Source organism: Mustela erminea, chromosome 12, assembly GCF_009829155.1.
Source record: "Mustela erminea isolate mMusErm1 chromosome 12, mMusErm1.Pri, whole genome shotgun sequence".
Classification (NCBI taxonomy): domain Eukaryota; kingdom Metazoa; phylum Chordata; class Mammalia; order Carnivora; family Mustelidae; genus Mustela; species Mustela erminea.
Window position 1 is genome coordinate 20,962,993 of NC_045625.1, and position 243,054 is coordinate 21,206,046.

The 243,054-nt window shown below is 43.6% G+C and overlaps 1 protein-coding gene and 1 long non-coding RNA gene across 6 annotated transcripts; both read left to right on the plus strand.

Annotated features, from left to right (window-relative positions):
• The first annotated feature begins 3,866 nt into the window (after positions 1–3,866).
• Positions 3,867–142,141, plus strand: SUSD1 (sushi domain containing 1). 5 transcript variants are annotated; one of them, XM_032308466.1, is made up of 17 exons: positions 3,867–4,039; positions 23,859–23,966; positions 26,867–27,022; positions 37,439–37,591; positions 38,305–38,484; positions 52,105–52,284; positions 61,819–61,916; positions 62,505–62,691; positions 77,316–77,425; positions 82,313–82,505; positions 108,520–108,611; positions 109,793–109,979; positions 121,872–121,968; positions 125,320–125,578; positions 131,576–131,615; positions 140,987–141,106; positions 141,430–142,141. In XM_032308466.1, exons 2-17 carry the CDS (start codon positions 23,909–23,911, stop codon positions 141,690–141,692), a joined length of 2,373 nt encoding a protein of 790 aa, XP_032164357.1. In that variant the 5' UTR covers positions 3,867–4,039; positions 23,859–23,908; the 3' UTR covers positions 141,693–142,141. The 5 variants fall into 5 exon arrangements, with proteins under 5 accessions (XP_032164357.1, XP_032164355.1, XP_032164358.1 ...); XM_032308464.1 differs by lacking the exon at positions 3,867–4,039 and adding an exon at positions 10,413–10,869; XM_032308467.1 differs by lacking the exon at positions 3,867–4,039 and adding an exon at positions 10,918–11,190 and having other exon boundaries at positions 140,987–141,080; positions 141,430–141,522.
• Positions 90,954–91,205, plus strand: LOC116570879. The gene is made up of 2 exons (XR_004277588.1): positions 90,954–90,985; positions 91,083–91,205. It is a non-coding gene; the product is annotated as an uncharacterized LOC116570879 (long non-coding RNA).
• Positions 142,142–243,054: the final 100,913 nt, after the last annotated feature.

The following is a 243,054-nucleotide window of genomic DNA, read 5'->3' on the forward strand; positions in this document are numbered from 1 at the left end:
AATTGTCAGGGGGAAACCTGAGGCAGGAGCAAGCAGAGCCAAGAGGAAGAAGCTGGATTCCTGGGGCGCCATTTGTGTTTGGCGAAGTCCCACTTTCTGTCAGATCTGTCCAATGACTCTTTTAGGTTATGGGAGCCAATAAACTCCAGTTCTGCTTTCAACATGGTGGATCATTTTAAGTCACTTGAACCCGAAGTCTCCTAGACAGTACAGAGCAGGGCTAGGAAGGAGCTGGTGAGCCAGCCTGTCTGGGCAAGCACAGTGGGTACGATTTCGATGATGTGTGCCCACCTCACATGACATGCGAGCATCTGAGATTTCTGGTCTGTCAGCCCAACACTGTGGCTGTTATTGGCAAATCGAGTTTCAGAAGTAGCTTCCATAATGAGAAAGATTAATTAGATTTAAAAAGTACCTGTGAGTGCATAGGGTTGATTCCAAAACCTCCCAGGGAAAATCAAAGCGTAAGAAATCTTTTGAACTGGCTAATACATGCTTTCTTTTCCATTACCCGCTTTGGCACAGATTCAAAGTTTCTTGCTCAGATCCATTTTAAAAACGACTTTATGAGCCAGTCAGTAGAATGCAAGGTGGCATCAGAGTCCCAGAGACAGTTTGGGAGACAGTCACCTGGGGATAGATCATCCAGAACCACGGAGCCCTTGAATGAACAGGAAATTAGACATGTCGGGAGATGAGTAATCTGCAGCGTTTCCATATTGCCTTGCTCCAAGGATGCGCAGCTGAGTCGAATATTAACACCCACTGACAACCTCAGACTGACAGTGACTGACTCCACTCCTTTCCTTCACGTAGAACACTTATGAAGTACCAGGAGGTTGCCAGTACAGGACAGCTGGTTGGAATGCCACTTGCCATGCCCTTCAGCGACTTAAAGTCTAGTGGGAAAGGGGCGCCTGGGTGGCTCAGTGGGTTAAAGCCTCTGCCTTCGGCTCGGGTCATGGTCCCAGGGTCCTGGGATCGAGCCCCGCATCGGGCTGTCCGCTCGCGGGGAGCCTGCTTCCTCCTCTCTCTCTCTCTGCCTGCCTCTCTGCCTACTTGTGATCTCTGTCTGTCAAATAAATAAATAAAATCTTAAAAAAAAAAAGTCTAGTGGGAAAGACATACAAGTAAGTGGTAAAAGGAACTTACAGCGAGACTTTAGAAGTAGAAATGCAAACTTAATATTTGTGTATTTTGCTGAATGTAAATTAGACCTCAGTTTTTTTAAGTAATGGGGAAGAAAGGAATCATTTGAAAATACTGAAAATCCCAGCAGGGAATTATCAGAGCACCAACACAGAGATGATCTCTGGAAGATATAAAGCAAATGTGATCAGATTAATAAAAACAGGAAGGAGCCAATGCACCTGCAACTCCCTGAACGCAGAAAGAGAGGATCTCCCAAAAAAGTGAACTTTCTAATTAGAACTCCAGAAAAACTCCAAATACAGAGACAGCAGGGACAGGGAGGACCGGTATGATGGTGAGGTGGTAGTTAATTCATAAACCGCAAACATCTGCACCCATTTTTAGCTTTAGAAGTGGCTGGTTTTGAATATTCTCCTCAGGTGAAAATTTGAAGTAAAGCTTATTGAGTGATGATCCAAGAGGCTCCCAGAGAAGGCACTGGAGCCAGAGGAAGTTTCCCCCTCACAGCCCCCCAAGACCATCAAGAGCTAAGACCATTGTAACCAAACCTCACTCCTGAGAAAGCAGAGTCCCAGATGCCTGCCTGGCTCAGTTGGGAGAGCCTGTGACTCTTGCTCTTGGATTGTGAGTTCAAGCCCCATGTTGGGCATGGAGCCCACTTTAAAAAATAGCTCTTTCGGGGTGGCTCAGTGGGTTAAGCCGCTGCCTTCGGCTCGGGTCATGATCTCAGGGTCCTGGGATCGAGTCCCGCATCAGGCTCTCTGCTCAGCAGGGAGCCTGCTTCCCTCTCTCTCTCTGTCTGCCTCTCCATCTACTTGTGATTTCTCTCTGTCAAATAAATACATAAAATCTTTAAAAAAAAAATAGCTCTTTCTTTCCTTTTTTTTTTTTTTTTTCCCAAGATTTATTTATTTATTTTAGAGAGCAAGAGAGCCCTATCCAGGGCAGGTGGTGCCGGGGGATGGAGGCAGAGGGAGAGAATCTCAAGCCAACTCCTGGCTGAGCGTGAAGCCCAACAAGGGGCTCCATCCAATGACCCTGAGATCATGACCTGAGTGGAAATCAAGAATCGGCACTCAACGGACTGAGCCACCCAGGGCCCCCCACCAAAATAAAACTTAAGAAGAAAGAAAGAAAGATAGAAAGAAGGAAAGCAAGCTAGCAGAGATTCTCACCTGGGCATCAGAAATCTATCCAGATTTCTAAACAGACAAGACTTTCATGGGAAAAATAACAGTCAAAAATCATGAAACAGGGGCACCGCGGTGGTTAAGCCTCTGACTCTTGGTTTTGGCTCAGGTCGTGATCTCACGCAGTGCCGAATCTGCTTAAGATTCTCTCCCTCTCCTTTTGTCCTGCTCCCCCACCCCCCTCACGGACCTGCTTCCTCTCTCTCAAATACATAAATAAAATCCTTAAAAAAAAAACAACAACAAAAAACCATGAAACAACTGAGGAATCCAGCAGAAGAGTTATCAAACTACAAGTAAATGAACAACCTGCTGATGAAAAAGAGTTAATCAGGAAAGAAAAGAATTTTAAAATACAATAGTTGGTATCCTTGGGGGGAATTAAAGAAGTTATCACATCTAAAGAGATAAAAACCATTCTATAAAAAGAAACAGAGTTCTTAGAAATCAGAAGCATGTTGGCTGAAATAAAAAAATGTTTCAACAGGGATGCATGGCTGGGTTAGTCGGTGGAGTGTTTGACTCTTGATTTCAGTGGTTGTGAGTTCGAGTCCCACACTGGGTGAGAAGCCTACTTAAAAAACTTCACAGATGGACTGAGGTGCAGAATAGGTATGGATGAAGGTCAAATTAGTGAACAGGGTGAATTTGGGTAGTCTCAGGTGGAACTGGTAAATTAGGGTAGTTTCCGGTGGAACTGGTGAATGAGGGTGGTCTCCCACAGTCAGCGGATAAAGCTGAAGAAGAGGGAGGGAAGATAAATGCTGCGTCACGGAGGCGGGAGGCACACTTTTAGAAATTGCCTACGATAAATCCCAGAGGGATATGTATAAAAAAAAACCTAAGAGAATGAAATAATTAAAAAACCAAAAGGGGGGAAAAAAAAGTCTCTGCTGAAGAAAGGCTCAAATCTACAAATTGAGAGGGTCCAATGAGTGCTGGGCAAGAAGAGCGGGAAACTACATCCTCATGAAATGTCTGAATTTCAAGGGGGAAGAGAAAATCCCCGAAGCTTGCTGTGGGGATCAGGGAGACAAAGCACGTGGAAGGAGCTGATAACCAAATTAGCCTGGGGTTCTCCTGCAACGCTATCGGGAGAAGGTTAAATTTTGAGGGAAAATTCCAGACCCCATTAAACTATCTTCTAATTATTTTGAATTCAGAATTCTGTACCCAGTTGATCTGTAATTAAATTATGAAAGCACAATCAGGACATACTTAGACACGCAAAGATTCAGAATGTTTACCACCCAGGAAAACTTTCTGAAAGAGATGTTCAACCATCTATCAGAAGAAGTTTGAGCAGGGGGTGGGAGGGGGAAAGAGGAAGACCTCGGCCCCAAAACTAAAATCAAAACCAAAAACAACCCTAGCCGTAAGCAAAGAAACCAGCAGAACTTGTAGCTAAGTCCATTGCAAAATACTCGAATTAAGCGTTTCTGAAGGTTGCACAATTTGCCAGGGTCAGTGATCCGGGGCTCACTGTCAGCTGGTCCTTATCACACACCGTCCGTTGTGGGCTTCCTCAGCAATTGTGGCTGTCACTGCTGGGTGTGCCCCACTTCTCCTTAGGGCTCTGGGTGGCTGCCTAGGGTCCTAGGGCTGATCCTGGGTCCGGAAATGGGTCGTCAGCAGGCTTCCTTTCAGGGTTTGTGGAACAAACAGACCCACAGCTGAGACTTCCTCAAGTGGGGCAGGTGACTGTGTGTGTCTGTGCACGTGTGTGTGTGTGTGTGTGTTTGCCAGACTGGGTGACAGAGCTCCCGTGTCACCTGGTGCTGCCCCACCTCTTGAGGTCCGGGGGAGGATGGGCGCACACTGTGCCGGCTGGACCCACAACGTCCATCTGTCAGGTGTCTGGAGTTTGTTCCTGAATCCACGCCTGCTCCTCCAGCGTCTGCTGGTGGGATCACGGGGTGTCTGAGTCCCATCAGAGAGCGCGTGCCAGGGGGAGGTGGGGAGGAAGGGGATCGCCAGGCTGGGGGGTCTTCCTTGCTCTACTGGGTCATGCTTCCAACCCTTGTTTGTTTTGCTTGTCTGAGGACAACGGGTTCGAGCACAGCCCTGTCATTCCACAAACTAGCTTCAGGACGGGTATATGGTTTCTGTGCTTGTTCGGTGGGAGGCAGAGATGTGTTAGATGTGTTAGAGAAGCAGAACAATCCTACTATTTCTCACAAGGCGACAAGGGGTTCTGAGCATCACCGAGCATCCGAGAATGAGGAGTCTACCTTTGCTTGACTTACTGGCCGTCATCAGCAAGGGACTTTTCCAGAGACAGGTCCCTGTTAGCAGTCGGGACAAATCTGCTTGAGATGACGTCTCTGTTCGGGGAGGGTCAATGTGGCTCCTTCCAGGGGGCCCTGGGGTGTTCTCTGATGTCATGTCAGCTGGGGAGGGGTGGATGTGTGTAAACATACAGTGTGGTGTTAGAAAGGGACCCGCTTTTATCTGTTAGAGACACAAGTTTTCAATCAGCATCACTGGAAATGTTAAACGAAATTCAACCAAGTAAATCTGAAGATTTCATTGGCTTTATTAAACGATTCATGAATTGGGCAGCATTCCATCTAGCTGAGAAGAACTCTGAGGAGTTGTGCAAGATGGAAGGATTTTATGGGAAGGAGGATGGGGCACGAAAGTTATTAGTGGCCAAACAGGATTGTTCCAGGCAAGGTCGAGTTCCCTTAGGGGGAAGAGCCAGGGGTCTTATCCTGCAGATTATCTCATCTTCCTTTGGGCATAGAGAAGGCTCAGGTGACTGACTCTGGCTCTTCTGGGAAAATTCCTGACTGACCGGTTAAGATACATTTCTGGGAGAGGTTGAACCTGCCATTAGATTAGGTATTAAGCCCCCATTTGGGAATTTGGCGTAAGAGGCACCATCTTAGGCGTGTGGTTTTCTTTTTAACTAAGTCTTCAGACATTAGAATCATTTCTTTTAATGCAAACTTCAAGGAATAATTTTAACAGCAGAGTATATCAAACTCATTACAATGAGACAGTCAAACCATTCCTGAAATACCACATATAAGCCATTAACATTTGCAAACCTGCTAGTGGCATTCCCAAGCCAGACCCTGGGGAAAAACAGTACTGCATTTCTGGTCAGGAGCGTCATGATCAAGGAAGGGTTTTTTTTTTTCGGAAGAGTTCCAGAATATTAGGTACCCAGCCTCCTTGCCCCCTTCTCCTTCTGGCCTTGCACCCGGATGGGCACCCACTGGGCAAATTCCAAACTTGACACTGGAAGAAGACACAGCGAAGGGCAGCCTGAGGAAAAACCCCAGAGACAGCGATGGGTCTTCGCCTTCTACTCGCCTGTGTCTTCCTCCTTCCCACACTCCTGGCGGCCCTAGAGTCCACTCAGGGCTCTCTTGGGATCTCAGGTATTGGGGGAATGGGGCTTTCCAAGGGACCTTTCTTATAATTCTGATCCCATATAGAGTCACCAGGATCCAAAATTGGAAAATCCTATGTGTTAATGCTTGTCTGGTAAAATAAAACTAAAAATTGGCACCTCAAAATTTTGTCATTGACTTTTTAAAGAAATTATTTTAACCATTTTCAAATGTAGTGTAGTGTTCAGTGGCATTAAGTCCACTCACACGATTGGACAGCCATCACCACCCTCTGTCCACAGAACTTTTTTCACCTTGTAAACCCAAAACTCTCTACCCCTGAAACACTAACATCCCCTTCCCCTTTACCCCCAACCCTTTTACTTATGGCCTCTATGAATCTGGCTGCTCTAAGTACATCATATGAATGAAATCATACAATATTTATTCTTTTAAAAGTGGCCTATTGGGATGCCTGGATGGCTCAGTCAGTCAACCGTCTGCCTTTGGCTCGGGTCATGATCCCGGGGTCCTGGGATCGAGCCCTGCATCAGGCTCCCTGCTCAGCAGGAAGCCTGCTTCTCCTCTGCCTGCTGCTCCCCCTGCTTGTGCTCGCATGTGTACATGCTCTCTCTCTCTAACAAAGAAATAAACAAAACAAAACAAAACAAAACAGGGGCTCCTGGGTGGCTCAGTCCTTAAGCATCTGCCTTCAGCTCAGTTCATAATCCCAGGGTCCTGGGATCAAGTCCTGCATTGGGCTCCCTGTTCAGCGGGAAGCCTGCTTCTTCCTCTTCCACTCCCCCTGACTGTGTTCCCTCTCTTGCTGTGTCTCTTTCAAATAAATAAATAAAATCTTAGAAAAAAAACAAAAACAAAAAACTATCCTATATCATTTAGCATAATGCCGTCAAGGTTCATCCACATTGAGGCATAAGTCAGAATTGTCTTCCTTTTAAAGGCTGAACAATATTCCATTGTATGAATATACCACATTTTGTTTCTCCATTTATGCAATCATGGTTATTTGGATTGTCTCAACCCTTTGGCTATTGTCAATAATAATGGCAAGAGTATACAAGTTGTCAAGTATACAAGTTGTCAAGTGTACAAGTTGTCCTTGAATGTTTCAACTGGACAGCAAGATACATTAAGATAGACTTCAATATTTCTTAATTCTGATGAAGGAGGCAAGAACAAATCAATCCTAGATCTATCAGAAACTTCTTTCCTGTGCTTACAAAGGGTAGAATACTTCTGCTGTGGGTCACTTTGAGAAGCTCTCTTCATCTTGTACACCTGTTTGAGGTCCCTTAAGAGCTCTTCAGATATCCGTCAGTAATTTCAATATTTTAGTTATGATTTAAACATTTTGTCTAACTATATGAAGGCCCTCTCATGAGTAAAGTACTATAAAAAGCTTTTAAAAATATTTATTTTGAGAGAGAGAGAGTACGCACACATGTGAGCAAGCAGTGGGGGGTGGGGCAGAGGGAGAGAGAGAATCTCAAGCAGCCTCCATGCCCAGTGTGGAGTTCAACTCAGGGCTTCATCTCAGGATCCTGAGATCATGACATGAGCTGAAATCAACAGTCAGATGCTAAACGGACTAAGCCATCCAGACGTCCCTACAAAAAATGTTTTAAAATGTGAAGTTTAAAATTATTTTTTTCAGGGACACCTGGCTAGTTCAGTAAGTGGAGTGTGTGACTCTTGATTTCAGGGTTGGGAGTTCGAGCCCCACACTGGGTATCGAGAGTACCTAAAAATAAAATTTTTAGAAAATAAAAAATAAAATGGCTCTTTAAGAATTTTATTTTATTATTTATTTATTTATTTTTAGAGAGAGCACAAGCCAGGGTTGCGGCAGAGGGAGAGAGAGAGAGAGAGAATCTTAAGCAAGCTCCATGCCCAGCAGGGAGTCCCACACAGGGCTCAATCTCATGACCCAGAGATCACGACCTAAGCCAAAATCAAGCATTGGTTGCTTAGCTGACTGAGCCACCCAAGGCATCCTCTAAAACGATATTTTTTAAAGTGTAGAAATTGACAGGCTGTTTTGGAGAGCCAGGAAACTGGTATTTGGGTAGCCTGAAGCCTGAAGAAGAAGCTGATGGTAATGAACAAGATGTCCACAGATGAGCAAAATAAAATGCTTTGACTAGGTAGGAAGTGTACTTCTCATTTTTTTCAACAATTCTTCCATAATCGTTCTGAATTAAATTTTAAAACATTATAATATCTGCACATTATATTAATATGTACAAATAATAACTCCAAACATGCATATAATTTAAAAAATTTTTAATTGCATGGGTTTTTTTTTTCTTCTTCACTCCACTTCCTGTCTCTTTTGGTGCATGTTTTTGCGGCGGATGTGTGCCGAATGCAACCTAATACATTCCTCAAAGCTATCTGGTTCATTGATGTCATCTTTTCTTGTTTGAAAGCACTGTTGCATATTTAATTTTGTCTCTCTGTGTGTGTATCTTAGGCTACTTTACTGAAAGAGAACTTTCAGGGGTACAATGCCATCTTGAAACCAAAAGTTGAAAGTTTTTGGTGAAATCTAGATATGGACACAAAAAGAGCTCTCTCCTTAAATTCTCCTTAAGAAGATGGTGTATTGGCCATGCTCTCTTAAAAGAAAAACATTTTTCTTAAGCTAAAGATTTTGTCAGCAATAATCCCACTGTTGCAAATTGAATACTGGTTAAATATTCTGTTTTAATTCTGGTGACAAATACTGACCAGGAGATAATTTTTCATTCTGTGATTCCATGAACTCACTATTGGGTAAGAAGTAATTCTTTTTACCATAAATAAATAAGTAAATAAAAATTAAAATTAAAATTAAAGAAAGCAACAGAATGAGTCAATTAAAAGAACTCATGAGAGTCACACAATCAATGTAGAATATGGATTGGGCTAGTACAAAATTGTCAAAATATTAAAAAGGTGATTCATGCAAATATAAAAAGAAAACCTAAAATTTTATTCAACTAATTAATTCATGAGGGCCTCAGCAAGATGTTGACTTCAAAGGAGTACTAGTAAGGTATCAAGTTTCCAAGGAAAATTTAAAGAATATACAATACATACACATATATTTATCTGTTAGGTGTGATAAGATGAATTTGCTAAATGTGAAACTGGCTGACATCATATAAGACAAAATCTTACTGTTAGATGTATCATATTTTTACCTGGCAGGAATCACTTCCATTTCTACTGGAAAAATTAATTTGCATTTTTATGGACAAGAATCTTTTGCACTTCAATTTTCTGCAAGTGATCTTTTTTTTAAGATCTTACTTATTTATTTGACAGAGAGAGATCACAAATAGGCAGAGAGGCAGGCAGAGAGAGAGAGGGGGAAGCAGGCTCCGGACGAGCAGAGAGCCCAATGCGGGGCTGGATCTCAGGGCCCTGGGATCATGACCTGAGCCGAAGGCAGAGGCTTAACACACTGAGCCACCTAGGCGCCCCTGCAAGTGATCTTCTATCTCTATCTACAGAGTTGTAAAAGAGCCTCGTTAATAAAAAGTCCATCAAAGGTACGCAACCGTATAGAATTAGATAATCCCCAGAAGGGTTACAACACCCACCACCCTGCTGAAAATACCCAGTAAACTTGGCCATTTCAAGGTTTGGGGCTATTTTTCCCGATATCACCAATTAAAAAACTATGTGTACACACACACACACACACACACACACACATATTTAAATTTACTGATTTACTCTGCAGGAGACATGCCAGAGAAGGAGAAGGCCAGCTTAACAGTATCCTAAAGAAATCTATTTTTGTGGAAACAATGACATGGTTTCAAAGTTCACAAAGAGTTGAGCTTAACAAAAACTTTGTCTAAATTAGAGAGGATAGCCCCCACTCCCCAAAGGGGCTCTTATCTTTGCTGAACAAAAAATAATTAGCAAGAAAGCCTGCTGCAAAAGAGCTGAGGCAGTTTATTTTTAACTACTTCTTTTTAAGGTTGCACAACAAGTTTGGCCCTTATATGGGTGTGTTCATGGGTGGTTAGGTTTAGGGCAGGCTTATGGTAGAAAGAGAAAGCAAGTGAGGATATGGGTGAAGTAGTAGGGGCCCTGCTCTTGGACAGACCTGCCAAGCTCTAAGCCTTTGAACTGGAACTTATTCCCACCCCACCGCAGCCTCTCCCTACCCCAATTTGCAAATAGTCTCTTTGGGTCTCTACCTCAGTGACTTCCACCACCCATCATCCACCCAGCGGCCCACACCAGAAATTTCGGTGACATCTGTAATTTCTCTTTCCTTCTCCTCCACATTCTACTGATTATAAAATCCAGTGGATTCCACCCAATACCACTCTGGTTTGACACTTTTCATTGCCAATGCTCTGCTCCTGGACGTGTCCTCTCTCCCCTGGATTCCTGCAGCAGCCCCAGGCTGGTCTTCCGGCCTTCCTAGCTCCAGTCTAGATCCCACAGAGCAGACACAGGAGCCTTCCCTGATGAGGTCACTCTCTGCTTAAAACCCTATTACAGCTCCTGAGCAACCTCCTTTCCTTGGTTTATGAGGTCGTCCTTATCTCTGAAGCTTAATGCCTCTCTCCAACCATCTGTTCCCACTCTAAGGAGATCTCCTCATTTCTAGACTAAGCTCTCGGGTTCCTATCTCTCTGTATAAGCCCTTCTCACCGCTTAGATTCCCCTCCCACGTCTTTTTCATCCTCTGGGTCTTAGCTTCCTTCCGCTAGAAGCCTTCCCGACGCCCCAGGCACAAGGTCCTCCGTGCAGCTGGAAGGCTTGTCTGCTCCTCTCCCACCACAGCTCTGTCGTCCGATGCAATCCTGCAACCTGGTCGCCTGCAGCCCTTGGGTGGACTGGACCGTTGGCTTCTTGCCCTCACCGTGTCCTTGGAGCACCAGCCACTTCACCCACTTCTCTTTCCCCTCCTCAAAGATTCCCGCTCCTTCTGCCCCTCGCCCCTCTTTCTCTGCCACCGGGGTGCCTCCCTGAGACCCAAGAAGCCTCGGATCTCCCGTTCGTCTCTTTTGCTTGAAGCACGTTTCGTCCTGGCACGGTCCGGGACTCTAGGGTCAGCTCTGTCACTATGTGCTGGGTGTCTGTCCCTACTTGCAGAACGTCCGCGCCGAGGATGCCGGACCCTGTCGCTCGGCCCGCCGTGACCCCCGGCGGAGCAGGTGCGCGAGCGAGTGAGGGGCGCGGAGCGAACGAGCGTCTTGCGGGCGCGCGGGCCAAGCGGGGAGGAAGGGCCCGCGCTCCGCCACCTCCTCGGGACCCCGCGGCGCCGGAAGCGCCCGGGGCGGCCCCCTCCCCGCTGGGCCCGCCGCCTTATCTCGGCGCCTCGGGGCCGCGGGAGGAGTCGCGGGCGCGCCGGGAGGGACGCGGCGGCGGCATGGGCCGGGGGCCCCAGGGCGCGGGCCGCCCGCCTCGCCGCCTGCTGCGGCTCCTGCTGCTGCTCGGCTTGGCCCGCGGCGCGAACCCAGCGCTGGGCGCCGACGGTGAGTGCGGGCGGGGGGTGGGCGCGGCGCGGGGGCACCGCCGAGCCCTCGACGACGCCGGGCGCGCCCGGGACGCTTCCCCGCCCCCCACTCCCGGGGCAAGGCCGGCGCGGAGCCCGGGCGTGGAGCGTAGGTGGGGCCCGCTCGGGCCGCTGGGGCTCGCGAAGGCGGGGCGCACAGAGGCAGGAGGGGCTCCCCGCCCTCGCCCCGGGCATCTGGGGGCGCGGGGTGGGGGAACCTGTCGCAGGAGGCCTCGCCCTTGGCGCCGGGGACCTGTGGGGCGAGGCGGGGGTGGGCGCTAGCCGGAGCCCCGGGGGAGAGCCGCGCCCGGCGTGGAAGGGCGTGGAAGGGCGCGGAAGGGCGCGGAAGGGCGTTCCAGCTGCGCTGTCACGCTTCCGGCTCTGCTGTGGCTTTTGCACGACCAATTCTTGACCTGAAGCAATTTTCTTCCTACCTTTTAATTTTTTTCACCCAAGTGAAGAACCAGATGCTAATGTGGTGAGAAAGAAGTGCAAGGAAGATTACAGGAAAAAGGCATTCTTTAATCAAGTCATTCGTTCAACAGATGGCCCTTGAATCGTTTCCTTGTGCAGGATGTGAGGTCGCCCCGCTGGCCCTCATTGAGCTCCTGTTCTGGAAGCCACAGACGAGCAGATCACCCAGTTCCAAGCAAACTGGAACGCACTGTCACATGTGGTAGGAGTTACACAGATTCAAACGTGTAGGGGAGGTGGCATTTACCCACTTAACCCAAGTAATCCTAATAGACGGCAGAATGCCTAAGTGCTCTGAGAAGGTGTAGGTGGTCAGAGCAAGGCGAGATTCATTCTAGCTTGGTGAACCTGGAGGCATTAGAGATGAGGTGATTCTTGAACTGGGCCAACAGGTTTGATAGTATTTGGGTATGGGAAGATGAGGAAAAGGCATCCCAGCTCATAGCAGAGGTCACAGTCAGCCCTCCATAAATATATGCAGAATGAATGAATTCCACGTGGAAGGGGCAGCGTGATGTACATGGAGGTAGAAAAACATGGGGCCTGTGGCCTGTGGTATGTAGGAGCTGGGTGGGAAATGGAGGTGGAAAAGCAGATTGGATTAACCAGAGGCAGAGTGCCTTGGTTGGCAAACCGAGTTATTTAGAGTCAGCGTTCCTGGGTGGTGGGAAGCCGTTGGAAATCATTGCAGGCTTTTGTACAGTGATATAAAAAGTAGGTATAAGGAAACCCTCCAGCTTTCTTAGTAAAATCATTCATCCTGAAGGGGAAGAGAACTTCCATGTACGGAGGTGGCGGGGGCGATTTTTTGGTTCAGACTCCTGTTTCCTCAAATTCTTTTCATCTTTGGACTTTTACCACCACTGGTGTTCCTTTTGATGACTCAACTCTTTTGGGTAGCCATTTTTGAACATCAGATATTCTGGTAGGCTTTTTAACTTCTTTCCCTGACTTGGTCTCCCACAGCAGTGTGCCTAAAAACCTGTAGATGCTTGGGACCTATTTCAGAATCTGCGTTAGAGCCCTCTAGCCTAGGCAAGGGTCAGACATGATCCCATAGAATTACTGGGCTAAGATGGTGGAACAAAGTAACTACCTAAAGGCTACTACTTAAAGACTATTGGGTCAAATTGGGGAAATGGAAGTGCCTGGTAGAGACTTTCCCCTTTGTAGGCATTCTTTCTTCATTTACAACCTTGAAGAAGCTGGTTTTCTTTCTTTCTTTTTTTTTTTTTAATTTTATTTATTTATCAGAGAGAGGGGGAGAGAGCGAGCACAGGCAGACAGAATGGCAGGCAGAGGCAGAGGGAGAAGCAGGCTCCCCGCCGAGCAAGGAGCCTGATGTGGGACTCGATCCCAGGACGCTGGGATCATGACCTGAGCCGAAGGCAGCTGCTTAACCAACTGAGCCACCCAGGCGTCCCAAGAATTTGGTTTTCTTAAGGGTGGGTTTCCTTCCAGTGGACAATGTAGGGAATGCCTGGAGGCTTAGAACCATTGTAAGAGCTGGCCTACAAATTCTGAGGACTGACCCACACGTTCTGAGGACTGGCCCCATGGTAAAGAGAGCAGGGGAAGGGCATCGGATGTAGATAATAAGGTAGAAAGCGAACCAAAGGACCTAACAATGGACCTTAAGGTGATGGTGAACAGAAGAGAAAGGGGACACAAAGGCTTGAGGACTGGGTGACTTGGATATATGGTTCTGTAGGAGGAGGAAAAAGATTTGGGAAGAAAGATAAGTCATTTTGGATACCCTGAATTTGAGGTAATGTTCGGGCTTCTGGAGAAGTGAACTCATTAGGGAGTTAGGACTGTGGACAAGGGGTGTGTGCCAATGATGGAGACTTGTGGTCACTTGAAGCCTTGAGGTTGATAAGAGGAAGGAGACCCAGGGCAGATTTGGGGGAAAGACCCATTTTCGATGATAGGTGCACATACAGATGGGAGGAGGGCTGGGCCAGTCTAGCATCCAAGGAAACCAGAGGAAGGGGAGCTGTGGGAGTGGAGGCTGAGAAAAAGAGTTTTGGATCTGGTGGCTCTGCTCAGCTTGTGTCAGGGCTCTCAGAGCAGTGAGGGCGAGAGCCAGATGCAGAGGGCTGTAGTGACTGCAGAGGTGTTGGCTGGCTCTTAAAGATACTCTTTAAAGAAGTTAGAAGCAAAGGGAAGATCCCTATTCAGCTGGGCCAGCTAGGGCAGTGCAAGATTTTGTTTCTCCCTGGGCTGATGGTTTTGGGAAAGCAGCCACAAACACGCTGTAGCGTGAGGGTATTATTCAGTAGATATGGAGACATTGAAAATGCAGAAATAAATGAGGTAATTTTTTTTTTGAAGATTTTATTTATTTATTTGACAGCAGAGAGAGAGATCACACGTAGGCAGAGAGGCAGGCAGAGAGAGAGGAAGCAGGCTCCCTGCTGAGAGAGCCCGATGTGGGGCTCCATCCCAGGACCCTAATACCCTGAGCGGAAGGCAGAAGCTTAACCCCCTGAGCCACCCAAGCGCCCCATAAATGAGGTACTTAATGAAGCATGTCCAAAGCGAAATTGTTCTACAAGGGGGAAAGCTTAGTCTCTGCGAGGGGAGGAGAAGAACGGAGAACTGCTCTTTTTCCCACAGCTGTCTACTTAGGGCTGTTCATATTTCAAAACCAGCCCAGTCGGCCTCCCTCCCGGGAAGCTCTGGAGTTCCCTGCAGCCCAGCCACACCGTGCCTGAGTCCGTGTACCGCATTTGTAGGATGCACATGTATTTCTAGGCATACGAGCAAACACTAGCATGCATACGCATTTATACGGCACCCTCACTCTACTCACTGAGGCCACGTTGCGTATTACACAAACTGCTTGGTGGTGGTGTTTGCTAGACTAAGCTTCATGTGAGTCACGGGCTGTGGCTTGTAATAGGAATTTGGTAGGAAGGGAAATGAAGACCACCCAAATGGGAAGAGGCAAGGGCTCTTTATACAGAGTTTGCTACATCAGGAGAGTCAGTCGGCATCACTCTGAGAGCCTGATAGCGGATCAAAGGGGGAGGCTTCTCGTGTGCCCCTGGCTTGAAGCTGGTGGCCTGGAGAAGCTGGAGGTGGTGTCCTAACAGCAGACGTTCTAAGTGATTGGTTAGGGGAGTGTACTGGGAGCTCTCTGATTGGTCCTAAGCGTGAAGCGAGGGCAACACTTAGGGAAGCCAGCTGTTAGTGATTAAATCCCGACCATTTGGGTCTTACCGCCGGAGGCTGTGGTTTGACTTCCTGGCCTGAAGATGGCTGCCTCATGCCTCCATGTGGGCCTGAGTTCTATTTTTATCTACGGCCTGGCCATTGTCTCTGTGTATATTCAGTGTCTCACTGGTAGCGTGAGCTGAATTGCCCTGAATCGGTATCAAAGACATTTCAGGGAGAAGAAGTCAGAGGCTGCGTGGAAGGGAAGTGTGAGACACACAGTTGGTAGAGCAGGAGGGTGTTGATGGGTGGGTGGGGTGCCAAGCCCAGGGGAATAGAAGGTTAGGAATGGGTGAGGAAGGGTGGAACCAGTCAGTCCTGTTTCTTAACCTTCTCAGGCACAGTCCTGAGTCGGGAGTGGCTGGGGACGTGTTGGCTCAGGACTGGCTGGGTTGGGAAGGCCGGAGGAAGGACAGGCGGAGGCCTTGAGAATCTTGGGGGAGTGATGGTGGTGGAGCGGCCTGGGAGTTTGTTCTTGCTGTGTAAAGTGCACGTGACGTCACCGTGTAGCGGGGGAAAGAGGAGGCATGGGGGTGGTGAGTGAATTGTTTTGGAGTGACTTAGAGTTGCTCAAAGTAAGGCAGTGGGATTCAAGCTGATGGAAAAGATCCTCCTCCCTGTCTTCCACTGCCGGGGTCTTGGCCCTGGGTGTGTCCTCAGCCTTCTGGTCCTGTCCCAAAATGGGTTCCTCTGTCTCTGCAGCCCCAGTAGCAAGTGGCCTCTTGGACTTTGCTCTGGAGAGCAGACAGGGGAAGTTAATTGCATGGATTCAAGAAACAGTTTTCCACCTGCTTGAGAATGTGAGTCAGGTGCGAGAGAATGCATCAGGGGGCGACTTGCTGGGCACGAACCGAGGGTGTGGCCTAAATGAAAGGCTGCTTGACTCAAAACGCAAAAGTTTTGCAATTGGAGCAGTTAGCGAGGCTTGGTTCTTGGTTTGGAGGCTACGTATGGTGGGCCCCACTGGACGTTGGTCTTGGTCGCTTAAGCTTCTGAGGTCTGATTCAGGTGTTACCCAGAAGGCTGGGAGGTTGTGGGGCAGGCAGGGGATATTATGTAAATTAAGATAATAAGGATCCTGGACTATCAGCCCCACAAATACGGAGGCATCTGTCTACATGACAATATTGCTTCGGATTTTTGCACTAACGCAGCTCTGTCACCCTCTTCATTGGCGTATCTGGGAGGTGGCCAGCTGTCAGTACCTTCATGTAGTCTTTCCTGGAGTTGACAAGTGGTTGTTACAACAGCATCTAACGTATTCTAATTGCTTTACGTGTATTGGCTCATTTCTTACAGCAGCCGTATGAGGCAGGTCTTTATTATCCTCATAGTCAGATTTATAGGAGGCGGAGGCCCAGAGCCCCATCTAGGATGACACAGCTGACTAGTCCAGTGGCAGAGCTGGGATTGTCCCCCTTCATCTCACCCCTGGTCGGAACCTCTGGGCCAAGTGGCACGCCCTGCCTCTCACATGACCTGTTTCCAGCCATAATAACAGTATCTACGGGGAGAGACAGAAATATTCATGTAAATCAGCCCTCTGCCTAGTGCTTTCCTGCTCATACAGCATTTCTGTTTCTCACTGAAGTCTCATGACAGAATTCTGTCTCACAGATTAAAACCGGAGGACGGGCAGGTCAATTTGCCTAACAGCACGGAGCCAGGGAGCAAGAGAGAAGTGTCCCAGCCTTGGTGGGCGCACCAAAACCCGTCTTGGCTTCTGAGTGTTGGTTGTGGTTTTAGCTGGCTTAGTTGATAGAGTGCTGAAGGGAAGCTGATGGAGGTTGTCTCTCTGGATGTTCCAAGAATAGTCACCAAGAGTATTTAGCCTGGTTGTCCCTCTAGACTTTGGAATGCCCACTGTCCTGTTTCTCTGCCAGTCATTCTAGGTATCCCTAGGCCAGAGGGTTGGGGGGGAGGTTCCCTCAGTCCCTATGCAGCAGCCACCTCTCTGCTGTCCTGAGAGTCTGTTTTGACAAAATTAAGTCCTCCTTGATACGGATGTGAAGACGCCCTCCTGCTCCCACTTCCCCTCAGGTTATACAGCAAAGGTGCGGTGGTCTTTCAACTGGCCTGGAGAACTTCCATTCCTTGGATAATTATCACTGTCACCTTGGTCCAGCTATGTTCTGCATCAGTCTAGGCTTGGTGGATGACATCGTCAGGGTTGCTTTTTCTTTCCCCAGGATTCTGACCTTGAGGTTGAACTAGACTTGCCATGCGACCAGTAGTGTGGTCTACCTGGGAGCTTTTTTTTGAATGCAGATTCTCAGGCTGAATCAGACTCTCTGGGGATTCTGTTTTAACAAACTCTCCAGGCAGGGAGACCAGCTGTCTTGGTTGGCACCGTAATGAGGGGTTTTCTGGGTCACAGGGCTTGTAGTATTAAAACCGGGACAAAGTAGCCCCCCCATCTGTAGGTGATTCTTAACTGAGCTAGGGGCTGATGAATGGTGGAAACCGTTGTGTGGTTAGAAGTGACCCTCCCCGCCCTGTCTTTTCTTGGATTTTTTTGAATTTTTGGATTTTTGGATCTTGGATTTTTCTTGGATTTTTTCAGGATTGTGCTTCCTGCCCCTTTCTTTAGGATAAGTTGTGTCACTGCCCCATGATGTGTGTGTGCTGTATGCCCCTCCCCCAAGAGGCTTCTTTGTCCCTCAAGCAATTAGAACTCAGAAGTTACCACATAAGGCTCTGCAGACTAGGTTAAATATAGGCTGAGTAAGAAGCTTTAGTTGAGGCCTTTCTTCCTCTGGAAACTGCTTCCCTCCTGCGGTGGTCTGAGAAGCCTTTGGCAGCCCAGCATATAGGTCGTCTTTTTGCCAGTATGGGGAACAGACATTCATGGAGCCAGACATGCCAAATACTGTCCTTCTGGGGTTCACTTTGCTAAATTATTCCTAGTGGGTCATCAAAACAGGTTCCCTAAGGATGAAGTGTCGGCCAATTAGGGAACAAGAACTTTGGAGGCCACTTAACCCCTGCTGCTTAAAATGTGGTCTCCCTGGGTGGCTCAGTCATTAAGCATCTGCCTTCAGCTCAGGTCATGATCCCAGGATCCTGGGATTGAGCCCCGCATCAGGCTCTCTACTCAACAGGAAGCCTGCTTCTCGCTCTCCCACTCCCCCTACTTGTGTTCCCTTTCTCTGTGTCTCTCTCTGTCAAATAAATAAATAAAATCTTAAAAAAAAAAAAAAAAAAAGAAAGAAAGAAATGCAAAAAGCTGGGCCCCGCCCTGAATCGGAGCCTGTGGTTTAGCACCATCCCCAGGTGATTTGAATGCCCCTTTAAATTTTTAAAAAAGATTTCTGTATTTATCTTAGAGAGAGAGTTTTGTGGGGGGAGTGGGGGTAGCAGAGAGAGGGAGATAAGCAGACTCACTGCTTAGTGCAGGGCTGGCCCCTCACTGGGGCTCAATCCCAGGATCCTGAGATCATGACCCTGAGATCATTGCCCGAGCCACCCAGGTGCCCCTGAATGCCCTTTAAAATTTGAGAAGCCCAAAGCCCTCGTTTTACAGATGAAAAAACTGGGATTGCGAGAGGTTCAGTGACTCGCTAAAGGTTGTATAATGAGTAAGACTCAGCTAGATTTAGGGTCCTGTTCTGACAATTAGGTCCAGTGTTTGCTTTCCCCCTGTATCTGGCTGCCTTCTTACAAGGCCTTATTTTGTTTGGTTCTGATTATTGAATGAACTTGAACTTAATTCAATTTATTTAAAAAACTTTACATTCTGTCTTTCACTAATTCAGACTGGACTTCCGTTAATTTATCTGAGTGGGTGGTGCTCCTTTATTTCTTAATTTTGTGTGTGTGTGTGTGTGTGTTTATTAGAGTCACTCGACAGTGGAATGAAATAATCTTTTTTTTTTTTCCGTCTGATGTGAGTTTCTGGAACTGGATGTATATAAATGCTTCCATGTTTATAAAGACAAATACTCCATATCAGAAAAAAAATCAAGCATTTTACCATTTTGTTGTTGATGATTTCATAAATACGGTATTTATTTTTTGTTATCACACTGAACGTACACACTGGGAGAGTGTTCGTCATTATACGGCTGATCATACTGGACTTAAGGACTTGACTCAGGAACCTTTATTTATTTATTTATTTATTTATTTATTAAGATTTTATTTGTTCATTTGACAGAATGACAAGTAGGCAGAGAGACAGGCGGTGGGGGGAGAGGGTGGGGAAGCAGCCTCCCTGCTGAGCAGAGAGCCCAATGGGGGGGATGGGGGGCTCAATCCCAAGACCCTGGGATCACAACCTGAGCCGAAGGCAGAGGCTTTTTTAAAATTTTATTTTATTTTTAATTAAAAAAATGTTTTTTAAAAATTTATTTTTAATTTATATTCAGCATAACAGTATTCATTGTTTTTGCACCACACCCAGTGCTCCATGCAATCCGTGCCCTCTCTAATACCCACCACCTGGTTCCCCCAACCTCCCACCCCCCCAACACTTCAAACCCCTCAGATTGTTTTTCAGAGTCCATAGTCTCTCATGGTTCACCTCCCCTTCCATTTCCCCCAACTCCCTTCTCCTAACTCCCCATGTCCACCATGCTATTTGTTATGCTCCACAAATATGATAATTGACTCTCTCTGCTTGACTGATTTCACTCAGCATAATCTCCTCCAGTCCCGTCCATGTTGCTACAAAAGTTGGGTATTCGTCCTTTCTGATGGAGGCATAATACTCCATAGTGTATATGGACCACATCTTCCTTATCCATTCGTCCGTTGAAGGGCATCTTGGTTCTTTCCACAGTTTGGCGACTGTGGCCATTGCTGCTATAAACATTGGGATACAGATGGCCCTTCTTTTCACTACATCTGTATCTTTGGGGTAAATACCCAGGAGTGCAATGGCAGGGTCATAGGGAAGTTCTATTTTTAATTTCTTGAGGAATCTCCACACTGTTCTCCAAAGAGGCTGCACCAATTTGCATTCCCACCAACAGTGGAAGAGGGTTCCCCTTTCTCCACATCCCCTCCAACACATGTTGTTTCCTGTCTTGCTAATTTTGGCCATTCTAACTTGTGTAAGGTGATATCTCAATGTGGTTTTAATTTGAATCTCCCTGATGGCTAGTGATGATGAACATTTTTTCATGTGTTTGATAGCCATTTGTATGTCTTCATTGGAGAAGTGTCTGTTCATATCTTCTGCCCATTTTTTGATATGATTGTCTGTTTTGTGTGTGTTGAGTTTGAGGAGTTCTTTATCCACTGAGCCACCCAGGCGCCCCCAGGAACCGTTATTTAAAAGGTATTTCCAGGATGTTGGTTGCATGTGATTATGAATTGACAGTGTCTCATGGCACCAATTTAAAAATGTTCTTTGTTAAAATGTTAAAATGGTTGTACTGATGGACATTTAAGTGTGGCGACCCATTTCTCACTTCAGCTCTGCCTGTTGCCCCGAAACTCAGGAGCCGCTCTGGTCCATTTCCTTCAGGCCTTAAACTCCATCTCATGCCAGGGTTAGCGAGGGGAACAGAATATCTACCTGCTCCTTATCTGTATTTGTACCTAGTTCTTTGAACTGAGTCCTATCCCTGACACCTGCCTTCTGAAGTGCTCAGTGGCCCTGATTCCTGAGCCTTTGGGGCCAGCTTTTAGTTCTTCCTCTCAAGCCATTCCCATGCTTCTGTCTCCTGCAGCTTCTGAAATATTGTCACCATCCTCCTCTCCTGTCCTCTCGTCTGCCAGGGTTGATACCTTTCCGGAGCTTCATGTCATGGGGGAGGGGAAGCTTTGAAGATGTACTAAATCTGCATGTTTAACTGCAAATCTTTCATCTGTAATTAAAAAAAAAAAAAACTTGTATTTTTTTCTTACAAGCTCTTTTGTATTCCTAATGTTATGTGTTTGCATAAGCTCTTCGCTCCTCTCACCGGTCCCACTTGCATCATGACTGCTGGTCTTTATAGAGCACTGACTTTGGGGAAACTTTTTTTCTACTGAATTTGAATGTAATTTCTAATACTTTTTTTCTTTACTATTTCCTCACCCCAACTCCCAAATCCTGTATTTTCTTTTATTCCTTCCTCCCTCCCTCCCTCTCTTTGTTACAAGATTTTATCTATTTGAGTGAGAAAGAGCACCAGAAAGAGAGAGAGAGAGAGTAAGAGAGAGAGCAGCACGCATGTGCAAACATGTTGGGGGTTGGTTTGGGGAAGTGGAGGGGCAGAGGGAAAGGGAGCAGCAGATTCCCTGCAGAGCAAGGAGCCCGAGGTGGGGCTTGATTCCAGGACCCTGGGATCATGACCTGAGCCGAAGGCAGACACCTAACCGACAGAGTCACCCAGGCCCTTCTTTTTAAGGAATGTCCCCCTGCAATTTCTTGCATTAAAATTCTAGGGCTTCCCCTCACCCTCGTGCTGCCTGCTTTTACTTCTCTCTTTTTAAAGTACAAAAGCATGAAAAACTCAAATTTTCTGGAGTGGATACATTTTCATATCTAGTACTAAACATTCCAATTAAAAAAAAATTTATTTAAGTAATCTCCACATCCATCCTGGGGCTCAAACTCAAAACCCTGAGATCAAGAATCACACACCTGACTGAGCCAGCCAGGCACCTCCAGCCATTTCAATTTTGCTATCCTTTTTGTCCCAAGAATTTATTTGGGAGAGTGTTCTGTAGTGTCCAAGTAGGGTTCTTTTGGGAATGCTAGTGTTTTTATTTTGTAGTCTTATTACATGGTAGTCAGATACTACGACTTCTATAGTTTATTTTTTTTTAATTTAATTTATTTATTTGAGAAACAGAGATCACAGATAGGCAGAGAGGCAGGCAGAGAGAGAGAGGGAAGCAGGCTCCCTGCTGAGCAGAGAGCCTGATGCGGGGCTTGATCCCAGGACTTTGGGATCGTGACCTGAGCCGTCAGAGGCTTTAACCCACTGAGCCACCCAGCCGCCCCCGACTTCTATAGTTTCTATGTTTGACTTTGTTGCATTTTTTTTAATGGTCTGGGATATAATAAATTTTGTAAAATATTCCGCAGTTAATTTAGTATTACTTAGGGATAAGCTGCAGTTTGTCTCATTTCTGTGTTATACTCGTTTTAAAAGAAAAAGCAGGGGGAGCCTGGGTGGCTCATTCAGTTAAGTGTCTACCCTCGGCTCAGGTCGTGAGCCCAGAGTCCTGGATGGAGTCCCATGTCAAGCTCCCTGCTCAGCGGGGAGCCCTCTTCTCCCTCTCCCTGATTCCTCCCACTCCCCCGCTCTTACTCTCTCTCTGAGATAGATAAATAAAATTTTTTTTTTTTAAAAAGGAAAGAAAAAGGCAGGTTAACAATCAATACAGATCTTCCTGAACTTATGATTGGGTGGGTTACATCATAACTTGGAAATCTCCTAAGTCGAAAATACATTTAATACTCCTAACCTGTCAAACATTATAGCTTAGCCTAGCCTACTGTAAATGTGCACAAAACCCTGGTGTTCACCAGCAGTCCGGCAAAACCGCATGACACCCAGCCTGTTGTATAACCAAGTGTGGACCCTCTCCTGGGACGTATTGAATACTGTACTGAAAGTGATAATCAGAATGGTCGTGTGGGTGTAGAACGTTGTGAATCTACCGGGTGTCTGCCCCTGTGATCGCCCGGCTGGCTGGAGCTCGAGCTGGCTGCCACCGCCCGGTGTTCTGAGAGAGGATCACACCGCATACCCCCAGCCTGGGGAAAGATCCAAATTCAAAATTTGAAGTATGCTTTCTACTGAATGTGTATTGCTTTTGCACCACTGTCAAGTCGAAAGATTGCAAGTGGAACCATTGTAAGTCGGGGCTGTCGGTACTTGGAAATCTCTCTGTCTCAGTTGTCTAGAGCAACCCGAGGGCTGAGTGTTTATTCCCTGGGTAGTCACGGGGCCAAGACTGAGATGGAATTCCACGCTGACTCTCCCGACCGAGGCCCCTCCTGAAATTACAGACACTGAGAGGACAACATGATACCCCACAGAGCCTCAGGTAGAAGTCCTTGCTTGACCTTGGGCCATGTACCCGTCACCCTCTAGTAGGTTTGCGGGTGTTAGCCTCCCACATCCCTGCTGCGTGTCGAAGTAATTGGACCTGGTCATCTGGCTGGAACCTGGCTGTTCATCTCACTGACATTTTAAGCACATTCACTTTTTCCCTAAAAGAAGCACAGGTGGGGTAAGAGACATAGATGAGTTCTTCTCCCTTCCACTTGCTTTTTGAGTTGTGGCAAGTAGGACTGCAAGTTCCTTTATGCAGTCACTCAGGAAAAGTGCCTTGGATGTTCATACTGTGCCCTGATGATATAGGGGCAAATGACGCAGTCCTGCAGCCTGGAAGACAGAGCTGGAACCGTATATAATGACAAATTAACACGGCCGATGTGGGAATGTGCAAGTGTTAGTGGAGCACAAAGAGATTAAATTTTCCAGGAGAACAGAGGAGTGGGGATGGCACCAGGGGGAATATGGGGTTTAAGGTGAGTCTTCAAGTAGGAATGGGTGCTAGCAGGACGGAGAAGGAGATAGGCATTTCCCTTCCTCGAAGGGAACATCGTGACTAGGGCATGAAGTAGGACAGGGGACAGCATGCGTGAGAAAGAGTCATCAGCCTCCTGCTTAGAGAATATTGTGTGTGGTTTGGGTTTGAGAACAGTGAGGCTTGGGCTAGGGGTTGGCTTAGAGTCAGACTGTTAAGAGGTTTGATGGCAGGTTGAGGTATTTTTGTACTTTTTGTACAAAAAGTACAAAATACTGTTTGTGTTTTGTACTCCTCTCTGTGGGCAGTGAGTAGCCGTGGCAGGATTTTAAGGATGGTGTCAGATGTGCCTTTTTTCATTCGGCTGTTCCCATTCTGGTTCTCTGTTGTAAATGTCTACTACCCAAACTGTGGCTTGTCCAGAGAAAGGCGATCACATTTTTCTTTTCCTGTAATCTACGATGTGTGATTCTGGTTTAGATGTCTGTGCCACTTGCCATGAACACGCTACCTGCAAGCAAGCCGAAGGGATGAAGATGTGTGTCTGCAAATACGGATTCGTGGGCAACGGGAGAACTTACTGTATGGGTAAGCTCTGGCTCTTGGGTGAAGTTGGAAAGTGGGGTCACGTAAGGAGATTCTCTAGTGTTAAAGAGCTAATGTCCTTGTGGGGAAGACGTTGCTTTGCTTACCTGTTTTCATCACAAGAAGTCTTGTCCATTATAATAGGCCTTTGTTTTAGTATTTGGGTATAGCCAGTTTGGGGCGTTTGCAAGAAGTATCTTGCAAGGAAGTATCTTCCGTGTTAAAGGGTCATTGAACTTGAGTCTCTGGAAATTCTCTGGCCTGAAGCAAATTTGAAATCTGTTTCAAGTCCCGAGTTTAACTTAACAACTTGAGTAAATACTGCCTTCCTTAATTGCTCCTGGTTGTTTCGATGTAAGAAGATTTGTATTCGTACCCCGAGGAAAAACAAAACACAATTGCCTATTGGACTTTTGGTCTAATTGATGAAGTAGTATTGCTTTGAGTCTTAGGTCTCCTGGAATTCATTCTCCAGATTTTTTGGAGTTGTTGCCCACTGGGGTCTTGGGTGGCTTAAAGGAATACAAAGGCTTTTAGGAAGGATCTAAGGTAATTTTTTGGCTTCATGGCCTCCAGTGTGAGACTCGAACAGTATCCGGGCTCAACGTTTCTCAGAGTGAATGTTAGGAGAACCACACTGTCCTCCCAGTAACCTTGTTATGTGCACTACGAATGTTGACAGTTTGCCTTGCGGCTGTGCACTGACTGTGTAGACAGCCTTGTGATATCTTTGGGTTTCTTCTTCCTAAAGAGTAGGGACAATTCCTAGTTCCAAAAGTCATATTCTACTTCACAGATACACTCTCTCACAGTCACACACCATGGCCCGCTCCTGCAGGCTTGATCTGTGCCCCCCTTGGACCCTCTCTCTTTGGGAGAGAGCCCAGGAGAATTGTGGCTGCCCTGCAGTCTGAAGTTCCTGGGGCACTTCTCGAATCCTTCTCCTCCCATGGCTCCCTAGCAGGGGCTTGGAAGCGAGGTGGGAAATGAGCACGGACAGCCTCCTCTGCTCCCTCCCCGAAGGCGGTCCCCCGCCCGCAGAAGCTCACCTCACTCCTGATTGCCCCTTGACTTCTGAATCGAAACTTCTCTTAATGGGAGGAAGGGGCTTCTTGGTTTATGTGGTACTTGCTCTCAGACACTAGACACCGCCTACGCCAGTATGTGGCCTGCTGAGACCACACCACGGGTCACAGGTGACATTACCTATGTGCCCTGCATGTTATAACGTGGTCTGCAGTCAAGGGGCCTCAGAAATTTAGAATTCTCTACAAACCCACTGTCCCTTCTGGTGAAGCCTGCTGGGGAGACAGCACTAGCCGAGGACAGGAATGCAGCATCTTATGGGTGGCTGGACTGGTGTCCGAAAGCCCCGTGCCGGGCTCATCAGCTGGGCTGGACACTGGCCAGGCGGTGGCTTGAGGACTGTCTCTCCCTGCTCCCATGCAGATCACACCGTAGACAGTGTTAACCGTGAGCTATGTTCTATCTTCAGCGACATTTCCAAAAAGATAACACCTGTAAGGAGAAGAGGGAGAAAAAAAAAAAGGAAGGCCGGATTTGGGGTACTTTTGAGACAGCAGGACTTGAGTGCCATTGCGAGAGGCAAACCCATGCTATAGTCAAACACTAAATAACAATCCGAAAAACTCTAGTGCATAAACTGATGACACCCCCCCCCACCCCCAAACAAAAAAACCAGTGGCAGAGATCAACTCTGAAAGAATGCATAAGAAATTGGTCTCAGGAGTTCTTCTGCTGGTAAGGCCAGGCCAGAGTCAGCAGAGGCTGGCCTGCCTGTTTTTCTAAATAGACTTTTATTAGAAGACAACGTTGCTCATTTGTTTGCTTATGGTCTGTGGTTGCTTCGTGCTCTAAAAGCATAGGTGAGCACTTGCCCCTGGAGACGGTCCTTCACAGAAAGTTTGCTGAGCCCTGAGCTGCAGGACAGAACCAGGAGGGTAATTTACCTTCATTCGATATATATGTCCAATGACTGCATTAAAAATGCTCAGGACAGGCTTCTGCAGACTCGCCTGCATCCTCTACCTCAGCTCCTTCTCACAGGGTGACTAATATTATTCACATGGGTCGTTGACGATTAACAGGAGCTGTTCCTGCCGCAATATCAGCTCTGCTCCCGGATGAGGCTTAAGCACTAATTCCATTGCGTTTCCTGGTAACTCAGAAGTAACAAATTTTCCGGTTACTCACTGGATGCAAGATTGTCCTACTCTGCATTTCATGAGAAAAGCAAGAGAGTGTGGCTGGCTGAGCTGGAAATGGGGTGCTGCTGCGTGTGTTTCTTTCACAAGGTCTTTTTGAGTGTGAAGAGATGGGAAAAGAATCGCAACCCGCAGCTTGGAAGACAGAGCTGGAGTAGTATATAATGACAGATGAACATGGTTGATGTGGGAATGTGCAACCCCTTCTCCCAATCTTCAAATAAGATGAATGTTCAGACTAAGACGCTGGATTTCTCTTGTTTGTGTGTGTGTTTTAAAAATCTTATTTATTTTAGAGAGATTTATTTATTTTAGAGAGAGCATGAGTGTGTGGGGGGGTAGGGGGGCGCAGAGGGAGAGAGAAACTTTAGCAGACTCTGTGTGCAACTTGGGGGTCGATCTCATGACCCTGAGATCATGACCTGAGCCTAAATCAAGAGTCGGCTGCTTACCCGACTGAGCCCCCTGGGTGCCCCTCTCTTGTGGTTTTATATATATGCCTGGCCCACGACTGTGGGGGACCCACGCCCTGCAGTCTGAGAAGCATCGTGAGGAGACCCTTGGGATGTTGTCACAGAATAGCAGCTCCCAGGTCTGTAGCCCAGGAGGACAGTCTGGGTTATTGGACGTGGTATGGATTGATAGCCCTTTCTGTGCGTTGTCTCCATGTATCCACAGATAAAAATGAGTGCCAGTTTGGAGCCACTGTGGTCTGCGGAAACCACACATCTTGCCACAACACACTTGGAGGCTTTTACTGCATTTGCCTAGAAGGATATCGAGCCACAAACAACAACAAAACATTCATTCCAAATGATGGCACATTTTGCACAGGTACTTGAGGAGGGGGCTGCGGTGTCTGGCGCGTGGGGGAGGGAGAGGGCCGGGCTGGGACTGGGCGTGGTTTCAGGGAGGGACTCTCCCTGCAGAAGGTCGGTGAGTTTGGGACATGGGCTGAGTATTAGTGAGTGTTAGGAAACTCCTGTTCCTTCTGTTAGCTAGTGTCACGGCATCGTAATACTGGGGATGACATTCTCATTTTGGGAGACGCATGCTGAAGCATCTAGGGTATCAGGAGCTATCTAGTGTTATTACGATCTCTGAGGGGTCTTAAATGACAGACTGTGAGCAGGTGTTGCAGGGTGGGTCTTGGGAGTTCACTGGCATATGCTTTCTGTGTTTCTCTTGTTCTGTGCGTTTGAACATTTTTCTACCAAACAAGGAGGGGCTCTCAGAGATGGTGTTTCTGGAACCCCAGCTGGGGTGTTCTTGTGGTGACTCTGGCACTGTGCACATGGCCCACCAAAGGCCCAGGGGGTGGACATTGTGATGTTGGCTTCTGGGAGCTCTGAGTGGTACCCGGTGGGAGATGGGGCTTATGTCTCAGAGGAATCTGCCGGTCGTGGAGGACCATGTTTTTCAGGAGGACCATGTTTTTCAGCTGCTCTGAAGGTTGGGGTGCATGTTGGGTGAATACAGTGGGTGGGCAAAATCCTCATTTTCATGGAACCCTGAAACTCCTGGCCGAACTCCATGTTACAGCATGTCATGACGTTGTAGCTCTTCGGTTTTCTAAGAAAATCTGGGAACGGTGAGGAAGAGGAAAGGCAGGAATAGACTGCAGGTTCTGCGATGGTTTTGCGTAGACTGAATGACTGCTTAAAAGTTTTGTGATACTGAGGGTGCCTGGGTGGCTCAGTGGGTTAAGCCGCTGCTTTCAGCTCAGGTCATGATCTCAAGGTCCTGGGATCGAGTTCCGCATCGGGCTCTCTGCTCAGCAGGGAGCCTGCTTCCCTTCCTCTCTCTGCCTGCCTCTCTGCCTAGTTGTGATCTCTCTCTGTCAAATAAGTAAATAAATAAATCTTAAAAAAAAAAAAAAGTTTTGTGATACTGAAAGATTTTCAGGGAAAAGGGAAAGGAGAACATTGTTTTATCTCCTTACCCGCCGGGAAGCACAGATGCCAATGCTCTGATTCATTCTCCCTCTTGACCTGCACCGAGGTAAAAAAAAAAAAAAAATCCCTCATGGGGTCCACTTGATTTATTCTTGGCGTGAATGAAGCACGTTCCCTCAGAGAAAACATTTTATGATATACTGTTGTTTTCGGTAGCAAATGGCTTGTTGTACGATTGCCGAAGTGCAGAATTAAATTGGATGCGTTAAAAAAACAACATATCAATTAAATTTTTTTTTAATTTAAATTCAATTAGCCAAGGTATAGTACATTATTGGTTTTTGATATAATGTTCAGTGATTCATCAGTTCAGTGTAACACCCAGTGCTCATCCTATCACGTGCCCATTTTTAAAAAACCTGACAAGGTGATGATAAGATGTTCTGTTCATCCCAAGACACATTTCTCCTGTAGCTCCCTTGAGCCAAGGCGGTGCCAACGGCCGGTGATAGCACGTAGCTAATTTCAGTATAAAGTGTTAGTCATAGGTGAGCAAAGGACACTTAGGGAATCTGGAATCCGTGTGGGCTCTTATCTTGGAAGTGGGAAAGGAATCAGGGAACTTTCTGGAAGACGTGATACGGAAAATGGTGTTTTCAAGGCTGCAGGAGTTTGTTGGGGGAAAACTTTTATCACCGTATTGATCACTCACCTTCTCAAAGATGCATCTGACTTAAAAAAAAAAAATTCGAAGGAGGAGGAGAAGAAGAAAGAAATATTTTGTGCAAGGGCCAAACAGATGTCAGCCTAGTAAGAACCAGTCTTCCTGGAACAAATCCTGATCTTGGCTTTTCTCTGTCGTCCCCTTGTTGTCATTATTTAGTGACTTTTTTTTAAAGTGAGATATAATGCACATACTATCAGATTCACTCTGTTAAGGTGCTTTTTAGGATATTCACAAAGTTGTGCAACAACTACCACTATCTAGTTTCAGAATTCCTCTATCACTTCAAAAGAAGACCTGTATCTGTGGGCAATCATTCTTGTGACCTCTCCTTTTGAGATCTCCGGTTATCACTTTGTAAAAGCTGATGGGTGACTTTTCTCGATGATACTGAGTGTCTCTTGGCATCATGGTTGCCACAGGAACAGCGGTGGACTGTTCCTGTCCACTGAGGCTTAGCATGTTTTGGGGTATCAAGGGTTATCCAGTGTTTGTCTGGATCCACAGGATGTGAATCCTGGTTCCTGACTTGCAAGAACTCCTGCGACCGGGTGTTGGTTGGACTCTGCAGAGTCCGAGCCAGATTCAGGAGCTGCTTGCCGGTGGGCCTCTTTGGATGTCACCCACGAGAGGGTTCTAGTTGCAGAGAGCTTGCACCTGGCCCCCAGGGCTGACCCCAGACAAGTTCTGGGGCTCCTGGAACTTGGGCCGAGGGAGAAACTCTGTGGCATTTCAAATGTGAGGAGGATGGGAGAGAGATGATGCTGGTGTGGGAGCAGACCTGGGGCTGTCATCTCCCTAACAGCCTGACTCCAAGGAGGCATGGCCCTACCATATCTGCTGAGAACTGCAAAATGCGTTTTGTGCACCTTTGAATTCCCCAGGTGTTGGGAATCCCTCTCTGCGGCTGCAGCCTTCTTTTCATTCGGCTCATCTCCTGCAGTATCAAAGGCCTGATACCGTTTCTTCTAGAGAAGTATAACAGCATTTCAGCCTTAACTAGGAAATGGGGAAGAAGGGAGGAAAAGTTTTACTCCCCAGAGGGAGTAAATGCGTTGCCATTCATCAGTTTCCAGAACCTTCTGCTCAGAGGCTGTATCACATAGTCTGCCTGTGGTGAAGTAAACACCGTCATTGCTAGATGTAAATCCCTACCCCTGCCAAGGCGTCTGTTGATTTCTCTCCCAGGTCAGGAGTCTGTTCTCTGTGTGAGCCTTTGCTCTCAAGCTTCTCCGCTGCCTGTTGTTTCTGGTCCTGGAGTGGCCCGCTGTGGGCTCGGACACAACGTGTAGTCCCCCTGGGATTCTGCTCTGTGTGGGATATTGCCCAATGGACTTGCCGCTCTTTGAGGTTCCTCCCAGTGCTTCTTCCGAATGGGATTTTGCTCCCCAAATCCTAATCCTTTGTTTTAGCTGTGTTTTATTCCACAAGTGTCATGTTTTACTACTCTGAAACAAGGAAGCAACAAGGACACATAAACCTAAGGAAATGTGGGCTGGGCAGGTACTGCTGCACTCAACAGGGCATTGCTTGTATCCAACAGCTTCCTGACTATTTTCCCTGTGGAGTCCCCTGGACTCCTGCTTAGTCATGTCTCTAATGGTGGGGGGTAATGGCTTCAGGCCCCCGCTACTGCTCCAGCTCCCAGGAAGGAGAGAGAGGCCAAAGACTCTGAATCAGAAGATGGTTGAACCAAAGCATGCTTCCCTTAAATGCAAGCGGCTTTGATTAAGGCACCGTTGTTTCTCATTGGGAGTGAAAGGGCATGCCTGAGCTCCTGCACATGTGAACATCTCCCATGCTTCACTCTTTTTTTTTTTTAAAAATATTTATTTATTTATTTATTTGAGAGAGATCATAAGTAGGCAGAAAGGCAGGCAGAGAGAAGTGGGGGGAAGGCAGGTTTCCTGAAGAGCAGAGGGCCCAGTGCAGGGCTGGATCCCAGGACCCTGAGATCATGACCTCAGCTGAAAGCAGAAGCTTAACCCACTGAGCTACCCAGGTGCCCCCACACCTCACTCTCGCCTCTGGCTTCCTCTCGCCCTAGGATATAGGGATCCCAGGTTCCTTCCCAAGGCCTTGTTGAGTGTAGTAAAATATGCACACATGGTTTTTGTTTTGCTCCACTAATTTAAAGTTTTGGGAGGAATAACTGGGACAGGAGCTTTGAGGCATCTATAAAGTAGATTTTCCTAAACAAACTAGCAACACTGGCAAGATTGTGAAGGAAATGGATAACCCTTTCAGTTCAGGTCCTTTGTTCATGACTGATGCCTCTCTGAGCATGATCTTAGATATGGTCTCCTACCTTATATATATCAACTACACAGAATTTATTATGTGGCTGTACTGTGTTCCTTAACTGATGAGTTTTTCCCTTCTTGTGGTTGTTTTCCTGCTTGTTATATTTTTTGTGTGTGTGTGTGTATGTGTGTGTGTGTGTGTGTGTGTATGTGTGTGTGTTTGCTATCATAAGAAATGCTATAGTGAACATCCTTGTACCTACATCTCTCCAGATAATTATTCCTTGTTATAAATTCTGGAAAAGAATTTTTGTATCAGAGGTATACCTACATATTGTTATTTTTCAGTACATTGTGCCAGATTGTCTTTCAAAAAAGTTCACCCAATATTCTCTCTCACTAATCATTTCACGAAGGTCTTCATTTCTTCACATCTTTGCCAATACCGGACATTAGCAACGAATGATGTGAATTTAACCGTCTTGATCTTAAATGGATGTTTGTGTCCCTCTGAATAACTGTGGCTTCTTAAGATGCAGGCTTCTTAGCTGAACTTGGCATTGAGTCGGCAAGAGGGTAGGAAAAAAGCAGTAACGATACTTTCCAAGATGCGAGGAAGTCATTTTCGTTTCCCCTGCATGGAGTCGAAGGAACTAGTAATTAGTTGGCTACAGGGAGAAGAACAGGCTGTGAGAGCATTTTCATTTATGTGAAAATTCTTCCATGTACTTTTATCACTGAGTCCGTTCTGAGCCTTCAGGTTTTAAACCACATCTCCAGGCCAGAGCTTGTGTGTAAAGGGGCGTTCAGAGACTGGTCCCTCGGGCATGCCCGCCGAAGCTAAACCCTTGCTTCTTTGACACTCCTGTTCTAGCTAAGGGTTCCCCAGATGCATTTTTGGATTCTGTCTGAGAGGATTCCCATCCTGGGGGACAAGCCATGGGGCCGCTCCCCAGACCGCAGCCAAGAAACCCAGGAGAGTGTGTATATGTGTATGTGTGTGTGTGTGTGTGTGTGTGTGTGCGTGCGCGTGAGGGCTTGGCTCATGGTTACACTGAGGGTTAGGTGCAGGCTCTGAAGGAGTGGCTTGTGCTCCAGGGAGAATGGAGTCTGTAGAAAGGCAAGGCCTATTCACGTATTAGCCAACATGTATTAGGACTTAATTAGCTTCATTTTACAAAAGTGGTTTAGAAAGGTTAAGGAACAGACCTGAGTACATCTAATAAGTAGCAGAGTCAGTTCTCAAGGGTCTGTTTGACTTTCAAGCCCAGGCTATTAGATGGAAAGAGTATATATAGAACATCAGAGCCCTGGGACCAGGTCAGCGTGTCCTGCTCGGTTTTGCTACTTTCTGGCAAGGAATTGTTCTGGCTGTGGATAAAGTTAAATAGTTCGGTATATACAATGTGATAAGGGAAAATTTCCCCCTCAATTACTTAGGCTTGTTAATAAGGTTGCTCAGTTGCTCAGAACGTTTTTCCTTCCGAAGCAAACTGTTATGAACTTGGTAGGCCCCATGGAATCCACCACATGGAGAAGTTACTCTAATGAGCTTACCATGTTTACGCAGCCAAGATTCTAGACTGGTTAGAAAAGGGATAGTTTGTGAGCATTAAGAGGTCGCAGGGCATTAAAAGTCAGAATGACATCACCAATCTCAGGGAAAGATGCTAGGTGCTTCTGGACTTCATGAAGACAATGGGTATCTTTGATATTGTCTGTGGACAAGATGGAATTATTGATTGGCTGATGGTATAGTGCGACTGTAACGGGAGACACGGCATGACTAGTGGCTAAGGGTGTGGTCCTGGAGCTACATGCCTGGTTTCCAAGTGTGGCTTTCCCACCACTTAACGTGCGTTGATTTTAGTGTCGTTACTTACCCACTCTGTGTTTCAGCTACTTCCGCTGCAAAATGGGGAGAATGATAGCATCTAGCTCGTGGGTTATTGTGTGGAATAAGATGAAAATAATTAGTAATAAGTAATGAAGGGTTTAGAACAGTGGCTGGCCTGTGCCAGATGACACACAGGAGTCGTCGGGATTAGCGCTCATTATAACAATCATTGTTATTAGGTTGTTGAATGACTGGACACAAAGCAGGCCGATTAATGACTGTGGTGACTCATGCAGAGCTGATCGGTATCTAGAAACTCTGTCTTTTCCCTACCATTGCTACCTAGCCAGATTTTTTTTTTTTAAAGATTTTATTTATTCCTTGGACAGAGACAGATCAGAAGTAGGCAGAGAGAGGAGGAAGCAGGCTCCCTGCCAAGCAGAGAGCCCGATTCGGGACTCAATCCCAGGACCCTGAGATCATGACCTGAGCTGAAGGCAGAGGCTTTAACCCACTGAGCCACCCAGGCGCCCCCTAGCCACATTTTTGCCCTGTGGTACTGGTACCGCCTGTTTCTACTGAAAAATCCATTTATTCCCACTCACTGTCTTCTGAAGAGCCTGGGGCAGATGGGCAGGCTGGAAGATGATTACTGTGACAAAGGTATATGTCCACATTTTACAACCCCCACCCTTGGAATACAGAATCTTGATAAGCTAAAATGATGGATCCGGTTCTAGGAACGCATGCTGGATCCTGCAGGGTTGAAATCATCTCTAAAGTTTGTGCTGGATTGAGATTGATTTCATTTCCTATGCTTTAGATTTTAAGAATCTTTTGTTAACTGTTATCCAAAAGCCCATGATTTTATATCAGCAGCTGTGTTTTTTTTTTTTAAAGATTTAATTTATTTATTTGAGGTGGGGAGAGAGACAGAGAGCACAGAGGGAGAGGGAGAGGGAGAAGCAGGCTCCCCGCTGTGCAGAGAACCCGATGTGGGGCTCGATGCCAGGACCCTGAGATCGTGACCTGATCCAAAGGCGGACGTTAACTGACAGTCACCCAGGTGCCCTGTTATCAGTTGTTTAACTGAGTTTTTATTGGTTTCGTTTCTTACATCTGTTGTTGTCGTTGTTTTTAATTATGTTTCCCTTCTTGACATTCTTTATTCTGATGTTTTTCACTGGCTTGAATGTTTTTCAAAATCTTTTCCAGAAAAGAAATGTCAAGGGTTGCCTGGGTGGCTCAGTTGGTCGAGCGAGCTTCCAGCTCTTGATCTTGGCTGAGGTCTTGATCTCACAGTTCTCAGTCTGAGCCCCGCGTTGGGCTCTGTGCTGGGTATGGAATCTACTAAGAAAAAAAAAAAAAGATTAAAAAAAGAAATGTCAATAGTATAGTTTCTGAGATCCTTCATGTTCTAAAATGTCATACCTTGACTTAAATATAGTACTATGTCTTGCTCCCTTTTCCTTAGAACTCTGTAAATATTCCATTAGTATTTGGTGTCTCAGACAAGAAATCCTAGGTCAGATTGGTTTTCTTTTCTTCAAGATTACAATTCCTTTCTCTCTTGTTTCATAGATTTTTCTTTTATTCCATGAAACTCAGATGACTTTCATTTTTCAACATTAACACCTGTCACCTCAAAAGGTGCTTTGGATGTGAATACATAAGCAGAAGAAATTTTCCCTTTGATATTAATTTTTAATTAAGATTTATTTATTTATTTGAGAGAGAGAGAGGAGAGAGAAAGAGAGTGAGCACAAGTAGGAGGGGCAGAGGGAGAGAGAATCTCAAGCAGACTCTGTGCTGAGCAGGGAGCCTGACTTGGGGCTCAGTCTCATGACCCTGAGATCACGACCTGAGTTGAAACAAAGCGTCAGGCATTTAAATGACTGAGCCACCCGGGTGCCTCCTGCAATTTCTCTTAAGTGAATATCCCGTATTTTGGATCTGTCCTTATGTTGTCTATTGTCCTATAGCTTCTGTCTCCTATTATTTTTTTTTTCTGTGTGTTTTTGGCAAATTCTTCAAGTTGGAATTTGCAAATTTATTTTCCAGCAGCAATCAACCTATTATTCAAAGCCTCTATTGGGTTTTTATTTTTGGCATTCACATTTTGTTTTTTCCCTTTTGGAAAAGATTTTGTTTGTTTATTTGAGAGAGAATGAGAGTGAGAGAGAGAGCATGAGAGGGGAAAAGATCAGAGAGAGAAGCAGACTCCCCACTGAGCAGGCAGCCTGATGCGGGACTCGATCCTAGGACTCCAGGATTATGACCTGAGCTGAAGGCAGTTGCTTAACCAACTGAGCCACCCAAGCGCCCCCCACAGTTTATTTTTAATTTCCAAGTTCTCATTGTATTTTTCAGAAGTTCCCCTTTTTTCATTGATTGCAGTGTCTTCTTTTTGTTTTTTGTTTTTTTTTTGGAAGATTTTATTTTTAAGTAATCTTTACACCCAGTGTAGGGCTTGAACTCACAACCCCGAGATCAGATGTTGCATGTTCTACTAACTGAGCCAACCAAGCACCTCAATTACAGTATCCTCTTAATTTCATTTGGACTTCTGCATCTCTTCATATGTCAAGAGTGTTTTGGTCATCTATTACTGCATAATGCTACTCCCTGCCCCCTGCCCCACCCGCCACCCCATTTAATGGCTTGTAACAATTTATTATTACTCACAATTCCATGGCTAGGTGGTTCTCTCACTCATATGGAAACAACTCATATGGCTGGGCTGGGCTGGTAGGTAAAAGAAGGCCTCTTTTACATTCTAGGGCCTTGATGCTGACTGTCAGTCAGGACACCTTAGTTTTCCAGGGGGCCTCTCTCTTGATGTGATGTCTCATCTTTAGGGTGTCCTCTGAGTGACTTCTCGGCCAGGCATGATAGCTTGGATTTCCTTACAGCATGGCCACTGTATGCCAGCAGAGGGAGAGACGAAGCTGCCAGTCGTCTCCCAGATCAGGTTCACAAAAGGCACAGCGTTAACTTCTGCTGCCTTCTGTTGTCCAAAGCGAGCCTCTAGACCAGCCCACGGGGAGGGGGAATGGATTCCACTCTCGAATCCCCAAGAAATGGCCAACCATCTTTAGAGATGGTCTCCCAGATTTTCCCCAAAGTTTGCCGCGTTAGAGATGTACGTTGATCAGAACTGGTAGCTTGTGTGGGCTCTGTCAGCAGTTACAGTAATGATTGCCTCCTAAACAGTGATCAGTGAGCGATGAGGAGGTCATTGGCCCAAGACCCAAATGCAAACAAAAAGGAGAGTATGATGAGTTTTGATAAAGTTACAAACAAAACTTAAAAGGGTTCTGATATTTTCTTCCTTTTGTGAAACTATAGGGTTAGTAGGTTTGAGAAAACAAAACAACAAAATGCTCTGCATCTGGCAGAATAGAATATTGGCCACTTTATAGTGGTCCTTCCAAAATTACCAGCCTTTGCAATCCCAGAGCCAGGTAACAACCAGGTTTTCCTCAGTCTTGCTATTCCCTGTTCTTGGCTCCCCTGCCCCCTGCCCCCGCCCGCCCCCCCGCACCCCGCCATGGTTCTTGCAAGTGTCCTGGGAATAGTCCTATTTCACTTAAGATTTGTTTGTTTTGTTTTGTTTTGTTTGGTGAAGTTGGTGTGTATATGGCTCTGATGGCATTCCTACAGTTTTTATTTTGTTCTCCAAGTCATTTCTGGGGGAAAAATCTGCTAACTGGCAGAGAGGTTTCTTCTCCGGTCTCTGAATTACTATGCGGTGTTTACTGCTGTACCTGATACTTTGGGCTGTCTTCAATCAAGGAGAAAAGTCTGCCAAGGGGCATGTATTTTTCTTTTCAAAGCTTGTCTTAAGTTCTTGTAATCTTGATAAAATTAGTGAGACTCTTCTGAATTTTCCTCTTATTACCTGACTTGCCCGGTGGTCATGAGCTAGAAAGCATTTTTCACTCTGGTTTAAATTGTTTTATATTTGGAATTCTACTTCAGGTTATTTTTCTTTCTTTCCTTCTTTCTTTTTTTTTTTTTAAAGAGAGGGGCAGAGGGGGAGAGAGAGAAAATCTTAAGCAGGCTCCATGCCCAGCAAGGAGCCTGACAATGGACTTGATCTCATGACCTTGAGATCACGACCTGAGCCCAAGCCAAGAGTCAGACACTTAACAGACTAAGCCTCCCAGGGGCCCCATCCTTCAGATATTTTCAGGTATGAGGTAGAGGCCATCCTTATTTTGTAGTGATTGAATTTTTTTCGGCATGCTTCTCTGGGGCTCTTTTTGTTGCGTGTCAGAGAGTTGGTGATAGTTGTTGGTTTTTGTAAATTCCCAAAAAAACATTGACAAGGATTTATTGAGCACCTTTTAGTACTGGTGGCATAAAGAAAGGGTATATGAAAATAACCTTTGAGGAATGAAATAAAACTCATGATGCTCTTGCAAACAAATGCATCCTTTTTTGCAAGGGGAGATTGAGAATGTGAGAAATGGATGTTCCAATGCCCCTGTGCCCCTGTGTTTCCCTTTTTATTGTTTTTTCTCTCCCTTCTTATATCTGGGTCTCAAGACATCGATGAGTGTGAGGTTTCCGGCCTGTGCAGGCAAGGAGGACGGTGTGTGAACACTTATGGAAGCTTCGAATGCTACTGTATGGATGGATACTTCCCAGAGAATGGGCCGGAACCTTTCCACCCGGCCAGAGACACCACGTCATGCATAGGTGGGTGTCTGCCAAAGAAGGGAGCTTTCTGAAAGTGGGATTCTGCTCTCGGATGACTTTCCTCTGCTGGGAGCCTGTGTCCGTGGGGCCTGTGTTGGAGATATGAGTGGAGATTATCTGTTCCTTTGCACATCTGTACAACCTATTGAATAAAGTCAATATTACCGGGCAAAAAGGGTTGGCTATCTTAGATTAAAAAAAAAAAAAAAAAAAAGCTACACTTGGTAAACTTCCGGGATTTTTAGCAGTTAGTAGATATTCTCCCACGAAACATGATTTTATATAGTAAACATAGCTGCCCTCTTAAAGACCAGCAATAGAAAAATGACTCTGAAAATTACAAAGCCGTATATATCTGAAGGTGTTTTGCAATTCAAATGTTTTACTCCACTGGGCTAGGCTTCTCTTTAACTAGTGTGAATTAGTGAGGGTTGACTGCCAAATCCCATCAGCTTTGTGTCTGTGTAGATGCTATTACTGATGGAAGGCCAGAAGATTGAATAGAGACAGTCACTGGAAACATGCCCAGAAGTCAAAATGGAAATGAACCAGTCTATGTAAAATATCGCTCAGATGTGTGTGTGTGTGTGTGTGTGTGTGTGTGTGTGTGTGTGTGTAGGGAAAGGGGACGATGGGGTAGAGGTGGAGAGAGATGATGAGTTTTGTAAATTCATATTCACATAGTAATGAATTTGACGTTAATTTATTTTCAGAAATAGACTGTGGCCTCCCTCCTGAGGTCCCAGATGGCCTTATCGTCGGAAATTACACTTCTAGGCTTGGCAGCCAGGTGCGTTATGCTTGCAAAGAAGGATTTTTCAGTGACCTGGAAGATACAGTTTCAAGCTGCACAGCTTTGGGCACGTGGGAGTCCCCAAAGTTACATTGCCAAGGTGAGTTTTCAAAAGGTCCAGGATCCCAGCTTCTGTCGTTTTGAGATTGTTTTCGTATTTCTCTCTGAATTTCTCTTTAGGGTGATGAATGAATTAAATAGATCCAGTAAGTTCCTGTTGTCTCCAAGAGGCATTCTAGTTGATTCTCTTGGTATTTTCAGGAATAGGTATTGGCAAATCATGATAATTCCATCTTTTATTTTTCTACGTTTGTAAGTTAGGTTTCTCGTGTCAACCCACTTGGTTAGTACTTTCAGAACAAAAAGTTAAATACTAGTGTTGACTTTGAGTATCCTTATTCATGACTTTCATGGCAGTGGTTTTAGTTTTTCATGATGCGTTCATGATCTTGGCTCTTTGACATGGATTTCTACTTATATTCTTATACACACTGACCCAGTGCCATGTGCTGTGGGGCTGTTCTAAGCACTTTATATCAATTGACTCAATCAATCCTTACAGGATCCCTAGGAGTACTATTATTATCCCATTTTACAGATGAGGAAAGTGAGGCCTGGAGAAATAAAGTAATCTGTTCAAGGTCATATAGCTAGTGATAGAGCTGAGCTTGAACCCAGAAATTCTGGTTTCAGAAGTTGTATTCTTTTTTTTTTTTTTTTTAAAGATTTTATTTATTTATTTGAGAGAAAGAGAAGGCTCATGTGTGCACGTTGAGGGGAGAGGGGCAGAATGAAAGGGAGAGAGAATCTCAAACAGACTTTGTGCTGAGCTCAGAGCATGACACAGTGCTAGATCCTAGGACACTGAGATTATGAACTGAGCCAAAACCAACAGTCTGATGATCAACTGACGGAGCCACCCAGGTGCCCCTGGCATTATATAATCTTAAGGAAGCCACTATCTAGTCTCACTCTACTGGGGCTTAAAAAATTCAGAAATGAGTTACGTTTATTACATCTTTTAGACGTGTTCAAGTGATCATATACGTTTCTGCTTTAACCAAGTCATATGGTAAGGTTATATTTTTAGATTTCCTGATAATGATCTTACAAACTAATATCTGGAATGGAGCCTTCTTTCTGGGTCTTTGTTTTTTTTTCTTTTTATCTGGATTATATTTGCTGAACTTTACTTAGAAATTTTACATTAATATTCAGAAGTGAGGTTGGTTTATTTTCTTTTTTCTATGCCATCGTTGTTGGGTTTGGTATCAGTATTATTCTAAATTTTAAAAAAAGAATGTGAAAAAATTTTCTTCCTTCTCTGGACTACTATAAATAGAATTTTTTTTTTAATATTTTATTTATTCATTGGACAGACAGAGATCACAAGTAGGCAGAGAAGTAGGCAGAGAGAGGAGGAAGCAGGCTCCCTGCTGAGCAGAGAGCCCGATGCGGGGCTCGATCCCAGGACACTGGGATCATGACCCGAGCTGAAGGCAGAGGCTTAACCCACTGAGCCACCCAGGTGCCCCTATAAATAGAATTTTTAAAGGCTTGGGAGATTTCACTTGCAAATTATCTGGATGTGGCTTTTTTAGAGAGGTAGTCCTTGGGCTATTTTAAAAAACCCTATACGTTCAGGTCTAAGTTTCCTATCTTTTTGGGGTCCACTTTGGTAATTGACATATTCCTATGTAATATAGGAGAGAAGTAGAAAGCACTCATATTTATAATTTTCTGTAGTATATTCTGTAGTATATATTCTGTAATATTATAAGTGAGATATTGGAAACAATCCCAAATTTCTATCAATGGGAGATCAATTAAATAAATCATGGCATGTACATGAAATGGAATATTATGTAGCCAATAAAAATTACATTGGAAAATAATATTTATTGACATAGGTTAGGCTTAACAGTGTATTACTGAGTTATCAATTATATGAATAACATCACATGAATTTTGAAAAAGCTCATATGCACATATATGCTCATGAAAGTTTAGAAGGTGATGCGTCAAAATATTAACAGTGGTAACTTCCACTGGGGGATCCACTGGGGGGGGTCCAGGATCCAGGGATTTTCATATATGATATTTTTTCTTTATTGAAAGAATTTTTTTTTAAGATTTTATTTATTTATCAGAGAGAGAGAGAGGGGGAGAGAGCGAGCACAGGCAGACAGAATGGCAGGCAGAGGCAGAGGGAGGAGCAGGGTCCCTGCTGAGCAAGGAGCCCAATGTGGAACTCGATCCCAGGACGCTGGGATCATGACCTGAGCCGAAGGCAGCTGCTTAACCAACTGAGCCACCCAGGCGTCCCTCTTTATTGAAAGAATTTTAAATGCCTTAGACAAAGTAACAAAGCTATTTTCCATTTTGGAAAAAAGGAAACCGTTTTCACTGAATTTACTGCATAGCTAGGACCTCCCAGTGACGTGTTTGGCTAAGTTAATTCTTGTGCTGTTCTGATTTGTGATTCAGGCTCTAAACACATTTTTAATAGTTAATTGTCATCTTGGGGGTTAAGAAATTCTAAAAGTACATTTTAGTTCTCACATTATCTTTCAGTGGATCGATTAAAATGCAGAACTTGGATTAAAGTGTGCCCTAATGCATATCAAAGAACTCCCTAAGGATTTATATAGGAAAACCCAAATGAAAGAGTTTGTGTGACTTTGAGAACTAGTTGTCATCTGGATTATTGGACCGAGAATGGGGAAAGTTAATTTGGAGGAGAGTACTTGTTACATTCCCCAAAGAACTGTTATTTGGAAGATCTTCGCTTCTTTTTTCCCTCCTTAATAACGGCTCCGTCTGCCTGCTGACACCCTGCTTCTCCTCCCCCGCGTCACCACATGGCCACCAGCTTCTCAAGGCTGTGTCTGCTCCTCTGAGCACCCCTTCTTACTTACCCTTCATCATCCCTGGGACTCCAGAAGCCTAGCCGTGGGCCAGCTGGCACTGCATTTTCAGCTCTGAGATCTAAAGCCACCGGAATTGGGAATTCTACTGACAACACTAGCAAACTGTGAACTTCCATGTTGCTGAGGAACAGGTACTTGGTAAGGGAGCAGCTATGTGTCACGGACCCAGCTTTTGTGTCCGATTTCACTGACTTCCCCATCAGAGAAGGCACAGTTGGTAGACCCTGTCGTTTGCCTTCTCTGTGTGCCACCGTGGCCAGGACCCCTTGACATGGGTCCCCCTCCGAGCGAGCCTCAGAAGCAAGCGCTGGAAGTGAGAAGGAGAGCTCCTAATGCCCAGGGCTTCTGTGGCTCCCTCTTCTGATTTAGGGAGGGATTCATGGCAACATTAGTCCCCCATGTCCATCAGCTCTCTAGAGAAGACAGTGTCAGTCTCTGGTTTGCGCTTCCTATTATTTTACTAGGACTTTTTTAATTTTCAGAAAAGATGCAAGTTTGTATGTGGGAGCCTAAAGAAATTAAAATTTTAAAAATTCAGCCAAGCCAGAAGCAAAGTGAAGGAATCTCTTCAACTGTGTTGTCATAGACAATCAATCTAGAGCCCAGGTCTGATGCTAGATATGCTGTAGCCCTTGTGACCAAGACCATCATGGGTCTGGAAGAAGAGCAGACACAGGTCCATCGTGAACTATGATGTAATGGTGAACTCCTATGTATTATGTGAGACGAATGAATAAATGCTAAGGGTTCTCACAGGAAGGAGGATGATTCTGGAGAAGAGGTGGTGTGTGCTCTCCCCTTAGTGTAGTTTGCTTGCCGTGTAAGAGTGTGGTGAGGACTGGTTTATAGTGGAGGTAGACCAATTGGAGGGTTCTGGGGGGAAAAAAAATCTGTCTTCTAAGACAAAATCCAAACTCCTAACCATGGCCTCTGAAGCCAGCAGGGTTTTTGGCCTTTTTGGCTTCTTTACAGGTTCCATTTGCCATCATTCTCATGAGATCATCATTCTCACCAATAGGCCAAGCTTTTATCAACCTCAGGGCTTTTGCACATGCTTCTCCTGTTACTTATAATACTGGCCAACCACCTTAAACTTTTTTTTTTATTGTGGTAAAATACACGTGATAAAAAGTTGACCATTTTCACCACTGATAAGTATACCATTCAGTGACATCAAGTACATTCACAGTGTTGCCCAGCCAGCACTGTTATCTATCTCCAGAATGTTTTCATCCTTTCAAACGGAAACTCTGTGCCCATTAAACAATAACTTCTCCCTCCTATGTCTCCCAGCCCCTGGTAACCTCTGTTCTACTTTCCGTCACTGTAAATTTATGTTCTAGGTACCTCATATATGTGGGCTCGTACGATATTTGTCGTTTTATGTCTGGCTTATTTCGCTTTGCGTAATGTCTTCAGGGTTCATCCATGTTGTAGCAGGTGTCAGACCTTCATTCTTATTTAAGACTGAGTAATATTCCATTCTGTGTATACACCACATTTTCCTTATTGACTTGTTTGTTCATGGAGTCTCACTGTTCTTGGCATAGCAAGGGCCTTCTTGTCTTTCAAGTTTCAGCTTCGGTGTCATCTCTGACAGCATTCTCTCTCTTAGTCCCCAGTATACAAGCACATTATTTATGACCATTTTTGTGGTTTATGTCACTCCTACTGGACTGTGAATCTAAGAGCCCTGTGACCATGGAGTCTTGTTCAGCATGATCTCTCTAGCACCTGGCACAGGGCCCAGCATACCTAAGTCCCGTGGAAGCACCCGAATCCTCTTCAAAAGGTGGCACAGACCATGGCGGGCATCGAGTTGGCTCTCAGACTGCTGTCCAGCCTATCCTGGGCTGAGCCTTGCTGAAACCCGGGCCTCCTCTTTGGTTTCAGTTCTCAAGTTTCATGTCTTTTCCTGATACCACGTCTTCTGACTTTGTCTTCCATATCTTCACGTGGGCTTCTCACTTGGCATGACCTCTCAGTGCAAGCCAGGCCTTGGACTGACTCCTGGTTTTCCCCATATCTACGCAAGTGGCCCTCCAAGGAGAGCGGTCTAGCACCGTGGGCTGCTGGCAGAGGCAGAGTTTCTCCTTTGAGTTGGTGAATGACGATGGGACATGGTTTCTAAAGTCTATGAATAGCAGAGCCTGATTTCTCCAAAGGTGGCCAGCACTTTAAGGTGGACAAGGTTTTCTGTAAACATTGTCTCATCTGATCTCTAGAAATGCCTTTTGAGGTGGTTAATTGGTTATTTCTCATTTCACATATATTCTATTTACAACAGATAGGGGATGTTCTTTTTCATTCTCACCAGAGAGAAAGTGACTTACCTTGTGTCACTAGCATATGTTTCAATATGAGAACCCAAAGCACTTTCTTGAAGACAGAATCCATGTTAGAAACAACCCTTGTGAGTGCTGGAGGTGGGAGGCGATGAGGAAAGGCTGGAGGGCCTGGGAGTCCAAGGTGTGGGCTGGGACCTGCCCTGAAGAATACGTGTTATTGTGGAGACAACTCTTCATCTTTTGAGGTTCTTGTAGTAGAGCCCCATCTCTTCTCTGCCAAGCTGAGAGTATTTGACAAAGTTTTTATGTAAGTTGGACCACAAATTAGGGTATTCAGGTGAGGGGCAGTGGACAAGTTTTGTTGCACTGCTCTCTCAGGATTTTCAGTCAGGCTGTGGAGAAGGTTCACATGGAGGCCAAGCAGGAAAGAGTGCTCTGATTCACTCGTGGTGCCTGCCGTGGGGCAGGCTGGACACAGTGGCAGCCACGTATCTTGTGTTTATCTTCTGTGTTCCAGGTAATTGTTTGAAATGGATTTTGGGCACCTCACGACATACTGATCTTCTCAAACATTTAGGAAGACCACATTGATTTCCTGCCTGCACACATCAAATCTCTTGTGTTATCCTTTTGCAGTGTAAATGCCACTTACAAATGTTCAGAGTCACTGGAGTGTGCAGAACGAACCATGATGCTGGTTATGAGACTGCCACGGGGTGGAGAAGTGGGAACCTTAGAATCAGAAAGACTTGTGTGAGTTTTGGGCGAACCACTCAGCAGTTCCGGAACTAGCTCTAAACTTCTCTCAACTGGTTTCCTTCTGTAGAAGGGGTAAGATTGTTTCCATCCTGTAGAACTGCTATGAAGATTTAATGAGAAACAATGGTAGAAAGCACTAGGTGCTGCCAGATACATAATCACATTGTAATGAGACAGTCATGATCTAGGGGGGAGTGGCAGGTAGTGTCTCTTACCAAAATGTCAGATCTTTGCGAAATTTCCCACCGTAGAAGGGAAAGGTCTAAAGTTCTCCAGCTTTCACTTTACCTAATTTATTAGTTTTCAGTTCAAGTATTCTGCCTACAAGTAGAGCATTAAAATGAAGAGTTTTAATGTTACTTTTGGAAAAAAAGAAAGATTCATGTGCAGTTCAAAGCGTCAACAACCATTATCACCTCTACAAATGAAAGATCCTTACAGGAGCAGCCGTTGAAAATTCTTTTTTTTCTTTCCAGCACTCACACTTTCACCTATTCTGTCACCCCTGCAGTTTCTGGAGTCTTCAGATTCTAGCTGTTTTCATACCAGATGCTATTTGTTGACAATAAGTGTTGTTACGTGAAGTGGAATTTTTTTTTTCTTCTTCCAAGTGAGCTTTCTCTATGAATATGATCAGAAGGAAATGCATTGTTCATCAAGGCTAAAGTTCATGGAAGACTTGGGAATACAAAATACATCAAAAAGTTATTATTATTATTTTCTGCTGCCTTAAGGGCGAGTGGACTTTTTGGTACTAATGAGCTCATTAGCTTAGTCACCGCAGTTAATAAGCTCTCCTTGAGAATGTGCTTCATGGCATCGTACAACCCTCCCATTTTCCTTTGATGATCGTAATAACATTTTCTAAATGCAAGTTGCCACATACTGAGATGCTAGATTCCAACCCCCCACATCGATGATACGTGGAATAAAGAGCTCAGATGATCCTGGAAGGAGGCTCTAACTACATGTGGCCAAATTACGAACATGGCATAAAATACGCGAAACTTCGTCGTAAGGTTACATTTATTCAGCCCCATTCCTTAGGCCGTATTTCTTACTGGTACACGTCACAAAGATTAATATTCATAGGAATATTAATAACTCACATGACTGTAGGGGGTAGTCTAAAAATATGGGATGTAGGTATAGCCCATGGAGAGCTTAGCATGACGGGAGGGAAAGGGACATTTTTCCAAATGAAGCAGATGAAGACAATAAAGGTCTAAGTGCCGAATTATTTGATCCAGAACACAAGTATAGTGGAGACTCTGGTGTTAATCTTCCTGACCATTTGGACTCTTCCAACCTGCCCCACCCCACCGATTTCTAGGTGATCTGTAATTCTGCTTTGACTCCAAGGCACAACAGGGACATTTCTGTTATTGTTGTGTAAATGAAAACTGACTTTAATATGATTTTCTTCAGTTTTCATACTTGTTTCTGCTCCTCTGCCAGAGCTTTCCAGCTAGTAGTTTATTTCTCTGGAAAGACTTTTCTTGAGTCAATATCAGCCTGTGGAATAGGTCTATCATTCATTCCCCTGGTAGCTGGCAAGATGTCTGCCTCAATTTATGGACGTTATTGGTCTTTTTTTTTTTTTTTTTCCTTTCTCAGCTTGGTATTTATTGCTGTCTAAAACAGTCTTAGATGAAGCCTTATATTACTATGTTATTTCTGAAATCAATCACATTATTGTGCTGATGTTTCTAATGAGAAACTGCCATTGGGGATGATACCAGTGGTACAGTCCGTTGATTAGGTGTTATAAATTGCTGATACCTTTCATCAAACAGTTTTCCTTCTGGAATGTTTTCTTGGGTTGCATATTAAAGCTAGTAGTGTAGATAAACATTTTTACCTCCAAGATATGAAATGGAATTACAGTATGAATGTGGTCCTTGAAACAGGCACAGCACAGTCCCCCCTCACCCCATTTTGAAGTTGATTATTTGAATGAAATCAAAGATAGTGGGACGGTAAGGAAAAATCCCCCACCATGGGGGTGCCTGGGTGGCTTAGACAGTTAAGCATCTGATTCTTGTTTTCCACTTAGGTCATGCTCCCAGGGTGGTGAGATCTAGCTCCACATCAGGCTCCGTGCTTGTGCTCGGTGGGAGTCAGAGGGTAGTCTGCTCCTCTGCCTCTCCCCTACTTATGCGCTTATGCTCTCTCTCCCAAATAAATAAATCTTAAAAAAAATTCCCAGCATGTTCATAATTAGTTGACTGTATTGCTGACACATCTCCAAACGTTGTTCCTTCATAATATAATTAGCCAGAGAAATGTGTGCTTAAATGAACACCCCTAATGCATATCTAATGCAGATTTGTTTTTCTTTCTTTTGGTTATAAACTGTTTTTTTTTTTTTTTTTTAAAGATTTTATTTATTTTTCAGAGACAGAGGGAGAGAGCGCGAGCGAGCACAGGCAGACAGAGAGGCAGGCAGAGGCAGAGGGAGAAGCAGGCTCCCTGCCGAGCAAGGAGCCCGATGTGGGACTCGATCCCAGGACCCTGGGATCATGACCTGAGCCGAAGGCAGCTGCTTAACCAACTGAGCCACCCAGGCGTCCCAGGTTATAAACTGTTTTTAAATGGCTTAGTTCCTTGTGATAGTGAGAACTTTGGGCATTTCATGGAGGACCTTATTTTTCTTACTACCTATTGCAGCCTCCGTTGGATTGATTTTGGAGTCTTTCTTAATGGTAGCCATCTGCTTTCTTGGGTACCACTAAGTCTGAGTAGAAGTGGTGGAGGCTGCCATCCCTCTAAAGCATGATGGGAATATCTGTGACAGGGCCATATGCCAGGCCAGACCCAGGCCAGAACCCCGTTATGGGGTTAAACATCAGTACTAAGAAGGCTCCAGGGTATCACACAAATGTAAGGTTAAGTCTGTTTCCAGCAGCTGTCTTGCTCTGGGAAAGCTGTGGGAGACAAGATTTGGAAGAGGGAGTTGTTACAGAACTCTTCCATCTGATTTGAATGCTTCATTATGCAACCTTTTCTCCTGAGGTTTTAGCTAACTTCTCAGCTCAGTCCTATTCAGGGCCTAGACTGGACCCCTTTACTGTAAGACTCCCCAGATTTAATGGACCTGGACTTTGGGGGTCATACATCCCATGGCTTGAGTACTGGCTCTGTCTTCTATTGGTGGTGGACTTTTGAACGTGACTTAAGCTCTTAGGAGCTCTGAGGGGCTCTTAAGCTCCATATTCATATCTTTAAACTTTGTGAGGAAGAAACCACCTACCTTGCAAGGTTTTCTTTGATGAATAAATGAGATAGTATATATTTAATAGACATGTTTAGTAGGACTTTAATGAATGCTACTATGATTAAAGTGATTGAGGTTTGGGGCACTTGGGTGGCTCAGTGGGTTAAAGCCTATGCCTTCGGCTCAGGTCCTGATCCCAGGGTCCTGGGATCGAGCTCCGCCTAGGGCTCTCTGCTCAGTGGGGAGCCTGCTTCTTCCTCTCTCTCTGCCTGCCTTTCTGCCTACTTGTAATCTCTGTCTGTCAAATGTATAAATAAATAAATACATCTTTTTAAAAAAAATTAGTTTCTTTTCAGCGTAACAGAATTCATTGTTTATGCACCACACCCAGTGCTCCATGCCCTATGTGTCCTCCATAATACCCACCACCTGGCTCCCCCATAAATAAATAAATCTTAAAAAAAAATAAAATGATTGAGGTTTGAACAAAATTCCCAGAATTCCCTGGTACAACACTGATATTAGTTTTTATGAGTCTTTTATTCCACTTTCATCTATGTGGCGTTTGGTAGGTGTGAGTTCCCTCTGTTGGATAACAAATGTAAAGGTAATGTGTACCTGTCTTGTTATTTATACTTACAATTTCCTGATGCCTCTTTCTTTCCTCAGGGGCTGTTACTCATATCAAAGGAAAATTTGTTATATCTCAAACAATGATAAAGTAGTGGCAAGCTATCGATGAACAATTACTTATTGTATTTACTATGCAAAACATATTATTTTAAGTAGGCTTTGTGGGAGTTTAGGAGATGATCAAATAAAGATTCTGTTCTTTCCAGACTGACCATATATTTGGGAAGATATAATATATTCAGAGAAAGACATTAAGCCCTCAAGCATGTGATGATAAATGGTAGCTATTCCTACTAGTATTTAATTTAGGTTCTGAGCTGAGCGTGTGCATAAAACTCAAACTTGGAAGCTTGTAGAAATGTGGATGCCAAGAACCCAACTCCGTACTACTGATTCGGAAGACTTATCTCTGGGTAAGGGGAGAGGCTGTGCTTTCCAGGTTCCCTAGGCAGTTCAGATGTACAGCTGCTGTTTAGAACCATGTGTTTAATCCAAGTCATGCTAGAATCCACTCTATCTCTCACCAAGGGACTATCCATCTTGAGTAGCTATGGGACGGGAACTCACCAAGTCATGGTTGCCCACCACTGGGCATCTCCCTGAGTCTCTGAACTGTAGTCCCCAGAGACTGAGCTACTGATCTCTCATCAACTCCCAAATTAATATTTTTGGTATGAATTTTTAAAAATCTTATATTTTTACATGCCTTCCACTATTCTTAGTCACGTCCAAAGGTGGAAGCCAACATAGGTATCTTCTGTACTCTTATACCTTTAGAATCTGTGCTTCTCCCTTAACCCAATGATCTATCACTAGGTTCCTTCCCAAACCTCTCCAATGTGCTGTTTAGAATTTCAGCTTCAAGGTCCATAAACCTACATAAACCCTTACACTCAATCTCTTCACTGCTGTGCCCTCTATTTCCTGCTATAGCTAAACCCTAGTTTTAGCTAGAAGATATTTTAGATGTCAGCAATGACTGGGCAGCTTAATGAAACATTAACCACCTGTTCGGTTGGTTGCCCAGGTACACAAAAATATACTCATGTCTTGTTTTGGGCCGGTTGATACGTCTAAAGGTTTGGTGCTAGGAAAAACATGACGAGGGCTAAGAAGCCTTGTGTCTGGTACACAAGTATGAAAAAGGAATAAATCCCTATGAGCAAGTATGGGACTTTTGAGGTGGGCAGGGTTGGAGGATTTATGAAATGACCACCTGGTTCTGGTCCCCTAACTGCTGACGATGTGAATCTACACTGACCAGAGACGAACTTTTCTTTATAATCCCAGAGCCCAGGCGCCTGGGTGGCTCAGTTGGTTAAGTATCTGCCTTTGGCTCAGGTCATGATCTCAAGGGTCCTGGGATCCAGCCCCACGTCAGGCTCCCTGCTTAGTGGAGAGCCTGCTTCTCCCTCTTCCTCTGCTTCTCCCTCTGTTTGTGTTCTTTCTCTTCATCAAACAAATCAGAAAAAATCTTTAAAAAAAAAATAAAATCACAGACCCAAGAGACTGGGTTGGGTGGGTTGAGCTGCTTTATTGACGTTCTCATGAAAACTTCAATTCAACAGATGAAAGCTTGCTCTGGGAAAGAACTCTGGGGTTCTACAACAAACCAGACATCCACAGTGGGGCAGAGCCATGTGCAGTTCCATTAAATCCACCAGTTCTGTATCAGAAGCTCATTGAAGAGAAGCTACCTGTTTCTAAGGCCAAGAATGGTTGTTGGGGAGTTGGGAACAGATCATACCATTTTCTCTATCTTGAGTTCTTTGTCTCAATAAATTCACTTACACTTTATTTTTTTTAAGATTTATTTATTTGAAAGAGAGAAAGAGCACAAGCAGGAGGGGCAAAGGGAGAGGGCGGGAGAAATTCAAGCAGACTCCAACACAGGGCTTGATATCAAGACCCTGAGATCAGGACCTGAGCTGGAACCAAGAGTCAGAGGCACTTTGCCCTTATATTTGAAAAGCCGGCATGTCAAGACTGTGTGATATTCCTTGGCTTTCTACAGACTGGGGAGAAAACTAAACATTAGAGTGAACAGCAGAAATGATATATATATATTTTTCTCTGTATTTGGGTATAACTGGGACTCTTGGCTGTATTTGCAATGACTATAACTTCCTTATTTTAGATTTATTATGCTTTCTTGAATAAAAGTGTATGTATGAACTTCCCACGACTTTGTGAGGAATTTGGCATGTTCGTTTCTTCCCTTTGCTTCATTGCTCAGAGTTTTTGAAATAATTTGGAATTTTATTTTCAAATTATTCCTTTTTTACACTGTTCAACTTTTCATTGTAGAATCCTTTACTCCTAGTTATATCAAGCTCTGCAGCCACATTTTTAAAATTTTGTCAGGAAGAGAGAACACAAGCAGGGGAGTGGCAGGCAGAGGGAGAAGCAGGGTCCCCACTGAGCAAGGAGCCTGATACAGGACTTGATCTGAGAACCCTGGGATTAAGACCTGAGCCTAAGGCAGACGCTTAACTGACTGAGCCACCCAGGTGTTCCTCCAGTCACATTTAAATGATTATGGAGACTTAAGCTACACATCATTTACATTTCATTGCTTGCTAGTGTTTCTTCTAAAACCTGCCCTCTCCTTCTTTTAGGATATTAATTCTGGTTCATTTTATTGTTGTTGTTGGGCTGGAGGGTTTTTTTTTGTTTTTTTGTTTTTGTTTTTTTAACAGAAAAGATAAACGTATGGATTTTCAAAAATTGCAAAATATTTGAAGATAACGTTCTTCTACTCTTACATGAAGTAAAGTTTGGCTGAGTCTGAAATGGTAGCATCATAATCCATTTCGTTCAGATAGTTTCTGTAAATATTCTAGTGTGCCCTAGTAGTCAGAGCTGCAGAGAACAAATTTCAAATCAGTTTTATAATTCTAGACTTGTCTCCTTCTATGCAGCTGATTTTTTTCCTTTATAGAAACATAAAGTGAATGTTTAGACTATATATATACTTTCCCTATTAATTTGCTTTAAAAGTTCAAAGATTTTGCACCTATTTCATTTAATAATCAGTTGGCAACAAAACAATAATTATGTTATCATCTACTTAGGAGTTTGTGATCTCATGATACGTAGGAAAAAGTACCTACTTTTTTTTTTTTTTTTTTAATTTTTTTTTTTAAAGATTTTTTTTATTTGTTTGACAGAGAGAGAAATCACAAGTAGGCGGAGAGTCAGGCAGAGAGAGAGAGAGAAGCAGGCTCCCGCTGAGCAAAGAGCCCGATGCGGGGCTCGATCCCAGGACACTGAGATCATGACCTGAGCCGAAGGCAGCGGCTTAATCCACTGAGCCACCCAGGCGCCCCATTACCTACTTTTTAAAAATAAAAGTACCTACTATTTTTAATATTTAAAAAAACCTCAGATGAATTGTTTCATTGACCAAAGAATTTTCTGTAATGTAAATAATCTTACAATTGGAATATTTTCTACGTGTACACGTTTGTAAGTTTCACCGAATTGGGGCATGTCTATTTTTTCTACTTCCGAACAATCTTCTTCGTCTTCTTTTTTTTTTTTTTTAAAGATTTTATTTATTTGAGAGAGAGAGCATGAGAGAGAGAGCATGAGAAGGGGGAGGGTCAGAGGAGAAGCAGACTCCTTGACGAGCAGTGAGCCCGATGTGAGACTTGATCCCAGGACTCCAGGATCATGACCTGAGCCGAAGGCACTCGCTTAACCAATTGAGCCATCCAGGCATCCCCCGAACAATCTTCTGTATCTGCAGCTGGATTATTTGATGGGGTTCATGTTTTCTCTTATGCATATGAGGGAGTCTCTATTGCGGCAAAATGTTTTTTTCCTAAAATGTGAACTCTAGGGCTAGAAGCTGGGGGTTGTAACTTGTGCTATGCTTCTTTCCTTTGCAGAGATCAAGTGTGGCCGTCCTCCGGAAGTACGCCATGCAGTGCTGGTGGGGAATCACAGCTCCAGCCCAGGCAGTGTGGCTCACTATGTCTGTCAGGAGGGCTTTGAGAGCCCTGGGGGAAAGATCACTTCCGTCTGCACGGAGAAAGGCACTTGGAGGAAAAGTGCTTTGACATGTACAGGTATGGACTTTTGTTCTGTGGGGCTTCTGTTTCCTGGAAGCAAACAGCCCATAGGAGCTGGGGACCGCCCTCTGTCCCCCACCCCCCGTTCCCTGTGTGTACTGTGCCTGGCTGTGACATTTACCTGAGTGGGCACCTGGCTTTAGGTGTGTTGGCTGAATCCTGAAGATTTAGAGGGTGGGGGGTGCCTGGGTGGCTCAGTGGGTTAAGCCTCTGCCTTCGGCTCAGGTCATGATCTCAGGGTACTGGGATCGAGCCCCGCATCGGGCTTTCTGCTCAGCAGGGAGCCTGCTTCCCCCTCTCTCTCTGCCTGCCTCTCTGGGTGCTTGTGCTCGCTCTCTCTCTGTCCAAAAAAAAAAAAAACAACAAAAACCTTAAAAAAAAAAAAAGATTTAGAGGGTGGATTGGAAAAATAAACTTGGGCATCGTCTTCTGCAACTCACCTGAAATCACAGTGATTCCCGTCTCCTCTACGTGGCTGGCTGAGAAATGTTTCTCCATGAACCGTTTTCTCCGGGAGCATACTGGAAAGTCCTAACTTAGCCCATGTTGGCAGCTTTTCAAAGAAAAGGTGGTGTAATGGGTAAAGAGGTTTTTTAATGTTTTTTTTTAAATTTTTAATTGTGGTCAAACACATACAACATAAAATCTACTGCCTTAACCATTTTAAAGTATCAAGTGTATTCACACTGTTGGGCAACCCATTTCCAGACCCTTTTCATATTGCAAAACTGAAACTCGGTACCCGTTAACCAGTAACTCCCCACTTCCTCCTCCCTTTGGCACCGCCATTTTATTTTCTGTTTCTGTGGATTTGACGAATTTAGATACCTCATATAAGCAGAATCAGGCAGCGTTTGTCCTTCTGTGACTGGCTTACTTCCCTTAGCATGATGTTCTGTGGGTTCATCCGTGTTTTTGCAAATGGTGGGGTTTCCTTCTGTTTAACGGCTGAATAACATTCCGTCATGTGTATTTGCCACATTTTGTTGATCCATTCATCACTGAGGGACACTTGTGTTGCGTCCACCTTCCGGCCATTGTGAACAGTGCTGCTGTGAGGACGGGCATGCAGATATCTCTTTGAGAGCCTGCTTTCATTGCTTTTGGGTATATGCCCCAAATGGGGGTCCTGGTGAAAAGGGGTTCTGAAACAGCAGTGCAAAGTCCAGCAGTGTCATCTGTGGGCTGTGTGTCATCGGGTAAGGCGTGATTTGCTTAGATCCTCGGTTTCTTCGTCTATAAAAGGGGGAAAATAAAGTCTCCATTTCCTATTTCAAGAGTTATTGAGAGCGAATTGAATGAGACCCTTTATGGGGAACACTTTGAAAAGTCTAAAGCACCTTCTACCTGTTAGGTCTTTTACTGAAATTATTGGCCTGTCTTGAGGAAGGTCTTCTTATGAGTCACAAGTAAGCACTTGCTCATGCTTTAGTTCATAGCACGGCCTCCAAGGGACAAGGTAGGAGAAGGCAGTGACTGTTTGTGAGGGTTAGGCACGGGGTGTGACAAATGGTTGTTCTGGGCAATGTGTTTTTAGATGTTGACGTGCTTGGCTCTAGTGACAGATCTCTGAAGAGTGAAATATCAAGGCAGCTTTGGGCTGGGTCTCTGGTTTGACCTGCGGCAGAACTGTGGTAGCATGTCTTGGGTCTTGCTGTTCAGAGCTTTCCATGGGAAAGTCTTGCCAGAGCAAGCAAAACATGGGCACTGCTAGTGATTAATTATCCATGGAGCAACAGTTCCTAATCATGCGGGGCATAGGAATTTGGTGAACTCTATCAAATTGATTTAATAGGTATCCATTTAGCATGCACTGTGGTTGAGGTACTTAGCTGGACACTACCTTCTTGGAATGTATGGGGCAAGAGGGTAAACAGACTTATCTCCAAAGAAATGTGTGTATGCACATATGTGAAATGTTTTACAGACTCAGGATGTTCATGGACTTCCCTGAAATAGGTGAAGAATTCAGCGCTGCTACTGGAGGCATCTATGCCACGCACTTCCCACCTTGGTTTGTCTCTGCCTCAGACGGAAGAGGATGTAGGCCAGAGACTGTGAGCATAGAAACAAAGAAGGGTAGACGTGGGTGGGAACCCAGTGATCGAGTTCAACCTGTTCTTAGGGAGTTCTCGTTGACCTAACCCTACCTGCAGAGAGAAGCGAAGGCAGTCCTGTAACTAACACCAAGGACTCCAGAGTCCCAGTCTCATGAGGGAAATTGAGAGGAGCTCATGCCATATTGGACCAGACTGATGGCCATTCCACTCTATTAGTGTATCTCAGTAGCGCTTCTAAGAATTGTTTGGAGCCAATGTCTCATGGGATGCCGAGTTAAACATTTGGGGGAAGTGTTCTCGGCCCTGAGATCCCTATGGAGTCCCTTGATTAGAGAGCCGGGCATAGCTTCTGGACCCTCTGCCATTGGCTTCGTGGCTCAGGCAGCTCTGCCTCCCCCGTTCAGAGTTCAGTGGGGGTACAGGGATTAGTCACTACATGAAAAACCAGTGGATCCGCATGGGGCATAGTAAGCTATTAATTAGCTGATGCTTGTAGAGCACTTTGAAGAACAAACATGTTATGTAACTGCTAATTATAATTACCGTCCTCAGCCTGCCACCTTTCACAAAGTCTGTGGCTCCAGCGGCAGCTGTTTCCCTGGGTTTATGCAAGCTTTGGTTTAAGGAAAGAAAAGGCATTTTCCCTGAGAGCTGGGATCTTTCTGGGAGGAGGCCTCTATGCCCCCAATCAAGATTGGCAGCTAAATTCAATTTCCGCAGATAAAGGCAGTGATTTACGTGCTGATTAATTCACGGTGCCGCGCACACAGTCTGGGTGGGTAGGTAGGGGAGAGGCTTCTGGAAATGTAGTGCGAGATGCTGATTTCCACGGCTCTTGCCCAGCTGAACCCTCTTCTGATTCTTCTCTGTTTTTCATCCATTTCTGCACGCCTCTCCTGCACCAGCTCCTTCTGTGTACTTTGTGTTCAGCTTCTTTGATGTCCTTCTGGATTTTCCTCCCGTCGCCTGCTTCTCTGCCTAGCCTCTGAATGCCTTCTACCTCTGCTCTCTGTTTTCATTCTGTTTACCCCTCTCTTTATACTTGAATGTTGAGTTCCAAATTCGGTGGAATAATCTGTCTTCACTTCACCTGGATTGTTTTTAGTTAAAAATATTTTCGGAGGCCTTGTCTCTTTGGATGAGCAGCATGGATCTGTGTATGTTTTTAATGGAGTGTGAATGCTGGCAAAGTGGTGGGACTATTTTTTTTTTTTTCCCCTTTTTCTTTAAGGCCGGTTTGAACTGGAACCTCCAGACAGCTGAGAATTAGGCAACCATTTTCGTGTCTGGAAAAACCCCAGGTGGAAGCTTGATGTTTAGTGGGTTGGTTTACCTCAAGATCAAAGAGGCTGATTCATTCTTGATAAGACTGTCCCTGGCTTTCCTTCTGCTCGGGTCGTTTGGCTTCTCATGTTTAGAATCTGAGTTAATAATTATAAGGTTGATGCTCAGTCAAGCCGCGCTCTTAGAAGGGTAACGTCACTATGGAAACACAGACTGTTTATTGGCTGCGATGCTTTCTGAGCCCCCCTCCAACCCAACTCGGGCCCTGAGTCCAAGTGCCTCCAGGCCTCCCGTTAGCCTCTGCCCCTCAGTTGTGTTGTTGATCTTTCTTTTCAGCCTAGTGACTGCTCACTTGCAGCGGTAATGCAATTTAGATGGAAAACAAAGGTCAGCTGGAATAAATGGACACATTGATATAAATAGCCACATGGCTGGGATTTGTTTGAATATGTGTATAATGTCTGGACTGTCAAGCATGATAGCTACCTTTGGCTGGGTACCAACTTGCATGCCCAGGGCTCTGCTAGGGGTCTTCGTGCTTGGTTTCATTTTGTCCTCAGGGAAACCCTGTAAAATAAGTATTGGTATTTTTCATTTTGTAGGTGAGTAATCTGAGACTCGTAGAAGTTAGGCAACGTACACAGGGTTCTTCAGTAACTAGTAAATGGCAGAGGGACTTGAACTTCGGTCTGGACACCTGGAAAGCCCACAATCTCTGTCCTACCAAGCTTGAGTCACGTGTTACACCCTAGTGATTTTGCTGTAATGAAAGTATTATTTTTTTTAATAGGTTTCTTTAAAAACCTTATATTTAAAATTTCAAATAATAATTTAAATGTATTGATCAAAGACACTTTGTAGGGTATGTGATATTACGATTTCGATGAACTGTATGTATTTTTTCTAATATACACAAAAGTCAGTATAAGCAAACATACATCACTTTATTCATGGGCCACAAAAAAGCCATCCAAAGGTGTATAACGCATTTTAGGAAAGCGTTCCTCTAAGTCCTGCTACTTCTACCTACTGTACGTGACTCTGAAGACTGAAAAACAGGAAAGGGCAGATAATAGAACTTTTATGGCGAAATATACACTTATTCAGAGTAGTCACTTCTATTTCAGGGGTGCTGCCATTATCAAAATATATCTGTTTTGTAATCTGTGTTTGGGAATTGCCTTTGGAAGTAGTTTGTGAGTCATAGTAGACGATCAGTCATTTGGAAATCAGGTACTGTTTTTGACGAGAAATGACACTGAGCTTGACCATTTGCTTGGATCACCTGAACTTATTCTCAATGATCTTTTAGTGTTTCAAAAAATAGAGAGGGTTATAGGTTATATATAAGTTTTTTGAGAAGGTTATAAAGTTGGAAACCAAGAGAGTCTGCTGAGTCAGTTCCTGTCCACAGTGGGACTCCTGAGTGTGGTATATGCCCACTGCCTCTGTCTTCTTCCTCCCTACTTCTCTCCCAGCCTACAGTCAGCCACCCGGAGCCTTCAGTCACTGTAGCTCTCTCCCCGAGCTCCCTAATGACCACCTGTCAACTTCCTGTTCTAGTTGCACTCCTCAGTCCTCTTAACCTTCCCACAACTTTTACTATTGTTGATCACCTGTCCATCCATCCATCCATCCATCCATCCATCCATCCGTTCAGCCAATCAACCAAATAATAAATATTAAAACAAATATCTAAGGTACTCTCTTAGGTTCTGGGGATAGAAAGATAAGCCTGGTCTTTGCTGTCATAGAGCTTACATGCAGGAGAGACAGACACTAAGTAACCAATTACAGAATTATTCAGGTGTAGATGTGATAAGTACTGCAGAGAAATAAATGCTGGGTGCTAGGAGAATACTAAAATACATACATAGATACATACACGTACATACATATATGTAGCTGGACAAGACCCAGACCTGCTCTCCCTACCTCCACACGAAGTCAAGCTTCACGGCTCATCATGGCACTTTGCTCACTCTGTCAGGGGACCAGGAACCATGTGAAAGAAGAAAGAGGTGGAGGTTTTCCCTGGCGCTTCTTGGGTCGGAGGTGAGGGGTTGTGGGGAATTGGTGGGAAGGAAGGGAGGTAACTTTGGAGGAAGCGGACAGTCCTTCCCGTCTCCTTTCCTGGACCTCCAAGCGTCCCACCTCCAGCCAGTCTCCCCGCCTCTCTGCTCTGTGTCCTCTGGGGTTTCTGCTCTGTGTCCTCTGCTCTGTTTCCTCTTGGGGTCCATGTTTTCCACGTTCTGCCGCCGGGCTGCTCTCCGTATCCTCCCTGGATGGTTCTCCACACTTAGTATCAACGACCTTCCACACCTTGCTGATTTTGGAGATGATTTTTTCACCTGGATAGTCTGTAGATAACTCCTATCTAGCATGTTCTAAACACAGTTCGTTGGTCTTTTTCTCCCAACCCCAGGGTGCTTCCTCCTCTGTTTCTCAGGACAAGAGTACAAGGCAATCCATTCGGACTCTCAAGCTCAAAGGCTAGCAGTCATCCAACTTCCCGGCTGTTCCCATCACTCACCTTCTACTGCTTCTCCTTCAGAGTTGTCTAGTGGCTTTCATACCCAGCCCCCAGGCCCCCTTTTCTCCTCCTTGCTGAACACCGCGTCACAGTGCCCCCCAGCCCGTCCTGGCCCTGGAGTCCGGCAGTCCTAGTTCTGAATCCTGACTTGACTGGTTGTAACCTTACAACCCACATGACCTTTGGCTGGTTGTGTAACTTCTCCAAGCCTCAGGTCTAGAAAATGGACATAATAATATTAAGCTCATGGGCTTATTTTAAATTAATTTTTAATATACTTTCCCCCAGTTTTACTGAGAAATAATGACTTACATTCCTGCATAAGTTTAAGGCACACAGTGTGATGGTGTGACGTGTTATGAAATTATTATCCTGGAGCTATTTTGAAGATTAAATAAGCAACGCTATTAAAGTTCTATACATATTATCGGGTACATAATAACAACTCAGTAAATGTTCGCTGTCGCTTCTTATGACTGCAATTCAGGTAGGATCTGGTCTTTAAAGATCTATCAGTGTTTGGCATCTTATAGTCGCTGGGTAAAGAGTATCCTGTTCTTATGATCTCCACTTCTCCAATGTTTACTTTGCAAAACGCCAGAGTTATCTTTCTAAAGGAAAAAAAGGCACCATTATGTTCCTGCTTTTAGCTACCCATTGCTTATAGGAATAAGTCTGCCCTTAGCGTGGCAAGTGGGGTCATTCCCCGTCTGATCCTGTCTTGTTTCCTTCTTAGCACCCAGAATATGCCACAGCCCCTATGGTTCCAGGCGTTAGCCCTGCTTGCTGTCTGTTTGCTTAGATGTCTTCCCCACTCTTCAGCCTTTCACCCATCAAGGTCATGCCCTCCACAAAGCCGGCTTCCCCAGACCCCCCAGTGAGGGTGGGTGGCTTCTTTCTCTAGACCCCATGGTACTTGTGTGTAACTTTGTTCTACAATTTATCAGGTTCTAATTTCCCTGCTTATATGTTTGCTCCCTCCATTAGACAACATGTTCCTGAGGGAAGGACTTTTGTTCTAATTATTGTCATAGCCTAGTGCTGGCATGGGAGGATGCTTGGCATTTGGTAATCATTCAGTGAGTGGTGCAGAGAGAGCCCTGGAGTCAGTTCCAAAGAGAACTTCCAGAAATGTGTTCAATTATCGGTACTATTAGAATTAGGGTATCTCTTTAAGGGAGCAGCATTTATGTGATGTTTACTATCTGATGGGTTTATAAAGAGATCTTTCCAGCTGATTTGTGGACACCTGGAGGGGAAAGCAACTGCATTTTGTTAAGCTGCTCCTTGGGATGAGCTATCTGACATCCCTGTAATCAGATCTTGGTCCCATCTGTGCAAGAGAGCATGGCACAGGCAGGAGGCAGATGGCAATTTTGAGATATCATTTGCTGTTGTCATAGTGAATGAGCAAAAAGGAAGGACAAGAAAGGAAACTTTCATGTCTCCTTTCTCATCTCTGTTTGGGTGGCAAAGGGGTCCCCAGTGAGAAGGAAATTTGCTTTACTGGCAGTCAGAGACAAGGTGAGGGCGGTCTGCTTCCGTTTCCTCTGGACCAGGTGGTGAGTTACTTTCAGAGGAATGTGTGAGGGAGCAGAGGAGTCCAGGGCTCTAACACCTTTGAAGGGTGATGGGGAAGGGAGGGGCCAGAGTATTTGGGGCTTGTTCAAGCTGATAAAACACTGACACCAGCATCATCTTCATGCTCCCCAAGGGGGTGAACAGATAGGATCTTTGCATCTCTTGGGGTACCCATGTCCACAACTGGAGTATTTCTTTGATTTCATTTTATCTGTGCTCTGGGAGAATTATTGATGTAGAGACCCGGGGATGCTTTAGATAGCCATAGGTGATCCTTTGGTGTCTCTCAGGAATTGGTCTGTTTTCTCTGTCTGCCTATATTTATTCTCACTTACTGACAGCCTGACCTAGACTTAGCCAAGACCCAGTAATGCTGCTGATGGACGATTTAGTAAAGATGTAAAATCTCTTTTTTTCTTTAAATATTTTATTTATTTATTTATTAGAGAGAGAGAGAGAGAGAGAACAAGAGAGAGAGCATGAAACAGGGGAGGTTCAGAGGGAGAAGCAGACTCCCTGTTGAGCAGGGAGCTGGGTGCAGGACCTGATCCCTGGACTCCAGGATCATGACCTGAGCCAAAGGCAGTCGCTCAACTGCTGAGCCACCCAAAGATGTAAAGTCTTGTATGGCAAAGAGATCATCAGTAGACCAGGGTCTGTCTAACGGTAGCATTAGTTCTGGCTGCAAGGGAAATGAGTCTGTATTCAGTGCCCGGCGTGCAGGCTCTCTTTCCCATGGTGGGGGCTGAGGAAGGGAGAGACAATGAGAGAGAACTGAGAGGGAGAGCTGAAAAGAGCCATCTTCTGAGATGGAGAATTATTTTTCCTCACCCTCTTGATAGGAATCTTACCTTGGGTTTCCCAGAAAACAGAGCCTGAGGCACAGGGCTTACATTTATTACACGATGGGGAATGACATCCCAGAAAGCAGGGGTAAGGGGTCCTGTGAGTAGAGCCGGGAAGGACAGAGAGTCAATACTGTCCATTGGGAACTGTGACCTCAGAACCAAGACCCTAATACAGTTTCCCAATTTGCCAAAGTTATTACATGAAATACACACAGAATATTTATTTATTTGTTTATTTATTTATTAAATGATTTATTTATTGATTTGACAGACGGAAATCACAAGTAGGCAGAGAAGTAGGGAGAGGCAGGCTCCCTGCTGAGCAAAGAGCCTGATGCAGGGCTCGATCCCAGGACCCCAAGATCATGACCTGAGCCGAAGGCAGAGGCTTAACCCACTGAGCCACCCAGGTGCCCCCACACAGAATATTTTTTTTTTTAAGATTTTATTTATTTATTTGACAGACAGGGATCACAAGTAGGCAGAGACACAGGCAGAGAGGAGGAAGCAGGCCCCCTGCCTAGCAGAGAGCCCAATGTGGGGCTCGATCCCAGGACCCCGAGATCATGACCTGAGCCAAAGGCAGAGGCTTAACCCACTGAGCCACCCAGGTGCCCCCACACAGAATATTTTTAAAAAGCCAGACAACTTGGAGAAATCGATGGCTTTCTGATAAGTCAGAATTAAATGGCTTCGGTTAGAGTAGCCCCAGAAATATCTGGGGAGGTTATGGAGAATTTATTTCAGTTACTCTGAGCTGCTCCTGAGGAATGGCCCTGTGTGGGGACTGCTGCCCCTTTTCGGGACAGCAGTGACCTGGCAGTAAGAGGGTTTTGTCAGCCAGGTGGGATGAAGCCAGAAACACTTCTTTCCTGAGCAGTTGCCTGGAGGAGTCAGGGCGCAGCTGGGGGCGGCTCTCCATCCCACAGGAGTGGAACGCCAGTGGCATCCAGTGGCCTACCAGGCCAATCACAGCTTGGCGTTCTTAGCCGTTCTCAAGCGGGTACCTAGCTTTTCTTCTCGTCCAAGTCAGGTAATGGGCCAGGCTCATTCTCGGTGGAGATAAATGGGGTACTTGGCCTGGGGCAGTTTGAATGGCCTGATTTGGTGTCTGAATCAGACCTCTGAACAGTGATTAGCGGAGATACAAGCAGCACCAAGAAACTAAGTCATGCCAAAGGCTGCTGATGGCATTTTGTGAATGGACTCTCTTTTTCTGTTTCAGAAATAATTACAGAAATCCGTGCTGTATCAGTGTTTAATAACACCTGCGTGAGGTGGCAGGTAAACCCAGGAAGCATCCTCTCCAAGACTGTCTACATGGTAAGTAAAATGTTCCATTTTTTCCCTCTGGGAGCATGACTTGGAGAGACTTCCTTTCATGAGGGCTTCTCCACCTAAGAGTCTGACTGTTCTTTTCAAAAGTGATCAGATTTTTTTTTTTCAGCTATCTGGTTTATTTTACTTTACATTCTGCATTTAATATATGTTTCCTCTGGCAGGGTGTGTGTGGGGGGATATGTTTATATTTGGCATCATCATGATTGCTTGTTTCCCAGCACTCGAATCTCACGCCCCCAGAAGAGGGGAAGCATCTGCTGCCTCGGGAACAGGAGGCAGCGAGTGGTTCTCAGGGTGCGACGGCCTCCATGGACAGCTGGTCCTTTGCGTGCAGCATAAGCCTCCCTAGAGGGACTCCTCATTTTATGTCACTTCTTAGGGTCCGCTGGTGACTGGGCTGATCGGCCTTGATACCTGAGAGCAGAGGCTGACCTCATTCATCTCCCCTTCGAGCACAGTGTGGGATTAAAGGAAACAGTAGGACAATGGGATTCAGTTCCACCAAGTCTCTCTCCCTTGTTTTCACCAGAGTCACAGTGGGTTCTTTTTTCTACTCCCCCCCCACCAAAGATATACATAAAAGGACAACGGTTGTACTCTATGGAATCAGTTCATGAGGAGACAGTCAACGTGACCACAGAAAGCAGGACCCCAGAAGTGTGCCTAGATCTGCACCAAGGCACCAACTACACCATGAGCATTTCCACCGCCCCTCCCACACGCTCCGTGCCGGCCATCATCGGGTTCCAGACAGCTGGTAGGTGGAGGTGAAGTCTCATTGCCTCCCAGAAAATGCCAAGCACAGGATGTGGGGAGATGTCCTTCAGAGTCCGTTGGGCATAAGATCTTGTTCATGGTTGCTTTCTGAGGTCTGTAGTCAGGAGGGTGCGGTTCTAGCAGGCCTAGTAGGAGAGATTCCTGTCCTGTTGATGCCAGGCCAAATGGGCACTGACGGATGGTTTCTCGGCTGGGTCCCGGGTTCAAATGGAAGGTAATAAGGCATTTAAAAGAAGAGAACATTTGGTGACGAGGCAGTCAATTCTCAATTATTCAAGGCACTAGAGGGTTGCCATGTGACTTACCATTTGCAGGAAACACAACAGTCCTTTCTTCCTCTTGGCTATGGGAGAGGAGAAGCCGGGGAGGTGACCAGTGGCTTCACATCTAGAATGGAAACGGACTTCAGGACTGGTTGCGGGTGTGAATCAAGTTCAAGTTGGGGTGAGCAGATAGGGAGAGGCAGCCCTAGGATGTGGGAAGGGAGATATTAGGTGAAAAGAGAAGTGGACAGGAAGGAGTTTCTAATAGTAGTAATAAAGCTCATTGCACATATGTATCTCATGGATTTTTAGAATAATATTGTGACAATTATAATAATTTTTTCATAATTCTCCTTATGGGGCATCAGGAGTAATTAAATACCTTATGAGCAGATCTTGAGAAGCCATTGGTGTCATTTATTATTTTTGGGTGAGTTTAGGTAGTTCTCAACTAGCTATCTGATGTCCCACTTAAAAGGTGCCTCAGCCTCTAGGCATTGGTGCCGCAGGGAACTGGGATGTGACCTGGATTTGGCAGAAATGATGAAATCGTCTGCCAGTCTTAACAATGGAGATTGAATTACAAAACTATGCAAATTAGGTCCCCAGGGTACTTGTATGTAAATAAAACAATATATTTCTCTCTAAGTAAATAATACATAGGGAAAAGTGTTTTAGAATGAATGTGATAGGGCGCCTGGGTGGCTCAGTGGGTTAAAGCCTCTGCCTTCAGCTCAGGTCATGATCCCAGGGTACTGGGATCGAGGCCCGCATCGGGCTTTCTGCTCAGCTGGGAGCCTGCTTCCTCCTCTCTCTCTGCCTGCTTCTCTGCCTACTTGTGATCTCTGTCTGTTAAATAAATAAATAAAAATCTTTAGAATGAATGTGATAACTGCAGAATCTTGTTCAAAATTAATGATTGATGGATTGATCAGGAATATACCTTCTTCCTTTTTTTTCTTATAAGTTTTTAATTTCAATTCCTGTACCATTAACATAGAGTGTTAAGAGTTTCAGGTGTATGATACAGTGATTCAGCCATTCTCTACATGACTCAGAGCTGGTCATAATGAGAACACGCGTTAACCCCCATCACCTGCTTAACCCATCCCCACAAACCTCCCCTCTGTGATCATCAGTTTCTTGGTTTGTCTCCTTCTCTCTCTATTTTTCCCTTTGCTCATTTGTTTTGTTTCTTAAATCCCACCTATGAAGGAAATCCCATGGTATTTGTCTTTTTTCAACTGACTTATTTCACTTAGCATAATACTCTATATCTCCATCCATGTCATGGCAAATGGCTAGATTTCATTTTTTTCTTTTTTTTAATGGCTGAATAATATTCATGTGTGTGTGTGTGTGTGTATGTGTGTATGTCACATCTCTATCCATTTATCAGTTGATGGAAACTTGAGCTACTTCCACAGTTTGGCTGTTGTTAATGATGCTGCTGTAAACATAGGGGTGCACATATCCCTTTGAATTAGGGTTCTTGCATTCTTTGGGTAAATACCCAGTAATGCAATTACTGGTCTTAGGGTAGTTCCATTTTTAACTTTTTGAGGAACTTCTGTACTGTTTTCCACAGTGGCTGTACCTAGTTTGCATTCCCACAACCGTGTGCACGGAGAGTTCCTTTTTCTCTACATCCTCAACGGCACTGGTTGTTTCTTGTGTTGTTGATCTCAGCCATTCGGACAGGTGTGAGGTGATGACGTCACTGTGGTTTTGATCTGCATTTCCTAATAATGAGTGATGCTGAACACCTTTCAGTGTTCTGTTGGCAATCTGCATGTCTTCTTTGGAAAAAACGTTCATGTCTTTTGTCATTTTAAAAATTGGGTTGTTTTGTTTTTTGGGTGTTGAGTTGTATCCATTCTTTATATATTTTGGATACTAATGTTTATCAGAGATACTATTTGTAAGTATCTTCTCCCATTCCGCAAGTTACCTTTTAGTTTTGTTGATTGTTTCCTTTGCTCTGGCAAAGCTTTTCATTTTGATGTAGTCCCAGTAGTTTATTTTTGCTTTTGTTTCCCTTAAATCAGGAAACATATCTAGAGATATGTTGTGGCTGGTGTTAGAGAAATTACTGTCTGCTCTCTTCTAGGATTTCTATGGTTTCAGATCTCACATTTAGGTCTTTAATCCACTTGCAGTTTATTTTGGTGTGTGGTGAAAGAGAGCGGTCTCTGTTGTTGTTCAAAGTTCCCAACACCATTTGTTGCAGAGACTATCTTTTTCCCATTTCCTATTGTTTTCCTGCTTTGTCGTAGATTAATTAACCATGTAATTGTGGGTTTATTTCTGGTTTTTCTCTTCTGTTCCATTGATCTATATGTCTGTTTTTGTGCTAGTACCATACTATTTTGATTGCTACAGCTTTGTAATAAAACTTAAAGTCTGGAATCATGATGCCTCCAGTTTTTTCTTTTTCAGAGTTGCTTTGGCGACTCACAGCCTTTTGCTGTCCCATACAAATTTTAGGATTGTTTGTTGTAGTTCTCTGAAAAATGCTGTTGGTATTTTGATAGGGGTTCCATTAAATCTGTAGATTGCTTTGGGTGGTATGGACAGTTTAACAATATGGTGTTCTTCCAATCCACGAGCGTGGAATGTCTTTCCATTTCTTTGTGTTGTCTTCAGGTTCTTTGATCAGTGTTTTATAGTTTCCAGAGTACAAGTCTTTCACACTGTGGTTAAGTTTATTCCTAGGTATTTTGTTGTTTTGGGGGCAAATGGGAATGTTTTCTTTTTTTTTTCTTTCTTTCTTCTTATTTTTAAAGATTTTATTTATTGATTTTGAAGGAGCAGGAGGCTGGCTGAGGACAAAGCAAAGGCTGGCGCCTTGCACCCCCCCCTTCACCCGCTCCCCTCCATATGTGTAGCATTCCTCAGGCACCCCTGACTGCCATAAAATGATAAATAGTTAACTTGCAGAGATCACAGTCCTGCAAGGTAGGAGTCTCCCTTGGTTTGCAAATGTCCTTGAGATTTACAACAAAGAAGTTACCTTATCAATAGCCCAATTTCCAGCGACACAGAACTCAGTTCCTCAAGCCCTAATGTCACCCTCCCCTCCATGAAAACGGAAGGAGGCGGAGGTAGAAGGAAAAGTAAATAAAGTTCAATTTCTTCTAAACCTAAATCTCATTAACAAGGATGCTTGATAGCAGGAATGTAACATTCCACCAGGAGACTCCCAATTGTCTTTACTTGATAAGTAACCAGGCCTCCAATATCCTGGTAGTGCTTTTTTTCGCATGCGTGGGCTAACCGGCCAGTTCTGCTTCTGTTAAGATTGCTTTGTCTGCTTTCGCTCGGGGTCCCCTGACCCAATCCACTGACGCCAAGTATGCCTGTTCAAACTATCAATCAATCAGCTCAGCCCCACCCGAAACTTGTTTGTATCTGTCTATAAAAATCCTGCACCAACCCAGCTCTGGACCTCTCTATCGGCAACGAGCGCTGCAGAGGTCCAGGTTCGAACCTGCAATAAACGACCCTTGCTGATTGGCTTTGACTCACGTCTCTGGTGGTCTTTTAAGGTGGGGGTAATATTCAATTGGCATTTCAATTTGACAGACAGAGGTCACAAGTAGGCAGAGAGGCAGAGAGCCTGATGCCGGGCTTGATCCCAGGACCCTGGGATCATGACCCACGCCAAAGGCAGAGGGTTAACCCACTGAGCCACCCAGGTGCCTTGGGAGTGTTTTCTTAATTTCTCTTTCTTCTGCTTCATTATTAGTGTATAGAAATGCAACAGATTTCTGTATGATGATTTTGTATCCTGTGACTTTACCAAATTCATTTATCAGTTTTAGTAGTTTTTTGGTGGAGTTTTTAGGATTTTCCATATATAGTGTCATGTCACCTGTAAATAGTACAGGTTTGCTTCTTCCTCACCAATTTGGATGGCTTTTACTTCTTTTTGTTGTCTGATTGCTGAGGCTAGGACTTCCAGTACTATGTTAAACAAAAGTGGTAAGAGTGGACATCCTTATTTTTCTCCCTGACCTTAGGAGAAAAGCTCTCAGTTTTCCCCCGTTAAGGATGATATTAGCTGTGGGTTTTTCATATAAGACATTTATTATGTTGAGGCATGTTCCCTTTAGACTTTTGTTGAAGGTTTTTATCATGAGTGGATGTTGTATTTGTCAAATGCTTTTTCTGTATCTCTTGAAATGATCATATGGTTCTTATCCTTTCTTGTATCATGTTGATTGATTGGTGAACATTGAGCCACACTTGCATCCTGAGAATAAATTCCACTTGATCGTGGTGAATAATTTTCTTAGTATATTGTTGGATTCAGTTTCCTAGTACTTTGTTGAGGATTTTTGCATCTATGTTCATCAGAGATTTGGCCTGTAGTTCTTTTTCTTTTGTGGTGTCTTTATCTTGCTGTGGTATCAGGATGATAATTGCCTCATAGAATGAAATTGGAAGTTGTCCTTCTTCTATTTTTTGGAATTTTGAGAGAATAGATTTCAATTCTTTAAATGTTTGGTAGAATTTGGCCCTGAAGCCATCTTGTCCTGGACTTCTGTTTGTTGGGAGTTTTTTGATTACGGATTCAATTTCGTGGCTGGTTATTGGTCTGTTCACGTTTTCTTTTTTTCTGTTTCAGTTTTGGTAGATTATATGTTTCTAGGAATTTATCCGTTTTTTTCTAGATTGCACATTTTGTTGGCATATAATTTTTCATAATATTCTCTTCCAACTGTTTGCATTTCTGTGGTGTTTCTTGTTATTTCTCCTCTCTTATTTATGATTTTGTTTGAGTCCTCTCTCTTTCTCTCTCTTTTTTTCTTGAGTCTGTCTAGAAGTTTATCAAATTTTCTTGATCTTTTCAAAGAACTGGTTCCTACTTTCATTAATCTGTTCTCTTGTTTTTTGGTTTTTTGGTTCTATTGTTTGTTTATAATTAATTTGTACTCTAATCTTTATTATTTCCTTCCTTTTGCTGGGTTTAGCTTTTGTTTGTTGTTCCTTTTTTTTTTTTTTTTTTTTTTTTGCTCCTTTAGTACATAAGGTTAGGTTTTTTGGTGAGATTTATTTTGTTCTTGAGGTCAGTCTGTACTGCTCTAAACTTGCCTCTTAGAATCATTTTTGTTGGGGCGCCCTGGTGGCTCAGTCAGTTAAGCATCTGTCTTTGGCTCAGTTCATGATCTCAGGGCCTTAGAATGAGCCCTGCATCGCGCCCTGCATTGAGCCCTCCATCAGGCTCTCTCCTCAACGGGGAGTCTCCCTCTCACTTCTCCCTCTCACTTTCCCCTCTGTGATCTCTCTCTCAAATAAATAAAATCTTTAAAAAAAATCATTTTTGCTGCACCCCAAAGATACTGGATTGTTGTGTTTTCATTTTCGTTTATTTTCATGTAATTCTTTACTTCTTCTTTGATTTCTTTATTGACCTATTCATTGTTTAGTAGCATATTATTTAACCTACATTGTATTTGTGGTCTTTCCAAATTTTTTTCTTATGATGACTTCAGTTTCAAAGTGTTGTGGTCAGAAAAGATGCATAGTATGACTTTGATCTTTTTGAATTTGTTGAGCCTTGTTTCACGGCATAATGTGTGGTCTGTTCTGGCAAATGTTCTATGTGCACTTGCAAAGAATGTGTACTCTGTTGTTTTAAGATGGAGTGTTCTGAATATATCTGTTAAATACATCTGTTCCAGTGTGTCATTCAAAGCCTCTGTTCCTTTGTTGATTTCCTCCACAGATGATCTGTCCATCCATGTAAGGGGAATGGTGAAGTCCCCTACTGTTATTGTGTTGCCATCGATTAGTTCCTTTATGTTTGTTAGTAATTGCTTTTGGTATTGGGTGCTCCCATGTTGGGTACATAAATATATTTATAATTGTTTCATTGTCTTGTTGGATTGTCCCTTTTATTATTATACAGTGTCCTTCTTTGTCTCTTATTACATTCCTTTTTTAAAAGTCTATTTTGTCCCGGGGCATCTGGGTGACTCAGTCAGTTGAGCATCTGACTCTTGATTTCAGCCCACGTCGTGATCTCGGGGTTGTGGGATAGAGCCCTGCGTTGGGCTCCACGCTCAGCGGTGAGTCCACTTGGGATTCTCTCTCCTCTATCTGTCCCCCTACTCAAGTGCTCTTTCTCTCTCTCTCTCTCTCAAATAAATAAATAAATCTTAAAAAATAGTTTATTCTGTCACATATAAGTATGCTATCTCAATTTTCTTTTAACATCCATTTGCATGATAGATGTTTTTCTCTCTCACTTTCTGTCAGTCTGGAGTGAGTTTCTTGTAGGCAGCATATACATAAGTCTGCTTCTTGTAGGCAGCATATACATGTCTTTTTTCTTTTTTAGATTTTATTTATTTATTTGACAGACAGAGATTACAAGTAGACAGAGAGGCAGGCAGAGAGAGGAAGGGAAGCAGTTTCCCCTCTGAGCAGAGAACCCAATGCGGGACTTGATCTCAGGACCCTGGGATCATGACCTGAGCCGAAGGCAGAGGCTTTAACCTGCCGATCCATCCAGGCACCACAGTATGTCTGTTTTCTTAATCCATTCTGACATCCTGTCTGTTGATTGCAGCTTAGTCCATTTACATTCAAAGTAATTGAGAGAGATGTATTTATTGTCGTTTTGTTACTTGTCTGTGGTTCATTGCGTAGTTTTTCTGGGGAAATATGTCTTTTTAAAAGACTTTGAACTCCTGTGTCATTATTCCATTAGAATGACCCCTTGCTGTTCAGGGTCAGCGATTTTTTTAAAAATTAATTTATTTATTTTCAGCATAACCGTATTCATTATTTTTCACCACACCCAGTGCTCCATGCAATCCGTGCCCTCTATAATACTCACCACCTGGTACCCCAACCTCCCAAAACAATCTGAGGGGTTTGAAGTGGCAGAAAGGGTCAGCGATTTTTACTAAGATCCAGTTAACCTCTGCAAGGTAATCTCCTCTCCCTGGGAAAAGGATGGTGGCGTTTGGGTCAGACAGACCTGGTTTTGTATCTTAACTCTGCATTGAAGAGTTAGGGGACCGTGGATGAATTGTTAAATGTCTCCAGAGCTCTTTACTCTCTCTGAAATTTTAAGTGGAATTGGATTAAATTTGGAAGTTAATTTAGTGAGAAATGGGGTTTATGTGGAGCCATTCCAACTGGGAACAAAGCACGTTTCTGCATTTACTCAGTATGTACTTAAGTTTTATCTGTTCTGTTTTTATATGCACTGGTGTAAGGATTTGCCATTCTCTCCTCTAGAGCCTGTACATTTGGCGATCTGTTATCATTGAAGCTTTACACTAGTTCTCTTAGAATGAATTGGGAAGTTTTCCATATTTTTTTATGCTCTGGGAAAGTTTGTATCACTTTGGAATTATTGCCTTCCTTTTATTTTATTTATTTATTTTTAAAAAGATTTTATTTATTTATTTGACAGAGATCACAAGTAGGCAGAGAACCAGGCAGAGAGAGAGAGAGGAGGAAGCAGGCTCCCTGCTGAGCAGAGAACCCGATGCAGGGGTCGGTCCCAGGACCCTGAGATCATGACTTGAGCCGAAGGCAAAGGCTTAACCCACTGAGCCACCCAGGCGCCCCTGCCTTCCTTTTTTAAAGTTGGACACATTTGCTTGTAGGATCATTAAGTTTCACCCTTTTTTGGGAAATAATTCTTTGATAAGTTTGCTGATCTCTGTGATTTTCTTTTGATCTATTTATGTTTCCTACACTTTCTTCAGGCAATTTTTATAGCTTATATTTTCCTAAAAAAGTGCTCATTTGGTTGGGATTTTAAATATATTGGCAAAATATGCAATATTTGTTTACAACTGCTCTGGGGTTACAGGTTATGCAACGCCAGGTTATTCTGATTCCTAAGTTTGGTTTTCTCACTCTTTTAAAAAATTGATTGGCTTAGCTTGAGTTTTCTGTTTTATTACTGTTTCTTTCCCCGAAGAATAAACTTTTAGGTTTTTAAGTGTTTTTTTTTCTACCTCATTAATCTCTCCCCTTAGTTTTATTACTTTTTTCCCCTTGATTCTCTTAAGTTGGTTATATTGTTTTATTACTAAATTCTTGAGTTGAATGCATAATTCAACTCATTTCCATTCTTTCCTGTTTGATAATAAAATTCTTTAATGCTTTTGGACTTAAGCATTGGCAGAATTCCTTAAGCATTGATACATTCTCTCTTTATCCCTTCTTTCAAGTCATTGAAATAATTGTCCTTCTGATTTTCTCTTTGATTGAAGAATTATTTATGTGTGTGTTAATATTTGTTCTCTTTATGTTTGCTTTCAAAGCATTACACAATTGCTATTTGATTTCCCCATTGATTGAAGGATTAATTACAAGTGAATTATGCAAATGGTAGATTTTCTTTTTTTTTTTTAACATTTAACTTTTTTGTTAATTTCTAGTTTTATTACATTTTGGTAATTTTGAGGGGAACTTATTATCATTTCCCTTGGGGATTATTATTTGGGAAAGTTTTGTGATTATAAATCTGTACATTTGCTTGTGAGTAGAGTAAGATCTAGTCTTTAGTCAACTCTATTAATAAATGTATTCCAGACTTCTGTTTTTTGTTGTTGGTAGTGGTTTGTAGATACTCAGTTTGCCATTTTGCTCAATTTCTCTCAGAAATTCTAATTGTTTGGATTCACACATTTTAAAGTTACGATATTTATGTCCATGACTGATGTCTTACTTGTAAATTCTAGCTTAAAAAAAAAAGATTTTATTTATTTATTTGACAGAAAGAGAGAACACAAGTAGGCAGAGAAGCAGGTGGAGATAGAGGAGGAAGCAGGCTCCCCGCTGAGCAGAGAGCCCGATGCGGGGCTCAATCCCAGCACCCTGAGACCATGACCTGAGCTAAAGGCAGAGGCCCAACCCACTGAGCCACCCAGATGCCCCTGAGTCTAACTTTCATTAATAACAAATCACTCACTTCATCCTGTTTAAAATTTTTTACCTTGAATTATAATTTGGTAGCAACCTTGGTTTTCTTGATTTCTTTGTACATCTATTTGCATAATATGCCTTTGCCCACTTTTGTTCTTTTTTAAATAAAAAAAAATTGCATTTCAGTGTAGTTAGCATACAGTGTTGTATCAGTTTCAGGTGTAGAATAGAGTGATTCAGCAGGTCCATATATCACTGAGTGCGCATCACGAGTAGGGTACTTTTAATCCCCTTCACCTGTTTCCCCACCCCACCCCCACCAACACTTTTGTTCTTAAAATCTATCTCAGTAACACTGCTGTAGTACTCCAGGAGGCAGCATATGTTGTGAAGAATTCTGAGAAAAGTTTTGTTTTTAAGTAGATGAACAATTTACATTTAGCGTTCTTTGTAATATGATTTTTCTTTCTTCCGTCCTCTTGTTTTCTCCTAACGTTTCTTCACTATGTCCATTGTTTTCTACCTTTTTGTGACACAGATTTTCTTTTTTGGTGATACAAACAGTACAGATTTTTTATTTTATATTGCACATTAAAAAACAAACAAAATCCTATTTGAATGTGTATTTCTCTGATTACCGGTGTTCAGACTGAAATAATGTTAACTTCTTCCTGAATAAGATAAGGAAGTCAGCATTCTCTACTTCCTTTTTTTCTTTCCCCTGTTGCTTCCTTTATGTTTTTGGCTTAATACAGCATTTTATTGCCAACTTCTTATTTTAAATTATTTTTTAACTTGTATTGCATTTTTAAATAATTCATTTTTATATTGATTTACAGCCATGTTTGCAACACTTATTTAAACAGGTATATGTTTTAACAGTTTCGGTGCTTACTACCAGTCCTTTCATACCAAAGTTTCTCTATTTTTTTCTACATTTCTATTTCACTGCAAAATGATTTCTATCTTCTTCTTTCCAAGGGGTACTTTCTGAGCCCTTGATTATGTGAGAATGTCTTTTTGCTATCTTCACAAGTGAATCAGAGCTCAACAGAAGATAAAATTCCTGGTACATACCTTCTGTTGGTAGAATTCTAGAGGCATTTCACATTGATTTTGGGAATTTAAACTTTTGAAAGAGAATTTGAAGATGGTTTGATTTTTTAGAAAAAAATCCCATTATAGATAATCTGATTTTTAAGCCTCAGTGTCACAGAGGCTTTCTTTATGTGTGAAATTCAAGACTAATTATTTATTTTCATGCACATGGTAAGTGTTTATTGACCACTTGTGTGTTTGACATTATTTGAGGCACTGAGAATTCAGTAGTGAATGAGACAGAAAGGACCTTTCCCTCCTGAAAACTAGTCAGGTGTGATATAAATGTTATTGTTTTTCACTAAGTTTTCCTAGTACCGAAGAGGGTTTTTGGATCTTCAGATTTGGGTCCATTTGATGTAATCTGAACTGGTGGGGTTTGGAGCTGATAGTGGTTTTATTAAAGCATGGGGACAGGAGGAGCTGCACTGGGGTTGCCACGGGTGACTGAAGTTGGTTGGGGGTTAGGGGGAAGCACAAGCCTCCAAGGTGTTTTGGAAACAAGGTTTCCAGGACCTGAGGGGACTAGTTATTGTTAGGAGAAGGTCATTTATTGCTATCTAGTAAACCCTTAGTCATGAGACCCTTCAGATGTGTATCAGCGGGCCATATGCTTGGAGGATGATTGCTCACATATTTCCTGGTAAGGTAGAGATAAAAGAAGTTTCCTAAGGAATGTATAGGTTCAAGTAGACTCCCAGGATGGGGGTAGGGTGCAGTTGGGCTATGATTGTCTTTTGCTGCTAGCCAGTGTCAACATCCAGGCGGCTGAGTTCCCAGAGGGAAGGTCACTCTGCCTGTTTCAAGGACTTGTCAGTAGGCTCTAGGCAGCAAGGAAACTTAGTTCTTTCTTTTGCCTTGTGACATGTTTCCCATGTCACGTTTATACATTTAAAAATAGTTTCTTTCATGAAATCTCTGATTATTGCTTTTTTAATTTTTCAATTGGTATTTTGGCTCATCAAATGCTCCTATATGGAATTCCAGGTTTGTCTGCCCTGGTCTTCACTCTCGCCCTTCCCTGACTTTTCCCTCTGTCTTCTGTGAGAGTGCAGCAGGTGTATTCTGTACGGACACGTATGCATATATGCATCGACCTTTCTGGCCTTCACTATTTCTAAAGCATGTTATATTTTGTTGTTGAACTTGCATTTCCTTGTCTCATCTAGTTCCTTTTTTTTTTTTTTTTTTTTTTTTAAAAGCTCTATGCCCAGGGTGGGGCTTGAACTCACAATCCCAGGATCAAGAGTCACATGCTCTATGGACTAAGCCAGCCAGTGACCCCTCCCCTAGTTCCCTTTTTATTTCTGCTTCTCTCAACCAGTTTCCACTCTTGCAGTCTCTTATTAGCTCATCCTTTATCTGCTTTAATCCATCTTTAAAATTTTTTACTGAAAATACAAAAAAAGTTGCCTAATTTTACTATTACTTGGCCCAAATTTTTTTTTCAAAAGAATCTTCATTCTTTGCCTCTCAAGCATAATCTTTATAGAATCATTTCATAGGCTTTTTTTTTTTTTGGCTTCTAGATGAGATTGTTAGAAGACAAAAGTTTTATCTAGATTTGATATTTCTCTCCTAATAAAATGGATGGCGTTCTCTTTGCTCTTACTTTTAATTGGATGATATTAGTGTGCTTATGTCAGATTTCGTCTTGAAGGATTTACTGCTGATTGGATAACCTAGCATCCTTCGGACTTGCAGCTAGCTGTGAGAAAGCCCACACTGCCCTGAACATAATTCCTGAGCACTTTTTATTTTTTTAAAGTAGGTTCCACACTCAGTGTGGAGACCAAACGGGGCTTGAACTCATGACCCTGAGATCAAGACCTGGGCTGAGATCAAGAGTCAGAAGCTTAACTGGCAGACCCACCCAGGCACCCCTATTTCTGAGCACTTTGCTATCTTTTTTTTTTTTTTTAAAAGATTTACTAATTTATTTGAGAGAGAGCATGCCCCTGCCCAGGGGGAGGGGTGAGGGGGTGGGGAGTGGGGAGGACAGAGGGAGAGACTTCAAGCAGACTCCCTGCTGAGCGCAGGGGAGTTGGGGGAGTGGGAGGGTAAGGGACCTGGAGGTGAGGGTAGTGGTGCTGGATCTCACCACCCATGAGATCATGACCAGCTGAAACCAAGCATCTCACGCTTAACCCACCGAGCTGCCTGTGTGCCCCTGAGTACTCAGCTGTCTTGATCGGTGAAACTTGCTCTGGGTCAGCATCGTGTTGTCTGAACTTCATTATGACACTCTGGTCTGCAGAGGCAGGAGGGAACCAAGTCCCTCCTTCTGCCCACCCAGGCTCTCTGTCAGGTGGAACTTCCAGGTCCCTAGGCCTCCCCATAGAAGTCCTTCCATGATACTGATCTCTAGTAGCTAAGGAGGGACTATTATTATTATTATTATTATTATTATTATTATTATTATTATTACTGGTAGTAGTGGTTACAGTGATATATACAGTTTTTACCCTGGCTGCCTATCAGCTCTGCCTGGTGCGTTACAACAAAATACAGACGTGTGCTTGTCCCTCAGATCTGCTGTGTCTGGGTGATTCGGATGTGCAGGCAGGAGCAGGAGCGACCAGGCTAAATTGTTCCAGATGGAGCATCCCTCACTCATTTGTCCTATTGCCCTCCTCCCTTCCAACCCCCACCTCTGTGGGCCCCAGCCCGTCCCCACTTCCTTCCCTGAAAGGCTTGAGGGCACGTTGTACGTCGTAGCTCTCAGCCCCACGGTGCTGAGTGGAAACGTCTTCATGTTGATGCCTTGTGTATGTCAACCAACCCTTCCTTCCAACACAGATGCAAATTTTGACCCATTTTTACTACTTTCAGCCGCTTCTGTCAGAACTGGGGGTGGGAAGTGGGAACCAGATGCTTTTGTTCACGTTGCCATTGTCCCCTGAGTTCAGAGTCTCATGGCTGTGAGCGAGCCGGTCCTACAGAGACGGGAGCTGTGCAGATGGTATTTCTGCTTTAGGTTCTGTTTGTGAACAGACATCCTTGCACATGTATATTTGGGGTGCCTCAGAATCATATGCAAACGTGGCAATTTTCGCTGCTGATGTCTTTATGAAATCTTTCAAAGTTGTGAAGATGAAGGGAAGCACAAGGTCTTCAGATTCTCTCTCATAACCATATTTTTACATTTTCCAGTTACAGCCGAGAATATTTTCCCCCAGCTAATTGCTTCGTGGTGCGTATGTGAGTGATATGTGATATGCTCTGGAGAGTTTTGATTTTGAATAGAATAATCTGTTGTCCTTCTTCCTGCTTAGGGGGCAGAGGCTCGCATGGGAGAAATGAAGTTTTCTAGGTAGTAATAAAAAGTTTCTCTCTGATAGACATTTAAATCTTTTCTCATTTGTTGAAAGTGTACCGGCTTCTTGGGAAACTTGCTCTTCCTTGAAAATTAGCCTTGGTATTCCTGGACGCTCTGTGAGTTTTTTACTCATCAGTAATAAACCTCTTCCTTCTTCATGACTACCTGAAGAAAATAGAACAGTAAAGGAGTAAATTAGACTGCAGGTGGAATGGAGTGCCTTTTTTTTTTTTTTTTTTTAAATCCAGGGGTTGAAATAAGTCTCTTTTCTGATTACTTTACTGTCTTTGTCCTTACCTGAGTGGCTCTTGAAATACTGTCTGCTGAGAAGCAGACATCTTGCCTGGCCATCTCCTTTCTGTTCATCTTCTAGGTTGGAAACACCCACGCTGAGAGTTCTGATCGATGGTCTTTGACTTTTATGCACATTTTCGTTACTCTGTGACTTTCTAGGTGTTGACAAGCTTACCTTCAGGACATTTCATGTGTGGACTATCCAAGTGATAGGGTGAACTTTCTTAAAAATAACACAACTTTATCAGTTTATGGTGATTTTAAAAAAAAGATTTTATTTATTTATTTGGAGAGAGAGAGAGGGGACAAGAGAGAGCATGAGCAAGGGGGAGACGGAGAAGCAGGGAACCGGATGCAGGACTCGATCCCAGGACTCTGGGATCATGACTTGAGCTGAAGGCAGACTCGTAACTGACTGAGCCACCCAGGTGCCACTAGTTTATGGTGATTTTTAAATATGAATTATTTTATCCAATTCTCTCAGGAGCCTGTGATGGAAGAAAAGCAAAGCAGATGACTTGATTTCACAGAGAAGAACTTGAGGATTCAAAGGGCTAAGTGAATTAGCTGAGGTCATGCAGTTAAGTTGTAGAGTCAGGACTTGTAGCCAAATGGGACGTTCTTGCTGTTAAACACCCTGCTGGCTCATGTAAGACATCAGAGCTTCCGTTGTACTTGGCCAAGATATGTTTTGCTAAGACATGCAACCTTTCCATATGTTTTATCTTTTAGAAGATGATCTCTTAGAAGATGGAGGAATTTTCAATATTTCAGTATTCAGTGAAGCTTGTTTGAAACTGAGCAGGCACCCTAGGAAACTTGGATCAGAACAAATGTACCAAGTAAGAAGATCTCTCATGTTATCTGTCAAAGTATTGCGTCACTTAAAAATCTGGGGGCCTCTCCAAGTGAGGATCCAAAGCATTTAAAAACACTAATGGAATGAACTTCTAGACAGTTTGATTTTTGTTTCTGGATTTGGAAATGAGATGGGGGGCCAAGTGGGGGATGAAATTGAAGGAAGACACACTAGCGGGTGGCTTGCTGTCAGTTTCCCTGTCTGGTATTTCACATGTATGTATCATACTTTATTTTAGTGCATTTTATACTTATAGCTTATTCTGTCATCAAATTCACACTGGGTTGTAAATTTTTAAGAAACTCATTGCATGACAATTGGTCCTCATTTAACTTGACTTTTTAAAAATCACACCTCTCAAGTAAAATGATTCCTAAATTCAGGTCAGAACTGAGGTTTGTTATTTTGTGTCATTTTTAGCGCCTCTTGGCAGAATAGACTAAGTATTAATTTCAAGTTCATTCATTCATTCCTTAGCCATTTACCAACAGTGTATCATTTATCAGGGACTTTCAGTTTCCACTGGTGTAAATACACAAGTAAGTGGCACTGTGGTGTAATGAGTGCTTTGATAAAAGGTAAATAAATGGAGGGTTGTGTGCACGTGTGTATGTCCAGGTGGGGTTTTTTAAAATTTTCTTTTAATTTTAATTTTTTAAAATTTTATTTATTTATTTGAGAGATGGAGAAAGAGAGAGAGAGCATGAGAGGGGAAGGGTCAGAGGGAGAAGCAGACTCCCTGCTGAACAGGGAGCCCAATGTGGGACTCGATCCTGGGGTTCTGGGACTCGATCCTGGGATTCCAAGATCATGACCTGAGCTGAAGGCAGTTGCTTAACCAACTGAGCCACCCAAGTGGCCCTGTTTTGTTTTTTTAAACAAGAAGCAAAGACAGTGCTAAATCACAGAAAATGAGTGGGATTCAACTAGATAAAAGGTGTGGAGTGAAGGTGGAGAAGGGCACTGGGGACAAGCAGAGAAGCATCTTGGATATTAGGGAACACAGTTCTCTTAGGGAACTAAAAAAGCAAGGGAGAATAGGAAGAGATGAGGCTAAAATCTGAGCGGTGACTAGATCATGAAGAGCCCTGTGAATTTTGAGTTTGGATCTTATTTTGATGTCTTTGTGGAGCCAATGGAGGATTTTAAGCAGATGAACCAAATATTCACATTTTCATGTTTAGAAGGAACACAGGGGCTAGAGACATATTCAAGTCCCCAAATAAAGTTAAGATTATTACTGATATAAGATATAGATGAATTTTAAAAATGAATATAGAAATAAATGGTCCTGGGACAGTTGGTTAGCTACCTGGTTAAGAAAATAAATGGTTCTGGGTGCCTGAGTGGCTCAGTCATTAAGCATCTGCCTTTGACTCAGGTCATGATCCCGGGGTCCTGGGATCGAGCCCCATATTGGGGTCTCTGCTCAGCGGAGAATGTTCTTCTCCCTCTCCCCTTGCTTGTGTCCCCTCTCTCACTGTGTCTCTCTCTGTCAAATAAATAAATAAATTTTTTTGAAAAAGAGAAAAGAAATGATTCTTTGCATTAATACTAAAATGATTAAAGAGTTAAGTTTTGAAAAAAAAAGTTGTTTATTAATATGTTAAAGATTCATTTAAGTAACATGGAAAGCACTCTCAACAAGCCCATTGGAAAATGTGAACATTCAAGGGCAGTTTTCCAAAGAGAATATATATATATATATATATATATATATATATATATATATAGCCAAAACACATATGAACACATTTTATTCCTCACTTGTAAGAAAAAAAAGAAAAAAAAATTAAACCACAAGATACAATGATTCTTCTATAAGCATAGAGTAGTGTTTTGGTTTTTGTTTGTTTGTTTATTTATTTATTTATTTTGAGAGAGAGTAAGCATGCGTGCAAGGTTGGGCAAGGGCAGAGGAAGAGGGAGAGAAAGAGACTCTTAAGCAGACACCATGCCTCGTGTGGAGCCTGACTCGGGACTTGATCTCACAACTCTAAGATGATGACCTGAACCTAAATCAAGAGTTGGACACTTAACCAACTGAGCCACCCAGATACCCCCAGCATAGAGTACTGTTACACATAGCTGCTGGCCAGTTAAATGGGCATGACTTTTCTGGAATAATTATTTCTTATTTGTTAGCCTCAGTAAATTTTTGGAAATGAGCAGACCTATACAGAAAGACCAAGCAGTTCTCTGAAGCTCTATTTATAGTAGGGGAAGTTGGAAACGATGTAAATGTTCATGTGGGTATTTGGCTACGTAAACAATCCCACGTTCATCTGCTAGAACCTTCTGCGGATGCAGAATATGTTCTTCCTCACAGTGAATTGCAGTTGCTGCTGTTGACCAGGATTCCTGTGGAAATGGTCTCTGTTTCTCCTATTACTTTGCCCTTTATCTGTCTCTCTTTCCTAGGATTCCCTTCTTCTACCGATTCCTTAAGTCTGATTACCATCAAGGTTGTGTGTTGCCCATTCTCTTGTCATTCTGTACCCTTCCTTGGGCCATGCTATCCAATCTCTTTACTTCCTCCACTGTCTCTATGCTCTTAAGTCCTAAATCTTTCCCCAGACCTCATCTGTTCTATAAGTTCTAGGCCCACACTCCCTGATTAACTTTTTGTGTTCTTTTTTGCACTGTCTTCACGGATGTGACTCTCCTACCAGCAGTGTCCTTTCCCTTACCCTACCTGCCTGACTTCTGTTTATCTATAAGGCCCAGGTCAGTCATCTCCCCTGGTGGGCAGGTTTCAGCGACCTTCTGCCCTGAACACTGTTCCCGCCATCTGAATTGCTTGTGCTGTCTGCAGCTCACCTGGTTAATGCTCATTTCTCCTCGGGTCCAAATTTAGATAGGGCAGCTTTTCTTGACCCCCAAAGAGGAGGGTTAGGTGTCCCTCCTGAGTGCCCCTACTGCCTCACATACTTAGGACTTGCCCTGGGTATTTTGTTTGCCTGGATACTCATCTCTGAGTTCCTTGAGGTTAGGGCTTGTACTTTGCCATTGTATACCTAACACTGTATATTCTGTATATCTATTTACAGAATGAATTAATGACAGAAAAAAAAAAACCTTCACTATATATATATATATATTTTTAAGACTTTATTTATTTTTTTGAGAGAGAGGCAGTGAGAGAGAGCACGAGCGAGGAGAAGGTCAAAGAGAGAAGCAGACTCCCCATGGAGCTGGGAGCCCAATGAGAGACTTGATCCCGGGACTCTAGGATCATGACCTGAGCCGAAGGCAGTCGTCCAACCGAGCCACCCAGGCGTCCCAACAATATATATATATTTTTTTAAAAGATTTTATTTATTTATTTATTTGACAGAGAGAGATCACAAGTAGGCAGAGAGGCAGGCAGAGAGAGAGAGAGGAGGAAGCAGGCTCCCTGCTGAGCAGAGAGCCCGATGTGGGACTCGATCCCAGGACCCTGAGATCATGACCTGAGCCGAAGGCAGTGGCTTAGCCCACTGAGCCACCCAGGCGCCCCCAACAATATATTTTTAAATAAAACAACTTTACTGTAAAATTGTGCATACAGTATGATTTAAATATGTGATCAGAAAGTTATATTTTGTTTGTAGACTAAACCACGTGGAGTTTAGGATGAGACTGCGTCTGTAGAAAGACTGCCTGCCTAGTTGTGAGGTTTTTTCCAGCAGATGGCAGCAGCCTAAATGTAGACCTGATGAAACCAAATATCTGGGTGGACCCTGAGAATGGGTGAAACTGAGAACAGAGGGGCAAGGGCGTGGAGGGTGTCAAGCAAGAGAATAATTGAAGTGATAGGGTACCTGGGAGAGCTGGGGAAGACCGGGATGGAGGTGGTGGAATACAGGTAGAAGATCTCGAGCGAGGATGCCTTGCAGGGGTTTCTTGAGAGAGATCAGGTGTAATGGATGAGTGGTCCAGTGGGGTAGGAGATTGTGAGATCTTAGAGCAGCTCTGAGGATGGCACAGCCTGGGAGGTGGCTGTGGCTATGAGTAGCTAAAGTGGAGCAGAAGAGCTTCATAGCATTGAGCTCAGGATCTCTGAGGCCAAGTTTCGATGGCGTGTCCATAAAGACCTTCAGGTTATCCAAGAGAATGCTAGGAACTGGGGGAGAGTGGAAACTCCCAATGAGCTAGGTCTTGGATGACTACGGAAGAACAGCAGTGATGAGGAGGGATAGAGGGCAGCCATAGCCAGGGACTTGAGCATCAAAGCAAACGCTAAACACCAAGATGTCCAGCAGTAGCGCATGGATTGGCCCAGGGTTGATCATATTACTTCCGGGACCTTCATATGTTTTTTTCCCTCGTAAGTCCCTACATTATACATGCATCTTGGGTTGGCAGTGGATAGAGTGTTAGAGGTTAACACCATGCATATGGATCCATGGGCCAAAAACTCAAAAACTCTCTTACCACAGCTCTACTAGGAAGGACCAAGTGAAGTCCCCTTGTACAGTTGCTTTGAAAGCACCATTGGGAAGAGTCCTCATGAAGTTCAAATATTCTGTTTTGTGAGGTGTATCAATGGATTCTTTTTGAATGAAAAGAAGAGAATTTTGCCTGGTGGCTCCAGTGCTATCTTCTTTACCTGGGAGGGCATCGTTATCTTAGAATAGCCTACATTTTGTTCATTTGAGATGCCGTGATACATTCTCAGCTTTGTCCTATAGCTGGTGGAGGGGCAGGAGACATTGAACAGGACAGGGAGGGTAGGTTGTAAAGTCCATCCCCAAGTTAGCTTGATGTTGTATTAGAAGTAATTCCAATAGAATGAACCTTCTTGCTTTATTTCTGTTTCGCTTATAATCTAGATATCTGTAAGCCAACAGAAAATTTAATGCAATGCTTTCTTTTCATCTCACGACAGTTTCAAGTTCTGGGTCAAAGGTGGTACCTGAATAATTTTTATCATGCAACATCATTTAACTTCACAACAAGGGAGCGAACTCCAGTGGTATGTTTAGACCTGTACCCAGCAACTGATTACACAGTGAATGTCACTCTCCTGGGATCTTCTGAGCAGCAGTCAGTGCAAATAACGATGACAACCGCACCAGCAGGTGGGTGTACGTGTCTCTTTTGTGTCTCAGGACACGTGAAATAACGTGCATTGCACAACGTGGGGGAACATGAAAAATGCTCATCTGGGAGTCAGGAGACTTGTGTTCCAGTTCTAATGACACCCACTCTGGGTTTCACGGTGCCTGAATCGTACCATCTATTCCCTTCCCCACAGGGGTTCTAGCTCATAGCGGGTAGGCACCAAGAATGGACCATTTTATTTAGGGCTCCCTGCTAGTGATGGATTGAAAAGGCCTCCTATCTCTTACTCCGGTTTAAGATCGCTGAACCCCCAGGGTAGTCAGTATGGACAACCAGAACCAAATTCCTGGGGATCAGTGATGTGAGCCTCACTGTGGTGTCACTGGCGAGACAAAGAGGCCTTATGACTGGACCATGTTTGAGCCCATGAACCTGACATAGAGAACAGTGGCCTCATGAAGGTCAGGCTTCCTAGAAAGTGCATGTGGCCTTGTGAGGAAGCCAGATAGAGGCGAGCTGTATGAACTCTATAGCTCTGGTTAGTAGGAAGAGACACAGGATTTTTTTATTCTTGAGTCCTTTGGGTATAGCAGGCAAATTTACAGGCAACCAAGTAGAGAGGCTGCCCCCTCTGAAGGAAGGCAGTTAAATAGGTTAGGTCCTGCTCCTGTCTTCCTGATGCTTCTCTCCCATATTCATCATTGTTCTGAGAAAAGAAAAAAGCAGAATTATGTGATGGTTGCCCAACACTGTGAACTTAAGAAATGTCACTAAAGTATACACTCAAAAGTGGTTAATTTTATGTTGTGTGACCTTCAGCTCCATTTTTAAAAAACAGCCAATGAATTAGCTATGTTCTTCTTGACTCCCAGACCGCAGTTACCTCCTGACTGATCTTTACATAACACAAGTAAATTGTTTAGAATAGCTCCCAGCACATAATAATGATGATGACAATGATACCTATGTTTATTGAGTACTAAGTATGTGCCAGGCACTGTTCAAAGTGCCCTCTTTGGGTTAGTATCCAAAATATATATAAAAAAAACTTATAAAACTCAACACCCAAAAACCAAATAAACCAATTAAACAATGGGCAGAAGTTCATGAGCAGACATTTTTCCGAAGAAGACATGCAGATGGCTCATTGAAAGATGTACCACGTCACTCATCATCATGCAATGCAGATCAAAAGCACAGTGACATGCCACCTCATTCCTGTCAGAATGGCTAAAATCAACAACACAAGAAACAACAGGTGTTGGGGCCCCTGGGTGGCTCAGTGGGTTAAGCCTCTGCCTTCATCTCAGGTCATGATCTCAGGGTCCTGGGATCGAGTTCCACATCGGGCTCCCTGCTTAGCGAGGAGCCTGCTTCCCCCCTCTCTCTCTGCCTGCCTCTCTGCCTACTTGTGATCTCTCTCTGTCAAATAAATAAATAAAATCTTACAAAAACAATCTGAGGGGTTTGAAGGGGGGGGTGGGAGGTCGGGGTACCAGGTGGTGGGTATTATAGAGGGCATGGATTGCATGGAGCACTGGGTGTGGTGAAAAAATAATGAATACTGTTGTGCTGAAAATAAATAAATTTAATAAAAAAAAACTTACCAAAAAAAAAAAAAAGAAACAACAGGTGTTAGAGAAGATGTAGAGAAAGGGGAACCCTCTTGCACTGCTGGTGGGAATGCAAAGTAGTACAGACAGTTCGGAGAAAAGTTTGGAGGTTCCTCATAAAGTTAAAAATAGAACTATGCCAAAATAAATAAATAAATAAATAAAATAGAACTAGGCTACATCTAGAAATCCCACTACTAGGTATTTACCCAAAGAATGCAAGGACACTAATTCAAAGGGATGCATGCCTCCTGGTGTTTATAGCATTATTTACAATAGTCAAATTATGGAAGTAGACCAAGTGTCCATCCCTGATGAATGGATAAAGAAGGTGTGGAGATAATACACACACACACACACACACACACACACATACACATGTATATGTATATATGTATATAAATATATATAAATAATATATATTATGTATATACAAATATATATATATATTTATATATATATATATATTTAGAGTGAGCAAATAAATAAAGAACAAAACAGAAACAAAACCAAAACCAATGTGTCCTCTTTGAATCAACTCAGATCTACCAAGCCTTCTGAGGAAGACATTGCTGTTATTCCCATTTTATAGACAAAGATCATGAGCTCTTAAATTAAACAGTTTATCCAGGATCACATACTTAGTGATTTGAACACAGGATGATGTGACCCTGGCCCCACAGCCTTCATTCTTAATGTACTTCTGCTGCTTCTCACTAATTATTAGTTATTTCAAAGAAAAAAGCAAAATTATATTCTCAGAACCCAGTGCATAGTTCGTCCTGACCCACCTGACTTTTGCCAACCTTGGACAGTGAGCAAAAACTTCAAACGCCATGGATGCATAAATGCATTCATAGAATAAATGTTTCTTTCTTTCCTACTCTATGTCAAGCAGGTTCTGATGGCTGACATTGTGGTAGCAATAAAGCAGTCCCAGCTGACATGGCGTTGGAGTTTTGGGGAGTCGTGGTGGAGAGAGATAAATAAGTAGGGAAATAAATCCCATGTTAGGTGGCAAAGAAAACATGGCAAAGGGAGTGACAACTGGTGGTCAGGGAAAGTCTCTATTTAAATATATATTATATATATTATATTTAGGCCTCTCTCTCTATATAAATATATATATATGATATATAAGATATATTTATTTATATTTTATTTAAATTCTTTTAATTAACATATACTATGGTATTAGTTTCAGAGATAGAACTTAGTGATTCATCAGTTGCATGTAACACCCAGTGCTCATTCCATCATGTGCCCTCCTAAATGCCCATCATCCTGAACCCCTGCCCCTTCAGCAACCCTCAGTTTGTTTCCTAGGGTTAAGAGCTTCTTATGGTTTGTCTTCCTTCTGATTTCATCTTACTTTATTTTACTCTCCTTTCCCCGATGATCCTGTTTTATTTCTTAAATTCCATATATCAGTCACATCATATGATAATTGTCTTTCTCTGATTGACTTATTTTGCTTAGCCTAATACCCTCTAGTTCTTTCCACATCATTGCAAGTTATTTCTTTTTTGATGGCTGAGTAATATTCCTGTGTGTGTGTGTGCGTGCGTGTGTGTGTGTGTGTGTGTGTACACCATTTCTTCTTTATCCATTCATCTGTTGATGGACATCTGAGCTCTTCCCATAATTTAGCGATTTTGGACATCGCTGCTATAAACATTGGGGTGCAGCTGCCCCTTTAGGTCACCATGTTTGTATCTTTTGGATAATACCTACTAGTACAATTGCTGGGCCATAGGGTAGCTCTAATTTTAACTTTTTGAAGAACCTCCATACTATTTTCCAGAGTAGCTACACCAGCTTGTTTCCCCACCAGCTGTATAAGTGGGTTCCCCTTTCTCTGTATCCTCAACGTCTGTTGTTTCCTGACTTGTTAATTTAGCCATTCTGACTGGTGTGAGGTTGCTTCTCATTGTGGTTTTTATTTGCACTTCCCTGATGATGAGTAATGTTGAGCATTTTTTCATGTGTCTTTTGGCCATTTGTATGTCTTCTTTGGAGGAATGTCTGTTCATGTCTCCTGGAAGGCCTCTCTTAGAAAGTGATATTTGGGCACAGATCTGGAGAAAGTGAGGGAATAAGCCATGCACAGGGAGGACACCAAGTGACATGGTCTTGAGAGAGGCATGTCCTTGGCATGTTCTAGGAACATCGAGGAAGTTAGGATGGCTGGAGCAAAGTGAGCTGGAGAAAGTGGTAGGAGATGGGGTCTAAACTGTAGCTTGAGTATCAATAAGGGTCCCTTACAGCCTGGATCCTGAATTACCAATGCTAAGTATAATCTGGCATGTGATATTTCAGCCTCTCTAGATTACCAAGCTACTTGGTGTCCACTGCCTATGAATTTGAACTAAGTTTGGGAAGTGATCTCTTCTCATAAGTTACTGGGATCTGTGTGACACTAGTCTTGCCATATGTTTTTCAGGGAGGGAAATTTTCTTCCCTTGAAAATTTTAAGACTTTGCCATGGTGGCTCTGGGTCTTTCTTGGTGCCCATCCCAAGGATTTAGAACCTTTCCATTTTCACTTCTCCTTCAAGCCCTGTTCCTATCCATCGGTCACCACAGCTGAAGCTCTTCATCTCTAGTGGAAGAGCCTCCTTGCTGTGGGCAGGAGGCTCCCCGTTATAGTGAGAGGAGTAGTAGTAGGAAAGTCTTCGAGAGAATTGCGCTGTCTTACATGCCTCCTTCACTGTCCCAATTTTCTGCTTTTTTCTCTCAATTTCTCTGCCCCCAGAAAGATCCCAAGAATTGTTTTAGTTCTGAGCTTTTGGGATTCTTATCTGAATGCCTTGTCTCTGAGTGCCACTTCCTGCTTAGGAGTTCTCACATTTGACTCCTGGAGAAATACCCTCGGTGGATCCTTAAGCTTCTCTGAGTTTCTGGAACTGGTGCTTTCGCTGGCGGAGTGACGTCCAGGAAGTGCCTTAGGTTAGTGGATTTCCACCCAAGCCCCACCTTTCCTTAGAACTGACTTTTAAGACTCAGCTGCCTGGGCTGCTTTGTTGGGCCACCACAACATCCCTTCTGGCCACCATATCCGTTTCTGCATCGGGTAAGCCTCCAGGGCCCAGCTCCCTCTGATGATTCCCACTGGAAGCTTTGCACCTGCCGCCCCCCTCATTTCTGTTCCTTTTCTATCCCCAGGTCTGGCCAATTCCTTTTGCTAGGTATTAGGACTTTCCTGCCCTATATTTGGTTTTTGTTTTCACACTTAGATTTTTGTTCTCCTAACATTGTACTTTGGATTCAGCCAGGGGAGTCTCCATGTGGAAAGAATGATGCCAGGGAGTTCTGGACCTGCTGCCATCCTCCAGGGTTCAAAGAAATCTTGCCCACATTTCATTTCATTAGAAGGTATATGATTCTATTCAGTTCGGCCTCTAACCCAGGGGGAGGTCTAATCAATTGTCATTCTCCTCGGATCCTCCTTCAGGCACCTCTGTTTTTCTGTTCCTTCTTTCTCAAGTTCTAACTCCCTGCATCTCCCAGGCAGGTTTCCTTCAAGCCAGTGCTGTACCTGCTACAAGAACAGCACTGAAACTAATTTAACGATGCTTGAAGAATTCTCCTCTGATTTTTCTAGCCATTCTCTTCTTAAATGTGTCCACATTTTCTGAAACTGTGTAGCATGACAGCTGCAGTTCCAGAGAGCTGCCCCATTAATGCTGACTCCTGTGTCTCTATTTAAAACTTTCAGAAGACCTTTCTTGAGAGAATGATACCTGGATCTGGGCACCTGTTGCGGGAACTGTCCTCTTAGTCTGTCCTCCATAATAATCCTGTAACTTTTCTCTTTGATGATTTTGAGCCACTTTCCCCGAACCTAGTAAATATCCCTATCGTTCAGGGGCTCTTTAGAGTAATTACATTTGGATATATTTTCTTTTCCTTATCATATTTTTTTTCTAGCTGGGCCAATAGGATTTCAAATTTTCTTCTCCTTGATGTGATTTCCTTCACTCTATTTCATTCTCTCCTAGTCTTGCCCTCTGTGCAGGTCCCAGGAAGCAAGAATCTGCATCTTGTTTGGGCAGTGACCTATGATATATGAACTCTACCCACTAGGAGATGTGACCAAGGCGTGGGAGTCACCTCCCAGTCAGATTACAGATACTGTTCCTCCCTTGAGGATTAGTGAATAGGGAGTGGAGAGACATGTCCTCTGTGACATGGGAAGGCAGGTAAAGAACAACCTTGAACACGTTTGAGCAAGGTAATTGGCTTCCGCAGTATTAGAGGGTTGAACGGGAGAGTTCTCTAGTTCTAGGAGTCTATGTCAGGAAAACAGTTCTGGGTTTCTTTAAATCCATTTATTTCAACATCAAATTTCTTTCTTTTTTTTTTTTTTAAAGATTTTATTTATTTATTTGACAGAGAGAGATCACAAGTAGTCAGAGAGGCAGGCATAGAGAGAGAGAGGAAGAAGCAAGCTCCCTGCTGAGCAGAGAGCCCGATGCGGGACTCGATCCCAGGACCCTGAGATGATGACCTGAGCCAAAGGCAGCGGCTTAACCCACTGAGCCACCCAGGCGCCCTCAACATCAAATTTCTTGATCAGTTTATTTACCATCATCATTTCATTTCTCCAATTTTGTATTCCTATTGAGATATAAAACTTATTCATAGGGTAGGAGTTTCATTATTATTTATGTCAAACATTTTTCTTGATTAATAGTTTCTTTTTATTTTGTTTATGGTGTTTTTGACATATAAAAGTTTTAGATTTTATGTAGTCAATACTATTGATCTTTTCCTTTGTGATTTATTATATTAATACTAAGTGTAGAATTTTTAAAACACAAGAGTACTTATTTATGTCCCATCTTTTTTTAAAGTGATCTGCATGGGTATAGCAAATAAAATAAGTTAGATCTGTAAGCTAAAGAAGAATGAGGAGCGCCTGGGTGACTCAGTAGTTTAAGTATCTGCCTTTGGGTCAGGTCATGATCCCATGTGGGGTCCTGGGATCGAGCCCCACATCCAGCTCCCTGCTCAAGGGTAGCCTGCTTCTCCCTCTACCTGTTACTCCCCCTACTGTGCTCGCTCGCTCTCTCTGACAAATAAATAAATAAAATCTCTTAAAAAAGAAAGAATAAAAAGAAAAAAAAATCCTTTAAAAAATAAAGAAGAATGAAAACAAAGGGACATAAAAAAAGATGCAGAAGTAAGGTTAAGAATAATCCATATTCTTATAACTTATTTATCTTTGCATTAGTGGCTCACAAATTTAGTTTTCATTTTTGATCCATCCTGTCAGAAAGGGTGCCATGACATTGCCTTAAGGTTATAACAAAGTGGTGTTTCTCAGGGGAAGTACAGTTTTTATCGACAATGTGATTAGATAGGAATTTTTTTATTCCAGAGAGAATTCATAGGTAGTACAATGTATGAGCAGCATTTTATGAGGATTTTTTAAAAAGATTTTATTTATTTGACAGACAGAGATCACAAGTAGGCAGAGAGGCAGGCAGAGAGAGAGAGGAGGAAGCAGGCTCCCTGCTCAGCAGAGAGCCCGATGCAGGGGTCGATCTCAGGACCCTGAGATCATGACCTGAGCCAAAGGCAGAGGCTTAACCCACTGAGCCTCCCACGTGCCCCATTTATTGAGGATTTTTATGAGGCTTATTGCCCTGAGCGTGACTCATTACATTGCAGGAAAGTGTGCAGTGGATAAGGAAAGAGGCCTTAAAAACTCCTGTCCTCTGTTGATCTGGCTTGATTCAAGGGTAGGATTAGATTATTGTGGGTTATTTGGAGGAATGACTGGCGTCCATGTTTCCTAAATATTGGTTCTCTCAACTCAGATCTTATAAATGGTAGGTGTCACTGGGGTTGGGATTGTTCTCTCTACCCAGTACCCAGGGAGCAGCTGTTCTGTGTTGAATGCAAGGACCTGTGCCTCAGTAGAAGGCTGCCCACGTCTGTTAGAAGGTTCAGCCTATGCAGCTGAATCAAGGGAATCGTTTGGATTTTCCCTGCACAGGGGCTCCTGGGTGGCTCAGTCGGTTAAGCATCTGCCTTCAGCTCAGGTCATGATCCCAGGGTCCTGGGATGGAGCCCCACACCAGGCTCCTTGCTCAGTGGGAAATCCTGCTTCTCCCTCTGCCTGCTGCTCCCCCTGCTTGTGCATGCTCGCTCGCTCTCTCTCTCTCTGGGATATAAATAAATAAAATCTTCAAAAATGAAAAAAAAAAAGTAAATTTGTCCTGCACAGAATGAATGATTGAACCCCCACCAATTTCTCTCCATATAATATGATGACATACTTTTAGCAAGCAAGTTTTATGGTAATTGTAACGAGATACCAAATTTGTCTTAAGAAAAATCTCAACAAAGTAACAGTAAAACTCCCAACTTTGAACACTATTATATCCTCTTGTTCCTTCTAAGATAAACTGTTTGCAAAATGTACATCACGGGCAACTAAAGGATAGTACAATGATACCACTGTTTATAGAACAGTTATAAAAATAGTGACTTTGTGTTCAAAACAATTGGTTCTTAGCCATTCTTTCTGACGCTGTTTTCCCTTGCCAAGTCAACTGTCTATTTAGACTGCTCCTAATTAGGATTTTAAAAACTCTGTCATTTAGGAATAAGAGATATCTTGTTTTTCTGTTCTCTCTAAGCAGAGGATTACATGCATTTACTTCTAAAGTAGTGTTGGTACTTTTTTTTAAAGATTTTATTTATTTATTTGACACAGAGAGATCACAAGTAGGCAGAGAGGAAGGCAGAGGGAGAGGAGGAAGCAGGCTCCCCGCTGAGCAGAGAGCCCGATGTGGGGCTCGATCCCAGGACCCTGGGATCATGACCTGAGCCGAAGGCAGAGGCTTTAACCCACTGAACCACCCAGGCGCCCTGGTACATTTTTCTTTTTAAATCATTCGGGGGAAACAGAGTAATCTTCCCTCCATCACCTGGTGGAAAACAGTGACCATCACAGTGGTTTATGTTGCAGGTCTTCTGACAGCACGCCTGATTTGAGATCTGTGTCGACCTTAGAAAACTTCCACCCCCCAACTGATTCCTGTTTACAGAATTGAAGTCCAAAGAAAAGATAATAAAAAGACTGTAAAAATTTTAACATTGTTTCTGACCGTTTCCTACAAACTGATAAATATCGTAACAGTATTCTGTGGTAGAAGAGTTACGTCTGAAGTCTTTCTGCTTCTTTTATAAGCCATCAGTCGGAAACACTCATACTTACAACTGGTCAAGCCCAAAAATGGCATTTATTTTGCATGGGATACCCAAGCATTTGCAATATGCCCAAATGGGCATATTGTGGGCAGTAAATTGTTGTTTCTTTTTAAGGTAACACAACGACATGGTACGTCCAGCTAGGCAGTATGATACCCATGGAGTAGATAAAGATGAATAAGTTATTTAGAATTGGAACCCTTCACTAAATGGGTCCTAAATGTTTTTGGAGGCAGTGGATTCATGTTGTTACTCTTTTTGGAACTACCCCATATTCCAGTCATGTATACACAGAGAGACTCTAAGACTGCCATCTCGTAGGCTGAAATCAGAGGAAAGATCACGTTAACTCCTTAGTCTAAAATATCCATTAATACAGTACAAAGGAAAGCTAACTACAATATATTCTTTTAAATTTCTTTTCCTTGTAATTTTTAAATTTTGATACGATTTCACATGTCTCTCTCTGTCTTTCTCTCTCTTGATCCTCCCCCCCATTTTCTCTCTTTCCCTGAAATAAATCCCACTTGGTTATAGTGTTTGTTTCTTCTCTGGTGTTAGAGTCTCTTCACTAATACTTTCTTTGGTATTCTTGCATCAATATTCATAAGCGATATTAGTTTATAGTTTTATCTCTATCAGATTGTATCATCTTTAATGTATCATCTTTATCAGATTTAAGCATTAATATTTTCCTTGTTTCATAAAAAGATTTTGAAATGTTTCCTTTTTTATTATGCCCTTCATTGTTTTAAAGGTTTTCTTCATTATTACAATTCACATAGCATTTGGACTATCTGATCTCCAATGGTTAGGTAGAATTTCCCCACAAAACAGCCCAGGCATGGGAGCTTTTCTGGTGGGGGAGTTCCTTGATAACCTTCTCAGGTTTTTTTCCCCCTATGGAAAATGATCTGTTAACTTTTAAAGTCTAGTGGTGTCAGTTTAGCAAACCGTTTTCTTAGGAATTACCCATTTTCTCTGTGTATTTAAATTTATTTGCAGAGTGGCCTGTGAAATACTTATATTTAACTTTTTGAATTTTCTTCCATTTCAGTGATTATTTCTCCTTTTACTTGTATTTTCTTCCTTTTTTCTAGATTAAATTAGCTAGGAGGTCATCTATTTTATTAGTATTTTCAAAAAGCCATGGTTTTATTCTGTAATTGGACCCCCTGTTATCTTCCCCCTCCACATCAAGGATTAGCTAGCTATCACTGCTGGTGGGCCACATCTGGCCCATCGCCTGTTTCTATAATAAACTTTCATTGGACACTAAAGGCTAAGTCGTTTGTTTACATAATGTCTGTGGCTGCTTTTGTGCTACAAAGACAGAGTCGAATAGTGTGACAGAACAGGCTGAGAAGGTTTTTACTAAAATAGTTACTTTCTGACCCTCTACAGAAGAAAATCTGTGACCCTTGCTCAACTATATCATTAATTTCTGCTTCCATATTTATTATTTTCTGGATGAGCTTTCTCAGATTTACAGTGGGCCCTTTCAGCACTTATATTTGATCTTTTTATTTCTGTAGACTTAACCTGGATTATAGTTTTAAATATTTATTCGGTTTTGATGTTTTTCTTCTTTAGAGACTGTAATTATACATATGTTGGATCTTTGGTTATATTCCTTTTCAGCAACTTGATTTTTGCTCCCTTTTTCTTCTTTTTAATATCATTTTTATTCTTTTTGGTTGTTTTCCTGTATTTCTTCAATTTTCCTCAATTTTTTATTCTAATCTATCCTTCTTTGGGTACTATGACATTTTGACTTTTTTTCTGATATGAATTTGTCTTTTCCTTTTGTTTGTTTCCTGAACTCAGTCACTTCTGTTTTATTTCCTGCCTGTTTTGTGTCCATTTCTGTTCTTAGTTTTTGAATTTCTGACTCAAGGTGTTTTCCTCATACCCCACCATGCTTATTTGAGGATATTTATTTCAGTTTATTGTGTTACAGAGTTACTGGTGTGTGTGTGTGTGTGTGTGTGTTTAATTCTTGTTTAGGTATTATTAAAAAATGTAGAGTTTTTCACAAAGTGAGATGTTTTGATTATCATCTTGGCTGGCTTTCTTTCCTTTTTTTTTTTTTTATCTTTTCTCTTTCTTTCTATCTTTCTTTTTAATGAACACTTCTTTTATATATGAATTCCATAGAATTGATAGTTTAGAATGGTTAATAATATTTCTAGGTTAAGAGTGCCCTCTTCTGTCATTTAATGAAGTACAGTTCCTTTAAAGGATATTTTGGTTTTTGGGGAGAGAAGGAAAGAATGGTATATTCTTTTATTTTGGGGTTCTCTCTTGCTTTGTAGGCTATTGCATTCCCCTCTTGCTTCTTTTCCCCATCAGTACTTAGTCTCCACAGCATACCAGTTCTTTCCATTTAGTCACCTGCTTTCCCAGAAACAATGCCTTTCTCATACGACTACCTTAAGCCTCCTAGACTTTCATCCTTTGCTTGTAGTCAGTACCCTGGTATACCAGATCTTCTTTTCAGTCTTTTCATGCTGCAGGTGGAATTTCTCTTTCTGGGAGTGAGTCAAGCACACGTTCAGACCCTTTTGCTTCCCTCTTCTCTTTTCCATGCTCTTCTAGTGCCCTCTGACAGTGACTTGTGGGAGGTTGAGAAACAGCTTTGCTAGAACTTGGTATTTATTCTTCTATTAAAAAGCAATTTAAATTTTCTTATATTCTCTGTCTTTTGGTTATGATGACAGCACTGGTTTTATGTTGATGTATTTGTCCTTATTGATCTGAAGAGTGTTGTGGGAAATACTCTTGAGAGATTTGGATTTAACCCACCACCACCATCCTTGAACAAATTGCAGCACTAATCTGGAATAACTGAAGGGCTAACTTTTCTACCCCCGTATCTTTGTACACGCTATGTCCTCCACCTGAAATCCCCTCCCCATTTTTCTTCAGTTCTTAATATTCCCGTCATCCTTTCTTCCACAGTCTGTCCAACTGAAAATAGGTCTTCTTTCTGAATTCTTATACCCTGCTTCAGGACAAAGTGTAGAAGCAATAATAGCTTGGCACAGTTACTCTGGAGTCAGGCTATCTAACTCAAATCTCAGATCTCTTGTTATCTGTGTGCCTTTGGGCAAATTACTTAACCTTTATGTGACTAAGTTGCTTTAACTGTAAAATGGGAATAACAGTGCCTGTGTCAGGGGTTTCTTGTGAAACTAAGTGGGTTATAGGGAACCAGCACAATACCCAAGGCACAATTAGCATCTACGAAATGTTAAATGTTATCTAAATTTACTTTATTACAGATGTTATATATGCACTTGTATTTTTGTTATACTGACAGAAGGTGTAACTCCTTTTCTAGAATAAGTACATAGTAAGGGCTGAACCATGCCTTATACGGAGCACTTGTATTTCATTGAGTTTCTATGCTCTCAGTCGCTCAGTTTCCTCCTTATTGCTGCTTGTTTACATTGAAACAACCAGGAGTGCTGTGCCTGCCATCGCCCAGGTCATGAAGAGAGCTGAGATGAGCGAGACATGAGTGAGGCATCAGTCTCTCCTCTCAAGGAGCTCTCGGTTCAGTGGGGTGATAGGATCAATAATAATCTAGCACATAACGTGTAATTGTAGTACTTGAAGGGGCAGTGGGAGCCCAGAGGAAGTAATGATTGGCTTTGGACAGACTTGCTCCAGACATGAGCGAAGCAGAAACAAAATTTCAAATAACTCCATGAACCAAGAGCCAGCTTTTTTCTTCTCGGAGGCATTCTGACAAGTCTGGTTTTTCAGCTTCAGGATTCTGGATGAGATGGGCCTTCTGGGTGGGGAAAGGAGAGAAAGAGGAGGCAGAGTGACCCTCTAAAAATGAGCCGGGGAAGGAATATCTGTATGGGGGACAGGGTGTGTACTTTTTGTAGCGAAGGGTCAGAGAGCAGGGTAGGAATGGATTTAGGACTAGCTCTGTCAGGGATCCTTTTCTCCCCAGCGAATGTATCAGGGGTTCGAGCTGCCTGTGGTTCAAACCATAACTCCCCAGTGAAGTGGGAGGGGAAGAGACTTAAGGTGAGAGTCGCTTTCCCACCAAGAGGGAACTGAATTTAACCAGTGAGATGGTTTTATTTAATCGCTCTAACACATTCTCAGTAGGCATGGTATCACCCCTAGGAGGCAAAATCACTCACAAGGGGGCAAAAATTGGTTCTTAAGGGGCAAGAAAATATTCTTTTTATATATAGATAAACATATAGTACACAAGAAACATAGAACATATTGGGGGTATTGACATTTTATGAAAGGTGAGAGATTGGGGGGGGAAATGTTTTGAAAGTCTTCTTGCGGGACTGTAATGATAAAAGATTGAGAAACTCTGTTGTAACTTTGTAATAGGTACCAGTACCTGGTTATGGCCTCTTCCAATATTTTTAATACAGTTTTTTTCTTGCTGTTTCAAAGAAGCTTAGCAGTAATTGCATTCTCTTCTGTGAGTGTGACAAGGTGATTCCTGCATCTGGGATGTTGACCTTGGAGCTCCCTCTTAGCCCTTATCCTCCATTCTTGGTGACTCACTCACACTCCTCATTTCTTGGCTCGCAAACCATCTCCGCAGGGAGCTTTCCCTGGCCATGATTTCTATCCCCCTGCAATGCTTTTGTTCATTCTTTCCCAGCGCCATGAGATTATATTTTTTATTTATTTGTTTACTTACTTATTTTCTGCCTTTTTCACGAGGATGAGTTCCCTGACATTCAGGGACTTTTTTTTTTTTTTTTTAAAGATTTTATTTATTTATTTGACACAGAGAGAGAGATCACAGCTAGGCAGAGAGGGAGGCAGAGAGAGAGGGGGAAGCAGGCTCCCTGCCGAACAGAGAGCCCGATGTGGGGCTTGATCCCAGGACCCTGAGATCATGACCTGAGCCGAAGGCAGAGGCTTTAACCCACTGAGCCACCCAGGTGCCCCCATTCAGAGACTTTTTTCCTCCGCACTTTGTTCTTAGCCCCCAAAGCATGCTGGTGCATGGTAAGCACTTCCTCAGTCACTGAATGAACATGTGAACTTAACGTGTTCCAGGAAGGTTCACTTTTGAGTCTTTCCATTCATGGATGTGGCATTTCTCTATTGTTTTCTTTCCTGTCTTTTAGAAAAAAATATCTTCATAAGTCTCGGACATTTCTAGTTTGATTTCTTTCTATTCTCTTTCTGTTCTACTTATTTGAAGTTTGTGTGTGGTTTCTTCTCTCGTGGCCAGGGACCTTTTCATTTCATTTCATTTTTTAAAAGTTCTAATTTTAATTTTAGTTCGTTAACAGTTTTAGTTAGTTACAGTTTACAATACAGTGATCCAGCAATTCTATAGGTGTCACCCAGGGCTCATCACGGACAAGTGCGGGCCTTAATCCCATCACCTATTTCCCTCATGCCCCCCCCCCCCCCAACTCCCCTCTGGTAACCATCAATTTGTTTTCTGTAGTTAAGAATCTGTTTCGTGGGGCGCCTGGGTGACTCAGTAGGTTAAGCCTCTGCCTTCGGCTCAGGTCATGATCTCTGGGTCCTGGGATCCAGCCCCACATCGGGCTCTCTGCTCCGCAGGGAGCCTGCTTACTTCTCTCTCTCTCTCTGCCTGCCTCTCTGCCTACTTGTGATCTCTCTGTGTCAAATAAATAAATAAAATCTTTTAAAATAAGAATCTGTTTTTTGATTTGTTTCTCTCTCTTTCTTTTCCCTTTGCTCATTTGTTGTTTCTTAAATTCCACATAGGAGTGAAATCCTATGGTATTTGTTTCTCTGATTGGTTTATTTTGCTCAGCATAATACACTCTAGCTCCACCCATGTCGTCACCAATGGCAAGATTTCATTCATTTTTTTTTTTTAAAGATTTTATTATTTATTTAGCAGAGAGAAACACAGCGAGAGAGGGAACACAAGCAGGGGGAGCAGGAGAGGGAGAAGCAGGCTTCCCGCTGAGCAGGAAGCCCAACGCAGGGCTTGATCCCAGGACACTGGAATCATGACCCAAGCTGAAGGCAGTTGCTTAACGACTGAGCCACCCAGGCATCCCAAGATTTCATTCATTTTTATGGCCGAGTAATAATCCATTGTGTATATACACCACATCTTCTTTATCCATTCATCAATGGGTGGACAGTTGGCCTACTTCCATAATTTGGCTGTTGTAGGTAATGCTACTATAAACATAGGGGTGCACGCATCCCCTTGAATTAGTGTTTTTGTTTTCTTTCGGTAAATACCCAGTAGTGTGATTGCTGGATCCTAAGGTAGTTTTTTAACTTTTGAGGAACCTTCATACTGTTTTCCACAGTGGCTGCACCCATGTGCATTCCCAACAACAGTGCATGAGTGTTCCTTTTTCTTCATATCCTCCCCAACAACAAAACTGTTGTTTCTTGTGTTGCTGATTTTAGCCCTTCTGACAGATGTAATGTGATATTTTGTTGTGGTTTTGATTTGCATTTCCCTGATGTAAGTGAAGTGATGATGAACATCTTTTCATGTGTCTGTTTGCCATCTGTATTTCTTCTTTGTGGAAATATCTGTTCATGTCTTCTGCCCATTTTTAAATTGGATTATTTGGTTTTGGGGTGTTGGGTTTTATAAGTTCTTTTTATATTTTGGATACTAACCCTTTACTGGATATGTCATTTGCAACTATCTTCTCCCATTCTGTAAGTTGCCTTTTAGTTTTGTTTTTTCCTTCGCTGCGAAGCAGCTTTTTATATTGATGTAGTCCCAGTAGTTTATTTTTTGCCTTTGTCTCTCTTGCCTCAGGAGACATTTTAGAAAAAAGTTGCAACAGCCAATGTCAAAAAGGTTGCTGCCTGTGTTCTCCTCTAGGATTTTGATGGTTTCATGTCTCACATTTAGGTCTTCCATTCCCTTTGAATTTATTCATTTTTAATTTTATAAAATTTTAAATATTTTTTTAAAGATTTTATTCATTTATTTGACAGAGAGAGAGAGAGAGAGAGATCACAAGCAGGCAGAGAGGCAGACAGAGAGAGAGGAGGAAGCAGGCTCCCCGCCAAGAAGAGAGCCCGATGCAGGGCTTGATCCCAGGACCTGAGATCACGACCTGAGCCAAAGGCAGAGGCTTTAACCCACTGAGTCACCCAGGCGCCCCAAATTTTAAATACTTTTATAAATTCTTTTTTACATTTTTAATTTTAATTTTTATTTTTATTATTGTTTTAGTAAAGTGGTTCTGTTTCTTTCTTATGCATGTTGCTATCCAATTTTTCCAACACAATTTGTTGAAGAGACTGTCCTTTTCCCATTGTAGATTCTTTCCTCCTTTGTCAAAGTTGAATTGACCATAAAATTGTGGGTTTAATTCTGGGTATTCTATTCAGTTCCATTGATCTCTGCATCCATTTTTGGCCAATATCATAGAAGTCTGGAATTGTGATGTCTCCAGCTTTGCTTTTCTTTTTCAAGATTGCTTTGGCTATTTGGGGTCTTTTGTGGTTCCATGCAAATTTTAGAATTGTTTGTCCTAGTTCTGTGAAAACTGCTGTTGGCATTTTGTTGGGGTTCCATTAAATGTGTAGATCCTTTGGGTAGAATAGACATTTTGATGATATTTGTTCTTCCAATCCATGAGCATGGAATGTCTTTCCATTTCTTTGTGTTAACTTACATTTTTTTAAAGAGATTTTATTTATTTATTTGACAGACAGCGATCACAAGTAGGCAGAGAGGCAGGCAGAGGGAGAGGGGGAAGCAGGCTCCCTGCTGAGCAGAGAGCCCGATGTGGGGCTCCATCCCAGGACCCTGAGATCATGACCTGAGCTGAAGGCAGAGGCTTAACCCACTGAGCCACCCAGGTGCCCCAACTTATATTTTTTTCATCAGTATTTTCTGGTTTTCAGAGTATAAGTCTTTCACCTCTTTGGTTAGGTTTATTCCTAGGTATCTAGTTATTTTTGGTGCAATTATCAATGGTATAGTTTTCTTAATTTCTCTTTCTGCTGCTTCATTATTGGTGTATAGAAATGTAACTGATTTCCGTACATTGATTTTTGCAACTTTACTTAGTTTGTTGATCTGTTCTAACAGTTTTATTGGTGGAGTCTTTAAGATTTTCTATATATAGTATTATGCCATCTGAAAATAGTGAAAGTTTTACTTCTTCCTTACCAGTTTGGATGCCTTAATATTTCTTTTGTTGTCTGATTGCTGTGACTAGGATTTCCAGTACTGTATTGAATAAAAGTGTTGAGAGTGGGCATCCTTGTCTTGTTCCTAACCTCAAGGGAAAGGCTCTCAGTGTTTTCCCATTAAGGATGATGTTAGCTGTGAGTTTTTCATATAAGGCCTTTACTAAGTTGAGGTATGTTCCCTCTAGGCCTTTGTTGAGGATTTTTGTCATGAAAGGACATATTTGTCAAATACTTTTTCTGCATCTATTGAAGTGATCATATGATTCTTATTCTTTCTCTTATTGATGTGATGTATCACATCAATTGATATTTGACTATTGAACCATGCTTGCATGTTGGGCATGAATCCCCCTTGATTGTGGTGAATGACTATTTTAATGTATTCTTGGATTCAGTTTGCTAGTGTTTTGTTGAGGATTTTGTATCTATGTTCATCAGGGATATTGGCCTATAGTTGTCTTTCTTTTGTGGTGTCGTTATCCAGTTTTTATCAGGATGGTACTGGCCTCATAGAATGAATTTGGAAGTTTTCCTTACTTTTCTACTTTTTGGAAGAGTTTGAGAAGAATAGGTATTAATTTGTCTTTAAATATTTGGTAGAATTTACCTATGACGCCAGCTGGTCCTGGATTTTCATTTGTTGGGAGCTTTTTGATTACTGATTCAATTTCGCAGCTGGTTATTGGTCTATTCAAATTTTGGTTTTATTCCTGTTTCAAGTTGTGGTAGTTTACATATTTTTAGGGATTCATCCATTTCTTCTAGGTTGTCCAATTTATTGGCGTATAGTTTTTCATAAATTTCTCTTCCACCTGTTTGTATTTCTGTGATGTTGGCTGTGCCTTCTGTGCTTTCTGGATCTGGATCTTGTTACTTCTCCTCTCTCTCTCATTTGTGATTTTATTTATTTAAGTCTTTTCTCCTTTTTTTTTTTTTGCCTTGATAAATCTGGATAGAGGTTTATCAATTTTGTTTTGTTTTGTTTTGTTTTGTTTAGAGAACCAGCTCTTGGTTTCATTGATCTGTTCTATTGTGGGGGTTTTTTGGTTGTTTTTCTATCATTTATTTCTGCTCTCATCTTTATTTTAAAATTTTTTTAAGAGAGAGAGAGTGAGAGAATGAGAGAGCAAGAGAAAAAGAGAGAGAGAGAACATGCATGGGCAGGGCGGGGAGGCAGAGGAAGAGGGAGAGAGAGAGAATCTTAAGCAGGATCCATACTGAGCATGGAATCTGACATGGGGCTCAATCTCAGAACCCTAAGATCATGACCTGCGCCGAAATCAAAAGTCAGACACTTAACCAACTGAGCTACCTAAGTGCCCTGTGCTCTCATCTTTATTTCCTTCTTTCTGCTGGTTTTAGGTTTTGTTGATTGTTCTTTTTCTAGCTCCTTTAGGTATAAGGTATTAGTTTGTTTATGTGAGGTTTTTCTTGTAGGTCTATATTGCTATACATTTCCCACTTAGAATTGCTTTGGCTGCATCCCAAGGTTTTGGATCTTTGTGTTTTCATTTTCATTTGTTTCCATGTGCTTTTTGTTTCTTCCTTTATTTCCTTGTTGACCCATTCATTGTTTAGTACCATGTTATTTAACCTCGATTCATTTGTGGTCTTTCCAGATTTTTTCTTATTTTTTCTTATGACTTATAGTTTCATAGTGTTGTGATCAGAAAAGATGCATGGTATCACTTCAGTGTTTTTGAGTTCATTGAGGCTGGTTATGTGGCCTAATGTGCCATCTATTCTGAAGAATGTTCACTTGCAAAGAATGTTTACTCTGTTGTTTTAGGATGGACTGTTCTGAATATATCTGTTAAATCCTTCTCTTCCAGTGTGTCAATCAAAGCCACTGTTTCTTTGTTGATTTTCTATTTAGATGATCTGTCTGTTGATGTAAGTGGACTGTTAAAGTCCTTTACTGTTACTGTTACTTTTACTATTATTATTACTGATTAGCTCCTTTATGTCTGTTAGTAACTGTTTCATGTATTTGGGTACTCCCATGTTGAGTGCATAAATATTTACAGTTGTTATATCTTCTTGTTTGTCCCCTTTATTATTATATAGTTTCCTTCTTTGTCTCTTATTATAGTCTTTGTTTTAAAGTCTATTTTGTCTGATTTAAATATTGCTACTCCAGCTTTCTTTTGATATCCATTTGCATGATAGATGTTTCTCCATCCCTTTACTTTCAATCTATAGCTGTCTTTAGGTGTGAAATGAATCTCTTGCAGGCACCATATAGATTTTAAAAAATTCATTCTGTCACCCTATGTCTTTTGATTAGAGTGTTTAGTCTATTTACATTCAAAGTAATTATTGAAAGATATGTATTTATTGCCATTTTATTACTTTTTTTGTTCTTTCTGAAGCTTTTTTCTGATACTTTTCTCTCTCTCGGTTTCTCTTCTCTCTCTCTTTCTTGGTTTACTGGTTTTCTTTAGTAATATAGTTAGATTTCTTCCTTTTTATTCTTTGCATGTTTATTATGGTTTTTGTTATATTAGGTTTGTATATAATGTCTTCTGCCCATAGCAGTCTATATTAAGTTGAAGTTTACTCAAGTTTGAACCCAGTGTTTTCTCCTCTCCCATGTTTTAGATATATGTTATTATATATTAAATTCTTTTATTTAGTGAGTTCTTTGACTCATTTTTTATAGAAATATTCATTATTACTGCTTTTATGTTTTCTACCTTTATACTGTCACTTTTGGTCTCCTTTCCACTCAAAGAATCCCCTTTAATATTTCTTGCAGGGCTGGTTTAGTGGTCACAAGCTCTTTTAGTTTCTGTTTGTCTGGGAAGTACTTTATTTCTTTTTCTATTCTGAATGGTAGGCTTTTGGATAGAGTATTTTTTACCACAGACTTTCCCCATTGAGCACTTTGAATATATCATGCCACTCCCTTTCAGCCTTCAAAGTTTCTTGAAAAATCTTCTGCAACCTTATGGATTTTCCCTTGTAAGTTACTGTCTTCTTTGTTGTTGTTGTTGCTTTAAAAAAATTTTGTCACTATATTTTGATATTTAATTACAATCTTTCTTGGTGTGGGTCTGCTTTTGTTGATTTTGATTGGAGTTCTCTGTGCCTTCTGGATCTGGGTATCTGTTTCCTTTGCCAGGTTGGGGAATTTTTCAGTTATTATATCTTTTCCTTCCTTACTTCAAAATTATTTATTTGAGAGAGAGAGAGATAGTGAGTAAGAGAGCATGAGCAGGGTTGGAGGGAAATGGAGAAGCAGACTCCCCACTGAACAGGGAGCCTGATGCAGGTCTCAATTCCAGGACCTTGGGATCATGAGCCGAGCTGCAAGCTTGACTGACTGAGCCACCCAGGTGCCCCTAGTTATTATTTCTTCAAATAAATTTTCTGTCCCCTTTCTCTCTCTTCTTCTTCTGGGACTCCTATGACACAAATGTCATTACGTATGATGGAATCACTGAGTTCCCTAAGTCTGTTACCATTTTGCATAATTCTTTTTTCTCTCTTTTGTTCAGCTTGATTACTTCCCATTACTCTGTCTTCTAGGTCACTAATTCATTCCTTTATTTCTTCCATTCTGCTGTTCATGCCATCAAATGTGTTTCTCATTTCATTTATTGAGTCCTTTATCTCTGCTGTGTTATTCCTTAACCCTGCTTAAGGGTCTCACTCATGTCTTCCACTATTTTCCCAAGTCCAGTGAGTATCCTTATGATCATTGCTTCAAATTCTCATTCAGGCATGTTACTTATATTTGTTTTGTTTAGATCTCTGGCTGTGGCCTTGTCCTTTCCTTCCATTTGGGATAAATTTCTTTTTCTCATCATTTTTTCTGCCTCTCTCTGTCTGTTTCTGTCTGTTAAGAAAGTCAGCTATGTCTTTTTATTTTTATTTTTGATTAATTATTTTTGTTAACATATAATATATTATTTGCCCCAGGGGTACAGGTCTGTGAATCGTCGGGCTTACACATTTCATAGCATACTCACCATATCACATACCCTCCCCAATGTCCATAACCCCACCACCCTCTACATACCTGCCCTCCCCCCAGCAACCCTCAGTCTATTTTGTGAGATTAAGAGTCTCTTATGGTTTGTCTCTCTCCTGATCCCACCTTGTTTCATTTTTTCCTTCCCTACCCCCCAAATCCCCTACCCTGCCTCTCAACTTCCTCATATCAGGGAGATCATATGATAATTATCTTTCTCTGATTGACTTATTTTGCTCAGCATAATACCCTCTAGTTCCATCCATGTTGTTACAAATGGCAAGATTTCATTTCTTTTGATGGCTACATAGTATTCTGTTGATGGACATCTAAGTTCTTTCCATAGTTTGGCTATTGTAGACATTGCTGCTATAAACGTTTGGGTGCATGTGCCCCTTCGGATCACTACATTTGTATCTTAAGGGTAAATACCCAGTAGTGTTATTGCTGGGTCAGAGGGTAGCTCTATTTTCAACTTTTTGAGGAACCTCCTTACTGTTTTCCAGAGTGGCTGCACCAGCTTGTTTTCCAGAGTGGCTGCACCAGCTTGCATTCCCACCAACAGTGTAAGAAGTTTCCCCTTTCTCCGCATCCTTGCCATCTGTCATTTCCTGACTTGTTAATTTTAGCCACTCTGACTGGTGTGAGGTGGTATCGCATTGTGGTTTTGATTTGTATTTCCCTGATGCCGAGTGATGTGGAGCACTTTTTCATGTGTCTGTTGGACATCTAGATGTCTTCTTTGCAGAAATGTCTGTTCATGTCCTCTGCTCATTTCTTGATTATTTGTTCTTTGGGTGTTGAGTTTGATAAGTTCTTTATAGATCTTGGATACTAGCCCTTTATCTGATTGTCATTTGTGAATATCTTCTCCCATTCTGTCAGTTGTCTTTTGGTTTTGTTTCCTTTGCTGTGCAAAAGCTTTGGATCTTGATGAAGTCCCAATAGTTCATTTTTGCCCTTGCTTCCCTTGCTTTTGGCAATGTTTCTAGGAAGAAGTTGCTGTGGCTGAGCTTGAAGAGGTTGCTGCCCGTGTTCTCCAGGATTTTGATGGATTCCTTTCTCACATTGAGGTCTTTCATCCATGTTGAGTCTATTTTTGTGTGTGGTATAAGGAAATGTTTCATTCTTCTGCATGTGACTGTCCAATTTTCCCAACACTGTTGAAGAGACTGTCTTTTTTCCACTGGACATTCTACCCTGCTTTGTCAAAGATTAGTTGACCATAGAGTTGAGGGTCTATTTCTGGGCTCTCTATTCTGTTCCATTGATCTCTGTGTCTGTTTTTGTGCCAGTACCATACTGTCTTGATGATGACAGCTTTGTAATATAGCTTGAAGTCCAGAATTGTGATGCCACCAACTTTGAAGAAAGTCAGCTATGTCTTAAACTCTTGAAAGTAGTGACTTTATGAAGAAGATGACTTGGAGTGCTCCGTAGTGCAGTGTGTCCCTGTTCACTTTAGGAGAGTATCCAATGTGTGTTGCTGTGTGTGTAGCCTGTTGTTCTGTCTGAGTCACTTTTCGTTTCAGGATGGTTGTCTGCATGGACTCTGCCCAGTGTGGGCTGTGTTTGTTCTCTGTGGTGTTAGTGGGACCTAGGCAGGATAGGCATGCCTGCCAGGGAACTTGAGAGCAGGCGGTGGTGTTAGCAAAATTCACACTGGGTCGCTAGTCCTCTGCCAGATTCCCTGAAGTGCTGCGGTAGCTGGGGGGTGTGAACTGGTGCTGCTGGGGGCATGAGGCTGGGTGCAGCGTGTGGAGGCCTCCGTGCACCTGCTGGCCGGGTGTGGCACACTGCAGTAGTTGGGTGCTTCAAGGTGGCTGGGCGCTGCAGTTTTTTGTTATATTTTATGTGTTGTTTTAGTTTCCTATTGCTAGTATAATAAATAAGTGCAAATTCAGTGGCTTAAAACAACGTGAATTTATTATACTTCTAGAGGTCAGACACCTGAAACAGTTCCACCGTGTTAAAACTACAGTGGCATCAGACCTGTGTTCATTCTGAAGGCTAGAGAAGAGAATCCATTTCTTTGTCCTTTCCAGTTTCTAGATCTCACCTACATTCCTTGTCTCATGGCCCCATCCTCCATTTTTTGAAGCTCCTTGGCTTAACTGCTTCTTTTGTCCTTAAATCACTCTCTAACTCTGATCTTTTTGTCTCTCTCTTATAAGGACTATGTTAGGTTCATCTAGATAATCCCAATAATCTCATAATCACATTGTGAATTCTTTCTGCCCTGTAAGGTAACATGGTCACAGATGGATGTGGACATTTTGGGAGGGGTGTTTCCAGCCTACCATACTTGTTCTTGTAGATACATCAAAAACTACTAGTTTTTCTATGTTCTTATGTTCAGATATGCTTTGCCAAAGTCCCATTATTTGTATTTGTTTTAAGATTGCTTTCAAACTCCTTCATATTTGTTTTTCAGTGGATCCTGTTAGCATTACTGGCAGTGGCATCATTTGTTCCCTTTCTTCCTAGTATTTATAGCTCATTTTGTTCTTGCCTCTTTCCGTGTTGTCTAGAATCTTCTAGCTAATGGTAAATAATAACTATGAGAACATGCATCCTTGTATTGTTCTTAACTTTACTAGAAACTGCCTCATTGTTTTACTACCCAGGATGGTGGCTTCTGATAAACACTCTTTTAAGTTAAGACATTTCTATTCAATTAAATCCCGACTAAGATTTTTAGTCAAGAATCTATACTAAATATATTAACCATTACGCTTGTAAGAATAACCATATGGCTTTTCCCTTTTAATCTATTAATAACTTTTCTAATAATATTCCTGGAATAAATCTTCCTTGGTCACAGGGTATTGTTCTTTGAATGTACTGCTGACTTCTATCTGCTAATATTTTATTTTAGATTTTTTCATTTATGTTAATAATTGAGTTTGACATAGTGTGTTTCATAATTGCTTGTGCCATCATTGTGCAGTTTTGGCATTGTTGAGGGTTATCTAGTCATCACGAATAAATTGGGAAGCTTTCCACCTTTTTTGGTGGTCTAGAACTGTTTAGTTAATTAATTAATTATCCATTGCCCATCCCCTGGAACTGTTTAAGTAGTATTGAGGTTTTTGTTTTTTGTTTTTGTTGTTTATTTTAAAAGATTTTATTTATTTATTTGAGAGATAGAGCACGCACGTGGCACACGACGGGGAGAGAGAGCGCAAGTGCGTGAGAGTGCATTTGCAGGGGGAGGGGCAGAGAGAAAGGGAGAAGCAGACTTCCTGCCAAGCAGGGATCCTGACACAGGGCTCCATACCAGGACCCCAGTATCATGACCTGAACTAAAGATGGATGCTTAACTGACTGAGCCACCCAGGTGCCCCAGGATTATTGGTTTTGAAAGTTTCATAAACACCTATACCCAATGGTGAGATTGCGTTATTTTGAATCACAAGTACTTTCTTATCTACTCTGTCTTACAGCATTTGAAATACAACTTTTGACCTGTGCAACAGGTTTCCTCTGGGCAAATCTGCCCAGTCCATAAAGAAGGGGCACTTCTACCAACATGGCTTCATTCATAGGAACCTGTCAGGCCAGAGGCTTACACAATAAAGGCTTGGCTCCCATGAGACTTCTTTCCTCATGTTCTTTGGGAGTTGTCTTTATCATTTATTAATCATTGCAGTTTTGCTATGAAACTTCTTTTTTTTTCTAAGATTACTTATTTGAGAGAGAGAAAACTTGAGTGGGGGGGAGCAGAGGGAGAGAATCTCCCTACTCAGTGGGGAGTCTGATGTGGGGCTCGATTTGTGACCCTGAGATCATGACCTGAGTCAAAACCAAGAGTCGGATGCTCAACTGACTGAGCCCCCTCAGGCTCCCCTGCTCTGAAGCTTCTTAGCAAATCATTTTTAGTTCTTCAAAGAGCACCTCTCAATTCTCTGCTCAAGTGTTGCTCCCAGCTGAGAATTCGAAATTAGTACTTATTTATATAAAATGAGGTTGTCCAAGGCTGAGTTGCAGTTTTAGGCTAGTAAACCAGGGTACTGGATTTAAGTAATTTTTTTAAGGATTTAAGTAATTTTTTTAAAGATTTTATTTATTTATTTGACATACAGAGATCACAAGTAGGCAGAGAGGCAGGCAGAGAGAGGGGAGGAAGCAGGCTCCCTGCTGAGCAGAAAGCCCAGTACAGGGCTTGATCTCAGGACCCTGGGACCATGACCTGAGCCGAATGCAGAGGCCTTAACCCACTGAGCCACCCAGGCACCCCTTAAGTAATTTTTAAGAGGGATCTTCTGATTGGGTATCTTTTGATTTTAAATCTTTTCTCAGGACTGAGTTTACATAAATATAAAAGTGCTGTGACCACTCATTTCTAAATTAAAATACTGCTGAAATCATCCTATGTATATGATTTGATTAAAAGGTAGTATTTTGTTGTGGGGGGTGCTTGGCTGGCACAGTTGGTTATGCGTCCAACTCTTGGTTTTTGGCTCAGGTCGTAATCTCAGGGTTTTGGGATTGAGTCCTTCTTTGGGCTCCACACTCAGTGTGGAGTCTACTTAAAAAGATTCTTTTGCCCTCTCTCTCTGCCCCTCCCCCCCAAATGCTCTTTCTCTCTCTCTCTCAAATAAATAAATAAGTCTTTTAAAAAAGAGTAATTTTTAGGAGAAGAATAAGTGAAACAAGATGGGATTGGGAGGGAGACAAACCATAAGTGACTCTTAATCTCACAAAACAAACTGAGGGTTGCTGGAGGGAGGGGGGTTGGGAGAAGGGGGTGGGGTTATGGACATTGGGGAGGGTATGTGCTTTGGTGAGTGCTGTGAAGTGTGTAGACCTGGTGATTCACAGACCTGTACCCCTGGGGATAAAAATATATGTTTATAAAAAATAAAAAATTTAAAATTAAAAAAAAAAGAAAAAGGGGAAAAAAATATAGTAATTTTTAAAAGATTTTATTTTTTAAATAATCCCTACACCCAACATTTTCTGACTCACAACCCCAAAATCAAGAGTTGCGTGCGCTGTGGAAGGTAGTATTTTTGTATCGAGTGTAAGTTGATTTCTCATTCTTTCCCCCCTGCAGTAAAACAGATCATCGGTAACATTTCAGTATTTAACGAAACCTGCTTGAGATGGAGCAGTACCAAGACCGCTGACACAGAGGAGATGTATTTAGTAAGTGACTGAATGTTACTCTATGTGTAGGTGTTGTCTAGTGTAGGAGGTTTAAAAAAATATCAGCAAACCTAAAAATCTACTTATATAGCTGTTATTATCAATGGCAGATTTATGGTAAGAATTGTGAGCCAAAGCAAGAAAATGGGCACTTCCACTACATATTTGAAGAAGGATACCTTGGGGATTTCTGAGTAAGCTGTGAGAGTTTCTTTGTCCACGTGGCATGATGTGCACGAACAAATGTCCACCCAGTATCAGTGGAAGGAACTCGTGGCTTTTGCCTGGGTGTGCCTCTTCAGGCCAGTGTCTCTGACCAGGGTCTGGGCATGTTGTCTAGAGAGTCAGGGGGAACTTTTGAAGCTACTGTTGTTGTGAGTAAGAAAGGTGGAAACCATGGGATGAGCTGCTGCTAGAAGAAATTAAGTGGGTAGAGAAGTATGTCTACTGGGCCAGGTGCTGGGGGGTTACAGGAGCATGTGGCGAAGGGGGCAGGCACATCTGTGTAGTTCATGTGCATTTTAACTTTTAAAAATGTGTATTGCTTTATATGAAGCATTAAGTGCTGCTTTGTCTATAAATGGCTCCATTTTGATGCAGTTTGGTACCACATTACTGTCGAAAGTTGCTCCGTGATCCCAAAGACACTGTTGCTTGCCTGGGCCCAGGTCAGGTATTGTAAAATGAAGAGCAAAATTGGAAGGCGTGTGGCCGTCAAATGGCAAATACTCTGTTCCCAAAATTAAAAATCCCCGAAACACGAAGGGGGCAGGCAGAGGAGCAAAGCCCTGCCGAGCTTTCGCCAGGCCAGATAGGCGTACCCTCACTCAGGTCGTGCTCTGGAGAAGCCTTAGTTCAGATTCCGCATTTTCTTCTAGGAGAATGTTCTGTGGCCTTCCCCCTGCCAACAGACTTCTCTGTGTTGTGTGTGGTACATGTGAGAACACAGCACTGGGGCCTCGGCCTTTTGTACATTTTGATTTCAAAATATCTTTATTGTACTCACCTATTGTCATGGCGGTGTTTCGGGGGTGATGCCTGAGACATTGGCTTACTGTTCTGTTTCACTTTCTGAAGGAAATTTGGAGTCGAGGGCATGATGGCTCCTGAAAAAGGGAAAGTACCCAGGCATTTGGAGCCTTCCAAGCTCACCATTCACCTAGTGAACCTCTCTGTTTCAGTTCTACATTCGGGGCCAGAGATGGTATCAGAAGGAATTTGCCCAGGAAATGACCTTTAATATGACTGCCCACAGCCAGGCTCCTGAGATGTGCTTGGACCTGCGTCCGGGCACCAACTACAGCATCCGCATCCAGGCTTGGTCTTCTCAACTTCCCGTGGTCCTCCCCCTGACAACCCACATTGCAGGTAAATCGGGCATGGCAGCATTCGGATGAATGAAGTCACCACAGAGCTGTAGACGGGCCGGCAGGAAGAGGAACCTATTGCTTCCCACTGTTGTAGCACACACCTGAAGGGGGGGTGATGAAAGGGTCCTGTGGTCATACCTGTCATGTCTTCTCTCTTAGAAAGGTAGTCAAGACAAAATACTAACGCGAGTTAAATCTGGCTAGCGTGTATGTGAGTGCTGGTTACATTCCTTCGGGATATTTAAAATAGTTGACATACTCGAGACCTAAAAAGAATTGTTCCTCATGACGGCTTCTCAGTTATGTGTAATCGTCATTTTGTCGTGAGTGCCTCAGGAGTCCGTTATTCTCAGGGAACAGTGCTTGGCAGCCGCACTTTGGCTTCCTCCCAATTTCACTTTTCTCTCATCTTCTCATTGTCGCTCCTCAAATCTGGGGTGCTCCCCCTGCCACTTCCCCCACACTCTGTGCTGAAACGCAGAGTATGAGCTTCTTGTTTCTGACTTCCCGGAGCATTTGGAAGTGATCAGGTGACGACGTGCCTCTCCCAAGGCTCCCCTTGCTCCCTGCGTGCAGAACCGTGTGTTGTCTTCTCTCCTATCCCCACTGCTCAGGTGACCGCCACCCCCAGGGGCGTTGGACCCCATCCTTTCCTGCCTAATCACAGTGTCCCCCCAACAGAGAAATAGTCCCAACACTGCACGGCAGGAGCATGTCGAGCCTCTCGTAGTATCTCCTTTTTTTGAATGAAAACAAAGAAACAAACACACTTCCTTTGATCCTATATTCCCTCCAGCTACTTCTTTCAACATCCCCTTTATAGTAAAACTTCTTAAAAGAAGTGTCTGTTCTGTAGGTCCCACATCCTGACTTCCTGTTTTCCCTTTAACTGGTTCCAATCCGAAGGCGGTTGTCCTGTCCACGCTGCTTTACTGAAAGTGTCTCCATCTTACAAAATCCACGGGACCGTTTTGTTTGTATCTGATTCCCCTCCCCTGTCCCCAGCATCTGACATTTTCTCATTCTTGAAACTCTCTTGGCTTTGGGGTCCCCCTGCCATGCTGGCTCCTCCTTCTCAGCCTTTCTTGCTGGCTCTATCCTCTTTAATCGATGTCCTCTCTGCCTGCTCCTGTTCCTTTTTCATTATCTATCCTTTCTGCGGATACGTTTCCTGGCTATAAATATTGCCTGTATGCTGAAGATTTCCCAGTATGTATCCTAGTCCCAGACTCTCCCCTGAGTGCCACACTCATATATCCAGTCACCTTTTAAACATCTCTGAGTCATCTCTTGCACGCCCAATAGACAAGTCCAGGAAGATTCTGATTTCCCAACTCTTCTCTCACCTCCACAGCCATTTTCCAGCCAGGCTTCTCTGTCTTGGGGTATTGGCATTCCTATTCACTTGTTGCTCAGGCCAAAAGATTCTGCCCCTCCCCACTGACTTCTGATCTGTCAACACGCACCACTGGCTTCTTTCTACAATATATTCTGTATCCAAATACTTCTTCCCCCTTTCCCTTCCCCACAGAGCAACCTTATCCAAGCCAGCCACCTCTTGCTTGGACCTTTGCAGTAGTCTTTCTGCTTTCATGCATGCCCATTAGTCTCCCCCTCTCCCCAACCAAAGTATGGTGAAGACAATAACTCAGGAGTCAGAGTGATTTAAAAAAAAAAAAAAATGCCTAGGAGAACATGTCATCCCCAGCTGAAAACTGTCCAGTGAGTTTGCATTAGTGTTAGAATAGAACTCAGGCTCCTGACCCCCACCCTCCTCCTCACTGACTTCATCTCCTCTACTCTTCCTCCTTTCTCACGAAGCATCTGCTGCCTCCCTGCCCTCCTTGATGTTCCTTAGATAGGTCAAACCTGTTCGTGCATCCAGGACTTTCCATCTACTGTTTACTCTCCCCGGGGTGCTCTCTGCTTGTGGCTTCTTTATAGCCATCCAGGTCTCTGCTCAGATGTCATTACCTTAGAGTTGGTCTCCCTGCCTGTCCTTGCTCCAGTAACCTCCATCTCCACCCCATCCCTCTCTAGCCGCGGGTCCTATTTGAGATTCATCACAGAACTTGTTGTTGGAACTTGCTTTTTTTTTTTTTAATTTTTATTTATTTGACAGAGAGAAATCACAAGTAGGCAGAGAGAGAGAGAGAGGAGGAAACAGGCTCCCTGCGGAGCAGAGAGCCCAACGTGGGGCTCGATCCCAGGACCCTGGGATCATGACCTGAGCTGAAGGCAGAGGCTTTAACCCACTGAGCCACCCAGGTGCCCCGGAACTTGCATTTTTTAATGTAGTTGTTTATTTTCTTTCTCTCCTCCTAAAATGGCTCCTCAGAGGCAGAGATGTAAAGACAGGGCTGGCACGTAGCGCAGCTATGTGAGTGGCCACTGGGTGCTGTTGGTGCTGAGGGGATGCCTGGTTAGTGAAGAAAGGCTTTCAAACAAAAGAAATTCCCAACACTGGGGCTGGAAAGAGAAGTAATGTTTGGCTGGGCATTCCTTCTTCTGGTGACTGCTTCAAATGAAAAGCTGTTTAGTTTCCTGTTCTTTGGTCCTTGTTGGGTTTTGGATGGTTTGTTGTTTCAAAGTAGTGTATCAGGTTTTTTGAGTTGGGGAGGAGAGTTTCTTCTGAGAACACACTCACCTCTACCTTGTTTCCTAGGCACAGTATAGTCCCAGTCGCGCAAACGCCCTGTGCCCATGGCCACCAGGGGACACTGTTGAGCTATTTAAGTCTGTTGAGACCCTTAGCTAAACTGAGACAGCGGCTGCGTATTTTCCAACTCTACACTACTTTAAAGAATTTGACATTTTTTAAAAAGTGCAAAAATTCAAGTTGTTATGATCTTCTAAAGGGTAAAAACCAACCAACCAACCAAAAGAACCCACCCAAGCCCTCTCATAAAAGGGGAGAAAAGAGAGCCTTTCCTGTTGCTATGAAGAGAGGTATGCCTGATTGCTTAAGATATGGCTTGGTTTCAGTAAAACTGTGAACTTTTGAATTTTACCAGAAATGTGAGGCGAGGGATTTGGGTCTGGAAAACGCAGCAGCTGATTTCCCAGAAGAAAAGTGAGTGGAATATCCCTCCCACATGTCTTATATTAAACTAAATCTTACTGATGGGAACAGGATGAAGATAAGCGCTTTAAATACGTCGCTGACCTCAGAGGAGGGCACAAGTTCTAGGCATGTTGAAGGACAGAGGCATGTGTCCCAGTGAGAACGGGGTCAGAGGCGCGGGTGAGACCAGATCCTCTGGTAGAGTCTCTGCCTCGGGGGTGACAGGCTTCCTCAGGTAGAGCCCCATGAGCTGAATTCTTCAGAAGAGCCCGACCGTTTATATTCCCTCCAGAGCAGGGTGAAGAGCAAACTTCCACCCTCAGAAGAGCTTTCACACGTTGGCTCTGCTATTTTCTGGCCAAGTCAGAAAGCTTTTGTGGGCAAAACTGTCTTCCCATAGGGAGCAAGAGACAACCAGGGAGGGGAAAGTGCATAGAGAGAGAGAGAGACAAAGCAAATGTGTGCAGAAATGTCAGCTAAACCACTGGGGCGCACAACACGCTGACCACTTGAGGTTGAATATTTATTATAGAATCGAGAGTGCCAGGGGCGCCTGGCAGCTCAGTGGGTTGAGCGTCTGCCTTCGGCTCAGGTTATGATCCCCGGGTCCTGGGATTGAGTCCCGCATCGGGCTCCGTGCTCAGCGGGGCAGTCTGAATCTCCCTCCCCCTCTGCCCCTTGTTCATGCTCTCTCACCCTTGCTCTCTCTCATAAATAAATAAAATAAAATAAAAATAAAGATTAAAAAAAGAGAGGATCAAGAATGCCAAAGGAGAAGAGGGAAGGAAAAAAAGTCAAAGAAACCAGTCCTTGCTGAGTTTGCCCTCAGTACCAAGCCTGGCAACCTAGAGGGGACATTTCCTGTCTCTGCCCGCATTCACGAGAAGGAAAAGAGAAGGTGCTTTTTCAGCTGTTCAGCAGAGATGTTCAAAAACATGCCTGTGTGTCCCGAGCATGATCAGACTGTCCCCCTCATGGAGACAGCTCCAGTCAGGGGAGCTTTGATTCAGCCTGCAGAACTGGGAACCACAGCCCCTCTTCTGATGCCCCCCCACACTGTTGGGAGCCCCCAGGAAGGACTGTGAGGAGCCAAGTCTGCTGCGTTCTTCTGCAGGAGGAGTTCTTTTTCTTCCTTTGTTGGCGACCCACAGGCCATCCAAAGACGGGGGCTCCTGTGTCCTCTGACAACCCTGTCTACTTAGGCTGGCTCCGGGGTACCACATGTATTCCTGCTGGGCCTGGGCCCCTTGGTTCCCAGGGCTTGAAGCTGTGGTAGAGGTCAGGACAGACCCTGGCCTTGATCCCAGCGCGGTCCCTCTTTGTCCAGACTCTCTCAAAGTCTTTCATGATCATAGGTGTTTTGACATGTGGGTACCCAGTATTAGATCAGGCCAGAAGAGAGGCACACATGCCCTTCATTACCTCAGTGGGTCATCTCATCCCCAGTGATCTCCTGAAGTACTTTTTAGCTACAAATCAAACCCCAAATCCCCAAGTGAATCTCTGTGTGGGCATGTATCTCCCAGCTCCCTCACTAGAAGGCATCTACATCCGGGCCTAGGCCCCGTGAAGGCATAGATGATACACCACAGGGGAAAGCAGGTGGCACACTGTTATTCTCTTGTATTAGTGTTAGTTTTCACAAAATATGAATGGGATTTTTTTTTTTTTTACACTGTAACCCCCCAAAACCGGAGTTTCTGTGTGTGATAGGACTGTGGGAAGGGCATGCTGTGACATAACAATTTAATTCAGCAAATATTTATTGACTCATTATGCACAAAGACCTGTGCAGAATGTGTGCAGAATGTGTGCAGAAATGTCAGCTAAACCACTGGGGCACACAACACGGTGATCATTTGGGGTTGAATATTTATTATAGAATCGAGGGGATATAAAGATGGAAAGAAGATTGTTCCTTCTCCCTGGAAGGCTGCGTCTCATAACTTCTTCGGTAGGGGAGATGTGGCCTGCCGTGTGATGGCTGATGACTTACGGTGTGGCCACCAATTTTCCTTCTGCTGTCCATTTCAGCTGCTCATGGCTTTAGCGTGTGGCATGGTCTGTCTGGGGAAGTGCCAAGGATTAGGAGAGAACCATCACAGTGTCTTCATGTGTATTTATTTGTGTGGCTGAATTCCTTACATTTACTTGAAGTTTATATAAAGTTGGGACTTTTATTAGTTTGGTGCAGATAATTTTCTATTTTTGGTTCTCTTTGTTCCTTTTGGTATATTTTAGAGGATTTTAGCACATTTTCATTTATATTACCTCCTTTCTCTTATTGATTTTAATAGTTTGGCTACGTGAATGATATTAATCTTTTCTTACACATATTATAATCCCCAGGCTATTTTCTGGTTAGTTTTCTTGTCAATATTCTTTTTAGCAATTAGACATTTTAAGTTTTCATGTAATCAATTCTGTTGGTGCTTTTTTGGTTTCTGCCTCTGCTTATGCCAAGAAAAGCCTTCTCTGCCCTGAAATCAGATCAGTCCTTATTCTTTAATATTTTCTAATGCTGCTGCTGTTTCTTTTTTGGTTAGGTCTGCAGTGTGGGGTTTGAACTCACGACCCCGAGATCAGGAGTCGTATACTCTACTGAATGAGCCAGCCAGGTGCCCCCTGTAATGCTTCTTAATAGTTTTGCTTTTCACTTTTAAACTTAGACCTATTTGGAATTCATCTTGACATATGGTATAAAGCTAAATTTACATGGTAAATTTTTTTCCCCTAAAAAATAAGCCAGTTTCCTGCCACGTTTGGAAAGACTGTCCATGTCATACACTATATTCTCATTTATCTGTTTGGGTCTCTTTCTAGATTGTCTAGCTTCTTCCATTGCTTTGCCTGCCCTAGGCCTGCAGCTTACTATTTCAATTATTGTAATTTTATACTATATTTATTATTTTGTAGGGCACCTTCTCCTTCATTGTTTTGCTCCCTACCCTGCAGGGTTTTCTCACATGGCAGCCCCTCTATTTTTCCTTTGTCATTTGCTTCTAGTCGAGGATGGATATTGTCGACACCTAGGGATGGTAATGAAGGGCTCCCTTCTGGGTCTTCCCCCACCTCACATACCTGGGGGGGATGCTCTTGGGCTCAGACAAGACCCTCTCTGGCAGTAGGTCTGATCTGGTTTAAATCAGTAATGAGTCTCATGGAGAGGAGAGCACATCCACCCAGGACACCAGTCGGGGGGATGGGGAACAGCACTCGGGAAAACATGGCTAGAAATTAAGGTTATTTAACCTTGAAATGTGGCTACGAACTAGCCTGATGAAGTTCAGGTTTTGACATTAGAGAGGAAAATGTCACGGGTTTAAAAGACAAAGTGGGGAAGGTCTCAGAGCAGAGAGCAGTCTGGAAGTCACATGGTGATGGGATCAGCCGGAAGGAAGAAACCAGCCAGGGGGCAGGAGAGGCCTTCCTGCTCCCTCTGTGGACCTGCCTTCTGCAAGCCCGTTGAACACTTTGTCCTGCTTTGATGGAGGGTGATGAGCAACGGGGTGGTTTTAAAAGCTTAGCCAAGGGGCCCCTGGGTGGCTCAGTGGGTTAAGCCTCTGCCTTCAGCTCAGGTCAGGCTCTCTGCTCAGCAGGGAGCCTGCTTCCCTCTCTCTCTCTCTGCCTGCCTCTCTGCCTACTTGTGATCTCTCTCTGTCAAAAAAATAAATAAAGTCTTTAAAAAAAAATTAACGGTTAGCCAAGAGATTAGAAGAACTCCAATTAGTAATCTCAGAGAAGAGTAAACAAAGGAACAGTTTAAAAGAGCCAGAGGAAGGTTCTCACACACAATGTGAACAGTAACTCTCCCTCGGGGCTGAAAACAGGAAGTGTGTGATAAAAACCACTTACTCTATAGTGACAGCAAAACTTCACAAACAAAAGGGCATTTCCATGTTCCTGTGAAGGCCTGAGGGCAGAACTTCGCAAACGAGAAGGCACATTCCCTTGGGGGGACCTGCTCGGGGCTTTTCAAACCTCACCCCCCTTCTCCCCATCACCCCTGCAGGAAGCTAGCGGCTGTCTTTCTCAGGGGTGTCAGATCCAGGATCTCTTGGAAATGGCATCAACTTTTCACACCTTTTGTAAGACCTTCGCTGTAAGTAGGGACTGTTTCAGGCCACCTCCGAGGGTCCCCGGCAGTCCCACAAGCTTATGGAAACCCGAATTGATGTGACCATATCTAGGGGAGTTTGGACAAGATGCTAGACTTGGCAGTGTCTGATACAAGTGACTGGGGGCTCTCAGTCTTGCATTTGGTACTAGATGCCTGGGCTTCCGAGGGATCAGCCCACCGCCCTTGTCTCTGCTCTGGTGCATTTATGCGGTCCCCCTGGGCAACTGTGGCCTCTGCTACTGATGACTGACTCTGTCACTCTGTGTCTCTCCCAGTTTGCTCCTGTCGGAACGTGTATTCTCACTGCCTGTTGGATGATTCCAGGAGCACCGCAGACTTAGCGATGTCTAGCTGCTGCTTTTTTATATTATTATTATTATTTTACGATTTTATTTATTTATTTGACAAAGGTCACAAGTAGGCAGAGAGGCAGGCAGAGGGAGAGAAAGAAGCTGGCTTTCTGCTGAGCAGGGAGCCCGATGCAGGGCTTGATCCTGAAAGACCCGCGGATCCCCTTACCCAAGAATCCAACACTGCCACTGGATGCAAACAGCAAGAGGTTTATTGGGGCGCAGGTACCGGCGGGTGGTCGGCAGCTCCAGCTAACCGAGCACACCGACCGAGGGGAAAGCGGGGTTTATATAGACAGGTACAAACAAGTTTTGGGGGGGACGGCGCTGATTGATTGATAGTTTGAACAGGCATACTTGGCGTCAGTGGATTGGGTCAGGGGACCCACGCGAAAGCAGACAAAGCAATCTTACAGAAGCAGAACTGGCCGGTTAGCCCATGCATGCGAAAAAAATACTACCAGGATATTGAAGGCCTGGTTACTTATCAAGTAAAGACAATTGGGAGTCTCCTGGTGGAGTGTTACGTTCCTGCTATCAAGCATCCTTGTTAATGAGATTTAGGTTTAGAAGAAATTGAACTTTATTTACTTTTCCTTCTACCTCCGCCTCCTTCCGTTTCTCATGGAGGGGAGGGTGACATTAGGGCTATTGATAAGGTAACTTCTTTGTTCTAAATCTCAAGGACATTTGCAAACCAAGGGAGACTCCCGCCCTGCAGAACTGCGATCTCAGCAAGTTAACTATTTATCATTTTATGGCAGTCAGGGGTGCCTGAGGAATGTCACACATATTACCAAGGGGAGTGGGTGGAGAGGGGGTGCAAGGCATCAGCCCCTTCTCCATCCTCAGCCAGCCTCCTGCTCCCTCATCATTTCCCCCTGAACAATTTTGACCCTTAAATCTTTAAGGTGGTTGAAGGTGGAAGGTCTCATCTTCTATAACTTCTTCGTGCTGAATAGGGGCGTAGAGCTGTCCCTACCTACTGGGGTCAATATTGATCAGGGTAGGAATGTATAAGGGAGTTACGAAAGGTGGAGGCAGCTGAATCCGGCGCTGACAGTGAAGAGGCGTCCTCGCGTGCGATAAGGATCGTCTGTTGTGGTGTAGTCATTGTAGCAATGGAGTCTCGGCACCAAGTAGAGAAACATGGAACAAAGCAACATATTAAGGTTAATAAGGCGATAAGAATGAGAAGCCCGAAAAGGAGATTTGGCCATAGTCCTCCTTCAAACCAGGAACTTAACCAATCACTAAAAGAGAGAGAGAGAGGGACCTTGTAGAGCCTTAATCTGGGCATTCATATCCTTTATTAGTCCTGTGATAGTCTGGGATGTACACACAACATTCTGTCTTGATAATTGCACATGTGCCACCCTGGGCTGCTGTCAGGACGTCTAAAGCCATCCTATTTATCTCTTAAGGGAGGGGACTCTCCAGGGCAGGGGTCTTTCAATCCCAGGACCCTGGGATCATGACCCGAGCCAAAGGCAGAGGCTTTAACCCACTGAGCCACCCAGCCGCCCCTAGAAGTGAGCTGCTTCTGACCTTCTACCCCCAGACCTTGGTGAATGACGTCATGACCGATGCAGCCACCGAAACCAAAGCCCAGGTTCTTCCCCCTTCCCTGTCTTCCACGGCGATCTGTTCTCTCTCCCCTCCGAGTGTCTCTCCCATCTGCCGCCTCTTCTCCGTTCTCAGTCCCTCACTTGCTTCAGACCTCAGGCGCTGCATACCTAGATTTTGGGGCAACATGAACTTTGGTTCTTTTCCAGTTCATCCTCCAACCAGTTGTCTAAATTGTACTTCTAAAATCCGTATCTGCTAAGACTCTGTAAGTGACTTCCTGTTTCCAGGACCTCTGGAAACCTCCCCACACCTCCCCCGGCTTGGCTGCTTGCCTCTCCCAGGCCAAGACTCCACCTTTCAGCTCCCCTGAACCATGCGGTGGTAGGTAGGGCCTTGGTTCTGCCTCTGCCCTCTCTCCTGCCGCCTGCCCCTGGGCACATGCAATTCTGCATTCGATGCTCTGCCCGCCCCCTGCCCTTGGTCAGGTGTTCTTCCTCTGTACGCCGACAGTGCCCTGTGTATGACTTCATCAGAGCTCTAAGTGCTGCGTGTTTATGCAACTGTCTCCACTGCGAGACTTAGAACTCCTGGAAAGCAGAAACCGTGTCTTCCACCGCTGTTTCTCCCGGCCTCCCATGGTGCATGGTGTATAACGGTAGCTAACAAATGGGTTGGTTGGTGATGTATGATTAACATATTTAATTGAGCTTTTTTATGGAAGAGTAATTGACATGCAAATTGTATTAGTTTTAGCCATATGACATGATAATTTGATATTCATATACATGATGAAATGGTCACCACGGTAAATCCAGTCACCATCTGTCACCACAGACAGCCATTCGAATATTATTGGCTGTTTTCCCTAGGCTATACACGACATCCCCGTGTCTTATTTATTTTATAACCAGAGGATTTTAACTCTTAATCGCTTTCTCTTGTTTTGTCGACCCTGAAACCCCTACCCTCTGGAAACCATCATATTTGATCATGCTTTAAAAAACTATCTAGGGACGCCTGGGTGGCTCAGTCAGTGAAGCGTCTGCCTTTAGCTGGGGTCATGATCCCAGCATCCTGGGATCAAGTCCCAAATCCGGTTCCCTCCTCTGCAGGGAGCCTGCTTCTCCTCTCTACCTGCCACTCCCCTTGGTTGTGCTCTCTCTCTGACTAATAAATAAATAAGATCTTTAAAAAATTTTTTTAAATAAAGAACTAGGCAGTTAGGGGCACCTGGGTGGCTCAGTGTCTCAGCTTAAGTGTCTGACTCTTGATTTCAGCTCAAGTCATGATCTCAGGCTCCTGAGATCGAGCCTTGTGTGGGGCTCTGCACTGGGCATGAAGCCTGCTTAAGATTTTCTCTTCCCCATCCTCTTTCCCACCCCTCCCCAAAACCCCACAAATTCTGTAGGAAGGTATAAGTTTTTATTTATTATAATATGGATTGGGAATTTCTACCCCAAGTCTATTTTCTTAGTTATTTTTAATTTTTAAAGATTTTTATTTATTTGAGAGAGAGAGAGAGAGAATGAGTTGGGGGGAGAGGCAGAGGGAGAAGCAGATTCCCTGCTGAGCAGGGAGCCTATGAAGGGCTTTATCCCAGGACTCTGGGATCATGACCTGAGCTGCCCAGATGCTTAACCAATTGAGCTACCCAGGTGCCGCCCCCATCAAGTAAATGAAATCTTGAGTATGGGTAAATGAAATCTTGAGTATTTATCGTGGCCTCCTAGTCCTTAATTTCACTGTAGTAGAATTTAAGACCAGGGTTGTTGGGGGGGGCTCATATTTTTAAATTTTTAAAATTTAAAATTTAATTTAAATTCAATTAACATTTAGTGTATTATTAGTTTCAGAGGTAGAGCTCAGCAATTCATCAGTCTTCTATAATACCTGGGGAGGGCATTCCTATTTTATTCTTTGTCTTTTTCTGTTCCTTTCTCCCTCTATAAATCTCATTCACTTGATAGCAGTGTTGAGAAGATTACATGAGATGAGGCCTGTGTAGGACACAGCTAGTGCATTTGGTGAGTGCCCAGTGCACCTGAGCTGAGGTAGTATGGCACACGGTGTGTTCATACTATGAACGTCACTTCCGGTTAGAGTCTTGAACGCTGGCGTCAGCCGATACAGTCCCCTCCCAGTAGAAGGTCTATTTGGGATATCTGGTTGCTGGGGAGAACAAAATAAGGACAGAATGCTCTGTGACTGGAAAGGATCTAGAAGTCGGAAATACAGGTCTTGCCTGCCAAATAGGAACTTGCCCAGCACGTTAACTGTCAGCCCCACTGTGTGCGCCCTCTGTCAGCACTGGGGCATCACTTAAAAAAAACTCACACACAAACCATTGTGTAACATATATAACATAAGATGTACCATTTCAGCCATTTCCTGGCACAGAGTGTATTGGCATTAAGTCCCTTCACAATGTTGTAAATCCTCACCACTGTCAATTTCTCGAACCTTGTCGTCACTCCAAACAGAAACTGTTGGTCATTAAGCAACTAACTCCCCCTTGCCTACCCACCCCTCAGTCCTCAGCAGCCTCTAACCTACTTCTGGGTCTGTGAGTTTGTTCCAGATGTTGCACAGGAGAGGGATCATCCTTCGGAGTCTGGCTTGTTTCATGTAGCATAATGTTTTCAGGACTCATCCGTGTGGTAACAGGTGTCCGAAAACACTCATCACTTCTTATGTTGACTTCCCTTGCAGTGGCCCCGTGAGGACCACTTTCGTCATACTTCCACTCATTCCAGTCACACCCTTTTCCTCTTTCCGATTTGTTTTCAGAGCCTCCCCCTCCGGAAGTAGACTTTGTCACAGTGCATGGAGGGCCTCTACCCCGTCTGAAACTGAGGAAAGCCAAGGAGAAAAATGGACCTATCAGGTAGGTAGTGGCCCCTTTCCCGTGGTGGCCTGGATATTCTCATGGAGAGTCTTGGAAGCTTTGGTTTGATGGAGGAGGGGGCTTCTAAGGTGCTGTACTTGAATGGTTGGGGCAGGGCAATCAGGGACTCTTGTCTGTGATTCCTTAGGCATACACTGGGCCTTTAGTTCCAACCAGCATCCTTCCAAATGAATAGGGAGACTCCTAAGGGGCCAGAGATAGGCATTCAGGCAGCTTAGCTCAACAAATGAGATCCCTTCCTTTGGTCACTGGCCGGACAAGCATTGATTGCGCGTGATGTGTAAGGCTTTAATCCTTTACACTCACCTCGGTGTCTCTCGGTGATGGTGGTCCAGGGGCAGCATTTCATTTAAAGATGATCTTTGTGTGGTGGATCTGAAAGGCCCATTCGGATAATTCTCTTAATTCATCCACACATTGAGTTATGGGCAAGACACTATGCAGCTAGTGACTGTTTCTGGCATTCCACATGGTATTAAGATATAATTAATTCACCCAACTTGGAGAACTACATTGCGTTCCATTAAGCATTTTATTTACAGGGTCTTGCCTGGATTAGAAAAGCAGAGTTATTCCTTTTTTTTTTTTTTTTTTTAGAAAGGAAGATAGAGGTTCCCCTGGAGAGATAAGCCCCGTGCTCACAGGAATAAGGCAAGGACATGGCAATAACCTTGCCATCCTTGACCTAACCTTCATTGCCTTATGTCATTCTTGACCTGTTAGTCTAATGACCCTTTAGTATATTCGAGCAGATACTATAAAATTATAAAAAGGAAAGTCTGGGTATATTATCTATGTGTCTCTTTTTTATTTGTTTGTTTAATTTTAAGTAGGTTCCATGCGTGGTGTGGAGCCCAGCGTGGTGCTTGAACTCATAACCGTGAGATCAAGACCCAAGCTGAGAATGAGTCACTTAACCGACTAGGTCACCCAGGCACCTCTGTGTATCTCTTGATAATGAAACTTAGGCTTTTTCTGTCTTTTCTTTAGTTTAAGTGCAGTAAGTTCTCAAGGGTTTTTCCAGGCATGGATATTGCCTATGTTGATTCCTGATGAGTTACTGGAAGGCCCTGACATTCTGTTGCTATGAGGAGAACAGAAGTTATGATATCACTGCCCAAGAGACTTTGCAAGAGCAAGCGTAATATGTAGGCCAAATAATTATGTAAGACCAAAAAAAAAAAAAAAAAAGAAGCCAGATGATAGTCTATCCTTGTGGCTAATGTGCCCTCCAGTGCCTCCAAAACAGGAAGTGGAGATCTGTGAGTCATTCCAGGGAGGGTGGCGGTGAGAAAGAGGGGAGAAGTCTTTCCAGAACAGTCATCCAAACAGCCACAACTGCTTCCCTAACGTCATCGGGGTTAATTACCAACAGGCAAATGGAGCAGTTTCCTCTCCCTGACTACCTGGTTTGAGCTGGGGGAGCAGCTTTGCCAGTGTGGGAGAGGCCCGAGTCTGCTTTCTACATGCTTCGGGGAGGGGGATAGGGGTGTGGGGAACATGGTGGGACAGGGCCCTGGGACCAAAGCTCCCCTCCCTAGCTTGGTGATCTCGGGCAAATGATGCATTCTGTTCCTGGGTTCTCGTCATGCTAGTGTCTCCCACAATTGCCAACTTATAGAAATAACCTGGGGTGCCTTATCAGCAGTACAAATTCTCAGACTCAGCTCCTGGAGATTTCGATTCATTAGGTCTGGAATGGGGGCTGGAAATCTGTGTCATTATCAAGCAGCATAGGTGATTATGATCATGCTAACTGGGGAGACTGCTTTATGCCCCATGAATGGTGCCTCTAATGTCCAGAACCAAAGGTGAGGCTTGAAGTTGCCCTTGAACGCCAACATCCACAAGGCAAGATGGATTGGAAGAGGAGTTTGAGGACAGCATGGAGCCCGCACCATTTACTCCCTTACCTGCGGCCATGATTCCTAGGGATGTCTTCAAGTCTCCAGGGAAGTGTATCGTTACAAGCATTCCCTTGTAGGTGGTGGACGCTTTGGAGATGTTTACTGGTGGAGGCAGTAGCATCTCCCCGCCCTGCAGGCTTGATCTTTTACCTTTTGTGGAAAGTTCTTTCCTGGAAAGTGAGCCCAGACTTGGTGGAAATCAGGGCCCGGAGGACACATAGGATGTTTGGGATGGAGACTTTCCAAGTCTAGGACGAACTGCCATGGAGGGCTCCCTTTTCTTAACCTAGTGACTCATGGTCTTTTAGGAAGCAGGAGATGGGGCATTAAGAATGTGGAATAGGAAGTTGTATACTTACTAGTAAAATAGATTATGTGGCCTCATGGTTTGGAAATGACCCTAATCATCTTTGGTACTCATGCATGCTTTTCCTCTTTACGGAAACATCAACTCAAGAAACATTAGTGGGGAGTTGGCCTCAGCCAGAGACCTGGGTAAGGGTTTGCAAGGGTACAGGAGGAAGTCTCTTAGATCCCTGCTGTCAGGCCTGATAGAGAAAGCAGATGTTTAGACTCGTGCTCTCCTGGAGGCAGGACAGCAGGACGGAAGGGAGGGGATGAAAAAGGAGGCGCGATTCGTACTTGGTGTTTTTATTCTTACACCTCCTTTCCCTGACAGGGTTTGTGTTTGGTAGAATCAACAACAAAGAAAACACAGAAGGATACTTGCTGGCTGGTGTGCTTCTCTGTCCGTGTTCAGGGGACAGTTTCACAATGTACACATGACACTTTACCTTTCTGGCTGTTTCAGGACACGGTCGGACTAGATTAACGCACAGTGACTTGGCGCTCCTTGCTTGTCATTTATTTCACATGAACTTTGGTATCTGGGCCCTGGAAGGAATGTAGGTCACATGAGTTCCATTTCAGGTTACCATGTGATTGAGCCTTTCTGCAGGCTTAGTACATTAACGCTTGTAGACAGGCAGCCTCCTTGTGACTGCTAAACCCTTTCCACAGCTGGGCTTTTTTTTTTTTTTCCCCCATGTGGAAACCACTGTGAGAGAAGGTATACAGCGTGCCCTCTCTGGGTAGCTGTATGTGGAGCAGCCCCTCCTGGCTAAAGAAGGTTTACTTGGCATCTATCTTTGGCGGAACCTGACGACAACACATTGCGTCGTGTGGCATTAGCACTGGAGGTCCAGACTGGAGTTCCCTAAGTGTTGGCGCTCCCAGACTGTAAATCTGCACCCCCCTCCCCCAGGGGCAAAGACTTTTTCTTGTCTGGTGATGTGTCTCCAGTGCCCACAAAAGTGTCTCGCTCATAGCAGGTGCTCAGTAAATGTGAATAATTGAGTGAATGACTCTCCCAAGCAAGGGTCTGATAGACATTTTCTTTTTTCTTTTTCTTTCCTTTTTTCAGTTCATATCAGGTGTTAGTGCTTCCCCTGACGCTCCAAAGCACCTTTTTGTGTGATTCTGAAGGGGCCGCCTCATTCTTTAGCAACACTTCTGATGCTGAAGGGTATGTGGCTGCAGAACTACTGGCCAAAGATGTTCCAGATGACTCCATGGAGATGTCTATTGGAGACAGGCTGTACTACGGGAAATACTATAATGCACCTTTGAAAAAAGGGAATGATTACTGCATCATACTGCGAATCACAAGTGAATGGAATAAGGTACACCTCTTTAAAAACTCATGAATTCTCTATTTTCTTCTTCGTGTGAAATGTAGATGTTTGAACATTTGCTTCCCCGGTATTTGAGATGGACACCGCATGTACCAACCAGAAAGATGTGTTGAATACTTTGCCTGCATAAATTATGGGCTGGTGAGACCTTGAAGGTGGTTGATGGTGTGAAGTGTCACTTCCCTGTGCTGCTGCCAGGCTGCTGCCTCCCTGCACCCTCTCAGAAGCAGGAAGGAGAGGCTTCCTTTTGAACGTCAGTGCTGCCCTATTTTCTGCTTTCTTGACTGCTTTGGCCACACCCACCTCTCCTCATCCTTAGAAAGCCTACTTTATTCCAGGGGTGGTTCTTTCATGAGATCAGAACTATGGAGTCATTGCATCGTGAGGAAAGATAGTGTGCTGGCCAAGCAGGATAGCAAGAGCTGAATCAGTGAGTCAGGTGAAAGATCTTGAAGAACCGTTGTGATGGTTGCCCCAGGAGAACTCAAAGTATGACATAAATTCATATAGACTGGGAATGGAAACTAGAAGAAAATTATATTAATAGAAACATCACTTGACTGATGAATTGAAGCCATCTTGAGTATAAGGTTCCTTCCTTCCTTCCTTTCTTTTTCCCTTCCTTTTTTCCTTCCCAACCCAGGGCTTGAACTCACAACCCTGAAGTCAAGACCTGAGCTGAGATCAATAGTCAGATGCTTAATTGACTGGCCCAGCCAGGCGTCCCCATACCATATTTAAAACTGACACGTACTCTGTTAAGTTCTGTGTAGGACACCAGTCTAACGCGCCATTATCATGCTTGATGGTAAACCAGCGGTTACTTTTAAGAATATGACACAAGTAAAAAAAGAAAAGAATATGTACAAGTAGCCAAGAGATTTGGTAGTATTTTGTGACAGTAACGTAGGAATTGAGAATTGGCAGGCTAAAGCCCAGAATGTATTTCCCTGAACTTGTTTAAAAGGTGTTTATGACTCAAACAGGGCCTTCTCGCTGGAGCTTAGCTGGAGATCCTGCGTGGCATTTCTAGCCGCAGATCTAGCACTAGCTGTACAACATTAGTACAGTGTAGAGAGTGCTCAGAGAGCTGCTGTCCCAGATCGGGACTTTGGTCTAAGAGGTACATGAGGACACATGGGCTGCCATAACAAAATACCATAGGCTGGGTGGCTTAAACCACAGAAATGTATTTGTCACAGCTTTGGAAGATGAGAAGTCTAAAATTAAGGTGCCAACTGATGTGGTTCCTTGGTAAGGCCCTCTTCTTGGCTTTCAGAAAGTGGCCATCTTGCTGTGTCCTTACATGGTAGAAAGCGTGCAGTCCAGCTCTGGTCAGTCTTCTTCATCTTATGTGGACACTGATCCTATCACAGAGTCCCTGCCCTCACGACCTTATCTGAACCTCATTACTTTCCAAAGGCCCTACTCCCAAGTACCATCATAATGGGGACTGTGTCTTCAATATATGAACTTTGAGTGACCCAAACATCCAATCCATAACACAGGTAATTAAGTGAGAGGTTAGGATAAGAATCCTAGTTTATGGGAAACTTTTCAGTGATGTCATGGATACCTCTTTTTCATATAGCTTAGTAGAACATGTGCTTGGTCTTTGGGAGGCTAAGGAGGCGAAGGGGTTGTGAAAAAATTTATATTGGGACTTGCAGTTTTGAATTGCATTTACTTCCCCTATGGGTTTCCAATCTATTAGTATTATAGTCATATTAAAATTAGTAGTGAACTATTTATTTTTCTTTTTTGAAGAGTTTTATGGAGCTACAATTCACGTACCATATTAATCAGCCATTTGAAGTATATAATTTACAGTGTAAGGAGTATCATTAATGATATGGTGATAGTGATATAATGGAACAGATGGTAGTTACCTTGGTGTGAACATAGCATCTTTTATAAACTTGTCAAATGACTAAGTGGTACACCTGAAACTAATGTAATGTTGCATGTCAACTATACCCATATAAAATTTTTTTAATAAAATGGTTAAGATGGTGAAAAAAAGGGGCACCTGGGTGGCTCAGTGGGTTAAGCCACTGCCTTCGGCTCAGGTCATGATCTCAGGGTCCTGGGATCGAGCCCCGCATCGGGCTCTCTGCTCAGCGGGGAGCCTGCTTCCCTCTCTCTCTCTGCCTGCCTCTCTGCCTACTTGTGATCTCTGTCTGTCAAATAAATAAATAAATAAATCTTTAAAAAAAAAAGATGGTGAAAAAAAAATGAAGTATACAATTTAGTGGTTTTTAGTATATTCACAAAATGGCACAACCATTTCCACCATTTAATTCCAGAGCATCTAGTAGTGGTTTATTTTCAATTTTTATTTTTAATGGTGGTAAAATACGTAGAACAAAATTTACCATGGAAACAGTTTTTAGGTGTACAGTTTATTAGCGTTAAGTACGTTCGTGTTATTGTGCATGCCATCTCCAGAACTCCTTTCATCTTGCCAAACTGAAACACTGTAGCCATTGAACAGGGACTCTTTTCTCCCTGCCTCCCCCAAACCCTGACAACTACTCTTCTAATTTCTGTCTCTGGGAATTCGACTACTCCAGGTACCTCATAGAAGTAGAATTATACGTTATATCGGGGCGCCTGGGTGGCTCAGTGGGTTAAAGCCTCTGCCTTCGGCTCAGGTCATGATCTCAGGGTCCTGGGATCGAGCCCCACAATGGGCTCTCTGCTCAGCAGGGAGCCTGCTTCCCCCTCTCTCTCTGCCTGCCTCTCTGCCTACCTGTGATCTCTGTCTGTCAAATAAATAAATAAAATCTTTAAAAAAAAAAAAGAATTATACATTATTTGTCTTATTTCATTTCATGTCCTCAAAGTTCACCCATGGTGTAGCATTGTGTCAGAATTTCTTCCCTTTTTAATATTCTACTCTGTGTGTACACACCATTTTGTTTAGCCATTCATCTGCGGTTGAACACTTGGGTTACTTCCGTCTTCAGGCTATTCTGAATAAGGCTGCAATGAACATGGGTGTACAAATATCTCTTTGAGTCCCCACTTTCAGTTCTTTGGGGCATTTACACTTGGAATCATTGGATCATGTGATCATTCTCTTTGTTTTTTGTTTTTGTTTTTGTTTTTTTGAAGAACTGCCACAGTAGTTTCCAGAGCAGCAGTACCATTTTACATTCTCACCGACAGTACACAAGGGTTCCATTTTCTCCACATCCTCCCCAAGACCCGCTGTTTTCTGTGTTGATAATGGGCCTTCTAATGGATGTGAGATGGTATCTCTTTGTGGTTTTGGCTTCTGTTTCTCTAATGATTAGCAATGTTGAGTGTCTTTTCTTGTGCTTTTGACAACTTGTATATCCTCTTTGGGAAAATGGTTATTCAAGTCCTTTGCCCATTTTGGAATTGAGTTATTTATTTCTTTGTTGCTGGGTGTTAGGAATTCTCTATATATTCTGGATATTAATCCCTTAAGAGATTTGCAATGTGCAGATATTTTCTTCTATTCTGTGGGCTGCCTTTTTTACTCTGTCAATAAATGCCCTTTGATGTACAAATGTTCCTTATTTTTTTTTAACATTCCAACATCTTTGTTTTTGAATTCCAGTGTAATTAACATATAGTGTTACATTAGTTTCAAGTGTACAATATAGTGATTTAACAATTCCGTATATTACTCAGTGCTCATTGTGATACGTGTCCTCTTAATTCACTTCATTTATTTCACTCATCTCCCCACTCACCTCTCCTCTGGCAACCACCAGTTTGTTCTCTTTGATATATTTAAATATATATTTATATATTTAAAAGTCTGGTTTGTTGTTGTTTCTTTTTAAAAATTTATATCTTAAATACCACATATGAGTGAAATCATATGGTCTTTGTCATTCTCTGATTCATTTCACTTAGCCTTATATCTTCTAGGTCTATTCATGTCATTGCAAATGGTAAGATGTCATTCCTTTTTATGGCTCAGTAATATTCCATTATGTATATATACACTACATCTTCTCTATCCATTCATCTCTTCATGGACACTTGAATTGCTTTCATATCTTGGCTGTTGTAAATAATGCTGCAGTAAAGATAGAGGAGTGTGTATCTTTCCAATTCAGTGTTTTCCTTTTCTTTGGGTAAACACCGAGCAGTGACATTACTGGTTAGTTCTATTTTTAATTTTTTGAGGACCCTGCCTACTGTTCTCCACAGTGGCCACACAGGTTTGCATCCCACTAATGGTGCACAGACATTCTTTTTGCTTCACATCCTCAGAAGCTTTTAATTTTGATGAAGTCCAGTTTGTCTTTCCTTTTGCTGCTCATGCCTTTGATGTCCTATCCAAGAAATCATCGCTAAATCCAATTTGCTGATGCCTTTTCTCCACAGTTTCTTCTGTTCTGAGTCTTATATTTGGATCTGATCCATTTTGAGTTAGTTTTTGTGTGTGGTGTTAGGTCGGGGTCCCCCTTCATCCTTTTGGATGGGGATGTCTAGTTTTCCCAGCACAATTTGTTGAAAAGATTTCCCTTTCTCATTGAATGTTCTTGGCCACCCTTGTCGTAAATTATTTGACACATGCAGGAGTTGATCCCTGGACTCCATTCTACTGTATTGGTTCTATATGTCTGTCTTAATGCCAGCACCACCTGGTTTTGATTACTTCGGCTTTGTAGTAAAGTTTGACACCACGAACTTTGTTTTTCTGATTCTCCCAGTTTGTCTTTCCTTCTGTGTATCTGTCCCAGTAAATAGCATCACCATGCTCCCAGTTGCTAAGACAGAAATCAAAGAATCATTCTTATCTCCTCTCTCTTTATCTTCTTGTCTAGTGCACATCAAATTTTGTCAGTTCTACCACCTTCATAACTGTGTAAAATCACCCTTTCTTCTCCTTCTTCCTTAACCATGTTTAACCTTTGGCATCTCTTGCCTGAACATCAACTTTCCTTCTTTCTTTCTTTTCTTTTCTTTCTTTTTTTTTTTTTGGAACATCAATTTTCTAACTCATCTTCCTGTCTCTTATTCTGTCTCTTTGCTCCATACAACTGCCAGAATGAGGGTCTTAAAAGGTAAATCTGGTTACGACACTCTATTTTAATGCGCTTCCTTCTTCACCTGGCCCACCAGTTTCTCTCCTTCAGTACAGTCAGTTCTGTAGTGCCTGCCCAACTACTTGAGTCCCCTTTCACTGGTTATTCTTGCCTATGATTTTCCACTAGATGCCCTTGAGGCACTTAGCACCCAGGCAAAATTTAGTCACATGCAAGAGCTTACGGCCATTTCAAACTTTCCCCAGCATTTTTCAGGGTAAATCTATTTTTTTTTTCAATTTTTAATAAAACCAGACTACCCAAGGTGTTCACTTTGAAGTTGGAGAGATCTTTCCTGACCCCTGTTTAGTGAACATTTTGCTGAGTAATCCCAGTGTTCCTAACAGACAAGTATGCATAGAAGAGCTGGGGGAGAAGGAAAGAAGGTATCTCATTTCAGTGAGTCTGTAGATGTTGGCCAGATAAGTATCATCTAGACGGGTAAAGTATTATTTACGAAGGCTTCCCATAGCCTTGCCTATCGCGGGCATCACTGTCACTGTCACGTGGATGGGACCTCACATGGATGGGACGTCATGGACGGGACTTGGGAGGGGACCTCAGAATCTTTTTCAACATCCTTTGTAGGCAGTCAGTGCCAGTTGCTCAGAGCCGGCAAGGAGAATGAAGCTCATGGCCATTTCTGTTGTTTACCCATAGTGTATGCTTTCTGAGATCTGTTGAAAAGCTGCAGAATTGATCCCTAGGGTCACTTCTGTCACTGCTACCCATGTCAATTCCTCCAATGCTTAGTCACTACATGGTTCAACTATAAGATGTTAGAGCAAGAGGAGGATATTTTAATCCAAATTAAAAGAGAAAAAACCCACTAAACTTCCCGGGCTGCAGTGTATTATTTAAACTGATGTTCTGTGCTGCCTCGTTAAACGTGTTGCTGTGTTTCTCTTTATAGGTGAGAAGATGCTCCTGTGCGGTTTGGGCTCAAGTGAAAGGTAAAGCCATTTTCTGCCTAAGCATCCTGTCCTTCCTTCTCTCCAGTCTGCAGCACCAAGTTTATGTTAATGAGATTTCTTTTTAAGTCATCACAAGTGACAGAAACCCATCTCACACTAGTTTAAGCAAAAATCCATAGCTGAAAAGGATGTGGGGTGGGGAGCTTATGGACCTGGCCCCAGAGTGACATCACCAGGCTTCCAGGAACTGACACTTGGGACTTGACACCATGAGTGGGACACTCTGCCTTTGTCTCTGCTCTCAGCTTCCGAGTTGGCTTCATTTTCTTCTACAGTAAGCCACGTGAGGGAGAGGGACGGCCACCAGCTGCCCAGTTTAGCAACTTCAGTGGGAACAGAAGGTTTTTCAATTCAGGGAAAGAATCTTTCCTCCTAGATTAAGTGACCGTCTGTGGGATGACGAGTACCCCTCTTAGGGTACTCTAGAGGCACTATGAACAGCCTACCTTGGATTTGGGGCTTACTCATATGGCTGGTTGAGGGCAAATCAGTGTGATTGACAGCCTCCCCAGGATTGCTTCGAGAGGTGGACACGATCCCCATCAGGAAAAGAGGCGCAGAAAAACATGCTGGCAGACCAATTCGAAGAGCCACAACAGTCCACTACTCCGAGCCTTTTAGCTGCTTAGCATGAGCTCACCCATACATGTATAATTTTCTTTTAAAGATTTTATTTATTTATTTGGAGAGAGGGAAAGAGTGAAAGAGAGAGGGTGCGGGGGTGGAGAGCGGTAGAGGGAGATGGAGAGAGTCCTGAGCAGACTCCATGCCGAGCTGGGAGCCTGACGTGGGTCTCCATCCCACAACCCCGAGACCAAGACCCCAGATGAAACCAAGAGTTGGGTGCCCAACCCACTGCACCACCCAGGCTTCCCCACATACACTTTTAGGAAAAACACCCCCCATTATGGGAGAATTATCCTCTGAACAACCAAAAGTGGAACTCAGTTGGAAGACAACTCAAAGGTGGGTCTGTTACTGCATCCAGCTCCATGACCAGGATTGCTGGTGGTGTCCAGTCCTCTTGATCCAATGCAGGTGGACTTCTCACGATCCACTCGCAATCGGTAACTAAGTGCCAAATGTAAGCATTCTCAAACCGCAGTCCGTAATGTGAAAGGGGAGACTGGATAAGCACACCAGTTAGAAAGGAAGAAAAGATAGTGCAGTGCAGTGAACAGGGGGCCCAGAACAAGGACCACATCCTGTTGGATAGGAAGAGCAAGCATCCCCTGGCTGGTGGCAGAGTGAGTCACTTGGTTACTTAGTTGGGCCGCCTCAGTTTTTTCCTGGGAAAGTGCCCTATCCCTTTTCTCCAAAGCTGTCTGTGCATAAGATGCTGCAGGGAGGAGGTCGGGCCGAGTGCTATGCTTCTTCCTGGCCTGGGCAGTTGTCCAGTGGGGAGGAGAATTGCCTCAGGGATTGAGCAATCGTGGCTCGGTGTTTGCCAGATGTGGGATTTCCCTGGCAGTACATTTCTTTCAACCAACAGGCAACCAGCCAGTGGATTTGATTCCCAGGAATTCCATGAGTTTGTAGCTAACACCAGAAATCTTGTCAAGTTTATGACCTTTGCATCTGGACCTTTTCTTTGTGGTTTATGAGTCCTGGCAACAGCCTGAGGAATTTTGCTCTTAGCTTGGAGTATCAGTTTAACCCGTTACATCCTGCCCCTTACTTCAGAGCAGCGTGAAACAATAGGCTGCTGTGGTGAGGAAGTGCCCACATAACCCTGCTTCCAGAAGGATTCCAACAAAGGGCACTTTACAATGGGGGATCTGTTACCTTGTCAGTAGAGGGTGCTCGGCAGGAAATGATTGGGAGGGACCTGGAGATTAGGCTTCCTTCATTTGTCTTCTTGTCTTCTAATCTTACTTCCCATCTTATTATCTCTACTCATACCAACTTCAATAAGAGCAGAGGACGTGGCTTTCCTACTGGGCAAGGCACATTACCTGACCATCAGCCATCTTGGATTGTGGTTGCCAGGCGGCGAGGGTCTCCCCCATCCCACCCCTCTACTTTCTTGAGATACAACTTATGTAACATTGAGTTTTATGTGTACAGTGTGATGATTTGATTTGTATTGAAAAATCATGACCAAAATAAGGTTAGTTAATATCTCCATCACCTCACATAATTATTGTGTATATATTTGTGTATGTGTGAACATTTAAGATCTACTCTCTTAGGAATTTTCAGTCCTATAATACAGTATTATTAAGTATAGTTACCATGTTGAATATTAGATCCCCAGTACTTGTTCATTTTGTAACTAGAACTTTGTAACCCTTGGTCAACATCTCCCCATTTCTCTCCACTCCCCCAGACCCTGGCAACTACTCTCTATTTCTATATAGAGTTCAGCCTTTTGAGATTCCATGTATAACTATGATCATATAGTATTTGCCTCTCTCTGTCTGACTTATTTTACTTAGCATAATTGGTGAGGGTCTCCCTTCACAGAGGTGAGTGCTGTTACACCAATGTGTGCAGATAGGCCAAGCTTCCTGTCTTGGAATTTAAGTGAAGGCCACAAGAAACAACCACATGTTCCAATATTTGGACATTTTTCAGCCAATGTATTCCCTAAGGCTCTAAGGGTGGGAATTCAGTTTCTACACAGAAAGAGGTGCTTTTATCAGAAGAATGGAATTTGCAAGCCTCCTGGACAGGCACAGAAAGAGCTTCCAGAATCCACTGGTTTCAGGAGCTGTTTGATATGATTAGAAAACACTCCAACTGGTGGAAGAAATTGCCAAAGAGCTGGCTACTGTGATAAAATTAACAGGAAGGATTTTTGCTTTGGACACATCTAAGTGGCTTTTGGTAGTGCCTTCTTTACCCTCCTCAGCCCAGGAACCAGTGTTGAAAGAGAGCTCAAAACTTTGCATTCGAACTCTTGGAAGGCTCTAGAGATAATGGAGAAGCCCACTATTTTTTAAAATGCTGAAGGCAATTCTGACATACATATCCACCTGTTGTGCACTCACCTCTGGTAGTCCCTCTTTGCAGAAATGTTGTAGACTGCCATCTCCGAAAGTAATTTGGAGAGAACTAGGATCCAGATTAGTCCTGAACTTGTTCCAGTTCATCCATGCCAAGACCTGCCCCATTCTCACCTTTGCCCAGTGACGAATTCTGTTATTTACCGTATGTAGATTGCCCCTAGCAGGTCTTTGTGATGACTACCCGGGAACCAGCAGTTGGTTTGAGGGGAAAGGCAAAGGCCTGGACTTCCTTGCTTGAGCCTTGCTGCTCCTCAGCCGAGTGTCTTTGAAATTATATTAAACTTGACTGGTTCTCAGCTGCCTCTTACCTAGATCTCTCAGATCCCTTCTAGCCACAAAGTACTGACTCTGATTTCTTGAGTCACAAGGGAAGGTCATTTGATGTATGGGAGATGATCGCAAACTATTTTCACAGAACACTCTTCCGTCATAGGGGTCAAACCCCTGACGCATTAGTGACGGCTCCCCTTTCCCTTTCAGCCCACATTTCACACCTAGGGTATGCCCATCTCATGTCTGGGTTCACCCCCTGAGCACAGGCCTTTATATCGGTAGCACGGATAACTGGAAGAGCCTCCTTTCTTCTCGCCCACCACGGTGTTCAGGGGCTCCTTCTTTACTCCAGCCTACACGTCCGACTCATCTTTCTAACTGCAGCATTGATTTGGTTATTTCTCCTGATGGTTCTTCCCAAAGTTCTCCGTTACATTTTAGACTGGCTTCTCAGGCCTCAGTCTGACACCAGCACACCCTTCTAGTCACCTCTCATCTTCTCCATTCGAAGTGATGTGTCCCATCTTCTCTGGTTATGGTCTCTTCTTACTTTCCTTAATGTCTTTGTTCATACAGTTACCTATTTATTTCTACCCGGAATGCCCTATAACCTTCCTGTAATCTCTGTTTATTAGCTTATTATAATCCCACCTGTTTGTCAAGGTTAAAATCAAATGCAGTGTCCTCTCTGAAGCCTTTTTTATTTCCTCCGTGGGGCAGGAGCTCTGTTTCTCCCTCCCTCTCTCTAGCCTTTCTGCTATACTCTAGAGCAACTGGTGCACATGTCTTTTCTTAGTAGATTTCATACCACTGAGGGAGAGCACTTGAAGAACGGGACCAGTGTCTGGCACACATCGGTGCCTAATCAGAATTTAATGAATCGAATTGGAGGATTACTGGTCAACCAGCAGTAGGGTTGGATGAAAAATGAAGCACAGTAAGTGCAGTATTTAAGTGAGGCAGAGAAGATGTACATCAAGATATAGCCTAGTGTGTATGTGTTTGTGTAGGCTGTGCACCAGTATGTATACACACATACACAAACATGCACACGCATACTTTAAATCTGCATCATTGTGGTTGGGAGAATTACAATGTGGCCTCACAAATTCCTGGCCACTGGTATTCACCCACTTCCTCTCAGTTACTTACTTATTCAAAGGCTATTGTAAGTGTTGCTGAGAAAGGATTCAAAGATATAATTAAGGTCCCAAGGAGGGAGATTGTCCAGATGCATCTGACCCTCACATGAGCCCTTTAAATCTGGATGTAGAGGTCAGAAACAGGAGATTGGAGATTCAAAGGGCGACGTGAGTCTGACATAAATAAGGGTTTCTCCTGCTGTTTTCAAAGGTGGAAGGAACCACATGGCAGGAATGTGGTTGGCCAGTCGGAGCTGAGTGGCCGATGGCTGGCCACCAGTAAGAATATGGGGACCTCAGTCCTGCAACTGCAAAGGATTTGGAAGCAGATTCTTCCCCCAGAGGCATCAGAGGGGAATGCAGCCCACTTTGACATACTGATTTTAGTCTTGGAAGATGCTGAACAGAGGACCCACTCACAACGTGCCAGAACTGCTGGCCCACAGAACTACGAGGTTATGAGTGGGGGCTAGTTGCTAAGTTTATGGTGATTTGTTAGGCTGCAATAGAAAATGAATTCAAAAGTGTTGCTAATTCATCAGGTGTTCTGTATCTCTAAATTAATTTCCTACTTTGATCTCCTTTGTCATCTCCCACTCTGCAATAGAACTCAAGTGAGGAGACCTTGGGCTAGCAGAGAGGAATTTAACATACTAACTAAACATCGTGGTGCAAATTCTTTGTACCTTTTGGAGAACAGGATTATTGCTTTCAGGAAATGACCCTGCTCATATAAATTCATGAAAAAATGTCCATAGCTACAGGACGTACTCAAGCTGTCCGGAAGCTTGAGGATGGGCCTGGAGTCTTTCTAACTTTCTCTTCAGCACCTGTGACATTTGCATTAGTGGAAGAGTTCAAAGAGAAGCCCGGAGACGCCCTGTCACGCCTCATGAACCCTGTACCTCCTCTGGGAGCCACTCTGAAGAGAGTGGCAGCATTTAACCTAATGGATTTACTCTCTCCAAGAATGAGTCACTGCGAATCTGATTTAACACATGATTCACTCGAGTTTCCAAAAGCATATTCTGCAAGTGACTCAGAAGAAAAATAAGCTTGAATTTATGGCATGAAACCATGAGAGGGAGGGAACCAGAAGATGGCAAAGCTCGAAAAAATGTAATTTGAATTGTCCAGCTGTAAATTTTCTCAGTGAGGAATTAACTGGGAAAGTCCCTAAAGAATCTTGTGTGGCTACCCTGTAAGGGCTCTGGGTTGCACTGACTCCGATTTTCAAAGAGCCCATACACAGAGTAGACCAAGAGACCTATACCAGCAAGAATCATCAAGCCATGTTATGCAGAATTAAAAAAAAAAAAAAGATTTTCCAATATTTATGTCCATAGTAAGGCATAGTTGTGTGGGCCCATTGCTTCGGGTGAATGTGTCCTGCTAGTGGAGGGTCAAGAGAAAGAGAGGTCCATCAACTCCTACTTTGCTTCTTTCTTGTTGGTTTGTGAGGGGACATTTTAAAAGCAAGATAAGAACTAACTGATTCACATAAATTAAAGCCTTCTGACACAGATGAAGCACATTCTAGCAGGTTCTTAAATGTGCAAGTGAGATGGAGAACTACAGCAGGTGATCTTTAGGGAAACTTGAAGAGCAAACTCAGGCCAAACAGAGATGAGCAGAGAACAGGGAACTTCATATGAGAAAGACAGAGCTCGCAATGTATAGTTGATGATAACTTGAAGTCAAGGCCAGGCAAGATCTTTTAGCAGGTGGCTCTGTGGTAGAAACAGCAGCAGATCCCATGATTGGAGCATTAGGGTTTCTGCATTAGTAAATACGCTTAAACAATTTGTACCTGCTTGAGATAAATATTTTAGATAAGGATTCACTTACCCTTTGTTCTAACTCCTTTAGGTTCCCATTTAAGTCTTTAATCTGTCTGGATTTTATTTATATATAGTATTTTATTTATATTTATTTATATTTATATAGATTTAAATATAGTATAAGCTCTAATGATCAAAATCACTGTATTCTTTTTTTAAATTACTGTATTCTAAATGGTTAGCCAGTTTTCTCAACACTAATTCTGAATAATATATCATTCCCCCAATGACTTGAACCAGTAACAAAACACCAATAATGAACCATAGCTAACATTTGCCAATTGCCTACTGTGTTTCGGGCACAGGCTTGACATGACTTATCTCATGCATTTCTCATAATAACCCTATAAGGAGGTACTATTATTATCATTCCCATGTTACTGGATCAATCCTTAGTGGGGAAATTGAGACCCAGAGTGGCTGCAAAACTTGTCCAGAGCCCATAGTTAGGGTGTTCAATACACACTTGGACAACCTGACTTGGAAATTATTTGATCCACATGGGTTTGTTTCTCTACTATTCTGTGCCTGTGTATTCATTCTTCTGCTGACCCTGCACTGCTCTAATAGGTAGCCATTCAAGTCACTCCCCCAATTTTTTTCTCTGCTGCTTTGTGGTTTAACCACAGCTCCCTCTTCCCATTCTGTAGTATGGTTTTTTAAAATATCAAAGCCTTTTTCTTCTGGAAAAGGTAGCCAAACGATATCAGCCATGTTTTTTCTGGAAGGTCTCTCTCTTGACAAGGTAATGGGTTTTGCAGAGCCTTTTAGCAAGAAATGTATTCTCTGGCCGCTTTTGCTGGAGCCACTATCCTGTGAGAGAATAGAACCACACTGCTCTTAACCTGGTTGTGGAGATTGCAATGACGGGAAGTTTTAAAGCGGCAGTGTCCAATATGGCAGCAACCAGCCATGTGGGGTTATTGGGCGCTTGAAATGCGTACTTGAAATTGAGCACTTGAGATGATATGATTGAGAAACAGAATTTTTTATTTAATTGGAACTAATTTAGGTTTCTTTTTTTTTCTTAATTTTTATTTTTATTTATTTAATTTTTTTTTTTTTTTTTTTTTTTTTTGGACAGAGAGAGAGATCACAAGTAGACAGAGAGGCAGGCAGAGAGAGAGAGGGAAGCAGGCTCCCTGCGAGCAGAGGGCTGGATGCGGGGCTTGATCCCAGGATGCTGGGATCATGACCTGAGCTGAAGGCAGAGGCTTAACCCCACTGAGCCACCCAGGTGCCCCTGGAACTAATTTAGTTTTCAACAGCCACACTGTGGCCAGTGGCTACGGTACTGGAGAGCACAGATTTGGTGATGAGAGAGTCAGGGAGGAGGGACTGTTCTCGGATGAGCCTCGCTTGCTGCCAGGGAAGTGAGTCTTCTATGTTTTGAGGGTCTCACGTTCAGGGGCTGCTATTTTTCCCCTCAGGCCCCTCCTTGTTACTTAGCAGACCTTTATTTTTGCTGGGTTTCAGCTCTTCCCAAGCAGCATTGGATGGCCCAGAGGACAGACTAAGCATATGCCTGGGGCATCAGTAAAAGGAGGGTAATGAAAAGGGAAATCATTTGATATCCCAACAGTGACAACCATAGCAAATCATCTGGCCGAATTTGGACTTAGTTGCACTTTCTTACATTTCTTCCATGGCGAGGTGGTGTTTCTCTTTTTTAATTCTGTGTATGCACCATCAGCCCCCAAGATCTTTCCAACGTCTGCCGCACCATTGCATGTGGACCTTTGTTCTTTTAAAGAGGAATTTGAACTGCTACAGTCCGAGGCCCCACCATCATCAGCCAGTGTCCCAAAGTACAGGGCTTGCACCCTGGACTTCTGAAGGGGAGCGTGGCCTGCTCTGCTGTAGACAGAACTGGGTTCAGATCTGTACTGGGAAAGCACAATGTTGTGGTTAAAAAGCCAAGATGCTGGAGCCAGACAGCTCAGGTTTGGATCCTGACTCTTGTATATTAGCTGTGTGCTCTTGGACAAGTTGCTGAACCATGCCATGCCTCGGTCTCTCATCTGTAAAATAATAGTAGTACTCTTATTATGATGCCAGGCACTATTATTGTAATACGTGGTACTATTATTATAGTACTCCCTAGGTGGTCAGGAGAAGTCATTAGGACAGTATTTGGCATATCGTAAGTGCTCCATCAGTTGTTTGCAAATTAAAATGAGCCCTTTGGTGTAGAACAGGATGCTCTGATTCAGTCACTTGGTCCATAATGGGCCACTCAAGTGTGGGTATTCTTCAGTGTGTAGCAAAGGATCTCCCTGCAGTTGACACATGATAAACCCCAAATAGAACATATGTATGTCTTTCAGAGAATGTCTACATTAATTTTCTTTTGAAAAAAAAAGACTTTATTTATTAATTAGAGAAAGAGAGAGAGTATGCAGGCACATGCACAAGCCAGAGGTAGAGGGAGAAGGAGACTCCCCACTGAGCAGGGAGCCTGATGCGGGGCTCGATTCCAGGACCCTGGGACCATGACCTGAGCTGAAGACAGATGCTTAACCGACTGAGCCACCCAGGTGCTCTACATTTATTTTCTTACTTTAGCCTCATGTCAACCTGCTGGGCTGAGCAGGAAGGTACTATCCTTCGACAGATGACCCCATCCATCAGGCAGACTCATTTGCTATATTTGACTGTGGGAGCCACCTGTCATTTTTGGAGCAAAATTCCATATGATGTCAGAGTGACTTCTTCCTCAGTGCAAAGGAGAACTGCCCAGAAAATCTCTCAGGTGCAGCTGACTGAGAGAAGACAAATACAAACAACACAGTCTGCTGTATTTGTATGCACAGGAAGATGAGCTTTTTTTTAATCCCCTGTGACTTGAATGTGGCCTGGTTTTTCCATTTCCTTTTCAGAAATACCCTGCGACTGTGTTTTCCTTAGGCCTACACCGTAGGGGCCGACTCAGGGGGGCGCAGAGGCACTCTGGGCCTTCTTGGGATGGCTTGTGAAATGGGGTCACGCTCTGGGTTAGCACGGAGTGAGCACAGGTGCCCATGTGCCTCCCAGGAGGGCCGTGACTGTGTGCTGTGGCCTCAGTGTGTGGTTTTGTCCCGCAGATTCGTCGTTCATGCCGCAGCAGATGGTGGCCGTTGGGCTGGGCTCCATGGCTGTTGTGATTGTTCTCGCATTCCTCGCCTTCTCAGCCGTGTGGTATGTGAGACTGTCATTTTTGAGAAGTGAGTGGAATGGCGGAAGGATGGGGTTGGAGTCTTGAAGAACAGCTGGGCTTGAGGAGGGCCAAAGGGGCGGTGGGTGGAGGTGGTCAGGGGCTCCGCACTCGTCAGGCAAGAGGCTTGAGTAGCTCTGTGCCTCGGGGCAGGGAGGGGGTGCCCTTCTGGTGCAGAAAAGGAGCAGGGCCAGCGATGGCTGTGAGGGCTACTCACGGAGTGGTGGCTGGTCCCCCACACTGCTTCCCATGAGGGTACAAGAGCCGCACGTACAGGTGCGCCAAGGGAAAACCCAAGTGTGTCAATGGACCCCTTTCCTCCCCCACGTCTAGATTGCAGACGGGTGCTACGTGCGGAGGAAGCAGTGCCACTGGGGCAGGTGCTGGGACAACTTCTCAGGTGCCTGCCTACACAGAGGCCCTGTGGGGCTTCCGTCCGGGTGTGTGTGGTTCTGCAACGTTTTCCATTCCCAGCTTGGCCCCATTTCTGGATTCAAGATGGCGAATACCTCTGTGGAACCCCCTGCCGAGTGGAGGAAGCTCGGAAATCGCTGACGTCTTCTCTGCTGGCTACACAACCAGTTCGGTGTCTGTGAACTTGAGACCCTTGATAGACAATGTAGTATTGACCACAGGCTATGGGTCATGTGGGCCAGACGTCTGAGTGCTTCCCGAGAGTCAGCTCTTCTGGCCATTGAATGCAGGACAGTCTCTGCACCTGTATAGCATCCCTGGACTAATTTGGAATCCATCTTTCTACAACAAGCGGTGAGATGGACTTAAGTTTGGGCTAGAATTTGCCTTTATGAAGGAGGTCATTGAAAAGGATAGAGGTCATTGACAGAGGCAGCCCGTCAGACATTTCAGAAGCAACCCCTTTCCTACAATTAATTGACATACTAACAGAAAGTATGCTAACCTGGCCTCTCCAGCAAGTTCTCTGCGACAGCTGTGAGGCAGTGGAGCTTTGATACAGAACCATGGGTCTTACAGGTGTTCAAAAGCCATAAGTTATCATTCCAATAAAAATATTCTGTTAATTTCGGCCGTTCTTCTCTTCCACACCAAAGTTTATAGCCGTCTTGCCTGACGTTTTTTATTACTCTCTCTTGAAAATGCCCTGCGTCTTCCTTTAGATCGGGTGCTCGTGTAGTAACAGCGGGCTGAAACACGGTCAAGCCCATGGCCATCGTCCACGTGTTTACAGGGAAGGGGAAAGACTGTGCCTGGTGGTACCTTCCCCTTGACCTCCAGCCTCAGTAACTAGGACTGTTACTGAGCCATGACACATGAATCATGTGCCACATGACATGAACGATGACACATTAGATATATGCGGTCTACACATTAGATATCAGCGGTCCAGGGCCCCGTTGACTTGCTGAATTTGCAGATGGAACACGTTAGATGGGACTTTTAACCCTGAGTCAGTGTTCTTTAGCTTTCTTCCCTAACCGATGGCGTAACTCCAGGGCTCAGAAAGAAATGAATGGAGCAGAGGCATGTGACTTTCCTAAGCAGCAATGGGATTCTCCCTCTTCTCCCTCTTTTTCGAGGCCTGGAGGAGAACAAGCACGGGAGAGACAGGCAGGGGACAGTTCTAGTATACAACCTCAGGGTACAGTGTCTATGAATGTGGCCCTGGAACTGTGCAGGGTCACAGTCCTGTGGAAGAGGGACAGTGCTCCTGATGGGGTGGGCTGCTGTGTTCTCGCTCTGCTAGCTCGCGAGGCGTTGGTGAGGTTCAGATCCGGGTGGTCTGGGCTGGTGGGCAGAGGAGGAAACAAGAGGAACAGTAGAAATAGGTGGAAACTGTCTGCGGAGCCGCTGTCCCCAGGGAGACCTGGCTCTAAGTCCATGCCCTCAGCTGGGAAGAGTCAGAGAGAGGGAAGCTGTATCCTGATGCTCGAGTGTTCAGGAACAGCTGGCAGCCCTGGCAACTTTAGGCAGTATTCAGAATAATTGTCCTTTGTCCTCTGAGGTACTGCCTTGAACTATAACCTAGGATCAGCATTTATCTATTTATTTTTATTAATTTTTTAATTTTTTATTAACATATAATGTATTAGTAGCCCCAGGGGTACAGGTCTGTGAATCGCCAGTTTTACACACTTCACAGCAGTCACCATAGCACACACCTTCCACAGTGTCCATAAACTCACCACCCTCTCCCTACCCCCTTCCCCCCAGCAACTCTCAGTTTGTTTTGTGAGATTAAGAGTCTCTTATGGTTTGTCTCCCTCCCAATCCCATCTTGTTTCATTTATTCTTTTCCTACCCCCCAAACCCCCCATGTTGCATCTCAACTCCCTATATCAGGGAGATCATATGATAGTTGTCTTTCTCTGATTGACTTATTTTGCTAGCATAATACCCTCTAGTTCCATCCACATCATCGCAAATGGTACGATTTCATTTCTCTTGATGGCTGCATAGTATTCCATTGTATATCTATACCACATCTTCTTTATAGGATCAGCATTTAGAACCTTCCCTGCTCTCATCTTCGGTGGCTTACAGAGTAGAGCTCTCAAAAGACTAATACAAATAGCTTTCTACTTTTAATTTTTAAAGTATTTTATTTACTTATTTGACACAGAGAGAGAGATCACAAGTAGGCAGAGAGGCAAGCAGAGAGAGAGGGAGGAAGCAGGGTCCCTGGTGAGCAGAGAACCCAATGCAGGGCTCGATCTCAGGACCCTGAGATGATTACCTGAGCCGAAGGCAGAGGCTTTAACCCACTGAGCCACCCAGGCACCCCTCTGCTTTTAATTTTTATGTGCAGCTATTCAAGCTCATTCTATTTTCACAGCCTTTGAATGAAATTTGGACTCATTACAAATTATCATGGTTAGTGTAGGGTAAGGTCTCTGATGAGTGAGGATTTTCCTGAAAGCCTCCTCTATCCAAAAAGAGAATCTGAACTCCCATTATTGCTATTATTATTGTTGTTGTTGTTATTTACTGGACCTGTAAACACCATATGTTTCTGCAGCCTCTTAATTTCCAGCTGTAGAATTAGCTGCCAAAGAAGTTCCTGTGGTCCCAGGGGAGCTTAGCAAAATTGTCATTGAGAGGAAGAAATCCCACTTGCCTAGTAGCAAAAGCTTCTAGTTAAAATAACTAAGTATTAAGTAAAATATTAGGTAAAATGTACTTCTGCATACAGTGCAGAAGTGTGGAACAGTTTATGGAAGAATACTAAAATAATAAAACATGAACTTTTTCACTGCCTTTGAACATTCCCAAAGACAGCCCCTGGTTGCTCAGTAGCGTTGCTTAACAAAAGCAGGGCCTGAGTGTTGGCAAGAAGATGTACCATCTTTCCACAGTTCTGTTTTTTCATAAACATGAGGTGAGGGCTGCCAGAAGTTCTCTAAATTCACCCGGTGGTTTTGCCACAAGACTGTTCATTTTTTCCCAAGCAGATTCATGGGTAAGGTGGGGAGGGCATCTCAGGAGAGCGAAGGTGGGTCTTCCTGGGAGAACGCAGGGTCTGTTTGTGGAAGGACTGACCGGGCAGCACTCGGAGTTGGGTTTGAGGGCCACTAAATAAGGCTAGGGCCAAGCTGGGGGTGGAGGAAGGATCTCCCCCTTAGTTACTGTCTTGGGGACAGTGTGTCCAGGTGAGCACTGAGGCCCAGCTGTGAGCTCCCTTCTAGATGAGGAATCAAAACTGGGGGTTGCCCCCGCCGAGAGCAGATTGCTTCCTGGCTGATCTGTGGGTGTGCACTCCAGTAATCTTGATTTCTCTCCACTGGAGTTTTTGTTTATGCACATTTTTCCATTCCCTCCTCGCTAAGTTGTGTATGGTGGGAAGGTCAGGGATTAACATTTCCCCCACTTTAGAACGGAGAAATGGGTTCAGACAATTATGTGACCTGAATTGTGTGGTCAGATTTTCCGACTGCAAGTCTGGTCCTCATTCCCGGGGTTGGACAGGCCTTGAACTAACATTTGAACAGCACTTTTGGTTTTGGGGAAAGTCACCAAGTGCGCGCGTGCGCGCGCTCATGTGTGTGTGTGTGTGTGTGTGTGTGTGTGCATTTTAAATCATTGTCCTTAATTGCTGTAGCATAGGGCTTTTTATATCTATCTTTTTTCACTATAAGGTATCGCACGCCACCCCCCCCATCACTTCTGGAAGGAAACACAAACCATGAGACAGATGGAGGTTAATTAGGGGAAACAGGTGAAAGTCTGTCTCGGACTCAAGTCGTAGGCACCTAACCAAGACCAGAGCAGACGTGATTATCTTACAATTCCACATTAGCTTGGAATCAAGTTAATATTTAAATTGATTTTTAAAGGAAGTAAAAAAGAATTCTCAGTGCTCCCTTTTTATTGCTGATCTCACATTCGGATTTTCTAAGCCGCCTATTTTTCCATTCTATGCATCTCAGAGAAAAACCAGTATCAGTAATAGTCAATCAGCCAGTGTGTTGGGGCCTCTCTCTGCCACAACCGCTGTCCTTGAACTGAAGTGCGTGATTTGGGAGAGGAAAGAGGGTGTGGCTTTTTCTGCCCCCAGGTTTGTGCGCAGGTGATACACTGAAGCAAAAAAGTTAACAAACAAAACAGTATGCTGATTGTTTGAGAGAGAGAGAAAAAGAATGAATGAATCATTTTGGTGATGCATGTGTATGCACGTGTACCCATCCATATCCGTACTTTCTGGGCACAACTCAGGGTTACCAAAATGGGGTCCAACTACACATGTTGTTTTGTAAACTATTGCTTCTTTCCTTCCTGGGCACATACATACGTACATACATACATACATTTATTTATTTCTTTATTGTCAATAGTGACTATGCTAAAAGTTTGTGCCATAGCTTATTTAACCAATACTCTTCTGCGTGTGGTGCATTTACTATGTTTCCAGATGTTTCTTAACCTTATATAGTTTGTATAATTGTTTGTAATTATCATTTAGGCTACATTCCTAGGAGTGAAATTGAAACTGATAGGCATTTTGTGTTTACTACATATCGTCAGAGGAATCTCAATGGAAAGTTTATACCAGTTGACATTCTCACCAACTGAAAGCCTCAACACCACTGGGCACTGTTGATGTACTTCAGTTTGATTAATCTGATGGCGGAAAAATGATGACTTGGTGGTGTTTTACTTGCATTTTGCATGTGGATTGGTCATTTGTAATTCTGTCTTGGAGAATTGCCTTTTTTTCTCAAGTACCAGGCTTGTCTTTTATTGATATGAAAATCCCTTTGTATCATGATAATTTTTTTCCCTGGCTATCATATATTTTGTAAACAAATTTTCTAGTTTATCATCTTCCTTTTGACCTTGTTTATGTTGAGCATTACCACACAAAAGCTTTACATTTGTATAGTCAAACTTATAAATGTTTTCCTTTTATATTTTGCTTTTGGTGCCATGCTTAGAGGGACCTTCCAATCTCAAGGTAATAAATCTAATTCAGCAGTTTAACGGGAAAAAAAAACCATTTAAATCTTTAATCCATCTGAAATTTATTTTAGTATAAGGAATGAGGTTGGGGGGGTGGATCTTTTTTTATTAAGTTGCTAAATGGTTAGCCATTTGTCCTATTAATATTCCTTGACTTTTTCCTCAGTGATTTGAATTATATATTGAATCATAGAACATTCCCCTTTGTTCTGCTGATCTATTTCTGTGCCAATACCACTTGCTAGAACTTTTTTTTTTAAGATTTTATTTATTTATTTGACAGACAAAGATCACAAGTAGGCAGAGAGGCAGGCAGAGAGAGGGAGGGGGGGAGGCAGGCTCCCCTCTGAGCAGAGAGCCCCATGCAGGACTCCATCCCAGAACCCTGAGATCATGACTTGAGCTGAAGGCAGAGGCTCTAACCACTGAGCCACCCAGGCACCCCCAACCTGCTAGAACTTTTAAATAGGGTTTTTTTTCATACCAGGTAAAAGTAAGTGACAACTCTTTCTGTGAATTCTCAGATTATTCTCAGCTTTTACTGTATGTTTATTCATGGATACATCTTTATTGTACATAAACTAAAGAATTATTTGGTCAGTTTCTCCCCCTTCAAATCTTTACATTTTTTGAGGGGGAAGGAGATGTATTAAATAGAGAATGCTCCCATCTCACAACATAGTAGATATCTCCATTAAATTTTTCTATGTCCCTCTCTAGAGTATTCTAGTTTTTTAAGTTACAAGGTAGTTAATGCTTATTTTTATATATGTCTAGGTATTTTATATTTTGTTATCCTGGACTCGTGTCACGACCTCAGCTCCTGCCCCTTTAAGTGTTTCCCACCCACTCTCACTGCCAGCATCCCTGGAGGGCTCTTGCCCTGGAAGTCTGTCCTTTTTCAGGAAAACTCACATCAAGGTGGTTCCTCCGATATGATTACTTTCCCAGGTGTCTGCTGGATGTGTGGCAACTCACAGATCTTGCCATACCAAATGGAAGGACTGTCTGCCCTCACCGCTGACTCCAGCCACAGATCAGTTCTCTTCCTCATTTTGACCCCGTGTCCTCCCATTAGTGAACGTGTAGCTCGCTCCCAGGGTGGTGTCCACTTTTCTGTCCTGCTGTCTGGCCTGACAGCCTCAGCTTCTTGACCCTTGAGTTTCTTATCCTTGGAATCAGTTACCAGGCCAGTGTGTCTTCCAAAGCTTTCAGGTATGCAAATCAGATTCTCTGAATGTGGGGCTCCCTTAAACTTTCTCTTTCCAGGCTTGCCCCGAGAAAGGTCCCTTCCCCACTGCCACTGTGGTGGGGGGATAGAAAATGCTCAGCACAAAGTGGCTTTCTCCAAAGTGGCTTTCTGCAAAGAACTCCTTTATTTTGACCTTTTCCATTTAAATCACTTTATATCCTGGTCATTGTGCTAAGGGTCGCAAGACTGGAAAAATGGATATGGGAAAATTTTAGAATATGGAAGTAACCTGTAACCTATTATTTTCAGGGTTCTGGAACTTTGGTCAAAACGAAAAGAACAGTTAGAGGTTAACGGCTATGAAAATATAGCTCACAGAAAAATAAATGCAAATGGCCCTTAAATATTTTTTTTTGAAAAAAAAAATTTTTAAAGATTTTATTTATTAATTTGACAGAGAGAAATCACAAGTAGACAGAGAGGCAGCCAGAGAGAGAGAGAGAGGGAAGCAGGCTCCCTGCTGAGCAGAGAGCCCGATGGCGGGACTCGATCCCAGGACCCTGAGATCATGACCTGAGCCGAAGGCAGCGGCTTAACCCACTGAGCCACCCAGGCGCCCCAGCCCTTAAATATTTTTTTTAAAAAGATGCTCAACCTCACTTCTCTTTTTTAAAGATTTTATTTATTTATTCAACAGAGAGAGATCACAAGTAGGCAGAGAGGCAGGCAGATAGAGAGGAGGAACCAGGCTCCCTACTAAGCAGAGAGCCCGATGCGGGGCTCAGTCCCAGGACCCTGAGATCATGACCTGAGCCAAAGGCAGAGGTTTAACCCACTGAGCCACCCAGGCACCCCAGATCAATCTCTCTTTTAAGAAAATTACAAATTAGCAAGATATCTTTTCTCACCTATCAATCTGAGGGAAATCCAAAATTTTAACAACACACTCTTTTGAGGCTCTGGGAAAGCAGGCACTCAAACACTGTTAGTGTGGGTACAGGATGGTCTGACCTCTGTGGAAAAGAGGAGAACCTGACAACACTTTCATTGCCTTTGTCCAGGTGCCTTTGTCCCACAACCCCATCAGTCCTGCTTCCTATGAGCTTACCTGCACACTTTCAGAATGTCACAGGCACAGAGTTATTCACTATGACGACATTGTTGATCATTGCAAAAGCTGAGAAACAACCCCCATGTCTCTCAGAAGGAAACCAGTTAAATGAACTATGACACTTCCTCATAACACAGTGGAATACCATGCAGTCGTGAAAAAGGAATGAAGAAGAACACTGTGCACTGACATGGAGAGAGATTTCTAAGATGTTTTGTGTATATGGTATTCTATCTTATGCGTAAGACAGAGGGTGAATGAAAATATGTATTCAGTCTTATAAAGAAACACTGGAATAATAATGAATTAGTGCAAATGGTTACAAATAGAGCAACAGAGAATGGGGTGGCGTAGACAGGGCGAAGGGGGGTCTTTTGAGTGTTTATCTTCTCATTTTGTTTTGCTTTTAAAAATGTGAGTATATTACTACTAAACAACATAAAAATAAAGTTTCATAAGAAAAAGTATTCTTTTAAATTTCTAGTTATATATTTGTCAAATCAAAACCTGACAAAGACAGGTTATGACTGTGGCTTCCTTCTCAACCTAAGACACTGCAGATTTGGGTAGGATTGGTTTAACTTCTTATTACAAAATTGATAGAGCATCTTTTTTTTTTTTAAAGATTTTATTTATTTATTTGACAGACGGAGATCACAAGTAGGCAGAGAGGCAGGCAGAGAGAGAGGGGGAAGCAGGCTCCCTGCTGAGCAGAGAGCTCGATGTGGGGCTCGATCCCAGGACCCTGGGATCATGACTTGAGCCGAAGGCAGAGGCTTTAACCCACTGAGCCACCCAGGCGCCCCTAGAGCATCTTGTGCTGTCTTTTTCAATTTCTGAAAATTCTACGCTGGAGTAGAAGTGCCCGTGTTACATCCCTGGGATCAAATCCAGCATCGAGTTTCTGTTTCTTCTGAACTGGGTCAGTGGGTGAATGGTCTCACTCTCCTGTGTGGGGTCCCTGTTCCGCCCCCACTGACACACCTGTAGATCTTGGCTCCTTTCCATGGCTTCCACTCAGAGTCTCACTGAGGACTGCAGATGTTTAAAGATGTTTAGAGAGTGGATCACTTTCCAGTTGGTGCCATAACCAACCACCAGGAAGCTGGTGGTTAACAACCACACACATTTATTAGTTTTTTTTTTTAAGATTTTTATTTATTTATTTGACAGACAGAGATCACAAGTAGTCAGAGTGGCAGGCAGAGGGAGAGAGGAGGAAGCAGACTCCCCAAGGAGCAGAGAGCCCAATGCGGGGCTCGATCCCAGGACCCTGGGATCATGACCTGAGCCGAAGGCAGAGGCTTAACCCACTGAGCCACCCAGGCGCCCCTACATTTATTAGTTTATAGTTCCCCAAGTCTGTTGTGAGTCTCTCTGGGCTGATAGCATATGGGCAGCACTGTGATGCTTCTGCAAGCTCTTGGAAGAATACATTTCTTTGCCTCTTCTAGCTCCTAGAGGCTGCCCATATTCTGTAGCTGTGGGCTTTCTTTTACCTTCAAAGCTGACTGTGTGACATCCTCACATCGCTCTCTGACTCTGACTGGCTGTACACCCCGTCTTTCACTTGTAAGGATCCTTGTGATTACCTTGGGCCTTCCAGGAAAATCCAGGATAATCTCCCTACCTCAAGTTTCATAATCACATCTAGAATGTTTGCTGTGGAAGAGAACATAGCTATAGCTCCTGGTGCATGGACATCTTTGGTAACACTTATTCTGCCCACTACGGAGAGTATTATATTTTAGATATGCAAATTACAAATGGATTATTAGTTATCCTTGTTCTTCAAGGTTCTCTTCCTTTCCCATCTTCATTCTTTATCAGACTTCCTAAATTCCTGAAATATAGAACAATATAGCTATGCCCTTTTATTTTTTTTTTGCTAATGTATGCTCTAAGCATCCACCTTTCCCCAAATAGCTTATCAAAGTTTTTCTGTTGTTGTTGCTGTTACCAAAGTATTATTTTATTTCCTTTTTAAGATTTTTAAATTTATTTTAGAGGGACCGTGTTGGGGGAGGGGCAAAGGGACAGGGAGAGAGTGACTCCTCAAGCAGACTCCCTGCTGAGCGTGGAACCCAATGCGTAGCTTGATCTCACAACCCTGAGATCATGACTGGAGCCAAAATCAAGAGTTGGGCTTAACTGACCGAGCCACCCAAGTGCCTCACCAAGGTATTATTTTAAACAAAATATTTTCCTCCATAATTCTGTTACCAGCCGTTAACTTCAACTTTACATATATTTTGCCTTCTGAAAATTTCACAAATCTTATTGAGAGTATTTTTCCTTGTTGCACAGTAGTGATGGAGTGATTTTTCTTAAAAGTTTTTTGGGAATCTCTGGGCATGTGATTTTGGGGGACAACCAGAAACTAGAACATGAACTATCTGTAAGAGAAGTATAGCAAAGACTACATATGCTTGTAGCCATGTATTAGTTTCCTATTTGCTAGGCGACAAATGACCACAAATGTAGGGGCTTCAAACCGTCCACGTTTATCCTGCCACACTTTCTATGGGTCAGGATCCGGGTATAGTCTAGTTGGATTCTCTGCTCAGGGTACGAGCAAGAGTGCATTTTCATCTGGAGGTTCGACTGAGGACAATTTCTCTTCCATGCTTATTTAGATGGATGGCAGTGTTCATTTCCTTGTGGAAATAAACCTCATTTTCCTTGAAGGTCCCAACATTTTGCTGGCTCATGGCTGGTGGCTCAGGTCCTAGATGCCCCCTACAGTTCCTACTGTAGTCGTCTGCCTCGTGGGCTTCCTGAACACAGCTGCCTGATTCTCCAAACCAGCAAGGACAATCCAGGACGGCTGGAAGGACCGAGTCCCTCTTTGGCAGGACCGAGTCCCTCTTTGAAAGGGCCTTCATCTAAGTCAGGCCCAACCACGACAATCTCTCTCCCTTTTAACTATCTAAACATCAACCAGTTGGGTACTTTAATTACATCTGCAAAATCCTTTCATCTTCGCTCTATTCTGTCATTAGAAGGAAGTCCCACCAGGAGGATGAGGCTGGGAGGGGGAGGGGTGTGGACGTGCGGGTGGGGTTGGGGGAGGGGAAGGTTATATAGGCTGTGGACACTAGGGGGCAGGGATTGCGGGCCATCTTAGAATTCTGCCTACCACAAGTTGCTAAAGAAAAAAAAAACTCAATTGTAGACTATAAACTTCACCACAGTATTTACTGGGTCTTTCTGATGGGGCTATTTTGACTTTATAACAAAACCCTAGGGCGGGACTCCTGGATGGCTCAGTCGCTTAAGCCGCCACCCTGCCTTTGGCTCAGGTCATGATCCCAGGCTCCTGGGATAGAGTCCCTCAGCAGGGAGCCTGCTTCTCTCTCTGCCTCTGCCTGCCACTCTGCCTGCTTGTGCTCTCTCTCTGAGAAATAAATAAATAAATAAAATCTTAAAACAAAACAAAACAAAACCAAGGGTAAAATTCTGTTCTCTCTAGGGAGAGGTGCCAGGGCCGCTGGGAGTAAAAATGACCAACAACCCAGAGATTTTTAGAAAGGCAGCTGGGTCTGTAAGGCTGCTTTCTCATTTTTGACTGAATGACATTCACTTGAGTGAGGCACTAAGATTTGGGGGAGGGAAGGGGTACCATTTCCCTGGGTGCATAGACCTGTGTCCTATAACCTAGCCTTTGGGTTAGCAGGATTCGAGGTTTGTGAACTTGGCCTGAAAATGTCTATCTCTGCCAAGCTTGAGAGAGGTAGTGTGTGGCCCTGGAGGGTTAGCTCTCTCCTATGGTGCCTGGAGGTGGCCATCCTGAGACTTGGTGGGCTGGACAGGGTAAGGCAACATTGACCGGACTCAGGGCTTCCGAGGGTGGAGAGAGCTCCCTGGATCAGAGCTGGAGAGCACAAAGGTCATCCCCAGCCCCCAGGACCCTCCCTGGCCAAAGACTTGGTAGTAGGTGTGTATAGCTGAGGAGAAAGCAGTCACAACTCTCGGCCACCAGCTGTGACTTACGGTGAAGAGTGGACCCAAGAACTTGAAAGAGGTCTGAGTTCCAAGAGCTAAGGGAACTTGGAATTTTGGGGGGTGATCGCTGTGGCTTGGGATGTCACAGGGATGAGCACCAGGTGAATCCAGAGCCCTCATGGCTGGCAGGAGCTCTGCTATGCTGGTGATGGTCAGGGACATGGGGAGCCTCTCCAACGTGTTGCCTTCTAGTTAAAAAAGGGCAATGCCCAGGACAGGGGCTTTGTTATCACAGAGCCTAGGAAGGGGCAGTGCAAGTCCTGAGCTGAACAAGGAAGGCTATGTCCCGGTCCTGGGCCAGAGGATGTAACTGTCCGCAGTGTGCATAGGAGATGGCACACGGGACTGTCAGGCTCCAAGAATCTAGCCTGTCTCCAGCTTGCGGCCAAGAGTGCAAAGCAGCTGAGTCTGACTTGGCTGCCTGTGATCTGCGTTCACCAACATTCTTACTGGATTTCTCCCGGAAAATGAGTACATAGCCATCTGGTCTGACTCTCAGTCTGAGTTTGGTGCATCTGAAACAATTTGCTGGATTAAATGGGGACTGAAGGAACTCCACAAAGGCAAAAGGACCAGCCCCCATGATCTCACAAGACTACCTCTCGGTCTCACCGCTGTAACTCACCGCTGGTGTCAGTGGCTTTCTTCTCTTTCCCCTCATTTCTGCAGCCCTGTCTCTGGCTTCCTCTCCCTCTACCTGCCGGCTGCTGCTGCTGACCCCTGCAGGCCTCATGGAGAGGCCACTCGGATGGGGCTGGAGTTAGATGCAGAGCTGGAACCCATAGTGGAGAGACAGCTGGGCAAGCAGGTGAGCCTCAGTGAGAGTCAAGCGTAGACACATCAGGACTCATAACTGAAATCAAAGGAAGTGACCCATTTCTGGAGGGAAACAGGCAGTCTGCCTTCCTGGAAGGATGCACGAAACCCAATAGCCTTGGGGAGTTGATGGACAGCTTTGGGGGGGTGGCGAGGAGTGTGGTCTGTATTGATCGTACTGCACACTTAGCTTTCTAAGGTTGCTGGGCAGCTCACCGTCCTCGACCTCTGCCTGCAGGGGGGTTGCCACCTGGCCCCTCCCTCCCCGGTTTCCCAAGAACACAGGATTCATAGAACCTCTCAGCTGCCACTGCAAGTTAGCTTGCATTTTAGGAAACTGACAAAGTTTCCAAATGGACTTTTCTTGCTGTAGGACTTCTGCTTTGCATAATTGCTGGCTTGGTCAACCACCATGCTGCCTGCTGGTAAACCAGAAGTAACATAGGGTGTTTGAACTGAGCAACAGGAAAAAGAACTTATTTTGAGCAGATACTTTGTGAGTGAAATGAAAGCCCAAGACCCACGTCTGAAGTGGAGGGTGACCATTTCAGCAGGGAGCCTCCAAAACTCTCTGAGCTCGGGGAATTCCCATCTAGTCCCAAGGAGGCTCCTTGGGAACACCACTTGGAGGGTGGTGATCTGTCATTAGAGTTGTTTCCATCTATTTTTATAGGGTTTAGCGTGAATGCTTCTAGTGAAAGGAAACTTTTTTTTTTTTAAACCATAACACAAAGGGATGAGTTTTGATGCACAGTGAAAGAAACCATAGCTTATGTTAGTCTGTCTTACTATATTTTTGGAAATGCTCCAAATAGGCCAGATAGTCTAAGACTCTAAGTGTATAGATGATGACGATGATGATTCCCAGGAATAAACTTATTGAATCACCACAGGTTTTTGTTTGTTTGGTCAGTTGATTTTTAACTGCTGATTTTCCAAATGTCATTGTCTGATTGGTTTGGAGTGTTCTGGGCTCACCTGTAAGCCCACCTGTACAGCCCTTGAGACATTCGGAGCTGTGCGTTATTGGCAGTCCTCCCTGTTGAGTATAAAGCTTGGGGGGCCATTTCAAATTACTGGTGAAGGATGGATTATTAGGGAAGGGTGGGAATAAATGTCTAACCTTTTGGGGAAAACCTGTTTGCAATAAGCATGGTTAATAAAAGAGTGAAGGGGCCTACTACGTGAAAGTCTTATCCATCAGTAAGAAAAACCATAAGCTCTTCCCGCAAGGGGAAAAATGATCAGACAATGCCCAACAAGTCTGCCGATGTTTTTCTCTGGAAGTCATACCTGTATTTTAGTTTTTCCTGCACTACCGAAAATGGAGCAACCCAGGAAGAACCTGAGAACATTGGAGTTGGGAGCTGGGTGACCATCAGACAGCTGACCAGTGTTTTCCCTATCTAAAGGTGAGGTGTGATTGTCATCCTGGCTCACACAGTGTGCGTCTTCAACCTCTCTATTCCCAGATACTATTATTATTATTTTGCCTACCACTAGTCCTCCCTAATTGATGGCTTTCAATTGATCATATCTCTCTGAGTCCTATTTCTTCAACCCAAAGGAGGGCTTGATGTGTGTCCCCCATATGGAGTGTGCCTGGGAAGCTTCCCCTTAGAGTTTCAAAGGAATGAGACTGGAAGTGTAAAATTCAGTCCCATCTGTTGTTAATTTATCATTCATTCTCAGCAAATTGGATGTTAGCCCAGCTGAAACAAACTGATTTTTTTTTCCTTTCATTTTGACCCTGAATTTCCCCTGTGATTGAGAGATCAATCCAACCTTCATTTCACAACACCCAGCGGATATCTGACTGAGGGCCACCCGGGATGGAGTTCCTACACCACACAGCGGTTTGGAGTGACAAGCAGAATGATGGGGAGCAAAGCAGGAGGCCAGCAAGTCCATTACTTGGGTGGATTTGGGGCTGGACCTTGGAGGATTGGGAGGGTTTTGTCAGGCAGAGAAGACCAAGGGGGAAAATTCTAGTAACGGGGGCAGGGGTATAAGAATGTGAACAGAGTCATGAAATTTCAGTAAGAGAGATGTTAAAGATCACAAAGGAGGAACTAGAGAGGAAGGTCCAATGTAAGGAAGACATTATGAAAGAAAAAATGGAAGAGGTAATGGAGCACTGGATTGGCGGGTGTTGGAGGGTGCAAGAAGGTAGGTAGAGGAAGCGGAAGAGTTGCTTATTGAGTTTTTCAAAATAACATTTAGAAATAAGAAAGCATCAGCTAGACAAATTGGGACTTTCATGTGACTTTTCCCCAAAACCAAACCAGATGTTTATGGTTTTCCCCAAAACAAATCAGATTAGTCACTTGTGATGCAATTAGTGTTTAAAGGAGTCTTTAGAATTTTCCTTTGGGAGTTGCCTTCAGAATGTGTTAATGACCCATCGGAGAGCATCAACTAGTTTTGCTACCTTATAATTTTCTCTGTCCCTGTGTGCTTCTATATAGGATGAAAACATCCTATACACATATAAGATAGAGATCATTAAAACTTAACCAGCTGTGCATTCCTTTTATAAATTGGAGAATGTGGCAAATGGCTTTTACCTATTTCCCAAAATCAGATGCAGTCTAAAAAAGGATTTCACTTGTGCATTCAGAATACCAAAAACAATGTGCTGTGGGCTCTGATGGCAAGCCCCGAAGAGAGACTCCAACAGTATTTTGAGCAACCGTGCACTGGAGTCAGTGTTGGCCTCCGCTCTGTAAACACAGGGACTGTGTTGTATGATTATATATATTCTGTGGAATTTTTGTCACCGTGAATAAGCAAGTCGTTGTGTGACAGTTTATGGTTCACAGTGACCTACAGTGCAGTCAGTCATAATCTGACTCTCTTGCTAAATCACCTGTGAAGACGGACAAAACTGGGGAAGGAAGGGGATTTCCTAGCAGCATCAAAGACGCAGACCAACAACCTCATGGCGGAATCAGCTCATTGCACCCTCTGGCTTTGTTTCACAAACACAGAACCCTTGTGCAAAGGGAAGAGAGCCCTTCCCATGACTTGAACCAGGAAATAGGCAGCCATGCGTGCTTCTCTATATACTGATTCCACTGTGGAGAGCAGGCAGAACTGCCCCCTCCTCGACCACATCCCTGGGCAGTATTCTAGATTTAGAAAGAACATAAAGCTTAGAAGGAGCTGAGCGGTACGCTAGGAAGGAACAGGCTACAAGGACGCAGGTGTGATTCCTCAGTAAACTGCCCAAGGTGGTACATGTATGTGTGTGTGTGTGTGTGTGTGTGTGTGTGTATGTTGCATGTGAACGTATATATGTGGGGGGAATGTGTGTATGGTGTGTTGCATGTGTGCATATGTGGGGGGGATGTGTGTGTGAAGGACACTGGAAGAATCCTGGTAGGAGGGATGGTAGGAACTGCCACTGGTCATACTTCCTCCCTTTTTCTTCAGAGGTCAGTAGAGTCAGGAGAAAAAAAAATTGTATCAGCTGTAGAAACTGTATTTTTTTTTTTGCTGTTTGTCTTTTTTCTTTGTTCATTTTGTTTCTTAAATTCCACATATGAGTGAAATCTTGTGGTATCTGTCTTTTTCTGACTTATTTTGCTTAGCAGAATACCCTATAGCTCCAGCCATATCATTGCAAATGGCAAGAGTTCATTCCTTTTTTAGGGCTGAGTAATATTCCATGTAGAAATATCTTACATCTTCTTTATCCATTCATCTATGGGTAAAGACTCAGGCTACTTCCATATCTTCACTATTGTAAATAATGCCACTATAAACATGGGGTGTATGTATCTTTTCGAATTACTATTTTTGTTTTATTTCTTTTGATGAACCTACTTTTTTTTTTTTTAACTTGGAAGGAGGGATGATTTATTCTTAATTGACCAACTCTTTTTGTTAGAGTAGCAGCAGATTGCCTGTCATCTGTACTACACATATTTTCCCCACATTATTTCTTTGTCTTTTGGCTTTATTTATAAGCTTTTGTTTGCTTGGCTATTGGAAAGTTCTTGTTGTTCACAGTCGAGGTTATCAATTTTTTGTGATTGCCGGTTTCATGATGTGCTCAGAAAGACCTTCCACCGAAGATTATAGAAGTACTTGTAGAGTCTTTCTTCTAGGTCTTACATAATTTTAGTTTTTACTTTAAAATATTTGTTGTATTTGGAATTTACTCTGAGTAATGAGTGAAACAAGAGCCTACATTTTATTTAAAATATTTCTCACCAAACCTGTGTTTCTCTCTCCTACTATTCATTGCAGTGATAATAGCACAATTATTTATGTGTTTATCTTTTCCCAATCACAGATTTGAAATATCACCTTTTTACTCTGCAGTTGGGACACTTTTTAAAATGCTCTCTCCCACAAATATAATGTTGGGATTTTGACCAGAAATCAAATGATTTCCTGGATTATTTTGGAGGAATTTATGTTTTTACAACCATACTGAAGATTTATTCATAGCATATACCTTTTCACTTAGTTACCTATTATTTTATATTTCTTGGGAACTTTCTGCTTTTTCATATAATTCAAATTTATTTGTGTGATTTCATGTTTTTGTATTTTTACAAATGGATTGATTTGGGGTTATATTTTAATACACTGTGAAAGTTGTGATTTTTGAATGTTACTATATCATGAGAACTTTTTGGACTTTTCAATAATTATCTGCTGAATCTTAGACTTTGTATTATCTGTAAATAATGATAATTTATCTTCTTTATTCCAATATTTAAACCTCTTATTTTGTTCTCTTGTCTAATTGGAGTATCTATCACATAAGAACAATGTCATAGACATTATCACCAAGGATGATATTGACTTTTGGTTTAAGATATGTCTTGAGAGTTCCTGGTTGGCTCAGTTGGTTGAGCAACTGCCTTTGGCTCAGATCATGATCCTGGAGTCCCAGGGTTGAGTCCTGCATCAGGGTCCCTACTCAGTAGGGGGTCTGCTTCTCCCTCTGACCTTTCCCTCCCATGCTTGCTCTCTCTCATGCTCTCTCTCAAATAAATAAGTAAAATCTTAAAAAAATATATGCCTTGATAGGCATGCCTAGGTGGGTCAGTCAGATAAGTGACTCCCTTCAGCTTGGGTCATGATTTCAAGATCCTTGGATCGAGCCCCATATTGGGCTCCCTACTTAGCAGAGAGTCTGCTTCTCCCTCTGCCTGCCTCTCCCTCTACTTGTACTCTTTCTGGCAAATAAATAAATAAATAAAGTCTTAAAAAAAAAAAAAAAGAGAGGTCCCTGGGTGGCTCAGTCCTTTAAGCTGCTGCCTGCCTTTGGCTCGGGTCATGACCGCAGAGTCCTGGGATCAAGCCCCACGTCAGGCTGCTGCTCAGTGGAGAGCCTGCTTCTCCCTCTCCCTCTGCCTGTTGCTCTGCCTACTTGTACTCTCTATCTTTGTGTCCAAAGAAAAAAAAGGATATGCCTTGCTATTAAGGAAGTCTTTCACTGAATCCCATTTCACAAAGAGCATTTATCAGGAGTGGACACTAAATGTTAAGAATTGTTGATATCTACCATAGGATCATATGCTTTCCCCCCTTTGGTCAATATTAACTTAGATTTCCTAATATTTAGCTACCTCTGCATGATTGGAATACACCACTCATAGTCATGGTGTATTGCTGTTTAAGTCTACTCCTAGATTCTATTTGTTAAAACTTTATTTAGAACCTTTTATTTTTTTTAAATTTTTTAAAGATTTATTTATCCATTTGAGAGACAGAGGAGAGAGTACGAGCAGATGGGGCAGAGGGAGAGGGAGAGAGAATCCGATGCAGACTCTGCACTGAGCATGGAGCCCCCATGCCGGACCCGATCCTACAACGACCTGAGCCGAAACCAAGAGTTGGACACTTAACCAACGGTGTCACCCAGCTGCCTCTAGAACCTTTTAAAAATCAGTTTTGATATCTCTAGTTTTGTCTTGTGAAGTATATTGGTATTTGTTCATTGGCAGGAATTCCTTCTTTTTCTAACCTAGAACATTTTAAGTAACCTAGGAATCTCTTTCCATCTAGTTTTCCCAATTATGTCAGACTGGATTATTCCATTTTCTCTGTGATTATGAAGTAGCCTTTTCCCCTAGACATTGCCCCAGTGTGGAAGGAAACCATGAAGAAACAGTGTGCTTGGCCGCCCAGTCCCTCTTGCAACCCACATACATTAGCAATCATTGGTGGACCAAAGGGCTCTATGGGGGAGTGTTTCTTATTCTTCCAGAAGCTTGTCCATGCCTCCAGAACTCATACTGGTGGGAACCTTTGGAATTTCCTTCACTTGAGACCTGCAACACTACATTGAGTCATGAGCTGAGCTGGTGTTGGGTCATGGGATTCTCAATTTGTTCCACATGCAATCTATCTGACTGTATTCTTCAGAGGGAGCTGATATGCTGATGGGAGATGGTTATGTTTCCAAGGGAATCTAGAAAATTTAAAAATAAACGAATAGCTTGTACTCTGTTTACTTAGTGTATTTTTAGTTTTTTACTGGAGAGAGGGCACTAGGGTAGCTAAGAGACAGGAGAGCTACTTCAAAAGGAGAGTGGTCCCAGCTGAGGGACCAAAATCAAGAATTAAGATTCAGAATAGTGCATCTCTAAGTGATACCATGTGTCCTTTATTCAGGCCAGAACATTTCAGCTATTTCTGTATGATCTTTACATATCAGAAAATGACAGGGACGCCTCTAAATCTCTTAGTTTATAAACAGAATATGACTAGAGGAATGATGATAATCATTCGAATGCTTACCCTGTGCCAGGCATGGAGCTAAGCCCTTTGTAAACAAATTATGTTGTAGGTGTCTAATTGTCATCATCATCATCATCATCATCATCCCTATTTTAAAGGTGACAAAACTGAGATTTAGAGTGGTTAAATCATTATCCAGGGTCACCTAAGTACCTAGCAGAGCTGGGATTCCAACCAACGGCCTTGTACTCTCAATCTTGAGCTAAGAAATTATTTTGAATACAAAGTTCTGTAAGTGCGGACATTTGTCTCATCTGAGAGGAGTTTCTGGATGATAAACTCCACTTCCTCGTTCCTAGCCAAGGGATCACAAAAAGACGACCCCTAGGAATAAAAATCAAACACTAGCAAATACTTCTTTTCACTTCTGAAATGTCAAGGTGACACCCTAGGGTTCTCTTTTCCAAACGTGAATACAATTCATTTTGTTTCCCAGTATATATCTTTTTAGTTTTGTAAACTTTGACCTTAGGGTGGGTGTGAGTATGTATTTGTTTTAGGTGCTCGTATGTCAAAACAGTTTGTAGTACAGTTAATTTTTAAATTCCTCTTGGCTGTTGGTTTAAACAGCGTTCCAGTCACTGGAGAGTGGACAAAGAAATGAGGTCACCTCCTAGGAAACTCCTAAATGAACAACTCTTTTCTTGCTCTTAGTAATTAAATTCTCACATTCAACTTCATCTCAGAAGTAGCTTCTCTTTCATTTTCTGTGATATTTTAACCTATTTTTCCCCGCTGCACAGTGGCCAAAACACTCCATATGCAAACACTCTTGTGCCTTTCTGAGTCTTGCTTATGTCAGAAATACCCTGGTAAGCACCTCAATTCAAGGTACCCCTAGCCATTCTCCTTGAAGGATATCCCAAGTGAAGCGGGATGTAGAGAATATGTCCTGTCACACGAAGGTGACATTGGTCGCCTGACTCTAATATTTTTTCACTCTGGACCTTGTCAAGGCTCACACGTATAGTTTCAGAAAACAGCATTGCATTGTTGGCTGATTTGGAAGCTCCAGATCTGTGGCTGATAATCTTTTTTTTTTTCTTTTAACATCTTAATTTAATTTTATTTTTTTCATGTTCCAAGATTCATTGTTTATGCACCACACCCAGTGCTCCATCTAATACATGCCCTCCTGAATACCCATCACCAGGCTCACCCATTTTCCCCACTCCCCCATAACTCTCAGTTTTTTCTCAGAATCCACAGTCTCTCAGCTTTTGGCTCCCCCTCCAATTTCCCCCAACTCACTTTTCATCTCCTCTTCCTAATGTCCTCCGTGTTATTCCTTATGCTCCATAAATAAGTGAAACCATATGATAACTGACTCTCTCTGCTTGACTTATTTCACTCAGCATAATCTCTTCCAGTCCCGTCCATGTTGATACAAAAGTTGGGTATTCATCCTTTCTGAGGCCAAGTAACATTCCATTGTATACATGGACCACATCTTCTTTATCCATTCGTCTGCTGAAGGGCATCTTGGCTCTTTCCACTCTTTGCTATACACTGAAATCAACAGGGAAGCTTTAAAAAATACTCATGCTTAGGGGTGCCTGGGTGGCTTAGTGGGTTAAAGCCTCTACCTTCGGCTCAGGTCATGACCCCAGAGTCCTGGGATGGAGTCCCACATAGGGCTCTCTGCTCAGCAGAGAGTCTGCTTCTCCCTCTCCCTCTGCCTGCCACTCACTCTTGTGCTCGTTCTCTTGCGTGTTCTCTCTCTCAGATAAATAAATAAAAATCTTTAAAATAAAATACTCATGCTCAGGTCTCACATGACTGATTTAATTAGCCTAGAGTACCACCTGGGCATTACAATTTTTTTTTTTTTTAAGCTCCTCTGCGAACTCTACTGCAGATGCCCCCCACCCCCCGAGGGCAGGAGCGCAGAGTTGGCTGGTTTCTTGTTTGGAGCAGAAGAAAAAGGAACTGGCAAATACTAGGTAAAACCATTGCTGCTACCTTAGTTATCAGGAAACAGAGTCTCTGTGATGCTTCAGATGCCTCAGAATTGTACTTCATAGAGAAAAAATGAACTTCATCTGTTTTTAACCAATAGGGAGAATGCAGTTGGTATTATCTATCTATTTATAACTAAAGTATAGTTACATGCAATATTATATTAGTTTCAGGTGTATGGCATCGGGATGTGACATTCTTATGCATTACTACTCACCACACTAAACATAGTTACCATCTGTCACCATACAAAATTATTACAATATTGTTGACTTTACTCTCCAGGCTGTTCTTTTCACCACTATTACTTATTTTGTAATGGGAAGTTTGTACCTCTTAATCTCCTTCGCTTGTTTTTTATTTTCACCTGTGTTTTTAAATATAGTGTTTAATGTTGACTTGAGTTTGGGAAATCAGAGTCTGAAACTAAGTCACACCATTTTATGATAATCACAGTATTTTAGTTCTTGTGGGAAGAAGTTTATGGATGTTTATAACTCTGGTAGATGTGTATCCCCTTCCACTCAAACCTTCCTTCAGGGTCACAAACGTGCAAATCTACCCTGGGGTTTAAAACCATTTCTCTCTTGGGGGCACCTCGGTGGCTCAATGGGTTAAGCCTCTGCTTTCAGCTCAGGTCATGATATCAGGGTCCCAGGATCGAGCCCTGCATTGGGCACTCTATTCAGCAGGGAGCCTGCTTTCCTTTCTCTCTCTCTGCCTGTCTCTCTGCCTACTTGTGATCTCTGTCTGTTAAATAAATAAATAAAATCTTTTTTTTTAAAGTCTAAAAAATTTTTAAAAATAAAACACTTCTTTCTTTATTTTGCTCCTCTTTCAATACACTGTACCACCTTCTCACATCCTCTCACTGCCGAATCTTCAAGAACTCAACTATACTTTCTACTCTTTCCCACATATCGCTAAATCTAGCATCCATCTCCTATCTCCGTGGAAACTGTACTGACAAGAGTGATCAAGGTTGGGGGACACAAGTCCAAATCCTGTAGCTTCTCACTCTTCATTTTTCTTGACCTGTAGTTACTTAGCACCTTTTAAAATTTATTTTTATTATTTATTTTGAGATGGGGGAGAGGGAGAGCGTGCATGCAAGAGCAAGGAGGGGGTAGAGAGAGAGAGAGAGAGAGAATCTCAAGCAGACTCCCTGCCGAGCATGAATCTGACAGGGGGCTCGATCCTACGACCCTGAGATCATGATCTGAGCTGAAACCAAGAGTCAGATGTTCAACCGACTGAGCCCCCCAGTGCCCCTATTTAACACCTTTTTAAGTTCTATGATGCAATGGTGATCAAAACACTACGAACTTGACACAAAAATCTACACATAGATCAGAGAAGCATAATTGATCCAGAAATAACTTTGGGTACATTGGGGTAGTTAATATAGGAAAAAGGTGGACATCAGATTAAGTGGGAAAAGAATCCATCTATTTCATTAGTGACCTGGCTGTGCATCATAAGGGATATGGGGTTGGACCCATTCCTCATGCGTCACATACAAAAAGTATATCTCAGATGGGTTAAAGTTTTAAATGTGGAAAAAAAGAAAACACTGGGATAAGGAGAGAATTCTTAAACAAATCAGAAAACCAGGAATCTATAAAGGAAACATAGGTATGGTTGGCTACATTAAAATATATTTTTGTATCTTGAAAAATACCAAAATCAATGTCAAAAGACTCCCAGCTAGTAAGATATGTCATAGAGATTAAATGTTCTAATAAAAAAGGAGATCCTACAGATTGATAGGAAAAAAACGAGTCAACTTTTAAATGGATAAGGACATCACTAGGCAATATATAGAAAAGGAAATGCAAATGCCCAATAAATATGGAAGACAGCGTAATATAAATTAAGGCAATTAAGAGATACCGCTTCCACTGACATTGGCAGAACACCAGGCGGTAGGAATAGGAGTTGGTGTGGTCTTTAGAAATGCAATCCAGGTATATCCATTACAAGGAAAAACATTCATATTTGGCTTTGAAATCTCACATTTGGTAATCCACCTCCAGGAAATAAGGACACTGGCATGTAAGTATATGTGTACAAAGATCTTTGGGGCATCCTCGCTTCCCTTATACGTAAGAGAAGAGAGGTGTGGGGTGTGTCTCTTAGGATTAGGGGGCTGGGCCCCGAAACAGATCTTACAAATACCCTTCTCAATCTGTCCTCACCTTATTACTTATTATTCAGTTTCTCTTTTTCCTGCTTTTCTTACTTTCAGTGCAGTTTTGTTTTGTCACATGATGATAGAAACATTTTAAACTATCTTATTTTTATTCTATTTTTGTCATATTCTCCTTAGTTTTCAGCAGTTTGTACATTTCCCTATTCAATACGTAAAAGATAATGGCTGTTATAATTCAATCAGAAATGATATGCCTTGTCTCCATGCTGTTCTTTTTTCTTGAATTCTGTCTTATCTAGAATAATGTCTTTACAATGAACTTGCATCATATTTTTTTGTTTTTTCTTCTGTGTCGTTTTTCATGTTTCTCAAGGTTTGGGATGTCACTGATCACACTTCAATTCTACGTACTGTGTTCTCTAAGATTTCTAAACGCGTCCTCTCGCGTTCTTTTTTTTTTTTAATATTTTATTTATTTATTTGACAGAGACAGATCACAAGTAGGCAGAGAGGCAGGCAGAGAGAGAGAGGAGGAAGCAGGCTCCCTGCTGAACAGAGAGCCCGATGCGGGACTCAATCCCAGGACCCTGAGATTATGACCTGAGCCGAAGGCAGTGGCTTAACCCACTGAGCCACCCAGGCACCCTCTAAACGCGTTCTTGAAGCTATGATTCCCTATTTGTCCACAATGGTATTTAGGTAGGGGGATTTGTTTTTCTTATGAAACATGAGGAATTCAGAAAACATCTGTTTCCTCCTGTTCTTGACAGAGCACTTGAAATGCTGCAATTCTGGATACATCTGGTGTGGAGTGGTGTCCTCATTTTTATACAGTGCAGGTGTTTCTTGTTAACCTACAAGCTGGAAGGAGTCAGGAAATTCAGATATTTAGCTTCATGCTCTCTCATTCCAGGGAGGACCATCTCTCCTGCTGTGGGAGTCGGGTCTCTCTCTGCCAGCAGTCGGTCCGGTAGATTGGGGGCTCTGCCAAAGGAGGTGGGAGAAGAAAGGGTTCGGGGGTGCAGCGTGAGCGCAGGGGTCTCTCCCCCAAGGCTTGCATCCTGACTTCATCACTTGCTGGTTGGGTAGCCTTGGCTGATTAACTTATATTTAGTTCCCTCATCTGGAAGAAGAAGTTAGGAAGATGATAATAGAATTCCAAAGGGTGGTTTGGAGGATTAAATGATATCATAAAGGGTGGTTTGGAGGATTAAATGATATCATCCATATTCCCAGCATGTACCAAATGCTCATGAAATGCCAGCTACTGTTACTATTTTTATCGTCGTCGTCATCATTATCATCGTCATCATCCATGAAGAGGACTGATGAACTTTCAGGATCATTTCTGCCAGCACTCAACAAAGTAGCGTAACAGTGGTTGCTCTCTCCTTTTCTAGAACTTTCTGTTCACAATTTTTCCTGCAGACCAAACACATGTTGGCTCATAAGGGGAAAATCACAGATCTATTAATAAGGAGTAAATTTACTGTCACAGAATAGAAACCGAGACTTTCTTCAGTTGACTCATTCCTCTTACATAACATAAGGGGCAAGTCCTTGCCACCTCCAGAAAGAAGGTCATGTCAGTTAAGCAAAGGGCTTTGTAGCTCTGTGGAATGAGAGGATTTTTTTTTTTTTAAAGATGTTTATCTTTGAGTAAGCTCTACACCCATCATGGGGCTTGAACTCACAACCCTGAGATCGAGTCACATGCTTCACCAACTGAGCCAGCCAGGTGCCCCTGAGAGGGCTATTTTAGAAAATATTTCTTTCTCTAGAGCTGCGGGGAAATTTAGGCAAAATGTGGCCAAACACCCAAGAGTGAGTTTCATTAATTTATCCATCTTACAAGGCTTGGTTGAATCTTTCTTGCATCATGTATTTGTGGCCATAAAAAATGATGTCTTTGAGGCACCTGGCTGGCTCAGTCAAAAGAACATGTGACTCTTGATCTCAGGGTCATGAGTTCGAGCCCTACATTGGGTGCAGAGATCACTTAAATAAATAAACTTTAAAAAAAAAAAAGTGATCTTGTTGTCAGAGGTTGATGGGTGCAGAGATAAGGAGCAAGAAATCAACCTGGATGATGGTCTCTGTTTTCCTCTTGAGCGAATAAGTGGGCAAAAGACACCTGTCTCCCGTGGACACTTGACAAGGCCATTTCCCAGCACAAGCCCTTTGCATTTCCCAGGTTCTGTTGTTCACCCAATCCTTCCCCTCTGAGGATGCCTTTTCCTATCTCAAATTGCCTTGCATAGAGAACATTCTCTTCCAGTAAGCCTGGCCATCCTAGTGGGGAGCAGGTGGCGTGGGAACCATGCTTGAAGCCAGTGCCATGACTACAGGGGCCTGAGATAGGTCAAGGGTACAACAATGACATGAATAGCAGGCACTGTCGAGTGCGTGCTTTGAACTCAGGAGGAATGAGGCCTTTTGAGGCTGTGGGATTGGAGACGAGTTCACAACTAAAATGGCACACGTTCTCCCATACTAGGAATCATGGCTCACGTTCCCCAGAGCTTAAGCAATTCACCCAAAGCAGAAGCAAAACAGGCTTTTGTGGGGAACGTGGAAACTGGCTGGTAGGTGTTCTCCATACCACAGATATGCTGGGAGTCCTCCTGGAGTGGCAGCTGGTAGGGAACAGTGGTTTGTCAAAGTGATTAGCGAAGTGGCTGACGAGCCAACACCGTGAGTCACCTTCATTGGCGCCTGGTGTCCCAGGGGAGGCTGAATCATGTACTTTCCCTCCTTGTCACCAGAACCTCGACCTCCCTTTGGAGATTTTCCAAGGACACCCGAATGCCAGGACCCACTGAGGTGTGAAGGGAAAGTCTGGACTTGTAAGTTTGGGGTGTCAGGCCTGAACTTGCTCTGGGGCTAGAAAGTTCTGGTTCGAAGCAGGAAAATTGATTGAATAAAGAGTGGTTTTCTTGTTTCCTTTGTATATGACTCAGCATTCCATCAGGTGCCCAGTAATTGGCAGGCCATGTCCCTTCCTGACTTTTCCCCCGTTCTCCTGAGGGATTTGAGCATCTTATATTAGGGAAAGGAGCTGAGAGTGGCTTGGAGGGCTAGAGTTTCTAGTAGTGAAAGAGCAAAGATTTTTGCCCAGGAAAAGGAACAGATGTCTGATGTTTGGCAAGTACAGTTTCCCCCACCATCCAAAAGTAGAGCCTTCCAATGAAAACTTTTCCGAAGCCAAAGTGGGGTAAGGTGAAGAAGTATTACCGGGAATTTATATGAAAACATTTTTGAGCATTCCTAGACACCCAAAATAACTGCTCTCAGGCTTTTCTGGTACCATAGGCCACATCTTGCTAATGGGGCCCAGAATAAATGGAGTGCCCAGGTGCACAGATAGAGCTCAGAGCTCTGGGGCCCAGAATAAATCTGTGCCCAGGTGCACAGATAGAGCTCAGAGCTCTGGTGGCCCCATGCGGAGAGGCTGCGTGAACTTCACCGGGAAGGAGCTTGAGGGCGCCCCTCACTGCCCAGAGGACCCACGCCGCCTCTGTGCAGGCTCGCTGCAACATGGACGCTGAATGCTATTTTTGGTTTTTTCCCTTTTTTCATGAAATTAAAAGCTCCCGTTTTGGAGAAAACAGGTACTAATGTAGGTCTTTCATAAAAGCCAAGTGGCCTAATGTAAACTTTTGAAAAACGGGGGATACCTGTCATGGTGTTGTGCAGTCCACCTCCCTAGAACGTCAGGAAGATGACAAGCCGTCCAGAGGCAGCCATTCCCCTTGGAAGGTCTTCCTGGACTGCCGGTACTGGGGCTCTCAGCCCTGGAAAGGGCCACCCAACTTCAAGGATCTATGTAAGTTTGGCCTATGGGGATCTTGATGGAAACCATGTTGATAAGCAGGTGGACCCATGGGTCAAATCTGGCCCCACATCTGTTTTTGTTGACCTGTTAGCTTGAGTGGTTTCCTATTACTGTCTGCAGCTGCTTTCAAGCAATAATGGCACACTTGAGTAGTTGTGATAGAGACCCACCTGGTCTGCAAAACCTGAAATATTTACTATCTGGTCCTCTACGGAAAAAAGGTTGCTGGTCCTTGATCCCCAGAGATGCCTCCTGAATGTTTGGCTTCCCATCCCAACTCCTGATTATTAACTCTTGGATTGGCGATGGCAGTGGGAGGTGGGGGGAGAAGAGAACCCTCTCAATCTTTTTTTTCTTTTCTTTTTTTAAATTAACATATAATGTATTACTTGCTGCAGGACTACAGATCTGTGATTCCTCAGTCTTACACAATTCACAGCGCTCACCATAGCCCACACCAGTGTCCATCACGCAGCCACCCTATCCCTCCCACTCTTTTTTTTTAAAAATATTTTATTTATTTATTTGACAGAGAGAGATCACAAATAAGTAGAGAGGCAGGCAGAGAGAGAGGAGGAAGCAAGCTCCCTGCTGAGCAGAGAGCCCGATGCGGGGCTCGATCCCAGGACCCTGGGATCATGACCTGAGCTGAAGGCAGAGGCTTTAACCCACTGAGCCACCCAGGTGCACCCCCTCCCACTCTTCTCCCCTCCAGCAACCCTCAGTTTGTTTCCTGAGATTAAAAGTCTCTTATGGTTTGTCTCTCTCTGGTTTCGTCTTCTTTCATTATTCCCTCCCTTCCCCTAGGATCCTCTGTCTTGTTTTTCAAATTCCTCATATCAGTGAGATCATATGATAATTGTCTTCTTCTGATTGACTTATTTCACTCAGCATAATACCCTTTAGTTCCATCCACATCATTGCAAATGGCAAGATTTCATTTCTCTTGATGGCTGCATAGTATTCCATTGTATATACCACATCTTCTTTTTCCAGTCATCTGTTGATGGACATCTGGGTTCTTTCTGCAGTTTGGTTATTGTGGATATTGCTGCTATCAACATTGGGGAGCACGTGCCCCTTCGGATCACTAGGTTTGTATCTTTAGAGAACGCTCTCAATCTTTGATGTTAAAATAAATGCCACCAGTGGGATGGAACGGGGGCTCAGTGTCATACGTACCCTAATTTTATGGAAAGTAAACAGAGCAATGCTCTCATTCTTGTGCATATTCAGGTTAGAGTTACAAATTCATTCCTAACATAATTCAGCTTCTAGGCCTTCTGTTTGACAATCATGGCTTTTGTCTTCCCAAACCTGTTCTGGAAGTAACATCCATAGGCCCCCTCTATCTCTGCATATCCCAAGCCGACCATTAGGTCCCATCTTCAATGTTCGCCCTCCTCTCCACCCCTGGAAGTCTCACTTTGTTTCTTGAACTTGCAAGTTCGCCTAATAAGATTTTTTGAAACGGATTTGCTTCCAGATATCCTGGCTTGTTTTTCCTCAGACAGTTGGACCATACCTCCCAAATTAAAAAGTTTAGATGTGGGGTTTCCTTTCTCTCAATCTTTACTGGATTTTTTTAAAAAAATATTTTATTTATTCATTTGGGACAGAGGAGGGCACAAGCAGAGGGGAGTGGCAGAGGGAAAGGAAGAAAGAAACAGGCTCTCTGCTGAGCAGGGAGCCCAACACAGGGCTCAATCCCAGGACCCTGGGATCAGGATCTGAGCTAAAGGCAGACACTTAACTGACTGAGCCACCCAGGCGCCCCTCCCTAGTGGATTCTTTTTTTTTTTTTTTTAAGATTTTGTTTATTTATTTGACAGACAGAGATGAGAAGCAGGCTCTCTGCTGAGCAGGGAGCCCGAAGCAGGGCTCAATCCCAGGACCCCAAGATCATGACCTGAGCCAAAGGCAAAGGCTTAACCTACTGAGCCACCCAAGTGCCCCTCCCTACTGGATTCTAATGCACATTCCCATTCTGGTAATTTGTGTACATTCCTTATTCATTTCCTGAGTGCAGAACTGAGTCTTAGGCAGCAAAGCCAGACTGAATAAGAGTCAGATTGATGCAGGTTCAAGTTCTGATTTGTCCTCTAGGCTGTAAAACCACGGGCATATCATTAACATCCTTCGGCTTTAGTTTCATCATCTGAGATGTTCTAGTAATCCCTTCTGTGCCTCCAGAGATGTGAGGATTAAATAAAATAGTGCCATCAAAGTGCTTTTGAGGAATCCGTGATCTCGGCACCCTTTGCTGTCCAACTCGGAGCCTAGAGCGCCGGAGGTGAAGTCACGTGCGGAACTGTGACATTCACCCTGGAGGGCAGGATAAGGCCCGGGCTTGAGAAACTGGCACTTGACACCAACATTTCCTTCTTCTTCGGGGGCTTGTGACTCATCCTGAGAATCAGTAGCTGACCCGACCCCCAGCTCAAGCTTCACAAGCACATCGTAATCACATGATCCTCGCTGGGCTGGGGACACCCAGGAGGAGAGGAGGGGAGAACTTGAACTGGACCAGGGTGAGATGGGGGTCTGCGGAGGCTCCGAAGTAGAGGTGGTTGAGTAGAGCCGCCGAATGCCCAGGCTGGAGGGCTGTAGGCTGGTGGGCCACCCACCCTCGGCCTCGTCACCAGGGCCACCGCCAATCATGTGTCTTTGCAGCAGAAGTGACAGTTCCTTCTCTGCTCCTGTTAGGCCCAGGCTTTTGTGTAATCTCCTTGGAAAGGGAGCCAGCCATCCCGGGGAGGACAAACATATCTCAGGATGTACATCCTGCAGAGACAGTATAATTAATGATTCAAAATCCTCCAGATTTATTTATTTGAAATAACCAAGATATGGTTTACACTCCTTCCTGTGAAACATGCTCTGAGCCCTTACTTTGATCTTTTCCTTTGTGTGTTTAGTCGGTCCACTGCCCAGAGCCTGCTCCGTCGGAGGGGCGTCGCTGCTGTCAAACAGGGTGGGAATTAGAGTTTGGGAGGCAGGAATCCTGTTTTCTGGCTCTTGCTCTCATCCACATGTTTCCACTCATTGCTGTCCCTTTACGCAATGAAAGACACTCACATGGAGGCTTTCTCAGCCTCTCGGGCAGCTGTGAGGGAGCCCGTGAGGGAGGCGTGTGGATGGGAGCCAGGCGGGCTCTGCACCCGGCCCTTGTCTGAGACAACTTCTGGAAAGTCATTCTGGTGTGAGGACAGATGGGTCCAGGGAGGAGCCCTCCACCTGCCATTTTCTGTGGCCACACTGTCACCACCAGGCGTCTCCCAGCTTCCGGTTAAGTTTGACAGACCGCGTGCCTGGTGGTCTTCCACCCAGACTCTCACGGCTGTGGTGGCGCCATCCTCAGGAGAACTTTGGTCTGACCCCATCCTCTGCCTTCTGAGGGACCACGGTATGTGGCTGTCCCCTCCCCTGCTCGTCAAATCTCTCCTTTATGGAAGACTCCCCAACCGCATTAAAACATGCTCTTTTCTTCCATGCCCCAACACAAAACCCCAAAACAACCCTCCAAAGACCCCATTTTTAGGGGTCTCCTCCTCCTCCTCCAAAGGCCCCTTTTTAGAAGTAACCCACCTTCTCTTCTCTCCTTGGTAACCAGAGTTCTTGACATTGAGAACCCTCGTGTCTGCCCCCCTCGCCTCCATTCCACTCACAGCCCACAGCAATCTGGCCTCCCCAGGACCTGCTCCCCCGAAGCTAGCCTGTTCACCTCAGCTTCTTGGAGCTCTGTTGACTCCCTTCCTTTTCTTTTCTTTTTTTTCTCCTTCCTTCCTTTCCTTGAAACCTGCTTTCACTGGCTTCTCTGACGTCTCACAGTCCCGAGTTTTTCTCTTACGTCTCTCATCACTTTTTCGTAGCCTCCTTGTCAAAGATGCCTCTAGCCAGTCTCTTCCGTTGGAGCTCTTTAGAGCTCTGTCCTAGACCCTCTTCCCAGCCAATCCTCATTCCTCAAGAATGAGGCTTCACATAGCATCAGAGAGGGGCGCCTGGCTGGCTCAGTGGGTTAACCAACTACCTTCAGCTCAGGTCGTGACCCTGGGGTCCTGGGATCAGGATTGGGTCCTGTGTCAGGCCTTCTGCTCGGTGGGGAGTCTGCTTTTTCCTGTGCCCCCCCTCTTTGCACTCTCACGTGTACTCTCTCATGTGTACGCTTTTGGTCTCTTAAATAAATAAATAAAATCTTTTTTTTTTTTAAAGATTTTATTTATTTATTTGACAGAGAGAGATCACAAGCAGGCAGAGAGAGGAGGAAGCAGGCTCCCTGCCGAGCAGAGAGTCCGATGTGGGGCTTGATCTCAGGACCCCGAGATCACGACCCGAGCCGAGGGCAGCGACTTAACCCACTGAGCCACCCAGGTGCCCCTAAAATCTTTTTTTATTAAAGATTTTATTTATTTATTTGACACAGAGAGAGAGAGAGAGATCACAAGCAGATCACAGCACGAGGCAGGCAGAGAGAGAGGGGGAAGCAGGCTCCCCGCTGAGCAGAGAGCCCAAGGCAGGACTCGATCCCAGGACCCTGAGATCATGACCTGAGCCGAAGGCAGAGTCTTAACCCACTGAGCCACCCAGGCGCCCCTAAATAAAATCTTTTTTTAAAAGATCATCAGAGTGGGGTTATGGACATTGGGGAAGGTATGTCCTATGGTGAGTGCTGTGAAGTGTGTAAACCTGGCGATTCACAGACCTGTACCCCTGGGGCTAATAATACATTTTATGTTAATTTTTAAAAATTTAAAAAAAAAAAAAAAAAAGAGCATCAGAGAGCTTGCAGCAGAATGGCCCTGCCACAGTGTTGGAGCTGTTGGTTTTGATGTGCACAATCAGGCTGGAGAAAAGGGAAGATGGGGTTTCAATCCATAGAATCGTTGAAAAAGCAGCCCAGTTAAGTATTTCCTCATCTGAGAAAGTCACTTATTGGGTCAGTCAAGGTGAGCTGGACCGCAGTGCAGTTGGTGAGCCTGGGGATCCTTGATTGGCCTGCGGGCCTCCCGGGCCAGGACCCCTCGGTGTGATAGCTTAGCCTTAGCTCTCACAGATACATTGTCTGTATGATTCCGTCTGTATGAAACACCCAGAAGAGGCCAATCCACGGAGACAGAAAGTAGATTGGTGATTGCCAGCTGCTAGGGGAGGAGAGAATGAGGAGTAGCTGCTTAATGGGTTTGAGGTTTCCTTTTGGGGTGACAAAAATATTCTGCAGCGCGACAATGGTGGAGGTTGCACAAAACTGTAGATGTACTCTGTGTTGCTTGTGGTATAAAAAGCCTGGGGTTTTCTCCGGAAGAGGAACCACTGCTACTGAGCCAAGCCAAGTAGCCCACTGATGGGTTCAGGGTCAGCTGTGAGTAGTAGAGAAGGAGCCGTAAAGTGGAAATGACTCTTCCCACAAAAATGACTGAAAACCACACAGTCCTCTCAGATAGTGTACAGAATGTGCTATTTCTAAAGATAACCAGAGGGTTTCTAAGCTATCTTAGTTATCAGTAAACTACAGGTGTGTGTTGTAATGGTAGAATACAAGTTGAAAACTAAATGATATGGGGTTACCCCCCCTTCAAATCTATTTTTCTGAGACTATAATGAAGTCAGGTTGGATGTGTTGGTGGAACATTCTGGTAGCCTGAACTGAGGCTGGGGAAAGAGGCTGACTTGGAATGCGTTTTTTTTTTTTTTAAGATTTTATTTATTTATTTATTTGACAGACAAAGATCACAAGTAGGCAGAGAGGCAGGCAGAGAGAGAGGAGGAAGCAGACTCCCCGCCAAGCAGAGAGCCTGATGTGGGGCTCCATCCCAGGACCCTGGGATCATGACCTGAGCCAAAGGCAGAGGCTTTAACCCACCGAGACACTCAGGCGCCCCCTGACTTGGAATGTTTAAGGCTTAGAGTTGGCAGAACCCTGTAACCAGTTGGATAGTCTAGAATTACCCTTGGCCAGTGACATAAGTGAACACTACTATATGGGGGTTTTTCCTAGGATGTTGTCTTAGTGTATTTCTCACAACAACCCTATAAGGGGACCTAGTGGAACCAGGTTTTGAACCAAGTATGTCTCCCTGTGAAGTTTGCTAAATCCTACTGTGTCTGTGAGGCTGTGTGAGTCCGTGAGTCAGACAGCGGGAGATTAGCTATGGGAGGGAGCTGCCGTGCCCCAGGGCTTCCTCTGACCGTCCCGGAGCCCACATCTGTGATTTCTCTTGCTGTGCCTGCAGTCTGGCGTGGCTTTGGGAGACAAGGCTGACACACTCATCTTGCGACCTTCCACAGCCTTGACAGTTTATCTCTCCTGCTGATAACAAAATGAGGCGGAATCATGCCGCTGAGTGAAAGCTCTAGAGCTGGCCGGCTTGTGAATTTTCTCCTCACACTTGCCATCCCCACTTCATTTCCTGCCTTGTAAACAGGCAGGATGAGAGCAGGTGATAACCGGAGAACTCCGCTGTGCTCAGCGTATCCTGTTATTGTGACTCTGAAGTCCTGTTTTGGCATCGACTGTCCTATTTCCCCCTTTTTTTTTCTGGCTGACTCGGAAGATCGCGAACCTTGGAGCCGGTGCTGAATTCAAATTCCAGTCCTGGCACCAAACTTCAGTTTCCATTTTGCCTGAAAATAAATAGAAATATTGAACTCAGAGTACGTTTTAGTTGTTGTTGTTCGTTCGTTTGTTTGTTTTTTAAGTAGGGTCCATGCCCAGGGTGGAGCCTAATGCAGGGCTTGAACTCATGACCCCAAGATCAAGACCTGAGCCGAGATCAAGAGCCTGATGCTTAAGCAACTGAGCCAAGGGGTCACCCCTCAGAGTCATTTTCGAGGGCTACATGAGATCATGGAAAAGGACTCAGCACTTCTCCTGACTTTTAGTAGGCGTTCAAGAAATCGTCTTTCTTCTCTTCCCTGCACCCCTTTGCCCCCCACCATTCCACCCCCAACTGTTTTAATTTTAACACAAAACCCTGACTAAGCATTCAGCTGTTGAGTGGCCTCCATAAGTTGTGGTGCTCAGACTGGAGGGAGTAGGGTAAGCAGGGTCGGTTTGGGAAGTCATGAAGAATACAGTTCATCTGGAAACGGGGCAGGCAGGACCCCGTCTCTCCCTCACTGATTGGAGCAGGAAGGCTGAGGAGATCTAAAGCATGTTCTGTCTTTTCTCTCCCCTCTTCCAGGGTGCCCTCCCTGCCCAGAAGTCTCAGCTTCGGCCTCACTTAGTACAAGTTACTGTACAGGCCTGTCCCACTCTTTCCCTCCCTCTGGGGTCAAGACGGAGGGCAGCTGGGGCCCAGACTTGAGAGAAAAGATAAAACATGGATTTAGTTCCTGGGGCAACAAAAGCCCTGAATTTGGTTGGCCCTTTCCCTCGACAGGGTTAGCTTTCCTTGCAGTGCCCTGATGTCTCCACCTCCCCCTTCACACACACACACACACACACACACATCTATTCCCAGACCTCAGCTTCCAGAAAGTACGTGGATCAAGTCAGCCCCATCCCAGTCCTGCCACAGTGAATTAGGACATGGTTACCCAAGAAACGCCCAGCAGAGCAGCCCTAGTAGAGTCAACAGATGACGTCATTAACCTAAGTAAAGGAAGTAAGCTGGATATTGAATTACAATATTTCTCTACTTCTTCCTTTCCTTCCTTCTACACCAGGCACTTGAGCAGGTAGACCCAGAATAATAATAGCAGCCAGCATATATAAATGTATGACATGTTTTCTGAATGATTTATTTAGGTGTATTAACTTATTAGTGACAACTCGACAAGTTAGGAACTGTTGCTATTCCCATTTTACGGATGAAGAAACGGAGGCATGGAACGGTTAAGTCCCTTGTCCAAGGTCATACAATTAGTGGTAAATGAAGACTCACACCCAGGAAATTTAATTCTACATCCTGGACTTTTAGCATTACACGAATGCAGAATAGGATATAACACGATTTTAAGTCAAGCGCTAGATCTGAATTCTGGGTCATGACACAAGAGTCAATAGTTAATAGGATACAATCAGTATCTTTTGAATGAAACTAGTTATTTGCATTTCTTTATAATCAGAGTTTGTGGGCTGGGGTATATGTCAGTGTAGCCATCTTTGAAAAATATAATTTGCCCCAACATAGTTGAGGCTGTTATAAAAATAAGGACCTTTATTTAAAATATTACAATTTATTCTACTAATAAAAAGTAAAACCCACAAAATTTCTTTCTTATTCTAGGTTCTACTTATATACCTTCAAAGCATTACCTACCTAGAGGGTTGGGGTGACTCCAAAGCCATTGTCCTTATGTAAGAAGAAATTTAAAAGACCACATTTTAAATGTACATGTTCTCCCAGGTAAAAGATATATTCCAATCCCTTATCTGATACTTAAAAACCAAGAGGGGGAAATTACTTTCAACCATAAGGTTCAGAGAGAGAAGCCAAAGCCTTTGGATTTCCCCACGTTGAGGTATGGTTGCCATAATGAGTGAACAGGACCATGGGTGGACCCTACACTGTCTCAGATTTTGCTGGGCGAGGCCTGCACTCTCTGAACATGACTGTCGCCTTCTTCTGGATATTGCTGCCTGGCCACCTGCCAAGAGCTTTCCTGGTGATGTTTCTGTGCAACATACCTACGCTTCTTATGGTGTAGGCTCCGTTATGACCAGGACCCAAACAAAAGAGAGGGCTCCAAAGTGATTTCTCCCCTTTGAGAGAAGGATGATTGAGCACATATCTTTGCCTCTGGACTGGAGAAACAGACTGATTAACTGGCATGGATGTGGGAATGTGCAACCTAACACCATCATCAGAAAAGAATCTGTTCTAACCACAAAGATGGGGAAAGTCCATTCGAAAACAGTGCAGTGCGGTTGCAAGAAGAATGTAATAGTATCAGTTGCTTATTGAGCGCTCTGTACAGGGTATTTTATTTAATTTTGACCAGGAGCCCTAAAACTGGACGTTAAAATGATCTCTATTTATGGGTGGAGCAGTGGAGGCTTTGAAGGTTGAGATAACTCGCCCACAGTCACAGGGACCGTCAGTGGGGGAGCTGAATTGCAATCCAGACCGTCTAACTCCAATGTTAACGTCCTTTGCTGTGAAGCAATCCTCTGGGTCCTCCACAAGGCTGTGATTTTTCTGCAGCCTGGTTGAGTTAATGGTATCACCTCCCCATTGGTCCCCACACTCAGGAGTTATCTTTCACGAGGTTCCCCCCATTTCTCTCACATCCACTATTTGTTTAACCAGTGGACTTAGGCTCTCCCACGTGCCAGACAGTGTGGATAGAAGGGGGAACAAGGCTATAAGGACTCTTGCCTGAGTTAAGCTGATCTTCTCTGGGGCTTTAAAATTTGGAACCAGATAGGGTAATTATCTGTCTCATTCTGGTGGTGAAAGAGGGAGATGCCAGGCCGGGGAGCCTCTTGCAGCCATGTCTCCTGTTGTGTGGAAAAATCTGGAGGAAAGTAAACTGACATTTGGAAAGAACCGGAAGTGAAAAATGGTGCTGGCAGGGTGTTCAAGATTCTGTTTCTGGCTGTTTGTTTGTTCATTTGTTTTTAAAGATTTTATTTATTTATTTGACAGAGAGAGAGATCACAAGTAGGCAGAGAGGCAGGCAGGGAGAGAGAGAGAGAGAAGGAAGCAGGCTCCCCACTGAGCAGAGAGCCTGATGAGGGACTCGATCCCAGGACCCTGAGATCATGACCTGAGCCGAAGGCAGTGGCTTAACCCACTGAGCCACCCAGGCGCCCTCTGGCTGTTTTTGAGACCAGTTGTACCCTGCTCTCAGGGGCCTCCCGTTAGCCTTTGGATGATTTTCACTTTCTCCCTCAGATCGTTAGAGTTGTGTTTCTGTTTCTTGCAAATAACCCATTCTTGAATGATACAAACCAAAACAAAAAGACACGCACAGTCTCATCCCCAGAGATAAGCTAGTTTCACACTGTGGTGTGTATTCTTATAATAGTTCCTCTTAGAGCATCTGCCCAGCTCACCAAGAGTCTCTTCCTGGCCATGGCCCCTGATCCACAAGACCTCTCATTGCCATGTCAACATCACTTGGCTGTATCTATTTGGCCATAGTTTTTTTTTTTTTTTTAGTTTATTTATTTTTGTAATTTTATTTTATTTTTTTGTCAGTGTTCCAAGATTCATTGTTTATGCACCACACCCAGTGCTCCATGCAATACATGCCCTCCTTAATACCCACCACCAGGCTCACCCCAACCCCCTTCACCCACTCCAAAACCCTCAGTTTTTCTCTCAAGAGTTCACGGTCTCTCATGGTTCATCTCCCCCTCCAATTTCCTCCAACTCACTTCTCCTCTTCTACTCCCAATGTCCTCCGTGTTAGTCCTTATGCTCCACAAGTAAGTAAAACCATATGATAATTGACTCTTTCTGCTTGACTTATTTCACTCAGCATAATCTCCTCCAGTCCCATCCATGTTGATACAAAGGTTGGGTATTCATCCTTTCTGATAGAGGCATAATACTCCAGTGTATATATGGACCATATTTTCTTTATTCATTCATCTGTTGAAGGGCATCTTGGTTCTTTCCACAGTTTGGTGACTGTGGCCATTGCTGCTATAAACATTGGGGTATAGATGGCCCTTTTTTTCACTACATCTGTATCTTTGGGGTAAATACACAGTAGTGCAATTGCAGGGTCATAGGGTAGCTCTATTTTTAATTTCTTAAGGATTCTCCATACTGTTTTCCAAAGTTTGACCATAGTATGTTAATCCTATGGTTACTGAAATAGACATTAGTATATACCTTAGTAGTCCAGATAAAAAATTTTAAGAGAGAGTTTCTGGCTGGCCCAACTTGGCCATAGTTTATTAATCCAAACTGTCGTTCCTGTCCCAAGTTGGGCCAGCCAGAAATTCTCTCTTAAAATTTTTCATCTGGACTTCTAAGATGTATACTACTATTTCAGGAATTTCTGTCTTCCAAGTGCAGCCTCTGTTCTTGCTACTCACGACACCAGACTCGAGGCCTTCCTAAAGAAAATCCGTTTAACAAAACATTAATGATCAATGTGGATTCTACTAAATATTTGCTAGAAGAGACAGAGGAGTGGGTTTCCATCACACACCAACATACAAACCAATCAATAAGCTCCCAGTCCCAGCGGGGCTGAGCCACCTCCGGTGGCCTTATCTGCTCTGTGTTTTTCCACATGGGTCTGAGTCCTAGTGGGATTTTAAACTATTTGTTTTGTAGTTAAAAGTCAGTTCTCTAGGGGTGCCTGGGTGGCTCAGTGGGTTAAAGCCTCTGCTTTTGGCTCGGGTCATGATCCCAGGGTCCTAAGATCGAGCCCCACATCGGGCTCTCTGCTCAGCGGGGGGTCTGCTTCCCCTCCTCTCTCTTTGCCTGCCTCTCTGCCCACTTGTGATCTCTGTCTGTCAAATAAATAAATAAAATCTTTAAAAAAAGTCATTTCTCTAGATCTGTACTTCCACTTAAGCTCTCACCCAAAGGCCTTGGCGATCAAGAAATGTGGGTGCCCAAGAGGAGGAGCTAAGGTCCAGGTTGCCCTTGTTAATATCCTTGTGGGATTATTGAGCTCTGTAAGTATGCTACTCCCGCCCCCCAGCCCCTTGGCTGGGACAGCTGGACCTTCTGGTTTAAAACGGGTCTTTAACCACACTGTAGCCTACTGGCAGCTCCAAGTAGGTCCGAGGAGACCAAGGAAGACAATTGCATTTGAAAGTTGAATGTTGTGACTGTCCTAGAACAGATTCAAGGCATGTGTTGTCTTATCTCATGCAGTGAAACCCCTCTTCCTGCACTACCATTCTATCAAGCATTGTTCTTTGCGAAGTTCTTCTGCAGAGGCTACCATATTTCCTCTAACAGTTCTGTGAGGTAAGTGATTATGTCCAATTTGCAGGAAGGACAAAATCAGAAATCATACAACAAAAAATAGGAAAGATGGGACTAGAAAAGAAACTGAATGGATTAGCCTGGTGCAAATTTGTTTAGCTTCTTCCCATGGAACGTTTATGATCCCACCCGCCCCCATTTGCTTTCTCCTGTAACGAAGTCTTCAGTTCAGTATTTTCCAGGTCAAACACTGGGCTCTACGCCCTTTAGTCTACAGGTTCTCCCAGCTTATTGTAGGCTTTCTTGCAAGGCTCTCAGTGGGGCTGCGGGTCAGCTTGAATAGAGACAAGGTCAACACTACTTGAAAGGAATAGTTTGTGCCCTGAGGTTTGTAGTGTAACCTTGATTTTCTTTGCCTTGTTAGAGAAAGAGGCCAAGAAGTCTTGCCAAGCCTTAAGGGCCAACAGCCTTGTTCTGAGGAAATCTCACTGCTTCAGGGCTGTTGAAATGAGGAGTAAGGTCTCAGGGTGTGATGAGGTCTGGTAGGTGGCAGGGAGCTTGGCACATTGAGATTTGTGTATTTCATTGAGCTCTTTGCAATAATTAGCACACAGAAATTTATGGTATTTGTTGATGATTTCTAAATCTTCATGTCACTAAATAAATCCTTTTAAAACTAGGGATAAATCTTATTATTTGTGTTGCCTTAGTATTATTTTTAAATAACTAAGTAACCCAAAGAAACAGCTCTTGGATTTACTTATCTGTTCTGTCCAGTTTTGTTTACAATTTATTTCCACCTTTGTCTTTATTATTTTGATCATCTTAATTTCTTTCCATTGGGTTTTATTTAAATCTGTCATTAAAATGTTAACGTGTCGTTATTCTTTGTTTTGTTAACAACAACAAAAAAAGCATTATTAAGTGGAAGCATCTCATTGTTGTTGTTGTTTTTAAACAACAAAATATTTTAATTTAATAGCAGAATCACCATCCATTCATAACAAGGTACTGGGTGGCATTTTTCCTTTTGTTTTGGAACTGTGGCTAAAACTGAGGGCAAGGGGAGCTAACCAAGCACCACATATTCTAAGTTCAAAAGCTTCCAGAAGTTGGGGTCAGATGCCTCACAGACAGCTCTGTGACACATGGAAGAATAAATCTGGCCCTGCTGCTCCCCTCAGTCTCCCAACCCCAGGTCTCTACAAGAAAAGGCCTGAGAAGCACAAGGAGGTTGACACCTCTTTGTGAAAGGAGTGCCCCTAAATAGAGGCTCTCCTCACACTGCCCTGGGGAGGAAGGAGACACTGATCCTTTCAATGGCAAGGTGGTTTCAAAATAATCACTTTTAAAGATCAAGAATGGCTTCAAGAATGGCTTCAAAATGGAGAATTGGCATTTTATTCCCTGCTTGGCTGTATGCTTACCGGTAGAGAAGCCTACCTCCTCAACATCTTGTGTGGTAGAAATTTTCCACAGGAAGAGTGAGCACTGACTGAGGAAGGTCGCTGAGCTCTAAGCTTTCTTTCTGGTCCCCTACCAACAGGGCCATCGGCCAGACAAGGAATCCCAGGAGATGGGAGCTGTCCCATGGGGGATAGGGAAAGGTGGAAGAGGTCACACTCGTCACAGAACAAGCAGGGGAACAACTTTTTTTAGGGCTTTCAAAAGACCTACCCTGCAAAAGTGCTAGCATTTTGGATGGTGTCTTCGATTTCTGGGGTTGCCTTAACAAAGTCCCGCAACTTGTGTGACTCAGACAACAAGAATTCATTATCTCACGGTCCTGGAGGCCAGAAGGCCAATATCAAGGTGTCCCCAGGTTGGTTGCTTTGTGGGCTGTGAGACAGAATCTTTCCCATGCCCCTCTCTTAATTGCGGGTGATTTGCTGGCACATTGTTTAATTCCTTGACTTGTAGACACGTCGCTCCAGTATCTGTCTTCACTTTTATGTGACGTCCTCCCTGTCTTCACGTCCTCTTCTCTCTGTGCAGGTCTGTCTCTGTGTCCAAATGTCCCTTCTTTATAAGGACACTCATCATGTTGGATTAGAGAACGCCCTAATGATCTTTTAACTTGATTACTTCTCTAAAGGCCTTTTTTTTTCTTCCAAGATTTTATTTAAATTTAAGTTAGTTAACCAATAGTGTAGTATCGGTTTCAGGAATAGAATTTCATGTCATCACTTACATACAACAACCAGTGCTCATCACAACTTGTGCCCTCCTTAATGCCCATCACCCACTTAGCCCATACCTACCCACCTCCCTCCAGCAACCCTCAGTTTGTTTCCTATAGTTAAGAGTCTCTTATGGTTTGCCTCCCTCTCTGTTTTTATCTTGTTTTATTTTTCTTTCCCTTCCCTTTAAATTCCATGTATGAGTGAAGTCGTGTGGTATTTGTCTTTCTCTGACTGACTTATTTTGCTTAATCTAATATACTCTAGTTCCATCCACATCATTGCAATGGCAAGATTTCATTCTTTTTGATGGCTGAAGGATATTCTTTTGTGTGTGTGTGTGTGTGTGTGTGTGTGTGTGTGTGTGTGTGTGTGTGTTCTTTATCCATTCATCAGTCAACTGACATCAGGGCCCCTTCCACAGATTGGCTATTATGGACATTGCGGCTATAACATTGGACTGCATGTGCCCTTTCAAACCACTATGTTTGTAGTCTTTGGATAAATGCCTAGTAGTGCAATTGCTGGGTTATAGGGTAGTTCTATTTTTAACTTTTTGAGGAATCTCCATACTGTTTTCCAGAGTGGTTGCACCAGTTTGCGTTCCCACCAACAGTGCAAAAGAGTTTCCCTTTTCTCTACATCCTCGCCAGTGTCTGCTGCTTCCTGAGTTGGTCATTTTAGCCATTCTGATAGGTATGAGGTGGTATCTCATTGTGGTTTTGATTTGTATTTCCCTGATGATGAGGATTGTTAAGCATTTTTTCATGTGTCTATTAGCCATTTGTATGTCTTCTTTGGAGAAATGTCTGTGTCTTCTAACCATTTCTTAAATAGATTATTTATTTTTGGAGTGTTGTGTTTGATAAGTTCTTTACAGATGCTGCATACTAGCCCTTTATCTGCTAAGACATTTGCAACTATCCCCTGCCATTCTGTAGGTTGCCTTCCAGTTTTGTTGATTGTTTCCTTAGTTGTGTAGAAGATTTTTGTCTTGATAGAGTCTCAATAGTTCATTTTTTTGGAAGCATCTCATTAGTTTTTATAAGTTCTATTTTATAATTTGTAATAGTATTTTAATGTTGGGCAGCACAGAAGTCTTTTCTAGTTTCCAATTGGTAGATATTAAAAATCAAGATGGAATGTTAGTGAAACTTGCCAGTAATGTTTATATCTGGGATTGCAGAAATGCATAAATCATCTTCATCCAGTCACTCTATACTTCTCCTTGGAGATTCTCACGGAGTTTTACAGAAGAAACATGAATCAAATGGGAATCAAAGCCCTCTCTTATTAAGAGCTGGACCAGTTCATAACAATGTTCTAGCTTCTGGAGAAGCTAGAATGGAGCACAGAACTCAGAGTCAAGCCCAACAGAGACCGTGCTCTAAATCTTGGGAGCAAATACCCAAGCATCAGGCTGGGAAAGCTGGCTGGGCTCTAAGGGGTGCCCTGATGGTGAGCACCTGGGCGTCAGTGGTCCCCTAATGTGCAGAACTGGAAAAGGACAAAGAAGTGAGCAGAGCTCCACAGCCACCTGGTTTAGGGGAAGAGTGTGAGGGAGGAAGAGAGTGGGCAGAGAAGCATGTGGCATGAGGAGAAGAACTGAAATTTCTCTTCCTCTGTAGTAGAGGTTTTATTTTTGTGTTGTAGTTTTGTTATTAATGTCTCTTAGGCTCTGTGGTCAGAGAATATGGTCTGAAAAAGTACTATGTTTCAGAGCTTGAGGTTTTCTTGTTGGGCTGTTTCTCTGTGCCAATTTTTCCTGGACATTTAAAAAGAAACTATTTTATACATATTTAATGTATCTACCAATTCAAACGTGTACATATTATTTGATGTTATTATAAACTTCTTTGTTGTCTGTTTGGTGATAGACCAACAGAAATAGGTGCAATCATGTATTTAGAAAATCAGAGAATGTTGAGCTTTAATATTTCTTCCCTGTATCTCTTACCTTTTATTCATATAAAATGATTCTCTTTGTCTCATTGAAGGCTTAGCCCTTGAATTCCACTTTTCTGCTGTGAATATTGCCAGGCTTTTATGTGTTTCCTTGATGTATATCTTTACCCACATTTTATTGAAACTTTTCTGAGTATTTTGCATTAGCTGTGTCTTGATCTGAAACTTCTGTGTTACTTCTGTCACATTGTTTTATATTCTCTTGTGTTAATATGTTAATTACATGTTAATTTATTAATACATAATTATATATCATATACTATATTAATTATATGCTAATGTGTTAAAATAAAATATTTCTTTCTGTTTCTCTTCTTCCTCTTTCCTGCCTACCCTCCTCTGGCAATCACCCCCCACTTCACTAACTGAAATATACACTTCAGTAATTTTTCGTAGATTCACAGAGCCATGCAACCACCACCACAGTCCAATTTTAGAACTTTCTCATCATTCCCCTTTTCTGTGAAATGTACACAAGTGAAACCAGAGAATATGTAGTCTCTTGTCTCTGGCTTTTTTGCACATAGCCTCGTGTTTTTGAAGTCTTCTGTGTACATCATTTCATGGAGCAGTATTTTGTTCCTGTAATTGCTGGATAGTATTCCATTATGTGGATACACCACATTTTACTGTCCTACTCACCACTGGGTGGACTAGCTTTTGGCCCTCATGAATAATGCCACTATGACTACTCTTGCAAAATTATCTGTGTGACGGTATTTTCATTTCCCTTGGGTAGAGCCTCAGGAGTGGACTGTGTGGTAAGATTTATGGTAAGATTCTGCCCGCCTTTATTTTTTGCTATGAAAACACAAGTAGACCAGTAGATCATGTTTCTCAGACAAAACTGGTCTTCCTATTCCTCTTCATTCCCTTTTTTTTCCAGACTGAGAAAGGTATCCTTTATGTAATTGGATATATCTATATAAAGTTATTGATTCAGTTCAGACCTTTTGGAATGTGGGTCCCCAGTGTTTTAATTTTTAATTTATTTTAACTGAGATATAATTCATATAACATAAACATTTACCATTTTAAAGTATACAGTTGTGTGTTTTGGGGTATATTCACTATGTTGTGCAACCATCACTACGATCTAATTCCAGAATATTTCCATGAGCCCGGAAAGAGACCCCATACCCATTAGCAGTCAGTCCCAATTCCTCCCTCCCCTGTCTCCTGAAAACCACACTAACCTACTTTCTATCTCTATGGAATTGCCTATTCTGGAAATTTCATAAATATGGAATCACACAGTATGTGCCCTTTGGTGCACACACATAATACGTGTGCTTCTTTCACTCAGCAGAGCATGTTCGATGTTTTAAGAAGTAGTGTATACCAGTTTACATTCCAGATCAGCAGTATATGAGGGTTCCAGTTCCTTTAGATACTGTTTTAATGATCGCAACTCTTGCTGTTCCCATGAAATCAAACAGAAGAGATATGCCTGACTCAGCAGTAAACACCTCCCTCTGTCCTGTGTCAATATGGCAGGAGCATGGATGAAGAGTTGGGAGAAGGAGACTTAGCCTAATTCCATGTGGATGGACCTTCTAGTGAGGTGGGCATGCTCTGGTCTCATTTCCTTCCGGTGCTTCCTTGAGCCTTCCGGAGTCTTTCTAGCTCTTCCCACATTCCAGGTCTGGATTGAAGTGATGAGAGAAATAGTACCCTGGCTGATTTAGGAGATGTAAAAAAGCAAAATGAAATAGTATCTCTGTCTAGGATGACTTCCTCTTGCTTTTCTTTTTTTCCTGGAAGGAAAGAATCCTGCTTTCCAGCTGAGCTTGCAAGAGTCATCTCTGTGATTTATTTGATGATACGGGTTAGTTGGAAAAGAGAAAACTTGTAGTTCTGATAACTGCCACTCATCCCTGCTTCCTAGCTGTCCCAGAGTTAGTCCTGTGGCATCCATCTCTGCAGAGTGGAGGCGGCATGGTGTAGCAGGAAGAATTCTGAGTTTAGCAGCCAGATTTGGTTTTGGGGGCTAGCTTTGTAAAGCACGTTGGGGAAGTACTTCACCCAATGTCATTGCTACTGAGTTAGTTAGGACAGATGCTAGAAGAACAAATATAACCTATAACCCAGTAGAGAAAGGAAGGGTGTGAAAACTGGTTTGCTAAAGGAAAACAAACAAACAAAATGAAATCTAGGCCAAAATTTACTTCTTAAGTCTTCTGTTTGGGGCCCAAGAGCAATTAATAAAGACAAGTTGGATGGGTTTCCTTACAGGTTGAAAGACCAAATGTCTCTGATGCAAAAACAGAGTGACAATGTCCTTGCATATACATGAATGGTTTTTCCAAACACTCTCCTCACGTTTTCAGCAATCACCTGTTGTCTATGGGCTCTCAGAGGCATCTTCATGAGGTCCTATTTAATCACTGTTTCCCTTTCTTAATTATTCTGTAGGTTTGGGTAGAAAGAGAAGTTTGAGAATGTGCTCAGTAACCCAGGGCAAATAACATACAGTGTGAAAAATAGATACATATTCCAAAGGCCACTTTCTCGGTGGAAAGCACTGGGTTTGGAAGGAGGGTGGACCCTCTCCAGTAACTGCAAGTCAGTTCAAATCAACTCCCACGTATTTAAGTAAATTTATAAATGCATTTTTAAGAGTTTGTATCTCTCCAACCATTTTGTGGGGACTTTCCGCCTAAGGCTATTATTATACAGAATGATTTGCAGAAATATTTATTTAGGGGCGCCTGGGTGGCTCAGTTGGTTGAGCATCTTGCCTCTGCCTCAGGTCATGCATAGCCAGGATCCTGGGATTGAGCCCCATATCAGGCTTCCTGCTCAGCGGGGCGACAGCTTCTCCCTCTCCCTCTGCCTGCCGCTGCCTGCTTGTGTTCCCTCCCTCTCTTGCTCTCTCTCTCTCTCTCTCAAATAAATTAATAAATTCTTTAAAAATATATTTATTTATAAGGAAGAAAAGGTCAGTTTTGAAGCTATAAGTTAGGCATTTCTAAGTTGTGTTCTATTATCTTGCTATCTTGAACATCAATACATTAGCATTTTTCAAGGGATGTATCTGGGGATTCATATCATTAAAGGTGGCTGATGGGATCTGGTTCAACGTCTTGTTTTTTAAGCAATGTTTATCCCTGTGATCTGGAACATTTGAGGGCTTCCAGGTGCATGGGGAGTGAGTATACACAACATTTAATGGGAGTCAGACAAATGTTCTGGTGAATGAATTGTCTACAGGTTGTATTGCTTGGTTCAACAGCTGTTTTTATTACATATTATTTATATTATTTGATTCATCCTCACAACTGATTGTGATAAAAGTCACAAACTCATGAAGGCTATGTGGGAATAGTTCTGTAAGTTTGACTCTAATCTTCATTCTATCGAACGTTGCATTCATCCAAATCAGATTCGCATATAGCATAACAAAGAATATAAAATATAAAAACAATGGTGACATGCATTTCCATTTGCCTTTTTTGCCTATTGGGCATAAAGATTATCTACACCTAGATTCTTTCTTTTGCAGAAAAGCTCTACAGTTAACTGCCTGAAACTTTCTTTCCAATCTTACTAGTCAGAAATAAAATGTAAATATAAAACAGTAAATCAATTTATATTTAATATTCAAAAACTTCAAGGTTAAAATGACGGGTTCTGTCTACTTTTGATGACATAACACGCCGGTGATTTAGTTCTTCATTTTGGTAGGTGCTTGATTCCCAACTAAACTCAACAACATGTTGTTTAAGTTTTTTGTTTAAAATTATGATTTTTAGGGGTTCCTGGAGGACTCCGTCATCTCGGCATCTGACTCTTGATTTTGGCTCAGGTCATGATCTCAGGGTCATGGGACTAAGCCCCATATTAGGCTCTATCCTGAGCATGGAGCCTGCTTGGGATTCTCCCTCTCTCTCTCCCTCTGTCCCTCCTCCTGCATGGCTCAGTCAGTGAAGCATCTGCCTTCAGCTGAGGTCATGATCCCACTGTCCTGGGATGGAGCCCCATACAGGGCACCTTGCTCAGCTAGAAGCTTACTTCTCCCTCTCCCTCTGCCTCTCCCCTCTCCCCTTCCCCCTCTGTTTGTGCTCACTTTCACTCTCTCTTTCTGTCAAATAAATAAATAAAATCTTTAAAAAAAAAAAGAAATTCAGAGTATATAATTGTTATATAAATTAAATTGTTATTTAATTGTTAAATAAGAGAAAATAGAGTTTTGCCTTTACATATTATGAAAATGATCAGATTATATTAAAATGAACTTATACTACACCGATAAGATGTCAATCTAAAATAAATTATTTTAAAATTAAAATTGCTTCTATATTCTATGCCATACAAAAATGATGTTTTTTAATTCTTACAAAATGGGGACAATATATGAGTAATTAATAGAATGCATTAGATGAACTTTATAGCTATATATAAAGAGCTATAAAATGTAAGAAACTACACATGTATGTATACAGATGGAGAGATGATGATAGATACATAGGGAGGTAGCTAGATGGTAGATAGATAGATAGATCTAGATCTAGGGTAATACCTTTTACTGAAAATCATTTGTGAATACATAGTCTATGTTTGATGAGGAGAAATGGGAGAGAGGCGAAGAGTGAAGTAATGGAGGAAAGAAATCCTTAGTTTATATTACCAAATCATTGTCTTACATATCTCCTTTTAGTAAATCCTTGTGGTCCCACTTAGAAAACTTACATTTTCTCCAAGCGTATGGGATATGAGGCTCTTCCCCAAATACCGCCCCCTCCCTTTTTGGTCGCCCTAGGACTAACTCCTATTTGAGAAGTTAAGGGTTTGATGGCAGGTGATAACTCCTCTAGACCTTCCAAGGGTCAAGAGAGTAGGCCTGAATATTGGGTGTTTCATCTTCTTTCTCACACTAGCTTCTTTTCTCTTCTACCACCTTCAGGAGGCTGACCCACATGGGCAGAATGTTCCTAGGGACAGACTAACGTGCATTGTGTCACCAAAGAGTAAACAGCTGTCTTGCCATACGGACAAGGGTGCACAATGTTGGCGTGGAACTTGGGCTGGTTTCCTGACATGCTCTCTTGCTCTCAGACTGATTGTTATTTCCCCAGTCTCTGAGTTCTACAGTTTCAGAGTTGGCCTCCTGCTTCTATTTATCTAGATAAAGCATCTGTTCGTAAAAGCAGTCATTATGCAAGTCTCTAGTCCTTCCCCTTACCCCCTAGCCTGTGTCAGGTCCCCCATGTCTGGTAGGAGAGACAAAACAGGTGCCATCTCAGTCTAGACTCTGTGGGATCAGAGTCCATCATTTCAGTTCCTTTCTGGTTTCCTGAGATGGCCTTGGCCCTGCTATGACTACCAGACAGATCTCAACTCTGGCACGGCTAGCTATGAGATCTCACTGTGGGTGCAGCAAAACTTGAAATGATCATTGTCCCCATACGCCATGCATAAAGGTTCCTCCAGTTCTTAGAGTCTTAGAAAAATGTCTCTTTCAAAACTGAGCAGTGGTCTCTATAACTTCACTAGGAAGTTTTGTTTTTTTTTTTCATAATCCACAGGCTTGCTGCATGTACCATGGTTCTCTGATGGTGAAAAGTCATGAATGTATCAATTTTTCATGGTATTGAATTTGCTTTGCCTTGCTGGCTGGCTCTTGGAGGACCCTTAAAAGAATCCCTTTACCCAGCTACTTGAATGACATGTTGCAGTCTGGAAGAGATATATAAAGGACCCAGTCATGGGAACATCATGGTAGCTTGAAAAATCACTATCTATAATAAAGGTAAACTCAGTTCCAAATGGACCACGAAAGCCGAAGAATATTCTTGCAATTGATTGTATAGTTAAACATGTATGACAATAAACTGACCATAAAACCTGTATCTGGTCTTATTTTACTTTTTTTTTTTTAAATGTTACGGTAAGTCTTCTTTGGTAGAGTATAGGCTCTGTGAGGGATGAAATTGTTTCTTTTCTTTATCTTTGTGTCATCTCTGTCTTCTGCATACTAGGTGGTCAGTAACCAATATTGAACAGTAGGGGAAAAGAGTGGTCTAGTCAAAATTTTATTTTATTTTTCCATTTTTAAAAATTTAAAATCAATTAGTTAACATATAATGTATTATTAGTTTCAGAGGTAGAGGTCAGTGATTCATCAGTCTTATATAACATGCAGTTCTCGTTACATTCCATGTCCCCCTTAATGTCCATCACCCAATTACCCCAACCCTCCAACTCCCTCCCTTCTAGCAGCAACCCTCAGTTTGTTTCCTATGACTAAGAGTCTCTCACAGTTTGTTTCTCTCTCTGATTTCATCTTGCTTTATTTTTTCCTCTCTTCCTCTATGCTCTTATGTTTTATTTCCTAAATTCCACATATCAGTAAGATTATCATAATTTTCTTTCTCTGATTGACTTATTTCACTTAGCATAATGCCCTCTAATTCTATCCACATGGTTTGCAAACGGCAAGATTTCATTTTTTATTAGCATATAATATATTATTTGCCCCAGAGGTACAGGTCTGTAAATCATCAGGTTTACACATTTCACAGCACTCACTATAGCACATACCCTCCCCAATGTCAATAACCCAGCCACCCTATCCCTACCTCCCCCCAACCTCCAGCAACCCTCAGTTCCTTTCATTAGATTAAGAGTCTCTTATGGTTTATCTCCCTCCCAATCCCATCTTGTTTCATTTTTTTTCCCTCTCTACGCCCCATAATTCCTTGCCCTGCCTCTCAAATTCCTCATATCAGAGAGATCATATGATAATTTTCTTTCTCTGATTGACTTATTTTGCTAAGCATAATACCCTATAGTTCTATCCATGTGTCATTGCAAATGGCAAGATTTGGGGGTTTTTTGATGGCTGCACAATATATATATACACACACACACACATATATATATATATATATATCTCACATCTTCTTTATCCATTAATCTGTTGATGGATGCCTGGGCTCTTTCCATAGTTTGGCTATTGTGGACATTGCTGCTATAAACATTCAGGTGCACGTGCCCCTTCGGATCACTACATTTGTATCTTTAGGGTAAATACCCAGTAGTGCAATTGCTGGGTCATAGGGTAGCTCTATTTTCAACTTTTTGAGGAACCTCCATACTGTTTTCCAGAGTGGCTGCACCAGCTTGCATTCCCACCAACAGTGTAGGAGGGTTCCCTTTTCTCCGCAGTCTCGCCGATGTCTGTCATTTTCTGACTTGTTAATTTTAACCATTCTGACTGGTGTGAGTTGATATCTCACTATAATTTTGATTTGTATTTCCCTGATGCCGAGTGATTTTGAACACTTTTTCATGTGTCTGTTGGCCATCTGGATGTCTTCCTTGCAGAAATGTCTGTTCATGTCTTCTGCCTATTTCTTGATTGGATTATTTGTTCTTTGGGTGTTGAGTTTGATAAGTTCTTTATAGATTTTGGACACTAGCCCTTTATCTGATATGTTGTTTGCAAATATCTTCTCCCATTCTGTCAGTTGTCTTTTGGTTTTGTTGACTGTTTCCTTTGTTGTGCAAAAGCTTTTGATCTTGATGAAGTCCCAATAGTTCATTTTTGCCCTTACTTCCCTTGCTATTGGTGATATTTCTAGGAGGAAGTTGCTGAAGCTGAGTTCGAAGAAGTTGCTGCCTGCGTTCTCCTCAAGGATTTTGATGGATTCCTTTCTCACATTGAGATTTTTCATCCATTTTGAGTCTATTTTTATGTGTGGTATAAGGAAATGGTCCAGTTTCATTCTTCTGCATGTGGCTCTCTTATTTGTTGAAGAGACTGTCTTTTTTCCATTGGATATTCTTTCCTGCTTTGTCGAAGATTGGTTGACCATAGAGTTGAAGGTCCATTTCTGGGCTCTCTATTCTGTTCCAGTGATCTATGTGTTTGTTTTTGTGCCAGTACAACACTGTTTTCATGATTACAGCTTTGTGATAGAGCTGATATGTCTGAAATTGTGATCCCACCAACTTTTGTTTTCTTTTTCAACATTCCTCTGGCTATTTGGGGGTCTTTTCTGCTTCTGTATAAGTTTTAGGATTATTTGTTCCATTAATTTGAAAAAAGTGGATGGTATTTTGATTGGGATTGCATTAAATGTGTGGATTGCTCTAGGTAGCATAGACATTTTCACAGTATTTATTTTTCCAGTCCAGGAGCATGGAACATTTTTCCATTTCTTTGTCTCTTCCTCAATTTCTTTCATGAGTACTTTACAGTTTTCTGAGTACAGATTCTTTGCCTCTTTGGTTAGGTTTATTCCTAAGTATTTTATGGTTTGGGTGCAATGTAAATGGGATCATCTCCTTAATTTCTCTTTCTTCTGTCTTGCTGTTGGTGTATAGAAATGCAACTGATTTCTGTGCATGGACTTTATATCCTGACACTTTACTCAATTCCTCTATGAGTTCTAGCAGTTTTGGAGTGGAACCTTTTGGGTTTTCCACATAAAGTATCATATTATCTGCAAAGAGTGAGAGTTTGACTTCTTCTTTGCCAGTTTGGATGCCTTTTATTTCTTTTTGTTGTCTGATTGCTGATGCTAGGACTTCTAGTACTATGTTAAATAGCAGTGGTGATAGTGGATATCCCTGCTGTGTTCCTGACCTTAGTGGAAAAGCTCTCAGTTTTCCCCATTGGGAATGATATTCACTATGGGTTTTTCATAGATTGCTTTGATAATATTGAGGTATGTACCCTCTATCCCTACACTTGAAAGAGTTTTGATCAAATGCTTTGTCAAATGCTTTTTGAGCATCTATTGGGAGTATCATATGGTTCTTGTTCTTTCTTTTATTAACGTATTATATCATATTGATTGATTAGAGGATGTTGAACCAACCTTGCAGCCCTGGAGTGGTCATGGTGAATAATCCTTTTAATGTACTGTGGATCCTGTTGGCTATATTTTGGTGAGAATTTTTGCATCTGTTTTCATCAAGGATATTGGTCTGTAATTCTCCTTTTTGATGAGGTCTTTGTCTGGTTTTGGGATCACGGTAATGATGGCCTCATAAAATGAGTTTGGAAATTTTCCTTCCATTTCTATCTTTCAGAACAGTTTCAAGAGAATAGGTATTAATTCTTCTTTAAACATGTGGTAGAATTCCCCTGGGAAGCCATCTGGCCCTGGCTCTTGGTTTTTTGGGAGATTTTTGATGACTGCTTCAATCTCCTTACTGATTATGGGTCTGTTCAGGTTTTCTATTTCTTTCTGGTTCAGTTTTGGTAGTTTATATGTCTCTGGAATGTATCTATTTCTTCCAGATTGTCAAATTTGCTGTTGTATAGTTGCTCATAATGTGTTCTTATAATTGTTTGTATTTCTTTGGTGTTGGTTGTGATCTCTCATCTTTCATTCTTAATTTTATTAATTCGGGTCCTATCTCTTTTCTTTTTGATAAGCCCGGCTAAGGGTTTATCAATCTTATTAATTCTTTCAAAGAACCAGCTCCTAGTTTCATTGATTTGTTTTACTATCTTTTGGCTTCTAGTTCATTGATTTCTGCTCTGATCTTTTTTTTTTTAAAGATTTTATTTATTTATTTGACAGAGAGAGATCACAAGTAGGCAGAGAGGCAGGCAGAGAGAGAGAGGAGGAAGCAGGCTCCCCGCTGAGCAGAGAGCCCGATGCGGGACTCGATCCCAGGACCCTGAGATCATGACCCGAGCCGAAGGCAGTGGCTTAACCCACTGAGCCACCCAGGTGCCCTCTGCTCTGATCTTTATTACTTCTCTTCTCCTGCTGGGTTTAGGATTTCTTTCCTGTTCTTTCTCCAGCTCCTTTAGGTGTAGGGTTAGTTTGTGTACTTGAGACCTTTCTTGTTTCTCAAGGAATGGCTTGTATCACTATATACTTTTCTCTCAGGACTGCCTTTGCTGTGTCCCAGAGATTTTGAACCATTGTGTTTTCATTTTCATTTGTTTCCATGAATTTTTAAAATTCTTCTTTAATTTCCTGGTTACCCATTCATTCTTTAGTAGGATGCTATTTAGCTTCCATGTATTTTAATTCTTTCCAACTTTCCTCTTGTGATTGAGTTCTATTTTCAAAGCATTGTGGTCTGAAAATATGCAGGAAACGATCCCAATCTTTTAGTGCCAGTTGAGACCTGAGTTGTGACCTAGGATGTGATCTATTCTGGAGAATGTTTCATGTGCACTAGAGAAGAATGTGTACTCTGTTGTTTTGGGATGGAATGTTCTAAATATATCTGTGATGTCCATCTGGTCCAGTGTGTCATTTGAAGTCTTTATTTCCTTGTTGATCTTTTGCTTGGATGATTTGTCCATTTCAGTGATGGGGGTGTTAAAGTCCCCTAATACTATTGTATTATTGTTGATGTGTTTCTTTGATTTTATTATTAATTGGTTTATATAATTGGCTGCTCCCATGTTAAGGGCATAGATATTTACAATTGTTAGATCTTATTGTTGGACAGACCCTTTAAATATGATATGGTGTCCTTCCTCATCTCTTACTATGATCTTTGGCTTAAAATCTAATTTATCTGATATGAGGATTGCCACCCCATGTTTCTTTTGATGTCCATTAGTATGGTAAATTGTTTCCACCCCCTCACTTTAAATCTGGAGGTTTCTTTGGGTCTAAAATGAGTTTCTTGTAGACAGCATTTGATGGGTCTTGTTTTTTATCCATCTTGATACCCTGTATCTTTTGACTGGGACATTTAGCTCATTTATATTCAGGGTAACGACTGAAAGATATGAGTTTAGTGCCATTGTATTGCCTATGAGGTGACTTTTACTGTATATTGTCATTGTTCCTTTCTGGTTTGTTACTTTTAGGCTCTCTCTTTACTTAGAGGAGATAAATATATATACATATATATTTTTTTCCTCTTTTTCCCACCCTTTCTGGGGTCATTGCTACTCTTTAAGTATTTTGTTCTCTCATTCATCTATTCTTATCTGGATAAAATGATAAGGCAGAAAAACACACCACAAAACAAAACAAAACAAAACACCAAGAGGCAGTACGATGGCTAGGGACCTAATCAACCTATCTATCTATATTAGAATGGTGAATAGAAAAGAGCCATATACTTAATTTTGGGTGTATTTTGATCTGTTATAAGAAACTACCTCCCAAAACTTTAAAGAAAGAAAAACATATATATACAAAAATAAGGATAAACACAATGAAGGGATGGAATATGACTGTAAAGATGAAAATTTTAAAAGATTCTAAAAAAATGAATTGATAAGATAAGAAGTTGGTTGAAAAAAGAAAAGAAAAAAAAAAGAGGAAAGAATGTGATCAGGCTGGAGACTAGAACAAAGCCATGTGTTAGATTTAGGGTATATTTCAATCTAGGAGAAGAAATTGTATCCCAAAATTTTAAAGAAAAAAAAAAAGCCTATATGTATACAAAAAAATAAGCTTAAATACAATGAAGGGATAAAATATGACCATACCAGTGAAAATTTAAAATATTTTTAAAAAGATATTGATAAGATAAAATAGTTTAAAATGTTAAAATAGGAAAGAGGGAGAATTTTTTAAAAATAGAATAAGAAAAAATAAAATTTTAAAAATTTTAAAAATTTAACTTTGAAAGACTTTGAAAGGACCATGGGGAAAAAGCCATGAATTCTATGTGTTGCTTTCTCCTAGCCCTGGAATTCTGCAGTTCTCATTGATTGGTGAACTTGGTCTTAGCTGGATGTTCTTGCAGATCTTCTGGGGGAGGGACCTGTTGTAGTGATTCTCAAGTGCCCTTTGGCTAAGGTGGATTGCGCTGCTCTTGCCAGGGGCCGGGCTAACTAATCTGCTCCGGTTCGCTCTGGGTAGCTTTTGTTCCTTGAGCACTTTCCGTAGAGCTCTGGAGGACAGGAATGAAGATGGTGGCCTCCCAGTCTCTGGCCTGGAGGAGCCAAGAGCTCGGGCCCCACTCCTCAGAGCACCCTCAGAGAAAAGCGCTCAATCCCTCCTGTCTTCTGTCTCTGGGCACATTCTGAGCTCATCTGGCCTGTGACAGAGTGTTTCTATCTCTGGCGCATGTCCCATTTGGAGTTTCAAACCCAGCAAATTCCTGCCATGCATTCCCGGGCTGCTCCTCCCAGGGGGAGGAAGGTGAGTCTCCCTGGGTCTGCCACTTGTGGGGTCCTTGCTCAAAGAGCAGTGGCTGACTGTGTGGCAGATCACGGTTTAAAGTAACCAAGCTTAGAGCTCACTCCTCGGCTCCACCTGGGTGGCCGGCTTCCCCACTCCCATACCTGGCAGCTCTGCCACATTCAGACACCCCCAATCTTTCTGTGACCCCATGGGTCCTGAGACCACACTGTCACCATAAGGGCTCCGCCCCCACTTAGCCTCAGGATTGATGTCCCTCAGTGAAGCCAACTTCTAAAAGTTCTGATTTTGTGCTCCCCTGCTCTACCGCTTGCCGGGAGCCGGCCTCTCCCCGCCCCCCTTCCTGAATGTTGCCTTGGATTCACTTTTCCGCATGTCCTACCTTCTGGAAAGTGGTCAATTTTCTGTCCCTAGAATTGCTGCTCTTCTTCTCTCTCCTGTTGAGTTTGTCGCTATTTCAAATGGTTTGATAAGCTGAACCTCTGGGACCTGATATTTCAGTCTCCTACTCTTCTGCCATCTTGCTCCTCTCCCCTCAAGATTTCATGTTTTTTTTTTTTTAAAAGATTTTATTTATTTATTTGACAGAGCGAGATCACAAACAGGCAGAGAGGCAGGCAGAGAGAGAGGAGGAAGCGGGCTCCCTGCTGAGCAGAGAGCCCGATGTGGGGCTTGATCCCAGGACCCTGAGATCATGACCTGAGCCGAAGGCAGCGGCTTAACCCACTGAGCCACCCAGGTGCCCTCAAGATTTTATTTTTTCTGATGACTGAATAGTATTCCATTTTATATATATACCACATTTTCTTTATTTGTCTGCCTATGGACATCTAGGGTCTTCCCATAGTTTGGCTATTGTGGACGTTGCTTTTATAAACATTAGGGTGCACGTGCCCCTTTGGATCACTACCTTTGTATCTTTAGGGTAAATACCCAGTAGCACAATTGCTGGGTCATAGAGTAGCTCTATTTTCAACTTTTTGAGGAACCTCCATACTGTTTTCCAGAGTGGCTGCACCAGCTTGCATTCCCCCCAGGGGTGTAGAAGGGTTCCCCTTTCTCCTCAGTCTCACCAGTCTGTCATTTCCTGACTTGTTAATTTTAGCCATTCTGACTGGGGTGATTTGGTATCTCCCTCTGGTTTTGATTTGTATTTCCTTGATGCTGAGTGATGTTGAGCATTTTTTCATGTGTCTTTTGGCCTTTTGCATGTCTTCTTTGGAGAAATGTCTATTCATGTCTTCTGCCCATTTCCTGATTGGATTGTTTGTTCTTTGGTGTGGAGTATGATATGTTCTTTATAGATTTCGGATACTATAATCAAATTTTTTTAAAAAAATTCATCATGAAAAGATATAAGGATAAGTATGAATTGAATTAGAGACATTGATTTATTCCAAAACACTATCAAAGGTCTGTCATAATAACTTTAAGCTAAGGATCAGAAGACAGAAATCAAATGGGAAAAAAGGAAGCTTAAGAAAAACGCAAAACATAAAATTCAAGACAAGAGGCCAAATTTATCAGTCACAACAGGAAATGTTGAGAGGCAAAACTCTCCACCGAGCCTTCCTTTGCTAACAACAGCTCCTGGAGGGTTGGGCACTTAACTTTCAGATGGCCTAACAGAAAAAAGGAAGAGAAGATTCTTACGAAGTTTCATTTACAAACTTCAAAGACTGTTCTTTTGGCCCTCTTACTTTTAAAGGCTCTGCCCCATGTAACCTTGTTAGAAATTAGAAATTAAATCCCTTTTTAATACAGTAAAGATTTGGCTTCCTTTTAAAAATTCTTTTTGCTGGTGGACTATGCTTTTGAAACTATGACTTCATACTTACTTGGTTTGGGATTCATAAACACGGTTTGTGTTTCCCAGAACTCCTGCCATGGGGACATTAGGCAGAGAGAGACTTTGCAAGGTTCCAGGCATGCAGGCAGCAAAAGTGAAAGGAAAACTAAGACAGAGAGCAGTGCCCACAAGACTGTCATGGGCCCATCCTCAGCCCACCAGGACCACATGTTCTCCCGCTGCATGAGGGTCAGTAGGAAACATCTTGGGAGACCCTTCACCTTCTACCACTGCTAAGTCACTTTGGAGCTAAGCCTGCAGGATCACGTCCCAGTGGAGTCATGGGCTGAGTCTCAAATCGCCCTTTATGTGAGGACAGGGGTCCTGGACCAGAAGGGGGACATCTCTTGCAGTTGTTGAGCTGTCGGGTGGTTCTTCAGTGTTTCTGGGTGCTAGCTTCTGGTCTGAGGGGCAGCTGAGATGTGAGGTTCGCTCCTCTCTTCTTAGAGAGGCGTGACAACTGAGAGAAATGGGACAGGCAAGTCCTTTGGAGAGTGTGTCTCTGAGTTCTCTCTAGATCTGAATCTGCAGTCCAACATCATTTCATTCCTGTGCCTGGCGAACGAGCCATAACCACATGGTAAGAAGAGAACAGTGTCTCCCCAGGCTGCAGCCTAAGACTATCTTGATGCTGGATAAGACCATTGAATATGCATCTTGCTGCTCCAGAACCAGAGAAACCTTGGAGCAGAGGCCCACCTGGTCAGAGAAGGACCGTCCTTCTCTCATCTTACCTGCTAGGAGTAAAATGACAAAGGGGGCTCACGCTCCCCATCCGGAAGCCTGTAGCATGTCTGCCGGAAAAGGAATTTCTGTGGGAGGGGTGAAGGGGTGTCTGAGGGTTTTAGTACAGTGGGTGGGTGCTGTATGGGTTTTTTTGTTTTTATTGCTGCTGTTGTTTGTTTTTTTGAGAGTTGGTGTATGTAGTACAGAGGTTGAATCACCAACTTTGGAACCAGATTTCCTGGGCTTCGAGACTGGCTAACTGGATGTGTGACCTTGGGCTACTGTCTCAATCTCTCTGTACCCGTCTCCTTATCTGTAAAATGATGATAGTAATAATAAGAAGAGTGCCTCTTGCAGTGGGTTGATGTGAATATTAAATTACTAATATATGTAGAATACATTAAGCCTTGCTTAGGAACAGTGTTTGCAACTGCTCAGGGCCTTCAGCTGTAAACGCATCGCTGCCACTAGAGGGAGCTGTTAGCCTTAGGGGCACGATCGTTCCCCCTAAACAGAATAGGATTTCCGGACTGAGGAACTCAGCCATGAAATAGCCCCCGTTCTCTCCCTCGTCTGAGTAAGAGGAATTTATAACTGTTGAAGAACCAGCTGACCATGGTGCAAGAAAAGGGCAGGGTGAGGCCAGGCCACAGAGAGACCAAGCAAGCCCGAGTTGTCCTATCAAGCCCAAGCTGGGGTCTAGAATAAATGTTTGCTGTACCCTTTGCAGAAATCCAACGGGGCTCACAGCTGGTGGCCTGGAGATGTTTTGCATTTCCACAGCCAGGGCCTCCCCTCGCAGTGGATTTCCTTGATGCACCTCATTTGGACCAACTTACCCCCTCCCTGGCTTGCTCTCCCTGACAATCGCGGGATTGGGGCAGCATTTTCTGTCTACATTTCAGAGTATGGAAGGGAGATGCTGAGGCAAGAGCGAGAGTCTGGATTGTGACCGAGGAGAAATATTTGTCTCAGCTAAGTGGGTGAGGGCCGGAGAAGACTCGTCGTGTTTGTAGAAATATAGAAATGCAGCATTTCTCACATCTGACTGGGGTGCCGTGGGACTCACATCAGCTTTCCTGACTTCCCAAACCTGCCTGTGTTCACAAAGGGGCACTTTGTGGTAGAATTTGCCAGACCTTGCTAGAGGTTCCCCGGTTGCCCCAGAATGGCTCCCCAGCACCTTGCCTGTGCCTGGCACTTTAGTCCTTAGCATTATTCCCGTCTGAAGAGTTTTTTCTGTAACAAGAGGAAAACTCTCCCTGCTGTTGTCTGACTGACACGGCCACCTGCAGAGAGCTGGGCCCAGGGCCGCCCCAGTCGGGCAGCTTTGCTCTTTGTGGTTTCACATCTGGTCTAAGAGCTACAGACGGGATGTTTTTTCCCATGTTTTCTCCTTGGCTCAACCGCCTCTAGAGGCACATGGTGTGGTGGTGTGCGGCCTCCTCCCTGGGGCCCCTGCCTCCTCTTGCTGGCCCAGAGTCTTCTGTCATCACAGAAGACACTCTGACCGTGGTCCATCCATGGCAACACAGATGACAGAAGTACCGTGGGTCCCCGCGTCCCACGGGCCAGCCTTGCTCCCCGTCCCTCGGCTCCATATCAGAAGATAGGACACATTTCCCAAATTTCTTCATTTTGTCTTGGATAGAGTAGCCCCCCTTTCAGGAAGTGGGACTGTGAGTTCCCTACCGGAAGCTTCCTTCCGTTCGTCTCTACATCCGTGTACTCAGGCCAGGAGTCTTCACACCATTCAGATTCCTCTCTTTCTCTGACCCTCCCCATCCAGCCCCTCAGCAGGGCCTGGTGGTCTGTCTTCCTGAGGCATCTCAAACCTCAAGGGATGTATTCCACTTTTGTGACGAGAAAAAAAGAAGCATGTGGGTGTGCGCAGGGAACAGTTTATGGGTATTTTTAAAAAAAAAAAGGCCAGAGAAGGTAGGGAGTAGAGGTCAAGGGTTTGATGGGGTGGGAACAAGAGTTTGGGTTTGAACGAAGGATGAAAAAAGCTGAGATTAAAATAAATTTCCCTCTCCTCCTCCGTGACAAGAAAGCTTCTGAGAATTGGCACGTGTAGTCCCTGTGGGAACATACTTCCCCGTTTTAGATACAAGGGTTTGGCGCCATTAGGTCAGATTCCCTACAGATCTGTAAATGTGACGGTGGAGTTCTGCCAGGCTGTGTTAATCTCAGGTAATCTGGCGGTTTCCCTGGAGACAGAGTAGCTCAGGTGCTGCCAAACAGAGGCCCAGCTAAGGCAGGAGACTGATGGGTGGTGAGGACTTGTTCCTTGGGTCTGTGGCTCAAGGGCTGGTCTCCTTCAAGGCAGGGACCTTTTCAGACAAGGCCCAGGAGGCGGTCTTTCCTGAGGAAAAAGGTGGGGCAGGGAACAAGGGGTGGAGGAAAGGAGTTGGTTACCCCCCTGAGACCGTGAACCCCTGGGAGCTGGTCAGAGACTGACTTATGAGAGGATCCTGTGAGAAGAGGCTTCTGTCTGATCTGAAGACTGGGGTAACTCTGGGGCCACGAAGAGGTGCCCTGCCACCAGCCCTGCCAGGTCCCAGATTCTACCTGGCACAGACATTCCCCAGCAGCTGGGAACTGTGGGGACCAGATAGCCTCCTCAGATTCCTCACAGATATTGGCTTCCCACCCCTAACGATTGCTTACTGACAGTCCCGAAAGGAAACCCTTGTAGGGACCTCCCCTCCTCCCTCGACCCCTCAGGCCAATGAGCGGATATGGAAATGGCAACGGGACATAAGGCTTTGGAGGCTCATTTCCTGGGTTCAGATTTCCTGCTCTACCACTTACTGGCTGCTGAGTTTGGGCCAGTTACCTAATCTCTCTAAGCCCATATTTTTTTTCATTTGAAGAATGGAGGAAGTAACACCACATGCCTTGTATGTAGGTTTGTTATGAGCATCAGGTGAGATAATGAAGTGTTTGGTGTAATGCCTGGTCAAACCAAATAAGTGCTTAATTAATTTTAGCTGTGATTATCACCACTGCAAGGAGATACATATTGCAGAGTATCTGTTCCTCTGGAACCTGAGTAACAAATGAGACGGCAGAGTTCTTCTTCTTTTTCTTTTTTCTTCTTATTTAAAATTTTTTTTTTTAATTTTAGGTAAGTTTTAGCCCATTGTGGGGCTTGAACTCACAACCTCAAGATCCAAAGCTGCATACTCCACCAACTGAGCCAAGCCAGGAACACCAAGAGGAAAGAGTTCTAAGGTAAGGCAGTCGAAGCTACGCTGCACAGGGCCTTCCCTGGTGCCCCCCAACTATAACATCATCGTAATGGGAGGGAATGGATGAGGCAGGGAGTCAGAAGGGGCAGCATCTCAGAGGCCTAAAGCTGCTCCGACTCAGCCCCCATCCCAGGCTTCAGGGCACACCCCAGGTTTCCTGTTCCCCAGAAATAAAAAAGCTCCAATTTCCAGAAGAGTCATAGTGAAAGACCACCACCCTCAGGAAGGTGATAGAGGTTGGTTAGAATTAACATGTGCCCAAAGAGAGAGACGCATGGCCAGAAGAAAGCGAAGAAGTAGCCATCTGCTGGCCAATGCTTGGGGGCCTGCTACTTTCATCTTGGCTCCCGCTGCCCAAAGGGGTCCATGGCTCACCTCTGGGGACGGATGGACAGGTGGGGGCGGCGGGGAGGAGAAGGGGAAGAATTCATGTCTGAGCTCACGAAGCTGGGACTGCTCTGAGGAAGGAAGTGGTTTCATCCGTCTGGGGCGTGGTAAGCCGACGCTGCCTTAGGTATCCACAGAGTACGGAAAACAGGCAGGAAGAGAAACAGAACTGAGCAGAAGAGGAAGGTCATGTGGTGGTGATGCTGTTGGTTTTATGTCATTTGGGGCTAATAACCAGCTGCATTTACGAGGTGGCTGCGTTTTGATAACCCCAGAGCAGGCCCCCAGATGACTCACCCATAAATGGAGGGAGGGTCTTGCTTAAGGTCAGTAGCAAATCAGGGTTAGGGTTTCCGGAGCAGGTGTTTCACTAGTGGCCCCTACGGGAGGATAATCCCAGCAGGCTTCTCTCCTGCATGGCTTTCCATGCCTTCTCCGTCCCCAGCCGGCTCCCCAAGCTGTCTAGCCTTCCTGTGCTGTCGGTGCTGCCTTCTGTCCCTCCCTCCCAGCTCCTTTGGAGGTCACCACCACTGACCCCTTGCCCTCCTTAGGGCTTGACTGTAGTATAGAAGGAAATCTCCGTGCTTCTTCCCCTAGAAGGCCAGCACACAGACTGTCTTCCTCTTAATGATTTTATCCCTGCTCATGAAAGCACCATTGCAAAACCAACCCATCTGGGAGAGTTGCAGAATGTATACAGTTCTTAGCACTCAGGTCTCTGATCCATTTCATTCACTCCTTCGTTCATTCGTCTATTAATTCATTTATCCATTCAACAAGCATTTACTGGGCACCTGCTATGTACCTAGGGACTGGGGATACAGCAGGGAACAAGGCTGACCCTGACGTGTGCCTGCTCTCAGGGCGAGCATCACTCCCCTGAGAGTCACAGGCGCTTCTGCATTTGTGTCCTCGGCTCTCTAGATTTCCTCTGGGAGGCACTGCTTCAGAGAGTTTGCATTTTAGGCCAGAGGCAGCAGTAGGCAGCCTGAGCTGTTGACCCTGAGCCACTAGGAGCAGTGAAACCAGGGACAGATGTGCTAGTCCCACCAGAAGAAAGACAGAAGTTAGGGCCAAAGGGGCAAGGCTGTGGGTAAGTCTCAGGGGTAAGGGCAGAGCTGCAAAGTGAGCTGAGGCATTTGGGGGAAGAGGTCAGGAGATAGAGAGTAGCAACGGTGGCTCTTGGGAGGCAAGGGTGTCAGGAGCCCATCCTGCTGGGAGCCGGCTGAGCGGCTGGAAATCCGGAGTTTAATCATGGTAACAACAAAGGCAATCCTAATACTTGCCATCGAGTGTGCATGGAGTACTCTCAGGGTCTGCGCCAGCCACCAGGCTAAGTGGTCTATAGTCAGGGTCTCGTGTGCAGAGGTGGAGGGCTGGGCAGGACCTCTGCTCTGAAGCATAGAGAGGAATTCTCCAAACCTCCCCTTCTAAGACCCTAGCCGAAATCTAAGACCAAGCTGAGCATCCCCTTCCCCACACCCCCCACTCCCTGCTTCAAGCTCTTCCAATTGTCTATGTATTGCAGTGGATAGCAAGATAAAATAAAGGCAGAAGAACAGTGGCTTCACCCCAAGTGGACAGTTAGCATCTCTGAGCAACTCGCCTCTTTACTAAACCTTTGTAAGTTCCAGGAATGATTCTCTTTGGGCATCATCTTTTAAAGGGGCACAGGTTCAAGTCTATCAGGGGCCAGGCAGGAATGTAAATGAGTGTCACCGAAGAGAATGGATCCTTGTCTTCAGAGCAAGAGAAAACCCGTGGGATCTGAGGCCACTGGGGAGGTGCTCGTCCTTCAAAGCAGGAAACCCAATGGCCAGATCTTCTGGGGTTTTTTGTTTTTGTTTTTGTTTTCAAGAGAAGACAGAAATCCAGATTATAATATGAAACCTCTAAATTGTTGCACGTTGACAGTACCTCTCTGGAACTTCTATTATAGAAATCATACGAAACCCAGCAGAGAGGGATCCGTTGGGCACTCAGCCTCGCAAGAGCTCGGCAACATCAAAACCGAAGCAGTCCTTGGAACTCCTTCCCCAGCACAGAGATAGTAACACCTTTAAGATAGTGCTAAGACGGCTTTTCTCAAATTCTAAAGGAGCTTTGAATTTCCATTATCCACTGACTTTGGGAGAGGTCGGAGGGGAGTGGTGAGAAAAGCCACAGAAGGGGAGGGGAAGGGAGAAGGTGAGCGCCCTGTGGGGAAGGCCACTCCTGTATTCTGGGCAGGACTGTGTTATTGGTACCTAATCTCATTGACCAAACAGCCTGTGGCATGGATACTTCCCTGTTTCCCAGAGGAGAAACCGTTCCAGAGCTTTTGTATATTCTGGAGAACTATTTCCAGTATATTCTGGAGAACTGACTGGAGGGCCATCTGGGCCCATGGCCTCAGTGGAGCTGACGCAGCCAGGCTCTTGCTCTGTGTCTCGCTGGACGCACTCAGCGTTGCGGTGCTGAGCACGCACTGGGCCCCTGGCAGCTGGGGCCAAAGGGATGGCAAGAATGCGGGGATTGTCCACAGTCCCTGCGGCAGCCTGGCCGCACGCACTAGCGTCTCCCACACATACCTGGCAGGCACTTCCCTTCTGTCAACGCTACTGGAAGACTGAAACCATGTAGAAGCAACTGAGAACCCCGCTTCTCCTCGCAGAGAGCTCCGAGTCTGAGAAGGAAACCCAGGACCACCAGAGGACCCTGGGTTGAGGATGTTGAAAAGCAGCCTGTTTCCCAGCGCAAGATGGGGGGTCAGGTATGCCCTCTCACGAAGACAGAATTGGAAGGAGGTTACTTAGAGATGGGGGAGGCCCCGTGGTTAGAGCTCTTGGATGTCTTCTCCAGGAAAGAGGCCTAGAGGAAGGGGCCAGGGGTGGGCAGAGCTGCTCATTCGGCCCCATTCAAATCACACATCTGGAATACTATTCAGTCATAAAAAGGAACAAAATATATACACACGACGACATAGATGAGCCTCAAAAACTTTATGGCAACTGCAAGAAGCCAGACACACAGGCTGTATACCGAATGATCCCATCAATATCAAATGTGCAGAAAAGGCCCAGCCATGGAGACAGAAGGGAGATTAGTGGTTGCCTGGGTTTGTGGGTAGAAATGGGGTTTAACTGTCATTGCAGGTGCGAGATCTTAGTGAATGATGAGAATGTTTAATACTGGCCTGTGGTGCTAGTTACACATGTCAGTGAAATTATTAGTGAATTTTATGGTATCTAAACTTGTTTACACACACACACACACACACACACACCCCTTGAGGAAAGCAGAAGCGCAGCAGCTTTTCATACAAGGCCAAAGAGGAAATTAGCCGCCGCGCAGCCAGGCTCTGAGTCCCAGATCTGCCACCATCCCGTCAAACCTGATTGGACAGTTGGACAGCTCATAGCCTCCACGGAAGAAGAATGTGGGCACACTCTACACGGGTAGGGGCCGGACCTGCACAAAGGAGGCAGACCTCCATCTCATGCATGAGTGGATCATACCAGAGCCTTCCCTGGGCATGCAGACCTACCGTTGGCCGTGCTTTTAATCAAGGGAAGGGCTGGTTTTACTGTTTCCACAACAATGGCTCCCTGAAGAAGGCAGGGCTGGCTTTGGGAATAAAAGAGTTAACTCTTTCCCTGGAAGAGAGAAATAAGGAACCCAAAGCATGGGTGGTAACCGTAGGGATGATGAAATCGGTCACTGGATTCTGGATGATTTTAGGCTTTGTTCATTTGCCAGCTACGTGATCTTATGTCACGGGAACTGAAATCATCATCTCTTAAGCCCGCTCAGCTCCAGTCTCCTGGTCTGTACGATGGGGGTGGAAACCATGCACATAAAGCCCTTAGTACAGTATCGCATAGACAAGTGCTCCATTTGTGTACCTGGTTCATTTAACGAATGTATTGCGAGCTTGTACTATGTATCAAGGGCTGGAGGGACATCAGCCAATACAGAAACAAGTGACATAATGTCCTAGAGAAAAGTAAAACAGTAATGGAATTCAGAGTAACTGGGCAGGGGTTGGCGGAGTGGGGGGCGATAGGGTGGGTGATATTATAGCGAAGTCAGAGAAGAGAAGGCCTTTCTGAGACCATGACACTAGAGCAAAATCCTAAATAATGAGACGAAGCCAGCTCTACAAGGATTTGGGAGGAACATTCCAGATAGAGAACAGCAAGTACAAAAGCCCTAAAATGAGAATGAGTTCGGCTGGAGCCATGGCGAGGACCAGGGCGAGGGGAACGCAATGCTCACTCACTCTCAGGGTCGAGCACGTACAGGTTTAGAACCCGTCTCTCGATGAAATATTTTGGTTGTGTTTTGGTCTTAGTTGTTTTACTGAAGTCTAATCAACACCATGTTGTATTAGTTTCAGATGTATGATGTAGTGATTCAACAGTTCTCTGTGTTGCTCACTGCTCAACACCCAAAGTGTACTCTTTTTTTCAAATTTAAATTAAATTTAATTAACATGTAGTGCGTCATTAGTTTCAGAGGTAGAATTTAGTGATTCACCAGGTGCATGTAACACCCAGTGCTCATTCCATCATGTGCCCTCGTTAATGCCCATCACCCAGTTACCCCATCTCCCCACCCGCCTCCCCCCTCCCCTCAGCAACCCTCAGTCTGTTTCTCTGTCATTAAGAGTCTCTTTTGATTTGCTGCCCTCTCTGTTTTCATCTTACTTTATTCTTCCTTCCCTTCCTCTATGTTCATCTGTTTTATTTCTTAAATTCCACAGATGAGTGGAAATCATATGGTATTTGCCTTTCTCTAAACATTTTTTTAAGGTTTTATTTATTTGACAGGGACCACAAGTAGGCAGAGAGGCAGGCAGAGAGAGAGAGGGAAGCAGGCTCCCCGCTGAGCAGAGAGCCCAATGCGCCCCAATCCCAGGACCCCGGGATCATGACCTGAGCCAAAGGTAGAGGCTTTAACCCACTGAGCCACCCAGGTGCCCCTGCCTTTCTCTAAAATTTTGCTCTTTTCTCCATTGTGGACTTTTTTTTTTTTTTTTTTTTTGCATCAGTGCATTAATGTATTATTTATTGTGATGACTAAGTTTTGGAGCACCCTGTAAATTTTGCAAGGCCGACGCCTCACTTATCTTCCCCTACTCCCAATGCTGTGGCAGAAAGCCGTGGAATAAAATGGTAGCTGCTGTTGATGTTGCTGTGAGGGATGCTTTCTATAAAAGTTGGGAGGGGCCTCTGGGAAAGGCCTCTGATTCTGTGATTTTTTTGTTTTAAGATTTTATTTACTGATTTAGAGAGCATGCTCACACAGGGCAGGGGACAGAGCAAGAGGGAGCGATCTCAGGCCGACTCCCCACCCAGCACAGAGGCTGATGTGGGGGCTCAGATTTCACAGCCTGAGATCATGACCTGCACGAAATCAAGAGTTGGCCGCTTAAGTGACTAAGCCACCCAGGGGCCCCTTTTCCTGTGATTCTGTGATTTGAGCATGAGGTCAGGATTACTGCAAACATAACCTAATGATAAATATTTCTCTGTTTTCCTTTTTTCGGAAAAAATAAGACCCTGGATTATACTCTGGTGTATTTGCCAGATTATTCTCAGACTCCCTGATTCCAAGTCCTCTAGAGTCCCTTCTGACCCCCTTTACTAAAGGGATGAGCCCAAGTCTTCCTCCAATCACTCCAGGTAGGGGTAGAATCCTGGGGCTACCCACTGTGGGGCTCTTCCAGCCAGTCCGTCCCAGACCCCGCCCCATGGTAGCACCAGCATTCCTCCCCAGCCCCCAGGTGACCTCCCTGTTCTGCAGAATTCCTTTGAGATGAAGAAAATGTGTGTGTATAAACAGCAAAGCTGTAACAAAGTCTCATCTGCCGGCTCTTGTAAGGCCTCTCTGATGTCATTGGAAGGAATCCCTTCTACTCTCTGTTCCGCCAACCCCTTGGGAGGGCCAGCTTGGGGTGTTCAATGAAACCATGGCCCCTGCAGGTAACTTTGCTTCCTATCCACCCCCCTCCGCCCCCACCCCACCGTTGACAGAGCCTTGTGTTGGAGATCTTTTTGCCTGTGGCCTCAGTTATTTTCCCTTGTTTAGGAACCGGAGAGAAACAGTTTCCTTCCTTCCTGATTTGTAGCAATCTTTATGCAAATGTTCACCCAGTGGCTGGCGGAGTTATCTTATCTTCCTTCCCTCCTTCCCCTCTCTCATCCAACGGTTACATTTTTTGATTGTCTGTATGCCTGTCCCTGTGGTGGGGACACAAGAATAAGTAATACAGGGCGCCTGGGTGGCTCAGTGGGTTAAGCCGCTGCCTTCAGCTCAGGTCATGATCTCAGGGTCCTGGGATCGAGTTCCCCGTCGGGCTCTCTGCTCGGTGGGGAGCCTGCTTCCTCCTCTCTCTCTCTCTGCCTGCCTCTCTGCCTACTTGTGATCTCTCTCTGTCAAATAAATGGATAAAATCTTTAAAAAAAAAAAAAAAAGAATAAGTAACACAGATACGGCCCCTCCCATGCTGAGCTCTCAGTCTTGTTAGAGAGACAGAAGCAGCAATGGCCATACAGGTGCCTGGATGAGGGAGGTGTGGGGCGCGGTAAATATCCCTAGATGGGGCGGGGGCACGGATCTATTCTCTCCTTCTCTTAAAATATGGAAATGAGGTTCAGAGAAAGAAAAAGTAGTGTCCTTGGGCATAGGGTCCCAAAGCTCTGGTCTTCTCATTTCCTGACTCAGGCTCTTTCTACTCCTTTTACTTCCTCCTACAGATCTCTCTGGGGGCCAAAAAATCTCTCAAGGAAAGGAAGGCAGGCATGTGACATGAAAGCAGAGGGATTTGCTGGGGAGCAGTGACTGACCAGGGAAGCTCACTGCTTGAAACACAGGGCAGGGACAGCTCCTGCCCACCCTGGGCTCAGCCCTGGGCCACGGCCCCTCTGGTGTGGCCAACCTGTAGGAGGGAGAGGCTTAGACCAGCTGGGATCTCCCTGAGCCTATTTACGTGTTTTTGTGTGCTTCCTGCCCGAAACACTTGGTTCGCACAATATCACTTTTTTAGCAGCTGCTCCAGAAGCCAGGGATGGGCACTGAAAATAAGGAGTGTGTCCACACTGAGCTATCAGATAATTCTTTAAACCCATCCATCAAACCATTCCCATTTGCAACTTGCCCTCACCTCCCAAAGGGACAGCTTTCACAGCTTTCCAGAAAGACCAGAGATGTTTCATAATTTCTGGCTCAGGAACACATCTCTGGGTGCTGTGGTTACCTAAACAAGTGAATCTAGCAACTGACCCTGTTCAGCCTTATCTGTAGTGGTCTAGTTTTAAGCTGCTCCTCTCCCCGGAGAGCCATGGTCAACAGGTCTCTTCCAGTGTGAGCTCAGGTGGTTAGGCCTAGGAAAAAAGATCCCGACTAGGAAAAGATAAAGGGCTTTCTCCACCGCCCCCCCAACCACCCGCCTAGAAGATGGTCATGCCTGACAACGGAAAGAGGCCAAGGAATGTCCTCTCTAAGGTTACTTAAAGTTTCCCAGAAACTTTCTGGCCTAGAATAATCTTTTTCCTTCCTTAAATTGTTTAGTTATTAGTGAAAGCTGAGAGCAGGTGGCTGGCTGCTTGGAAACCAGGAAGAAGTTTTGGAGATACAGCAGAACTTTCTGACTTTAGAAAGACTTTTGGTTTCCTCATTATTTCAGGCACTATAGTGGGAGCCTGGAGATTGCTCCGTGTTGTTAACCGACTCAATCCTGCATTTTTAGTAGCAAACGAGTTCCGGCAGTTCAACAGGACCACTGAGACACTTGGGTGGTTCATTCAGTTAAGTGGCTGCCGTCGGCTCAAATCATGATCCTGGGACCCTGGGGTCCTGGGATCGAGCCACACCTCAGGCTTTCTGCTCAGCAGGGACTCTGCTTCTCTCTCTCTCCCTCTCCCTCTGCCTCTCCCCCTACTTGAGCTCTCCCTCTCTGTCAAATAAATAAACAGATCTCTAAAAATAAATACATAAACAGGACCACTTACTTTGCTGGGTTTGGGGGGAGCTACCCAAACAGACGGAGAGGTCCGAGTTCAGCCATGCTGTACAGATTCTTCTCTCACTCCTACCAAGGAAAAGTAAAAATTCCATCCTGTTAGGATAGCTTGAGCAATTAACATTCCTGAAAGAAAATCTAAACGCAAAGTGTGCCTGCCAACTAGGGGAGGAATGCAGGAATAGGGAATCTCTTAATAAACAACTTGTATGAACTTTTGCTCCAAGGAAATGAACCTTTAATATATGATTTTGGTAAAATAGTACCCTGTAAAGTAGTGGCTATTAATCCTGACTGCGTGCTGGAATCATCTGGGGGAGTCTTTAAAAATACTGAAGGATGGGCCCTATTCCAGAGGTGATTTAAATGTCTAGAGTGCCCCCCACCCGGCCGCTGTGGGCTTAAAGGCCCTCCATGTGGGTCTGCTGTGCACCCAGGGCTGAGAATACTGTCCTAAAGCGACCCTATCCACCTGACTCCCAGCTCAGGTGGACACTCTAATTCATAAAAGGGAAGAGAAAAAGCAATACTTGTGGCACTAAATTAAACCAGCTCACAGGTCCATCACCATCCAGATTGGCGGGGCTCAGTTAGCTCAACCCTCACCCAGCACATCTGCAGAAGGAATGGAGATGCTGTGTTGACGTCAGCTTTGGGTCCCCCCTCCCCCGCCCCAAGTAGCCACACATTTTCCCCAGTGGCGAGATGAAATAGCCCGTACTTTCCCCACCGATTCCACAGTCGTGTTATCCATTAATATCCCAGGATAATGGGGACTTCTCTGAAATTCATTCATTCATCTAGTTCATTGATCTACCTATTTCTGCATCTGTATCAGACGGTTTTAATTACAGTAGAGTTATTATTCTTCATTTAATACTTTTCCTTGATTACAAAAGTAAAAACAGTGAAATGTTCCCCAGAAATAGACATTTTTAGCAACCAAAGTAACGAATACTTAGTAAGCAGCTGCCCTTGATCAACCACTTGTCCATGGCGTGACTGGTTTCATCATTACAGGCCCGGATTCGGTCCCATTATTAGCCCCATTTTATGGCAAAGGAACTGAGGCCTGGAGAGATTATATATCTTGCTGGAGGCTACTCAGTTTGTAAATGGTAGAGCTGGAATCCAATATATGCAGTGTGACTCCGAAGCTCTTCCCAGGCTCTCTATGTTTCTCTGTTTCCCACTCTCTATATAATATATAATATAATTTATTATGTATTTATTATAAATATTATATTAAAATTAAATAAAGTTATATACAACAAATGTAAATTAATATAAAATAAAATAATATTATTATATATTTCATGATATAATGTGCACTTAACAAGGTATGTTACTTTTTTTTTTTAAGATTTTATTTATTTATTTGACAGACAGACATCACAAGTAGGCAGAGAGGCAGGCAGAGAGAGAGGAGGAAGCAGGCTCCCTGCTGAGCAGAGAGCCCGATGCGGGGCTCACTCCCAGCATCCCGGGATCATGACCCGAGCCTAAGGCAGAGGCTTTAACCCACTGAGCCACCCAGGTGCCCCCAAGGTATGTTAAGTTTTTAAAGGAAATACTTTACATACTATTTTTGGAGTTAAATTCCCTCCCCTGCCTAACAATATACCTTGAGCGATTTCAAAAGGAGTCTATAGGAAGCCACTGCTGATCTCACGGATGAGAGGCATGTTAGTGATCACATGCTTTCAGCTCTTAGAGTGAACAGGATTCGAGAACAGGATTCAAATACCTGCTCCATCGCTTCCTACTGCTGTGACCTTGGGAAAATTTATTAACCCTCCTGAAATTAGACTTCTCAATTAAAAAAAAATAGATATAATGGGGGCTTCTGGGTAACTCAGTCAGAGCACAGCCTGCTTGGGGATCTCTCTCTCTCTCTCTCAGTGCCCCCCCTCCAATGCACACATGCACATGCTCTCTCTCTAAAAAATGCAAGAGATATAATGATGAATATTACCTCTCACATTCTAGTATTTAGTATATTTTAATTGCTTACTTATAGCACACTTTGAAGTTGGGTAACCATGATCAAGATGCTTAATTTCTGGGCGCCTGGGTGGCTCAGTGGTTTAAAGCCTCTGCCTTCGGCTCAGGTCATGTTTCCAGGGTCCTGGGATCAAGTCCCACACTGGGCTCTCTGCTCAGCGGGGAGCCTGCTTCCTTCTCTCTCTCTGCCTATCTCTCTGACTGCTTGTGATCTCTATCTGTCAAAAAAATAAATAAAATCTTAAAAAAAAAAGATACTTAATTTCTCCGTGCCTCAGTTTTCTATAAAATGGGGATATTAATAGTACGTAGCTCATAGAGTTGTAAGGATGGAAGGAGATGAGATATGATGTGTAATGGTGCTTGGCACAGAGTAGGTGCTGACTAAGTAGTAGTTCCAAGAACTGAAGGAGATAAGGTAGGGTTAGCCCAGGTCGAGATAGATATTCCATATTTATATCAAAGTCTCACTCTTGTTTAGCCAACTGTCCTAGAATTTTGTCTCTTTCATTGCAGATTTTTAAACTTTTAGACTTGCTTTAATCTTTCTGATTCTGTAAGTTTCCTTTATCATTATTAATTTTATGAGTTAGCATTCCATCTCTTTCTCAGCAAGACTTCCTGCTTTTGGGGTTATGGTGAGCCTCTTCCTTCAGATGTGCTGAGAAACAATGTTGCTAAGCCCTTGTTTAAAAATGTCCAATCCTCAAAAAAAAAAAAAAAGTCAGATTCTCTATTCAATCTTTTGTACTGTGGTTAATTTTTTAAATCTGTGGGATCTAGCGGTTTCTGAGTAAGTGTTAAAACTTCTTCTAAAAATGGTGCTTTTACTCTTTCTCCCCTAGTTGCATCAGTCATAGCTTTCTCTATTTTAAGGCTAAGGAATCAGATATATACATGCTTATAATTATTATTTTGGGGTCTATTATACTTGTATAATTTTATGACATCATTATTTTATGACATTTTATGTCATCATTATTTTATGACATCATTATTTTATGACATCATTATTTTCCCCGTAGTCTGTTTTTTTTGGGGGGGGGCGGGGAATCAAGAGTTTGAAATCTATTTTACCTAAAACTAAGCTGCAACTGTAGCTTTCTCCAGCCCTTGTCATCTGATGTGTTCCTCCTTATCACCTTATACCTTTTAAAAATTTCCATGTCTTCTCCCCAAATGAGTCTCTTAGCACAATTTCACATCCCTGTGACCCAGTCTTCTCTCCCAGAATGTTGGAATTCTCTAGCTGTAGTTATGCATTGTCATGAGCACATATTTTGTTTTTTAATTTTTGCCATTATTTAGTTAGGGAGCGATAAAAGTTATTTACTTACCTTATTTCTCACATGACATTGCTTCTTCCTCAAAACATCTATCATTCTTTCCATACCGTGGCATTTCTAATTCCTCCCCTGCATTTCTGAGGACATCAACAATCTGAATTTGATATTTATTTTGCTGGTCCTTAACTCTGCTTCCTCTGCGTGTTGGCTTTTCAGTCCGTCAGCTGTATTTTATAGTGTTTGCGTTCTTCGGATGTCTCATTGCTTTTTTTTCTTGTGAGCTCATATTCCCTTGTGCCTTGGCCACTCTGGCTGACCATGTGTCTCCCGGGGAGGGATGAAAACCTGAGCACTGTATTCTTCTCCAGATGAGTGGGATGGGGGAGTCCTGGGTAAGCTCAGCTGCTCCACTTTAGTGCACCCCCGGGAAATACCCCCCCGCCACCCCCTGGCAAGCCCACTCTTTGAACAATCTCTAAACCACTGTATCCAGGCACAGAACTTTTCCAGAGGTGTATCCTCGTTTGTCATTTCCTAGTTATAGACTGGGGAGAGAGGCAAGGTCATGATCAGGGACCAAACAGCCTCCTCACCTGTCATTATCAGAAGATGCTGTGGAGGACAGGAGGGCCTTCTCTGACTGAACTTCTGTGGGATTTGCCGACTTTCTGTCGTTCACCCAGGGAGAGCAACGTTGGGGAGAGGAAATGGCAAGGGAGAGTGTGTTCCTTCAGCCATTTCCTCCCCCTACAGCTCCTGACACTATAATGGGAGGAGGCAGAAGACAACGGCCTAAATCAGGAGCCAGGCTGCTGGGCTCGAAACTCTGGCTCAGCCCTTACTAGCTCTGTGATACTCGGCACACTACTTATCTTCCGCCTGCCTCTGTTTACTCATCTGTGAAATGGAGATAGGAATTCCTGCCTTACAGATTTGCTCAGGGGATTAAATGACCTAATATGCATACGAGACTTAGAAAAGTGCCTGGAAATTGTAAACTTGTTGCATTACTTTTATCACGGTTAGGTTTCCAAAGCCCATCTCCCTCCCTCACCAAGACAAGGAATTGAGTTGCTTGTCTCATTATTATGAGCTGTAGAAGTTCTTTATATAGTCTGGGTATGCATGCTTCGGGAAATAGATACACTGTATAATATTTTCTCCCAATCCATTGCTTTCTTAACAGCATTTTTGGAAGAACAGAGTTTTAAATTTTGAAGTCCAATTTATCTTCCCTCCCACCCCCCCGCTTTTTAAAAAAATGATTCATGGTTTTCATGTTTTACCTAAGAAAGCTTTGTCTAGGGGTTACCTGACTGACTCTGTCAGTGGAACATGCAACTTTTGACCCCACATGGGGCAGAGAGATTACTTAAAAATAAAATCTTGAAAAAAAAAAAAAGAAAGAAAGAAATTTTGTCTAGGCAAAGATTGCAAGAATTCTCTCCTACATTTTCTTTCAGAAGATTTATAGTTTTGGCTTTTACATGTAAGTCTATGATCTATTTTGTGTTAGTTTTTGTGTACAGCAAGACATAAATGTTGATGTATAGTGTGAGATAAGGAATTTCAACAACATAATTTATTGAAAAAGACTGTTCTTCCCTTATTTGCTTTATTTTGGCATCTTTATCAAAACCCAATTGACTATATATGTAAAGTTCTACTTCTGGACTCTCTCTTGTATTCCATTAGTTTATTTATTGTTTGGGTTTTTTTTTAATAATCTTTTGGGAAGCAGCATTTCTTTTCAGGAGTTGTTAAAAACCCCATAGCTGTGAGCAACTTCGCTGACTTAGGATCTTGTCTTTCTGGTGGGGGAACAGTGGGGTGAGTCTCCACACTCCTGGGGAAAGGCAACCATTTTGGAGGAGGCTAGGGAAATGCTAGTGTTTGGTCTTGTTGGTTGGCGTATCCCTGCTGCCCCCCACTCACTCCTGTTCTGCAGCTTCCCTGAAGACCTAACCTGTCCAGGATGGAAGCAGAGTCAAGTCAACAAGAGGATCTACTTACCCAGTGTTCTCTGTAACTTGATTAAGATCTTACAGAACAGTGTTTCCCGAATGTACTATCCCACAACCCACCCCAAATCTCTGCTGGCTATAATGGTGGGACTCGCAGAATTTTGTCCCCTACCAGTACCAGCAATGCTCACCAACTCTAATGTTAATGCTTTCAATCCCAGCACTGCTTTTCAGTTTGGTATGAATTGAGTCATAGCCAGCCAATTTTCCTAATATGTATGAGATGGGGACCTTCTCTATTTGGGGATATTTTTGTTTATTTTAATGAGTATAGGCTGGAAAGGAACTTATAAATTTGCATTGAAATGACCAGTTTCCCAGAAATGTTTATCTGACATATTTTCAACAAGTTGTTTCTTAACTTTCTTGTACATCCTATTTTTAATGTGAGGTTAGGTCAGCTCAGATCATCCCTCGCATGTTGTTTTGGCTTTTTTTTTCCCCCAATGGAATGATTGCTTTAATCCCAAATTCAATGGGAAGTTCAATGTTGGTTGCCATTATGTTTGCAGATTCCCTACGAGTTTACTGACCCCCAGTCACTTCTGATTTTGAGTTCAAGCTCCAGGTGCCTCACACCGATGGCTTAATTTACATTCCACCTTCTGAAGCTATTCTTTCTTCTCTACTCTGTAACACGGCTCCTTTTCTGTGATTTCTTGCCCCACAACTGCCCCCCCCAAACATCCCACAGGCATATGGTCCAGTTGTCAAAGGTTTGAGGTGAAGGGGGAGACGGGCGCAGGTTCTCCACTCCCTGCTTCTGAAGTTTCCAGCTCCTTTTCTCCTAGAATCCCTCCAGCTCAATTCTCCTTATTTGAGCAGGCATGATAATAACAGGTGTATTTGCAGAATTTACTGTGTGCCAGGCACCTTTAAAGCGTGGTACATACAGCATTAATCATGTCATCTTCACTGCAGTCCTGTGAAGAAGCTATTAGTATGATTAGCCACATTTTACAAATTAAAAAAATGTAATCATATCTAATCTGCTCTGCTTAAAAACGGACCATGAGAAAATCTAGCAGAAGTTTTAAAATGTTTTTTATTCCTTGTCTCTCCCCACTTGTTTCTGGGAAGGAGGTAAACTGAGGAGTACGGCAATGCATTTTGCCAAAGACATGAGTAATGAGGGGCCAATGTAGGCACAGTCAGTGAAGTTTTGGGGACATCGGTTGGGTTCATTCTGCTTGCAAAATTTAGTGTGATTTAAAGTCCCCATTTTGGCGCCTGGGTGTCTCAGTGGGTTAAAGCCTCTGCCTTCGGATCTGGTCATGATCCCAGGGACCTGGGATCGAGCCCCCCATCGGGCTCTCTGCTCCGCAGGGAGCCTGCTTCCCTTCCTCTCTCTGTCTGCCTCTCTGCCTACTTGTGATCTCTGTCTGTCAAATAAATAAATAAAATCTTAAATAAATAAATAAATAAATAAATAAATAAATAATGTCCCCATTTTATAACCTGTAGAAACCAATGATCTTCCCCAAGTTTTTGCAATAGTTTGAGGAACCTATCTGCTCATGGCTACCTCTGTTCTGGTTCATGTTTCTGCTGAATAAGTTGAGATAGTAGATCATCCGTGACATCACATAGACCTCGATATGAGCACAGCCACTGACCTCTACTCCCCTCTCCACCCCCACTACACACAGGATTTTCATTTGAGGAGCAAAGGATACTGAGAACTTGGAGAAATGGGGGAGTTTATGTCAAAACAATGCTAACAGGGGTGCTTGGGTGGCTCAGTGAGTTAAGCATCAGCCTTTGGCTCAGGTCATGATCTCAGGGTTCTGGGAATGAGCCCCATGGGGGTTCCCTGCTCAGCAGGGAGCCTGCTTTTCCTTCGGCCCCTGCCGCTCCCCCATCCCTACTGGTACTCTCTCTTTCTCTGTCTTTCAAATAAATAAAATCTTCTTTAAAAAATAGAATATTAACAACTCAACTTTGAATATTGGGTATCTTCAAAGTCCATTTAGCTCTCCCAGCCCTGGGGATTTTACGTATCACTTGTTCTGCTTTTTCTGTCTTCCTTCCTTGTTTCTGTCTTCTTCTCATGGGACTCTATAATTCCTTTTGTTCTCATAAAGCAGCTGAACTCCCTTTTTGCACCTCATGACTAGGCTTTGTGACATGAGAACCAACTTTATCTAAGTGGACTATGAAATGTTTTTTAAACTGAATGCTCCCTCCCTAAGATAAATCCTTAAGCCATTTGTTTTGATCATTTGAAGAATGATCTCTATAAGACTTGCCCCTGTCTGTTTAATGAAAATAAAGATTTGATAACTTGAGACAAATTTCTCACTCTTGAGTCACAGCATAGGTCCCTGTGCCCTGCTCTAACAGCCTTACCCACAGGCCATAGAAGCTGTGCCTAAGTTTTCTTGTTGAGGCCATATCTGTGGTGTTCTAATCAAGTTAGCACTATGACTGGACCTTGTCCGTGGGATCTAAGTGGGAGGTGAGAGTGGTGGGAACTTTTACTTAGTTTGTACAACTTTTAATTTCCCATATTATAAAGCTAAAATTTTATGTATATTATGTATAATAATATAATATAATACAATATAATCTGTGAATATACTTTAGCGTTCTGAAATAGATATAACCTGAAAAGCTATTTTAGTGGGGCTGAAGGAAAAGGCTGGAAAAGTTCTATGTTTATACATTATTTGGTATGCTATATACACTATGTGTATAAACACTGTCCAGCAAATTATGTAGGTAGGAAAGATTTGGATAATTTTTTAAATGATATTGGAAAAGTTGGCTAGCCATTTGGAAAAAAGTATACTTCCATATATGGATGAACATTTACATAATCTCGAAGTAAGAAAATCTTTCCTAATGATGACATTAAAGACACTAAAATACATGTGACTGACACATCAAAGCAATGGTCATGGAGCCCCAAGGAGCCTGCAAAGGGAATGAGCTTCACCTCAGGCTGGGAACATTCTAAAGACTAGAAAGCATGCCCCCAGGACAGGCCCTGACAAGGTCAAGGAAGAGAGTGGAGACAAACTCAAACGCATGTGCGCACACACAGACTTCTGAAGGCAAACGATAGGCCATCAGTGTGCATTTGTTAAGTACCGGGGGCAGAACATACAGGGAAGCCAAAGACACAAGGAGGCGAGTAAAGGAGAAGCCACTCGCGCTACTGAGAGTTAAACTGGAGACTTGGAGAACACAACCCAGGGAGCAGGAGGCGCTTTCAGATAGCCCGTGCCTTGTTGCACTTCCCACAGAGGAGGATAGAGCATGTGACCTTTATGGAAAAAATAAAGAGATAAAAGATACAATCATAAATCAATGGATTGAGATAAAACAAGGAAGCCAGAAGGGCTAAGAAAAGAAAGCAAGGACATAATAGCATTTTTCAGTGAGTACACATCATAGAAGGAGCACACAGGGCATAATTTATGCAATAGCCAGCTTAATGTGGGATCTGAAGAAAAAGCATAAGAAAGTCACATGGACTTTCGATGAAAACACAAAGTAATAAAAGCAATTCGAAGAAGAAGGAAGAGAGGCAGTGAAGGGCCGGCAGAGCTTTTGGACGGACGCTATCGGGAGTTGACCCAAATGGTCATTCCCAGCCTCTTCTCTGAGAAAGCTAAATAAATACTCAGTAGCTCAACCTCTTCAGGAAGACATAGTCTTCAGACTTGAAAACGTGTTGAAACTACAGTAAGCAAAACAAACAAACAAACAAAAACAAAACAAAAACAAAAAACAAGTTGCAAAACTGTGCTGAAAAGGAGTTATTATATGTGTGTGTTGCGGGTGGAATTTGTATACGACCTGCCAATTCTTATGCCAAAGCCCTAATCCCCACGATTTCAGGATGTGACTGTATTTGGAGGAAAGATCTTTAAAGAAGTAATTAAAGTTAAATGAGGTCTTGAGGGCAGACTCTAGTCCAATATGACTAAAAAAGGGAAGTGAGAACATAGACACACACAAGTGAAGACCATGTGAAGGTAGACATAGAAGACAACCATTTGCAAGCCAAGGAGAGAGGCCTCACTCTGTCACCTTGAACTCAGACTTCTACCTTCCAGAACTATGAGAAATTCACAGGGTTTTTTTTTAAGATTTTATGTATTTATTTCACAGACAGAGATCACAATAGGCAGAGCAGCAGGCAGAGAGAGAGGAGGAAGCAGGCTTCCCACTGAGCAGAGAGCCCGATGCGGCGCTTCATCTCAGGACCCTGGGATCATGACCTGAGCCGAAGGCAGAGGCTTTAACCCACTGAGCAGCCACCCAGGTGCCCCGAAAATTCACTTCTGTTATTTAAGTCACCCAGTCCTTGGTACTTGGATATGGCAGCCCCAGCAAATGAGTACAGCGTGTGTATGAAATAGCACCGGAAAAAAATCCATCAAACTCTTGCTGAGGTCATTTCCGAAGAGGTGGTTCTAGAAGGGACTTTAGTTATGCATGTGACTTTATACACTTTTCCTTGAACATGTCACACAAAGCACAATTTCTTTCTTTTTTTTTTTTTTTTTTAAAGATTTTATTTATTTATTTGACAGAGAGAAATCACAAGTAGTCGGAGAGGCAGGCAGAGAGAGAGAGAGGGAAGCAGGCTCCCTGCTGAGCAGAGAGCCCGATGTGGGACTCGATCCCAGGACCCTGAGATCATGACCTGAGCCGAAGGCAGCGGCCTAACCCACTGAGCCACCCAGGCGCCCCCACAATTTCTTTCTTAATGGACATAGGGAACTGTAAAAAATTAGATAAGACGAAAGAAGGAAAAAAATACCCTAAAATGCAGAGTAACTGACGTGTCTCCGTGTGAGGCAACGAAGTCTCCTCCCAATGATCAATACTTCAGTTCCCTCACGTACGGATTGTTCGGTACAGTTCACCACGTCCATGAGGTAAAAGCTCAGGCCAGGGGTTACAGGTACCCACCCCGCGTTGATAGCGTTATCAGTCCGAGAGTTGACACATGAGTCAGCTCCTTACAAGGAGACATTGTAAGCATGCATAGGGTTCAAACCCTGGCTGGGTCCATAATGGCTGCTGTCTCTCTACCAGCCCTCGGCACCCCAGGAAGTGTAAGCAAAGGCGATTTTATGGGGCCAGGATCAAACTGTACTCTCTAGTTTGTCACCCAGGTCACCTGGCCTGCTTCACAGGTTTATATACCTGTCTGTTCTCTGTGGATGTTTACCATTGCAACCCCAGTGTAAACAGAGAGAGCCGGGAGAGAGCTGGGACTTGTGGAATTAGGCCCTCATCTTTCTCCCTTCCCTGACCCGTGCTTTGAGCAAAACCAAAGGAGTGATCCCTGTGACCAGCTGTGGAAACCACAGTATCAGCTACCTAGTTGCTTGGTCTGGGCACAAGAATTAGGGGTAGGAGGTGTTTATCCCAGGATTTAGGGGGGGAAAAAAGACTGTACTTTGTTCCCCAAACATGTCCCGAACACTTGCTTTGTGTAAGTCAGTTATGTCAAGTCATTTATTTTTATTATTTATTTATTTATTTATTATTTCATTTAAGCCTGACAACAACCCTCTGAGGTAGATTCTGTTACCATCTCTATTTTGATTCGTGGGGCAGCTGAACCTGAAAGAGGGTGACGTTGGTCAAATCGCTCAGCTAGGAGTGGAGGAGGCCAGATTTTGAGGGTGTGTTGTGTGGCTCTGAGGCTGATGTTCACTTAACCACTACACCTTGTATAAGAAGACTTGACGCCAAGGTCAAATGCAGCTAATTGCTAGATGAATGACTCTGACCAATCTTTTCCTGTCTCTGAGCCTTATTTTCCTCCTTGGTAGAGAGAGGTCTTCACTTAGGTACCCTCCAGGAGCCTTTGAGCTTAGTTAGCTCTGCCACGCATGGCCTCATACTAACGTTATGGTAAAAGGTCTGGTTGGAAGACTTCAACAACAGATGGGACCTTGGCTTAGCTTTGAGAAGGCACCTATCTCCAGAGGACAGAAGTTGTTGCCAGGGGAAATGTGGTATCTTCTCTGCAAGGTCTACCCTGGGGTATGACTCACTCAGAACCAGGCTAGGCTGTAAGATCCTGGGTGGCTTTTAGAACCCTGCATGCCTCCTCCTCCTTTCCCTAACCTTACTTCTGCCTCCACTCTCTTTCTGTGGCCATCTTCCTAGCACTGGCCTGCCCCTCAATGGAGACAGCAGATCCTGAAATATGGACAGTTACAAACCAATCAGATACGTCTTCCCAAGCCAACCTGCAACTCTGGGTATTGGGTCCAGGGAATCTGTAAAGAATAGAACCCCTGTTAATGGGCCATTTTCCAGTGCTACTTCCCATCCAAGACCTGACTGTCATCCCCACCCCACCTGACTCTTCACGACTTTCCATGACCTCATTAATTCTCTTGAACCAAGGTTTTTCTAAAAACCTCTTTCTCACAGTACTGTAGGGCAGGCCTTTCTTGGAGGAAGGGTTGTAGCTGGTTTCTTGAAAGTTTCCTCACCCCAGCATCACTCCCACCTGAAACTTCTCTCCAGTGCAGGCCAAAACCTACCCGGGAAGGTAATGGAATTAGGGGGCCTAGAGTTGACATTCTCTGAATCTGGAGTTCTGTGTGCAGCATTTAGAACAAGAGATGTCTCAGAGATAAGGCCAGAAGCCTGGATGAAGTGTATTCAGTTTGGGTCCTTTCAGGGGCAGAAATAGGGAGTGAGAGATTGTAGAAGCTATCAGGACAGAGGTCCCAGAGGTCACTGTGATGGACTCCCTTGGTGTCCAGATGGGAAACTGAGGCCCAGAGAAGGGAAGGGACCTGTGAATCAGTGACAAAGCTAGGTTCCTGAATGTCATTACAAGGTCATTTCCACCGCAGCACAGCAGCATTTGGAAGCTGCCTCTTCTTCCTCTGTATCCAACAGAGGCTTAGGAAAGGCCTCTGCCTGGTGAATATGGAGATAGTTTTGTTTCCAGCCTCAATATCTGGAGTACACACAGGCAGGGCCTTTTAGGACCCGATTTATACTTCCTTCACTCTCTCCTTTTCATTCAGAGCTTTTGTTAAAGAAAAAACTTTTTTGAGAGCTATCGGTGCTTAGGTGACAACCCATGCAAGCTAGTTAAATGACTGAATACTGATTTTCTTTTTAATGAGTGGTTATTATACCTTTGGAAAAGCATGTGACTTTACTCTTTGCTTACCAAACTTCAAAGACACCCACTGAGGACGGCCAAAAGGCCAAATCCTGTGTGCTGACTTGACAATCCTCCAAGATCTGGCCCCACCCACATTTCTAGTCTTATCTCACACTCTTCACCCACCAAGCTATGCTTGTCCAAGCTGACCTCCATTCTTCTCCCTGGATACATCCAGATTTATCCCAACTCTGAGCTTTTTGCTCACAGGCTAGCCCTCTTCTTCACATCTCTCAATTGTTCATACTCTTCCAGGCGCAGCTGGAAAGTCCTTCCTCCTTGAAGCCTGTCTTCAGATTGGAAGTGACTTATTGCCCACTTCAGAGCTCCCATTGGACCTTATCAATTCTTTTGTTAAAGCACATACCAGTCCCTACCTCACAGTGTAGTTATCTGATAATGTCCTAACTCAAAAGCAGAAATCGAGTCACATGGAGCATCTTTTGTGTTGCAGAGCACCTAGGACATATTAATGATTGATGGAACTCAGGATACTTGAGTACAGAGCAGGAGTAATAAACTCATTGAACGCCATTCCAGAGACTCTGGAGCATGAAGTGTAAGGCTGGAACACAGAGATAAAAGAGAACAGAGTTACTCAAGGGGACATTTACGGTGCTGTGGAATCAATTACTTTAGGCTAGAGACTCAGTGGAGGGCACATAGGTAGGAAAGGATAAGGAGGGAGAACATACAAGAACTTTGGTTGTGGGAAAGAATTGCATCCGACCCACCCAGCTGAGGGGAAATAAAGGGCAAGATAACGGCAGTGCATGAGCTCTCCACACTCCCCTGAAAATCTCACTCATGGAAGACCCAAATGTGGGGGCATCCAATTAGATGGTGGGCACCAAATGTGGGGTGTCCCAATTGAGTGGGGCCCAGTGGTTCAGACAGTGAAGGAATTCACCCAGGGCAGAACAAAAGAGAGAGAAGTTTATTGACTATGTCACTAAGGAGAGGTGGGTAGGACAGCAAAGGAGAGACCGCCGTGAGGTGGTGGGAAGGGGCCACAGTTGTAGGATAGAGAGAGGGAGTATGGGAAGGTGTGGAATTTTCCCTTTTTTGGTGATCTTAGGAACTGTGGTCAGTTAGGGTCTGTGGTTATTTCGAAGTGGGTCGTTTAAGGAGCCTGTTTGCATTCATCCTGGTGGTCGCTGTGGGCCCTCTTGCCTTGCTCAAGTTTCTACTCCTCAAGCCTGCTGCCTAAAAGTGGCCTCTTTACCAAATATGTGGCAAAGTTCTTGCTTTGCTTTCCTGATGGTTTCATGGTGGAGAGAAGTTGGGATGGGGGTTGGGGGACAAATCTGTTAAAAAAGCAAGGGTAGAGAAGCAGAGTGATTGTGTGGGTACAGAACAGTGGTAAGTGTGTCTGTTGTTTGCTCCTGTGATCACATGGCTGACAGGGAGCTGTGGCTGCCACTACCCAGCATCATGAGAGACAATCCTAATATCACTAGCCTGGAAAAACATCAAAATTCAAAATTGAAGTATGGTTTCTTCTGAACATGTATTGCTTTCACACCATTCTAATTTTGAAAGATTGTGAGGCAAAACATTGTAAATTGAGGGTTGTCTGTACTGGACCCTCCAGCCTTGATAGTGGAAGAATGCAAGGAAGAAGGCCTGGGAATGGGTTGATGTATGAGTTTTCTCTCTCTTTCTTTCTTCTTCTTTTTCTTTCTTTCTTTTCTTTTTTTTTTTTTTAAAGACCCCTCTGTTTGTTTTAGAGAGAGAGCATGCATGAGCAGGGCTGGGGGTGGGGACAGAGGGAGAGAGAGAGAACCTCAAGAAGACTCCTCTCTAAGGGCACAGCCCGACACAGGACTCGATCCCACAACCCTGAGATCATACCTGAGCTGAAATCAAGATTCAGATGCTTCATGGACTGAGCCACACAGGCATTCTTCATGTATGACTTTTCTGTGGCTACTGCAGCAAATCTACTGCAAAGACGATAGTTTTAAAAACCCCAAGTTATTCTCTTACAGTTCTGGAGGTCAGAGTCCAAAGTGAGTCTCATGGAGCTAAAATCAAAGAGCAAGCAGAACCATCTCCCTTCTGGAGGCTCTAAAGGAGAATCCATTTCTTTTCCTTTTCTAGTTCTAAGGCACCTGCATTCTCTGGCTCATGGTCCCTTCCTCCATCTTTAAAATCAGCAATGTAGTAATCTTTTCTGGCTCTCTCTTCCACATGTAAAAAACCTTTTTAATCACACTGGGATCATCTGGGTAATCTAGAATAATCTTCTCATTTTAAGATCTTCTGTTTAGCAAGCCTCATTCCATGTCCAGCCTTAATTCCTCTTTGCCAAAAATTACAACTTATTTACATGTAAGAACATATATCCCTCCTAATCCAGGGATGAGGATGTGGATGTCTTGGGGAGGAGGAGCTTATGCTGCCTATCAGTTAGCCAAGATTATCTGTCCTGAAAACATGGAGAAAGGATCCTTATCCTTATTTTCCTTTGATCATTCTTATCAAGTACAAAGTTCTTTGGATCCGATAGAGAAGAATAAATAGCTCAGGGTGGGTGAAGGGGCAGAATGTGCTCTGGGCTCTCAGACTGGAATGGAATTCACTCCAAGATACTGAGCATTTAGGAATGAGATGTCCAGATTGCTCATGAAGAGTTTGAAGGACTTACAGAGAATAGTGAACATGTTAAAAGATTAGAAATGTACTGATTTTTAAAAGGGAGAATATAGATTTCTTAACCTATAAGTGAATGAGTTCAACATTGCTTCTGGAAGTAACTCTGGATGAAACATTTAGGTTCACAAGCACTTAAAAGGGTCTGTTGCAATTATGAAATAACATGGGTTCACTGAGAACAAATCACATCAGACAGACCTTATTTTCTCCACTGATAATGTTTCTCCAGAGTAGGTCTAGAGGGAAGATAGGCACTGCGCATCACCAGACTGTAAGAACTTCTTGGAACTTTTCTACAACAGAAATGAGATCTCTGGTTTGGGGAACTTGGGTGGCTCGATCAGTTAAGCATCCAACTCCCGATTTCGGCACAGGTCATGATCTCACCATCATGAGATAGAGCTCCACAATGAGCTCTTCACTCAGCACTGAGTCTGCTTAGAATTCTCCCTCTCTCTGTGCTCCTCCCACAGCTCTCTTTCTCTCAAAATAAAAAAAGTCTTAAAAAAGAAAAAGAAAAAGAAAGCACCTATCGTTCATACGTACCTCATCAGTGGTGTGCTGGAGTTGGCTCATGTGGGCTCACAAGAGCTGATCATACACATGTCCTCCCAATTCCATGTTCAGTGACATCACATTAATAGTTTGGAATCTGCCATTTGGGAAGTAACTTATGTCATGGAAATCAGCAAATGTTACATATTCCAGCACAATACTACCTGAACTCTAGGTGTCTACTACTGCCAAGACAGTTGTTAGAAGGAATAAATAACTTGGACAAGAAACTCAACAAAGTCTCCCATAGTAAGTCTGTGGCCAATAAAGGGACACCTTAACTGGATGCTAGTTCAACAAATATCAAAAGGGAAAAAGAAAGAAAGAGAAGGAAGGAAGGAAGAGAGAAGGAGAAAGAGAGAGAGAGAGAGAGAGAGAGAGAGAGAGAATGAATGAATATATGTCACATTAGAGGGAATTTTCTAAGAGTGGAATAAAGAGCTCTGCCCATTGTCCTATGAGTCTTGGGCAATCTTTGTTAACAACATGAGAGAATGAGTATGTTGCATGATACAAAGATGTCTTCATCATCTGGAATGATGAATTGCACCTAGCAGGATGAAATTTCATAGGGCAAGTGTAAGGATTAGTCAGAACTAAAATAATAAAACACATCATGCAAATTAGGATGGAGTAGTGGGAGAACATAGCTTAGTAGCGTGAAATGTGAAATCTCATTTCTCCAAATTGGTCAGAGCATTGTGCCCAGATTGAGGAGTACTTAGTTGAGCATTGGGAGAAAAATGACTTGAGTGATGGGAAATATAAAACTTATCGTGTGAGACAGGACAGAAGGAATTTGGAGGTTTTCACTGAAGAAGAAAAGACTTAAAAGAATATGAGGTTGACACCAAATATTTGGATGACTGTTTTTTTTTGTTGTTGTTTTTTTTGTTTTTTTTTTTAAAGATTTTATTTATTTATTTGACAGAGACAGAGATAATGAGTAGACAGAGAGGCAGGCAGAGAGGCAGGCAGAGAGGCAGGCAGAGAGAGGAAGGAAAGCAGGCCCCCTGCCGAGCAGAGAGCCAGATGTGGGGCTCAATCCCAGGACCCTGAGATCATGACCTGAGCCGAAGGCAGAGGCTTTAACCCACTGAGCCACCCAGGTGCCCCAAATATTTGGATGACTGTTACATGGCAGGGCCATCACACTGCCCAGTTCCTAACCATGTAGTCTACATGAACAGCAGTCCACACAGCCAGAAGTGCTCTTTTGCATATGGGCAAGGGCTTACTATCCCAAAGAGTAGATGCCCCCAAGAGTTGTATTTCAGCTCAATTTCAGCAAGAACCTCAGAACCCCTAAAGAGTATTTTTTCTTGCCTTGGAAAGACTCAAAGCAGAGGTTGGATGACCACGTGTGCAGTAGGGAGTTCTGTCAACAGCTAGCAGGAGAGTTTTATTGGATGACTTTCACATGTTTTCCAATTCTGAGACTCACTAATCCCAGAGATGAAAATTATCATTTATCATGGAGTCTAGGTGGCTCAGTGGATTGAGTGCCTGACTTAGGTTGTGATATCGGGGTTGTGAGATCAAGCACTGTGTTGGGCTCTGCAGTGAGCTCAGAGTCTGCTTGGTATACTCTGCCTCTCCATCTGTCCCTCCTGCTCCTGTGCTTGCTCTCTAAAATAACTGAATGAATGAATGAAGAATGAATGAATGAATCAATGAATAAAATTGTTTAAAAAATAAAAATTGGGACAGCTGGGTGGCTCAGTCAGTTAAGCATTTGCCTTTGGCTCAGGTCATGATCCCAGGCTCCTGGGATCAAGCCCCACGGCAGGCTTCTTGCTCAGTGGGGAGTCTCCTTCTCCCTCTCCTGTGTCCCCTTCCTTGTTGGTGCTCTCTGTCTCTCTTGCAAATAAATAAATAAAATCTTAAAAATAAGGGTACCTGGGGCACTAGGGTGGCTCTATAGGTTAAGTGTCTACCTTCAGCAAAGATCATGTGGGATTGAGCCCCACACTGGGCTCCCTGCTCTGCAAGGAGTCTGCTTCTCCCCTCTGTTCCTGCTTTTACTCATTCTGTCAATCTCTCTCTCTCTCTCAAATAAATAAAATCTTTTTTTAAATCTTAAAATAAAAATAAATAAATAAATAAGAAAACTACCATTTATGGAGTTTTTACTTGTGCTAGGCGTTGTGTTAAGTACTTTATATACCTGATTTAATTTAATCTTCATAACCACCCAACGAAATGGATGTTATTATTTTTAATATACAGATGAAGAAATTGAGATTCAGATTATTTGATCATAGTCATCTAATTATTAAGTATCTTAGCCAGGGATTATCCCTGGGAGTATATGACTCCTGGATTCTTCCTGGAGCCCTGAGGACTGGAATGAAAGCTCACCATTCCGCCCACTCCGTGGCTACTGGGAAGCAGGGTGATCCGGGTTGATAGCAATATTGCAGTCAGGGAACTTGTGAGAGGAAGCTCACTGGAGGAAACATGGAACCACAACTGTGGGTGCTGTTGACTGGCCAGCGGGGTTGTGTCTCGTCAGTAAGATTTCATACCTTGCAAGAGCAGACTCTGCTGGACCAGACTCTCACTTTGCTCTGTCTCTTGCACTGTCAGCATAAATTCACAAGGCCTTGATGAAAATGAAGAAGCTCACAGAAACACAATATCTGACCAAAAGCTCCCTCATGGATTCAAGGATGTGAGTCAGGAGTATTTCGCTTCAGTGCTGAAGACACTGAAATTTGAGTCTTGATGATGACTCTGTGGGCTCATCACCAGTCCCAGGATGGCTTGCATGGAGCCACCGAAGTCTGGAGCCAGTTCCTGGGAGCTACCACATAGCCGACAAACTAGGAAGCATGATCTTTGACTCATCCGCCCATTACACAACTAATCAGCACTGTGGAGCTTGGGTGTTCACCATGTGTCACCACATGCCGGAGCCACACCTCTCCATTGCTGGTATAGCTTGCCTGGTCAGCCTTTGAAACCTTAGAAGATGTTTGTTGACTTGGAACAATCAATTACCTAATGAGCTGCATCAAGACTGACACTGCTACTTGCCAGTCATTTTTCAGGGTGAGAATTTGGTTGTGGGCTCATGTTGTGTCTTGGGCAATTACTGTGGATTTCTCTGGAACCACATGACTTGACTCTCCATGACTTGTGCTGACATGACTTGTGCTCATGCCTAGGATTAAAGTCTACTCATTATCAGAGGGCAAACACCTGTCCTCACAACACAGCCAACATCATAGTTGGGACACAACTTATTTGGGGCCTTGCCATTTTTCTGTCTGAAGTATCTCCCTGCCATCCAGGAACTCTAGGCCCCACCATTATTCTGTTCCCTCCCTTACTCCCCCATTCTTTCCATGTCAGAGAACTTACCTCAGAATCACCAAAAGTTAATATTGCAGATAAGGAAACAAAGCACAGGAAGGCTCATTCTACATCAAATAGCAAGTGAAATGATCTTTTCATCCAATTATCATGCCTCCTCAAATGAAGAACTGTTATAATATGTGGCAGGAATGATAGGAAAGGTGGTACATATCTTTTATTTTTCTAGAGGACTATGATATTGCATTGGAATTCACCATGCTCAGAATTTTATGGAAATGGCCAAGTGAAACTTTGAGAATGACTGAGGCAAGGCTCTGGTACACACTGGGTAACAGTCCATGGTGAGTTCTGAAGCCCAGCTCTGGCTCCTCTTTAGATGATTCTGGCAATGACCCTAAAGCAGAGGGGCAGGGGGGTTCTAATTCTCTGTAGGCAGCCCATGTCTCCCCATCGCACACAGTATGCCCTGCACTGGGAAGTCTGCCTCTTTCTCTCTCCCTTTCTTCCTTCCTTCCTCCTTCCTTTCTCTCTCTCTCTCTCTCTCTGCATTTCTCTCTCTCTCTCTTTCTTTCTTTCTTTCGATTTTATTTATTTATTTAAGAGAGAAAGAGAGAGAGCACATGTGCACCTGAGCAGGAGAAAGGGCAGAGGGAGGGGGAGAGAATCTCAAGCAGACTCTGGTGCTGAGTGTGGAGCCTGATGTGGGGCTTGCTCTCAAAACCCTGAGATCATGGCGTGAGCCAAAACCAAAATCAGACACTCAACCCACGGATCCACCCAGGTGCCCCAAGGTCTGCCTCTTTCTGGAGGATCCAACTGCTACATGTCATTTTTCTGCACACACTTGAAGGTACAATGTTTGGATGCTGAGTCTGGGAATAGCTGAGTGAGGCTGGTGCCCTGAATCTCTTACCCAAGGACTCTGAGGGTACGCTCCGCTGGGACTCCTCTTTTCTACCGACTGTATTCATTATAAATTGTGGTGGCAAAAAGGGGGTTTTAAAAGGCTCTCTGGCCAGAGGAGTCCCTTCTTCCTTGAGGTCAGAACTGAAAATGACCTCCTCATTTACACAACATTCTGGCATTTTCTATGCAATTGTACTGTCACTTTTTGCCCACTATCCCCTATTATGTGGTCACAGTCCTCTTGCACTCTTTCATTCATCAGAAAGTCAGAATAGTTGGACAATAGTTTGAGTTCTTCTGGTGCAATCTCTAAGAGATACATCAAAGTGCTATCTGTGTCGTTTATGGGGAAAATCGAGGAAAGCTTGATGGAGGGAGATGCCCTCTACCTCTGTCCATTCTTGATCCAGACAGACTGTTGGCTATGACACTGCTTCCCCCATATCATGGGCTGCACAGACTTCCAAAGATTGCTTCTTCCTCGTTGGAGCCATCCATAATGGATACCTCCTGAAAGAAAAAGAATGAAAATAAAGTTGGCTATGTGTATATCTTTAGGATAAACTCCTTAGAACTATTAGGTCAAAAGGCATGTGATTTGTAGTTTTCATGCTGAAAATTGTGCCAATTTATACCTCCACCAACAACGTATGAGAAAGAGTACTTCTTGTCCTGTACCCTTGTAAATAAAGTGGCCTTATAAACTCTGCCAGTTTTATAGATGAGAAAATAAAATAAAGTTTGCATTTGACTGTGGAAAAAATTCATGCTTTTATCAGTGGAAACTCTGGCAGAAGGAGATCTGGATTCTGCAGAAGCTTTGTTGTTTACTTATATCCCCCCAGGGTCCTATAGAGAGGCTGGGGAGGGTGGGGGTGGCGAGGAGAGAAGAGGGGAACTGAGAAAAAATATGGTGAAGAGGGTGAAGAAGTCCAGCAGTAGTAGGTTGGGGGCACAGCCAGCAAAGCTAGAGATGACAGTTTCTAGGTATCAGGTGCATTCCTCTTCTCTGCCCATCTGACTTGCCTCCCTCCACCCAGCGCATACATTCCGCCCAGCTGCTCCACGTCGGCAAATAGGTTAGTCATGCCCTGGGCACTTAATCATCCTGACGCCATTCTTGGACCTCAAGACGGACAATAGATATGGAGGCACCTGCTGCCCAAGGAGTCCCTGCCAAGTGTGCCAGGAAAAAGGGAGTTGTTTAGGTTGGTTTCTAAGGCTGCATTAGTGATTGTTTGGAATAGAGGACAGGATCATAAGTGAGATTCTGGTCTGTTCAAAAGACCTGAGGTCTTACTGCCAAGGGGGGTAAAATTATTGGATCAAAAATTTTAATACTAGGGGTCCCTGGGTGGCTCAGTGGGTTAAGCCTCTGCCTTCACTCAGGTCATGATCTCAGGGTCCTGGGATCGAGCCCCACGTCAGGCTCTCTGCTCAGCGGGGAGCCTGCTTCCCCCTTCTCTCTATGTCTGTCTCTCTGCCTATCTATGATCTCTGTCTGTCAAATAAATAAATAAAATATTAAAAAATTTTAATACTGGTGGCTGTGGTTTGTACAGGGACAGTTGCCACTGGAAAAGCTAATGTGTTAGCCTCCGGGTTGTAATGAACATAGAGGTTTATCCAGATTACCCTGAGTGTTGGTGGTTTCTGAAGCTACATGTTTTAAGAAAGAGTGACATCTTGGCCATATAACCAGGTCTCTGGTGAACCTATAAATAGCTCAGGACCTAACCTCCTGAGAGCTAACCAGGGCCTAGAACACAGTTTGATAACTATGTTCCAACATGGTTCTGGCAACTGGGTGATGCCCACCCTCCCTCAGCAGCAGGAGGAGCTAATTGTTACTCTAGAGCTTTTCCATCAGTTGGACCCAGCTTCTCCATCCTTTCTTCTGCGTCCATATCTCTGCCAATGAAATGCTCTTCACGCCACCTGACCTCACACTCTACTCATAGCTTCAACTCATGTCCTCTAACTGCATGTTCTCTGTGTGTTTTGCTCTTCCTGTCGATTACTCAGTGCCCGATGTCTCAAATTCAAATATCTTCAAAAGACAGAACCTGGTGGGCTCAATTAGTCACTGGAATCCCTTCTGCTCAGTTTATAGACCGGCATCTAGGCTGGCTACTGTTCCATCAGATAGCCATGCTGGAGGAGTCAACAAGGGTAACATGGGATCAAACGTGAGGAAGCCTCAGAAGAGGGTCATGGGTATGGGACTAAGGTCATTAGACTTCTTTAGAACAACCTGACTCATATCCCAACTCCACAGATTCCCATATGACCTTGACAAACAAGCCTGTCAAGTGAGCAGGGATTTGTTGTACATGATCTTCAAGGTTCTTTACAGCCCTGACAATCTAATTTGGCGGTTATACTGGTCCACAAATAATACATCCACTCTTCCTGGTTACCAGTCCTTCCTCTCATACGATTGTCTCATTTACCTACCATTTGAGATAAGACATCAAAGACCATTGTCTTTCTTTCCTCATCACAATGGATTACATATTGCATCTGTTGATGGTCCCTGATAGATTCAAGATGCTGCAGTGTGGGAAGCACAGTGTTGAGAGGAAGGAATACTTGTTCCCCATTCCTGATGCTGCCACAGAGAGAGCATGGTGGTCATGTTCAGCCTGACTCTCCACAGAGTGCTCCCCAAGGGAGGAGGAGTGACCAACTGGAAAATTGTCTTTTGGAGCAGCTTACTCTCTGAAAACACAGAGTCTCTGCTTCTCCATGCAGTGAACTTACCAGAACATATTCTGCCCCTCAGTAGGAAGTCTGGGGAGGTGAAGCTATGGTCTCTTTTATAGCCATAAAGCTAGTGTTTTGATTTTTGTCTTTGTAAAAACTTAAAATTATGTCTCAGTCACTTTGGAAAGTGGCTTAGGAGGGAGGAATATGGTCAATGAGTACCATCTTGTTCCCCAGTATGTGGCCATCCTGGGTGCTTGAAAAAGCCTGCCACGCCAGCTTTGATATAGCACAGAGTGATTTGCTTCAAGGGTCCCAAAGCAACCTGAGGAAAGAAGTGGTATTGGCCTCCTATCAGGGAACCCCAGGCCCCAGACTCTATCCAGAAAAATACTCCATCTTTCATTTTCTCCTCTGGCTCAGTCCAGTGGAAAACATTCTGGGTTTAGAGTCAGAGGATTTGAATTCAAACCTTGGCTTTGCTGGTTACTAGTTGCATAATTGTACATATATGTAAGTCTACTGGGTTTCAGTTTCTCCATCTTTAAGATGAACCTCATGATACCTACCCAGTCCTTGTGAAGATCTCATTCAATAAGGAAAGAAGTAGGAACACTTTGATTGACTCTGCAGATGGGAGTGGTTGCCTGCAACCCCGTGGGGAATGAGGCATTGTGCTCTTCTCACCTACCCATCTCCCTCTGCTTTTCCTCTTGAGTTCTGGTGGTCCCAAGCTGGAGATGAAAAAGATGCAGTAGTTTTCTGGTGATTATAGCATTGCTAAGTTTTCCGTGAGCCCCATCATCCGGAGCAAAAGAAGAAGTTGGGCTTAGCCAGGCTAACTGGGCCTGAATCAGCCTGGCGGGTGGGAATTCTGAAAACTGTGGGGGAATTCACTAGTTGGAATCCCTGATTACTCTTATCATCTATAATATGAATATAATCATTCCAATCTCATAACGTTCTAAGGGGGAGTAAATAGGCTCAGAGATCTGGCACATGATTAGAAAGTTAAATGTTACTTCTCTTCTTTCCATTAAACGCTGCATAAGATGCTACTCCTCAGAAAAGTTTCTTATATAAGTAACTTGCTTGGGGGTGTCTGCGTGGCTCAGTGGGTTAAGCCTCTGCCTTCGGCTCAGGTCATGATCTCAGGGTCCTGTGATCGAGCCCTGCATTGGGCTCTCTGCTCAGCAGGGAGCCTGCTTCCTCCTCTCTCTCTGCCTGTCTCTGCTTGTGATCTCTGTCTGTCAAATAAATTAATAAAATCTTAAAAAAAAAAAAAAAAAGGAAGAAAGAACTTGCTTGACAGAAATGCAATTTTTAGGACCACAGGGCAAAGAAAGCTCACAGAATGTCAAGCTCAAACTTGAATCCACACAGAGAACTATCATGTGACATCTGGACAGATTAGAGTTTGGTAACTTTTTCAGTCAAAAACAGAAAAAAGGGGCGCCTGGGTGGTTCAGTGGGTTAAGCCTCTGCCTTCAGCTCAGGTCATGATTCCAGGGTCCTGGGATCAAGCCCCGCATTGGGCTCTCTGCTCGGCAGCGAGCCTGCTTCCCTTCCTCTCTCTCTGCCTGCCTCTCTGCCTACTTGTGATCTCTGTCTGTCAAATTTAAAACAAAACAAAACAAAAACAGAAAAAAATACCAGTAGTGACTTTTTTTTTTTAAGATTTTATTTATTTGAGAGAGAGAGAAAGAAAGAGAGCAAGAGAGAGAAAGCATGAATTAGGGAGGAGCAGAGGAAGAAGCAGACTCCCCGCTGAGCAGGGAGCCTGATCCCAGGACCCTGAGATCATGACCTGAACCAAAGGCAGATACTTAACCCACTGAGCCACCCAGCAGTGACTTTTAATATATTAAAGGTCATGATTAGAAAGCTATGTGAGTTCTTTGCCAACAGTCAAACCAGAATGAGACTTCTCCAATTCTGTATTCCTGACATAGACCCCCATCTGGTCCAAACCTTGGTGTGCCACCTAGACTAGTGCAATGGTCCCTTCATGGGCCTATTCTTGGCCTTAATTGGAACTTGTCTGAAGTTCCTCTTCAATAAACCTTCCCTACTGTTGATGGTTGAATTTTTTCCAACGTACTACTCTGGTGACCAGTTCCCTGCTCAGAGACCTGCGCTGGTTCCACTATCACAGTTTTTAAACTTGCCTCCCATTTCTTCTTTTTATGTACGCTCCAACCCTTTCAAGTGGAACTAGCACCTGTATGGCTCAGTCAGTCACCACGTCCAAGCGACAGAAACAGTCTCGGAGATTCGGTACTTTGTAGACTGATCAACAGGACCAGAGAGTCAGCCACAGCCCTGTATTTCTAGAGCCCAAGCAGCCGAATGCCAGAACTGGCTTTATGAGGAGAACACCTTGGTTGTCTCCCTGAGCACTAACCAAATCTGTGGTTTTCCCTGCTGCCATCTCTAGGTGGGAAATTCAGTTTTATTGCAACTGCTATTTCTGCCAACATCTGTGACATCTCTTCAGTAAGAGCTCAGTCTGTAGGGCTCTAGAAGCCAGAGTTTTGCTACCCTATGGACAGAAAAAAATATATATATATATATGCATTACTGTTTCCTTATATTGCTTACTTCAAAATCACTGTCACTGTGAATGAGCCTTATCGATGGGGTCTGGATTACATGTTTATGGTACAGTTGACAGGAATGCTAGGAGAGTTCCTTTGGTTTTTACCTTGGGGTGAAGTGAGCTGCTATTTATAAGGCGGCAAATTCCTAAAACATAACAAGGGTGCTCAAAAATTCCTGGGTAGCCAAAAAATGGGATAAATATTTACGCTATATTCAGCTCTGTTTACTCACCATGAACCTATACCCTTCTTGCTTACTTACGCTTACCAATGATAAGTCTTCTGCCTTGAGACAGTGCAACTATCCACCAAATTAAAACAGACTTATCCTCTGTCCAAAAAGGAGGCAACCCAACATTGTCCAGCTTCAAGTCCTGGATTTCTGGGTGACGTACATTCTTCCTCTAGTTTCGTCTGAATTCTGAATTCTATATCCTGTAACCTAGGGATTATATTGTAAAGATAACCACCAGCACCATGACAATAATAATTAGTTACATCACAGAAAGGAAAAATATAAGTACATAACATAGCATTTTGCCCCACTGTTGATTAAATTGGTCAGAGTTGGTGTTCATAGGTCTTCTTTCCTCAGATGTTCTGTAAGTATAGCTTAGAACAAAAATAAGTGTATTGATAAGTTGTGTACTGATTTCATGTTGAAATGATACTACCTTGGGTATAGCACGTTAAAGAAAAAAATACTACTAAAATTAATGTCACCTGTTTTGTTGTGTTTTTTCAAGATTTTTTTTATTCATTTGAGAGAGAGAGACAAAGAGAGCAAAAACAGCGGGAAGCAGAGGCAGAGGGAGCAGCAGACTCCCCACCAAGCAGGGACCCTGACGTGGGGCTCGATCCCAGGACCCTGAGATCATGACTTGAGCCGAAGGCAGACACTTAACAGACTGAGCCACCAGGTGACCCCACCTGTTTCTTTTTACCTTATGGTCACTAGAAAATGTAAAATCAGATGTATGCTCACATTCTATCTCTGTTGAACAGTACTCCTTCGAGGCTTAATTTGTTTCTCTTACCACAGCAGCCCTCGTGACAGGCCAGGAAGCAAACCTGGAAATTATTCTCATTGCTAAATTTATCTGTGCCAGCTACAGTCAGCCACCAGATCGGTGTGGGGTTCCACAGGGCCCAAGGTGAGGCTGATTAGAATTGAAATATTTATAATCTGATTGTGAGAAGGATGCCCCTCACTGGTAATCCTCAGAGACATCCTAGCTTGCCATGATTTCAAAGCTAAAGGTTTGGAGATTTTCTTTCCTTCGGTATATATTGATGCTGATACATTGCTGTCCTTTTGGGAGAAGATGAGGAGAAAGAGGCATGTTATCGTAGAAGCTTCTGTCAGGGATACCCACCCTTCCTTTCATTTAAGGGGCTCAGAGTTTCTGAAATAAATCAGGCCTGTGAATTAAGGGAGGACAAGGGCTTTTCTATTGTAGTGGCTCAAGGAAGCTCTCTTTCCACCAGACTGGGGTTTTTTGGTTCCAGAAACCAAGTTACAACCTTGTAGGAGGCTGCCCATCTGTTTCACTTCCGGATCTTCTGCTTATTAATTTGATGATCAGACCATGCCGGTTACCACTGTAGTACCTTTGCCACATACGTTAATCATAGATACCATGCTTCTGATGGTTAAACACAATGTTGGGCCTTGCTCCAGAGCCCCACCCTGATCCCACCATCCTTACTGAAATCAGGAAGATATTTTGTACAGCCAGTCCCTCCCATCGGCATCTTTGGCCAAATACATTTAAAAGATCCTTGCTCTCCCTGAACAAATGTGTTTCTCAGTGGTTTGGCGATAGGAGTACATTCCTGTTCTTTACCGGGAGATGGACTGAATTACCAGGGATAAATGCATTTCCCAATCCCTGTCTTCCTAAATCTCTCTATTCCTTTCTCACTGTCGCTCCAGAAATTTCTGACTTGTTGGCTTCATTTGGTGGGGTCCATCTCTGAGGCAGTTTCCAGCCAGTGAACTGAGAAAAAACAATCAGATGTACTCCCAGCTGCTAGAGCTAGTATTTCATCCAGAATCTCTGGCAAAAATACCATCTCGAAAAATGTAGCCTAATCTTTGGTCATGTCCCTCACTCTTTGGACAAGCCCTTAATCTCACATGCATTTGCCAGGGTTTTGCTGAGAAAAATTAGCAAAGATTTAAAAGTTCCTTTGATGTCTTAGCCATTTTCCTGGTTCTGGGCCCCTGGACATAGGAGGATATAATTCTATTTGTAAGTTTGAAGATAATAAGAGATGATAAGGATGGGGCACGAAGAAACTGGCTTCCCCTTGCAGAGTAACTCCCTAGAGAAGGTAATTGTGGGATCCCCATTGGAAGAGGAGGAAGAGAATCTGCCTCTCCTGGTGAGAGGCTCCATGGGATTTGGGGTACCCTGAAGCACACGAGTCCCCCCGAATCAATTCTTGGGGATCTACTTCCTTCTCGTCAATGCCGTAACTTTTGCAACAGACCTGATGAAGCTATGGATTCAGCTAAGGCTTTAATTTAATGAGCTTCAGAATCAAATTTTGAATATTAGATAGCAGCAGGGAAAGCCAAGCTGTGAGCAGGAGACTGGACGAGGGTTAGGGTTAGTAGCACTGAGAGCCAGTCAGTGCAGGAACAAATGGGAGAGTCGTGTCCTTGAGAAGTCAGGTGAAGACAGGAAGTCAGATGGAGAGGGCTGTCATCCTGACATGGATTTTTCTTAGGTGTCCAGCCTCTCGGGACTTTGAGAAGTCAGACCCTCATGAAGGCAGACGTAAGGTCGGTATGGAACATAAAAGGATTCCCAACTGCAGAAAGCAAACAAGTTGTAGGGACCTGCACAAAGGGAAGAAGGAAGTTTCTAGCCACATTGTGGTCATAAAGGTGGGGACGGTTTCCATAAATAAACAATTCCTCTAGATTAAAGCAAAAACCTTCCTTCTGGTCTCTGCCTTCAGGGTCATTATCACTAAAAACTCTTTTAATTCCATGTAGCCATCAGAGAAATCTTTCTAACACACAAAACATTCAATGGCTCCCTACTGCCTTCAGGATAAAGCTTAAATTCTTTATCTAGGATTTCAAGGCTTCGCATGCTCCTGCCCTGTCTTTCCGTCCGTCTTCATCTCAGGGTCCCCACCTCCACCCCTACCCCAACCCTATCACTTCCCAGTGACCCTGAACGTCATCCAGGACTCTGTCACGAAGAGGGAAGAGATGTACTTTGAAAGTGCACAGCCTTCTAATGGGGTGGATTCTATCAAAAGATAGACCACAACCACAAGGTTTCTGTTAGTCCTTTTTTATTTCTAAGGGAGACATTGTTCCTTTTATCTAACTGAGCATCTTGATGGGTTTTGGAGCTAAGCAGGTGGGCCTGGAGCTAAGTTTGTAATCTGTAGCTCATCTGCCCTGTGTCAAGAGTAAGACATGTATGTGGCTAGGAGCAAAAACGAGGACGAGAGCTGAGAAGGTAAAGAAAGCACACCACTAGGTGAGAGAGACACACACACACAGGCAGAAAAAGAGAGAGAGATTGAAGAGATACTACTAGTACTCTTAGGAAATCCTCAGCGGAAGGACGGACAAAGGACTTTGCGTGTCTGAGGAGCAATTTGAAGTTGTTTCTTGTGCCCTGTGGCTTGGCACCGTAGCCCGTTCCTCGAGACTTGGCAAACCTTAACAAAGCTTGAAACCACTTTTACTCCTCATCGCCTTTCAAGTCCCTACTCTTAGGCTTAAAGATAAGTTAGAATTTTAGCCAAGGCTATTGAACTTTCGCCTATAAAAAAAGTCTTACCTGATTCAAAAATTTCTCATTATTCCACGTCACACTAGCACAATCCATTCAGAACATGAGTAACACAAGGTTCCTTATCTACCAGTTTCCTTGAATTCTTTCAATTCTTCCATGCAGAGACTTCTGATTGGGGTTATTTTCTTGAGTACCTTCTTAACTAATTTCTTCAGGCAGAGAACATGACTGGTGTACTTTCTGAGACCCACCGTGTCCAAAAATGCCTTTTTTTTTTTTTTTTTGCCCTCCTATAATAATGTTTTGACTGGACGTGAGCCTTTCTGACCATAATCCACACCCCCGCCCGACTAGCCGTAGATTTCATTCCTGTGCCTCCCCAAAGCCTCTGGTATTGCTGAGAGTCCAATGCTGGCCTCACTTTCTTTCCTTTCTGGCTGATGAGGGTGAAATTCATTCTTGAAGCTCAGAACTTTCACCGGGATGCTTCCTTGTGGGCATGTCTTTTCAATAAACTCACGGGGGGGGGCCCTTTAAATAGAAATCATCATGTCTTCAGGTTTCTTCTCTCTCCCCTTTCTCCCTGGACTCCTGCTGTTAGACTCCTACTGGTCCTTTACATCTTGGACCTTTGCACGTTTGCATTTAGTATGTTTTGTTTGGCGCTGGGTTTTTGAGACACCTTCCCACCCCCCAAATATGAACTTAATTTTTAGACAGAATCACTCTATTTCTCCGTCGAAATTCTAAATTTAGAAATCTTGACTTTTAGTTCCATAATTTCATTTTTTTTAAAGATTTTATTTATTTATTTGACAGAGAGAGATCACAAGTAGGCAGAGAGGCAGGCAGAGAGAGAGGAGGAAGCAGGCTCCCTGCTGAGCAGAGAGCCCGATGTGGGGCTCGATCCCAGGAACCTGGGATCGTGACCTGAGCCGAAGGCAGAGGCTTTAACCCACTGAGCCACCCAGGCACCCCCATAATTTCATTTGTTATGCTCTAATTCCGTCTTCTTGAACGTTCTCATTATGTTTTCCCACTCATTAGGTTTTTTAATTGAACTTCCCCTCTGTTTCTCCTATTAATTCTGCCTCCACTTATCCACATCTTCTGGCTAGCTTGGTCTCTTTCTTGCAAATGACGTGTTCTCTTCGTTTGCAATTTCTTTTGCCCGATAATTTGGCAAGTCAGCTGTTGGACTCCCTCGAGCAGTGGTGGGCTGGCTGCCACTGTAATATGGGCCAGCAGTAACAGGGACAGGGAGCCTGACATTTCTGTTGAGGCTTTGGGGGTGGGGTCTCTGTTCTCTGATAGAAGCAAGCTCAGTCTTTCCAGCACCACTGCTGTCAGTGGAGTCAAACCAGTGTCTCTCAGACAGGAACACAGCACGGATGGCAGCAGCCAGATTTGGATCCTCATGCAGTGATTTCAAGCATCCTGGACTCTTTATACTATTGCTGAGTGGTCCTAGCTAAGAGGGACTGAGATGAGAAGTGATTGTGAAAGGGGCACCTGAGTGGCTCAGTCATTAAGCGTCTGCCTTTGGCTCAGGTCATGAGCCCAGGGTCCTAGGATCGTGCCCCATGTTAGGCTCCCTGCTCAACAGGGAGTCTGCTTCTCCTTCTGCCTGCTGCTCCCCTGCTTGTGCTTTCTCTCTCTCTCTCTCTGACAAATAAATAAAATCTTTAAAAAATAAATTCTTGTACTAGCTTGGGAACTAGGGAAACCACAAAGCCATGTGGAAGAAAATTCCCCTTCAGATGGCCAGGTCTAGGGACCTCAGGCTCCATGCTCGCTGCTCTCAGTGCCCAGAGGCAGAGAACACCAGAAAATTCTCTTTGAGGTATACAGAGAATTGCCCTTTAAAAGACTGATAGCTGGGGGGGGGGGGGGGGTGGTGCCTGGGTGGCTCAGTGGTTTAAAACCTCTGCCTTCAGCTCAGGTCAGGGTCCCGGGTCTTGGGATGGAGCCCTGCATTGAGCTCTCTGCTCAGCAGGGAGCCTGCTTCCCTTCCTCTCTCTCTGCCTGTCTCTTACCCTACTTGTGATCTCTGTCAAATAAAGAAAATCTTTAAAATAAAATAAAATAAAATAAAATAAAATAAAATAAAATAAAATAAAATAAAATAAAATAAAATAAAAGACTGATAGCTGGAAACATTGCAGCCAGGTAAAATTCCTTGAATGTTGCCCCTGTCACGGGTGCACCTCATTCCACACAGGGGTGTTGCCACACTCTGCTGTGAACACCACGTCCTCAGCCTTTAGATTCTTTGGACTGTTCTGGTCAGAATGCAGGTCTGTGCACTGGGGTCTTGCAATTTTCGCCAATCCTTGCAGCTCAGGCCATTGGCTCTGACATTCGGAATAGTATTATATGGGCTACCATAGCACCGTTTAGAACAGTTTAAATAAATCAGACTGATTCTCATCTTGAGTGCTAGAATATTTACTCTGAACCACCCAGGGCTGAGGGGTCAGTTGCCTTACAAAAGATCATGCAACCCTCTCCATCAGATTGTGAACAGTTCTTTCCCTTGGCGGAAGAAGAGCTACTTTGTTGACTCTGTAACTCAGCTTTCGTTTTCACTTAGCGACTTGAGATCCTTATCGGCACACAAGCTTTTACTGAGAACGTGACTTTTCAAACGCAGTACTCCTTTTGATTCTCACGCTGACCCTGAGAAGTCGATCATGCTGGTGTCCACTGAGGCACAGAGAGCGTGTCCAGGAAGCAAATGGCGATGCTGGAAGTGGACCCGAATAGGCTGGCTCCACGGACTGCATTCCTATTATAGCTCTAGGCCGAAGATTAGTGACACAGGCACGCCTTTCTTTATTTGTTCATTCAGTCAGGAAAACGGACTTTGTATCAGGTCCTAAGGCAGGAGCTCGGGACACAAGGCCAAGTACATTACCGACCCTCCCAACCCTTGGTATTTCCAATTTAATGATGAACACAAACAACTATAGGCACAATTAAAATAACTAGTATTAGGTGCTGGGGCAGAAGTGCAGGGTGAGGCTGTGGAGGCAGGCACAGGGTCCATAACCTGGGCAGATAAGTCACAGAGGAGCCGGCACCTGAGCAGAGTCCCACGGGCGATGTGGAGGTTGGAGGAACGGAGTTCGAGGAAGCAACACACACAAAGGCCCAGAGCTGGAAAGAGCAGACGTCAGGGAAAGGGCAGAAAGTTTACAGTGAGTTTAATGTGAGCAGGTTTGGCAAGAAAGGGCAAGAGGGGAGGTGTTGGCAAGGATGTACCCTAAAATGGCCTAAACCTTGAGCTTTATCCTGAAGGTAACATCAAGCGATTCAAGTGTCTTAAGAGGAGGAGTGATGGGGCCAGGTTTTCTTTATATTATGAGGATACTGGGAGCCTCAGGAGGGATGGCCTTGCCTGCAACTCTGCTCAGAC

Excerpts from the sequence above, each read along its gene's own strand:
- SUSD1 (XM_032308463.1), top strand. The coding sequence starts at position 11,085 with ATGGGCCGGGGGCCCCAGGGCGCGGGCCGCCCGCCTCGCCGCCTGCTG. Across the intron at positions 38,485-52,104 it reads CCCAAAGTTACATTGCCAAG|AGATCAAGTGTGGCCGTCCT; the intron begins GTGAGTTTTCAA and ends TTTCCTTTGCAG. Across the intron at positions 109,980-121,871 it reads CCTGACAACCCACATTGCAG|AGCCTCCCCCTCCGGAAGTA; the intron begins GTAAATCGGGCA and ends ATTTGTTTTCAG.